Below are 267,817 nucleotides of genomic sequence, written 5' to 3' on the forward strand. Positions count from 1 at the left end.
TGCACATGTGCGAGACCAGGCTAGCGACGGGCACTGCGTCGCTCCGGGTCTCACAACAAAGGGGGCGAGCTGTCGATGTTGAGTGACAGCTCGCCCCCTTTGGTGGGCGGGCCAGGGGGGGGGGGGCTGCCCAAATGGAGGCGTTTGTGGGCGGCCCCACTGACATCACGAGTGTTAGAGCCGAAATCTCTCTGGGGCTTGCGGCCATGAGACCCTACCACAAGGGTCTCGTCGCAAGCCCGATGGTCGCTATGGTCTTGACCATCGCAAGCATCAACCTGGCCGCTCGCTATAGCTGTGGGTGGTCACCCACAGCTATGCGAGCGGCCAGGAGGCCGCACAAAAAAAAAAATACGCCCTGATTCAGAGCGAGCGCTCTGAATCAGGCCCACAGATCTGAACTGTTTGGAGATCCGTGCAGTTCTGTCAGGCGTTCCTGGGTGGTGACAGGAGAGTTGCTCGTGTCGGCAGGTGTGTCAGAGGTGTGTCAGTGACTGTATCAGAAGATGCAGCTCAACTGACACCGGCGGCCAAATACCATCAGACATTCTGAGCCACCATAGGGTTACTCAGCGTCCGGCTCTGAATCAGGGCCTCTGTCTTGGCGTGCGCTCACTTTGTGTATGCAGATGCCCACCAGCCAGTCTTAAGACGCCCACTTGTGCACGTCATCTCCTGGAAGTGCATGAAAAATTTGTACATTGAGCACCATCAGATGTGCTTACAGAGCTTGAGGTAGACTATACCCTGCCGCAAGCACTGCGATCACTTCAGTGACGTCTACTATGACGCTGCCTCTTAATTATGCACGCCTCCGAAACAGCGTTGAAACACTCAGGCACGCCTGCGTTCATACCTTCACTCCCCTGTTTCTAGTGGTCTGGCCCTGTTACAACCACAAATGGCCTCTCCTGTCACTCATTCCACTGGGCTGCCTATGCTGGGCGAGCGAGCGAGCTCTTCTCAGTCTTTCGCAGTGGTTCGCGCACGCGCATTGCGATGCATTTGCATGCGCAGATTGCAAAAATCAGCCAGCTACGAGCGATCGCTTCCTCTGACAGGACAAATCACACAGAGCTCTATCACTCCGACCATCTCCTCACTATAAGATCACACACAGGGCCTGATTCAGAGCCGGACGCTATTTGTGCTCGCTCGTTCAGAAAAAGGGGCCGGCTATTTAAATTGAGCGCTCGCTCTTTGCGATCTGTTGACGCCTCTATGTCTGAGCGAGTGAACGAAACATGTGCTCGCTATTTTGTAAAGACGCCCCCTGGCCGCTCGCATCCTACGTCATCTCCGCTATTTATTTGATTAATCGAGTACATTGAAAGGCGTCTCAACTGCTCGCAGTGCTTGTGGTAGGATTTTCCTACCGCAATCATGCGAACAGTTCAGGCTAAGAGACAACCAAGTGACGTGGTCGATGACGCTGCTTTGTTAATTATGCACACCCTTAAAACGCCCGTTTTGACCGTTTGGCACGCCTGCGTTCGGATCTCCACTCCCCATTTTCAAGCACCTTCCCCTGTTACCACCCACAAACGCCTCATCGTATCACTCAAATTAGCAGGCACTCGCTATTTTGCGAGCGCTCGATTTTCGATCGCACTGACTGGTTGGCGCATGTGCATTACGTCCCATATGCATGCGCAGATGTGCGAACATGGCTCGGAGCGAACGAGCGGCCGCTTACGAGCGGCTCTGAATCAGGCCCACAGAGCGCTGTATCACTCCGCCCCGCTTCCTCTGACAGAGCAAATCACACAGCTGTATCACTCCGCCCCGCTTCCTCTGACAGGGCAAATCACACACAGCTGTATCACTCCGCCCATCTCCACACTATAAGATCACACACAGAGCTGTATCACTCCATACATATTTTCGGGTAGCCCCCCCACACCCCTGGAAGTGTAGGCAAATCTCGCTAGTGAAGCGGGCAGAATGGGGAGACTTAATGTGGAATTCACTGGTCTGGGAAGAGGCGCGATTTGCGTAGTTTAGCCCCTCAATAGAAAGGGGCGGGGCCTAAGTACATCACCAGTCCGCCCCCGCCCCCCTGAACCGGCCTTCAGGAGGGATGCTCCCGGAAAACATTCACGGGCCGTTTTCAATTTGAGGCGTTAAGTCCGGATCCGCAGTAATTTACCGCCGATGACGTCATTATCGCCTGTTTTGGTTTTACTCTGTATTCAATTTCAAAGACTTTCCGCCTAGGCGGAAAGTCAATGCAATGTAATAGGCGGTAAAGTTTCGCCTATGAATGGCAGGTGGTAAAAAGTGCAGAATTGGGGTTTTGGGGTGCAACTTTTCGGGAACCCTCATGCAGCCTTCAGACAGTCCCCCAAAGGTAATCTGTGTCAGAAAAAAAAAAAAAAAACTTAAGGACACCCCAAAAATTTACTTTGAAAAAGGGGGCGGAAAAAAAAAGTTGGGGTACAAACTTAAAAACTAGCGAACTTGACTCTGGGGGGTTCCCCAAGTATGCCCCAAGTGTTTTTTTGATTGCAGGTGTTTGTGGCAGGTGGATTTTTCACGATTTTTTTAAGTCACTTTAACAAGTTTAAAATATGCTGAACCCCATTTTCAAGTACCCCAAATTTGATGGCCATAGTTGTTTTGCCCTAAAAAAACATTTATGCACCTGCCACGGCTATTAGAAACCCCGACTTCCTTCAGGAGTTAAAAATGGTGGTACCCTTTGTCCTCCCCTATGCCTACACATCTTTAGGGGGGTCCCTAGAATATTTCCCAAAAATTCCTGTTTTGTTTAATCTGTAAAAAAACAGGGTAGAAATTTACAAAAAAAATTACATAAGGTCCCCCCCAAAAGCCAAACCAGCCCCAGGCTTGCCAGCCAGTGGTGGTTTCTAAAAATATGGGGAACAAAATGTGTAGGGTTCCACCGTATTTTAGAAACCAACCCAAGGCTGCAGGGACCAGTTCTGGTTTTAAATATAAGGGTAAAAAAAAACGTGGGGATCCCTCTATATTTAAGACCAGCACCAGACCCAACCGACCGGGGTGTAATGCCACAGCCCAGAGACCCAATCACCGGGGCTCCAGGTCCAAAGCATTAGCACCCCAAAGAAGGGTCCCCCCCCTCCCGAGCACCACAGGCTTACGCTGAAGCCCGGGGCTCTTCCTCATACCCGTGGTTTGGTGGGTATGGAGGTAATGGGGGGGGCCAAATAATGTGAAACTATTGTGTTTGACAGTGGAACTACAAGTACCAGCATGCCTGCCATTTTGCACTTGTGGAACAACAAGTGCCAGCAGACATGCGACACCTGTAACTTCACTGTAAAATAAATAGTTAAATAAAGACAAAACACACACCGTGACAGTATAACTTTATTACACACACCTAGCCATTCACACATACTTACCTATACCAGATGTGTCTGTCCCCTTGTCCAGTAGAATATCCTTAATGAATGGCACTGCAAATAAAAATTCATACTCACCTATATCCTGGCGCTGGTCTCCGCAGTAATCCAGGAACTTGGCAAAACAAAAAAACGATTTTACACGATCCACGCAACAGCTATCAGTATGTGTGTTGCCACACATACTCATAGCTCCCGAATGCCAGCTGACGGGACATGCACGGAGCTGGCACGTCCCGTGAGCCAATCAGCGGACGTGCTGACTGTAGAGCGGCTGCTGATTGCCTCCGGCTACTGACAGTACCCACGTGGGCCATGTGGGAACTGCAGCTTTGCAATTACAATCCTTGCAGAATCAGGAGCCACAGAACGCTGTATCACTCCATCCCTCTTTTTATGACAGGGCAAATCACACAGAGCTGTATCACTCCTCCTCTCTACTCATTTTCAGGGGCCCATTTATCAAAGTGTATTTGAGGTAAAATCCCCGAAAACACCAGTTTACCTCAAATACTAAGTACCCCCCGGATGTATTATTTATTTATTTATTTATTAACAGTTTCTTATATAGCGCAGCAAATTCCGTTGCGCTTTACAATTTGAATCAAGATTAACATTATACTGGGTTGTAAAAGACATACATACATGACATACATAAGGGTAAGAGGGCCCTGCTCACAAGCTTACAGTCTATAGGGAAATAGGTGTTGATACACAAGGAGAGGTGCTATTGCAAATTGGTCCAGCCCGATTGCAGATGTTCTTGGTGGGCTGTATAATCCAATCACACTGGAAAGTTGGCCTAGGGTTAGGAGGATGTTACATTGAAGAAAGAGAAGATGTGATAGGTGTTTACTATAAGAAGAGAGTTAGATAGGGAGCTATAAAAGGTTAGGTGGGCGGTCCTGGAATCTGATAAGCTTGTCTAAAGAGGTGAGTTTACAGAGAACGCTTGAATGTTTGGAAACTAGTGGAAAGTCTTATTGTGCATGGGAGGGCATTCCACAGGGTGGGTCCAACCGTGCATGGGAACAAGTAATGCGCGGGGATGAGAGACGCAGATCTTGTGCAGAACGGAGATGTCGGGTTGGAAGATATTTTGAGATAAGTGAAGAGATGTATGTTGGTGTATTAAGGAGGGTCCGCAGCAGGTACCTGCTGTGATCCCTCCATTGCCGCATCCATACTGCCAAATTTACCAATATCTGTAATGCGATACATTCCAGATATTGTCCCCCACAGCTAACGCCATCTGAAGATGAAGTTAGCCACTGTAGCCTATGAGCTACACCGCGCACTATTAACCGGCGAAGGGATTTACCGGAACCCTCCCCGGCTATGGCGGATGTGCATGTGCAGTCGGCGGGACTGCGCATGCACAGCACCCCTGCAATGGTCGGCACCTCTCCGCAGACATCGTAGGGACGGGGATCCTTTTGGAGCCCGTGTCCCTGCATGTCGCGGATGATACATCCGGCCGATAAGATCGCTTTTGCAATGCGATCAGGGGCGTTACTGGCATGTGATCAGGGGAGTTACTGGCAATGCGATCAGGGGAGTTACTGGCATGTGATCAGGGGAGTTACTGGCATGTGATCAGGGGAGTTACTGGCATGTGATCAGGGGAGTTACTGGCATGTGATCAGGGGCGTTACTGGCATGTGATCAGGGGCGTTACTGGAATGTGATCAGGGGAGTTACTGGCATGTGATCAGGGGAGTTACTGGCATGTGATCAGGGGCGTTACTGGCATGTGATCAGGGGAGTTACTGGCATGTGATCAGGGGCGTTACTGGCATGTGATCAGGGGAGTTACTGGCATGTGATCAGGGGCGTTACTGGCATGTGATCAGGGGCGTTACTGGCATGTGATCAGGGGAGTTACTGCCATGTGATCAGGGGCGTTACTGCCATGTGATCAGGGGCGTTACTGGCATGTGATCAGGGGAGTTACTGGCATGTGATCAGGGGCGTTACTGGCATGTGATCAGGGGCGTTACTGGCATGTGATCAGGGGCGTTACTGGCATGTGATCAGGGGCGTTACTGGCATGTGATCAGGGGCGTTACTGGCATGTGATCAGGGGAGTTACTGGCATGTGATCAGGGGAGTTACTGGCATGTGATCAGGGGAGTTACTGGCATGTGATCAGGGGCGTTACTGGCATGTGATCAGGGGCGTTACTGGCATGTGATCAGGGGAGTTACTGGCATGTGATCAGGGGAGTTACTGGCATGTGATCAGGGGAGTTACTGGCATGTGATCAGGGGCGTTACTGGCATGTGATCAGGGGCGTTACTGGAATGTGATCAGGGGAGTTACTGGCATGTGATCAGGGGCGTTACTGGCATGTGATCAGGGGAGTTACTGGCATGTGATCAGGGGCGTTACTGGCATGTGATCAGGGGAGTTACTGGCATGTGATCAGGGGCGTTACTGGCATGTGATCAGGGGCGTTACTGGCATGTGATCAGGGGAGTTACTGGCATGTGATCAGGGGCGTTACTGGCATGTGATCAGGGGAGTTACTGGCATGTGATCAGGGGCGTTACTGGCATGTGATCAGGGGAGTTACTGGCATGTGATCAGGGGCGTTACTGGCATGTGATCAGGGGCGTTACTGGCATGTGATCAGGGGAGTTACTGGCATGTGATCAGGGGCGTTACTGGCATGTGATCAGGGGCGTTACTGGCATGTGATCAGGGGCGTTACTGGCATGTGATCAGGGGAGTTACTGGCATGTGATCAGGGGAGTTACTGGCATGTGATCAGGGGCGTTACTGGCATGCGATCAGGGGCGTTACTGGCATGCGATCAGGGGAGTTACTGGCATGCGATCAGGGGCGTTACTGGCATGCGATCAGGGGCGTTACTGGCATGCGATCAGGGGCGTTACTGGCATGCGATCAGGGGCGTTACTGGCATGTGATCAGGGGTGTTACTGGCATGCCCTGATCACATTGCAAAAGGAATCATTGATAAATGGGCCCCATACAGATTACATACAGAGCACTGGAACCCTCATATGAGATGACTGACGTTATAGCTGGGTGGGCATTTCGTGTGCTCGCCCAGTTGAGCTGTCAGTCACCAGCAGCATCCGTAGTATGTGTCGGCTGCCCGCCTGTACACACAGCACGATTCACCAATATATCTGCAGATATCAAGCTGCACAGCTGACGCGATATCTCTGTGAACATAAATCAGACATATTGCCTGTTCACACTGGCCGACGCACACACGATATATCGCCAATATATCGGCTAGTGTGTATCCATACCTCCCAACTTTTATACTTCCTGCAGAGGGACACTTCGTGCGCCGAAGGCGTGCGCGTCCGAAAAGGGGGTGAGGCTTCATGGGAAGTGGCCGAGCCTCTTGAAAACGGGGCGGAGCCTCGCGTCAACCCCATTTACGTCACTAGAGCGCTGTGGGTCTACTTCAGAGGTGGACACTAAGTAGTAGCAGCTGTAACTTCTGTGACAGCCATTGCTGCGATATTATGCTAATGCTGCAGCTATTGAGATGCCCACCGGCTGCGGCTTTAATCCGCCGTGGTGTGCACAAAGGCGCACCATTCAGCAGATATCAGACGCAACATCGGACTTCTGAGTAACCCTATGGTGGCTCAGAATGTCTGATGGTATTTGGCCACCGGTGTCAGTTGAGCTGCATCTTCTGATACAGACACTGACACTGGCACACCTCCGACACACCTGCCGACATGAGCAACTCTCCTGTCACCACCCAGGAACGCCTGACAGAACTGCACGGATCTCCAAACAGTTCAGATCTGTGGGCCTGATTCAGAGCGTTCGCTCTGAATCAGGGCTTTTTTTTTTTTTTGAGCGGCCTCCTGGCCGCTCGCATAGCTGTGGGTGACCAGCCAGGTTGATGGTCACGATGGTCAAGACCATCGTGACCATCGGGCTTGCGATGAGACCCTTGTGGTAGGGTCTCGTGGCCGCAAGCCCCAGAGAGATTTCGGCTCTAACAGAGCCGGAAGCTCTCCCACTGACACCACTGGTGATGTCAGTGGGGCCGCCCACAAACGGCAGGCGTTCACTTGGGAATGCCTCCGTTTGTGAAGACCCCCCTGGGCACGCCTACCAAACGGGGCGAGCTGTCACTCACCATCGACAGCTCGCCCCCTTTGGTGCGAGACCCGGAGCGACGAAGCACCCGTCGCTAGCCGGGTCTCGCGCATGCGTACGACGGAGCCGGCTCCGTCGTGAGCATGCCCAGTGGGCAAACAGCGACCGGGTCTGAATCAGGCCCTGTGTCCAATGACACACCATGGACTTTTTTATTTCTCGATCAAAGATTATCTGTAGAGTCATCCCCTGTTCATGCCTTGCTTTCTGGATTAATGCTCATCGGTTTCTATGGGTCAGTGGCGTAACTAGGGCAGGGCGAGCAGGGTGCGTGCCGTGGGACCTGTGGCGCGGGGGGGCACCGCCGGCCACGGTACTGGCCCGCCCTAGTTAGCCAGTGTAGCGCCGACCGCAGTGAGTGCAGTCAGCGCTACACATTTACACAGGACCGGCGCTAGGCTTCCAGCGCCAGTCCTGTGCTGCACAGCTGAGCCCCTTCCCTCCCCCTGAGCGCTTGCCCAATAGCGCCAGGAGACGGGCTCAGGCTGTGCATAACACACACATCACCGCAAGCGCTGGCAGCGATGCGTGTGTTAAACAGCAGCCAATGAGAGTCAGATAGACTTCCGTCCGGCTCCTGCAGTGGGTAATGGGACTGACGACATGACGTCATGATATCTGTCCCATAATGCTGAGCGCGCCAGCCCGGGAGGACTGGCGGGCGGCGGCGGCGGGAGCGGTGTCGCGGTCCGGAGCAGCAGCGTGGATTCAGGTAAGTATATTTGTATATATATATTTTTTAAACCTGTCTGTACTACTGGGGCACAACGGGGGAGGGGGGTGGCTACTACTGGGGAGACCTCTACTGGGGGCACCATTACTGGGAGGACCTCTACTGGGAGGGGGGCTACTATTGGGGGCACTTAATCGGGAGGGGGAACCTCTGTGGGAACTACTGCTGGGGGCATTATAAAAGGGGCCTACTACTTGGGGCACTGCACTGGGGGAACCACTACTGGGGGCAATAATAGGAAGGACCACTGCAGGGGGCACTGGATAGGGGGGATCTCTACTGGGTGCCTGCATAAGGGGACCACTACTGGGAAAATTGCATGGGGGGTACTACTGCTGGGGGCACTATATAAAGGTCACTGCATGGGGGGGGCTACTACTGGGGGCACTATATAAAGGGCACTGCATAAGGGGATACCATTACTGGGCGCACTGCATTGTGGGGACTGCTAGTGGGGGCACTGCATAAGGGGGAACACTACATGGGGCACTGCATTTTGGGGGACCACTATTGGTGGCACTGAATAAGGGGAACTAATTGGGGGCTGTATAAGGGGACCACTACTGGGGATACTGTATAAGGGGCACCACTATGGGCCTGCATAAGAGGGACCACAACTGCATACTGGGGGTACTGTATAAGGTGCACTACTGGGGTTAAAGTGCATATGGATAGGAATGTTCAGCGTGAAAATAAAGGGGTGTGTCATGTTGACACGCCCCATTTTTAAGTGACCATGCCCATGTCGCACACATACCAGGGGGGAGGGGGAGCTCCCTTTTCAAATTTGCCCTGGGCTCCAAATACTCTAGTTACCCAAGTTTCCCCAATGCTATGGGGGGCTGCTAAAATGCTGAATAAGCATTCCGGGGCTCGGCCCTGGTAGCTAACGTCCCCTTCAGATGGTATTAGCTATTATAGCCTATGGCAGAGGTTCCCAAACTCCCCCATTACAGTACACGTTTTAGGGATAACCAAGCTTGAGTCCAGATGGTTAAATCAAATTGATTGAGGTACTAATTAAGTCACCTGTGCTCAAGCATGGATATCCCTAAAATGTGAACTGTAATGGCGGACTTTGGGCTACATTATGCCAAGGTTATTGGGCGTGGGACCCATAGGATCTCTTTCCGGCAACGGGCACTCGCACATGTGCAAACCGCGCATGCACTCGTGTCTTATTACCGCTATCAATCTTCCGCTTATGAGCTAAGATGGTGCCAGTGTATACTTAACAAGTACCTATAGTTAGTACATCAGTAAAATAATGTAAATGTCATTCCATTACAAGAAAAGCTTTATTACAGGAATACAACATATTCTGAATACTACTGTTCTTGTACACATATCTGGTGATGGGGAGATCAGTACAGGGAGTACCCCCTAATGCTGGATACATAGGGCTGGGGGAAGAGGGGGAAGATAAACCAAGTCCTTTCATTGGCTAAACAACCATTTCCTCCAGTAAAAGGGCTTTTCGTCCCCGTTATAATTCAGCCTGTGTTTTATACCTGATAACCATGGGTGCTTTGTACATTTCCCAGCCAGCTCCTGTGTACATTCCAGCAGGTCAAGAGTTAATCTCCTCCAATACCTCCTGCAATCAGCTCACCTGCAGACTCTTTCAGCCTGGACTGTCTATGATTCTGGTTAGTTCCTGTTTCCTTGGACTCAGGACTCCTGGATCCCTCATTTACCTTCGGCTGAAGTTACTGTTATGGACTCGTGAGTGTTGTATATTCCTGTATCTCTTCAGTAATATTGTTCCCTTTCTTGCATAGGACTCTAGAATTCTTGTGGTTTTTGGTTTTGACATATAAATTAACCCCTTCCATTGGGGAGTGAACATGGCCCCCTCCTCTCTTAATATGCCCCCGTGCAGTAGGCAGTGATGTGCGGTGAGGTGAGGCAGAGCCTCTCCTGTCATACTTGGGTATACTTCAGAGTATTCACTATAAAAATTATAAGACAAATTTAAAGGAAATAATATAAATATCTTTTCTGTATTATTCTAATCATTTTTATAGTTACTACTGTGGAGGAGTAATAAGTGTATGGGAGGTGTCTACCTTTTCCGCACATCCCTGATCAAACCTCACCAAATTCCCAGCACTATATACTTCTTTATATAATGCCCACATGTACCCTTCATATATATATCTGTAACTCTGACTCTGATACTAGCCAGTGCCTCCTCAGCCATTTACCTCACCGCACGTCACTGCCAGTGCCTCCTCAGCCATTTACCTCGCCGCACTTCCCTGCCAGTGCCTCCTCAGCCATTTACCTCGCCGCACGTCCCTGCCAGTGCCTCCGCAGCCATTTACCTCGCCGCACGTCCCTGCCAGTGCCTCCCCAGCCATTTACCTCGCCGCACGTCACTGCCAGTGCCTCCCCAGCCATTTACCTCGCCGCACGTCACGGCCAGTGCCTCCCCAGCCATTTACCTCGCCGCACGTCACTGCCAGTGCCTCCCCAGCCATTTACCTCGCCGCACGTCACTGCCAGTGCCTCCCCAGCCATTTACCTCGCCGCACGTCACTGCCAGTGCCTCCCCAGCCATTTACCTCGCCGCACGTCACTGCCAGTGCCTCTCCAGCCATTTACCTCGCCGCACGTCACTGCCTGTGCCTCCTCAGCCATTTACCTCACCGCACAGCACTGCCTGTGCCTCCTCAGCCATTTACCTCGCCGCACAGCACTGCCTGTGCCTCCTCAGCCATTTACCTCGCCGCACGTCACTGTCAGTGGGTAATGCCATCTCCAGATGGGGTTACCCTATGGGCTTCTATTTGGAGAGTGCTGTGAGAGGGATCTAATGTGATCCCCCCCCCCCAGGACCCCCCGCAGCACATGTGCATAATGACAACAAAGGGACTTCTGGGTCATCGGAAGTCCCTCATTCGCAAAGGACAGCTCTTACCGAGAGAGTAACGCCAGCATGCATGTGAGGGGCGTATCGTTACCTGAATGCTGGGTGTCCTGCATCCTGCCCTGGGACTGACTGCTGGGTGTCCTGCATCCTGCCCTGGGACTGAGTGCTGGGTGTCCTGCATCCTGCCCTGGGACTGAGTGCTGGGTGTCCTGCATCCTGCCCTGGGAGACTGACTGCTGGGTGTCCTGCATCCTGCCCTGGGAGACTGACTGCTGGGTGGCCTGCATCCTGCCCTGGGAGACTGACTGCTGGGTGTCCTGCATCCGGCCCTGGGAGACTGACTGCTGGGTGTCCTGCATCCGGCCCTGGGAGACTGACTGCTGGGTGTCCTGCATCCGGCCCTGGGAGACTGACTGCTGGGTGTCCTGCATCCGGCCCTGGGAGACTGACTGCTGGGTGTCCTGCATCCGGCCCTGGGAGACTGACTGCTGGGTGTCCTGCATCCGGCCCTGGGAGACTGACTGCTGGGTGTCCTGCATCCGGCCCTGGGAGACTGACTGCTGGGTGTCCTGCATCCGGCCCTGGGAGACTGACTGCTGGGTGTCCTGCATCCGGCCCTGGGAGACTGACTGCTGGGTGTCCTGCATCCGGCCCTGGGAGACTGACTGCTGGGTGTCCTGCATCCGGCCCTGGGACTGACTGCTGTTGCTGCCATGCTGTGTGCTGGGCTAGGCAGAGAGGCGGCTACAGTCAGTCCTCTCTCTCCCTGCATTTTGTGCAGGGGGTAGCGATTGCGCCCCCATCCCCGGACATCGGCTGGGACAGCGTGACAGTCCCTGAATAGCGGGACAGTCGGCAGGCATGTTGTTACATTTTTATTTGTAAGGTCTGGGTCTGGCCACACCTCCCCTGTTTAGCCACTCCCCCTCCCTGTACCTGGCACGGCAGAGCGGTCAGCAGCCCGGCCTGTACTAGCCCTAATGCAGTTCTCATTGAGTGTTAGACACTGGCCGGTGTGTACGGGGTCACCTATCGCCAGATGTGCAGTGTATTAATGTGCTATATACACCATCATGTGCTTTATTATTATACTGTATTCCCAGGACTATGGTGCATTGCTGGTAGTGCACGCATGACGATGTACCAGATTGCTATCAGTATTTATTATATAAATAAATGGCTACACTGTAACCCAGCACTGGGAGCGGAGGAGCACCCTGAGACATTGTACTATCTTACACAGACAGGAGCCTGGCAGCTATAGCAATGTTGACCTACTCCACCTGCACATGCTAATACTGGGGCCATTGTACGAGTTTGAAGAGGCGACTTAGTACTTGACGCATTAATCCAAGTAACATTCTGGTACGCATTTATAACTACTTCACCATATTATTTGTTTGGGACACAAAATTACTACACTATGTATGCGTATTTTTGGCTCGACATGAGCTAATTTTATTTAAGGTTCCTGGTCACCCTGAAGTTGTGAAACCATTTCACCGTATGAGGTTCCAGTGAAACAACCACAGATAAGCTATAAAGATTTATTTTCTGGTACGCACATTTATATTCGAGCACGTGCTAAAAATATTTATTGAAATACTACACTATTAGGCGCATGTTCTTTCCATACCCCATTCCCATTTATTATATATATTTATAATGTGGCCCAGACAGTGCGCTGACGTATCCATGTCTGCAGACTATGGGCCTAATTCAGATACCTACGCTAATCACACAGCCGCTATGTCTTTGTACGCAGCGGCTGTGTGATAATATGCTAATGACGCAGACGCCTCCTGCCGGCTTCTGTGATCGAATGCTGCATCCGAAGGCGCAATCATCGCCAGTCATCAGATCACTTGCATTAACATCAACCTCCGGTTACTCAGGATGAGCGGGAAATTCATGCTGCCTGGGCAAGTGATGCTGCATCAGAAGATGCAGACAGTGACCTCAGCACATGCAGAAAACAACACGCTATAGACGTGTCCTCATCCTCATACATCTTTGCTGCAGTCGCACTAAAATACCCCTCTTAGCGAGACAGCTTCCGTGAGAATGCTACTGCCGGCCATCTTTGTATACCAATGTGATGTAACTACGATGTACCAGCAAACAGCGCTGAGCGCTGTATATCTGTGTGCACCTGAGTCTGTATATAGGAGACTGCACAGAGTAATGTGATATGCGACACCTGTATATCTGTGTGCTCCTGAGTCTGTATATGGGAGACTGTGCTGAGTAATATGTGACACCTGTATATCTGTGTGCTCCAGAGTCTGTATATGGGAGACTGCGCTGAGTAATGTGATATGTGACACCTGTATATCTGTGTGCTCCTGAGTCTGTACATAGGAGACTGTGCTGAGTAATGTGACACCTGTATATCTGTGTGCTCCTGAGTCTGTATATAGGAGACTGCGCTGAGTAATGTGATATGTGACACCTGTATATATGTGTGCTCCTGAGTCTGTATATAGGAGACTGCACTGAGTAATGTGACACCTGTATATCTGTGTGCTCCTGAGTCTGTATATAGGAGACTGCACTGAGTAATGTGACACCTGTATATCTGTGTGCTCCTGAGTCTGTATATAGGAGACTGCGCTGAGTAATGTGATATGTGACACCTGTATATCTGTGTGCTCCTGAGTCTGTATATAGGAGACTGCGCTGAGTAATGTGATATGTGACACCAGTATATCTGTGTGCTCATGAGTCTGTATATAGGAGACTGCGCTGAGTAATGTGATATGTGACACCTGTATATCTGTGTGCTCCTGAGTCTGTATATGGGAGACTGTGCTGAGTAATGTGATATGTGACACCTGTATATCTGTGTGCTCCTGAGTCTGTATATGGGAGACTGTGCTGAGTAATATGTGACACCTGTATATCTGTGTGCTCCAGAGTCTGTATATGGGAGACTGCGCTGAGTAATGTGATATGTGACACCTGTATATCTGTGTGCTCCTGAGTCTGTATATGGGGAGACTGTGCTGAGTAATGTGACATCTGTATATCTGTGTGCTCCTGAGTCTGTATATAGGAGACTACGCTGAGTAATGTGATATTTGACACTTGTATATCTGTGTGCTCTTGAGTCTGTATATAGGAGACTGCGATGAGTAATGTGATGTGTGACACCTGTATATCTGTTTGCTCCTGAGTCTGTATATGGGAGACTGTGCTGAGTAATATGATATGTGACACCTGTATATATCTGTGCTCCTGAGTCTGTATATGGGGAGACTGTGCTGAGTAATGTGATATGTGACACCTGTATATATCTGTGCTCCTGAGTCTCTATATGGGAGACTGCGCTGTGTAATATGATATGTGACACCTGTATATCTGTGTACTCCTGAGTCTGTATATAGGAGACTGCGCTGAGTAATGTGATATGTGACACCTGTATATCTGTGTGCTCCTGAGTCTGTATATAGGAGACTGCGCTGAGTAATGTGATATGTGACACCTGTATATATCTGTGCTCCTGAGTCTCTATATGGGAGACTGCGCTGTGTAATATGATATGTGACACCTGTATATCTGTGTGCACCTGAGTCTGTATATAGGAGACTGTGCTGAGTAATATGTGACACCTGTATATCTGTGTGCTCCAGAGTCTGTATATGGGAGACTGCGCTGAGTAATGTGATATGTGACACCTGTATATCTGTGTGCTCCTGAGTCTGTATATAGGAGACTGCACTGAGTAATGTGACACCTGTATATCTGTGTGCTCCTGAGTCTGTATATAGGAGACTGCGCTGAGTAATGTGATATGTGACACCTGTATATCTGTGTGCTCCTGAGTCTGTATATAGGAGACTGCACTGAGTAATGTGACACCTGTATATCTGTGTGCTCCTGAGTCTGTATATAGGAGACTGCGCTGAGTAATGTGATATGTGACACCTGTATATCTGTGTGCTCCTGAGTCTGTATATAGGAGACTGCGCTGAGTAATGTGATATGTGACACCTGTATATCTGTGTGCTCCTGAGTCTGTATATAGGAGACTGCACTGAGTAATGTGACACCTGTATATCTGTGTGCTCCTGAGTCTGTATATAGGAGACTGCGCTGAGTAATGTGATATGTGACACCTGTATATCTGTGTGCTCCTGAGTCTGTATATAGGAGACTGCACTGAGTAATGTGACACCTGTATATCTGTGTGCTCCTGAGTCTGTATATAGGAGACTGCGCTGAGTAATGTGATATGTGACACCTGTATATCTGTGTGCTCCTGAGTCTGTATATAGGAGACTGCACTGAGTAATGTGACACCTGTATATCTGTGTGCTGCTGAGTCTGTATATAGGAGACTGCACAGAGTAATGTGATATGCGACACCTGTATATATGTGTGCTCCTGAGTCTGTATATGGGAGACTGTGCTGAGTAATATGTGACACCTGTATATCTGTGTGCTCCAGAGTCTGTATATGGGAGACTGCGCTGAGTAATGTGATATGTGACACCTGTATATCTGTGTGCTCCTGAGTCTGTACATAGGAGACTGTGCTGAGTAATGTGACACCTGTATATCTGTGTGCTCCTGAGTCTGTATATAGGAGACTGCGCTGAGTAATGTGATATGTGACACCTGTATATATGTGTGCTCCTGAGTCTGTATATAGGAGACTGCACTGAGTAATGTGACACCTGTATATCTGTGTGCTCCTGAGTCTGTATATAGGAGACTGCACTGAGTAATGTGACACCTGTATATCTGTGTGCTCCTGAGTCTGTATATAGGAGACTGCGCTGAGTAATGTGATATGTGACACCTGTATATCTGTGTGCTCCTGAGTCTGTATATAGGAGACTGCGCTGAGTAATGTGATATGTGACACCAGTATATCTGTGTGCTCATGAGTCTGTATATAGGAGACTGCGCTGAGTAATGTGATATGTGACACCTGTATATCTGTGTGCTCCTGAGTCTGTATATGGGAGACTGTGCTGAGTAATGTGATATGTGACACCTGTATATCTGTGTGCTCCTGAGTCTGTATATAGGAGACTGCGCTGAGTAATGTGATATGTGACACCTGTATATCTGTGTGCTCCTGAGTCTGTATATGGGAGACTGTGCTGAGTAATATGTGACACCTGTATATCTGTGTGCTCCAGAGTCTGTATATGGGAGACTGCGCTGAGTAATGTGATATGTGACACCTGTATATCTGTGTGCTCCTGAGTCTGTATATGGGGAGACTGTGCTGAGTAATGTGACATCTGTATATCTGTGTGCTCCTGAGTCTGTATATAGGAGACTACGCTGAGTAATGTGATATTTGACACTTGTATATCTGTGTGCTCTTGAGTCTGTATATAGGAGACTGCGATGAGTAATGTGATGTGTGACACCTGTATATCTGTTTGCTCCTGAGTCTGTATATGGGAGACTGTGCTGAGTAATATGATATGTGACACCTGTATATATCTGTGCTCCTGAGTCTGTATATGGGGAGACTGTGCTGAGTAATGTGATATGTGACACCTGTATATATCTGTGCTCCTGAGTCTCTATATGGGAGACTGCGCTGTGTAATATGATATGTGACACCTGTATATCTGTGTGCTCCTGAGTCTGTATATAGGAGACTGCGCTGAGTAATGTGATATGTGACACCTGTATATCTGTGTGCTCCTGAGTCTGTATATAGGAGACTGCGCTGAGTAATGTGATATGTGACACCTGTATATATCTGTGCTCCTGAGTCTCTATATGGGAGACTGCGCTGTGTAATATGATATGTGACACCTGTATATCTGTGTGCACCTGAGTCTGTATATAGGAGACTGTGCTGAGTAATATGTGACACCTGTATATCTGTGTGCTCCAGAGTCTGTATATGGGAGACTGCGCTGAGTAATGTGATATGTGACACCTGTATATCTGTGTGCTCCTGAGTCTGTATATAGGAGACTGCACTGAGTAATGTGACACCTGTATATCTGTGTGCTCCTGAGTCTGTATATAGGAGACTGCGCTGAGTAATGTGATATGTGACACCTGTATATCTGTGTGCTCCTGAGTCTGTATATAGGAGACTGCACTGAGTAATGTGACACCTGTATATCTGTGTGCTCCTGAGTCTGTATATAGGAGACTGCGCTGAGTAATGTGATATGTGACACCTGTATATCTGTGTGCTCCTGAGTCTGTATATAGGAGACTGCGCTGAGTAATGTGATATGTGACACCTGTATATCTGTGTGCTCCTGAGTCTGTATATAGGAGACTGCGCTGAGTAATGTGATATGTGACACCTGTATATCTGTGTGCTCCTGAGTCTGTATATGGGAGACTGTGCTGAGTAATATGTGACACCTGTATATCTGTGTGCTCCAGAGTCTGTATATGGGAGACTGCGCTGAGTAATGTGATATGTGACACCTGTATATCTGTGTGCTCCTGAGTCTGTATATTGGGAGACTGTGCTGAGTAATGTGACATCTGTATATCTGTGTGCTCCTGAGTCTGTATATAGGAGACTACGCTGAGTAATGTGATATTTGACACCTGTATATCTGTGTGCTCTTGAGTCTGTATATAGGAGACTGCGATGAGTAATGTGATGTGTGACACCTGTATATCTGTTTGCTCCTGAGTCTGTATATGGGAGACTGTGCTGAGTAATATGATATGTGACACCTGTATATATCTGTGCTCCTGAGTCTCTATATGGGAGACTGCGCTGTGTAATATGATATGTGACACCTGTATATCTGTGTGCTCCTGAGTCTGTATATAGGAGACTGCGCTGAGTAATGTGATATGTGACACCTGTATATCTGTGTGCTCCTGAGTCTGTATATAGGAGACTGCGCTGAGTAATGTGATATGTGACACCTGTATATCTGTGTGCTCCTGAGTCTGTATATGGGGAGACTGTGCTGAGTAATGTGATATGTGACACCTGTATATATCTGTGCTCCTGAGTCTCTATATGGGAGACTGCGCTGTGTAATATGATATGTGACACCTGTATATCTGTGTGCACCTGAGTCTGTATATAGGAGACTGCACAGAGTAATGTGATATGCGACACCTGTATATCTGTGTGCTCCTGAGTCTGTATATGGGAGACTGTGCTGAGTAATATGTGACACCTGTATATCTGTGTGCTCCAGAGTCTGTATATGGGAGACTGCGCTGAGTAATGTGATATGTGACACCTGTATATCTGTGTGCTCCTGAGTCTGTATATAGGAGACTGCACTGAGTAATGTGACACCTGTATATCTGTGTGCTCCTGAGTCTGTATATAGGAGACTGCGCTGAGTAATGTGATATGTGACACCTGTATATCTGTGTGCTCCTGAGTCTGTATATAGGAGACTGCACTGAGTAATGTGACGCCTGTATATCTGTGTGCTCCTGAGTCTGTATATAGGAGACTGCGCTGAGTAATGTGATATGTGACACCTGTATATCTGTGTGCTCCTGAGTCTGTATATAGGAGACTGCGCTGAGTAATGTGATATGTGACACCTGTATATCTGTGTGCTCCTGAGTCTGTATATAGGAGACTGCGCTGAGTAATGTGATATGTGACACCTGTATATCTGTGTGCTCCTGAGTCTGTATATGGGAGACTGTGCTGAGTAATATGTGACACCTGTATATCTGTGTGCTCCAGAGTCTGTATATGGGAGACTGCGCTGAGTAATGTGATATGTGACACCTGTATATCTGTGTGCTCCTGAGTCTGTATATGGGGAGACTGTGCTGAGTAATGTGACATCTGTATATCTGTGTGCTCCTGAGTCTGTATATAGGAGACTACGCTGAGTAATGTGATATTTGACACCTGTATATCTGTGTGCTCTTGAGTCTGTATATAGGAGACTGCGATGAGTAATGTGATGTGTGACACCTGTATATCTGTTTGCTCCTGAGTCTGTATATGGGAGACTGTGCTGAGTAATATGATATGTGACACCTGTATATATCTGTGCTCCTGAGTCTGTATATGGAGAGACTGTGCTGAGTAATGTGATATGTGACACCTGTATATATCTGTGCTCCTGAGTCTCTATATGGGAGACTGCGCTGTGTAATATGATATGTGACACCTGTATATCTGTGTGCTCCTGAGTCTGTATATAGGAGACTGCGCTGAGTAATGTGATATGTGACACCTGTATATCTGTGTGCTCCTGAGTCTGTATATAGGAGACTGCGCTGAGTAATGTGATATGTGACACCTGTATATCTGTGTGCTCCTGAGTCTGTATATGGGAGACTGCGCTGAGTAATGTGACACCTGTATATCTGTGTGCTCCTGAGTCTGTATATAGGAGACTACGCTGAGTAATGTGATATGTGACACCTGTATATCTGTGTGCTCCTGAGTCTGTATATGGGAGGCTGCGCTGTGTAATGTGATATGTGACACCTGTATATCTGTGTGCTCCTGAGTCTGTATATGGGAGACTGAGCTGAGTAATGCGATATGTGACACCTGTATATCTGTGTGCTCCTGAGTCTGTATATGGGAGACTGCGCTGAGTAATGCGATATATGACAAATGTATATCTGTGTGCTCCTGAGTCTGTATATGGGAGACTGCGCTGAGTAATGTAATATGTGACATCTGTATATCTGTGTGCTCCTGAGTCTGTATATAGGAGACTGCGCTGAGTAATGTGATATGTGACACCAGTATATCTGTGTGCTCCTGAGTCTGTATATAGGAGACTACGCTGAGTAATGTGATATGTGACACCTGTATATCTGTGTGCTCCTGAGTCTGTATATGGGAGACTGCTCTGAGTAATGTGATATGTGACACCTGTATATCTGTGTGCTCTTGAGTCTGTATATGGGAGACTGTGCTGAGTAATGTGATATGTGACACCTGTATATCTGTGTGCTCCTGAGTCTGTATATGGGAGACTGTGCAGAGTAATGTGATATGTGACACCTGTATATCTGTGTGCTCCTGAGTCTGTATACAGGAGACTGCGCTGAGTAATGTGATATGTGACACCTGTATATCTGTATGCTCCTGAGTCTGTATATAGGAGACTGCGCTGAGTAATGTGATATGTGACACCAGTATATCTGTGTACTCCGGAGTCTGTATATGGGAGACTGTGCTGAGTAATGTGACATCTGTATATCTGTGTGCTCCTGAGTCTGTATATAGGAGACTACGCTGAGTAATGTGATATGTGACACCTGTATATCTGTGTGCTCCTGAGTCTGTATATGGGAGACTGCGCTGAGTAATGTGACACCTGTATATCTGTGTGCTCCTGAGTATGTATATGGGAGACTGCGCTGAGTAATGTGATATGTGACACCTGTATACCTGTGTGCTACTGAGTTTGTATACAGGAGACTGCGCTGAGTAATGTGATATGTGACACCTGTATATCTGTGTGCTCCTGAGTCTGTATATGGGAGAGACTGTGCTGAGTAATGTGATAGGTGACACCTGATTATCTGTGTGCTCCTGAGTCTGTATATGGGAGACTGCGCTGAGTAATGTGATATGTGACACCTGTATATCTGTGTGCTCCTTAGTCTGTATATAGGAGACTGTGCTGAGTAATGTGATATGTGACACCTGTATATCTGTGTGCTACTGAGTTTGTATACAGGAGACTGCGCTGAGTAATGTGATATGTGACACCTGTATATCTGTGTGCTCCTTAGTCTGTATATAGGAGACTGTGCTGAGTAATGTGATATGTGACACCTGTATATCTGTGTGCTACTGAGTCTGTACATGGAGACTGCGCTGACTAATGTGATATGTGACACCTGTATATCTGTGTGCTCCTGAGTCTGTATATGGGAGAGACTGTGCTGAGTAATGTGATAGGTGACACCTGATTATCTGTGTGCTCCTGAGTCTGTATATGTTAGACTGCGCTGAGTAATGTGATATGTGACACCTGTATATCTGTGTGCTCCTTAGTCTGTATATAGGAGACTGTGCTGAGTAATGTGATATGTGACACCTGTATATCTGTGTGCTCCTGAGTCTGTATATGGGAGACTGCTCTGAGTAATGTGATATGTGATACCTGTATATCTGTGTGCTCCTGAGTCTGTATATAGGAGACTGCGCTGAGTAATGTGATATGTGACACCTGTATATCTGTGTGCTCCTGAGTCTGTATATGGGAGACTGCGCTGAGTAATGTGATATGTGACACCTGTATATCTGTGTGCTCCTGAGTCTGTATATAGGAGACTGCGCTGAGTAATGTGATATGTGACACCTGTATATCTGTGTGCTCCTGAGTCTGTATATGGGAGACTGCGCTGAGTAATGTGACATCTGTATATCTGTGTGCTCCTGAGTCTGTATATAGGAGACTACGCTGAGTAATGTGATATGTGACACCTGTATATCTGTGTGCTCCTGAGTCTGTATATGGGAGACTGCGCTGAGTAATGTGATATGTGACACCTGTATATCTGTGTGCTCCTGGGTCTGTATATGGGAGACTGCGCTGAGTAATGTGACATCTGTATATCTGTGTGCTCCTGAGTCTGTATATAGGAGACTACGCTGAGTAATGTGATATTTGACACCTGTATATCTGTGTGCTCCTGAGTCTGTATATAGGAGACTGCGCTGAGTAATGTGATGTGTGACACCTGTATATCTGTTTGCTCCTGAGTCTGTATATGGGAGACTGTGCTGAGTAATGTGATATGTGACACCTGTATATCTGTGTGCTCCTGAGTCTGTATATGGGAGACTGCGCTGAGTAATGTGATATGTGACACCTGTATATCTGTGTGCTCCTGAGTCTGTATATGGGAGACTGCGCTGAGTAATGTGATATGTGACACCTGTATATCTGTGTTCTCCTGAGTCTGTATATAGGAGACTGCGCTGAGTAATGTGATATGTGACACCTGTATATCTGTGTGCTCCTGAGTCTGTATATGGAGACTGCGCTGAGTAATGTGATAGGTGACACCTGTATATCTGTGTGCTGCTGAGTCTGTATATGGGAGACTGCGCTGAGTAATGTGATAGGTGACACCTGTATATCTGTGTCCTCCTTAGTCTGTATATGGGAGACTGTGCTGAGTAATGTGATAGGTGACAGCTGTATATATGTGTGCTCCTGAGTCTGTATATAGGAGACTGCGCTGAGTAATGTGACACCTGTATATCTGTGTGCTGCTGAGTCTGTATATGGAGACTGCGCTGAGTAATGTGATATGTGACACCTGTATATCTGTGTGCTCCTGAGTCTGTATATGGGAGACTGCGCTGAGTAATGTGATAGGTGACACCTGTATATCTGTGTGCTCCTTAGTCTGTATATGGGAGACTGTGCTGAGTAATGTGATAGGTGACAGCTGTATATATGTGTGCTCCTGAGTCTGTATATAGGAGACTGCGCTGAGTAATGTGATAGGTGACACCTGTATATCTGTGTGCTCCTGAGTCTGTATATAGGAGACTGCGCTGAGTAATGTGATAGGTGACACCTGTATATCTGTGGGCTCCTGAGTCTGTATATGGGAGACTGCGCTTAGTAATGTGATATGTGACACCTGTATATCTGTGTGCTCCTGAGTCTGTATATGGGAGACTGCGCTGAGTTATGTGATATGTGACACCTGTATATCTGTTTGCTCCTGAGTCTGTATATGGAGACTGCGTTGAGTAATGTGATATGTGACACCTGTATATCTGTGTGCTCCTGAGTCTGTATATGGGAGACTGCGCTGAGTAATGTGATATGTGACACCTGTATATCTGTGTGCTCCTGAGTCTGTATATAGGAGACTGCGCTGAGTAATGTGATATGTGACACCTGTATATCTGTGTGCTCCAGAGTCTGTATATGGGAGACTGTGCTGAGTAATGTGATATGTGACACCTGTATATCTGTGTGCTCCTGAGTCTGTATATGGGAGACTGCGCTGAGTAATGTGACACCTGTATATCTGTGTGCTCCTGAGTCTGTATATGGGAGACTGTGCTGAGTAATGTGATATGTGACACCTGTATATCTGTGTGCTCCTCAGTCTGTATATAGGAGACTGTGCTGAGTAATGTGATAGGTGACACCTGTATATCTGTGTGCTCCTGAGTCTGTATATGGGAGACTGCGCTGAGTATGTGATAGGTGACACCTGTATATCTGTGTACTCCTGAGTCTGTATATAGGAGTCTGCGCTGAGTAATGTTATATGTGACACCTGTATATCTGTGTGCTCCTGAGTCTGTATATGGGAGACTGCGCTGAGTAATGTGATATGTGACACCTGTATATCTGTGTGCTCTGGAGTCTGTATATATTAGACTGTGCTGAGTAATGTGACACCTGTATATCTGTGTGCTCCTGAGTCTGTATATAGGAGACTGCGCTGAGTAATGTGATATGTGAACCCTGTATATCTGTGTGCTCCTGAGTCTGTATATAGGAGACTGCGCTGAGTAATGTGATAGGTGACGCCTGTATATCTGTGTGCTCCTGAGTCTGTATATGGGAGACTGCGCTGAGTAATGTGATATGTGACACCTGTATATCTGTCTGCTCCTGGGTCTGTATATAGGAGACTGCGCTGAGTAATGTGATATGTGACACCTGTATATCTGTCTGCTCCTGAGTCTGTATATAGGAGACTGCGCTGTGTAATGCGATATGTGACACCTGTATATCTGTGTGCTCCTGAGTCTGTATATAGGAGACTGCGCTGAGTAATGTGATAGGTGACGCCTGTATATCTGTGTGCTCCTGAGTCTGTATATGGGAGACTGCGCTGAGTAATGTGATATGTGACACCTGTATATCTGTCTGCTCCTGAGTCTGTATATAGGAGACTGCGCTGAGTAATGTGATATGTGACACCTGTATATCTGTCTGCTCCTGAGTCTGTATATAGGAGACTGCGCTGCGTAATGCGATATGTGACACCTGTATATCTGTGTGCTCCTGAGTCTGTATATAGGAGACTGCGCTGAGTAATGTGATAGGTGACACCTGTATATCTGTGTGCTCCTGAGTCTGTATATAGGAGACTGTGCTGAGTAATGTGATATGTGACACCTGTATATCTGTGTGCTCCTGAGTCTGTATATGGAGACTGCGTTGAGTAATGTGATATGTGACACCTGTATATCTGTGTGCTCCTGAGTCTGTATATGGGAGACTGCGCTGAGTAATGTGATATGTGACACCTGTATATCTGTGTGCTCCTGAGTCTGTATATAGGAGACTGCGCTGAGTAATGTGATATGTGACACCTGTATATCTGTGTGCTCCAGAGTCTGTATATGGGAGACTGTGCTGAGTAATGTGATATGTGACACCTGTATATCTGTGTGCTCCTGAGTCTGTATATGGGAGACTGCGCTGAGTAATGTGACACCTGTATATCTGTGTGCTCCTGAGTCTGTATATGGGAGACTGTGCTGAGTAATGTGATATGTGACACCTGTATATCTGTGTGCTCCTGAGTCTGTATATAGGAGACTGCGCTGAGTAATGTGGTAGGTGACGCCTGTATATCTGTGTGCTCCTGAGTCTGTATATGGGAGACTGCGCTGAGTAATGTGATATGTGACACCTGTATATCTGTCTGCTCCTGGGTCTGTATATAGGAGACTGCGCTGAGTAATGTGATATGTGACACCTGTATATCTGTCTGCTCCTGAGTCTGTATATAGGAGACTGCGCTGTGTAATGCGATATGTGACACCTGTATATCTGTGTGCTCCTGAGTCTGTATATAGGAGACTGCGCTGAGTAATGTGATAGGTGACGCCTGTATATCTGTGTGCTCCTGAGTCTGTATATGGGAGACTGCGCTGAGTAATGTGATATGTGACACCTGTATATCTGTCTGCTCCTGAGTCTGTATATAGGAGACTGCGCTGAGTAATGTGATATGTGACACCTGTATATCTGTCTGCTCCTGAGTCTGTATATAGGAGACTGCGCTGCGTAATGCGATATGTGACACCTGTATATCTGTGTGCTCCTGAGTCTGTATATAGGAGACTGCGCTGAGTAATGTGATAGGTGACACCTGTATATCTGTGTGCTCCTGAGTCTGTATATAGGAGACTGTGCTGAGTAATGTGATATGTGACACCTGTATATCTGTGTGCTCCTGAGTCTGTATATAGGAGACTGCGCTGAGTAATGTGATATGTGACACCTGTATATCTGTGTGCTCCTGAGTCTGTATATGGAGACTGCGCTGAGTAATGTGATAGGTGACACCTGTATATCTGTGTGCTGCTGAGTCTGTATATGGGAGACTGCGCTGAGTAATGTGATAGGTGACACCTGTATATCTGTGTCCTCCTTAGTCTGTATATGGGAGACTGTGCTGAGTAATGTGATAGGTGACAGCTGTATATATGTGTGCTCCTGAGTCTGTATATAGGAGACTGCGCTGAGTAATGTGACACCTGTATATCTGTGTGCTGCTGAGTCTGTATATGGAGACTGCGCTGAGTAATGTGATATGTGACACCTGTATATCTGTGTGCTCCTGAGTCTGTATATGGGAGACTGCGCTGAGTAATGTGATAGGTGACACCTGTATATCTGTGTGCTCCTTAGTCTGTATATGGGAGACTGTGCTGAGTAATGTGATAGGTGACAGCTGTATATATGTGTGCTCCTGAGTCTGTATATAGGAGACTGCGCTGAGTAATGTGATAGGTGACACCTGTATATCTGTGTGCTCCTGAGTCTGTATATAGGAGACTGCGCTGAGTAATGTGATAGGTGACACCTGTATATCTGTGGGCTCCTGAGTCTGTATATGGGAGACTGCGCTTAGTAATGTGATATGTGACACCTGTATATCTGTGTGCTCCTGAGTCTGTATATGGGAGACTGCGCTGAGTTATGTGATATGTGACACCTGTATATCTGTTTGCTCCTGAGTCTGTATATGGAGACTGCGTTGAGTAATGTGATATGTGACACCTGTATATCTGTGTGCTCCTGAGTCTGTATATGGGAGACTGCGCTGAGTAATGTGATATGTGACACCTGTATATCTGTGTGCTCCTGAGTCTGTATATAGGAGACTGCGCTGAGTAATGTGATATGTGACACCTGTATATCTGTGTGCTCCAGAGTCTGTATATGGGAGACTGTGCTGAGTAATGTGATATGTGACACCTGTATATCTGTGTGCTCCTGAGTCTGTATATGGGAGACTGCGCTGAGTAATGTGACACCTGTATATCTGTGTGCTCCTGAGTCTGTATATGGGAGACTGTGCTGAGTAATGTGATATGTGACACCTGTATATCTGTGTGCTCCTCAGTCTGTATATAGGAGACTGTGCTGAGTAATGTGATAGGTGACACCTGTATATCTGTGTGCTCCTGAGTCTGTATATGGGAGACTGCGCTGAGTATGTGATAGGTGACACCTGTATATCTGTGTACTCCTGAGTCTGTATATAGGAGTCTGCGCTGAGTAATGTTATATGTGACACCTGTATATCTGTGTGCTCCTGAGTCTGTATATGGGAGACTGCGCTGAGTAATGTGATATGTGACACCTGTATATCTGTGTGCTCTGGAGTCTGTATATATTAGACTGTGCTGAGTAATGTGACACCTGTATATCTGTGTGCTCCTGAGTCTGTATATAGGAGACTGCGCTGAGTAATGTGATATGTGAACCCTGTATATCTGTGTGCTCCTGAGTCTGTATATAGGAGACTGCGCTGAGTAATGTGATAGGTGACGCCTGTATATCTGTGTGCTCCTGAGTCTGTATATGGGAGACTGCGCTGAGTAATGTGATATGTGACACCTGTATATCTGTCTGCTCCTGGGTCTGTATATAGGAGACTGCGCTGAGTAATGTGATATGTGACACCTGTATATCTGTCTGCTCCTGAGTCTGTATATAGGAGACTGCGCTGTGTAATGCGATATGTGACACCTGTATATCTGTGTGCTCCTGAGTCTGTATATAGGAGACTGCGCTGAGTAATGTGATAGGTGACGCCTGTATATCTGTGTGCTCCTGAGTCTGTATATGGGAGACTGCGCTGAGTAATGTGATATGTGACACCTGTATATCTGTCTGCTCCTGAGTCTGTATATAGGAGACTGCGCTGAGTAATGTGATATGTGACACCTGTATATCTGTCTGCTCCTGAGTCTGTATATATTAGACTGCGCTGCGTAATGCGATATGTGACACCTGTATATCTGTGTGCTCCTGAGTCTGTATATAGGAGACTGCGCTGAGTAATGTGATAGGTGACACCTGTATATCTGTGTGCTCCTGAGTCTGTATATAGGAGACTGTGCTGAGTAATGTGATATGTGACACCTGTATATCTGTGTGCTCCTGAGTCTGTATATGGAGACTGCGTTGAGTAATGTGATATGTGACACCTGTATATCTGTGTGCTCCTGAGTCTGTATATGGGAGACTGCGCTGAGTAATGTGATATGTGACACCTGTATATCTGTGTGCTCCTGAGTCTGTATATAGGAGACTGCGCTGAGTAATGTGATATGTGACACCTGTATATCTGTGTGCTCCAGAGTCTGTATATGGGAGACTGTGCTGAGTAATGTGATATGTGACACCTGTATATCTGTGTGCTCCTGAGTCTGTATATGGGAGACTGCGCTGAGTAATGTGACACCTGTATATCTGTGTGCTCCTGAGTCTGTATATGGGAGACTGTGCTGAGTAATGTGATATGTGACACCTGTATATCTGTGTGCTCCTGAGTCTGTATATAGGAGACTGCGCTGAGTAATGTGGTAGGTGACGCCTGTATATCTGTGTGCTCCTGAGTCTGTATATGGGAGACTGCGCTGAGTAATGTGATATGTGACACCTGTATATCTGTCTGCTCCTGGGTCTGTATATAGGAGACTGCGCTGAGTAATGTGATATGTGACACCTGTATATCTGTCTGCTCCTGAGTCTGTATATAGGAGACTGCGCTGTGTAATGCGATATGTGACACCTGTATATCTGTGTGCTCCTGAGTCTGTATATAGGAGACTGCGCTGAGTAATGTGATAGGTGACGCCTGTATATCTGTGTGCTCCTGAGTCTGTATATGGGAGACTGCGCTGAGTAATGTGATATGTGACACCTGTATATCTGTCTGCTCCTGAGTCTGTATATAGGAGACTGCGCTGAGTAATGTGATATGTGACACCTGTATATCTGTCTGCTCCTGAGTCTGTATATAGGAGACTGCGCTGCGTAATGCGATATGTGACACCTGTATATCTGTGTGCTCCTGAGTCTGTATATAGGAGACTGCGCTGAGTAATGTGATAGGTGACACCTGTATATCTGTGTGCTCCTGAGTCTGTATATAGGAGACTGTGCTGAGTAATGTGATATGTGACACCTGTATATCTGTGTGCTTCTGTGTCTGTATATGGGAGACTGCGCTGAGTAATGTGATATGTGACACCTGTATATCTGTGTGCTCCTGAGTCTGTATATGGGAGACTGCGCTGAGTAATGCGATATGTGACACCTGTATATCTGTGTGCTCCTGAGTCTGTATATGGGAGACTGCGCTGAGTAATGCGATAGGTGACACCTGTATATCTGTGTGCTCCTGAGTCTGTATATGGGAGACTGTGCTGAGTAATGTGACACCTGTATATCTGTGTGCTCCTGAGTCTGTATATAGGAGACTGCGCTGAGTAATGTGATAGGTGACACCTGTATATCTGTGTGCTCCTGAGTCTGTATATAGGAGACTGTGCTGAGTAATGTGATATGTGACACCTGTATATCTGTGTGCTCCTGTGTCTGTATATGGGAGACTGCGCTGAGTAATGTGATATGTGACACCTGTATATCTGTGTGCTCCTGAGTCTGTATATGGGAGACTGCGCTGAGTAATGCGATATGTGACACCTGTATATCTGTGTGCTCCTGAGTCTGTATATGGGAGACTGCGCTGAGTAATGCGATAGGTGACACCTGTATATCTGTGTGCTCCTGAGTCTGTATATGGGAGACTGTGCTGAGTAATGTGACACCTGTATATCTGTGTGCTGCTGAGTCTGTATATGGCAGACTGCGCTGAGTAATGTGATATGTGACACCTGTATATCTGTGTGCTCCTGAGTCTGTATATGGGAGACTGCGCTGAGTAATGTGATATGTGACACCTGTATATCTGTGTGCTCCTGAGTCTGTATATGGGAGACTGCGCTGAGTAATGTGATATGTGACACCTGTATATCTGTGTGCTCCTGAGTCTGTATATAGGAGACTGCGCTGAGTAATGTGACACCTGTATATCTGTGTGCTCCTGAGCCTGTATATGGGTGACTGCGCTGAGTAATGTGATAGGTGACACCTGTATATCTGTGTGCTCCTGAGTCTGTATATAGGAGACTGCACTGAGTAATGTGACACCTGTATATCTGTGTGCTCCTGAGCCTGTATATGGGTGACTGCGCTGAGTAATGTGATAGGTGACACCTGTATATCTGTGTGCTCCTGAGCCTGTATATGGGAGACTGCGCTGAGTAATGTGATATGTGACACCTGTATATCTGTGTGCTCCTGAGCCTGTATATGGGTGACTGCGCTGAGTAATGTGATAGGTGACACCTGTATATCTGTGTGCTCCTGAGCCTGTATATGGGAGACTGCGCTGAGTAATGTGATATGTGACACCTGTATATCTGTGTGCTCCTGAGTCTGTATATAGGAGACTGCGCTGAGTAATGTGATGTGTGACACCTGTATATGTGTGTGCTCCTGATTCTGTATATGGGAGACTGTGCTGAGTAATGTGACACCTGTATATCTGTGTGCTGCTGAGTCTGTATATGGAGACTGCTCTGAGTAATGTGATAGGTGACACCTGTATATCTGTGTGCTGCTGAGTCTGTATATAGGAGACTGCGCTGAGTAATGTGATATGTGACACCTGTATATCTGTGTGCTGCTGAGCCTGTATATGGAGACTGCGCTGAGTATTGTGATAGGTGACACCTGTATATCTGTGTGCTCCTGAGTCTGTATATGGGAGACTGTAATGAGTAATGTGATATGTGACACCTGTATATCTGTGTGCTCCTGAGTCTGTATATGGGAGACTGTGCTGAGTAATGTGACACCTGTATATCTGTGTGCTCCTGAGTCTGTATATAGGAGACTGCGCTGAGTAATGTGATATGTGAACCCTGTATATCTGTGTGCTCCTGAGTCTGTATATAGGAGACTGCGCTGAGTAATGTGATATGTGACACCTGTATATCTGTCTGCTCCTGAGTCTGTATATAGGAGACTGCGCTGAGTAATGTGATATGTGACACCTGTATATCTGTCTGCTCCTGAGTCTGTATATGGGAGACTGCGCTGCGTAATGCGATATGTGACACCTGTATATCTGTGTGCTCCTGAGTCTGTATATGGGAGACTGCGCTGAGTAATGCGATAGGTGACACCTGTATATCTGTGTGCTCCTGAGTCTGTATATGGGAGACTGCGCTGAGTAATGCGATAGGTGACACCTGTATATCTGTGTGCTCCTGAGTCTGTATATGGGAGACTGCGCTGAATAATGCGATAGGTGACACCTGTATATCTGTGTGCTCCTGAGTCTGTATATGGGAGACTGCGCTCAGTAATTCGATAGGTGACACCTGTATATCTGTGTGCTCCTGAGTCTGTATATGGGAGACTGCGCTGAGTAATGCGATATGTGACACCTGTATATCTGTGTGCTCCTGAGTCTGTATATGGGAGACTGCGCTGAGTAATGTGATATGTGACACCTGTATATCTGTGTGCTCCAGAGTCTGTATATGGGAGACTGCGCTGAGTAATGTGATATGTGACACCTGTATATCTTTGTGCTCCTGAGTCTGTATATGGGAGACTGCGCTGAGTAATGTGATATGTGACACCTGTATATCTGTGTGCTCCTGAGTCTGTATATGGGAGACTGTGCTGAGTAATATGTGACACCTGTATATCTGTGTGCTCCAGAGTCTGTATATGGGAGACTGCGCTGAGTAATGTGATATGTGACACCTGTATATATCTGTGCTCCTGAGTCTGTATATGGGGAGACTGTGCTGAGTAATGTGACATCTGTATATCTGTGTGCTCCTGAGTCTGTAAATGGGAGAGACTGTGCTGAGTAATGTGATAGGTGACACCTGTATATCTGTGTGCTCCTGAGTCTGTATACAGGAGACTGTGCAGAGTAATGTGATATGTGACACCTGTATATCTGTATGCTCCTGAGTCTGTATATAGGAGACTGCGCTGAGTAATGTGATATGTGACACCAGTATATCTGTGTGCTCCTGAGTCTGTATATGGGAGACTGTGCTGAGTAATGTGACATCTGTATATCTGTGTGCTCCTGAGTCTGTATATAGGAGACTACGCTGAGTAATGTGATATGTGACACCTGTATATCTGTGTGCTCCTGAGTCTGTATATAGGAGACTGCACTGAGTAATGTGACACCTGTATATCTGTGTGCTCCTGAGCCTGTATATGGGTGACTGCGCTGAGTAATGTGATAGGTGACACCTGTATATCTGTGTGCTCCTGAGCCTGTATATGGGAGACTGCGCTGAGTAATGTGATATGTGACACCTGTATATCTGTGTGCTCCTGAGCCTGTATATGGGTGACTGCGCTGAGTAATGTGATAGGTGACACCTGTATATCTGTGTGCTCCTGAGCCTGTATATGGGAGACTGCGCTGAGTAATGTGATATGTGACACCTGTATATCTGTGTGCTCCTGAGTCTGTATATAGGAGACTGCGCTGAGTAATGTGATGTGTGACACCTGTATATGTGTGTGCTCCTGATTCTGTATATGGGAGACTGTGCTGAGTAATGTGACACCTGTATATCTGTGTGCTGCTGAGTCTGTATATAGGAGACTGCGCTGAGTAATGTGATATGTGACACCTGTATATCTGTGTGCTGCTGAGCCTGTATATGGAGACTGCGCTGAGTATTGTGATAGGTGACACCTGTATATCTGTGTGCTCCTGAGTCTGTATATGGGAGACTGTAATGAGTAATGTGATATGTGACACCTGTATATCTGTGTGCTCCTGAGTCTGTATATGGGAGACTGTGCTGAGTAATGTGACACCTGTATATCTGTGTGCTCCTGAGTCTGTATATAGGAGACTGCGCTGAGTAATGTGATATGTGACACCTGTATATCTGTCTGCTCCTGAGTCTGTATATAGGAGACTGCGCTGAGTAATGTGATATGTGACACCTGTATATCTGTCTGCTCCTGAGTCTGTATATGGGAGACTGCGCTGCGTAATGCGATATGTGACACCTGTATATCTGTGTGCTCCTGAGTCTGTATATGGGAGACTGCGCTGAGTAATGCGATAGGTGACACCTGTATATCTGTGTGCTCCTGAGTCTGTATATGGGAGACTGCGCTGAGTAATGCGATAGGTGACACCTGTATATCTGTGTGCTCCTGAGTCTGTATATGGGAGACTGCGCTGAGTAATGCGATAGGTGACACCTGTATATCTGTGTGCTCCTGAGTCTGTATATGGGAGACTGCGCTCAGTAATTCGATAGGTGACACCTGTATATCTGTGTGCTCCTGAGTCTGTATATGGGAGACTGCGCTGAGTAATGCGATATGTGACACCTGTATATCTGTGTGCTCCTGAGTCTGTATATGGGAGACTGCGCTGAGTAATGTGATATGTGACACCTGTATATCTGTGTGCTCCAGAGTCTGTATATGGGAGACTGCGCTGAGTAATGTGATATGTGACACCTGTATATCTTTGTGCTCCTGAGTCTGTATATGGGAGACTGCGCTGAGTAATGTGATATGTGACACCTGTATATCTGTGTGCTCCTGAGTCTGTATATGGGAGACTGTGCTGAGTAATATGTGACACCTGTATATCTGTGTGCTCCAGAGTCTGTATATGGGAGACTGCGCTGAGTAATGTGATATGTGACACCTGTATATATCTGTGCTCCTGAGTCTGTATATGGGGAGACTGTGCTGAGTAATGTGACATCTGTATATCTGTGTGCTCCTGAGTCTGTAAATGGGAGAGACTGTGCTGAGTAATGTGATAGGTGACACCTGTATATCTGTGTGCTCCTGAGTCTGTATACAGGAGACTGTGCAGAGTAATGTGATATGTGACACCTGTATATCTGTATGCTCCTGAGTCTGTATATAGGAGACTGCGCTGAGTAATGTGATATGTGACACCAGTATATCTGTGTGCTCCTGAGTCTGTATATGGGAGACTGTGCTGAGTAATGTGACATCTGTATATCTGTGTGCTCCTGAGTCTGTATATAGGAGACTACGCTGAGTAATGTGATATGTGACACCTGTATATCTGTGTGCTCCTGAGTCTGTATATGGGAGACTGCGCTGAGTAATGTGACACCTGTATATCTGTGTGCTCCTGAGTATGTATATGGGAGACTGCGCTGAGTAATGTGATATGTGACACCTGTATACCTGTGTGCTACTGAGTTTGTATACAGGAGACTGCGCTGAGTAATGTGATATGTGACACCTGTATATCTGTGTGCTCCTGAGTCTGTATATGGGAGAGACTGTGCTGAGTAATGTGATATGTGACACCTGTATATCTGTGTGCTCCTGAGTCTGTATATGGGAGACTGCTCTGAGTAATGTGATATGTGACACCTGTATATCTGTGTGCTCCTGAGTCTGTATATAGGTGACTGCGCTGAGTAATGTGATATGTGACACCTGTATATCTTTGTGCTCCTGAGTCTGTATATGGGAGACTGCGCTGAGTAATGTGATATGTGACACCTGTATATCTGTGTGCTCCTGAGTCTGTATATAGGAGACTGCGCTGAGTAATGTGATATGTGACACCTGTATATCTGTGTGCTCCTCAGTCTGTATATGGGAGACTGCGCTGAGTAATGTGACATCTGTATATCTGTGTGCTCCTGAGTCTGTATATAGGAGACTACGCTGAGTAATGTGATATGTGACACCTGTATATCTGTGTGCTCCTGAGTCTGTATATGGGAGACTGCGCTGAGTAATGTGATATGTGACACTTGTATATCTGTGTGCTCCTGGGTCTGTATATGGGAGACTGCGCTGAGTAATGTGACATCTGTATATCTGTGTGCTCCTGAGTCTGTATATAGGAGACTACGCTGAGTAATGTGATATTTGACACCTGTATATCTGTGTGCTCCTGAGTCTGTATATAGGAGACTGCGCTGAGTAATGTGATGTGTGACACCTGTATATCTGTTTGCTCCTGAGTCTGTATATGGGAGACTGTGCTGAGTAATGTGATATGTGACACCTGTATATCTGTGTGCTCCTGAGTCTGTATATGGGAGACTGTGCTGAGTAATGTGATATGTGACACCTGTATATCTGTGTGCTCCAGAGTCTGTATATGGGAGACTGTGCTGAGTAATGTGATATGTGACACCTGTATATCTGTGTGCTCCTGAGTCTGTATATGGGAGACTGCGCTGAGTAATGTGATATGTGACACCTGTATATCTGTGTGCTCTGGAGTCTGTATATATTAGACTGTGCTGAGTAATGTGACACCTGTATATCTGTGTGCTCCTGAGTCTGTATATAGGAGACTGCGCTGAGTAATGTGATATGTGAACCCTGTATATCTGTGTGCTCCTGAGTCTGTATATAGGAGACTGCGCTGAGTAATGTGATAGGTGACGCCTGTATATCTGTGTGCTCCTGAGTCTGTATGTGGGAGACTGCGCTGAGTAATGTGATATGTGACACCTGTATATCTGTCTGCTCCTGAGTCTGTATATAGGAGACTGCGCTGAGTAATGTGATATGTGACACCTGTATATCTGTCTGCTCCTGAGTCTGTATATAGGAGACTGCGCTGCGTAATGCGATATGTGACACCTGTATATCTGTGTGCTCCTGAGTCTGTATATAGGAGACTGCGCTGAGTAATGTGATAGGTGACGCCTGTATATCTGTGTGCTCCTGAGTCTGTATATTGGAGACTGCGCTGAGTAATGTGATATGTGACACCTGTATATCTGTCTGCTCCTGAGTCTGTATATAGGAGACTGCGCTGAGTAATGTGATATGTGACACCTGTATATCTGTCTGCTCCTGAGTCTGTATATAGGAGACTGCGCTGCGTAATGCGATATGTGACACCTGTATATCTGTGTGCTCCTGAGTCTGTATATGGGAGACTGCGCTGAGTAATGCGATATGTGACACCTGTATATCTGTGTGCTCCTGAGTCTGTATATGGGAGACTGCGCTGAGTAATGCGATATGTGACACCTGTATATCTGTGTGCTCCTGAGTCTGTATATGGGAGACTGCGCTGAGTAATGCGATAGGTGACACCTGTATATCTGTGTGCTCCTGAGTCTGTATATGGGAGACTGTGCTGAGTAATGTGACACCTGTATATCTGTGTGCTGCTGAGTCTGTATATGGCAGACTGCGCTGAGTAATGTGATATGTGACACCTGTATATCTGTGTGCTCCTGAGTCTGTATATGGGAGACTGCGCTGAGTAATGTGATATGTGACACCTGTATATCTGTGTGCTCCTGAGTCTGTATATAGTAGAATGCGCTGAGTAATGTGACACCTGTATATCTGTGTGCTCCTGAGCCTGTATATGGGTGACTGCGCTGAGTAATGTGATAGGTGACACCTGTATATCTGTGTGCTCCTGAGCCTGTATATGGGAGACTGCGCTGAGTAATGTGATATGTGACACCTGTATATCTGTGTGCTCCTGAGTCTGTATATAGGAGACTGCGCTGAGTAATGTGATGTGTGACACCTGTATATGTGTGTGCTGCTGAGTCTGTATATGGAGACTGCTCTGAGTAATGTGATAGGTGACACCTGTATATCTGTGTGCTGCTGAGTCTGTATATGGGAGACTGCGCTGAGACATGTGATAGGTGACACCTGTATATCTGTGTGCTCCTGAGTCTGTATATGGGAGACTGTAATGAGTAATGTGATATGTGACACCTGTATATCTGTGTGCTCCTGAGTCTGTATATGGGAGACTGTGCTGAGTAATGTGACACCTGTATATCTGTGTGCTCCTGAGTCTGTATATAGGAGACTGCGCTGAGTAATGTGATAGGTGAACCCTGTATATCTGTGTGCTCCTGAGTCTGTATATGGGAGACTGCGCTGAGTAATGTGATAGGTGACGCCTGTATATCTGTGTGCTCCTGAGTCTGTATATGGGAGACTGCGCTGAGTAATGTGATATGTGACACCTGTATATCTGTCTGCTCCTGAGTCTGTATATAGGAGACTGCGCTGAGTAATGTGATAGGTGACACCTGTATATCTGTCTGCTCCTGAGTCTGTATATGGGAGACTGCGCTGCGTAATGCGATAGGTGACACCTGTATATCTGTGTGCTCCTGAGTCTGTATATGGGAGACTGCGCTGAGTAATGCGATAGGTGACACCTGTATATCTGTGTGCTCCTGAGTCTGTATATGGGAGACTGCGCTGAGTAATGCGATAGGTGACACCTGTATATCTGTGTGCTCCTGAGTCTGTATATGGGAGACTGCGCTGAGTAATGCGATAGGTGACACCTGTATATCTGTGTGCTCCTGAGTCTGTATATGGGAGACTGCGCTGAGTAATGCGATAGGTGACACCTGTATATCTGTGTGCTCCTGAGTCTGTATATGGGAGACTGCGCTGAGTAATGCGATAGGTGACACCTGTATATCTGTGTGCTCCTGAGTCTGTATATGGGAGACTGCGCTGAGTAATGCGATAGGTGACACCTGTATATCTGTGTGCTCCTGAGTCTGTATATGGGAGACTGCGCTGAGTAATGCGATAGGTGACACCTGTATATCTGTGTGCTCCTGAGTCTGTATATGGGAGACTGCGCTGAGTAATGCGATAGGTGACACCTGTATATCTGTGTGCTCCTGAGTCTGTATATGGGAGACTGCGCTGAGTAATGCGATAGGTGACACCTGTATATCTGTGTGCTCCTGAGTCTGTATATGGGAGACTGCGCTGAGTAATGCGATAGGTGACACCTGTATATCTGTGTGCTCCTGAGTCTGTATATGGGAGACTGCGCTGAGTAATGCGATAGGTGACACCTGTATATCTGTGTGCTCCTGAGTCTGTATATGGGAGACTGCGCTGAGTAATGCGATAGGTGACACCTGTATATCTGTGTGCTCCTGAGTCTGTATATGGGAGACTGCGCTGAGTAATGCGATAGGTGACACCTGTATATCTGTGTGCTCCTGAGTCTGTATATGGGAGACTGCGCTGAGTAATGCGATAGGTGACACCTGTATATCTGTGTGCTCCTGAGTCTGTATATGGGAGACTGCGCTGAGTAATGCGATAGGTGACACCTGTATATCTGTGTGCTCCTGAGTCTGTATATGGGAGACTGCGCTGAGTAATGCGATAGGTGACACCTGTATATCTGTGTGCTCCTGAGTCTGTATATGGGAGACTGCGCTGAGTAATGCGATAGGTGACACCTGTATATCTGTGTGCTCCTGAGTCTGTATATGGGAGACTGCGCTGAGTAATGCGATAGGTGACACCTGTATATCTGTGTGCTCCTGAGTCTGTATATGGGAGACTGCGCTGAGTAATGCGATAGGTGACACCTGTATATCTGTGTGCTCCTGAGTCTGTATATGGGAGACTGCGCTGAGTAATGCGATAGGTGACACCTGTATATCTGTGTGCTCCTGAGTCTGTATATGGGAGACTGCGCTGAGTAATGCGATAGGTGACACCTGTATATCTGTGTGCTCCTGAGTCTGTATATGGGAGACTGCGCTGAGTAATGCGATAGGTGACACCTGTATATCTGTGTGCTCCTGAGTCTGTATATGGGAGACTGCGCTGAGTAATGCGATAGGTGACACCTGTATATCTGTGTGCTCCTGAGTCTGTATATGGGAGACTGCGCTGAGTAATGCGATAGGTGACACCTGTATATCTGTGTGCTCCTGAGTCTGTATATGGGAGACTGCGCTGAGTAATGCGATAGGTGACACCTGTATATCTGTGTGCTCCTGAGTCTGTATATGGGAGACTGCGCTGAGTAATGCGATAGGTGACACCTGTATATCTGTGTGCTCCTGAGTCTGTATATGGGAGACTGCGCTGAGTAATGCGATAGGTGACACCTGTATATCTGTGTGCTCCTGAGTCTGTATATGGGAGACTGCGCTGAGTAATGCGATAGGTGACACCTGTATATCTGTGTGCTCCTGAGTCTGTATATGGGAGACTGCGCTGAGTAATGCGATAGGTGACACCTGTATATCTGTGTGCTCCTGAGTCTGTATATGGGAGACTGCGCTGAGTAATGCGATAGGTGACACCTGTATATCTGTGTGCTCCTGAGTCTGTATATGGGAGACTGCGCTGAGTAATGCGATAGGTGACACCTGTATATCTGTGTGCTCCTGAGTCTGTATATGGGAGACTGCGCTGAGTAATGCGATAGGTGACACCTGTATATCTGTGTGCTCCTGAGTCTGTATATGGGAGACTGCGCTGAGTAATGCGATAGGTGACACCTGTATATCTGTGTGCTCCTGAGTCTGTATATGGGAGACTGCGCTGAGTAATGCGATAGGTGACACCTGTATATCTGTGTGCTCCTGAGTCTGTATATGGGAGACTGCGCTGAGTAATGCGATAGGTGACACCTGTATATCTGTGTGCTCCTGAGTCTGTATATGGGAGACTGCGCTGAGTAATGCGATAGGTGACACCTGTATATCTGTGTGCTCCTGAGTCTGTATATGGGAGACTGCGCTGAGTAATGCGATAGGTGACACCTGTATATCTGTGTGCTCCTGAGTCTGTATATGGGAGACTGCGCTGAGTAATGCGATAGGTGACACCTGTATATCTGTGTGCTCCTGAGTCTGTATATGGGAGACTGCGCTGAGTAATGCGATAGGTGACACCTGTATATCTGTGTGCTCCTGAGTCTGTATATGGGAGACTGCGCTGAGTAATGCGATAGGTGACACCTGTATATCTGTGTGCTCCTGAGTCTGTATATGGGAGACTGCGCTGAGTAATGCGATAGGTGACACCTGTATATCTGTGTGCTCCTGAGTCTGTATATGGGAGACTGCGCTGAGTAATGCGATAGGTGACACCTGTATATCTGTGTGCTCCTGAGTCTGTATATGGGAGACTGCGATAGGTGACACCTGTATATCTGTGTGCTCCTGAGTCTGTATATGGGAGACTGCGCTGAGTAATGCGATAGGTGACACCTGTATATCTGTGTGCTCCTGAGTCTGTATATGGGAGACTGCGCTGAGTAATGCGATAGGTGACACCTGTATATCTGTGTGCTCCTGAGTCTGTATATGGGAGACTGCGCTGAGTAATGCAATAGGTGACACCTGTATATCTGTGTGCTCCTGAGTCTGTATATGGGAGACTGCGCTGAGTAATGCGATAGGTGACACCTGTATATCTGTGTGCTCCTGAGTCTGTATATGGGAGACTGCGCTGAGTAATGTGATAGGTGACGCCTGTATATCTGTGTGCTCCTGAGTCTGTATATGGGAGACTGCGCTGAGTAATGTGATATGTGACACCTGTATATCTGTCTGCTCCTGAGTCTGTATATAGGAGACTGCGCTGAGTAATGTGATATGTGACACCTGTATATCTGTCTGCTCCTGAGTCTGTATATGGGAGACTGCGCTGCGTAATGTGATATGTGACACCTGTATATCTTTGTGCTCCTGAGTCTGTATATGGGAGACTGCGCTGAGTAATGTGATATGTGACACCTGTATATCTGTGTGCTCCTGAGTCTGTATATGGGAGACTGTGCTGAGTAATATGTGACACCTGTATATCTGTGTGCTCCAGAGTCTGTATATGGGAGACTGCGCTGAGTAATGTGATATGTGACACCTGTATATATCTGTGCTCCTGAGTCTGTATATGGGGAGACTGTGCTGAGTAATGTGACATCTGTATATCTGTGTGCTCCTGAGTCTGTAAATGGGAGAGACTGTGCTGAGTAATGTGATAGGTGACACCTGTATATCTGTGTGCTCCTGAGTCTGTATACAGGAGACTGTGCAGAGTAATGTGATATGTGACACCTGTATATCTGTATGCTCCTGAGTCTGTATATAGGAGACTGCGCTGAGTAATGTGATATGTGACACCAGTATATCTGTGTGCTCCTGAGTCTGTATATGGGAGACTGTGCTGAGTAATGTGACATCTGTATATCTGTGTGCTCCTGAGTCTGTATATAGGAGACTACGCTGAGTAATGTGATATGTGACACCTGTATATCTGTGTGCTCCTGAGTCTGTATATGGGAGACTGCGCTGAGTAATGTGACACCTGTATATCTGTGTGCTCCTGAGTATGTATATGGGAGACTGCGCTGAGTAATGTGATATGTGACACCTGTATACCTGTGTGCTACTGAGTTTGTATACAGGAGACTGCGCTGAGTAATGTGATATGTGACACCTGTATATCTGTGTGCTCCTGAGTCTGTATATGGGAGAGACTGTGCTGAGTAATGTGATATGTGACACCTGTATATCTGTGTGCTCCTGAGTCTGTATATGGGAGACTGCTCTGAGTAATGTGATATGTGACACCTGTATATCTGTGTGCTCCTGAGTCTGTATATAGGTGACTGCGCTGAGTAATGTGATATGTGACACCTGTATATCTGTGTGCTCCTGAGTCTGTATATGGGAGACTGCGCTGAGTAATGTGATATGTGACACCTGTATATCTGTGTGCTCCTGAGTCTGTATATAGGAGACTGCGCTGAGTAATGTGATATGTGACACCTGTATATCTGTGTGCTCCTGAGTCTGTATATGGGAGACTGCGCTGAGTAATGTGACATCTGTATATCTGTGTGCTCCTGAGTCTGTATATAGGAGACTACGCTGAGTAATGTGATATGTGACACCTGTATATCTGTGTGCTCCTGAGTCTGTATATGGGAGACTGCGCTGAGTAATGTGATATGTGACACTTGTATATCTGTGTGCTCCTGGGTCTGTATATGGGAGACTGCGCTGAGTAATGTGACATCTGTATATCTGTGTGCTCCTGAGTCTGTATATAGGAGACTACGCTGAGTAATGTGATATTTGACACCTGTATATCTGTGTGCTCCTGAGTCTGTATATAGGAGACTGCGCTGAGTAATGTGATGTGTGACACCTGTATATCTGTTTGCTCCTGAGTCTGTATATGGGAGACTGTGCTGAGTAATGTGATATGTGACACCTGTATATCTGTGTGCTCCTGAGTCTGTATATGGGAGACTGTGCTGAGTAATGTGATATGTGACACCTGTATATCTGTGTGCTCCAGAGTCTGTATATGGGAGACTGTGCTGAGTAATGTGATATGTGACACCTGTATATCTGTGTGCTCCTGAGTCTGTATATGGGAGACTGCGCTGAGTAATGTGATATGTGACACCTGTATATCTGTGTGCTCTGGAGTCTGTATATATTAGACTGTGCTGAGTAATGTGACACCTGTATATCTGTGTGCTCCTGAGTCTGTATATAGGAGACTGCGCTGAGTAATGTGATATGTGAACCCTGTATATCTGTGTGCTCCTGAGTCTGTATATAGGAGACTGCGCTGAGTAATGTGATAGGTGACGCCTGTATATCTGTGTGCTCCTGAGTCTGTATGTGGGAGACTGCGCTGAGTAATGCGATATGTGACACCTGTATATCTGTCTGCTCCTGAGTCTGTATATAGGAGACTGCGCTGAGTAATGTGATATGTGACACCTGTATATCTGTCTGCTCCTGAGTCTGTATATAGGAGACTGCGCTGCGTAATGCGATATGTGACACCTGTATATCTGTGTGCTCCTGAGTCTGTATATAGGAGACTGCGCTGAGTAATGTGATAGGTGACGCCTGTATATCTGTGTGCTCCTGAGTCTGTATATTGGAGACTGCGCTGAGTAATGTGATATGTGACACCTGTATATCTGTCTGCTCCTGAGTCTGTATATAGGAGACTGCGCTGAGTAATGTGATATGTGACACCTGTATATCTGTCTGCTCCTGAGTCTGTATATAGGAGACTGCGCTGCGTAATGCGATATGTGACACCTGTATATCTGTGTGCTCCTGAGTCTGTATATGGGAGACTGCGCTGAGTAATGCGATATGTGACACCTGTATATCTGTGTGCTCCTGAGTCTGTATATGGGAGACTGCGCTGAGTAATGCGATATGTGACACCTGTATATCTGTGTGCTCCTGAGTCTGTATATGTGAGACTGCGCTGAGTAATGCGATAGGTGACACCTGTATATCTGTGTGCTCCTGAGTCTGTATATGGGAGACTGTGCTGAGTAATGTGACACCTGTATATCTGTGTGCTGCTGAGTCTGTATATGGCAGACTGCGCTGAGTAATGTGATATGTGACACCTGTATATCTGTGTGCTCCTGAGTCTGTATATGGGAGACTGCGCTGAGTAATGTGATATGTGACACCTGTATATCTGTGTGCTCCTGAGTCTGTATATAGTAGACTGCGCTGAGTAATGTGACACCTGTATATCTGTGTGCTCCTGAGCCTGTATATGGGTGACTGCGCTGAGTAATGTGATAGGTGACACCTGTATATCTGTGTGCTCCTGAGCCTGTATATGGGAGACTGCGCTGAGTAATGTGATATGTGACACCTGTATATCTGTGTGCTCCTGAGTCTGTATATAGGAGACTGCGCTGAGTAATGTGATGTGTGACACCTGTATATGTGTGTGCTGCTGAGTCTGTATATGGAGACTGCTCTGAGTAATGTGATAGGTGACACCTGTATATCTGTGTGCTGCTGAGTCTGTATATGGGAGACTGCGCTGAGACATGTGATAGGTGACACCTGTATATCTGTGTGCTGCTGAGCCTGTATATGGAGACTGCGCTGAGTATTGTGATAGGTGACACCTGTATATCTGTGTGCTCCTGAGTCTGTATATGGGAGACTGTAATGAGTAATGTGATATGTGACACCTGTATATCTGTGTGCTCCTGAGTCTGTATATGGGAGACTGTGCTGAGTAATGTGACACCTGTATATCTGTGTGCTCCTGAGTCTGTATATAGGAGACTGCGCTGAGTAATGTGATAGGTGAACCCTGTATATCTGTGTGCTCCTGAGTCTGTATATGGGAGACTGCGCTGAGTAATGTGATAGGTGACGCCTGTATATCTGTGTGCTCCTGAGTCTGTATATGGGAGACTGCGCTGAGTAATGTGATATGTGACACCTGTATATCTGTCTGCTCCTGAGTCTGTATATAGGAGACTGCGCTGAGTAATGTGATAGGTGACACCTGTATATCTGTCTGCTCCTGAGTCTGTATATGGGAGACTGCGCTGCGTAATGCGATAGGTGACACCTGTATATCTGTGTGCTCCTGAGTCTGTATATGGGAGACTGCGCTGCGTAATGCGATAGGTGACACCTGTATATCTGTGTGCTCCTGAGTCTGTATATGGGAGACTGCGCTGAGTAATGCGATAGGTGACACCTGTATATCTGTGTGCTCCTGAGTCTGTATATGGGAGACTGCGCTGAGTAATGCGATAGGTGACACCTGTATATCTGTGTGCTCCTGAGTCTGTATATGGGAGACTGCGCTGAGTAATGCGATAGGTGACACCTGTATATCTGTGTGCTCCTGAGTCTGTATATGGGAGACTGCGCTGAGTAATGCGATAGGTGACACCTGTATATCTGTGTGCTCCTGAGTCTGTATATGGGAGACTGCGCTGAGTAATGCGATAGGTGACACCTGTATATCTGTGTGCTCCTGAGTCTGTATATGGGAGACTGCGCTGAGTAATGCGATAGGTGACACCTGTATATCTGTGTGCTCCTGAGTCTGTATATGGGAGACTGCGCTGAGTAATGCGATAGGTGACACCTGTATATCTGTGTGCTCCTGAGTCTGTATATGGGAGACTGCGCTGAGTAATGCGATAGGTGACACCTGTATATCTGTGTGCTCCTGAGTCTGTATATGGGAGACTGCGCTGAGTAATGCGATAGGTGACACCTGTATATCTGTGTGCTCCTGAGTCTGTATATGGGAGACTGCGCTGAGTAATGCGATAGGTGACACCTGTATATCTGTGTGCTCCTGAGTCTGTATATGGGAGACTGCGCTGAGTAATGCGATAGGTGACACCTGTATATCTGTGTGCTCCTGAGTCTGTATATGGGAGACTGCGCTGAGTAATGCGATAGGTGACACCTGTATATCTGTGTGCTCCTGAGTCTGTATATGGGAGACTGCGCTGAGTAATGCGATAGGTGACACCTGTATATCTGTGTGCTCCTGAGTCTGTATATGGGAGACTGCGCTGAGTAATGCGATAGGTGACACCTGTATATCTGTGTGCTCCTGAGTCTGTATATGGGAGACTGCGCTGAGTAATGCGATAGGTGACACCTGTATATCTGTGTGCTCCTGAGTCTGTATATGGGAGACTACGCTGAGTAATGCGATAGGTGACACCTGTATATCTGTGTGCTCCTGAGTCTGTATATGGGAGACTGCGCTGAGTAATGCGATAGGTGACACCTGTATATCTGTGTGCTCCTGAGTCTGTATATGGGAGACTGCGCTGAGTAATGCGATAGGTGACACCTGTATATCTGTGTGCTCCTGAGTCTGTATATGGGAGACTGCGCTGAGTAATGCGATAGGTGACACCTGTATATCTGTGTGCTCCTGAGTCTGTATATGGGAGACTGCGCTGAGTAATGCGATAGGTGACACCTGTATATCTGTGTGCTCCTGAGTCTGTATATGGGAGACTGCGCTGAGTAATGCGATAGGTGACACCTGTATATCTGTGTGCTCCTGAGTCTGTATATGGGAGACTGCGCTGAGTAATGCGATAGGTGACACCTGTATATCTGTGTGCTCCTGAGTCTGTATATGGGAGACTGCGCTGAGTAATGCGATAGGTGACACCTGTATATCTGTGTGCTCCTGAGTCTGTATATGGGAGACTGCGCTGAGTAATGCGATAGGTGACACCTGTATATCTGTGTGCTCCTGAGTCTGTATATGGGAGACTGCGCTGAGTAATGCGATAGGTGACACCTGTATATCTGTGTGCTCCTGAGTCTGTATATGGGAGACTGCGCTGAGTAATGCGATAGGTGACACCTGTATATCTGTGTGCTCCTGAGTCTGTATACGGGAGACTGCGCTGAGTAATGCGATAGGTGACACCTGTATATCTGTGTGCTCCTGAGTCTGTATACGGGAGACTGCGCTGAGTAATGCGATAGGTGACACCTGTATATCTGTGTGCTCCTGAGTCTGTATACGGGAGACTGCGCTGAGTAATGCGATAGGTGACACCTGTATATCTGTGTGCTCCTGAGTCTGTATACGGGAGACTGCGCTGAGTAATGCGATAGGTGACACCTGTATATCTGTGTGCTCCTGAGTCTGTATACGGGAGACTGCGCTGAGTAATGCGATAGGTGACACCTGTATATCTGTGTGCTCCTGAGTCTGTATACGGGAGACTGCGCTGAGTAATGCGATAGGTGACACCTGTATATCTGTGTGCTCCTGAGTCTGTATACGGGAGACTGCGCTGAGTAATGCGATAGGTGACACCTGTATATCTGTGTGCTCCTGAGTCTGTATACGGGAGACTGCGCTGAGTAATGCGATAGGTGACACCTGTATATCTGTGTGCTCCTGAGTCTGTATATGGGAGACTGCGCTGAGTAATGCGATAGGTGACACCTGTATATCTGTGTGCTCCTGAGTCTGTATATGGGAGACTGCGCTGAGTAATGCGATAGGTGACACCTGTATATCTGTGTGCTCCTGAGTCTGTATATGGGAGACTGCGCTGAGTAATGCGATAGGTGACACCTGTATATCTGTGTGCTCCTGAGTCTGTATATGGGAGACTGCGATAGGTGACACCTGTATATCTGTGTGCTCCTGAGTCTGTATATGGGAGACTGCGATAGGTGACACCTGTATATCTGTGTGCTCCTGAGTCTGTATATGGGAGACTGCGCTGAGTAATGCGATAGGTGACACCTGTATATCTGTGTGCTCCTGAGTCTGTATATGGGAGACTGCGCTGAGTAATGCGATAGGTGACACCTGTATATCTGTGTGCTCCTGAGTCTGTATATGGGAGACTGCGCTGAGTAATGCGATAGGTGACACCTGTATATCTGTGTGCTCCTGAGTCTGTATATGGGAGACTGCGCTGAGTAATGCGATAGGTGACACCTGTATATCTGTGTGCTCCTGAGTCTGTATATGGGAGACTGCGCTGAGTATTGCGATAGGTGACACCTGTATATCTGTGTGCTCCTGAGTCTGTATGTGGGAGACTGCGCTGAGTAATGCGATAGGTGACACCTGTATATCTGTGTGCTCCTGAGTCTGTATGTGGGAGACTGCGCTGAGTAATGCGATAGGTGACACCTGTATATCTGTGTGCTCCTGAGTCTGTATGTGGGAGACTGCGCTGAGTAATGCGATAGGTGACACCTGTATATCTGTGTGCTCCTGAGTCTGTATGTGGGAGACTGCGCTGAGTAATGCGATAGGTGACACCTGTATATCTGTGTGCTCCTGAGTCTGTATGTGGGAGACTGCGCTGAGTAATGCGATAGGTGACACCTGTATATCTGTGTGCTCCTGAGTCTGTATGTGGGAGACTGCGCTGAGTAATGCGATAGGTGACACCTGTATATCTGTGTGCTCCTGAGTCTGTATGTGGGAGACTGCGCTGAGTAATGCGATAGGTGACACCTGTATATCTGTGTGCTCCTGAGTCTGTATGTGGGAGACTGCGCTGAGTAATGCGATAGGTGACACCTGTATATCTGTGTGCTCCTGAGTCTGTATGTGGGAGACTGCGCTGAGTAATGCGATAGGTGACACCTGTATATCTGTGTGCTCCTGAGTCTGTATGTGGGAGACTGCGCTGAGTAATGCGATAGGTGACACCTGTATATCTGTGTGCTCCTGAGTCTGTATGTGGGAGACTGGGCTGAGTAATGCGATAGGTGACACCTGTATATCTGTGTGCTCCTGAGTCTGTATGTGGGAGACTGGGCTGAGTAATGCGATAGGTGACACCTGTATATCTGTGTGCTCCTGAGTCTGTATGTGGGAGACTGGGCTGAGTAATGCGATAGGTGACACCTGTATATCTGTGTGCTCCTGAGTCTGTATGTGGGAGACTGGGCTGAGTAATGCGATAGGTGACACCTGTATATCTGTGTGCTCCTGAGTCTGTATGTGGGAGACTGGGCTGAGTAATGCGATATGTGACACCTGTATATCTGTGTGCTCCTGAGTCTGTATGTGGGAGACTGCGCTGAGTAATGCGATATGTGACACCTGTATATCTGTGTGCTCCTGAGTCTGTATGTGGGAGACTGCGCTGAGTAATGCGATATGTGACACCTGTATATCTGTGTGCTCCTGAGTCTGTATGTGGGAGACTGCGCTGAGTAATGCGATATGTGACACCTGTATATCTGTGTGCTCCTGAGTCTGTATGTGGGAGACTGCGCTGAGTAATGTGACACCTGTATATCTGTGTGCTCCTGAGTCTGTATATAGGAGACTGCGCTGAGTATGTGATATGTGACACCTGTATATCCATTATAAGCTATTTTCCCAGTGATTTCTGTGATACGGTCAGACAGGTATGTATCATCTGTGGGTGCATTGTTGGCCCCTCCCCCCCACCGCACCCAATATAGATACGTCCTTTAGATGAGTTTTTTGTCACTGACTTTTGATATATTGATACAGAACTTAACTGGGAGCAGACAGAGGGCCTGATTCAGACCTGGATGCTAAGCTGCGGACGCACGCTATGGGCGATTATCGCACGTTTGCACATGCGTATGCATCACAATATGCATGCGCGAACCAGTCACTGCGTCCGGGAATCTTGCGCTCGGATTTTTAATGACAGCGCCGTTTGTGGGTGGTAACAGGGGAAGGTGCTTGTAAATGGGGGAGTGGTGCGAACGCAGGCGTGTCTGGCCATCAAAACGGCATATTATGGGGGTGCATAATTACCATGGAGGTGTCATTGTAGACGTCACTTGGTTGTTTTTCAGCCTGCAGTGCTTGCAGCGTGGTAGGGTCTACCTGAAGCGTGTGTTAAGAAAGAAAAGTGGGCATCTTTAGACCGGCGTGCGTTCGCTCTGCCGTCGCTCTCTAAGACATAGAGGGCGTCCTTACACTAGACAGTGCGATAATGGAATTTGCATTCCCGGCCCCTTTTAGCTGCGAGAGAGCGCAGCTTAGCGTCCGGGTCTGAATTGACCCCAGGGAGTTCATCCTGACAGAAGTTCCCCCAGGCCGCTTAGTCCGAGCTGTGCTGCGTGTTTGCTGGTGTTTGGATGTTGCGAGTCCCAAATCACTCTTGAAAAATTTGGTTTTATAATACTCCCTCGTTTCATCAGAATATTTTTCTCTTCCTCTCAGAGATCGTAGCCCTGAACCTCTTATTTATACTGTGTGACACATTGTTCATTTCTGCAGAATCCTCCATTATTTACAGCCCGGGCTGAGTCTCCCACACGTTCGCCCCTTCAGCGCCATTAAACTCTCAGTGCAGCGATGTTCCCATAGGAATGTGGCCTCTTTCCAAATATTCTCATGAACATTTCATTAATCTTCCTGCCTGGAGACAATCTCAAAACAGTTTTGTGTGGACATTTAACTCTTTGTGTCCCTTCAAAGGATTAACTTAAACCTGCAAAGTTATGTGAGGCCTAATGTAAAGTTTTGCCCATTTTGCCTTCCAAATAAATCCTGTGATACGTCCTGTTATGTTGAGTCTCCTAAGTGCATATTTCAAATCTAGGGGCCTATTCATCAACACTAAAATATCGTTTTTAAGGACATTTTCCTTAAATAACGTTATTTTGGTATTCATGTAGCCACTTAGCACAGGAGATATCACAGATATCTCCTTGCTAAGTTCCCCTGCATTAATTTCCACACTCCCCATACTCCCCATACCTGTATATTAGTATATTAGTACATTTGTATGGGGATGTGGAAATGATGGTATTCATCAAATTCCGAAAATTATAAATTTTCGGAATTTGATGCAGTTACTATTCACCACTGTGAGGTGGCGAATAGCTGAATCGACTTACCTGTATCAGCGTGTGCAGGTCCCCCGACGAGTCCCTCCGGCGCTCTGCTCCGTCCTCAGGCTCCGGAGGCTGGTCGGACATGTGTGCTCCCCAGCAGAGCACAAGAAAGTTTGAAAAAGAAAAAATAAATTTTTTTTTTCTAATCTGTCATGTGGTCTGCTGGGAAACCACATGACAGACCAGCAGGACGGAGCCGGAAACTGCTGCGCGGACAGGTAAGTCGGGGGGGGGGGGGAGGTGAGCGGTGGGGGGGGGATCGGGGGGGTACACAAACTTAACGCATCTATAGGCAGTGCTGCGCATGCGCTGGTTTTACAGATGTAACAGCGCATGCGCAGCACTGTTTCCAGACGCGATAAGGTAGTGTAGGCAGGAAAAGTATCTATTTCCCGAAAAGCTGTCATCGCAAAAATGACAGGTACCGGAATAGATACTTATGGAGAGGAGGAATGATGAATTCCACCTATAATTAGGTAGAACTCCATGCGAGTTCTACAGCTAATTATCTCCATTGAATTTTTACGTTTAATGAATAGGCCCCCTAGTCTCTTAAACTGTGGTTTTTACACTGAATGTAGCGTAAAATATCATTCTAGAATTACGGGATGACTAAAGATGAAACTATATTTAAATTATGTTAGTATTACATTCTACCTCCCAGCCGTTCGGATTCCCCAACTTTTGTACCGTTTTGGGGACAGTTTGGAGTTCTGTAGTCCTATAACAGCCAGAGCGGTGGAAACGGTCACTGAAGCATGATGTGTCCGTTGTGTAGCCGATCGGTGCTCACTTTGCCCAGATATGATCGGCAATCACACAATGGCCATCATGAATACCACATAAAACGTGAGGTTCAGTGCAACCGTCTCTCTTTTGGTGACAGTCTGCACCTCAATTTCAGGTGCATTTAGATTTCCATCAAAGTGCGCGGGTTTACAGCGTAAGGTGGGGGGGCATTAGGAGAGGAGCAATGGATGGAGTTGGGATGCTTTTTGCACCTTCCACTTTTTCCATCGGAAAAATTAGATTAAAATGCGCAAAGAGCCACGTATAACAAACACTGTCCTGATGACCGGGATGTAGTCAGAATTTCGAGATCAGGGTTAGGCTATGGGCGGGAGGGTTAGGCTGGCTGGGATTAGGCACTAGAGGGAGGGTAAGGTATGGTGGAGGACTATAAGAGCTCTGGAGGATCACATGTCTGATCCGGAAGTGACAGTCACATGACCACCTGGACCTGGAAGCCGTGCAGGAGCCACTGCAGCCACCAGAAGCAGGTAAGTGACCATGGGGCCACCAGGGAAGATATGTTGACATCATAGCAGTCTACATATTATACCACACCCCTGATGCCCCCTCTCTCATGATTACATTTAAGTAAAAAAATGAGGCTAAGAAAAGCGGTCACTGGTGTTATTACTAACTATGGGGCCCCATTGCTTCCTCTCACAACAAAATGCTTCCAGTGTTGGCTTCTCAGGAGCCACGTCTGTAGTTCATATACTCACTGGGGCTGATTCTGAGTGGCAGGCAAAGTGGCGTTAGTCGCCGGTAGCCGTAGAAGCCAGATTTACTGCCTGATGCTCATGTGAGACTCTCATCAGCTAATGTGGGGGTTCTTGTTCATGCAGACGGAATCCTGTGCCGCTCATTGATATTACGCTGGCCACCGCAACCGTCATCCTCTTCACTGGCGCCATGTTGGGTGTGAGGGATCCATCAGAGCAGGCTGCCCTTCCCTGAGTACACCACTCGGTATATAACTGTCAACAATTCACATGGCTATAGGTCAGATATCGACATTGTGAATATGTCGACTTTCTGAGGATATCGACATTGTGCTTGTCGACAGTTTGCACCATGTAACCATTCTAATGTCAACATTATGGTGTCAGCATTATGGGGGAATTCAATTGATATTTTGGGTGCCCTGTGTCAGATGGAGCAATTCAATTGTTGCTCCATTCGAGCACACATACCCCGGGTTCCTATTATTCCTGCTCACCCCCTCCTGACACATTTTCCGTGTCTATTAGGGCGCAATAAATTAATGGGCGCCCAGAACTGGAACAATAACTGAATGCCACCCCTGCTAAAGTGACGGGTGATCGAGCGTGACGGGACGTGCAAAAACAATGGAAACATCCCCAAGTTGCCATGGTTATTGTCGTCTTTCAGAATGGAGACCCCAAGCATGATGCATTCAATGGGCTTGAAATCAAGTTTGTGTCTTCTCTCCTTGGTATGTGAGCGTAAGCTCTACTTCCAAACGCTCGTACAGTAGAAGGCTGATATTTGGCTTCTAACGTGTCCATTCTTCCATTGGTGTCATCTCCTTGATGCCCCTGTAAGGAAACAGCTGTTCTTACTGCTTCAGCCCAAAATTTCTTGTCATGATTTGGATCATTCGGCAGATCGTGTTCTCTCAACTACTCCTGTTGGCTGTGTCACTGACTCCTTTTTGTTCTGGTGTATAAGCGATAGTCAGCTGATGCTGGATGCAATTTTCTCTGTTACTACTTAGTAAGCTCTCTGTTCTCATATTCTCCACCATTATCAGATCTTGGAGCTTCTTGTACATCTTGATTTTGTGACTTCACTTTTCAACAAATAAACAATCCTTGTAGCATTGTCAATGAGTGTCATAAAGTAATGCCTGCCACTTATGTATGGATTCATCCTCCATTGTTCCGTAAAAGTCAGTATTCACTAACTCCAATGGCACGATCTGTGGATGCGATCTTAGGAATGGTGCAACATACTGGTCTTTCAGGACTGCCCTTTGTACAGAAGCTTCAGAGTGGTATGGTGACAGGTTTTGTCATTGTCATAGCCTAGATGACCCAACCGCCTGTGCCACAATTCCATTAATTGGGTGGATTCCTCAGCGACCATTGCATGGCACTCCACAATGGCTAAGGTATATAGTTGTCGGTACTCGGTAGCTGTGGAAATATCAGTCCCAAACTGGACTCTGTGTCGTCTCCTCTCAAGAACACTTACGGCAATTAGGTTGGTTCCTATGTCAAACACAAATAATAAGTCTTCCATGTCAGTGAGAACTTCCTAGCCTCTCACTCTTAAGCATAATGTAATTGTCACAACTTTATTAGCATACAAGACTTTGTCTCCTGTACCTCAGAATTTGGTTGACTCACACGGCTTTAATGACTTGAAAAAGTTTTTATTATAGCTGAAATGCCTTGTGGCTCCTGATGTACCAGCAGTTCCTATGGTTACTGCTACATTCAAAGCTGACTAACTTCCACTTTCCCACTTAAGTGATGAGGTGTCACTTGATACATTCAATCTGAAGCCTTTGGGCCTGATTCAGAGCCGGACGCTATTTGCGGACGGTCGTTCAGGAAAAGGGGGTGGCTATTCAAATGAACCGTTCGCTCTTTGCGGTCTGTTCACGCCTCCATGTCTGAACGAGCGAACAAAACTTGCGGTTGTTTTTTGGATAACTACGCCCTCTGGCCGCTCGCATCCTACGTCATGTCCGCTATTTATTAGATTAATCGAGTACATCGACCAGCGTATGAACTGCTCGCTATTCTTGTGGTTGGTTTTTCCTACCGCAATCTTGCGAGCAGTTCTGACTATAAAATAACCCAGTGACGTGGTCAGTGACGCTGCTGTATTAATTATGCACACCCATAAAACGCCCGTTTTGACCTTTAAGCACGCCTGCGTTCTGATCTCCACTCCCCGTTTTCAAGCACCTTCCCCTGTTACCACCCACATACGCCTCCTCCTGTCACTCAAAATGTCAGGCATTCGCTATTTAGCGAACAAACGATTTTCGGCCACACTGACTGGTTCGCGCATGCGTATTACGATCCGTACGCATGCGCAGTTGGGCAAACATCGCTCGGAACGATCGAGCGGCCGCTTTCGAGCGGCTCTGAATCAGGCCCTTTGTCCCAACTTGTGACACTTGAAACATCTGATCTTAAACTTTTTGTGCTTTGAACTTTTAGACAATAGAACAGAATTCTCAGTGTATCTATAGGGTATGCGCTCTTGAAGCTGCAATAATTTAGCACATTCAGGACCTCATTCAGAGTCGGTCGAAGCGGCCGCACGGTCGTACACCACCGATGTTTGCTATACTGCGCATGCGTAAAGTTCGCAATGCGCGTGCGCAAACTAGCCGCTACGATCAGAAATTTCTCTCTCCTTGAACACAGCCAGGTCGGTAGTTTGAGTGACAGATGGAGGCGTTTGTGGGTGGTAACAGGGGAAGGTGCTTGAAAATGGGGGAGTGGAGATCCGAACGCAGGCGTGCCTCATTATGCGAACGGCGTTTAATGGGAGTGCATAATTAACAAAGTAGCGTCATGGCACATGTGACCTGGGAGGTTTCTACACTGACATGATCGTAGAGCTTAAGAGAGGGTATGGTCAACCTTAAGCTCTACGACCAGTTCCGATGGTTCCCGATGGTCTCGATTAATCCTTATATGCCCGGAGATGACGTGTAATGCGTACGAGAAGGGGGCGTATTTTTTTGTCTTCCGACCGCTTCCTCCCCTTGGTCGGTCAGCTACCGATCCGAACTTAGGGACGCAACTTGCGAGGGAATCATTTGCATATCCGGACCCTTTTCCCGTACGACCGTGCGGCCGCTTCAACTGACTCTGAATGAGGTCCTCAGTCTCTGTTCAGCTTCATAGTACTCAACTCTAATGCTACTACCAAAAAGTTGTACTTCTGCATAATGTTTTGCAGCATCGCCATAGCAACCTCGTCATCACCCCAAATGAAATCAACTTGCTGTTCTGTATTGCGGCTCTGCATGCAGTGAGTATCCTGAGTTTAATCCTCACCATGGAATGCCAGGGAGTAAAGATATGCGGAGATGCCACTCATGCACAGTAGCGCATGTCAGAGGCTAGTCTCATCTAACTGACAGGTCCTAGTGACCGTTGAGTCAGAGTACAGGAAGGAGGTAGTGCACGAGCACACTCCTTCCAAAAAAATTTATGTAACCGGTCATCACCAAAAAAGTGAAAACTTTTAGGCTAATTTAATGCTGAAATTATCAGATTTGTTGAATCTAGTCCCAGCATAGCAGTATATGAATGCAGGGCTAACACATCACCCTTTATGAGTGTTAAATATTCTTTAGACTGTAATATTTTTTATGCCGAATGATGGATGAGACTTAATGTAATTTACTGTATATTATATATTATTAATCTATATAATAAGCGAGATAGTGTGTGTGACTGTCTCTGTCCTTTATGCATGAACAGAGTTTTGTACCTACAGTAGCTCCACCAAATTTGGCATGGTGGTGTAGTTTGACCAGAATTAAGTTTTTGACTAAATTTGAACTTTGACAGGGCCATACACTGTCACACAATCCCATAAAATGAGACACTCTTAAATTACACTCGAGCAGCTCAGCACTCGATACATCCAGACTGTGGCAGACAGCATAATCAATCCACAATCTTTGATCCTAGCAAAGCTTAGCATATGGAGATTACGAACAGCAGGGGAGATTGATCACAGCCACACAGTACCACTGCGGACGGGCTCCCTTCTGTCCGGGAATGGGAATCCAGTCCCTGCATCTCCCCACCCTGATGGCAGCCCTGCTAGACATGGTCTTCAATGTTGGTCTGCACAGTGATTTCATTGGGTGATTTAGCTGAGGACGCAGTAATAGGATCACACAGATTCCCAGTTATCGGGAATCTGTGCATGCACCTGACCCATACTGTGTATCCTGGTGCCATCTCTTCCCCAGGTAAAAGAAGCACACGCACCCGGCCGTCCACATGATGTAACAGTAAACGTGATTCGTCAGACCAGGCCACCGCCTTACATTGCCGCACGGTCTAGTTCTGATGGTCATGTGCCCATTGTAGGCACTTTCGGTGGTGGACAGGGGACAGCATGGGTGCTCTGACCCATCTGCGCTCACCAGTTGCCATTCCTTGAACCACCTCTGGAAGGTAGGAATTGGTATGAAATACCACCGGCCGCATGGCCGGCGGTTCGATTCCCGTCAGCGGCAGCCCGACAGGAACAGAGTTCGAAACAGCGGAAGCCCGACAGCGCTGGAAATCCCGATCGTGGATAGGTAAGTATAGACTAACCTAACCCCCCTAACCCTAACCCTCCTTAGGGGTGCCTAACCCTAACTTCCCCCCCCAAGTGCCTAACCCTAACCACCCCCTTCCCCGCTGCCTAAACCTAAGTCCCCCGGGGGGGTGCCTAACCCTAAGTCCCACCCGGGGGTGCCTAACCATAACCCTCCCTCCCCCTAGCCTAACCCTAACCCTCCCGGGGGGGTGCCTAACCCTAAGTCCCCCCCGGGAGCCCTAAACCTAACCCTCCCCCCCTGCGGCTGTCCGATCGTGATGGCGGGCGCCGGTCTCCCGTCGGGCATTTCACCCTTGCCGGGATAAGACAGTCGGGGAGCCGGCTGCCGGTACATAGGCAGTCGGCTACCCGATTGCCTCCCGGAAAGTACGCTAATCACTGTGTGTGTGTGTGTGTGTGTGTGTGTGTGTGTGTGTGTGTGTGTAAAATATATATATATATAATATATATATATATTATATATATATATATATTTTGGTTTATTACCTTGTTTTATACCCTCCCACAGGACTGCTTACATTCAGTACAACAGACGTGACATGTACGTGCTTATGGCAGTTATCTGGGCTGAATTAGCTGATGGTGATTGTTTCGGCCTCGGTACCTGTTACAGGAATAACAGTGAGAAGTGCTGGGGCACAATTCCTGCAGCCAACGCCAGTCACAGGGGCACAGAGGGGTATGTACTAAGCTCCTTTCTTACTTAAATCATGTGGAAATGGCAGCTTCCCGGCTGACGTAATCCCGACGGCCGGCTTCCCAAGTGCTTTATCCTGGTGAGGGTTAAATGACAGGTATCTAAATCTTGACGCTTGTCATTTTACCGATGCCGGGAGACTGGCGCCCGGCATCCCGTTCAAACTGATGCCGAGCATGGACAGGAGGGGGGGGAGGGATAGGTTTAGGGCTCCCAGCGGCTACATAGGGTTAGGCACCCCCCCGGGAGGTTAGGGTTAGGCTAGGGGGAGGGAGAGTTAGGGGGGGGAGGTTAGGTTAGTAAATACTTACTTTGGGACGATCAGGATTTTCACCCATGTCGAGCAGCCTCGTCCGGCGGTAATTCATACCGATTCCTTACTTAATGCAGGAGAAGATACATATCTGCAGCCAGAGGCACATTAGCACTTTATACACAGTCCCTGTTATTCTCAGTGACGGCTGCTGTCTGACCCTATGTACAAAGCTCTGGAAAGTGTAGTTTAGCTTCAGATAGCGTTAGCTGCTTTGTGCCTATGGAGAGGGATGCTGCGACCCCCATCCTCTCACGCAGCCACCGTCCTCCACCGTAGGTTTTTGGACAATGACGCTGTGTGCGAGGTGTCAGAAAAGATGGTGAAGTGATTGTGCGGGGACAGCGCGTTCTTACTGGCGATCTCCCTGCAATGTAACTTTATTGCATATCTGGGTTATTTAGGTCAAATGCGGAGAAATGCGCCTGGATACAGACTGATAATAATGGCAGCACTGCTACGAGTAGTGATACAGAGACCCCAAGCCAGAGGGGTATCTATAATGGGTGCAGGGTGTTCGGTGCACAGGGGCCCCTGGGTGTGGGGTGGGCCCACACCGCACACCCTGAACACATATTTTCTATACTTACCTCTCCGAAGACTTGCGTCAGCTGTAGCAGCGCTACACAAAACCCCTGGAATCTAGCCGTGGCGGCCATTTATCCGGCATTTTGCACATGTGCAGTAGAGAAATCGCTGGGGAAATGGCTGCCGTGCCATTTTCCCGGTGTCCTGCGCAGTAGACTCTGGGCACAGACTAGTGCCCAGAGTCTACTGCTGTGTCAGTGCGCTTTCAGTGAGAGAGGAGGGGGCCCCAGATGGGGAATTAACAAGGGCCCCATCTCTCTTAATACGCCCCTGGCCCAAACTGCTTTGTGGCTTCTCCATAGAGGACAGTTTGTATTTCTCACTGTCTGGTCTATATTCAGCAAGCGCCATACTGCGCTGTACACAGGGATTTCTATGGTGCCCATGGTAAGGGGGACGCCCTGGCTGCCTTCACTACTGATATAAAACACAGCTCAGACGATCTTTCCAACAGGGCTCATTGAGCTAATGAGTAATGCGTTGATGGGACACGAGCGTTTATAGTGACCACTGGGCGGATCAGGAATGTCTCATGGTCTCATCCATCCTGCATTAGCGCTAGAGATCAGCGGTTCGGTTTTACTCTATGTTCGGATCTCAAAAACGGCATTTCATTGGCTATCCGGCTTGCGCGTGTTTTGGGTAGCCAATAGGATAAATCTAAACTAATCCGAACTTGCGCTAATTTGGCTAAAAGAAACAAATAAAATCAAATCCGCACATCTCTAATTAGCGCCAATACTTGTGGGTACCGCTGGCACTGAAGGTCATTTACTGTACAAGTATCTGAAATGTCAGTTGAAAAAGAGTTCTAAAAAGTGGAGGACGCGGAAATATGGTCCCAAGTGTACTGCGACCGGAAACCGCTAATTTCTGAGGATTTTTACAGAATTTGTGTTTCTAAAACTGAAGCAAGTGTAAAGCGGCTATAATTGGGGAGGTACAGTACTACCTCTCTCCAGGCTGTAGCGGGTTAGGATTAGGGTCCAGTTGGTGTATGGGGACTATAACCTATTAACTTTAGGCTGCAGGACTGCGCTCTGGTCCCACAACCTATGACAGAGTAGCCCAGCAATGCGCAGTGTAACGGAATGATGTCAAATACTGTATATTTATTATACCCGCAGAAAACGTTTACCAGATGTGCAGGTTCTTCTTGTAAAGGTAAATGAATCAAACTTATGCCCCTATATACCAAATATTTCTATAATATAACATAATGCTCCTCTAAGCTTGTTGTATACGAGGTGGGGGAGCTACCACTGACCGTTATAAGTACCAAAAGACTCCAACTACAGAGACAGAGAGATTGTCAGGTATGGTGCACATAATCTATCAATATATATATTTATATATATATATGTGTGTGTGTGTGTGTGTGTGTGTGTGTATATATATATATATATATATATATATATAATTTATGATTTATGAATACCCTTAAATTGCTAGAGAGAAATAATCGCTGTCCAGACAATAATTTTGGTTCCAACGCACAAAGGTTCTTATTGCAATAAAAGAAAGTTACACACTTTCATCTAGCACAATTAGCATAAGGACAATTAAATACAGATTATACAATACAGCTCAATGCATACGCGTGCGCACTGGTCCCAGCATACAGTCATCAGTCCAGAAGCCTGTGGTCATCCAAGAAGAATGGCTGTATACTAGAACCAGCATGCAAGCTATATACCCTCCCAGAACAAAGGAACTAGTTAACGGGTTTCCATTGGGTCTGGCTCCTGGACATTCTGGTACGATACAGGTCATTGGACAGTTCATATAGCATGACTAGGGGTATGTCCCAGTTCCTCAGATGTTGCTTAGGGTGGTCTTCTCGCCGAAGAACTGGTTTAAACTAATAAAAAACACTTCATACAGTTTCACATTCTAACTACTATTTCATATAGTTCATATCTTGCGAACGCATGATGCGATTTCCTTGCGGGTCGAACCGGAAATCTGCAAATATACAGTGGTTTAGAATGGTACCAAACATGATGTCTACTAGCCTATATACCTTAAATATCATATACCTTATATTTCACAACATAAGTATTTGCTAATAAAACCTCTAATATTTAGCTTTTAATGTGGAGGAACCTTTTTATAAGTTTTGGTATGTGTAAGTGTGAGAATATTGCGTAAAGTCGCTAATATGCATGGTGCGTTTGTGTAGAGTGCTTTGATAAACAGCGCATCTGTGCGCTGTATGTCTTATATATTTTGTTTAATGTGCGTATGGGGTATGGTTGGACTTTTAACAATATGCGGCAGAAATGCAGACGAACGATGCTAATAATCACATATTAGCATTGCACACAATGGTTTCATGCTGACGACGCAAGATGGCCCGATATTAATTTAAGATCTGGTCTCAGCCAATCATCCGGCTTCGAATATATATATATATGTACAGTCAGGTGCCTAAATATTGGGACAGTGACAGAATTTTCATATTTTGGCCTCTATTCACCACCACAATGGCTTTGAAATGAAACAAACAAGATGTGCTTTACCTGCAGACTTTCAGATTTCATTTGAGGGTAATTACATCCAAATCAGGTGAACGGTGTAGGAATTACAACAGTTTCTATATGTGCCTCCCACTTTTTAAGGGGCCAAAAGTAATGGGACTATAAACTCAAAAGCTATTTCATGGACAGGTGTGGGCTATTCCCTCGTTATCTCATTATCAATTAAGCAGGTAAAATGTCTGGAGTTGATTCTAGGTGTGACATTTGCATTTGGAATCAGTTGCTGTCGACTCTCAATATGAGATCCAAAGAGCTGTCACTATCAGTGAAGCCATCATTAGGCTGAAAAATCAAAACAAACCCATCAGAGAGATAGCAAAAACATTAGGTGTATCCAAATCAACTGTTTGGAACATTCTTAAAAAAAGAAAGAGCACATCGGAGAGCTCAGCAACACCAAAAGACCCGGAAGACCACGGAAAACAACTGTGATGGATGACAGAAGAATTATTTCCCTGGTGAAGAAAAACCCCTTCACAACAGTTGGCCAAATCAAGAACACTCTCCAGGAGGTAGGTGTATATGTATCAAAGTCAACAATCAAGAGAAGTCTTCACAAGAGTGAATATAGGAAGGTGTGTGTGTGTAACTAGTGAGACTGAATATAGGAAGGTGTGTGTGTGTAGCTAGTGAGACTGAATATAGGAAGGTGTGTGTGTATGTGTGTAGCTAGTGAGACTGAATATAGGAAGGTGTGTGTGTGTAGCTAGTGAGACTGAATATAGGAAGGTGTGTGTGTGTAGCTAGTGAGACTGAATATAGGAAGGTGTGTGTGTGTGTAGCTAGTGAGACTGAATATAGGAAGGTGTGTGTGTGTGTAGCTAGTGAGACTGAATATAGGAAGGTGTGTGTGTGTGTGTGTGTAGCTAGTGAGACTGAATATAGGAAGGTGTGTGTGTAGCTAGTGAGACTGAATATAGGAAGGTGTGTGTGTGTGTGCGTGTGTGTAGCTAGTGAGACTGAATATAGGAAGGTGTGTGTGTGTGTGTAGCTAGTGAGACTGAATATAGGAAGGTGTGTGTGTGTGTGTAGCTAGTGAGACTGAATATAAGAGTGTGTATGTGTGTAGCTAGTGAGACTGAATATAGGAAGGTGTGTGTGTGTAGCTAGTGAGACTGAATATAGGAAGGTGTGTGTGTAGCTAGTGAGACTGAATATAGGAAGGTGTGTGTGTATGTGTGTAGCTAGTGAGACTGAATATAGGAAGGTGTGTGTGTGTGTAGCTAGTGAGACTGAATATAGGAAGGTGTGTGTGTGTGTAGCTAGTGAGACTGAATATAGGAAGGTGTGTGTGTGTGTAGCTAGTGAGACTGAATATAGGAAGGTGTGTGTGTGTAGCTAGTGAGACTGAATATAGGAAGGTGTGTGTGTGTGTGTGTGTGTGTGTGTGTGTGTAGCTAGTGAGACTAAATATAGGAAGAGGGGTGTGTGTAGCTAGTGAGACTGAATATAGGAAGGTGTGTGTGTGTAGCTAGTGAGACTGAATATAGGAAGGTGTGTGTGTGTGTAGCTAGTGAGACTGAATATAGGAAGGTGTGTGTGTGTGTGTAGCTAGTGAGACTGAATATAGGAAGGTGTGTGTGTGTGTGTGCGTGTGTGTAGCTAGTGAGACTGAATATCGGAAGGTGTGTGGGTGTAGCTAGTGAGACTGAATATAGGAAGGTGTGTGTGTGTGTGTGTGTGTGTGTGTGTGTGTGTGTGTGTGTGTGTGTGTGTGTGTGTAGCTAGTGAGACTGAATATAGGAAGGTGTGTGTGTGTAGCTAGTGAGACTGAATATAGGAAGGTGTGTGTGTAGCTAGTGAGACTGAATATAGGAAGGTGTGTGTGTAGCTAGTGAGACTGAATATAGGAAGAGGTGTGTGTGTATGTAGCTAGTGAGACTGAATATAGGAAGAGAGATGTGTATTAGTTACATATAGTTCCCTTGAACATACAGTACCAGTCAAAAGTTTGGACACCTTCTCATTCAATGGTTTTTGTTTATTTAAATTATTTTCAACATAGTAGATTAACACTGAAGACATCACAACTATGAAAGATCACATATGGAATGTTGGAAACAAAAAAGTGTTAAACAAATCAGAATATGTTTTATATTTTAGATACCTGAAAGTAGCCCCCTTTTGCTTGGATGACAGCTTTGCACACTCTTGGCATTCTCTCAGTCAGCACCATGAGGTGGTCTCCTGGATGGTTTTCCAGCAGTCTTGAAGGAGTTCCCAGAGGTGCTGAGCACTTGTTGGCTGCTTTTCATTCACTCTGCCGTCCAACTCATCCCAAACCAGCTCAGTTGGGTTTATGTCGGGTGATTGTGGAGGCCAGGTCATCTGATGCAGCACTCCATCACTTTCCGTCTTGGTCACGTAGCCCTTACATAGCCTGGAGGTGTGTTTGGGGCCATTGTCTTGTTGAAAAACAAATGATGGTCCCAGTAAGCGCAAACCAGATGGGATCTCATGGCGCTGCAGAATGCTGTGCTAGCCATGCTGGTTAAGTGTGCCTTGAATTTTGAATAAATCACCAGGAAAGCACCCCCACACCATCACACCTGCTCCTCCATGCTTCACAGTGGGAACCACACATGCAGAAACCATCCGCTCACCTTCTCTGCGTCTCACAAAGACACGACGGTTGGAACAAAGAATCTCATATTTGTACTCATCAGACCAAAGTACAGATTTCCACTGGTCTATTGTCCATTCCTTGTGTTTCTTGGCCCAAACAATTCTCTTCTTCTTGTTGTTCATCCTCAGTAGTGGCTTCTTCGCAGCAATACCACCATGAAGGCCTGATTCACGCAGTCTCCTCTGAACAGTTGATGTTGAGATTTGTCCACTACTTGAACTCTGTGAAGACTTTGTGGTCTCTAATCTGAGGTGCTGTTAAGTAGCGGTTTCTGAGGCTGGTAACTCTAATGAACTTCTCCTCTGCAGCAGAGGTAACTCTTGGTCTTCCTTTCCTGGGGCGGTCCTCATGAGAGCCAGTTTCATCATAGCGTTTCATGGTTTTTGCAACTGCACTTGAGGATATATTCAAAGGTCTTGAAATTTTCTGTATCGATTGAACTTCATGTCCTACAGTAAAGATGGACTGTCATTTCTCTTTACTGAGTTGAGTGGTAGGTGCCATAATATAGATACATCAGTAGCGAAATAGTGGTGTCCACTGTGTACTAACCTCACCTCTACACAACACAACTGATGGTCTCAAACACAGTAAGAAGGCAAATAATTCCACAGATTGACTCTTCACAAAGCACACCTGTTACTTCAAACCCATTCCAGGAGATACCTCATGGTGCTGACTGAGAATGCCAAGAGTGTGCAAAGCTGTCATCCAAGCAAAAGGGGGCTACTTTGAGGAATCTAAAATATAAAACATATTTTGATTTGTTTAACACTTTTTGTTTCCAACATAATTCCATATGTGATCTTTCATAGTTTTCCAGTATTAATCTACTATGTTGAAAATAATTTCAATAACCAAAAACCATTGAATGAGAAGGTGTCCAAACTTTTGACTGGTAATGTATCACTGCTCTGCGGGTACGGTAACGTATCACAGCTCTGCGGGTACGGTAACGTATCACAGCTCTGCGGGTACGGTAACGTATCACACAGCTCTGCGGGTACGGTAACGTATCACACAGCTCTGCGGGTACGGTAACGTATCACACAGCTCTGCCCTACCATCCTCCTCCAATGACCTATGACTAAGGGAACCTACCCTGTCACCTAGGCCTTCTCTCACCACCTTTACCTCCCTTCCCCTAGCCTAACCCTAACCTCCCAGGGGGGGGGTGCCTAACCCTAAGTCCCCCCCGGGAGCCCTAAACCTAACCCCGCGTGGCTGTCCGTGCTCGGCGCCCAGCATCACTTCGATCGGGATGCCGGACGCCGGTCTCCCGGCGTTGGTAAAATGACAGGTGTCTAGATTTAGACGCCTGTCATTTAACCCTCTCTGGGATAAAGCAGTCGGGAAGCCGGCTGTCGGGATTAAGTCCGCCGGCTTCCCAACTGCATACTGCCCTCAAAGCTGATTGGCCCTCGGGAAGCTGTGCCCTCCAGCAGAGATGTCCATTGATAGGTGCAAACTATTGATGGTTCTGTTCTATGAATGTTAAACACTGATGGCTCCATTGCCACCATCGTTGGTTAATCCAATGATGCCCATCCCTAGTGAGTTATGTGGTGGAAGCAGCATAATGTATGTTACAGCGCAGAGTAGTGATGTGCGGCTCGTGTCACATGGTGCGGGAAGATTGCGCTGTGCAAATCATCTGTATATTATCCCTATTTATAAAGTGACACAAAGTTTCTTCAGTAGCAGCATAGGGAGCAAAGTTCATACTGTATAGAAACCTTGGTCTGACCTGAAGTGGTTTTTTATTTTGAAGACCCTGCTTCATTTTTTTTGGCACAAGTAGCGAAATAGTTATTATTGTATATTCTCACTACTGCCAATAACCCAGCTACGTTCAGTATGATCTCTATTATTATAAATATACTGAGGCAAATGTCCCCGAGACCTGAAACATTTAGAACTTTACTGGGGCCTAAAGAATAAATCCAAAGGACTGGACAGCAGAAGAGTGACGGTATCATGTTATGAGCTAATTGGTAAGTAACGAGTCAGTCTGACATTTGGACGACTTTTCTATTTGTGCAGCTATTTATCGCTGTGTTTATGGCTACATGTAGCAGTAACATCTGTGGTGCTCGCTTAGCATTAGATGGAATTGTTCTCTTTGTCTATGTTAGGCAGCATTGATACATTGCTTATGTATATAATCTTTGTATAGTTGACTGTAGTCTGCAAAATTGTATTTTGACATTTCAACAAACGCACAACATTGAGTCCTGGTCGTTAGAGGAGGAGATGACTTATCCGTCTTTCACACAGAAAAAATACAAAGACCCAGCCTTTACCCGGTATACGATGTATGGCTTTTACTGCCAGTCCTGGTATACGATGCATGGCTTTTACTGCCAGTCCTGGTATACGATGCATGGCTTTTACTGCCTGTCCTGGTATACGATGCATGGCTTTTACTGCCAGTCCTGGTATACGATGCATGGCTTTTACTGCCAGTCCTGGTATACGATGCATGGCTTTTACTGCCAGTCCTGGTATACGATGCATGGCTTTTACTGCCAGTCCCGGCATACGGTGCATGGCTTTTACTGCCAGTCCCGGCATATAATGCAAGGCTTTTACTGCCAGTCCCGGCATACGATGCATGGCTTTTACTGCCAGTCCCGGCACACGGTGCATGGCTTTTACTGCCAGTCCCGGCATAAGCTGCATGGCTTTTATTGCCAATCCTGGTATACGATGCTTTTACTGCCGGTCCCGGCATACGATGCATGGCTTTTACTGCCAGTCCTGGCATACGATGCATGGCTTTTACTGCCAGTCCCGGCATACGATGCATGGCTTTTACTGCCAGTCCCCGCTTACGATGCATGGCTTTTACTGCCAGTCCCGGCATACGATGTATGGCTTTTACTGCCAGTCCCCGCATACGATGCATGGCTTTTACTGCCAGTCCCGGTATACGATGCATGGCTTTTACTGCCAGTCCCAGTATACGCGATGCATGGCTTTTACTGCCAGTCCCAGCCTGTACTAAACTTCACACAGAAAGCAAATTGCCGTGTCAAGCATTCGGGACGGTAATTTGCGGATCAACCCGGGTCACAATTCCTGGGACTTCAACCCTGGATTTTACCAGTCCCGGAAATTGCAACCCGTGCTTTCACACAGAAAAAGGTCCCAGGTTGATCCACAAATTACCGTCTGCCGTCTGCAAATGCTTGACCTGGCAATTTGTTTTTCTGTGTGAAAGGGGTATTATGAAAACCCTTTTTTTTTTTTTTTATACTACTAGAATATTTAAATCTGTTGTTTTCCCTTCTATTAGTATATTAAGCCAGAGACATGTTGTTTACGCTACCTTAAAGGGATAATATAGAATCATTATCTTATTGCTCGGGCACAGTCTCTGGTGGGACAGTCCCGATAGGTATAGTTTCTAATATAATTGGGTATAGTCACCCTAATCCAGTGGTTCCCAAACTGGGTGCCATAGGGCACTTGTAGGGGTATCACGTGTTGGTGGTCCAGGACCATAATGAAATGGTCAATGTGATAGACAAAACCAGTATAAAATAGGTGGACAAACAGAATTACAACCCTGTCCAACATCACATAATTGACCCGCAGGATGAGGTATAAGCACAATTTACGTTTTTTGCAGAATTTCTCAATTAAGAAACTTTCGGCCTAGAGGTGCTGTGAAAAAAACAACAACAATGCTGAAACTCGAGGGCACCGTGATTCAAAAAAGCTTGGGACCCACTGGCATAATGAAATGCAAGTGCAGACCTTTGGCTACAGAACACATGGCGGTGTATGAGGCAGTTGACTACTGTCCTGGTTGCCACTCACCAGCGTGCAACGTGATCATTTGTATTACCAAGCACCGGCCAAAGCCTCATTTCATATCTTCTCCTGGAAGGACAGTTGTAGTATGCACAGGAGTCTTTGGTAGGAGATGTCTTAGCAGAGCATTAAGACTTTAGGGGTGGGCAGGACACTGGAGACAGGGCTTCCCCCTACAGCAAGTCACAGACTGACCTCTCCCCTGAGCGTGGCTGTCAGCTGGAGACCTTCTCACCTCATAAGTGTCCGACAACCTAGTGACAATTAGTCCCCTGCCCCACTCCCCTTCCCCCTTTATAATTCGGCTCTGTGTCATTGGGGCTGATTCAGAAATGTGCGCTAATATGGCCGCGGCTGCGAATTAGCAGCGCAAAACTATGCAAATGTTGCCACCACTGGGATTTGTACCGAGACGCCAACTGGTCCAAGCGACTGCATACAGAGTCGCAGATCAGTCAGACTACTGAGTCACCCCATGGTCGTGCAGAATAGCCGCGGAAACTGAGGCAGTGGAGCCATTTTGATTGCATACGGTATCGCAGAGACACGCCCCGAAATGCCTGCGCTTGAGTCATCAGCTTCCTGTTGAGGGCCATAAACTGCCCCTGCCTGTCAATCACTTTACGATTAATTCCTCACTGCGAGCAGCATCAGTGATGACATTTGGCGCATGCGCAGATCACCGATAATCGCTCAAACAGCGTGACTAGGGGCGCTGAGTCCATCTCTAAATCAGACGCAGTGTAAGTCATACTTACCTACCTTTTATAATCTCTTCCCGGGAGAAGCCCGGGTAAGCGAAGCAGCAGGGGGTCGATGGGGGCGGGGCCTAACGATTTTGCGTCATTAAGCCCCGCCCCTAGTGGCAAAACCGCCGCGATTGGGTAAAATTTACATAGGGGGCGGGGCCAAATGCTGTGATTCATGCAGAATCACCTCTTAAGCCCCGCCCCCTTCACAGAGACCCGCTTCCGCCGCGGGTATTCTCCTCATTCTGCCCACTTCACTAGGAAGTGGGCAGAATGCGGGAGAAATGCCTACCCTTCCGGGGGTGCGGGGGGTTACCCGAAAAATCGGGAGCCTCCCACGAAAACTGGGAGGGTAGGCATGTATGGTGTAAGTATATGTATCAGAAATGCCTGGCTGGCTGTGTAATATCTGCAATACCTTTTATTTATGGGGGTTAATGTAACAGTCTGCGACTTGCAGCCATTGGTGAGTTTCTTGCGAGTCTGTCCCATGCTTTAAAGGGGCATTTATTTAAAAGCCATCACTAACCTGGTTTTCCCTTTTAAATGATTGCCCCTTAAAAACATCAGTCAGACTCGCTGTAATCTCACCGATGCCTCCAAGTCTCAGGTTGTTACATTCAAACCCCATATTGTTTTTTATTAGAAACCAGCTGTTACCGCAGCTTCACTCACAGTGAGGTCACTTCTGCCAACATGCAGCTTCACCCACTGTGAGGTCACTGCTGCCAACATTGTTTTCTATTTCAGATGTCCTAGTTGTATAGCTTTGCATAGGGGCCCTGACACGGGAATGGCCCACGTGACCAGCAGCGCTATACAGACTGGTGGCAGCAGCACCCTCACCCACCACTCACACCAATGTCACTGTGTGCCCTGTGCAGCTCCCCCACCCCTCACCTGCCACACACATGGCGCCACACCTATCTCGTAATGTCACTGTGTGCCCTGTGCACAGACTGCTATGTAACCTATCCTATTCATGTGACCGCAGGCCCAAAACCCCTCTCCCCCCACCCCTTACCAGCCACACACATGGTGCCACACCTATCTCACCAATGTCACTGTGTGCCCTGTGCACAGACTGCTATGTAGCCTATCCTATTCATGTGACCGCAGGCCCAAAGCATCTCTCCCCCCCACCCCTTACCAGCCACACTCATGGTGCCACACCTATCTCACCAATGTCACTGTGTGCCCTGTGCACAGACTGCTATGTAGCCTATCCTATTCATGTGACCGCGGGCCCAAAGCCCCTCTCCCCCCACCCCTTACCGGCCACACACATGGTGCCACACCTATCTCCACCAATGTCACTGTGTGCCCTGTGCACAGACTGCTATGTAGCCTATCCTATTCATGTGACCGCGGGCCCAAAGCCCCTCTCCCCCCACCCCTTACCAGCCACACACATGGTGCCACACCTATCTCACCAATGCAACTGTGTGCCCTGTGCACAGACTGCTATGTAGCCTATCCTATTCATGTGACCGCGGGCCCAAAGCCCCTCTCCCCCCACCCCTTACCAGCCACACACATGGTGCCACACCTATCTCACCAATGCAACTGTGTGCACAGACTATGTAGCCTATCCTCGGCTCCGGCAGAAATCTATATAAAGATGCGCCAGCCTTTAAATAAAGTAAAGATACACTATGACTTAGCACACGGTCTCTCTGTCACTGATGATGCTTCTTGTCCTCCGTCTCTTGCAAGGTCTTCTTGTTGTCAGTGCTGTGGATGCCTCAGGGGTAGGAGGGATGGTGTCTGCAGCCAGCCATCCACAGTACTCATCACCTTCCTCAAATTCAGCCCCTCATCACCATCCTCAGACCAGAAGCCCCCCATCACCTTTCTCTGCCCCCCAGCCCCATCCTCTGTCCCCAGCTCCTATCACCTTCTGCCCCCAGCCCCCTTCATCTTCCTCTATCCACAGGCACCATCACCTTCCTCTGCTTCCAACCCTTGTCACCTTCTGCCCCCATCACCTTCTTCTGCCCCAGCCTCCTTCATCTTCCTCTGCCCCCTTCACCTTCCTCCATCCACAGGCATCATCACCTTTGTTTGCTTCCAGCTCGTCACCTTCTGCCACCAGGCCGCATCCCCTTCCTCTGCCCATAGCCCCCTTCATCTTCCTCTGCCCCCTTCACCTTCCTCCATCACCAGGCACCATCACCTTCCTGTCACCTTCTCCCCCAGCACCCCATCACCTTCTTCTGCCCCAGCCTCCTTCATCTTCCTCTGCCCCCTTCACCTTCCTCCATCCACAGGCATCATCACCTTTGTTTGCTTCCAGCTCGTCACCTTCTGCCACCAGGCCGCATCCCCTTCCTCTGCCCATAGCCCCCTTCATCTTCCTCTGCCCCCTTCACCTTCACCTTCCTCCATCACCAGGCACCATCACCTTCCTGTCACCTTCTCCCCCAGCACCCCATCACCTTCCTCTGCCCCAGCCTCCTTCATCTTCCTCTGCCCCTTCACCATCCTCTGCTTCTAGCCTGTCACCTTCTGCCCCCAGCCTCCTTCATCTTCCTCTGCGTCCAGCCTCCTTCACCCTCCTCCATCACTAGGCATGATCACCTTCTGCCCCCAGCCCCTGTCACCTTCCTCTGCCCCCTGTACCTTCTTCTGTCCCCAGCCCTAACAGCAGCCTCAACTACTTACCACCTGATGGCCGGCCGGGGATCCATCCACTTCCGCCCGGGCAGGGAAGACGTGCAGCGACATGACTAATGACGTCACGCCACCACTTTGCAGCTAGATGTAAAGGTCATGTCCGGCCCAGTCGCAGCTGAGCCACCTGGAAGTGCCCAGTGCTGCCCGGGCCAGTCTACAAGGGAGCTGGGGCTGGGCGGCGGTGGCTATGGTTCCCATTTGGACCTAGGGGCCCGGTTCGGATGTCCCCTTAGTCCCCCCCCCCCCCCCTGTCGCCGGGCCTGCCTCTCCTATTCATGTGACCGCGGGTCCAAAGCACCTTTCTCCCTTTCTTTCTCTCTCTCTCCTTTTCTCTCTCTTTCTCTCTCTCTCTCTCTCCTCCCCCTCTCTATCCTTTTCTCTCTCTCTCTCCACCCCCTCTATCCTTTTCTCTTTATCCTTCTCTCTCTCTCTGCCCCCTCTCCCTATCCTTTTCTCTCTCTGCCCCCTCTCTCTCCCTATCCTTTTCTCTCTCTCTGCCCCCTCTCTCCCTATCCTTTTCTCTCTCTCTCTGCCCCCTCTCTCCCTATCCTTTTCTCTCTCTCTCTGCGCCCTCTCTCCCTATCCTTTTCTCTCTCTCCGCCCCCTCTCTCCTTTTCTCTCTCTCCTTTTCTCTCTCCGCCCCCTCTCTCTCCCTATCCTTTTATCTCTCTATGCTTTTTTCTCTCTCTCGCCCCCTCTTTTCTCTCCCGCCCCCCTCTTTCTCTCTCTCTGCCCCCTTTCTTTCGCCCTGTCCTTTTCTCTCTCTCTCCGCCCCCTCTTTCTCCTTTTCTCTCTCTGCCCCCTCTCTCTATCCTTTTCTCTCTCTCTCCGCCCCCTATCTCTCCCTGTCCTTTTCTCTCTATCTGCCCCCTCTCCTTTTCTCTCTCTGTCCCCTCTCTCTATCCTTTTCTCTCTCTCACGTCCCCTCTCTCCTTTTTTCTGCCCCCTCTCTCTCCCTATCCTTTTCTCTCTCTCCGCCCCCTCTCTCTCTCCTTTTCTCTCTCTCTCCTTTTCTTTCTCTCTCTTTCTCTCCTTTCTCTTTCTTTCTCTCCCCTTTTCTCTCTCTTTCTCTCTCTCTCTCTCTCTCTCCTTTTCTCTCTCTGCCCCCTCTCTCTCCCTATCCTTTTCTCTCTCTCTCCGCCCCCCTCTCTCTCCCTATCCTTTTCTCTCTCTCCGCCCCCTCTCTCCCTATCCTTTTCTCTCTCTCGCCCCCTCTTCTCTCCCGCCCCCCTCTTTCTCTCTCTCTGCCCCCTTTCTTTCTCCCTATCCTTTTCTCTCTCTCCGCCCCCTCTTTCTCCTTTTCTCTCTCTGCCCCCTCTTTCTCTCTCCGCCCCCTATCTCTCTCTATCCTTTTCTCTCTCTCTGCCCCCTCTCTATCCTTTTCTCTCTCTTGTCCCCTCTCCTTTTTTCTGCCCCCTCTATCCTTTTCTCTCTCTCTCCTTTTCTCTCTCTCCTTTTCTCTCTCTCTCCTTTTCTCTCTCTTGTCCCCTCTCCTTTTTTCTGCCCCCTCTCTATCCTTTTCTCTCTCTCTCCTTTTCTCTCTCTCTCCTTTTCTCTCTCTCTCCTTTTCTCTCTCTCTCCTTTTCTCTCTCTCTCCTTTTCTCTCTCTCTCCTTTTCTCTCTCCCTATCCTTTTCTCTCTCTCTCCCTATCCTTTTCTCTCTCTCTCCCTATCCTTTTCTCTCTCTCCGCCCCTCTCTCCCTATCCTTTTCTCTCTCTCCGCCCCCTCTCTCTATCCTTTTCTCTCTTGTCCCCTCTCCTTTTTTCTGCCCCCTCTATCCTTTTCTCTCTCTCTCCTTTTCTCTCTCTTGTCCCCTCTCCTTTTTTCTGCCCCCTCGCTATCCTTTTCTCTCTCTCCGCCCTCTATCTCTCCTTTTCTCTCCTTTTCTCTCTCTCTCCTTTTCTCTCTCTCTCCTTTTCTCTCTCTCTCCTTTTCTCTCTCTCTCCTTTTCTCTCTCTCTCCTTTTCTCTCTCCCTATCCTTTTCTCTCTCTCTCCCTATCCTTTTCTCTCTCTCTCCGCCCCTCTCTCTCCCTATCCTTTTCTCTCTCTCCGCCCCCTCTCTATCCTTTTCTCTCTCTCCGCCTCCTCTATCTCCGCCCCCTCTCTCCCACCCCTCTCTCTCTCCGCCGCTCTCTCTGCCCCCTCTCCCTATCCTTTTCTCTCTCTCCGCCCCTCTCTCTCCCTATCCTTTTCTCTCTCTCTCCGCCCCCTCTCTCTATCCTTTTCTCTCTCTCCGCCCCTCTCTCTATCCTTTTCTCTCTCTCCACCCCTCTCTCTCTCCGCCCCTCTCTCTCTCTGCCCCTCTCTCTCTCTGCCCCTCTCTCTCTCTGCCCCTCTCTCTCTCTGCCCCTCTCTCTCTCTGCCCCTCTCTCTCTCTGCCCCTCTCTCTCTCTGCCCCTCTCTCTCTCTGCCCCTCTCTCTCTCCGCCCCTCTCTCTCTCCGCCCCTCTCTCTCTCTGCCCCTCTCTCTCTCTGCCCCTCTCTCTCTCCGCCCCTCTCTCTCTCCGCCCCTCTCTCTCTCCGCCCCTCTCTCTCTCCGCCCTTCTCTCTCTCTGCCCCTCTCTCTCTCCGCCCCTCTCTCTCTCCGCCCCTCTCTCTCTCCTTTTCTCTCTGCCCCCTCTCTATCCTTTTCTCTCTCTCCGCCCCCTCTCTCCTTTTCTCTCTCTCCGCCCCCTCTCTCCTTTTCTCTCTCTCCGCCCCCTCTCTCCTTTTCTCTCTCTGCTCCCTCTCTCTATCCTTTTCTCTCTCTCTCCGCCCCCTCTCCTTTTCTCTCTCTGCTCCCTCTCTCTATCCTTTTCTCTCTCTCTCCGCCCCCTCTCCTTTTCTCTCTCTGCTCCCTCTCTCTATCCTTTTCTCTCTCTCTGCCCCCTCTCTATCCTTATCTCTCTCTGCCCCCTCTATCCTTTTCTCTCTCTCTGCCCCCTCTCTATCCTTTTCTCTCTCTGCCCCCTCTCCTTTTCTCTCTCTCCGCCCCCTATCTCTCCATCCCCTCTATCCTTTTCTCTCTCTGCCCCCTCTCTCTCTCCTTTTCTCTCTCTCTCTGCCCCCTCTCTCTCGCCCCCTCTCCGCCCCCTCTCTCCTTTTCTCTCTCTGCCCCCTCTCTCTCTTTTTCTCTCTCTCTCTCGCCCCCTCTCTCCTTTTCTCTCTGCCCCCTCTCTATCCTTTTCTCTCTCTCTCGCCCCCTCTATCCTTTTCTCTCTCTCTCGCCCCCTCTATCCTTTTCTCTCTCTTTCTCGCCCCCTCTCGCCTTTTCTCTCTCTGCCCTCTCTCTATCCTTTTCTCTCTCTCTCCGCATCCCCTCTCCTTTTCTCTCTCTCCAACCCCCTCTCTCCTTTTCTCTCTCTCTCCCCCCCCTCTCCTTTTCTCTCTCTGCTCCCTCTCTCTATCCTTTTCTCTCTCTCTCCGCCCCCTCTCTATCCTTATCTCTCTCTGCCCCCTCTATCCTTTTCTCTCTCTCTGCCCCCTCTCTATCCTTTTCTCTCTCTGCCCCCTCTCCTTTTCTCTCTCTCCGCCCCCTATCTCTCCATCCCCTCTATCCTTTTCTCTCTCTGCCCCCTCTCTCTCTCCTTTTCTCTCTCTCTCTGCCCCCTCTCTCTCGCCCCCTCTCTCCGCCCCCTCTCTCCTTTTCTCTCTCTGCCCCCTCTCTCTTTTTCTCTCTCTCTCGCCCCCTCTCTCCTTTTCTCTCTGCCCCCTCTCTATCCTTTTCTCTCTCTCGCCCCCTCTATCCTTTTCTCTCTCTCTCTCGCCCCCTCTATCCTTTTCTCTCTCTTTCTCGCCCCCTCTCGCCTTTTCTCTCTCTGCCCTCTCTCTATCCTTTTCTCTCTCTCTCCGCATCCCCTCTATCTTTTTCTCTCTCTCTCTCCGCCCCCCCTCTATCTGTTTCTCTCTCTCTCTCTGACTTAATTAGTACCTCAGTCAATTTGATTTTACCACCTGTGCTCAACCATGGATATCTGTAACACCTGAACTGTGGGGGTGCCTTGAGGACCGTGTTTGGGAACCTCTGCTCTAATGTAAAGGTATATACTGTATATGTCATTAGACCAGAGGTTCCTGAACACTGTCCTCAAGGCTCCCCAACAGGTCAGGTGTTACAGATATCCATGGCTGAGCACAGGTGGTTAAATCAAATTGACTAAGGTACTAATGAAGTCACCTGTGCTCAGCCCTGGCTCTGCTGGTGCACGCGTACACGCACAAATTGTTCTGCTGCCGACACACACATTTTCTTTTTGGTGGAATGATGTCAGCAGCCTTTGGAAAGTAAGGTGGGATGTTGGAAACCATTGCTATCCCAGCATGGAATGGGAAAACCCTCCATTGGATTAGAAACATCTATGATGGCTAACCTTTGGTTTCCAATGTCCATTGCCTGCAAGTCACAGACTATTACACTCACCCCTAATGTAATTCACAAAGCGCAGAACCTTCATGTTTACAGAAATGCATTTAAGTATCCGTCATTACTTTCCGCTTATAAATGACTTTTTCTTATGGCCACACAGGTGTATTACATCATTCTAATGTTCTTGTCAGATTCATTCCTTCCTCATTTACATCCTGCCCACAACGTGCTGAGCGCATGGGAAAATTCATCTGTACTATGAGCCCTTATGTAGGACTGAAGCAGAGAAGCGTCGGTGAGGCGCGGTTGTTCTGCATCCTTATGTACAGCATGTGTGTATGTATAGTATGTACAGTATGTATAGTATGTATGTACAGAATGTATGTACAGTGTGTGTATGTACAGAATGTATGTATATATGTAGAGGAAATCAGGGAAGTTACTGTCCAGCCAGGATCCAGCCCCTGCACAGTAGCCGTATGATCCCTCGTTACTCAGAGAGGGAACCATAAGACTACGCTCCCAGCAGTGTGAAATGATCATTTCTGTGCCAGTCAGCCTGGTCCCGGCCATTATTCCTGCACTCGTACAGCTTCCCTTCTGCAGTAACCTGCACACACTCACCAAGTAAGGAATTAAGACTGTGGATTTTGGCGCAGGCTCAGGGTCGTTCCACTGGAATTGGCTTCATATCAGGTTTTGTAAACTCAACATGAAGAAATGGAATCTGTGCCCATTTTCTTCTCTCCGGCTGTGAATATGCCAACGGTTTATTGTCCTCATCTAGACGGTATCTGTGTCTTACTGTGATTGTCATAAACTATCCGCTGACAATGAGAGTCATGAGGGTGATGAAGGCTGTAGGAGGAGAGGGTGATCAAACATGTGATGTGGTACTGGTAGGGGCATAGTACATGTGATGTGGTACTGGTAGGGGCATAGGAGCTCATTCAGACACCCTGTATTGTGTGGTGGCCGTCACTGAGATGCACCCTGTATTGTATGTCTGCACAAGTTATTGTAAGAAAGGCCAACAGCCCGAGACACATGATTGTTTGGGGCACCAAAATGACTGATTTTTGAATTTTTAACTCTAACTATTCTCCCTATACTACTCACACTGGTACACCCTCATACCTACCCTATTCAGACTGGTACACCCTCACCCCTACCCTACTCGCACTGGTACACCCTCACCACCTACCGTACTCCCACCTACACTACTCACACTGGTACACCCTCACACCTACCCTACTCCCACCTACACTACTCACACTGGTACACCCTCACCCCTACCCTACTCCCACTGGTACACCCTCACCCCCTACCGTACTCCCACCTACCCTACTCCCACTGGTACACCCTCACACCTCCCCTACTCCCCCACCAACCGTACTCCTACGTACACCACTCACACTGCTACACCCTCACACCTACCATACTCCCACCAACACTACTCACACTGGTACACCCTCACACCTCCCCTACTCCCAACTATACTACTCACACTGGTACACCCTCACACCTCCCCTACTCCTACCTATACTACTCACACTGGTACACCCTCACACCTCCCCTACTCCTACCTATACTACTCACACTGGTACACCCTCACACCTCCCCTACTCCCACACCAACCGTACTCCTACGTACACCACTCACACTGGTACACCCTCACCCCTACCGTACTCCCACTGGTACACCCTCACCCCTACCGTACTCCCACTGGTACACCCTCACACCTACCCTACTCCCACTGGTACACCCTCACACCTACCCTACTCCCACTGGTACACCCTCACACCTACCCTACTCCCACACCAACCGTACTCCTACGTACACCACTCACACTGGTACACCCTCACACCTACCGTACTCCCACCTACACTACTCACACTGGTACACCCTCACCCCTACCCTACTCCCACTGGTACACCCTCACACCTACCCTACTCCTACCTAAACTACTCACACCTCCCCTACTCCCACACCAACCGTACTCCTACGTACACCACTCACACTGGTACACCCTCACCCCTACCGTACTCCCATTGGTACACCCTCACACCTACCCTACTCCCACTGGTACATCCTCACACCTCCCCTACTCACACTGGTACACCCTCACACCTCCCCTACTCCCACACCAACCGTACTCCTACGTACACCACTCACACTGGTACACCCTCACACCTACCCTACTCCCACTGGTACATCCTCACACCTCCCCTACTCCCACCTATACTACTCCCACTGGTACACCCTCACACCTACCCTACTCCCACTGGTACATCCTCACACCTCCCCTACTCCCACCTATACTACTCACACTGGTACACCCTCACCCCTACCCTACTCCCACTGGTACACCCTCACCCCCTACCGTACTCCCACCTACCCTACTCCCACTGGTACACCCTCACACCTCCCCTACTCCCCCACCAACCGTACTCCTACGTACACCACTCACACTGCTACACCCTCACACCTACCATACTCCCACCAACACTACTCACACTGGTACACCCTCACACCTCCCCTACTCCCAACTATACTACTCACACTGGTACACCCTCACACCTCCCCTACTCCTACCTATACTACTCACACTGGTACACCCTCACACCTCCCCTACTCCTACCTATACTACTCACACTGGTACACCCTCACACCTCCCCTACTCCCACACCAACCGTACTCCTACGTACACCACTCACACTGGTACACCCTCACCCCTACCGTACTCCCACTGGTACACCCTCACACCTACCCTACTCCCACTGGTACACCCTCACCCCCTACCGTACTCCCACCTACCCTACTCCCACTGGTACACCCTCACACCTCCCCTACTCCCCCACCAACCGTACTCCTACGTACACCACTCACACTGCTACACCCTCACACCTACCATACTCCCACCAACACTACTCACACTGGTACACCCTCACACCTCCCCTACTCCTACCTATACTACTCACACTGGTACACCCTCACACCTCCCCTACTCCCACACCAACCGTACTCCTACGTACACCACTCACACTGGTACACCCTCACTCCTACCGTACTCCCACTGGTACACCCTCACACCTACCCTACTCCCACTGGTACACCCTCACACCTACCCTACTCCCACACCAACCGTACTCCTACGTACACCACTCACACTGGTACACCCTCACCCCTACCGTACTCCCATTGGTACACCCTCACACCTACCCTACTCCCACTGGTACATCCTCACACCTCCCCTACTCACACTGGTACACCCTCACACCTACCCTACTCCTACCTATACTACTCACACTGGTACACCCTCACACCTCCCCTACTCCCACACCAACCGTACTCCTACGTACACCACTCACACTGGTACACCCTCACCCCTACCGTACTCCCACTGGTACACCCTCACACCTACCCTACTCCCACTGGTACACCCTCACACCTACCCTACTCCCACTGGTACACCCTCACACCTACCCTACTCCCACACCAACTGTACTCCTACGTACACCACTCACACTGGTACACCCTCACACCTACCGTACTCCCATTGGTACACCCTCACACCTACCCTACTCCCACTGGTACATCCTCACACCTCCCCTACTCACACTGGTACACCCTCACACCTACCCTACTCCCACTGGTACACCCTCACACCTACCCTACTCCCACACCAACCGTACTCCTACGTACACCACTCACACTGGTACACCCTCACACCTACCCTACTCCCACTGGTACATCCTCACACCTCCCCTACTCCCACCTATACTACTCCCACTGGTACACCCTCACACCTCCCCTACTCCCACCTATCCTGGGGGCGGAGAGTCTGCAGTGTGTGCTGTCTGAGCTGTGAGGAGGTTGTGTGGAGGAGAGCTCTAGCTGCTGCAGGTGTGTCCCGTGTCTGCAGGGAGACTCCCTGCTGGCTTCCCCAGGGGGATGGATCCTCCTGGGGGAGAGTGCTCCCGACGTTCAGCCCGTGGCTCGGGCTCTAAAGCAAAAGCCAAAGCAAAGACTCCTGGTGTCCGGATAACTAGTGCGGCAGGCCAGTCCGGATCATCAGGAAGCAGCATGAGTGACAGTGGAGGTAATATCATCAGCCCGGCTTCTGTGCAGTTGGAACCACAGCTTGTTCCCCCTATGTCTGAGGGTGCTCCCCTATGTGAAGGGTCGAGCAGTGCTGGAAGCTACCTACCCTGTCGGTGTGGCCCCAGTGAAGAAACTGGAGCCACAGTCGGATTCCCACAAACTCTCCCTGGGTGCTCCCCTGTGTGATGTAACACAGGGTGGAGTGACAGCAGCTACTGTCTGCCCAGGGGGTAGTGAAGTATGTGGGGGGGTGAAGCCCCTTGATGCCTTGGAGAATGTTCCTGGATCCCCTGGTGATACTGGGGATGAAGAGGAAGATGAGGAGGAGGAATCATTTGATAGCTTCTCTATTGAGGAATTACAAAGAGAGGCAAAGCGTATACAGACCAGAATTAATGATAAGAAGAAAAAAAGAAATACCTGCTATAAATGGGAGAAACCAGTGTTAAAAGAAGTGATTGAGACCCTTTCTGTAACTCTGGGAAGGGTTAAAAATAAATTGCAAGAAAAGCGCTTGGAAAAAAAGGAAAAGCAGATGCAAGCAGCAGTGAAAGGGTTACCAGTTCATGCAAAGGTCCAATCAGGGCCGACACCCATGGAGACAGGTGTTATCAGTGTACCTGGTGATTGCAGCAGCAGCACCCCACAGCCTGTCTGTGTAACTGAAAGTGAAACAAACCTACCAGCTGATGTCCAGGCAGAGTGTATGCAGCCGGAGGCAGCAGCCGTAACGGAGTCTAATACAGCTGAAGATGCAGTAAATATGGAGGATAAAGTTATGTCAGAGGTGTCTGGTGCTGTGATTGCTGATTCCCAGGAGAAGTTCGTTGCAGGGGACACAGTGGAGATGTCTTGCGAGGTGGAGGATGTTGCGGAAAAGGGCGCTTTTGGTGAGCCGGCTGTCCTGCAGGTGAGTAACAGTGTGCTGGGGGTAAGGCAGGTAAGAAGTGGCCGGTGACGGCTGAGCCTGACAGTGCCCGGCATGAACTGTTTTCACCTGTAGTGATGGCAGATGGCGGAGCCAGGAACACAGAGGGCGCGGTGTTCCAGGCTCAAATGGAGGTTATGTCGGAATTAAGGCTTGAGGAAGCTTTACAGAAAAGTGGCACTGAGGGGGGATCTCCAGGTGAATCTGCAGTGGCAGGTGAATTACCTGTTGCTGGGGAGGCTCTGGGGATTGTTCCCGGAGACGTGCAGGGCGAGAAGGTTATAGGTACAAGGAGGTTGCCGCATGGTACTGGTTTAGGAGGGCGCATAAAGGAAAGACAATTTGCACAAGGAATGCCTGCATCAGAAAAGACTGGGCTGCCGGAGGAGCAGATTAAAGTAATAGAAACTGTTTATGGAGATAAGATGCTTGTACCAGCCAGGGCTGCAGAGGCTGCCAAAATAATTTGTGATGATGTAAGAAGGAGAGAGGGTGGGGGGAGTGTGGTAACAAACGTATCGGACAAACAGACTGTTCCTGGAAGTATATCGTATGCTAAAATGGTGACAAGACCTAATGTCTCTAATATGAATGTGAATAATGCTGGTCCACAAATGCCGGGTGCAGCAGGCCAGGTTGGAAAAAGGAGAAATTTAATCCAGTTCCGATGGGCAGGAGAGGGGGAAGTTCCTACAAAGGAGACTTTCTTAAAAATGATTTTTGGTCTGGGGTTTAAACCCTCAGATTTATATGCTTGCATACACCCGGTCAAATCTGCAGAATTTGATTTGAGTTTTTATCCTACCAGGGACTACAAGTGTTCTGGACAAAATGGCAGGCATGTAAAATGTCAAAACCATATGATATGTACAGAGTAAATTTGGTTACAAAGCATGATAAAGTGAAGGTGCATATTCTAGTGAGGAATGAGTCCATTCCTGTCCAAGATATTGCGTACTGGTTGTCCAGATATTGTGATATACAGTCTGACCTAAGCAAATCTGGATATACAATGGGGGTATGGGGGGGAGCTTGGGAGGCCCTGGTAAAGCTGCGTCATTCTGACAGAGGATTCATCCATGTACCGTCCGCTGCATACATTGGCAGGGATCGAGTACAATGCTTCTACCAGGGTCAACCAAGAACCTGCTTTAAGTGCGGGGATTTCAGGCATCTGAGCAGCGAATGTAATGTGATAAAATGTTCATTGTGTAATAAGATTGGTCATGTATCCAGAGAATGTGGGGTGGTCAAATGTAATTTATGCGGGGAAGAAGGCCACCCGTATAGCAGGTGTCCTCGGGCCAGCCATAATAGTGGGCAGGAGGTTAGGCCAGAACCAAGAAGGGAGGAGGAGGTGGTGAGACAAAAAGAACCACTAGGTGTAGATGAACATGTAAAGCAGGTGCAAGGGAAACAGGTAGAGGAGGCACCTTTTCAGGAGGTAAGGAGAGGAAATAAGAAAAAGAGGAAAGGTGAAGATGTGCAAGTTGTGCTAAGCAACAAATTTGATGTATTTTCCTCTGATGAGGAGGAAGTAATGAGGAGTGGGGGTGAATTGATTTTGGTAACAGGGAAGGATAAGAAGCAAGCAAGGAAAGTGACAAAGAAAGTTAATAAAATTGAAGGGGGGGAGGAAAGGAATAAAAGGAGGAGAAAGAGATCAGATCAGGAGGAAGGTGATGGGGAGGGATTAGAGTGTGACCCTGCTGGAACTCAGCTGGAAGAGGAAAATATGTGCAGTTTAGGGAGTGTGGTGGAGGAAGTGACGGTGATAGAGGAGACCCAGGGTATGGAGGAGGATAGGGTGGCTCAAGGTGTGTCCCAAGGCTCCTGTGTAGGGCCGTGTCAGGTACAGGTACCTGGTACTGAGCATCAGGTTATCAAGTTTGTACCCAAACCTCCTGATCCTGGGCCTTCTCGTACGGGGGAGAAGGTCCCTGTAGATTGTCAGGGAGTAAGGGAGGAACGGGTAGTGACAGTTGTCGCTATGGAAGAGAAGGCTGGCCCGAGTAGGGTTAGCTTGTAGTTTTGTGGTGGATTTGGTGCTGGGAATTGTGCAAGGTAAAAGTAAGCAAGGTCTTGCATTTAATAATCTATACATCATGGATCCCCAACCTATACGATGTGCCACGATTAATGTGGCTTCCGTAGTTTCTGAACGTGCTCGTGTAATGGCCTTTGATTTTTTCAACACGGTTGAGGTTGATTTTTTGTTTTTGCAGGAGACTAGGATTAGTAAGTTGGATCTCCTCCACAAAGCGAAGCGTGAGTGGAGGAGGGGTCCTTCTTACTGGTCTCTTGCGGCCGAGCCGTACGGTGGGGTGGCAGTGCTTTTTACTGACATGGTAACTGTGTACAAGGTTATAGAGTTGCAAGCAGGTAGATGTATGATTTTGGATATCAACATGAAGGGACAGGACCTTAGGTTAATCAATATTTATGGTCCTCAGTCACAGTGGGATAGGAAATGTCTCTTCATGGAGATAAAACCTTTTCTTTTTACGGCCCAGCAAGTTATCTTTGGTGGTGATTTTAATACCATAATTAGGCCAAAAGATAGGGGAGGCTCAAAGAAAACTCTGGGCTATGACTCCAATTTTTTAGTTAGCATGATTAGACAGGCGGGTCTGGTAGATGTGCATATTCGGCATTTCCCAGACCTCACAGGTTTCACCTTTTTTAGTGGTAGTCATAGATCTAGAATAGATAGGTTTTTTGTTAAGGAATCTTCAAAGACCTCATCTTTAGAGGTGAGGTTAGTGGAGTTTTCCGATCACGCTTTTCTCTCAGTGACTTTGAATGCCTCAGAAACCCCTCAGAAAGGGCGGGGCCTGTGGCGATTGAACTCAGAGCTTCTGGAAGAAGAGAGCGTTAGACAATCCTTTAGGCTCTTCTTTAAATCTCAGGAGACACTTTTGGAGGCGGGTTGGAGTAGATCTGAGTGGTGGGAGGTGATTAAAAAGAGAATCCGGAAGTTTTTCCGTGGGTCTATTGCCAAAAAAAACTTGTTAAGACGTAACATCTACCATAGCCTGAGAAAGAAATTGGATCTCTTGATCTCTGAGGAGGGAGATAGTGGGGAAATCTCCCGGGTGAAGGCTCGGATGAAGGAGTTTCAGTACAACCGACTGGCATCCTTAGTTCTGGAGAGGGATTATGGAACATACCACTCGCCAGATCCCTACCAGAGCTGTAGGAGGTCAGTTGATGCCAAAGAGATCAGGGGACTGAAGGATGGACAGGGTGTTCTTCATATTGATAAGAAGGGCATTCTGGAAGTGATTGAGTCCTATTATTCAGATCTTTTATCTGAGCATTCACTCATCAGGGAGAGGATGGAGGAATTTCTGAGGAGGACACCAGGTTTGGGTTCTCAGGTTGTTTCTTCTGAATCTTTGGAGAGTGATATAATGGCAGAGGAAGTTAAGATAGCGATAGAGGGGTTAAACTCCAAAAAATCTCCAGGACCGGATGGTTTAACATCTGAATTCTATAAGACCTTTTCAGACCTCTTAATTCCTCGCCTTGTGGAAGTATTTAATGAGAGCCTGGATGAGTGAGTCCTCCCTCCTTCCATGAGGTTATCTGCCCTTATACTAATGTCTAAAGGAAAGGATCCGTCCCGTATTGAGAACTGGCGCCCCATAGCCCTTCTTAATACAGACAGGAAGATATTGGCAAAGGTACTGTTCAATAGGTTATCGGAATTTTCTGAGCTGTTGCTTTCCCCCTCTCAGCACTGTACGGTGAAGGGCCGTAGCACCTTTAGTGCTGTCCTAGGTGTCCGGGAGGTCATTGAGCGGTGCAGGGCTGAGAAGTGTGGAAAGTATTTACTGGCATTGGATCAATCTAAGGCTTTTGATCGGGTAAACCATAAGTACCTTTGGGCCCTACTGAAAAGGTATGGTCTTCCAGAGCGGGTGGTGAATTGGCTGCAGGCTATTTATCGTCAGGCCGAGAGCTTCCCACTTGTAAATGGTTGGGTGGGTCCCACTTTTGGGGTAGGCTCTGGTGTTCGTCAGGGATGCTCCCTGAGCCCCCTCCTATATGTTTTTGCGATTGACCCCTTCGTCAGAAGGGTAGAGAGCGGAACTGTGGGTGGGGTGCAGCTGAGCCCAGAGTTTCCGCTAAAGGTGGTGGCCTACGCAGATGATGTCACGGTGGTTCTCTCCTCACGGATAGAGGCCCGTGATGTGGAACATCTTATCTGTGAATACTCTGAAGCCTCGTACTCCAGGGTAAACCATGAAAAGTGTGAAGTTTTCTGGATGGGGGAGGAGGGTGATGAATTTTGCCTTCCGGACAGCTTCCCTCGGGCCAGTCAGCAGATTAGAATTCTAGGCATAACATTTGACCATGGTGACTATGCCTCCCTAAATTGGGATAAGAAGCTGGAAGATGCTACCAAGAAGGTAGAGAGCTGGAAGAGATGGAAGTTATCTCTGAGGGAAAGGGTTGACTTGTGTAAGACTTACTTGATTCCGATTTTTTTATATGTCAGTTATGTGTGTTTTTTGCCTCAATCTATGTGGTCCAGATTGAATTCCTTGTTTTTCCTTCTTTTGTGGGGAAACGGGGTCAATATTGTCAGGAGAAACATCACCTACAGACCGAGGAAAGACGGGGGTTTAAATATGGTAAACCCCGTTGTTTTTTTTGTAACAGCCTTTTTAAAATTTAATCTTGGGAGTTTGATTTTAGATGCTCCCCCTCGGTGGGTAGAGGGATTTAGATTCTGGATGTTCCCCTTCCTCAGGTTGTGGCTAGAGGGTGGCCAGGTGAAAAGCTTTCGGATTCGGTGTGGTTACCTCCCGATCTACGTCATCCAGAGTTTGAAAGTGATGAGGTGTTTTGGCATGGTGGTGAGTGAAGTCAAAAACTTCTCTAGAAGGGAGTTGGAGAGAAGAATTTTGAAGACTCACTTCCATGACCAGCTGTCCCTGAGGGACTGTCCGAGTGATGTCGCTTCGGCCGGGTTAGCTCTGTTAAATTCACAGAGGATACCGCAGAAGTTTAGAGACATTGCTTGGCTCTCTTTTCACGGAAGACTTTATGTTGGGGAGAATCTCAGGTGGAAGAGTGTCAATGATCGTGGTTGCCCACGGGAGGAGTGTCTAGGGGTGGTGGAGACGATGGACCACTTTCTGCTTGAGTGTCCCTTTAATGTAAAGGTTTATGAGGAGGTGTCAAAAGCCATTGGTATTCCGTGCCTTTCGGGGCTTAGTTACCCTGAGTGGGTTTATGGGGTAGTCAGAAGATACGGTGGATTTAATTTAGTCACGATTTATTTAGTTAGTTTAGCAGTTAGATTTCACACGTGGAGCGCACGGTGTCAGGTGTCCATAAGGAAAAAGGTCCTCCCCTATAGGAATGTGGTGGGTTTGATTCTTCAAGAGGTGAGAAGGATGATGGATCTGGATAGGGAGGGGTTGGATGCTGTCGGCTGGTCTCGTCGGTGGGGCCAGTTGAAACCCCCTTGAGTGGGTGGCAAACAGCCTCTTTGAATTCCAGCTTTGGGTTTTCTTTTCTCTTTTTTCACTCCCTTGTAGATGGTTTTTTGAAGTATTTTGTTTTATTTATGGAAAGGTTTGCATACATCTGCCTGTAGGTGTTGGTGGTGGGTAATATAGTTTAGGGTTTGATGTATGATTTAGATAGTTTCCTTTTACTTGAAGTGGTTTCAAAATCCTTGCTTAGTTTTCCCTTGCAGGTGGTGGATTGTATATAGGTAGTAGGGTAGATAAGTGTTTGTATTAGTATAGGAAAAGTATAATATGAAGTAATATTATGTATTTTTTTTGCCTTTTTTTATTAAGTTTTTGATTTTATGTAATTATTTATTTACATTTTATGTATTTATTATTATTATACTTGTTGCAAGTTTTAATAAAACGAAGCATGACCTACCCTACTCCCACTGGTACACCCTCACACCTACCCTACTCCTACCTAAACTACTCCCACTGGTACACCCTCACACCTCCCCTACTCCCACACCAACCGTACTCCTACGTACACCACTCACACTGGTACACCCTCACACCTACCCTACTCCCACTGGTACATCCTCACACCTCCCCTACTCCCTCCTATACTACTCCCACTGGTACACCCTCACACCTCCCCTACTCCCACACCAACCGTACTCCTACGTACACCACTCACACTGGTACACCCTCACACCTACCCTACTCCCACTGGTACACCCTCACCCCTACCCTACTCCTACCTAAACTACTCCCACTGGTACACCCTCACACCTCCCCTACTCCCACACCAACCGTACTCCTACGTACACCACTCACACTGGTACACCCTCACACCTACCCTACTCCCACTGGTACACCCTCACCCCTACCCTACTCCCACTGGTACACCCTCACCCCCTACTGTACTCCCACCTACCCTACTCCCACTGGTACACCCTCACACCTCCCCTACTCCCACACCAACCGTACTCCTACGTACACCACTCCCACTGGTACACCCTCACACCTACCCTACTCCCACCTACACTACTCACACTGGTACACCCTCACCCCTACCCTCCTCCCACTGGTACATCCTCACACCTACCCTACTCCTACCTAAACTACTCACACTGGTACAGCCTCACACCTACCCTACTCCCACTGGTACACCCTCACACCTACCCTACTCCCACTGGTACAACCTCACCCCTACCCTCCTCCCACTGGTACACCCTCACACCTACCCTACTCCTACCTAAACTACTCACACTGGTACACCCTCACACCTACCCTACTCCCACTGGTACACCCTCACCCCCTACCGTACTCCCACTGGTACACCCTCACACCTACCCTACTCCCACTGGTACATCCTCACACCTACCCTACTCCTACCTAAACTACTCACACTGGTACAGCCTCACACCTACCCTACTCCCACTGGTACACCCTCACACCTACCCTACTCCCACTGGTACATCCTCACCCCCTACCGTACTCCCACCTACCCTACTCCCACTGGTACACCCTCACACCTACCCTACTCCCACTGGTACAACCTCACCCCTACCCTCCTCCCACTGGTACACCCTCACACCTACCCTACTCCTACCTAAACTACTCACACTGGTACACCCTCACACCTACCCTACTCCCACTGGTACACCCTCACCCCCTACCGTACTCCCACTGGTACACCCTCACACCTACCCTACTCCCACTGGTACAGCCTCACACCTACCCTACTCCCACTGGTACACCCTCACACCTACCCTACTCCCACTGGTACACCCTCACCCCCTACCGTACTCCCACCTACCCTACTCCCACTGGTACACCCTCACACCTACCCTACTCCCACTGGTACACCCTCACACCTACCCTACTCCCACTGGTACACCCTCACCCCCTACCGTACTCCCACCTACCCTACTCCCACTGGTACACCCTCACACCTACCCTACTCCCACTGGTACACCCTCACACCTACCCTACTCCCACTGGTACACCCTCACACCTACCCTACTCCCACTGGTACACCCTCACACCTACCCTACTCCCACTGGTACACCCTCACACCTACCCTACTCCCACTGGTACACCCTCACACCTACCCTACTCCCACTGGTACACCCTCACACCTACCCTACTCCTACCTAAACTACTCCCACTGGTACACCCTCACCCCTACCGTACTCCCACTGGTACACCCTCACACCTACCCTACTCCCACTGGTACACCCTCACACCTCCCCTACTCCTCACCTACTGTATACTACTCACACTGGTACATCCTACCCTATGTATATCATATTGTGTTTATTTCACCATTATTAGAAATACGGGAATTATTCTCTTTTTCTGATAACACAGCACTGATGTCCATGCACATGTTTTGTTAGTTTTAATCTGATTACTAATAATTTCTTACATTTTACAGTAAAACAGTCATTGGTATGTTGCACACAAGAGGCCCCTCCCCATGGCGTCCTTTTCTTTCCACTGTTCTCTGTCATTGCTATTTCTGACCCTGCAGGAGCACCGGCACGAATAGTGACCCAGTTACCGGCACGAATAGTGACCCAGTTACCGGCACGAATAGTGACCCAGTTACCGGCACGAATAGTGACCCAGTTACCGGCACGAATAGTGACCCAGTTACCGGCACGAATAGTGACCCAGTTACCGGCACGAATAGTGACCAGTTACCGCCACTTTTATGATTACAGTTATTATTGGTGTGGATCCAATTATTATTGTCAAAATATTCTCTCATACCCCACCAGTACGGTGACACTTTCCTGGCCCTCGCGTTACTCATGATGTCCGGCAAAATCGTGCTGCCGGGGAGAGTAAAACTGCGTACAAGGAAGTGTCGACATTAACATGTCAACAAATGGTTTTGTTTTTCTAAAGTTAGGAGTTAGGCTAAAATAAGCAAAAATAATTTCAACATTCTGTTGTCGGCATGTTAAAGGTCACCATTTGACCCAAGTTGACTTAATGGTTGTCGATTTAAACTCATGTCGACATTGTGAATGCCGACTCTCCATAACACACCCATGCCAAGGGCCCTTTAATATAATTTAATCTACACCTCTTAATTGTGTTGATAGTTTCTGTATTGTTATGTTCTTACAATTTCATTATAAGTTAATATCCAAATCCGCTTGATAATCAAACACTACTAATGTCATCAATGAATAAAGCTTTTTATTTTGAGTGAAAAAAACATATTTTGTGATACATCAAGGTAGAAATATAATTTTTATACTTTCTTCATAATACGAACAGCAACATAAAAATAGGAATGCAAGAAGCAGATCCCAGCACAATACAAAAATACTTCAGTACATTATGGCAGTGTCTCAACACTGCAGGGTCGGCCATTTTCTTAGTGGCCATTTTGTCACTTCCTGTCTAGATTGGTCCTGAAGGTAAGTACAGGAAGTTGAGCTATACCTACACAAACCAGAACCTTTGCTTCAGAACGTTATTCCTTTCAAGTCATGGTGCAGTAAAGATCAGGAATAAAGAGCAGGACACGACTTCTAACTAACTACAAGTGGAATTTTCAGGACTCTGATTCTAATGAAATTTCTTTTAATTGTCACTTATTTGTTTTTTTCATCTTCATTTGTATCAGATCCAATACTGAAGCATATTAGTCTTTTGTCAGCACACTTTGTATAGCGCTTATTATACAAGACCTTGTTACCGATTCTTAGTCAGTCTAATGGCTGCAATATAAGGAAATGGCCGCCTGCGTCTGGGCCAGTGACGTGCGGTGAGGTCAGTGGCTGGGGACAGGGCCGGCTCTAGGGGTGTTCGACCAATGCAGTCGGACAGGGGCGCCACCCAAAGAGGGCGGCACCCCTTCCCAGCATCCCGATTTCAGCGGAACAGTACTGTCCAGCAGTTCCACCCGTGTGCCGCAGTGGCCCAAAGGTGGTCAAATCGGAAGGCTGGGGACCTCCACTGCCATAGCTGTGCGGCGGCGCCGGACCCCCAGAGAGTGAATGGACGGGAGAGGGAGGGCTGGGGGAAGCCCAGCCAGTGACGGAGTGTTGGGCTTTACCCCCAGCCTGACGTTATTTGATGGTGTGCCATGCGGGCATGCCTCCAAATAATGTCACACAGGGGGCATGGCCTATGGTAATTAGGCCACGCACCCAAATTCGATCACGCGCGAAGTTAGGGCGCTCTCTGAAGAGCTGGCACAGGGTGCTCAGATCCCTGGAGCCGGCCCTGTCTGGGGAGGCACATGTGTATATAAACAGTTTTTATATCAAAACTCTGGAGCATGATGGGGGTTGGGAGCCTGACGGGGGGCATGACGGGGGTTGGGAGCCTGACGGGGGGCATGACGGGGGTTGGGAGCCTGACGGGGGGCATGACGGGGGTTGGGAGCCTGACGGGGGGCATGACGGGGGGCATGACGGGGGTTGGGAGCCTGACGGGGGGCATGACGGGGGTTGGGAGCCTGACGGGGGGCATGACGGGGGTTGGGAGCCTGACGGGGAGCATGATGGGGGTTGGGAGCCTGACGGGGGGCATGACGGGGGTTGGGAGCCTGACGGGGAGCATGATGGGGGTTGGGAGCCTGACGGGGAGCCTGATGGGGGTTGGGAGCCTGACGGGGAGCCTGATGGGGGTTGGGAGCCTGACGGGAGGCTTGTCTGGGCAGTGGCTGCACTATCATTTGGGCAGCAGAATTATGTAAATTAGTTGCAGATTAGAACCCATTCTACAAACAATAAAAGCAGATATTAATCTGGGTAGAAGAATAGCTTCTTGTCCTGGCAACAATATTAAGGATACTAAGGAAAAACCTGCAGCGCTTAGTCAGTCGTACAGTTATTTCCAAATCAGCACCTGTGATAGTGAGAATACATTATATATATATATATATATATATATATATACATACACACTACAACTGCGTCTTCCTTTATAAACATGACTTGCGGCAATTCAGGATGTAATCGCTGCGATGTATTGCTCCGAGGAAAGGAGACCACAGAAGGGAATGTACATGTTTTTAGAGACCATTTATAAAAAGAATACAAATGCGTATTTTTAAGCTCAACATTGTTCTCGCGCTTATTTGTGCAGGACATTAAGTTTTAAAATATTCTCCATTTTTATTTCCGAAGAAGATATTTCTGTGAGCTTATTTACACGCTGCAGGGAGCCCTGAGCAGATAGCGCACCGGCCCTGAATGCATGACAGGGGGTAAGTATAGAGCTTCCTCAATGCCATGATGTCAGTATCCAACAACCACCAAATAGATGGCAGCTATAAACAGTCTAGTGTAAGTTCGAATGAAAGCTAATCTCTGATTGGCTGTTATAGATTATTGTTATATAGCCACTGTTATTAAAAGGGTCCTCCGCTCTAATATATTGTATACCGCAGTTCCTCCTTCCCTCGGATATTACTGTGGCGGCCTCTGCTGAAGTGACACAAAGACGAGTGGAAGCGGTTATTATATATATTATATATATATTTAATATAATATAAAATATGCCAGGACCCTGCTCAATATAATTGTCAGTGTCCAAACTGAGGGAGCCGACAAAAGTACGATGTGGATGTCGGGCAATTCCATATATATATAATAAAACTGAGAACCTCTTTAAACAAACTGATAAGAAAAGTTACTTATATAGCGCGAGCGTATTCCGTTTTGCTTTACAACTGGGAACAAAACAGCAGTAAAATGTGACTGGGTAATACCAGACAGACAGACAGGTCGGAGGGCCCTGCTCACAGGCTTCCACGCTGCAGGGACAATATAAAGCAATTGGATTGGCTACACTGTGGCCCCTCTATAACCACAACAATGCAGAAGAGCGCGTCACCCTGCGTCCCGGCCGACTTACTACTCTTTATATAGGAAATAAGTAGTAAGTATGAGACAATAAATAAGCTTTTATAACATTATTTCAGTATCAAGTGTCAAACTGAAGCGATGCCTGTATCCGGCGGGAGGCGAGCCGAGGTTACGTGGCAATTATCACAATAGGTAAAATATTGTATTATTATTATTATTGGAATGGTATTTTCCTACATTGCCCGCGTGTAATATGTGTAAATATAGCACCATTTCCTACGGGAAGACGACTAACAAAGAATCCACTCCTGGCCCTTGCAGGGGTTAGTAACTATATTATAGAGCCTGATTACACCCTACATGGCATAATGGCGTGTACGTAATGTATCCATGGCAGATTAACGACACGCAGAGCGGGTCTCTTACATACATTTCCCCATCTTAATGCTCACAGCAGCTAATTATATGCCCCTGCTATTTATTCATTAGCAGAATTTAGCAAAAGCCATAAAATTATGTGTTATATAAGTAGAGTCCAACCAAAGCTTCACTTTCCCGGGAAAGAACATCCCGTAATTCTGCTGGGTATAAATTACACGCATTTAAATATTTTGCGTAAAATACTGTTTGATAAATTGTTTTAACCCAGGAAGCGATCCCAGGTGTATAAAATGGTAATCTGCGGTCTTGTAATACACAAACGTTTTAGGAATACGTCATTACCTTATTACTAGGTCTGTAACAGGTTCTATATTACAGACTGATTCATTTCATTCACCAACTTCAAATAGCAGCGGAGGGTTACGTGAGCGGGAGGACCGATCACAAGCCGCAATATGCCATTTGCACATCAGTAATAAGTGGTCGCGCAGCTTTGTGGATGGTTACTAGAGGGGAATCTTTATTCATGGCCGGCGAGTTGCGGCAGGTGCCGAGATTTCGGTGATTTGGTTGCGATACTTACAGTAAAGCAATATAACGGTTACACCAGGGTTGGTTTTGCTTATAACAAATTGCTGAAATCGCGGCACTTGGTGCAACTTGTAGACCATTACATTAACGTCCATAAACCGAGCCTACGCTGGTGATCTGTACAGGGGGTGGAGCAGTATTGTGTATACAGCGGTTGTCTGTCTCACATTGCTATTGTACACGTTAGCTTTGAAGTGAGGCAGCATTAGGGGAGTCACAAATACGGGGTGACCCATAGCACAAACCAGTGGTACCGTGTGAGTATAGTGATGAAATAGATACATGTCACTGAGGTTAGAGGTGGTGACATCATGGCAGCGAATGGAATAGCAGGACACAAAGACGCGGGACAGGAACGTCACCAAGTCCTCACTGTACATGAAGCCGACTCATTTCTGGAGCCTAATGTCTGTGACCGGATTAGCGGCAGATATAATCGCCACCATCCCATTTATAGGAAAGGTCCCGTTTATACAGACGATTCTGTCGCCAATCCCGACCTGCTGCCCTGTTAGGTCCTTTTACAACAAGAGCTTCTTGCACAGGAGAAAATAATTAAAAATATAAAATGTTCCCTTTTTTTTCTTAGTGTTAAATACAATTTTGGAACAGAAACCAAGTCCCGGTCGTTCTGTGATCTGCGATGGCTCCCGGTAGCATGGCTCCTTACTCCACACTCCGGTATTTGGTGAACAGGTTGTAGAGGACTCTCAGAGTGGACTTCAGGTCGCAGTTGACTATGTCTAAGGGTAACACAAATGGCAGAGCGTTACTGATAGGGCGATAACTACAACAATGGTGACATAACTCTACGTGGTCGTGACCAACCTTCTGGCCTAGGCTTCGGTTTCTCCAGGCCGCCATCTTGCATGAGTTCAAATGAAAAGGACACATTGAGGACCTGGTAAGTAGTAAAGACCAGTATTAAGTTTGCTGTAACATAACTGATCCGATAACGAGCTGCGCACTTACATACAAGCACTTATTGTATATGCGCTAAGTCCTGTAGAGCTTCAACCCCCCCCCCCCCCCCCTTCTCCCCCACTGGTTCCCATCGGGCATCATCCTCCAATACTGGCCCGTTATTAGGCTCCTGCTCCCAGAACCACTGGACGTAGCAATAACATTGGGCATGATAGTCGCATGGTACGCCGATAGTCACATTGTACGCCGATAGTCACGCAGGTTTCTTCTGCACATGTTGCCCGCTTTTGTTCATAGAGAGCGGAAAACACGAGGGCTGCGTAGTCCCATGGGCTATAGTGCCGACACATACTGCAGTGCTGTACAATCACCCTAGGCAAGTGTGTGTGCGTGTGTCACACGCTGTGGGAACACACAGCCATATAGCGCTGACATATAGCGCAGTACTGTACAATCAGAAATCCTCTGTTCCCATCATTTCTCCACCAGGAATAATGTACTTGTGGGGGTTTCGGGTGACATCTATGTACACTCGGGAGAACATACAAGCTCCAGGTAAATACCGTCCTGGTGGGACTCTAATAACCCAATTCCCCAAAGTTGTGAGGCCGCTATGTGCACCATACAGAGGCCCAACAGTCTGATTCAACTGCTCGAAAGCCCCTGACGAAAACTGCCTGCGACCAGTGGAACAGACTGTCGGGCCTCTGCATTTGTCTGTATTATGTAACCTTTATCTTGCATTGAACCAGCTTCTTTTGTGGTGGAGTGTAAGACCTGGAATCTTCTCTGGAAGGAGGGGGTGAGTGTGCATTATATATATATATATACACACACACACACACTAAATGGGGCAGCACAGACGGTGTAATGGTTAGCATTGCGCAGCACAGAGGGTGTAAGGGTTAGCATTGGGCAGCACAGAGGGTGTAAGGGTTAGCATTGCGCAGCACAGAGGGTGTAAGGGTTAGCATTGCGCAGCACAGAGGGTGTAAGGGTTAGCATTGGGCAGCACAGAGGGTGTAATGGTTAGCATTGGGCAGCACAGACGGTGTAATGGTTAGCATTGGGCAGCACAGAGGGTGTAAGGGTTAGCATTGCGCAGCACAGAGGGTGTAAGGGTTAGCATTGGGCAGCACAGACGGTGTAACGGTTAGCATTGGGCAGCACAGACGGTGTAACGGTTAGCATTGGGCAGCACAGAGGGTGTAATGGTTAGCATTGGGCAGCACAGACGGTGTAATGGTTAGCATTGGGCAGCACAGACGGTGTAATGGTTAGCATTGGGCAGCACAGACGGTGTAATGGTTAGCATTGGGCAGCACAGACGGTGTAACGGTTAGCATTGCGCAGCACAGAGGGTGTAATGGTTAGCATTGGGCAGCACAGACGGTGTAATGGTTAGCATTGGGCAGCACAGAGGGTGTAAGGGTTAGCATTGGGCAGCACAGAGGGTGTAATGGTTAGCATTGGGCAGCACAGACGGTGTAATGGTTAGCATTGGGCAGCACAGAGGGTGTAATGGTTAGCATTGGGCAGCACAGAGGGTGTAATGGTTAGCATTGGGCAGCACAGACGGTGTAATGGTTAGCATTGGGCAGCACAGAGGGTGTAAGGGTTAGCATTGCGCAGCACAGAGGGTGTAAGGGTTAGCATTGCGCAGCACAGAGGGTGTAAGGGTTAGCATTGGGCAGCACAGACGGTGTAATGGTTAGCATTGGGCAGCACAGGCGGTTTAATGGTTAGCATTGGGCAGCACAGAGGGTGTAGTGGTTAGCATTACTGCTCACAGCACTGAGGTCGTTGGTTCGATACCCACCACGGCCCTAACTGTGTGGAGTTTGTATATTCTCCCTGTGCTTGCGTGGGTTTCCTCCAGGTACTCCGGTTTCCTCCCACACTCCAAAAATATACTGGTAGGTTAATTGGCCCCCCAAAATTATCCCTAGTGTGTATATGTGTGAGTGTATGTGATAGGGAATATAGAGTGTAAGCTCCACTGGGGCAGGGACTGATGTGAATGGCTGAATACTCTCTGTACAGCGCTGCGGAATATGTGTGCGCTATATAAATAACTGGTAATAAGTAACTATATATATATATATATATATATATATATATAAAATCAAAAATATATACATAAAAATAAATTATTATGTAGTTTGATCAGACATAAATGCAGACAGTGTAATTGTGGTAAATGACGCCGGTACCTCTCCCCCAGATTAGCTGCAGTAACGCCCTGAACAGAATAATTACCTTTTGCTCAAAGCTGTCTGGAGTCAGGAAGAAATTATAGAGGGGGACAAAGTACCCTTCTAGGAGACCCATCAGTAACACCAGGTACACGCCATCTGCAAACTGCGCAAGAGAGAACAGGGGTTAGGCGTCAGTGACTAGAACCGAGACCAGGACCCGAGACACATCCCTCAACTCTCTGCTCCTAAACTGAGCCCCAGGGAGAAAATTACTAAGAATCCTGTTTGGTGTCCATTTGAAATCGCTGGTTATCAACAGAACGTTTTACAATTCAAATCTCAAATTTACTAAGAATCCTGTTTGATTGTCAATTTTTTTCCCAGTGGAGATTGTGCGTGTGCGATATGAATGATATTGATCTTTTTCCGCTTGAATTCACAAATCCAGCAATTCTCCAGAAACTGATTTAATTCACAATTGAATTGGCTTCAGGCATACTGTTGAATTTGCGAGTTCAGGCAAAAAAAAAAAGACTGATACGATTGTAATCCCAACACAACTTCACAAATATTCCTATTGCTCCTGGGTCCTATCAGTCAGATAGTGGAATTCAAAGTTTGCTGCTTCAGTGTTATTAAACCTTTTTGTCAGATGTTACTATGGTATACTGAGGTAACATTACAGCATTACATAAGTGTCAGATGTTACTATGGTATACTGAGGTAACATTACAGCATTACATAAGTGTCAGATGTTACTATGGTATACTGAGGTAACATTACATAAGTGTCAGGTGTTACTATGGTATACTGAGGTCACATTACATAAGTGTCAGATGTTACTATGGTATACTGAGGTCACATTACAGGCATTTCATAAGTGTCAGATGTTACTATGATATACTGAGGTCACATTACAGCATGACATAAGTGTCAGATGTTACTATGGTATACTGAGGTCACATTACATAAGTGTCAGATGTTACTATGGTATACTGAGGTCACATTACAGGCATTTCATAAGTGTCAGATGTTACTATGATATACTGAGGTCACATTACAGCATGACATAAGTGTCAGATGTTACTATGGTATACTGAGGTAACATTACATAAGTGTCAGATGTTACTATGGTATACTGAGGTCACATTACAGGTATTACATAAGTGTCAGATGTTACTATGGTATACTGAGGTCACATTACAGCATTTCATAAGTGTCAGATGTTACTATGGTATACTGAGGTCACATTACAGGCATTACATAAGTGTCAGATGTTACTATGGTATACTGAGGTAACATTACATAAGTGTCAGATGTTACTATGGTATACTGAGGTCACATTACAGCATTACATAAGTGTCAGATGTTACTATGGTATACTGAGGTAACATTACAGCATGACATAAGTGTCAGATGTTACTATGGTATACTGAGGTAACATTACAGCATTACATAAGTGTCAGATGTTACTATGGTATACTGAGGTAACATTACAGCATTACATAAGTGTCAGATGTTACTATGGTATACTGAGGTCACATTACATAAGTGTCAGGTGTTACTATGGTATACTGAGGTCACATTACATAAGTGTCAGATGTTACTATGGTATACTGAGGTCACATTACAGGCATTTCATAAGTGTCAGATGTTACTATGATATACTGAGGTCACATTACAGCATTACATAAGTGTCAGATGTTACTATGGTATACTGAGGTAACATTACAGCATTACATAAGTGTCAGATGTTACTATGATATACTGAGGTCACATTACAGCATTACATAAGTGTCAGATGTTACTATGGTATACTGAGGAAACATTACATAAGTGTCAGATGTTACTATGGTATACTGAGGTCACATTACAGGCATTACATAAGTGTCAGATGTTACTATGGTATACTGAGGTAACATTACATAAGTGTCAGATGTTACTATGGTATACTGAGGTAACATTACATAAGTGTCAGATGTTACTATGGTATACTGAGGTAACATTACAGCATTACATAAGTGTCAGATGTTACTATGGTATACTGAGGTAACATTACAGCATTACATAAGTGTCAGATGTTACTATGATATACTGAGGTCACATTACAGCATTACATAAGTGTCAGATGTTACTATGGTATACTGAGGAAACATTACATAAGTGTCAGATGTTACTATGGTATACTGAGGTCACATTACAGGCATTACATAAGTGTCAGATGTTACTATGGTATACTGAGGTCACATTACAGCATTACATAAGTGTCAGATGTTACTATGGTATACTGAGGTAACATTACATAAGTGTCAGATGTTACTATGGTATACTGAGGTAACATTACATAAGTGTCAGATGTTACTATGGTATACTGAGGTAACATTACATAAGTGTCAGATGTTACTATGATATACTGAGGTCACATTACAGCATTTCATAAGTGTCAGATGTTACTATGGTATACTGAGGTCACATTACAGCATTTCATAAGTGTCAGATGTTACTATGGTATACTGAGGTCACATTACAGCATTTCATAAGTGTCAGATGTTACTATGGTATACTGAGGTAACATTACATAAGTGTCAGATGTTACTATGGTATACTGAGGTAACATTACAGCATTACATAAGTGTCAGATGTTACTATGGTATACTGAGGTAACATTACAGCATTACATAAGTGTTAGATATTACTATGGTATACTGAGGTAACATTACATAAGTGTCAGATGTTACTATGATATACTGAGGTCACATTACAGCATTTCATAAGTGTCAGATGTTACTATGGTATACTGAGGTCACATTACAGCATTTCATAAGTGTCAGATGTTACTATGGTATACTGAGGTAACATTACATAAGTGTCAGATGTTACTATGGTATACTGAGGTAACATTACAGCATTACATAAGTGTCAGATGTTACTATGGTATACTGAGGTAACATTACAGCATTACATAAGTGTTAGATATTACTATGGTATACTGAGGTAACATTACATAAGTGTCAGATGTTACTATGATATACTGAGGTCACATTACAGCATTTCATAAGTGTCAGATGTTACTATGGTATACTGAGGTCACATTACAGGCATTACATAAGTGTCAGATGTTACTATGGTATACTGAGGTCACATTACAGCATTACATAAGTGTCAGATGTTACTATGGTATACTGAGGTAATACTACAACATTACATAAGTGTCAGAGGCTTTTATTGACAATGACATGAAGTTTATGCAGAGAGTGAATATTTGCAGTGTTGACGCTTCTTCTTCAAGACCTCTGCAATTCGCCCTGGCAGCTGTCACTCACCTTGTGGGCCACAAACTGACTGATGGCCGCCCATTCTTACCAAATCAGTGCTTGGAGTTTGTCAGAATTTGTGGGTTTTTGTTTGTACACCCGCCTCTTGAGGATTGACCACAAGTTCTCAATGGGATTAAGGTCTGGGGAGTTTCCTGGCCATGGACCCAAAATGTTGCTCCCCGAGCCACTTAGTGATCACTTTTACCTAATGGCAAGGTGCTCCATCATGCTGGAAAAGGCATTGTTCATCCCCAAACTGTTCCTGGATGGTTGGGAGAAGTTGCTCTTGGAGGAGGTTTTGGTACCATTCTTTATTCATGGCTGTGTTCTTAGGCAAAATTGTGAGTGAGCCCACGCCCTTGGCTGAGAAGCAGCCCCACACATGATTGGTCTCAGGATGCGTTACTGTTGACATGACACAGGATTGATGGTAGCGTTCACCTTTCCTTCTCCGTACAAGCGTTTTTCCAGATGCCCCAAATAATCTGAAAGGGGATTCATCAGAGAAAATAACTTTACCCCAGTCCTCAGCGTCCAATCTCTGTACCTTTTGCAGAATATCAGTCTGTCCCTGATGTTTTTCATGGAGATTAGTGGCTTCTTTGCTGCCCTTCTTGACACAGGCCATCCTCCAAAAGTCTTCACCTCACTGTGTGTGAAGATGCTCTCACACCTGCCTGCGGCCATTCCTGAGCAAGCTCTGCACTGGTGGTGCCCCAATCCCACAGCTGCATCAAATTTAGGAGACGGTCCTGGCGCTTGCTGGATGTTCTTGGGCTCCCTGAAGCCTTCGTCACAACTATTGAACCTCTCTCCTTGAAGTTCTTGATGATCTGATAAATGGTTAATTTAGGTGGAATATTACTAGCAGCAATATCTTTGCCTGTGAAGCCATTTTTGTGCAAAGCAATGATGACTGCACGTTTCCTTGCAGGTAACCATTGTTAACAGAGGAAGAACAATGATTTCAAGCTTCACTGAGATGATGTTGCTGGTCCTTTTATGTCAGGGCTGAAACGCAGTGGAAATGTTGATTTTGGGATTAAGGGCCTGATTCAGAGCCGCTCGCTCTGAATCAGGGCGGAGTTTTTTTTCCTGCCCGCTCGCTAAGCTGTGGGTGCCCACCCACAACTTGTGCGAGCGGGCTGGAGATGGTCGCGATTATCGCGACCATCGGCATTGCGAGGAGACCCTGTGGTAGGGTCTCAGCACTCGCAATGTCGAGTGGACTTCCTGCTCTAATAGAGCAGGAAGTCCACTACTGACATCACGAGTGATGTCAGTAGGGCCGCCCACAAAAGGCAGGCGTTCCTTCGGGAACGCCTCCGTTTGTGCAGCCACCCCCCCTACCCACCTACAAAACAGGGCGAGCTGTCGAATATCGACAGCCGCCATGTTTTGATGCGAGCCCCGGAGTGAGTGAAGTTCTCACTCGCTACGGGGCTCGCGCATGCATGTGCGCACTGGGCCACCATCGACCCGCTTTCGAGCGCTATGCGCTTGCTGGTGGGTCTGAATCAGGCCCTAAGTTCATTGTCATGGCAAAGAGGGTATTTGCAATTAATTGCAATTCATCTGATCACTCTTCATGACATTCTGGAGTATATGCAATTTGCCATCATAAACACTGAAGCAGCAGACTCCGTGGAAACCAATACTTGTGTCATTCCCAAAACTTTTGGCCATGGCTATAGAATGAATTCCTGGCCATGCTATTCCCTGTCTGACGTCTAGGTGGGCTGTCATAGCTAGACTCCGGGACCTGGCTTTATCATGTTAGGTGCACACTCTCCTTCAGATTATATGTTCATATAGCTCATTGTTTTGCATATACATTGCAGCCATGTCTTTATATCATCAGTCAGGGCTGTTTACTTTGCATACCTTGGATAGGACACAGAGCTGCTTTATGGGTCTACAGAGAGCACTGCAGGTCTGTGTTTTGACTGATGAATAAAAACCATGGCTTAAAGTACAGAATAAACCAGAAGGATGCCGCAATATAGTTAGTAAAAGCTGTACGAGGGCACAGACAAGACCGATAATTTACCTGCAGGTGGAAAACTCCTTCACTACAGAAATCAATGTGAATGTAGAGTAATAGAATTTCCTACCTGAGTTTCCAGCTCCGTCACTTCCAGGTTGAGCTTATTCAGATGTTTGTTAACGAACGTAATCAAAGTCTGAAAGTGAGAACAAGAGGACAGTAAGTTTCCTGGCAACCAAACATTAGGGGATCTTGGAAAATGTCCTTTAAATAATTTGCGCAGTGGGCTGGTAACACGTCTACATAAGACTAAGTAATAAACGCAGACTCCAGACCTGCGAGAGACAACTGCCATAGACGTCAGTTAGTAATTAGCGCCAGCTCCCAGGAAATGCTGCGCAGCTGGCAGTTCTGTCTGTCCAGCAGTATGGCCGCACTGCAGAAGCCACGCCCCTGGCGTTCCAGTAGTGGCAATTGAGATAACATGGAGAAACCGCATCAGGTAACTTTATTTCAGCAAGATTCCCCGTTCTTATGGCCCCAGATATTTACACAGTGTATTTCTCTTGTTTTATACGCAGATAGGTGCTAATCCGAGGCCTCGCACAATACAGGCGACTGGTCTCTGCTATAATCTTCCATAGATGAAAATTAACTTTTATTTATTCATTAATAAACACATCTTTGGGGATGGCGTAATTGTAAAACCAGATAAAAAAAAAGAAATATAAAGGAATGAAAAGTAAAATAGGGGTACGCACTGCCCAATTAGTACAGATCAGTGCGACAACAGAGTATTGGGGGGTTCAGGTAATCACTACTCCCCGGATATATCTATGCTGTATCTCCAGCATATGTCCAGAATGGTCGACACTGACAGAATGTCGACAAATGGTCAGTGAAGTCAATGGAAAAACACATTGCTGACATTTCCATCCCATGATACATACTGTATGATTGGGTCTCATGTACAGCCCCATATGTTATATAGGTCTAAGCTGATACGTATATTAGTGAATCCCATTATCCAATTGCAATAATAGTTATCAGCGTTTTTGTCAGTGTAGTTTGGTGACATTATTGTATCAGGACAGATAACAATGTTCTCTCAGTATGGTTATAATTCCAGTAGTACTGCCGACAGCGTGATATGAGACAACCGACGAAAGTACCTACACACCTCCCAGAACAGAGGGACAAATGCGTGTATTCACTTTCTGAGCGTTGCGCGAGTTATACTAGGCAAGATGGCGCAATAACAAAAAAATTTTTTAAAACCATCGTGCCTGCGCATATACGATAGAGAAATACATTTACGTGGCAACGGGATGTGATATAAGTCAGCGCTGACAATGTGCCGCCGATCCTGTGCATTATGTTACCGCAGCAGAATTGTGGATTTTACAAATCACCAGTATAATGGGGTAAAAGGCTCCACCCCAAATTCTATACATGACCTCAATGTACGGGATTGCGTCTGTCCTGATACGTCGCTGTCTGTCATCTAGAGAGACGCAATTCAATATCCGCTATGTAACAGGATTACTAACTCCTGTACAATTTCTAGTTTTTTACTATAATTTAATTAATCTATCAGTGTATTCTATCATGTCCTGGTAACAGTGTTACTATAATTATTACTCTATCAGTGTATTCTATCATGTCCTGGTAACAGTGTTACTATAATTATTACTCTATCAGTGTATTCTATCATGTCCTGTTAACAGTGTTACTATAATTATTACTCTATCAGTGTATTCTATTATGTCCTGTTAACAGTGTTACTATAATTATTACTCTATCAGTGTATTCTATTATGTCCTAGTAACAGTGTTACTATAATTATTACTCTATCAGTGTATTCTATTATGTCCTAGTAACAGTGTTACTATAATTATTACTCTATCAGTGTATTCTATTATGTCCTGTTAACAGTGTTACTATAATTTAATTAATCTATCAGTGTATTCTATCATGTCCTGGTAACAGTGTTACTATAATTATTACTCTATCAGTGTATTCTATCATGTCCTGGTAACAGTGTTACTATAATTATTACTCTATCAGTGTATTCTATCATGTCCTGTTAACAGTGTTACTATAATTATTACTCTATCAGTGTATTCTATTATGTCCTGGTAACAGTGTTACTATAATTATTACTCTATCAGTGTATTCTATTATGTCCTAGTAACAGTGTTACTATAATTATTACTCTATCAGTGTATTCTATTATGTCCTAGTAACAGTGTTACTATAATTATTACTCTATCAGTGTATTCTATTATGTCCTGTTAACAGTGTTACTATAATTATTACTCTATCAGTGTATTCTATTATGTCCTAGTAACAGTGTTACTATAATTATTACTCTATCAGTGTATTCTATTATGTCCTGGTAACAGTGTTACTATAATTATTACTCTATCAGTGTATTCTATTATGTCCTGGTAACAGTGTTACTATAATTATTACTCTATCAGTGTATTCTATTATGTCCTGGTAACAGTGTTACTATAATTATTACTCTATCAGTGTATTCTATTATGTCCTGGTAACAGTGTTACTATAATTATTACTCTATCAGTGTATTCTATTATGTCCTGGTAACAGTGTTACTATAATTATTACTCTATCAGTGTATTCTATTATGTCCTGGTAACAGTGTTACTATAATTATTACTCTATCAGTGTATTCTATTATGTCCTGGTAACAGTGTTACTATAATTATTACTCTATCAGTGTATTCTATTATGTCCTGGTAACAGTGTTACTATAATTATTACTCTATCAGTGTATTCTATTATGTCCTAGTAACAGTGTTACTATAATTATTACTCTATCAGTGTATTCTATTATGTCCTAGTAACAGTGTTACTATAATTATTACTCTATCAGTGTATTCTATTATGTCCTGGTAACAGTGTTACTATAATTTTATTACTCTATTTGAGTATTCTATTACGTCCTGGTTAATGTTACTGTATTTATTGCTCTATCGGTGTATTCTATTACGTCCTGGTAACAGTGTTACTATAACTATTACTCTATCGGTGTATTCTATTATGTCTTAGTAATAGCGATTGACAACGCGTTCCTGGCTATTGATCGGATGCATGTGGATGTGCTGGGTACACTGGAGTTATATATGATCTGATTGAATCTTACACATAAAGAGACAGAATAAATCGTTATATCTAACCTTTTTCACCACATTAAGCTTATCGGGAGCGTGGTCAAAGAGCGTATCGAATGCATCTCTCTCTTAAAAAGAAAAACATCAAATCACTTATGTAGCAAAAAAAATCAATAGCAGAGATCTCGTAACCTAACATTTAAGTCACACGTTACAAGACGAAACACGGACGATGCCACATGTGTGTTCTGCCTTTTTTTCTTGTTGTTTAACCAAACGCAGCCTTAGGGCAAATTAAACGGTCACCGTTCCGTTACAGAGACGCTTTAGGTGGCTCTTTGCCTCGTGTGAGATGATCTGATGCACTGAACGGAGACTCTCCGATACGTCACTGAATGTTCTCAGCTACTGTTCTTTGTTATCAGATTTGGGGGTTAGAGAAGAGGGCGAATAGGAGCCAAATTGAGAAGACCGGGCTCTTCATTATTCGGGCTGTACAGGAGTAACGAGGCCTAATTGCTGCCCAGCAGCCGGGAAATTTTTGCTAGTTAATAAAACTCTGCGAATGGTCTTTTGGTCCATTTTGCCCAAAGACCAGGGGGGCTTTATAACCTGATCACACCCTAATATACTGCCCATTATAGAAGTAACATATTCCTATAAACACACTATCGCCATTGTTACTCACCGTGTCTTCCTGATAGAGCCCTTTGGAAACAAAACAAAGTGTACAAGTTAATTATTAACGCTACAGATTACAGAACCATTATAGATGAAGCCGGCACTCGCGCCCGACTTTAGTTTATGGTGTATTCATTGTTATTACAGTTTTGCTGCCATTTTATCATTTAAAGGGACGGTGTATAATTTACCTCTGAGAAATGAACTTTGTGTTTGTGCCAGAAAACTATTTGAAATATGTCAAATAAATCAGCTTGATCCGGGATGTTCCTATGCAGACAAGGAATTGGTGCTCGCATCACCCCCTTCAGCCATTGCCAGGGAGACATCTGCTCAGTAAGGTTACAGGTATTGGCTCTAGCCAAAGGTTTTCCAAACTCGGTCTTCATGGCACCCTAACAGTCAATGTTTTCAGGATTTCCATGCTTAAGCACATCGTCATATTCTTAAATCTAGACTGTTAGGACAGACTGCGGCCACCTCTCAGGTCACACAGGACAGACTGCGGCCACCTCTCAGGTCACACAGGACAGACTGCGGCCACCTCTCAGGTCACACAGGACAGACTGCGGCCACCTCTCAGGTCACACAGGACAGACTGCGGCCACCTCTCAGGTCACACAGGACAGACTGCGGCCACCTCTCAGGTCACACAGGACAGACTGCGGCCACCTCTCAGGTCACACAGGACAGACTGCGGCCACCTCTCAGGTCACCGATCTACCTACTTATTAATAAGTGGCTCACAGGGACCTTGGAGTAAGAAGCCTAAAGCTATAAACCTGTGCTGTAACGTTTCCTATTTATACCTGTGCATCGATCAGGCGTCAGTGACTCTTATGGGGGATGAGGGCTTTTGGCTCCCACCCGATGACTTAGCCCCTGGGTGATGCTTTGGTGGATTCTGCGCACGGTGTCTGGTTTAATGCAATCTGTGCAGAGATCTCATGTTATACGTACATATTACATCTCTATTTAATGTCCCCTCTTTACATTAATGCCTCACTCTCAGCATAATAAATATCTGAACAAGGGTTAAATTTCATGTTCCCAGCCCCGTCCTAGTCCGCGTCGTAAGAAGGCGCTGACGGGACTCATTAATATCAGCGCAATGGATCGTGTTTCTTACAAACATCTGTATTCCATTAAACACCAGTTGGCATAAATGCTGATCACGTACTCTGTGTCACCGGTGATTTCCTCCTGGATCTGGCGTGACTGTAGCATTCCATCCAGCTTCTAGACGGGAAGACACAAAGATGACCATTTACCGTATATATGTTTCACACGGCAAAAATGTAGACCCCCCCCCCCTCCCCTCCCGCGTGACAAACGCTATTTTCCCCGGTACAGGGTAACAATTCCGGGTAAGGCTGAGGAGTACATTTTTGTCATTTGTTTGGTTGCCCTGAAACACATAAAATAACCAAACATCACCCGGCACATGGTCCTTGCACCCGTCCGTGTGTCTGCACAGAATCAGTTTTACATTAGGGGGAAATTAAATTTGGCAAACTAATTGCACAGTGTTCTGCAGACCGTTACCCACGTGACACCTATTATGTGCCAAGTGGGCTTATGAATATCTCAAGTGTGTTTCAGAAATGGGGATAATGTGATTGTGGGACTGGTAACAAATGTAACAATCAGTAATTGTAGCCATCAGGTGTAGTTACACATTCTGTAGATGGGCGGGGGATGGCGATTATACCTGCTCTTATATACAGTGCTCGTTACATGCCTCAGCCAGGATGAGTATTATACACGTGTGCGTCTGTATAACAGAGGTAGAGAAGGGAGACACCGCAGAGAGGGCACAGATGGTGTCCAATGAGGGGCGCAGGCTCTCAGGGGTTGTTTTGGGCATCTGCCCTGACTATGTAGCACAGGGGTCTTCAATCTTCGCCCTCTAGCTGCTGTGGAACTACACATCCCAGCATGCACTGCCATAGTTTTAGCATGCTGTTATATCAAAAAGGTGGCAGTGCATGCTGGGATGTGTAGTTCCACAGCAGCTGGAGGGCCACGGTTGAAGACCCCTGATGTAGCACATGAAGTCTCTCCGGGAACAGAAACCTCACACCCGACCGACATTAATGTATCTCTGGAGAAGCTTCAAACGTCCAAATGACAAAAGTCCCAGAACCAATATTTAGAAGGGAATCCCAGGAAATATTTATTGCACATAAACCAAAGTATACAATCCTTACACTAGGACCCATATCAAATATATCGGATACGAAACTCACAAACCGGTTATCAGACCATAAAAAAAGACACTGGCTGTATTATTACAAGTTAGACTGAAGCGTCACCTACCTGTACAACCACCACCTGTATTGAAACATGATCCGGAAGCCGAATAGGAGCCCGGAAATACTGCGATAAGGCGACCAGAAGATGGAGGATAGCGACCACGGATTTAGCATGAACAGCTGGAACATGAAAGGAGAGAAGTCAGATGCTTGGACATTTCAGACTCCAAGATACAACTGGCTACTGGTAATGAGCAAATCAACCAATGTATTCATTAGTATATGTTACTATACAGAACGATGGCAGCAGCCAAAACCCACGGACGCCCAGCTCCTTAGCTCCGAACGATGGCAGCGGCCAAAAACCAACGACGCCCAGCTCCTTAGCTCCGAACGATGGCAGCGGCCAAAACCCACCAACGCCCAGCTCCTTAGCTCCGAACGATGGCAGCGGCCAAAAACCAACGACGCCCAGCTCTTTAGCTCCGAACGATGGCAGTGGCCAAAAACCATCGACGCCCAGCTCTTTAGCTCCGAACGATGGCAGCGGCCAAAAACCATCGACGCCCAGCTCTTTAGCTCTGACCGATGGCAGCGGCCAAATACCACCAATGGCCAGCTCCTTAGCTCCGAACGATGGCAGCGGCCAAAAACCATCGACGCCCAGCTCTTTAGCTCCGAACGATGGCAGCGGCCAAAACCCACCGGCGCCCAGCTCTTTAGCTCCGAACGATGGCAGCGGCCAAAAACCATCGACGCCCAGCTCTTTAGCTCCGAACGATGGCAGCGGCCAAATACCACCAATGGCCAGCTCCTTAGCTCCGAACGATGGCAGCGGCCAAAAACCATCGACGCCCAGCTCTTTAGCTCCGAACGATGGCAGCGGCCAAAACCCACCGGCGCCCAGCTCTTTAGCTCCGAACGATGGCAGCGGCCAAAAACCATCGACGCCCAGCTCTTTAGCTCCGAACGATGGCAGCGGCCAAATACCACCAATGGCCAGCTCCTTAGCTCCGAACGATGGCAGCGGCCAAAACCCACGGACGCCCAGCTCTTTAGCTCCAAACGATGGCAGCGGCCAAAAACCATCGACGCCCAGCTCTTTAGCTCCAAACGATGGCAGCGGCCAAAAACCATCGACGCCCAGCTCTTTAGCTCCAAACGATGGCAGCGGCCAAAACCCACCGGCGCCCAGCTCTTTAGCTCCGAACGATGGCAGTGGCCAAAACCCACCAACGCCCAGCTCTTTAGCTCCAAACGATGGCAGCGGCCAAAACCCACCGGCGCCCAGCTCTTTAGCTCCGGGGGGTTTTCTGAGCTCAAAGACCAACAGGAATTGTTGTGAATCTTTTCCTATGTCCAAAACCTGTTCTGTTCCGTGAGGGCAGTCACACAATTCCATGTTCCATTGCTAGCTGCCATTACCAGTGACTGCGCACGGTACGGCAGAGAGTCCCTCGCCGTATATCACTCAGGAAAAACGAGAGGGGCTCAATCCTTGGTCTCCCTTTTAATGCTGCTTTAATCTAATGGTAAATGTGTTACACTGAAGCATCGCTTAGGTTATCACCATTTGCTTTCTGCTGGATTACAGAGAATCAAAGCTGGAACCGTATTTTGCAGGAAAAGCCGATATTAAAAAAATCCATATAAGACTACGATCACTTAGTGACATTTGCATTAGACATATGATAAAAGGTCTCTATTTCTTTCTGACCATTTCTGTTTGTTACTTTCAGAGATAATTGATACTGTGCCGGATTGGCAATCGGTAACACCATACAAAGCAAAGTATCAGTTTATAGGGTAACTGGCCTAATGACTAGAATTATACTGGGCACTACGACAACTCCCGATGCTGGAAATCTCCTGTTCAGCCGTCAGGAAAACCCTGGAGCTGCCCCAGTGAATGGATGGAGGCGGCTCAGCTCTGTACTTCCGGTCTAACTTATTCCCTGCTCAGCGATAAAGCAGAGACTAATGTCTAGTGCAGTGGTGTCAAACTCTGGCCCTTCAGCTTTCGTGGGACTACATATCCCAGCATGCCCGGCCACAGTTTTAGCATGCCCTAATAGCAAAAATGTGGCACTGCATGCTGGGATGTGTAGTTCCACTGCAGCTGGAGAGACCTTGTAAGTCTGTACCGACCTTGTTAGTGATTGCGACCTGGCGGGGTGCCGGCATCGGCAAGTCCATACACGCTTGCCAATGATAAGAGCGATGGTGCGAGAGCATGGCGCTCGCTAACGATGTCGCCCTTTGGATTTGCATGCAGTTCCAACTGGTGATGTCGCTGACAACGCGCGGGAGCCCCATATTGTCAGCGACATAGCGGGTACACACTGGACAATGTGCCCTATATTGTCTAATGCGTACCTGAATAACAGCCGGTTTCTGCGTCACGTGACCTCCTCTGCTCAAAGGAGGAGAGACTGCACCACATGGCCCTTCCTCTGTGGGCTCTGTGTCATGTGGGGAGGTCTGAGGGGTATGTGAGGGGTATGTGTGCATGTGGGGGCATTTTGTGGCAGGTGGGGGGTGAGAGCATGTGCAGCTATTTTATAGCAAATTGGTCTGTGTGTAATTTGAGTGAGGGGCATGTGGGGATATTTTAGGATGAGCGATGTGGCTGTGTCCAGGTTGTTTAGAGGCTGTTTTTTCAATCTTGAAAATAAAGGCAATTTGTGGCCCTATATGAGGGAGGTCCCTACGCGCGGCCCTGTATGAGGAGGGAGGTCCCTACGCGCGGCCCTGTATGAGGAGGGAGGGAGGTCCCTACGCGCGGCCCTGTATGGGGAGGGAGGGAGGTCCCTACGCGCGGCCCTGTATGGGGAGGGAGGGAGGTCCCTACGCGCGGCCCTGTATGGGGAGGGAGGGAGGTCCCTACGCGCGGCCCTGTATGGGGAGGGAGGGAGGTCCCTACGCGCGGCCCTGTATGGGGAGGGAGGGAGGTCCCTACGCGCGGCCCTGTATGGGGAGGGAGGGAGGTCCCTACGCGCGGCCCTGTATGGGGGGGGAGGGAGGGAGGTCCCTACGCGCGGCCCTGTATGAGGAGGGAGGGAGGTCCCTACGCGCGGCCCTGTATGAGGAGGGAGGGAGGTCCCTACGCGCGGCCCTGTATGAGGAGGGAGGGAGGTCCCTACGCGCGGCCCTGTATGAGGAGGGAGGGAGGTCCCTACGCGCGGCCCTGTATGAGGAGGGAGGGAGGTCCCTACGCGCGGCCCTGTATGAGGAGGGAGGGAGGTCCCTACGCGCGGCCCTGTATGAGGAGGGAGGGAGGTCCCTACGCGCGGCCCTGTATGAGGAGGGAGGGCCCTACGTGCGGCCCTGTATGAGGAGGGAGGGCCCTACGCGCGGCCCTGTATGAGGAGGGAGGGAGGGCCCTACGCGCGGCCCTGTATGAGGAGGGAGGGCCCTACGCGCGGCCCTGTATGAGGAGGGAGGGAGGGCCCTACGCGCGGCCCTGTATGAGGAGGGAGGGAGGTCCCTACGCGCAGCCCTGTATGAGGAGGGAGGGAGGGCCCTACGTGCGGCCCTGTATGAGGAGGGAGGGCCCTACGCGCGGCCCTGTATGAGGAGGGAGGGCCCTACGCGCGGCCCTGTATGAGGAGGGAGGGCCCTACGCGCGGCCCTGTATGAGGAGGGAGGGAGGGCCCTACGCGCGGCCCTGTATGAGGAGGGAGGGCCCTACGCGCGGCCCTGTATGAGGAGGGAGGGAGGGAGGGCCCTACGCGCGGCCCTGTATGAGGGAGGGAGGTCCCTACGCGCAGCCCTGTATGAGGAGGGAGGGAGGGCCCTACGTGCGGCCCTGTATGAGGAGGGAGGGCCCTACGCGCGGCCCTGTATGAGGAGGGAGGGCCCTACGCGCGGCCCTGTATGAGGAGGGAGGGCCCTACGCGCGGCCCTGTATGAGGAGGGAGGGCCCTACGCGCGGCCCTGTATGAGGAGGGAGGGCCCTACGCGCGGCCCTGTATGAGGAGGGAGGGAGGGCCGTACGTGTGATCCCTATATGAGGAGGGAGGGAGGGCCGTACGTGTGGCCCTATATGAGGAGGGAGGGCCGTACGTGTGGCCCTATATGAGGAGGGAGGGAGGGCCGTACGTGTGGCCCTATATGAGGAGGGAGGGAGGGCCGTACGTGTGGCCCTATATGAGGGCCGTACGTGTGGCCCTATAAGAGGAGGGAGGGAGGGCCGTACGTGTGATCCCTATATGAGGGAGGGCCGTACGTGTGGCCCTATAAGAGGAGGGAGAGCCGTAGGTGTGCCCCTAAATGAGAAGGGAGGGCCGTACGTGTGGCCCTATATGAGGGAGGGCTGTATGTGTGATCCCTATATGAGGGAGGGAGGGCCGCACGGGTGGCCCTATATGAGGAGGGAGGGCCGTACACGGGGCTCTATATGAGGAGGGAGGGCCGCATGTGTGGCCCTTGAAGTACATCGGGTTGCCCATCACCGGTTTATCAGATAGGTAGTGAATAACTTGATTGTCCCCATGGTGACAGATAGTGACAGGGATGGGCAGTTACTCACCGCCAAACGGACCAATTGGCAGCTAGAGTGTGTTTCTGAGGCTTTAGCAGGAGATTCCAGTGAATTGCAGAAGCCGGATAATTCAGTAGAATGTTTTTGTTAGCGCAGATGTTATAGTAGGAGGAACTCACAGTCCACGCTCCACTTCATGTTTCTAGGCGGCAGCTTCAGGGTCTCGTTGATCTTTTCCAGCACTGTTTGTAGTTTTTGTTTCTGAGCGATTTCTGACTGCGTGACTTCCGCGACATTCAGCTTCTCACCTTCCAGCTTCTCTGCATTCAGCGACAAAACCATCAGATTCCGCCAGCGCACTCACGATACTAAACACAGATATGCGCGAAAATGCTGCACCCTCATAATCTGATAGACGAGGGCGACTCGCTGCTCCAGTGCTCTACCCTGTGCAGCTCAATGACACACACACACACACACACACAATGACACACACAATGACACACACACAAAGACACACGCAATGACACACACACACACGACACACACACACGACACACACAATGACACACCCACACACACAATGACACACACACACAATGACACACACAATGACACACACACAATGACACACACACACACAATGACACACACAATGACACACACACACACAATGACACACACAATGACACACACACACAATGACACACCCACACAATGACACACCCACACACACAATGACACACACACACACACAATGACACACACACAATGACACACACACACAATGACACCCACACACACACAATGACACACACAATGACACACACACCCACACAATGACACACACACACAATGACACACATGATGTGATCCCCGCAGGACAATGACAGACAGGGGGTGAGAACTGGCTGTAAATGAAAACGATAACATAAGACAGAGGGGCCTGATTCAGACCCGTTCGCTATCTGCGTACGCTCGCTAGATGCATATGCAAATTTTTCAAAGTGACACCACGGGAAGCGATCGCTCGCCAAGGCATAAGCACGCCCACCATGTCTTAGCGAGCGGCCACTTTGTGTGTGCGTACGTCCAATCGCACAGGCAGAGCCGCCCACTAGCAACACGTCATCTCCAGGAAGTGTATTAAAACATTGGTACATCGAGCACCGTCGGATGCAAACTCAGGGCCTGATTCAGAGCCAGACGCTATTTGCGCTCGCTCGTTCAGAAAAAGGGGCCGGCTAATTAAATTGAGCGCTCGCTCTTTGCGGTCTGTTGACGCCTCAATGTCTGAGCGAGCAAACGAAACATGCGCTCGCTATTTTGTAAAGACGCCCCCCTGGCCGCTCGCATCCTACGCCATCTCCGCTATTTATTTGATTAATCGAGTACATCGAAAGGCGTCTGAACTGCTCGCAGTGCTTGTGGTTGGATTTTCCTACCGCAATTATGTGAACAGTTCAGGCTAAGAGACAACCAAGTGACGTGGTCGATGATGCTGCTTTGTTAATTATGCACACCCTTAAAACGCCCGTTTGACCTTTAAGCACGCCTGCGATCGGATCTCCACTCCCCGTTTTCAAGCATCTTCCCTCGTTACAACCCACATACGCCTCATCCTGTCACTCAAATTAGCAGGCACTCGCTATTTTGCGAGCGCTTGATTTTCGACCACAATGACTGGTTGGCGCATGCGCATTACGACCCATACGCATATGTGTGAACATCGCTCGGAGCGAACTAGCGGCCGCTTACGAGCGGCTGTGAATCAGGCCCTCAGTGCTTGAGGTTGCCTTACCCTACCGCAAGCATTGTGAGGAAATTAGTGTAAAAAAAAGGCAAGTGACGTGTACTATGACGCTACCTGTTAATTATGCACGCCTCTAAAGCGGCGTTGAAACACTCTGGCACGCCTGCGTTCACATCTCCAACCCCCCGTTATTAGTGTCCTGCCCCTGTTACCACCCACAAACGGCCTCTCCTGTCAATCATTACCCTGGGCTGGCTTTGCTGGGTGAGCGTGGTGTATAGCTCACGCACGCGCAGAACGAAGCGTGCGCGTACGCAGAACATCGGGCCACTTGCGAACGCACAGCGTGACTGAGCGGCTCTGAATCAGGCCCAGAGATTGAGGCTCGAACAGGGGTTGGCAAAAGCATCCCTCCAGCTGTTGTTGAACTACAAATCCCAGCATGCATTGCAACATTTTTAGCATGGCCAAATAGCAAAACTGTGGCAGGGCATGCTGGGATGTGTAGTTGTACAATATCTGGGGGGCCGCAAACTGCCCAGCCTGAGGCTGGAGGCTGCCAGCAATACTGAACACTGGAGTACCGGAGCGTAGAGCAGAATATACAGAGTCCCGAGGAGAGAGGCCGAGAGCAGAGATGTATCATCCACCCCCATTCCACTGACAGAGTTACTGCATTGGAAATCAATGAGCTTCATGTTAACCGCAGACGAGGTCACTAAGATATGAGACATGAGCCTAATTCTCCAGAGACCCCTCTATAGTCACACAAAGGTCATGTTATATTAACACAGTGACACAATACATACAGGGAGGGCTAAAATAATGTATAGTGTGTCTGACACACAGTGTATAATGTGCTTGTACTGACCCTGACACACAGTGTATAATGTGCCTGTACTGACCCTGACACACAGTGTATAATGTGCCTGTACTGACACACAGTGTATAATGCGCCTGTACTGACACACAGTGTATAATGTGCCTGTACTGACCATGACACACAGTGTATAATGTGCCTGTACTGACACACAGTGTATAATGTGCCTGTACTGACACACAGTGTATAATGTGCCTGTACTGACACACAGTGTATAATGTGCCTGTACTGACCATGACACACAGTGTATAATGTGCCTGTACTGACACACAGTGTATAATGTGCCTGTACTGACACACAGTGTATAATGTGCCTGTACTGACACACAGTGTATAATGTGCCTGTACTGACACACAGTGTATAATGTGCCTGTACTGACACACAGTGTATAATGTGCCTGTACTGACCATGACACACAGTGTATAATGTGCCTGTACTGACACACAGTGTATAATGTGCCTGTACTGACACACAGTGTATAATGTGCCTGTACTGACACACAGTGTATAATGTGCCTGTACTGACCATGACACACAGTGTATAATGTGCCTGTACTGACACACAGTGTATAATGTGCCTGTACTGACACACAGTGTATAATGTGCCTGTACTGACACACAGTGTATAATGTGCCTGTACTGACACACAGTGTATAATGTGCCTGTACTGACCATGACACACAGTGTATAATGTGCCTGTACTGACACACAGTGTATAATGTGCCTGTAAAGACCCTGACACACAGTGTATAATGTGCCTGTACTGACCCTGACACACAGTGTATAATGTGCCTGTACTGACACAGTGTATAATGCGCCTGTACTGACACACAGTGTATAATGCGCCTGTACTGACACACAGTGTATAATGTGCCTGTACTGACCATGACACACAGTGTATAATGTGCCTGTACTGACACACAGTGTATAATGTGCCTGTACTGACACACAGTGTATAATGTGCCTGTACTGACACACAGTGTATAATGTGCCTGTACTGACCATGACACACAGTGTATAATGTGCCTGTACTGACACACAGTGTATAATGCGCCTGTACTGACACACAGTGTATAATGTGCCTGTACTGACCCTGACACACAGTGTATAATGTGCCTGTACTGACCCTGACACACAGTGTATAATGTGCCTGTACTGACACAGTGTATAATGCGCCTGTACTGACACACAGTGTATAATGCGCCTGTACTGAAACACAGTGTATAATGCGCCTGTACTGACACACAGTGTATAATGTGCCTGTACTGACCCTGACACACAGTGTATAATGTGCCTGTACTGACCCTAATGTGCCTGTACTGACCCTGACACACAGTGTATAATGTGCCTGTACTGACCCTGACACAGTGTATAATGCGCCTGTACTGACACACAGTGTATAATGTGCCTGTACTGACACACAGTGTATAATGTGCCTGTACTGACACACAGTGTATAATGTGCCTGTACTGACACACAGTGTATAATGTGCCTGTACTGACCATGACACACAGTGTATAATGTGCCTGTACTGACACACAGTGTATAATGTGCCTGTAAAGACCCTGACACACAGTGTATAATGTGCCTGTACTGACCCTGACACACAGTGTATAATGTGCCTGTACTGACACAGTGTATAATGCGCCTGTACTGACACACAGTGTATAATGCGCCTGTACTGACACACAGTGTATAATGCGCCTGTACTGACACACAGTGTATAATGTGCCTGTACTGACACACAGTGTATAATGTGCCTGTACTGACCCTGACACACAGTGTATAATGTGCCTGTACTGACCCTGACACACAGTGTATAATGTGCCTGTACTGACCCTGACACACAGTGTATAATGTGCCTGTACTGACCCTGACACACAGTGTATAATGTGCCTGTACTGACCCTGACACACACTGTATAATGTGCCTGTACTGACCCTGACACACACTGTATAATGTGCCTGTACTGACCCTGACACATAGTGTATAATGTGCCTGTACTGACACACAGTGTATAATGTGCCTGTACTGACCCTGACACACAGTGTATAATGTGCCTGTACTGACCCTGACACACAGTGTATAATGTGCCTGTACTGACCCTGAGACACAGTGTATAATGTGCCTGTACTGACCCTGACACACAGTGTATAATGTGCCTGTACTGACCCTGACACACAGTGTATAATGTGCCTGTACTGACCCTGACACACAGTGTATAATGTGCCTGTACTGACCCTGACACAGTGTATAATGCGCCTGTACTGACACAAAGTGTATAATGTGCCTGTACTGACCCTGATACACAGTGTATAATGTGCCTGTACTAACCCTGATACACAGTGTATAATGTGCCTGTACTGACCCTGACACACAGTGTATAATGTGCCTGTACTGACACACAGTGTATAATGTGCCTGTACTGACCCTGACACACAGTGTATAATGTGCCTGTACTGACACACAGTGTATAATGTGCCTGTACTGACCCTGACACACAGTGTATAATGTGCCTGTACTGAGACACAGTGTATAATGTGCCTGTACTGACCCTGACACACAGTGTATAATGTGCCTGTACTGACCCTGACACACAGCGTATAATGTGCCTGTACTGACACACAGTGTATAATGTGCCTGTACTGACCCTGACACACAGCGTATAATGTGCCTGTACTGACCCTGACACACAGTGTATAATGTGCCTGTACTGACCCTGACACACAGTGTATAATGTGCCTGTACTGACCCTGACACACAGTGTATAATGTGCCTGTACTGACCCTGACACATAGTGTATAATGTGCCTGTACTGACACACAATGTATAATGTGCCTGTACTGACACACAGTGTATAATGTGCCTGTACTGACCCTGACACACAGTGTATAATGTGCCTGTACTGACCCTGACACACACTGTATAATGTGCCTGTACTGACCCTGACACATAGTGTATAATGTGCCTGTACTGACACACAGTGTATAATGTGCCTGTACTGACACACAGTGTATAATGTACCTGTACTGACCCTGACACACAGTGTATAATGTGCCTGTACTGACCCTGACACACAGTGTATAATGTGCCTGTACTGACCCTGACACACAGTGTATAATGTGCCTGTACTGACCCTGACACACAGTGTATAATGTGCCTGTACTGACACACAGTGTATAATGTACCTGTACTGACCCTGACACACAGTGTATAATGTGCCTGTACTGACCCTGACACACAGTGTATAATGTGCCTGTACTGACCCTGACACACAGTGTATAATGTGCCTGTACTGACCCTGACACAGTGTATAATGCGCCTGTACTAACCCTGATACACAGTGTATAATGTGCCTGTACTGACCCTGACACACAGTGTATAATGTGCCTGTACTGACCCTGACACAGTGTATAATGTGCCTGTACTGACACACAGTGTATAATGTGCCTGTACTGACCCTGATACACAGTGTATAATGTGCCTGTACTGACCCTGACACACACTGTATAATGTGCCTGTACTGACACACAGTGTATAATGTGCCTGTACTGACCCTGACACAGTGTATAATGTGCCTGTACTGACCCTGACACACAGTGTATAATGTGCCTGTACTGACACACAGTGTATAATGTGCCTGTACTGACCCTGACACACAGTGTATAATGTGCCTGTACTGACCCTGACACACAGTGTATAATGTGCCTGTACTGACCCTGACACACAGTGTATAATGTGCCTGTACTGACCCTGACACACAGTGTATAATGTGCCTGTACTGACACACAGTGTATAATGTGCCTGTACTGACACACAGTGTATAATGTGCCTGTACTGACACACAGTGTATAATGCGCCTGTACTGACACACAGTGTATAATGTGCCTGTACTGACACACAGTGTATAATGTGCCTGTACTGACACACAGTGTATAATGTGCCTGTACTGACCCTGACACACAGTGTATAATGTGCCTGTACTGACCCTGACACACAGTGTATAATGTGCCTGTACTGACACACAGTGTATAATGTGCCTGTACTGACCCTGACACACAGCGTATAATGTGCCTGTACTGACCCTGACACACAGTGTATAATGTGCCTGTACTGACCCTGACACACAGTGTATAATGTGCCTGTACTGACCCTGACACACAGTGTATAATGTGCCTGTACTGACCCTGACACACAGTGTATAATGTGCCTGTACTGACCCTGACACACAGTGTATAATGTGCCTGTACTGACCCTGACACACAGTGTATAATGTGCCTGTACTGACCCTGACACACAGTGTATAATGTGCCTGTACTGACCCTGACACACAGTGTATAATGTGCCTGTACTGACACACAGTGTATAATGTGCCTGTACTGACACACAGTGTATAATGTGCCTGTACTGACCCTGACACACAGTGTATAATGTGCCTGTACTGACACACAGTGTATAATGTGCCTGTACTGACCCTGACACACAGCGTATAATGTGCCTGTACTGACCCTGACACACAGTGTATAATGTGCCTGTACTGACACACAGTGTATAATATGCCTGTACTGACCCTGACACACAGTGTATAATGTGCCTGTACTGACACACAGTGTATAATGCGCCTGTACTGACACACAGTGTATAATGCGCCTGTACTGACACACAGTGTATAATGTGCCTGTACTGACACACACTGTATAATATGCCTGTACTGACCCTGACACACAGTGTATAATGTGCCTGTACTGACACACAGTGTATAATGCGCCTGTACTGACACACAGTGTATAATGCGCCTGTACTGACCCTGACACACAGTGTATAATGTGCCTGTACTGACCCTGACACAGTGTATAATGCGCCTGTACTGACACACAGTGTATAATGTGCCTGTACTGACCCTGATACACAGTGTATAATGTGCCTGTACTAACCCTGATACACAGTGTATAATGTGCCTGTACTGACCCTGACACACAGTGTATAATGTGCCTGTACTGACACACAGTGTATAATGTGCCTGTACTGACCCTGACACACAGTGTATAATGTGCCTGTACTGACCCTGACACACAGTGTATAATGTGCCTGTACTGACACACAGTGTATAATGTGCCTGTACTGACCCTGACACACAGTGTATAATGTGCCTGTACTGACCCTGACACACAGCGTATAATGTGCCTGTACTGACACACAGTGTATAATGTGCCTGTACTGACCCTGACACACAGTGTATAATGTGCCTGTACTGACCCTGATACACAGTGTATAATGTGCCTGTACTGACCCTGACACACAGTGTATAATGTGCCTGTACTGACACACAGTGTATAATGTGCCTGTACTGACACACAGTGTATAATGTGCCTGTACTGACCCTGACACACAGTGTATAATGTGCCTGTACTGACCCTGACACACAGCGTATAATGTGCCTGTACTGACCCTGACACAGTGTATAATGTGCCTGTACTAACCCTGATACACAGTGTATAATGTGCCTGTACTGACACACAGTGTATAATGTGCCTGTACTGACCCTGACACACAGTGTATAATGTGCCTGTACTGACACACAGTGTATAATGTGCCTGTACTGACCCTGACACACAGTGTATAATGTGCCTGTACTGACACACAGTGTATAATGTGCCTGTACTGACCCTGACACACAGTGTATAATGTGCCTGTACTGACACAGTGTATAATGTGCCTGTACTGACCCTGACACACAGCGTATAATGTGCCTGTACTGACCCTGACACACAGCGTATAATGTGCCTGTACTGACCCTGACACACAGTGTATAATGTGCCTGTACTGACCCTGACACACAGTGTATAATGTGCCTGTACTGACCCTGACACACAGTGTATAATGTGCCTGTACTGACCCTGACACACAGTGTATAATGTGCCTGTACTGACCCTGATACACAGTGTATAATGTGCCTGTACTGACACACAGTGTATAATGTGCCTGTACTGACCCTGACACACAGTGTATAATGTGCCTGTACTGACCCTGACACACAGTGTATAATGTGCCTGTACTGACCCTGACACACAGTGTATAATGTGCCTGTACTGACCCTGACACACAGTGTATAATGTGCCTGTACTGACCCTGACACACACTGTATAATGTGCCTGTACTGACCCTGACACAGTGTATAATGCGCCTGTACTGACACACAGTGTATAATGTGCCTGTACTGACACTGACACACAGTGTATAATGTGCCTGTACTGACCCTGACACAGTGTATAATGTGCCTGTACTGACCCTGACACAGTGTATAATGTGCCTGTACTGACCCTGACACACAGTGTATAATGTGCCTGTACTGACCCTGACACAGTGTATAATGCGCCTGTACTGACACACAGTGTATAATGTGCCTGTACTGACCCTGACACACAGTGTATAATGTGCCTGTACTGACACACAGTGTATAATGCGCCTGTACTGACACACAGTGTATAATGTGCCTGTACTGACACACAGTGTATAATGTGCCTGTACTGACACACAGTGTATAATGTGCCTGTACTGACACACAATGTATAATGTGCCTGTACTGACACACAGTGTATAATGTGCCTGTACTGACCCTGACACACAGTGTATAATGTGCCTGTACTGACCCTGACACACAGTGTATAATGTGCCTGTACTGACCCTGACACACAGTGTATAATGTGCCTGTACTGACTCTGACACACAGTGTATAATGTGCCTGTACTGACACACAGTGTATAATGTGCCTGTACTGACACACAGTGTATAATGTGCCTGTACTGACACACAGTGTATAATGTGCCTGTACTGACACACAGTGTATAATGTGCCTGTACTGACACACAGTGTATAATGTGCCTGTACTGACACACAGTGTATAATGCGCCTGTACTGACACACAGTGTATAATGTGCCTGTACTGACACACAGTGTATAATGTGCCTGTACTGACACACAGTGTATAATGTGCCTGTACTGACCCTGACACACAGTGTATAATATGCCTGTACTGACCCTGACACACAGTGTATAATGTGCCTGTACTGACACACAGTGTATAATGCGCCTGTACTGACACACAGTGTATAATGTGCCTGTACTGACCCTGACACACAGTGTATAATGTGCCTGTACTGACATTGACAAAGTGTATAATGCGCCTGTACTGACACACAGTGTATAATGTGCCTGTACTGACCCTGACACACAGTGTATAATGTGCCTGTACTGACCCTGACACACAGTGTATAATGTGCCTGTACTGACACACAGTGTATAATGTGCCTGTACTGACACACAGTGTATAATGTGCCTGTACTGACACACAGTGTATAATGTGCCTGTACTGACCCTGACACACAGTGTATAATGTGCCTGTACTGACCCTGACACACAGTGTATAATGTGCCTGTACTGACCCTGACACACAGTGTATAATGTGCCTGTACTGACCCTGACACACAGTGTATAATGTGCCTGTACTGACACACAATGTATAATGTGCCTGTACTGACACACAGTGTATAATGTGCCTGTACTGACCCTGACACACAGTGTATAATGTGCCTGTACTGACCCTGACACACAGTGTATAATGTGCCTGTACTGACCCTGACACACAGTGTATAATGTGCCTGTACTGACCCTGACACACAGTGTATAATGTGCCTGTACTGACCCTGACACACACTGTATAATGTGCCTGTACTGACCCTGACACAGTGTATAATGCGCCTGTACTGACACACAGCGTATAATGTGCCTGTACTGACCCTGACACACAGTGTATAATGCGCCTGTACTGACCCTGACACACAGTGTATAATGTGCCTGTACTGACCCTGACACACAGTGTATAATGTGCCTGTACTGACACACAATGTATAATGTGCCTGTACTGACACACAGTGTATAATGTGCCTGTACTGACACACAGTGTATAATGTGCCTGTACTGACCCTGACACACAGTGTATAATGTGCCTGTACTGACCCTGATACACAGTGTATAATGTGCCTGTACTGACCCTGACACAGTGTATAATGCGCCTGTACTGACACACAGCGTATAATGTGCCTGTACTGACCCTGACACACAGTGTATAATGCGCCTGTACTGACCCTGACACACAGTGTATAATGTGCCTGTACTGACCCTGATACACAGTGTATAATGTGCCTGTACTAACCCTGATACACAGTGTATAATGTGCCTGTACTGACCCTGACACACAGTGTATAATGTGCCTGTACTGACCCTGACACACAGTGTATAATGTGCCTGTACTGACCCTGACACACAGTGTATAATGTGCCTGTACTGACCCTGACACACACTGTATAATGTGCCTGTACTGACCCTGATACACAGTGTATAATGTGCCTGTACTGACCCTGAGACACAGTGTATAATGTGCCTGTACTGACCCTGACACACAGTGTATAATGTGCCTGTACTGACACACAATGTATAATGTGCCTGTACTGACACACAGTGTATAATGTGCCTGTACTGACACACAGTGTATAATGTGCCTGTACTGACCCTGACACACAGTGTATAATGTGCCTGTACTGACACACAGTGTATAATGTGCCTGTACTGACACACAGTGTGTAATGTGCCTGTACTGACCCTGACACACAGCGTATAATGTGCCTGTACTGACCCTGACACACAGTGTATAATGTGCCTGTACTGACACACAGTGTATAATATGCCTGTACTGACCCTGACACACAGTGTATAATGTGCCTGTACTGACACACAGTGTATAATGCGCCTGTACTGACACACACTGTATAATGCGCCTGTACTGACACACAGTGTATAATGTGCCTGTACTGACACACAGTGTATAATGTGCCTGTACTGACCCTGACACACAGTGTATAATGTGCCTTTACTGACCCTGACACACAGTGTATAATGTGCCTGTACTGAGCCTGACACATAGTGTATAATGTGCCTGTACTGACACACAATGTATAATGTGCCTGTACTGACACACAGTGTATAATGTGCCTGTACTGACCCTGACACACAGTGTATAATGTGCCTGTACTGACCCTGACACACAGTGTATAATGTGCCTGTACTGACCCTGACACACACTGTATAATGTGCCTGTACTGACCCTGACACATAGTGTATAATGTGCCTGTACTGACACACAGTGTATAATGCGCCTGTACTGACACACAGTGTATAATGTGCCTGTACTGACCCTGACACACAGTGTATAATGTGCCTGTACTGACCCTGACACACAGTGTATAATGTGCCTGTACTGACCCTGACACACAGTGTATAATGTGCCTGTACTGACCCTGACACACAGTGTATAATGTGCCTGTACTGACCCTGACACAGTGTATAATGCGTCTGTACTGACACACAGTGTATAATGTGCCTGTACTGACCCTGATACACAGTGTATAATGTGCCTGTACTAACCCTGATACACAGTGTATAATGTGCCTGTACTGACCCTGACACACAGTGTATAATGTGCCTGTACTGACCCTGACACAGTGTATAATGCGTCTGTACTGACACACAGTGTATAATGTGCCTGTACTGACCCTGATACACAGTGTATAATGTGCCTGTACTAACCCTGATACACAGTGTATAATGTGCCTGTACTGACCCTGACACACAGTGTATAATGTGCCTGTACTGACACACAGTGTATAATGTGCCTGTACTGACCCTGACACACAGTGTATAATGTGCCTGTACTGACACACAGTGTATAATGTGCCTGTACTGACCCTGACACACAGTGTATAATGTGCCTGTACTGACACACAGTGTATAATGTGCCTGTACTGACCCTGACACACAGTGTATAATGTGCCTTTACTGACCCTGACACACAGCGTATAATGTGCCTGTACTGACACACAGTGTATAATGTGCCTGTACTGACCCTGACACACAGCGTATAATGTGCCTGTACTGACACACAGTGTATAATGTGCCTGTACTGACCCTGACACACAGTGTATAATGTGCCTGTACTGACCCTGAGACACAGTGTATAATGTGCCTGTACTGACCCTGACACACAGTGTATAATGTGCCTGTACTGACCCTGACACACAGTGTATAATGTGCCTGTACTGACCCTGACACACAGTGTATAATGTGCCTGTACTGACCCTGACACAGTGTATAATGTGCCTGTACTGACCCTGATACACAGTGTATAATGTGCCTGTACTAACCCTGATACACAGTGTATAATGTGCCTGTACTGACCCTGACACACAGTGTATAATGTGCCTGTACTGACACACAGTGTATAATGTGCCTGTACTGACCCTGACACACAGTGTATAATGTGCCTGTACTGACACACAGTGTATAATGTGCCTGTACTGACCCTGACACACAGTGTATAATGTGCCTGTACTGACACACAGTGTATAATGTGCCTGTACTGACCCTGACACACAGTGTATAATGTGCCTTTACTGACCCTGACACACAGCGTATAATGTGCCTGTACTGACACACAGTGTATAATGTGCCTGTACTGACCCTGACACACAGCGTATAATGTGCCTGTACTGACCCTGACACACAGCGTATAATGTGCCTGTACTGACCCTGACACACAGTGTATAATGTGCCTGTACTGACCCTGACACACAGTGTATAATGTGCCTGTACTGACCCTGACACATAGTGTATAATGTGCCTGTACTGACACACAATGTATAATGTGCCTGTACTGACACACAGTGTATAATGTGCCTGTACTGACCCTGACACACTGTGTATAATGTGCCTGTACTGACCCTGACACACACTGTATAATGTGCCTGTACTGACCCTGACACATAGTGTATAATGTGCCTGTACTGACACACAGTGTATAATGTGCCTGTACTGACACACAGTGTATAATGTACCTGTACTGACCCTGACACACAGTGTATAATGTGCCTGTACTGACCCTGACACACAGTGTATAATGTGCCTGTACTGACCCTGACACACAGTGTATAATGTGCCTGTACTGACACACAGTGTATAATGTACCTGTACTGACCCTGACACACAGTGTATAATGTGCCTGTACTGACCCTGACACACAGTGTATAATGTGCCTGTACTGACCCTGACACACAGTGTATAATGTGCCTGTACTGACCCTGACACAGTGTATAATGCGCCTGTACTAACCCTGATACACAGTGTATAATGTGCCTGTACTGACCCTGACACACAGTGTATAATGTGCCTGTACTGACCCTGACACACAGTGTATAATGTGCCTGTACTGACACACAGTGTATAATGTGCCTGTACTGACACACAGTGTATAATGTGCCTGTACTGACCCTGACACACAGTGTATAATGTGCCTGTACTGACACACAGTGTATAATGCGCCTGTACTGACACACAGCGTATAATGTGCCTGTACTGACCCTGACACACAGTGTATAATGTGCCTGTACTGACCCTGACACACAGTGTATAATGTGCCTGTACTGACCGACACACAGCGTATAATGTGCCTGTACTTACCCTGACACACAGCGTATAATGTGCCTGTACTGACACACAGTGTATAATGTGCCTGTACTGACCCTGACACACAGCGTATAATGTGCCTGTACTGACCCTGACACACAGTGTATAATGTGCCTGTACTGACCCTGACACACAGTGTATAATGTGCCTGTACTGACACACAGTGTATAATGTGCCTGTACTGACACACAGTGTATAATGTGCCTGTACTGACCCTGACACACAGTGTATAATGTGCCTGTACTGACCCTGACACACAGTGTATAATGCGCCTGTACTGACCCTGACACAAAGTGTATAATGTGCCTGTACTGACACACAGTGTATAATGTGCCTGTACTGACCCTGACACACAGTGTATAATGTGCCTGTACTGACCCTGACACACAGTGTATAATGTGCCTGTACTGACAGACAGTGTATAATGTGCCTGAACTGACCCTGGCACACAGTGTATAATGTGCCTGTACTGACCCTGACACACAGTGTATAATGTGCCTCTACTGACCCTGACACACAGTGTATAATGTGCCTGTACTGACCCTGACACACAGTGTATAATGTGCCTGTACTGACCCTGACACACAGTGTATAATGTGCCTGTACTGACACACAGTGTATAATGCGCCTGTACTGACCCTGACACACAATGTATAATGCGCCTGTACTGACACACAGTGTATAATGTGCCTGTACTGACCCTAACACACAGTGTATAATGTGCCTGTACTGACCCTGACACACAGTGTATAATGTGCCTGTACTGACACACAGTGTATAATGTGCCTGTACTGACCCTGACACACAGTGTATAATGTGCCTGTACTGACCCTGACACACAGTGTATAATGCGCCTGTACTGACACACAGTGTATAATGTGCCTGTACTGACCCTGACACACAGTGTATAATGTGCCTGTACTGACCCTGACACACAGTGTATAATGTGCCTGTACTGACCCTGACACAGTGTATAATGTGCCTGTACTGACACACAGTGTATAATGTGCCTGTACTGACACTGACACACAGTGTATAATGTGCCTGTACTGACCCTGACACACAGTGTATAATGTGACTGTACTGACCCTGACACACAGTGTATAATGTGACTGTACTGACCCTGACACACAGTGTATAATGTGCCTGTACTGACCCTGACACACAGTGTATAATGTGCCTGTACTGACCCTGACTAACAGTGTATAATGTGCCTGTACTGACCCTGACACACAGTGTATAATGTGCCTGTACTGACACACAGTGTATAATATGCCTGTACTGACACACAGTGTATAATGTGCCTGTACTGACCCTGACACACAATGTATAATGTGCCTGTACTGACCCTGACACACAGTGTATAATGTGCCTGTACTGACCCTGACACACAGTGTATAATGTGCCTGTACTGACCCTGACACACAGTGTATAATGCGCCTGTACTGACACACAGTTTATAATGCGCCTGTACTGACACACAGTGTATAATGTGCCTGTACTGACACACAGTGTATAATGTGCCTGTACTGACCCTGACACACAGTGTATAATGTACCTGTACTGACCCTGACACACAGTGTATAATGTGCCTGTACTGACACACAGTGTATAATGTGCCTGTACTGACCCTGACACACAGTGTATAATGTGCCTGTACTGACCCTGACACAGTGTATAATGTGCCTGTACTAACCCTGATACACAGTGTATAATGTGCCTGTACTGACACACAGTGTATAATGTGCCTGTACTGACCCTGACACACAGTGTATAATGTGCCTGTACTGACCCTGACACACAGTGTATAATGTGCCTGTACTGACCCTGACACACAGTGTATAATGTGCCTGTACTGACCCTGACACACAGTGTATAATGTGCCTGTACTGACCCTGACACACAGTGTATAATGTGCCTGTACTGACCCTGACACACAGTGTATAATGCGCCTGTACTGACACACAGTGTATAATGCGCCTGTACTGACACACAGTGTATAATGCGCCTGTACTGACCCACAGTGTATAATGTGCCTGTACTGACCCTGACACACAGTGTATAATGTGCCTGTACTGACCCTGACACACAGTGTATAATGTGCCTGTACTGACCCTGACACACAGTGTATAATGTGCCTGTACTGACCCTGACACACAGTGTATAATGTGCCTGTACTGACCCTGACACACAGTGTATAATGTGCCTGTACTGACCCTGACACACAGTGTATAATGTGCCTGTACTGACCCTGACACACAGTGTATAATGTGCCTGTACTGACCCTGACACACAGTGTATAATGTGCCTGTACTGACCCTGACACACAGTGTATAATGTGCCTGTACTGACCCTGACACACAGTGTATAATGCGCCTGTACTGACACACAGTGTATAATGCGCCTGTACTGACCCTGACACACAGTGTATAATGTGCCTGTACTGACCCTGACACACAGTGTATAATGTGCCTGTACTGACCCTGACACACAGTGTATAATGTGCCTGTACTGACCCAGACACACAGTGTTTAATGTGCCTGTACTGACCCTGACACACAGCGTATAATGTGCCTCTACTGACCCTGACACACAGTGTATAATGCGCCTGTACTGACACACAGTGTATAATGTGCCTGTACTGACCCTGACACACAGTGTATAATGTGCCTGTACTGACCCTGACACACAGTGTATAATGTGCCTGTACTGACCCTGACACACAGTGTATAATGTGCCTGTACTGACCCTGACACACAGTGTATAATGTGCCTGTACTGACCCTGACACACAGTGTATAATGTGCCTGTACTGACGCTGACACACAGTGTATAATGTGCCTGTACTGACCCTGACACACAGTGTATAATGTGCCTGTACTGACACACAGTGTATAATGTGCCTGTACTGACCCTGACACACAGTGTATAATGTGCCTGTACTGACCCTGACACACAGTGTATAATGTGCCTGTACTGACCCTGACACACAGTGTATAATGTGCCTGTACTGACCCTGACACACAGTGTATAATGTGCCTGTACTGACACACAGTGTATAATGTGCCTGTACTGACCCTGACACACAGTGTATAATGCGCCTGTACTGACACACAGTGTATAATGTGACTGTACTGACCCTGACACACAGTGTATAATGTGCCTGTACAGACCCTGACACACAGTGTATAATGTGCCTGTACTGACCCTGACACACAGTGTATAATGTGCCTGTACTGACCCTGACACACAGTGTATAATGTGCCTGTACTGACCCTGACACACAGTGTATAATGTGCCTGTACTGACCCTGACACACAGTGTATAATGCGCCTGTACTGACACACAGTGTATAATGTGCCTGTACTGACCCTGACACACAGTGTATAATGTGCCTGTACTGACCCTGACACACAGTGTATAATGCGCCTGTACTGACACACAGTGTATAATGTGCCTGTACAGACCCTGACACACAGTGTATAATGTGCCTGTACTGACCCTGACACACAGTGTATAATGTGCCTGTACTGACCCTGACACACAGTGTATAATGTGCCTGTACTGACCCTGATACACAGTGTATAATGTGCCTGTACTGACCCTGACACACAGTGTATAATGTGCCTGTACTGACCCTGACACACAGTGTATAATGTGCCTGTACTGACCCTGACACACAGTGTATAATGTGCCTGTACTGACCCTGACACACAGTGTATAATGTGCCTGTACTGACACTGACACACAGTGTATAATGTGCCTGTACTGACCCTGACACAGTGTATAATGCGTCTGTACTGACACACAGTGTATAATGTGCCTGTACTGACCCTGACACACAGTGTATAATGTGCCTGTACTGACACACAGTGTATAATGTGCCTGTACTGACCCTGACACACAGTGTATAATGTGCCTGTACTGACACACAGTGTATAATGTGCCTGTACTGACACACAATGTATAATGTGCCTGTACTGACCCTGACACACAGTGTATAATGTGCCTGTACTGACCCTGACACAGTGTATAATGTGCCTGTACTGACACACAGTGTATAATGTGCCTGTACTGACACACAGTGTATAATGTGCCTGTACTGACCGACACACAGTGTATAATGTGCCTGTACTGACCCTGACACACAGTGTATAATGTGCCTGTACTGACCCTGACACAGTGTATAATGTGCCTGTACTGACCCTGACACACAGCGTATAATGCGCCTGTACTGACCCTGACACACAGTGTTTAATGTGCCTGTACTGACCCTGACACACAGCGTATAATGTGCCTGTACTGACCCTGACACACAGTGTATAATGTGCCTGTACTGACACACAGTGTATAATGTGCCTGTACTGACCCTGACACACAGTGTATAATGTGCCTGTACTGACCCTGAGACACAGTGTATAATGTGCCTGTACTGACACACAGTTTATAATGTGCCTGTACTGACCCTGACACACAGTGTATAATGTGCCTGTACTGACCCTGACACACAGTGTATAATGTGCCTGTACTGACACACAGTGTATAATGTGCCTGTACTGACCCTGACACACAGTGTATAATGTGCCTGTACTGACCCTGACACACAGTGTATAATGTGCCTGTACTGACCCTGACACAGTGTATAATGTGCCTGTACTGACACACAGTGTATAATGTGCCTGTACTGACACACAGTGTATAATGTGCCTGTACTGACCCTGACACACAGTGTATAATGTGCCTGTACTGACCCTGACACACAGTGTATAATGTGCCTGTACTGACCCTGACACACAGTGTATAATGTGCCTGTACTGACCCTGACACACAGTGTATAATGTGCCTGTACTGACCCTGACACACAGTGTATAATGTGCCTGTACTGACACACAGTGTATAATGTGCCTGTACTGACCCTGACACACAGTGTATAATGTGCCTGTACTGACACTGACACACAGTGTATAATGTGCCTGTACTGACCCTGACACACAGTGTATAATGTGCCTGTACTGACACACAGTGTATAATGTGCCTGTACTGACACACAGTGTATAATGTGCCTGTACTGACCCTGACACACAGTGTATAATGTGCCTGTACTGACACACAGTGTATAATGTGCCTGTACTGACCCTGACACACAGTGTATAATGTGCCTGTACTGACACACAGTGTATAATGTGCCTGTACTGACCCTGACACACAGTGTATAATGTGCCTGTACTGACCCTGACACACAGTGTATAATGTGCCTGTACTGACACACAGTGTATAATGTGCCTGTACTGACCCTGACACACAGTGTATAATGTGCCTGTACTGACCCTGACACACAGTGTATAATGTGCCTGTACTGACCCTGACACAGTGTATAATGTGCCTGTACTGACACACAGTGTATAATGTGCCTGTACTGACCGACACACAGTGTATAATGTGCCTGTACTGACCCTGACACACAGTGTATAATGTGCCTGTACTGACACACAGTGTATAATGTGCCTGTACTGACACACAGTGTATAATGTGCCTGTACTGACCCTGACACACAGCTTATAATGTGCCTGTACTGACCCTGACACACAGCGTATAATGCGCCTGTACTGACCCTGACACACAGTGTTTAATGTGCCTGTACTGACCCTGACACACAGCGTATAATGTGCCTGTACTGACCCTGACACACAGTGTATAATGCGCCTGTACTGACACACAGTGTATAATGTGCCTGTACTGACCCTGACACACAGTGTATAATGTGCCTGTACTGACCCTGACACACAGTGTATAATGTGCCTGTACTGACCCTGACACACAGTGTATAATGTGCCTGTACTGACCCTGATACACAGTGTATAATGTGCCTGTACTGACCCTGACACACAGTGTATAATGTGCCTGTACTGACCCTGACACACAGTGTATAATGTGCCTGTACTGACCCTGACACACAGTGTATAATGTGCCTGTACTGACCCTGACACACAGTGTATAATGTGCCTGTACTGACACACAGTGTATAATGTGCCTGTACTGACCCTGACACACAGTGTATAATGTGCCTGTACTGACACACAGTGTATAATGTGCCTGTACTGACACACAGTGTATAATGTGCCTGTACTGACCCTGACACACAGTGTATAATGTGCCTGTACTGACACACAGTGTATAATGTGCCTGTACTGACCCTGACACACAGTGTATAATGTGCCTGTACTGACACACAGTGTATAATGTGCCTGTACTGACCCTGACACACAGTGTATAATGTGCCTGTACTGACCCTGACACACAGTGTATAATGTGCCTGTACTGACCCTGACACAGTGTATAATGTGCCTGTACTGACACACAGTGTATAATGTGCCTGTACTGACACACAGTGTATAATGTGCCTGTACTGACCGACACACAGTGTATAATGTGCCTGTACTGACCGACACACAGTGTATAATGTGCCTGTACTGACCCTGACACACAGTGTATAATGTGCCTGTACTGACCCTGACACAGTGTATAATGTGCCTGTTCTGACCCTGACACAGTGTATAATGTGCCTGTACTGACACACAGTGTATAATGTGCCTGTACTGACCCTGACACAGTGTATAATGTGCCTGTACTGACCCTGACACACAGTGTATAATGTGCCTGTACTGACCCTGACACACAGTGTATAATGTGCCTGTACTGACCCTGACACACAGTGTATAATGTGCCTGTACTGACCCTGACACACAGTGTATAATGTGCCTGTACTGACCCTGACACACACTGTATAATGTGCCTGTACTGACAATGACACACAGTGTATAATGTGCCTGTACTGACACACAGTGTATAATGTGCCTGTACTGACACACAGTGTATAATGTGCCTGTACTGACCCTGACACACAGTGTATAATGTGCCTGTACTGACACTGACACACAGTGTATAATGTGCCTGTACTGACCCTGACACACAGTGTATAATGTGCCTGTACTGACACACAGTGTATAATGTGCCTGTACTGACACACAGTGTATAATGTGCCTGTACTGACCCTGACACACAGTGTATAATGTGCCTGTACTGACACACAGTGTATAATGTGCCTGTACTGACCCTGACACACAGTGTATAATGTGCCTGTACTGACCCTGACACACAGTGTATAATGTGCCTGTACTGACACACAGTGTATAATGTGCCTGTACTGACCCTGACACACAGTGTATAATGTGCCTGTACTGACCCTGACACACAGTGTATAATGTGCCTGTACTGACCCTGACACAGTGTATAATGTGCCTGTACTGACACACAGTGTATAATGCGCCTGTACTGACCCTGACACACAGTGTATAATGCGCCTGTACTGACACACAGTGTATAATGTGACTGTACTGACCCTGACACACAGTGTATAATGTGCCTGTACAGACCCTGACACACAGTGTATAATGTGCCTGTACTGACCCTGACACACAGTGTATAATGTGCCTGTACTGACCCTGACACACAGTGTATAATGTGCCTGTACTGACCCTGACACACAGTGTATAATGTGCCTGTACTGACCCTGACACACAGTGTATAATGCGCCTGTACTGACACACAGTGTATAATGTGCCTGTACTGACCCTGACACACAGTGTATAATGTGCCTGTACTGACCCTGACACACAGTGTATAATGCGCCTGTACTGACACACAGTGTATAATGTGCCTGTACAGACCCTGACACACAGTGTATAATGTGCCTGTACTGACCCTGACACACAGTGTATAATGTGCCTGTACTGACCCTGACACACAGTGTATAATGTGCCTGTACTGACCCTGATACACAGTGTATAATGTGCCTGTACTGACCCTGACACACAGTGTATAATGTGCCTGTACTGACCCTGACACACAGTGTATAATGTGCCTGTACTGACCCTGACACACAGTGTATAATGTGCCTGTACTGACCCTGACACACAGTGTATAATGTGCCTGTACTGACACTGACACACAGTGTATAATGTGCCTGTACTGACCCTGACACACAGTGTATAATGTGCCTGTACTGACACACAGTGTATAATGTGCCTGTACTGACACACAATGTATAATGTGCCTGTACTGACCCTGACACACAGTGTATAATGTGCCTGTACTGACCCTGACACAGTGTATAATGTGCCTGTACTGACACACAGTGTATAATGTGCCTGTACTGACACACAGTGTATAATGTGCCTGTACTGACCGACACACAGTGTATAATGTGCCTGTACTGACCCTGACACACAGTGTATAATGTGCCTGTACTGACCCTGACACAGTGTATAATGTGCCTGTACTGACCCTGACACACAGCGTATAATGCGCCTGTACTGACCCTGACACACAGTGTTTAATGTGCCTGTACTGACCCTGACACACAGCGTATAATGTGCCTGTACTGACCCTGACACACAGTGTATAATGTGCCTGTACTGACACACAGTGTATAATGTGCCTGTACTGACCCTGACACACAGTGTATAATGTGCCTGTACTGACCCTGAGACACAGTGTATAATGTGCCTGTACTGACACACAGTGTATAATGTGCCTGTACTGACCCTGACACACAGTGTATAATGTGCCTGTACTGACCCTGACACACAGTGTATAATGTGCCTGTACTGACACACAGTGTATAATGTGCCTGTACTGACCCTGACACACAGTGTATAATGTGCCTGTATTGACCCTGACACACAGTGTATAATGTGCCTGTACTGACCCTGACACAGTGTATAATGTGCCTGTACTGACACACAGTGTATAATGTGCCTGTACTGACACACAGTGTATAATGTGCCTGTACTGACCCTGACACACAGTGTATAATGTGCCTGTACTGACCCTGACACACAGTGTATAATGTGCCTGTACTGACCCTGACACACAGTGTATAATGTGCCTGTACTGACCCTGACACACAGTGTATAATGTGCCTGTACTGACACACAGTGTATAATGTGCCTGTACTGACCCTGACACACAGTGTATAATGTGCCTGTACTGACCCTGACACACAGTGTATAATGTGCCTGTACTGACACACAGTGTATAATGTGCCTGTACTGACCCTGACACACAGTGTATAATGTGCCTGTACTGACCCTGACACACAGTGTATAATGTGCCTGTACTGACCCTGACACAGTGTATAATGTGCCTGTACTGACACACAGTGTATAATGTGCCTGTACTGACCCTGACACACAGTGTATAATGCGCCTGTACTGACACACAGTGTATAATGTGACTGTACTGACCCTGACACACAGTGTATAATGTGCCTGTACAGACCCTGACACACAGTGTATAATGTGCCTGTACTGACCCTGACACACAGTGTATAATGTGCCTGTACTGACCCTGACACACAGTGTATAATGTGCCTGTACTGACCCTGACACACAGTGTATAATGTGCCTGTACTGACCCTGACACACAGTGTATAATGCGCCTGTACTGACACACAGTGTATAATGTGCCTGTACTGACCCTGACACACAGTGTATAATGTGCCTGTACTGACCCTGACACACAGTGTATAATGCGCCTGTACTGACACACAGTGTATAATGTGCCTGTACAGACCCTGACACACAGTGTATAATGTGCCTGTACTGACCCTGACACACAGTGTATAATGTGCCTGTACTGACCCTGACACACAGTGTATAATGTGCCTGTACTGACCCTGATACACAGTGTATAATGTGCCTGTACTGACCCTGACACACAGTGTATAATGTGCCTGTACTGACCCTGACACACAGTGTATAATGTGCCTGTACTGACCCTGACACACAGTGTATAATGTGCCTGTACTGACCCTGACACACAGTGTATAATGTGCCTGTACTGACATTGACACACAGTGTATAATGTGCCTGTACTGACCCTGACACACAGTGTATAATGTGCCTGTACTGACACACAGTGTATAATGTGCCTGTACTGACACACAATGTATAATGTGCCTGTACTGACCCTGACACACAGTGTATAATGTGCCTGTACTGACCCTGACACAGTGTATAATGTGCCTGTACTGACACACAGTGTATAATGTGCCTGTACTGACACACAGTGTATAATGTGCCTGTACTGACCGACACACAGTGTATAATGTGCCTGTACTGACCCTGACACACAGTGTATAATGTGCCTGTACTGACCCTGACACAGTGTATAATGTGCCTGTACTGACCCTGACACACAGCGTATAATGCGCCTGTACTGACCCTGACACACAGTGTTTAATGTGCCTGTACTGACCCTGACACACAGCGTATAATGTGCCTGTACTGACCCTGACACACAGTGTATAATGTGCCTGTACTGACACACAGTGTATAATGTGCCTGTACTGACCCTGACACACAGTGTATAATGTGCCTGTACTGACCCTGAGACACAGTGTATAATGTGCCTGTACTGACACACAGTGTATAATGTGCCTGTACTGACCCTGACACACAGTGTATAATGTGCCTGTACTGACCCTGACACACAGTGTATAATGTGCCTGTACTGACACACAGTGTATAATGTGCCTGTACTGACCCTGACACACAGTGTATAATGTGCCTGTATTGACCCTGACACACAGTGTATAATGTGCCTGTACTGACCCTGACACAGTGTATAATGTGCCTGTACTGACACACAGTGTATAATGTGCCTGTACTGACACACAGTGTATAATGTGCCTGTACTGACCCTGACACACAGTGTATAATGTGCCTGTACTGACCCTGACACACAGTGTATAATGTGCCTGTACTGACCCTGACACACAGTGTATAATGTGCCTGTACTGACCCTGACACACAGTGTATAATGTGCCTGTACTGACCCTGACACACAGTGTATAATGTGCCTGTACTGACACACAGTGTATAATGTGCCTGTACTGACCCTGACACACAGTGTATAATGTGCCTGTACTGACACTGACACACAGTGTATAATGTGCCTGTACTGACCCTGACACACAGTGTATAATGTGCCTGTACTGACACACAGTGTATAATGTGCCTGTACTGACACACAGTGTATAATGTGCCTGTACTGACCCTGACACACAGTGTATAATGTGCCTGTACTGACACACAGTGTATAATGTGCCTGTACTGACCCTGACACACAGTGTATAATGTGCCTGTACTGACACACAGTGTATAATGTGCCTGTACTGACCCTGACACACAGTGTATAATGTGCCTGTACTGACCCTGACACACAGTGTATAATGTGCCTGTACTGACCCTGACACAGTGTATAATGTGCCTGTACTGACACACAGTGTATAATGTGCCTGTACTGACCGACACACAGTGTATAATGTGCCTGTACTGACCCTGACACACAGTGTATAATGTGCCTGTACTGACACACAGTGTATAATGTGCCTGTACTGACCCTGACACACAGCTTATAATGTGCCTGTACTGACCCTGACACACAGCGTATAATGCGCCTGTACTGACCCTGACACACAGTGTTTAATGTGCCTGTACTGACCCTGACACACAGCGTATAATGTGCCTGTACTGACCCTGACACACAGTGTATAATGCGCCTATACTGACACACAGTGTATAATGTGCCTGTACTGACCCTGACACACAGTGTATAATGTGCCTGTACTGACCCTGACACACAGTGTATAATGTGCCTGTACTGACCCTGACACACAGTGTATAATGTGCCTGTACTGACCCTGATACACAGTGTATAATGTGCCTGTACTGACCCTGACACACAGTGTATAATGTGCCTGTACTGACCCTGACACACAGTGTATAATGTGCCTGTACTGACCCTGACACACAGTGTATAATGTGCCTGTACTGACCCTGACACACAGTGTATAATGTGCCTGTACTGACACACAGTGTATAATGTGCCTGTACTGACCCTGACACACAGTGTATAATGTGCCTGTACTGACACACAGTGTATAATGTGCCTGTACTGACACACAGTGTATAATGTGCCTGTACTGACCCTGACACACAGTGTATAATGTGCCTGTACTGACACACAGTGTATAATGTGCCTGTACTGACACACAGTGTATAATGTGCCTGTACTGACCCTGACACACAGTGTATAATGTGCCTGTACTGACACACAGTGTATAATGTGCCTGTACTGACCCTGACACACAGTGTATAATGTGCCTGTACTGACCCTGACACACAGTGTATAATGTGCCTGTACTGACCATGACACAGTGTATAATGTGCCAGTACTGACACACAGTGTATAATGTGCCTGTACTGACACACAGTGTATAATGTGCCTGTACTGACCGACACACAGTGTATAATGTGCCTGTACTGACCGACACACAGTGTATAATGTGCCTGTACTGACCCTGACACACAGTGTATAATGTGCCTGTACTGACCCTGACACAGTGTATAATGTGCCTGTTCTGACCCTGACACAGTGTATAATGTGCCTGTACTGACACACAGTGTATAATGTGCCTGTACTGACCCTGACACAGTACATTATACACTGTACTGACACACAGTGTATAATGTGCCTGTACTGACCCTGACACACAGTGTATAATGTGCCTGTACTGACCCTGACACACAGTGTATAATGTGCCTGTACTGACCCTGACACACAGTGTATAATGTGCCTGTACTGACCCTGACACACAGTGTATAATGTGCCTGTACTGACCCTGACACACAGTGTATAATGTGCCTGTACTGACACACAGTGTATAATGTGCCTGTACTGACCCTGACACACAGTGTATAATGTGCCTGTACTGACACTGACACACAGTGTATAATGTGCCTGTACTGACCCTGACACACAGTGTATAATGTGCCTGTACTGACACACAGTGTATAATGTGCCTGTACTGACACACAGTGTATAATGTGCCTGTACTGACACACAGTGTATAATGTGCCTGTACTGACCCTGACACACAGTGTATAATGTGCCTGTACTGACACACAGTGTATAATGTGCCTGTACTGACCCTGACACACAGTGTATAATGTGCCTGTACTGACACACAGTGTATAATGTGCCTGTACTGACCCTGACACACAGTGTATAATGTGCCTGTACTGACCCTGACACACAGTGTATAATGTGCCTGTACTGACCCTGACACAGTGTATAATGTGCCTGTACTGACACACAGTGTATAATGTGCCTGTACTGACCGACACACAGTGTATAATGTGCCTGTACTGACCCTGACACACAGTGTATAATGTGCCTGTACTGACACACAGTGTATAATGTGCCTGTACTGACCCTGACACACAGCTTATAATGTGCCTGTACTGACCCTGACACACAGCGTATAATGCGCCTGTACTGACCCTGACACACAGTGTTTAATGTGCCTGTACTGACCCTGACACACAGCGTATAATGTGCCTGTACTGACCCTGACACACAGTGTATAATGTGCCTGTACTGACCCTGACACACAGTGTATAATGTGCCTGTACTGACCCTGACACACAGTGTATAATGTGCCTGTACTGACCCTGACACACAGTGTATAATGTGCCTGTACTGACCCTGACACACAGTGTATAATGTGCCTGTACTGACCCTGACACACAGTGTATAATGTGCCTGTACTGACCCTGACACACAGTGTATAATGTGCCTGTACTGACACACAGTGTATAATGTGCCTGTACTGACCCTGACACACAGTGTATAATGTGCCTGTACTGACACACAGTGTATAATGTGCCTGTACTGACACACAGTGTATAATGTGCCTGTACTGACCCTGACACACAGTGTATAATGTGCCTGTACTGACACACAGTGTATAATGTGCCTGTACTGACCCTGACACACAGTGTATAATGTGCCTGTACTGACCCTGACACACAGTGTATAATGTGCCTGTACTGACCCTGACACAGTGTATAATGTGCCTGTACTGACACACAGTGTATAATGTGCCTGTACTGACACACAGTGTATAATGTGCCTGTACTGACCGACACACAGTGTATAATGTGCCTGTACTGACCCTGACACACAGTGTATAATGTGCCTGTACTGACACTGACACACAGTGTATAATGTGCCTGTATTGACCCTGACACACAGTGTATAATGTGCCTGTACTGACTCTGACACACAGTGTATAATGTGCCTGTACTGACACACAGTGTATAATGTGCCTGTACTGACACACAGTGTATAATGTGCCTGTACTGACCCTGACACACAGTGTATAATGTGCCTGTACTGACCCTGAGACACAGTGTATAATGTGCCTGTACTGACACACAGTGTATAATGTGCCTGTACTGACCCTGACACACAGTGTATAATGTGCCTGTACTGACCCTGACACACAGTGTATAATGTGCCTGTACTGACCCTGACACACAGTGTATAATGTGCCTGTACTGACCCTGACACACAGTGTATAATGTGCCTGTACTGACCCTGACACAGTGTATAATGTGCCTGTTCTGACCCTGACACAGTGTATAATGTGCCTGTACTGACACACAGTGTATAATGTGCCTGTACTGACCCTGACACAGTGTATAATGTGCCTGTACTGACACACAGTGTATAATGTGCCTGTACTGACACACAGTGTATAATGTGCCTGTACTGACCGACACACAGTGTATAATGTGCCTGTACTGACCCTGACACACAGTGTATAATGTGCCTGTACTGACCCTGACACAGTGTATAATGTGCCTGTACTGACCCTGACACAGTGTATAATGTACCTGTACTGACACACAGTGTATAATGCGCCTGTACTGACCCTGACACACAGCGTATAATGCGCCTGTACTGACCCTGACACACAGCGTATAATGCGCCTGTACTGACCCTGACACACAGCGTATAATGTGCCTGTACTGACCCTGACACACAGCGTATAATGTGCCTGTACTGACCCTGACACACAGCGTATAATGTGCCTGTACTGACCCTGACACACAGCGTATAATGTGCCTGTACTGACCCTGACACACAGCGTATAATGTGCCTGTACTGACCCTGACACACAGTGTATAATGTGCCTGTACTGACACACAGTGTATAATGTGCCTGTACTGACCCTGACACACAGTGTATAATGTGCCTGTACTGACACACAGTGTATAATGTGCCTGTACTGACCCTGAAACACAGTGTATAATGTGCCTGTACTGACACACAGTGTATAATGTGCCTGTACTGACACACAGTGTATAATGCGCCTGTACTGACCCTGACACACACTGTATAATGTGCCTGTACTGTCCCTGACACACAGTGTATAATGTGCCTGTACTGACCCTGACACACAGTGTATAATGTGCCTGTACTGACACACAGTGTATAATGCGCCTGTACTGACCCTGACACACAGTGTATAATGCGCCTGTACTGACCCTGACACACAGTGTATAATGCGCCTGTACTGACCCTGACACACAGTGTATAATGCGCCTGTACTGACCCTGACACACAGTGTATAATGCGCCTGTACTGTCCCTGACACACAGTGTATAATGCGCCTGTACTGACCCTGACACACAGTGTATAATGCTCCTGTACTGACCCTGACACACAGTGTATAATGCGCCTGTACTGACCCTGACACACAGTGTATAATGCGCCTGTACTGACCCTGACACACAGTGTATTATGCGCCTGTACTGACCCTGACACACAGTGTATAATGCGCCTGTACTGACCCTGACACACAGTGTATAATGCGCCTGTACTGACCCTGACACACAGTGTATAATGTGCCTGTACTGACACACAGTGTATAATGTGCCTGTACTGACACACAGTGTATAATGTGCCTGTACTGACACACAGTGTATAATGTGCCTGTACTGACACACAGTGTATAATGTGCCTGTACTGACACACAGTGTATAATGTGCCTGTACTGACACACAGTGTATAATGTGCCTGTACTGACACACAGTGTATAATGTGCCTGTACTGACACACAGTGTATAATGTGCCTGTACTGACACACAGTGTATAATGTGCCTGTACTGACCCTGACACACAGCGTATAATGTGCCTGTACTGACCCTGACACACAGTGTATAATGCGCCTGTACTGACACACAGTGTATAATGTGCCTGTACTGACCCTGACACACAGTGTATAATGTGCCTGTACTGACCCTGACACACAGTGTATAATGTGCCTGTACTGACCCTGACACACAGTGTATAATGTGCCTGTACTGACCCTGATACACAGTGTATAATGTGCCTGTACTGACCCTGACACACAGTGTATAATGTGCCTGTACTGACACACAGTGTATAATGTGCCTGTACTGACGCTGACACACAGTGTATAATGTGCCTGTACTGACCCTGACACACAGTGTATAATGTGCCTGTACTGACCCTGACACACAGTGTATAATGTGCCTGTACTGACCCTGACACACACTGTATAATGTGCCTGTACTGACACACAGTGTATAATGTGCCTGTACTGACCCTGACACACAGTGTATAATGTGCCTGTACTGACCCTGACACACAGTGTATAATGTGCCTGTACTGACCCTGACACACAGTGTATAATGTGCCTGTACTGATACACAGTGTATAATGTGCCTGTACTGACCCTGACACACAGTGTATAATGTGCCTGTACTGACACACAGTGTATAATGTGCCTGTACTGACCCTGACACACAGTGTATAATGTGCCTGTACTGACACACAGTGTATAATGTGCCTGTACTGACCCTGACACACAGTGTATAATGTGCCTGTACTGACCCTGACACACAGTGTATAATGTGCCTGTACTGACCCTGACACACAGTGTATAATGTGCCTGTACTGACCCTGACACACAGTGTATAATGTGCCTGTACTGATACACAGTGTATAATGTGCCTGTACTGACCCTGACACACAGTGTATAATGTGCCTGTACTGACACACAGTGTATAATGTGCCTGTACTGACCCTGACACACAGTGTATAATGTGCCTGTACTGACCCTGACACACAGCGTATAATGTGCCTGTACTGACCCTGACACACAGTGTATAATGTGCCTGTACTGACACACAGTGTATAATGTGCCTGTACTGACCCTGACACACAGTGTATAATGTGCCTGTACTGACACACAGTGTATAATGTGCCTGTACTGACACACAGTGTATAATGTGCCTGTACTGACCCTGACACACAGTGTATAATGTGCCTGTACTGACACACAGTGTATAATGTGCCTGTACTGACCCTGAAACACAGTGTATAATGTGCCTGTACTGACACACAGTGTATAATGTGCCTGTACTGACACACAGTGTATAATGTGCCTGTACTGACCCTGACACACAGCGTATAATGTGCCTGTACTGACCCTGACACACAGTGTATAATGCGCCTGTACTGACACACAGTGTATAATGCGCCTGTACTGACCCTGACACACAGTGTATAATGCGCCTGTACTGACCCTGACACACAGTGTATAATGCGCCTGTACTGACCCTGACACAGAGTGTATAATGTGCCTGTACTGTCCCTGACACACAGTGTATAATGTGCCTGTACTGACCCTGACACACAGTGTATAATGTGCCTGTACTGACACACAGTGTATAATGCGCCTGTACTGACCCTGACACACAGTGTATAATGCGCCTGTACTGACCCTGACACACAGTGTATAATGCGCCTGTACTGACCCTGACACACAGTGTATAATGTGCCTGTACTGACCCTGACACACAGTGTATAATGCGCCTGTACTGTCCCTGACACACAGTGTATAATGCGCCTGTACTGACCCTGACACACAGTGTATAATGCGCCTGTACTGACCCTGACACACAGTGTATAATGCGCCTGTACTGACCCTGACACACAGTGTATAATGCGCCTGTACTGACCCTGACACAGTGTATTATGCGCCTGTACTGACCCTGACACACAGTGTATAATGCGCCTGTACTGACCCTGACACACAGTGTATAATGCGCCTGTACTGACCCTGACACACAGTGTATAATGTGCCTGTACTGACACACAGTGTATAATGTGCCTGTACTGACACACAGTGTATAATGTGCCTGTACTGACACACAGTGTATAATGTGCCTGTACTGACACACAGTGTATAATGTGCCTGTACTGACACACAGTGTATAATGTGCCTGTACTGACACACAGTGTATAATGTGCCTGTACTGACACACAGTGTATAATGTGCCTGTACTGACACACAGTGTATAATGTGCCTGTACTGACACACAGTGTATAATGTGCCTGTACTGACCCTGACACACAGCGTATAATGTGCCTGTACTGACCCTGACACACAGTGTATAATGCGCCTGTACTGACACACAGTGTATAATGTGCCTGTACTGACCCTGACACACAGTGTATAATGTGCCTGTACTGACCCTGACACACAGTGTATAATGTGCCTGTACTGACCCTGACACACAGTGTATAATGTGCCTGTACTGACCCTGATACACAGTGTATAATGTGCCTGTACTGACCCTGACACACAGTGTATAATGTGCCTGTACTGACACACAGTGTATAATGTGCCTGTACTGACGCTGACACACAGTGTATAATGTGCCTGTACTGACCCTGACACACAGTGTATAATGTGCCTGTACTGACCCTGACACACAGTGTATAATGTGCCTGTACTGACCCTGACACACACTGTATAATGTGCCTGTACTGACACACAGTGTATAATGTGCCTGTACTGACCCTGACACACAGTGTATAATGTGCCTGTACTGACCCTGACACACAGTGTATAATGTGCCTGTACTGACCCTGACACACAGTGTATAATGTGCCTGTACTGATACACAGTGTATAATGTGCCTGTACTGACCCTGACACACAGTGTATAATGTGCCTGTACTGACACACAGTGTATAATGTGCCTGTACTGACCCTGACACACAGTGTATAATGTGCCTGTACTGATACACAGTGTATAATGTGCCTGTACTGACACACAGTGTATAATGTGCCTGTACTGACCCTGACACACAGTGTATAATGTGCCTGTACTGACCCTGACACACAGTGTATAATGTGCCTGTACTGACCCTGACACACAGTGTATAATGTGCCTGTACTGACCCTGACACACAGTGTATAATGTGCCTGTACTGACCCTGACACACAGTGTATAATGTGCCTGTACTGACCCTGACACACAGTGTATAATGTGCCTGTACTGACCCTGACACACAGTGTATAATGTGCCTGTACTGACCCTGACACACAGTGTATAATGTGCCTGTACTGATACACAGTGTATAATGTGCCTGTACTGACCCTGACACACAGTGTATAATGTGCCTGTACTGACACACAGTGTATAATGTGCCTGTACTGACCCTGACACACAGTGTATAATGTGCCTGTACTGATACACAGTGTATAATGTGCCTGTACTGACACACAGTGTATAATGTGCCTGTACTGACCCTGACACACAGTGTATAATGTGCCTGTACTGACCCTGACACACAGTGTATAATGTGCCTGTACTGACCCTGACACACAGTGTATAATGTGCCTGTACTGACCCTGACACACAGTGTATAATGTGCCTGTACTGATACACAGTGTATAATGTGCCTGTACTGACCCTGACACACAGTGTATAATGTGCCTGTACTGACACACAGTGTATAATGTGCCTGTACTGACCCTGACACACAGTGTATAATGTGCCTGTACTGACCCTGACACACAGCGTATAATGTGCCTGTACTGACCCTGACACACAGTGTATAATGTGCCTGTACTGACACACAGTGTATAATGTGCCTGTACTGACCCTGACACACAGTGTATAATGTGCCTGTACTGATACACAGTGTATAATGTGCCTGTACTGATACACAGTGTATAATGTGCCTGTACTGACCCTGACACACAGTGTATAATGTGCCTGTACTGATACACAGTGTATAATGTGCCTGTACTGACCCTGACACACAGTGTATAATGTACCTGTACTGACACACAGTGTATAATGTGCCTGTACTGACACACAGTGTATAATGTGCCTGTACTGATGTGCGTCTTACCAAAAAGTTTCTGCAGAACCTGCCCGTCGTACAGATCCTCCGCAAGGTCCTTCACTATAATCCTCTCTCCCACTAAGACGTCATTAATCCAGTCAATCAGGACCTGGGCAGAGACACAAAGCTATACGCATTAGCGGCACCATATAAAGGACACATTTCATCTACAAAGCAAATAAACACTTCACAACATAATGCAGCAATTGTCATTTGTATACAGCTCTCAGTTTGTATAGATGGCAAATAAATTGTATTATTCGCAGATATGTGAATAGCGTGTGCAATAACTATCTCCTGTACAGGTTATAGATCTGCAAAAAAAAATAAAAAAATATGGTAGTTGGTCAGATCAGCTTAATGGCGTAACACAGGCGCTTTTTTCTGTGTTCAGAGTAAATCTCGCCCTTTACAAGCGCCTGTGTTATCTCATTAAGCTGATCTGAGCAACTACCATTTTGTTGGCAAGTTTGGAGGCATGAAGGCAGTCAGCATTAGGAGGAGGTGCTGGTCCTTGTAGTGCCATGTGGAGGTTTTTGGGGTACCTCCAAGGTAAGTTAGCTCTCAGCTTACATATGTACTGTTATCATGCAGTACATCAATTGTAATTATATGACCCAGAGTGGGTGCTACCATTATGTAGCAATAATTATTTTGGGGTGAGCGTTTGGGAGTGGGGCCCCCGGGGGGGGTTCTGACTGGGCCTTTCTCATGGCATCACCACTTAATTCACATAGAATACCTTTATCACTTCTCTATTTGTTTGTATATTATTTGTGTCATTTTAATTCTTTATCATTTCATTAACACTTATTGATTTATCCTTACATATCTTTTCTACATACTTCACTATCACCTTTTTCCCTTTTCGTGTGATGCCCTTGGCTGGAATTTTTTTGGGGGTACTTTGCTTCTCGGACGTGAGCCCCTTAATGTTAGGGACGCCAGTATAGAGGAGCCTTGACGATTGGCCTGGCGCTTATTCATATATTTGCAAATGTGTGTAACTAATACCTCTAAATCTCTATTATCATGTAGGATTTAAGTATTGTTTTTGCTGCAGTGTGCTGGGGGGCAAATCTCTCTTTTTCTGTGTTTAGGTTATAGATCTGTTATCCTGTGTATATGGGAAGAGAGATTCATATCTGCTCTGTAATAATTCCCCTGTATTGTACAGGAATTGTTACATGTGCTGCATAGTACTGAGCCATTAACAAAGCTACAGTATATCACTGTATGATCTGTACAATTCCCTGTACTGTGTCCTGCATCTGTACTACGCTGACATGTAGGAGTCTTATTACTAAGTAGTACTGTATATAGCAGACATGTCCCCATTGCAGGACGTATATAGTGGGTTGTGTTACACTACGGTACAGCTGAGCCGTGCCCCATTAGGGCTGGCTATGAGATCCCGGCTGTAGGGATGCTGTCTGTCACAATACTGTACCAACAGCGGCATCCGGACAGTCACAATCCCGACACTAACAGGTAAATGCCCTAACGCTAAGCCTTACCCCTCCCCCCAGTGACTAAACCTAACCTCCCCCTCCCCACACCCTAAACCTCCCACCTTAGTGCCTAACCCTCCCCTAACACCAGATACCTCCTGGAGCCGCTATTTAGCTGACTACCTCCCCCCCCAGTAATAGCTGTGCCTATAGGCAGGGGTACAGCGAGTCCATCTATTCATGTTAGAATGGCGGAAATTGCAGCCCGTAGGTGATACCACACTTAGGAGAGAATGTAATAGCTGTGAGACGCAGGCGTCGGTGAGAACTCGGCGATTCTTTGTTGGTTTAGCTGTAAAATGATTGGCGCTTCAAGAAAAAATAATTTAAAAAACATCAGGCAGACCCAGAATCTCGCTGACGGCTGCGTCTCTCAGGCGATTATATTTCCCCCCACAGGCGCCCAAACATGGCCTATTCATTGTGCAGGAAATAAATGTCTCTCATTGGACTTGGGTAAGAAAACTACAGACCAGGATAAGCCCAGTGGTGAAGGTGGTCAGCGGAATCCTAGGGTCAGCCGCCATCTCATAGAGAGCCGCTGTGACTGGTGGCGCAGGGGGAGGAGCTCACAATACATTTATGACATTGTCAGGAGGCCCCGGTTATATTCTATTAGTATAATACAGAATAAGTAACATCGGATGAATTACCTTCATGAGCTCCTGTAATCTGGGGTCACTCCTGGAAAAGGGGTCAATCATGGTCCTCACTTCATTCTCCTCTTGAAAACAAAAAAAAAATATTTTTTAAAAGACTCTGAATAGCACTGCGCTGACGGGACTATAGCTTACCGAGCACGGTGTCCTCTGGGTACGCACTGCGCTGACGGGACTATAGCTTACCGAGCATGGTGTCCTCTGGGTACACACTGCGCTGATGGGACAATAGCTTACCGAGCACGGTGTCCTCTGGGTACGCACTGCGCTGACGGGACTATAGCTTACCGAGCATGGTGTCCTCCGGGTACGCACTGCGCTGACGGGACTATAGCTTACCGAGCACGGTGTCCTCTGGGTACGCACTGCGCTGACGGGACTATAGCTTACCGAGCACGGTGTCCTCCGGGTACGCAATGCGCTGACGGGACTATAGCTTACCGAGCACGGTGTCCTCCGGGTACGCACTGCGCTGACGGGACTATAGCTTACTGAGCGTGGTGTCCTCTGGGTACGCAATGCGCTGACGGGACTATAGCTTACCGAGCGTGGTGTCGTCTGGGTACGCAATGCGCTGACGGGACTATAGCTTACCGAGCACGGTGTTCTCTGGGTACGCACTGCGCTGACGGGACTATAGCTTACCGAGCACGGTGTCCTCTGGGTACGCACTGCGCTGACGGGACTATAGCTTACCGAGCACGGTGTCCTCCGGGTACGCACTGCGCTGACGGGACTATAGCTTACCGAGCACGGTGTCCTCTGGGTACGCACTGCGCTGACGGGACTATAGCTTACCGAGCACGGTGTCCTCTGGGTACGCACTGCGTTGACGGGACTATAGCTTACCGAGCATGGTGTCCTCCGGGTACGCACTGCGCTGACGGGACTATAGCTTACCGAGCGTGGTGTCCACTGGGTACACACTGCGCTGATGGGACAATAGCTTACCGAGCACGGTGTCCTCCGGGTACGCACTGCGCTGACGGGACTATAGCTTACCGAGCACGGTGTCCTCCGGGTACGCACTGCGCTGACGGGACTATAGCTTACCGAGCACGGTGTCCTCTGGGTACGCACTGCGCTGACGGGACTATAGCTTACCGAGCACGGTGTCCTCTGGGTACGCAATGCGCTTACGGGACTATAGCTTACCGAGCACGGTGTCCTCCGGGTACGCACTGCGCTGACGGGACTATAGCTTACCGAGCGTGGTGTCCTCTGGGTACGCACTGCGCTGACGGGACTATAGCTTACCGAGCGTGGTGTCCTCTGGGTACACAATGCGCTGACGGGACTATAGCTTACCGAGCGTGGTGTCGTCTGGGTACGCAATGCGCTGACGGGACTATAGCTTACCGAGCGTGGTGTCCTCTGGGTACGCACTGCGCTGACGGGACTATAGCTTACCGAGCGTGGTGTCCTCTGGGTACGCACTGCGCTGACGGGACTATAGCTTACCGAGCGTGGTGTCCTCTGGGTACGCACTGCGCTGACGGGACTATAGCTTACCGAGCGTGGTGTCCTCTGGGTACGCACTGCGCTGACGGGACTATAGCTTACCGAGCGTGGTGTCCTCTGGGTACGCACTGCGCTGACGGGACTATAGCTTACCGAGCACGGTGTCCTCTGGGTACGCACTGCGCTGACGGGACTATAGCTTACCGAGCACGGTGTCCTCTGGGTACGCACTGCGCTGACGGGACTATAGCTTACCGAGCACGGTGTCCTCTGGGTACACACTGCGCTGACGGGACTATAGCTTACCGAGCACGGTGTCCTCTGGGTACGCACTGCGCTGACGGGACTATAGCTTACCGAGCACGGTGTCCTCTGGGTACGCACTGCGCTGACGGGACTATAGCTTACCGAGCACGGTGTCCTCTGGGTACACACTGCGCTGACGGGACTATAGCTTACCGAGCACGGTGTCCTCTGGGTACGCACTGCGCTGACGGGACTATAGCTTACCGAGCACGGTGTCCTCTGGGTACGCACTGCGCTGACGGGACTATAGCTTACCGAGCGTGGTGTCCTCTGGGTACGCACTGCGCTGACAGGACTATAGCTTACCGAGCGTGGTGTCCTCTGAGTACACACTGCGCTGACGGGACTATAGCTTACCGAGCATGGTGTCCTCTGGGTACGCAATGCGCTGATGGGACTATAGCTTACCGAGCGTGGTGTCCTCTGGGTACGCACTGCGCTGACGGGACTATAGCTTACCGAGCGTGGTGTCCTCTGGGTACGCAATGCGCTGACGGGACTATAGCTTACCGAGAGTGGTGTCCTCTGGGTACACACTGCGCTGACGGGACTATAGCTTACCGAGCGTGGTGTCCTCTGGGTACGCAATGCGCTGATGGGACTATAGCTTACCGAGCGTGGTGTCCTCTGGGTACGCAATGTGCTGATGGGACTATAGCTTACCGAGCGTGGTGTCCTCTGGGTACGCAATGCGCTGATGGGACTATAGCTTACCGAGCATGGTGTCCTCTGGGTCCAATTCAAAAGGAATCGGATTAAGTGGTAGATTGATCGCATTGATTCCTTCCTCTTGGAGATCTGACACTACAAAACAGAAGCATTAATAATGGTTAATACTTGTACAGCATGGATGGTATAGTACACTGTGACATGTGAGCCAGCACACAGAGGAGGCTCAGCCATTGTGCTGCCATTGTTGTGCTAGAGACCAGACTACTATTCATGAGAGGCTCCAGTTTACACGCATATATTTATTATTAACTGTGTTTATCCCAAAGAGCCTAACTGACGGCATCGGGTAAGAGTTATACCGGGGTCACTGACGGCATCGGGTAAGAGTTATACCGGGGTCACTGACGGCATCGGGTAAGAGTTATACCGGGGTCACTGACGGCATCGGGTAAGAGTTATACCGGGGTCACTGACGGCATCGGGTAAGAGTTATACCGGGGTCACTGACGGCATCGGGTAAGAGTTATACCGGGGTCACTGACGGCATCGGGTAAGAGTTATACAGGGGGCACTGAAGGCATCGGGAAAGAGTTATACAGGGGACACTGAAGGCATCGGGTAAGAGTTATACCGGGGACACTGACTGCATCGGGTAAGAGTTATACCGGGGACACTGAAGGCATCGGGTAAGAGTTATACAGGGGACACTGAAGGCATCGGGTAAGAGTTATACAGGGGACACTGAAGGCATTGGGTAAGAGTTATACCGGGGTCACTGACAGCATCGGGTAAGAGTTATACAGGGGACACTGAAGGCATCGGGTAAGAGTTATACCGGGGACACTGAAGGCATCGGGTAAGAGTTATACCGGGGACACTGAAGACATCGGGAAGAGTTATACCGGGGACACTGAAGGCATCTAGTAAGAGTTATACCGGGGACACTGAAGGCATCGAGTAAGAGTTATACCGGGGACACTGAAGGCATCGAGTAAGAGTTATACCGGGGACACTGAAGGCATCGGGTAAGAGTTATACCGGGGACACTGACGGCATCGGGAAAGAGTTATACCGGGGTCACTGACGGCATCGGGTAAGAGTTATACCGGGGTCACTGACGGCATCGGGTAAGAGTTATACCGGGGTCACTGACGGCATCGGGTAAGAGTTATACCGGGGTCACTGACGGCATCGGGTAAGAGTTATACCGGGGTCACTGACGGCATCGGGTAAGAGTTATACCGGGGTCACTGACGGCATCGGGTAAGAGTTATACCGGGGTCACTGACGGCATCGGGTAAGAGTTATACCGGGGTCACTGACGGCATCGGGTAAGAGTTATACCGGGGTCACTGACGGCATCGGGTAAGAGTTATACCGGGGTCACTGACGGCATCGGGTAAGAGTTATACCGGGGTCACTGACGGCATCGGGTAAGAGTTATACCGGGGACACTGAAGGCATCGAGTAAGAGTTATACCGGGGTCACTGACAGCATCGGTTAAGAGTTATACAGGGGACACTGAAGGCATCGGGTAAGAGTTATACAGGGGACACTGAAGGCATCGGGTAAGAGTTATACCGGGGACACTGACTGCATCGGGTAAGAGTTATACAGGGGACACTGAAGGCATCGGGTAAGAGTTATACAGGGGACACTGAAGGCATTGGGTAAGAGTTATACCGGGGACACTGAAGGCATCGAGTAAGAGTTATACCGGGGTCACTGACAGCATCGGGTAAGAGTTATACAGGGGACACTGAAGGCATCGGGTAAGAGTTATACAGGGGACACTGAAGGCATCGGGTAAGAGTTATACCGGGGACACTGAAGGCATCGAGTAAGAGTTATACCGAGGACACTGAAGGCATCGGGTAAGAGTTATACCGGGGTCACTGACAGCATCGGGTAAGAGTTATACAGGGGACACTGAAGGCATCGGGTAAGAGTTATACCGGGGACACTGAAGGCATCGAGTAAGAGTTATACCGAGGACACTGAAGGCATCGGGTAAGAGTTATACCGGGGTCACTGACAGCATCGGGTAAGAGTTATACAGGGAACACTGAAGGCATCGGGTAAGAGTTATACCGGGGACACTGAAGGCATCGGGTAAGAGTTATACAGGGGACACTGAAGGCATCGGGTAAGAGTTATACCGGGGACACTGAAGGCATCGAGTAAGTTATACTGAGGACACTGAAGGCATCGGGTAAGAGTTATACCGGGGTCACTGACAGCATCGGGTAAGAGTTATACAGGGGACACTGAAGGCATCGGGTAAGAGTTATACCGGGGTCACTGATGGCATCGGGTAAGAGTTATACCGGGGTCACTGACAGCATCGGGTAAGAGTTATACCGGGGACACTGAAGGCATCGGGTAAGAGTTATACCGGGGTCACTGACAGCATCGGGTAAGAGTTATACAGGGGACACTGAAGGCATCGGGTAAGAGTTATACCGGGGTCACTGACGGCATCGGGTAAGAGTTATACCGAGGACACTGACGGCATCGGGTAAGAGTTAAATAGGGGTCACTGACTGCATCGGGTAAGAGTTAAATAGGGGTGTGTCCACCAGCTCTCCTTCTGTGGGAGAAATGTTCTCATTTTACCTGGTGGCTCCTTTTGGAAACTGGCAACACAGGGGGCAATCATGAGGTAAGAGAAAAGGTCTCAGGCCAACAACAGCTTCCCGATTGCCGCTAGAGGTGGGGCTTATAGAAGCAAGCTTTCTACAAACTACTCCCAGGAAGAAACCACACATCAGCCGCCCAATGTCACCCCGGGACAGGATTTATCAACGCGTCTGATAATGATACCAGGCCGGGGTCACAGCATGGACAGGTCCCTCCATAATACACAGACGTTATATTTACTCCGCATTCTCCATCCTGCGTCTGCTCCCACACAGAACAGGAGACATTCTTATTTAATTGAAAGTATTTTCAGGAAATTATTCTGTACATAACATCTTTCCCGTCCCATTATCTGCGGATTCCCTGCCAAGTAAATATGGAAACTGCTGTACAAATCTCTGTCTGCTTTCCCAGCACTGAGCGACACTACAATACGCCCCCAGTATGTGGGACGGGGGCTCGCCATAACAAATAAACAGAACTCAGCGTGGAGCACAAGCTGATGTAATAATAGTTACACACACAGAACGTCCACTGATACCGGACTAAGGACCAGATCCTTCTCACCACGCTGACCTACAGCTCAGAACCAGGGGCCGTCTTAGGCCGAGTATGACAGAATTAGGGGGAATTACCAAACCGCAGAAGCACATTAGCTGGAATGGCTCTGTGATACGGCTGATGCTCTGTCAGATTGGACGGGAACGGTTAGTGAATCGCTACGCAGAGTCTCCTTAGAATATGCTCTTTTTTTCTATTTAATCCAGTGAAGGTGGAATGTCCTCCTAGGTAACCTGAGCGAGAGCTGGGGCCTGGTGGGGACAGGTGAGCCAGCCATCACTGCTGTGCTTTCTGGTGGCTGGCCCCACCTCCGGGACCAGCCACCTGTGGAATGTACCACGGGCCAGCTATCCGTGGCTTGCCACATCTCCTGTATCCCTTTCCAGGCAGCTCTGATAGATGGCTGCTGATGGGTCAGAGGGGCTCGGTGCCTGTGCAATGAATGATGATATGTATGGAGGAAGGGCGTCCATGTTTCTGCTAGCACTGGGCCAGCTGTCTGGGGACTTCTATGTACATGGGTATACAGTGAAGTGTAAGGAGACATCATTTCGGGATGAGAACTGTTAGTGAGGTGAAATGGTGGAAGGATTGCCGGAACGTCATGGGACAGGCATTTTGGCATGAACAGAGCTGGGGAACCAGGATCTTGCTTATGTATCACACTTTCTAAAGTGCAGAGACGCACAGTGCTGCCTGGGTAACGCTATGACAGCCAGCATCTGACAACCTACACAGGAGAGGCGGCCATTTTGTGAGCTGAACCAATACTAGTGAGAACACAGCCTATCACTGCCATAACCAATTACATGAGAGCAAACAGCAGCCATTCTGTGGGGCTAATCAATATTCACATCAGCAGGAGCAGTGACATCACCGCGGCACAATGACAGGTTGTGTCAGTACACAATATGGCTGCCTGCAGTAGGTGACCCGCACTTCCTCCCTACACTCATTCTCAGCTCACAGGTAGAAAATAAAGCACATTACAGTCAGCAGATACATCCGCTATTCCCCCTAAGCATCAGGTGCGTCACTGTGACCCTATACCTGTAGAGCAGAGCTTCAGGTGCAGGAAAGTACATAGGATCATTTTATGTTATGATGTGTGTTTATTTTTGTGGTAAAGTGTTATTACATCACCCAGTGATGTCATGCAGTAACACATGCTTCATAGTAACGTCACGCCCGCTGCATACTAACGTCACGCACGCTGCATAGTAACGTCACGCACGCTGCATACTAACGTCAGGCAGGCTGCATACTAACGTCAGGCAGGCTGCATACTAACGTCAGGCAGGCTGCATACTAACGTCAGGCAGGCTGCATACTAACGTCAGGCAGGCTGCATACTAACGTCAGGCAGGCTGCATACTAACGTCACGCCCGCTGCATACTAACGTCACGCCCGCTGCATACTAACGTCACGCCCGCTGCATACTAACGTCACGCCCGCTGCATACTAACGTCACGCCCGCTGCATACTAACGTCACGCCCGCTGCATACTAACGTCACGCCCGCTGCATACTAACGTCACGCCCGCTGCATACTAACGTCACGCCCGCTGCATACTAACGTCACGCCCGCTGCATACTAACGTCAGGCAGACTGCATACTAACGTCACGCCCGCTGCATACTAACGTCACGCCCGCTGCATACTAACGTCACGCCCGCTGCATACTAACGTCACGCCCGCTGCATACTAACGTCACGCCCGCTGCATACTAACGTCACGCCCGCTGCATACTAACGTCACGCCCGCTGCATACTAACGTCACGCCCGCTGTATACTAACGTCAGGCACGCTGCATAGTAACGTCACGCACGCTGCCAAGCAGTCTCCTATGCCAAAGGGGGGGATCGATCACGCCCCCATTAGCTGTGTGCCGGGCTGAGGGGCACACAACGCCCCCTCTCCAGCACCGCAAAAGTTTTTTTTTCCAAAGGGAGCGTGGCCGCGCCTCCCACAATTAGGCCATGCCCCCTACCCGCCCCCAGTCTGGCCCGACCCGTTGCAGCATGCAGAAGATGGTCGTTCAGTGTGTATGAACGACCATCATCTACAGATATATCGCTATAGTGTGTACCCACTTTTAGTGTTGTTTTCACTGCATAACTTCCCTTATAATGCAAAAATTTCACCTCTGTTTATTGTGTTGAATTCAGCATTACATTTCCTTTCTTTTGATATATGAATCATTGCACTGCGTGAAGTGTATCAGTTTTTATAAGCATTCGAAGTCGAAAAACATTAAAATTTCAAAAAGTGTCCGCAATTTTGGCCACTATGTGTGTATATACGTGTACATGGGTGAGTGTGTGTGTGTGTATACACATATATATATATATATATGTGTACGAGTGTATATATACAGTATATATGTATGTATACAGTATATGTGTACGTATGTATGTGTGTGTATATATATGTATGTGTGTATATGTATATATACAGTCAGGTGCATAAATATTGGGACATTGACAGAATTTTCATATTTTGGCCTCTATTCACCACCACAATGGCTTTGAAATGAAACAAACAAGATGTGCTTTACCTGCAGACTTTCAGATTTAATTTGAGGGTAATTACATCCAAATCAGGTGAACGGTGTAGGAATTACAACGCTTTCTATATGTGCCTCCCACTTTTTAAGGGGCCAAAAGTAATGGGACTATCAACTCAAAAGCTATTTCATGGACAGGTGTGGGCTATTCCCTCGTTATTTCATTATCAATTAAGCAGGTAAAAGGTCTGAAGTTGATTCTAGGTGTGACATTTGCATTTGGAATCAGTTGCTGTTGACTCTCAATATGAGATCCAAAGAGCTGTCACTATCAGTGAAGCCATCATTAGGCTGAAAAATCAAAACAAACCCATCAGAGAGATAGCAAAAACATTAGGTGTGGCCAAATCAACTGTTTGAAACATTCTTAAAAAGAAAGAACGCATCGGAGAGCTCAGCAACACCAAAAGACCCGGAAGACCACGGAAAACAACTGTGGTGGATGACAGAAGAATTATTGCCCTGGTGAAGAAAAACTCCTTCACAACAGTTGGCCAAATCAAGAACACTCTCCAGGAGGTAGGTGTATATGTGTCAAACGTCAACAATCAAGAGAAGACTTCACAAGAGTGAATATAGAGGGTTCACCACAAGATGTAAACCATTGGTGAACCACAAAAACAGGAAGACCAGATTAGAGTTTGCCAAACAACATCTAGAAAAGCCATTACAGTTCTGGAACAACATCCTATGGACAGATGAGACAAAGATCAACTTGTACCAGAGTGATGGGAAGAGAAGAGTATGGAGAAGGAAGGAAATGCTCATGATCCAAAACATACCACCTCATCAGTGAAGCATGGTGGTGGTAGTGTCATGGTGTGGGCATGTATGGCTGCCAATGGAACTGGTTCCCTTGTATTTATTGATGATGTGACTGCTGACAAAAGCAGCAGAATGAATTCTGAAGTGTTTCGGGCAATATTATATGCTCATATTCAGTCAAATGCTTCAGAACTCATTGGACGGCGCTTCACAGTGCAGATGGACAATGACCCGAAGCATACTGCAGAAGCAACCACATAGGTTTTTAAGGCTAAAAAGTGGAATGTTATGCAATGGCCAAGTCAATCCCCTGACCTGAATCCGATTGAGCATGCATTTCACTTGATGAAGACAAAACTGAAGGGAAAATGCCCCAAGAACAAGCAGGAACTGAAGACATTTGCAGTAGAGGCCTGGCAGAGCATCACCAGGGATGAAACCCAGCGTCTGGTGATGTATATGCGTTCCAGACTTCAGGCTGTAATTGCCTGCAAAGGATTTGCAACAAAGTATTAAAAAGTGAAAGTTAGATTTAGGATTGTTTAGTTTGTCCCATTACTTTTGGCCCCTTAAAAAGTGGGAGGCACATATAGAAACCGTTGTAATTCCTACACCGTTCACCTGATTTGGATGTAATTACCGTCAAATGAAATCTGAAAGTCTGCAGGTAAAGCACATCTTGTTTGTTTCATTTCAAAGCCATTGTGGTGGTGAATAGAGGCCAAAATATGAAAATTCTGTCAATGTCCCAATATTTATGCACCTGACTGTATGTATGCATGTGTGTGTATATATATATATATATATATATATATATATTTATTAGGGATGTGCAGGCTCGGATAGGTTCGAGTTTGCACGTGGAGTTCGGATTTTTCCCTCCAAAAAAACGGAACTCAGAACGAGGCAAAACGTCATCTTACATGGACGAACATCATCATTCCTGGACAAAAGACCAGGAATGATGATGTTCGTCCATGTAAGATGACGTTTTGCCTCGTTCTGAGTTCCGTTTTTTTGGAGGGAAAAATCCGAACTCCACGTGCAAACTCGAACCTATCCGAGCCTGCACATCCCTAATATTTATATATATGTACATGGGTGTGTATGAATATATGTGTGCGTGTGTGTGTATATATGTGTACATGGGTGTGTGGGTGTGTGCAAATATATATATACATAACCTGGACTTTCATCACTGAACTCCCTGTCTGGTGGCTGCATACACCTGGTGCCTCCCTTCCTACTATTTGTGCTGGCTCTGTGCTTTACATATAATCCTAATGCATACTTATCTGTGTTAATGTCAGTATACCTCTATGATAATGTACTTTTACCTTAGCTCTTTTTATAAGTCTTATATCATCTAGCTCCAACCACTGTATATTTTATTATTTAATTTCTGCCCCCACCAAATCTCCACTTTTATTCTACTCAATAATACAACTTTTACTGACACATTTCTCCCACATTGTACCTTACTTACATCTCTGGAAATCTACGCTCTCTCTTACATTCTTTCCACATTCCTACTTTCAACTTTTTCTTCCCCTAGTTACATCATCCTTACCATGACCATGTTCTCTTCAGCTCCCACCTTCACTCAGTGTCTACATAATCTTTTGTTCTGCCCCTTGCTTCCACCTTTATCCTTTCCCCCTTGTCTCCTCCACTTCCTCTTCCCCTTATCTCCTCTGTTTACCTTCCTCCCCATCTTCTCCCATTACTCCACTTTCATTCTTTTATACTCCACCGGGGTCCTTCTACCTCACTTCTAATCCCTCCTCCCACCCCCCTCTCCATGTCACTTCACCCCACATCATTAATTTCCCTTCCTGCCCCCCTTCTGCTGGCTCCCCTTCTAGCACTGGAGACCACACCATAGCTACACTCTATTCATCTCGGTCCCCCAAACTAATCTCACCTCCACGCTACAGCAACCCTGATAATCTCATTCAAATCTCTACAACAAACTCTGTCCCTCTATCCTGTGCCCTCTGGAATGCCAGGTCAGTCTGTAATAAACTGGTCCCAACCCATGACCTTTTCATCTCCAACTCCCTGAATCTCCTAGCCATTACTGAAACCTGGATTTTACCCTCTGACACCACTTCTCCTGCAGATCTCTCCTCTGGGGGCCTCAACTTTTCCCACACCCCACGACCTGGGGGTCGCCATGGTGGTGGTGTTGGGGTCCTTCTATCCCCTGGTTACTCATACCAACCCATTCCCTCTGAACCATCCCAAAAATTCTCTACATTTGAAGTCCATGCTATACGCCTCTTCCACCCAGTACACCACCGAGTAGCTGTCATTTACCGTCCTCCTGGCCCTCCCACCAAGTTCCTTGGCAACTTTGCTTCCTGGCTCCCTCACTTTCTCTCCTCACACCTTCCGTCCATTATCCTAGGTGACTTCAATATTCCAATTGATATCACCACAGATTCCTCTGCCTCCAAAATCCTCACCCTCACATCTTCACTTGGTCTCTCCCAATGGACCTCCTCACCCTCCCATGTGATTGGCCATTTGATTGATCTGGTCTTCACTCACCGATGTGATATTTCTGATCACTCCAATTCCCCTTTCCCACTTTCTGACCATCACCTTCTCTCTTTTAACCTGTCCCTCTCTCCTTCCCCTCCTCTACCTCCAAAAGCCACCATCACTAAGCGTCACATTGACGCTATCAATATCAACACAGTTTCCTTTTCTTCCCTGCTTGACTCGCTTCTCTCCCCTATCCTCTCTCTCTCCTGCCCTGATCAAGCCACTTCCCTATACAACGACTCCCTTACTTCTGCTCTGGATTCTGTTGCTCCGGCGATCACTACTCACACTCGCAGATCTACTCCCCAACCCCGGCATTCAAAATGCACCAGATACCTGCAAAATGATCACGAACCGCCGAGCGATAGTGGAGAAGATCACGCTCTAAGGCAGATTTTCTCCATTTCAAATTTATGCTCTCATCATATAGTGCTGCGCTCTCCTTCTCTAAACAGTCATACTTCAAGAACCTCATCTCCCCTCAGTCCTCTAATCCCCAGCATCTCTTCACCACTTTCAACTCCCTCCTTCCCCCACCCCCTCCTCGTCTCCCCTCCTTGCTCTCTGCCCTTGACTTTGCTACCTACTTTACATCTAAAATTGATTCCATACGTCAGGACATCATATCTAACCAGTCCCCCAGCTCTCCACCTCCTGCTTTCCGAGATCACCCCTCCCCATCAACTTTACCAACTCTAACATCCTTCTCCCCTGTATCTGGAGAGGAATTCCCCCCTTCCACCTCCCCTCTTGATCCTATCCCCTCCCGCCTCCTCCGCTTCCTCTCTCTTTCTGCCTGCTCCCATCTTGCCCACCTCATTAACCTCTCCCTCTCATCAGGCACTGTTCCTTCTGCATTCAAGCATGCCGTTGTCTTCCCCATTCTTAAAAAACGTACCCTTGATCCTAACCTTCTTTCTAACTACCGACCCATCTCTCTCCTCCCTTTTGCCTCTAAACTCCTTGAGCGGATTGTCTACAAACGCCTTACCACTTTTCTTTCCTCCCACTCCCTCCTTGACCCTTTTCAGTCCGGCTTCCGTTCTCTCCACTCCACTGCCCTCACGAAAGTCAGCAACAACCTCCTTGCTGCCAAATCCAAAGGCCACTACTCTCTTCTCATTCTCCTTGATCTCTCTCTGCTGCTTTTGACACTGTAGACCACCCTCTCCTGCTGAATATCCTTCACTCCCTTGGTCTACCCGACACTGCCCTCTCCTGGCTGTCATCCTACCTCTCTGACGGATCTTTCTCAGTTTCCTCTCATGACTCCTCTCCCCCCCCCCCACAGCCTCTTACAGTAGGTGTTCCCCAAGGTTCTGTTCTTGGACCACTCCTATTCTCCCTCTACACTTCCTCTCTAGGTGAACTCATCAGCTTTTTTGACCACCATTATCATCTCTATGCTGATGATACTCAAATCTACCTTTCCTCCCCTGATCTCTCCCCCTCTCTTCTGACTCGTATCTCCAACTATCTCTCTGCTATCTCTTCCTGGATTTCCCAGCGATTTCTTAAACTTAATATGTCTAAGACAGAGCTGATCGTCTTCCCACCCTCCCACATAACCTCTCTTCCCACTATTTCTTTATCAATTGATGGAATAACTATCTCATCTAGTCCCAAGGTGCGTTGTCTTGGAGTTATCCTGGACTAATCTCTCTCCTTCAAACCACATATCCAGAACCTTTCATAGTCCTGTCTTTTCCATCTCAAAATATTTCTAAGATCAGACCCCATCTCACCCAGGATGCTAATAAAACCCTCATACACTCACTAGTCATCTCCAGATTGGACTACTGTAACCTCCTCCTATCTGGCCTACCCAAATCCCATCTCTCTCCTCTCCAGTCTATCCTTAATGCTGCTGCACGGCTTATCTTCCTCTCCAAACGCTCTACATCTGCCTCCCCTCTCCTACAAGCCCTCCACCTTCCTACTGTACAACATTGTCTCCTTACACTCCCATCCTTACTCCCTACTGTACGACATTGGCTCCTTACACTCCCATCCTTATTCCCTACTGTACGACCTTGGCCCCATACAGTCCCATCCTTGCTCCCTACTGAACAACATTGGCTCCATACACTCCCAGCCTTACCCCCTACTGTATGACATTGGCTCCATTACAGTCCCCTCCCTACTGCACAACATTGGCTCCATACAGCCCCAGCTTTAGTCCCTACTGTACAACATTGGCTCTTTACACTCCCATCCTTACTCCCTACTGTACGACATTGGCTCCTTACACTCCCATCCTTACTCCCTACTGTACGACATTGGCCCCATGCAGTCCCATCCTTGCTCCCTACTGAACAACATAGGCTTCATACTCTCCCAGCCTTACCCCCTACTGTACGACATTGGCTCCATTACAGTCCCCTCCTTACCGCCTACTGTACGACATTGGCTCCATTACAGTCCCCTCCTTACCGCCTACTGTACGACATTGGCTCCATTACAGTCCCCTCCTTACCGCCTACTGTACGACATTGGCTCCATTACAGTCCCCTCCTTACCGCCTACTGTACGACATTGGCTCCATTACAGTCCCCTCCCTACTGAACAACATTGGCTCCATACAGCCCCAGCTTTAGTCCCTACTGTACAACATTGGCTTCATACAGTCCCATTCTTACTCCCTACTGCCAAAAGAGACAGACTAAGAAAAAAGCAGCGACACTAAGCACACAAGTCTCTCTGTAATTTTCGTCAAATAACCCCAGATATGCTGAACATCTGTACTAAATGTTTTACTAAGTCTGAGCACGGAGATAACATGCATGCATTGGGCTAAGTAACCCTAAATGTCCTGAAGCATCGTATATCTGCGCTACCACCCAGGCCGATGGGGCTGGAGGGATGCGCACTACGTGTATAGTACTGATCACGCAATGTCACCTTTCTTCTTGTGTGTTTGGCGGATCAGATGGAGAAACGCTGTCTGTCTACATCACATGATCATTGGCAGAACCGGAATCTTTTCCCACATACCGCAACGTCCGTTACACTTATCTCTGTGCGCGGTTACTACGAATAATTACAATAACAGAGGTAAAGGAGATTGTCGCCTACAGCCACAACTTTACAGCATCTGGTGGGAGATTGTTGGGCAACATCTAGACCTTGCGTTAAATGAATGTTTATTCTCCATCTTCCCTTCCCGAATAACTCGGTACAGGTGTATCACAGTGCATTATGGGAATCTATTTCCCATTGCCTGCCATTTATTGCCTCTGTACTGATATAATAGCCCCTGCCCTCCGCACACAGCCACAAAACCAACGTCCTCCTACCTTTAGAACACAGAGCACCACAACCCATTGTATATAGCCCCAGCCACTGGCATCTTTACCCACGGACAGCAATCTGCTGGGAGATTGTACAGATCTTCAGTGAGAGGCCACCGGGAGAACGCTGCAGTCACACACGCCGAGCCCCAGCTCCTGTGCCAGTATAGTGCATCACACACCGAGCCCCAGCTCCTGTGCCAGTATAGTGCATCACACACCGAGCCCCAGCTCCTGTGCCGGTATAGTGCATCACACACCGAGCCCCAGCTCCTGTGCCAGTATAGTGCATCACACACCGAGCCCCAGCTCCTGTGCCGGCATAGTGCATCACACACCGAGCACTGACAGGCTGCTGCCTCTATAATCTAATATGGAACCACAGGAGACCTACGGACAATCAGCACAGCAACGTACCAGGGCCCAGGGTTAATATGTACTGATCACGTCACAGGTTATATTCCTACTGCTGCAGCGGTCAGTCCGAGGACGAGCGAGGAAAGCCATCCAGCATACAGATCAATAATTTCTGATAAATGTGCGCGGTGATTATACAGTCATATTCCACAGGGACGATATCACACCTGATTATACAGTCATATTCCGCAGACACGATATCACAGATGATTATAAAGTAATATTCCGCAGGCACAATATCACACCTGATTATACAGTCGTATTCCGCAGGCACGATATCACACCTGATTATACAGTCATATTCCGCAGGCACGATATCACACCTGATTATACAGTCATATTCCGCAGGCACGATATCACCCCTGATTATACAGTCATATTCCGCAGGCACGATATCACACCTGATTATAAAGTCATATTCCGCAGGCACAATATCACACCTGATTATACAGTAATATTCCGCAGGCACAATATCAAACCTGATTATACAGTCATATTCCGCAGGCACGATATCACCCCTGATTATACAGTCATATTCCGCAGGCACGATATCACCCCTGATTATACAGTCATATTCTGCAGGCACGATATCAAACCTGATTATACAGTCATATTCCGCAGGCACGATATCACACCTGATCATACAGTCATATTCCGCAGGCACGATATCACCCCTGATTATACAGTCATATTCCGCAGGCACGATATCACACCTGATTATACAGTCATATTCCACAGGCACAAAATCACACCTGATTATACAGTCATGATATCACACCTGATTATACAGTCATGATATCACACCTGATTATACAGTCATGATATCACACCTGATTATACAGTCATGATATCACACCTGATTATACAGTCATGATATCACACCTGATTATACAGTCATGATATCACACCTGATTATACAGTCGTAGTCCGCAGGCACGATATCACCCCTGATTATACAGTCATATTCCGCAGGCACGATATCACACCTGATCATACAGTCATATTCCGCAGGCACGATATCACCCCTGATTATACAGTCATATTCCGCAGGCACGATATCACACCTGATTATACAGTCATATTCCACAGGCACAAAATCACACCTGATTATACAGTCATGATATCACACCTGATTATACAGTCATGATATCACACCTGATTATACAGTCATGATATCACACCTGATTATACAGTCATGATATCACACCTGATTATACAGTCATGATATCACACCTGATTATACAGTCGTAGTCCGCAGGCACGATATCACCCCTGATTATACAGTCATATTCCGCAGGCACGATATCACACCTGATTATACAGTTATATTCCGCAGGCACGATATCACCCCTGATTATACAGTCATATTCCGCAGGCACGATATCACCCCTGATTATACAGTCATATTCCGCGGGCGCGATATCACCCCTGATTATACAGTCATATTCCGCAGGCACGATATCACCCCTGATTATACAGTCATATTCCGCGGGCGCGATATCACCCCTGATTATACAGTCATATTCCGCAGGCACGATATCACCCCTGATTATACAGTCATATTCCGCGGGCGCGATATCACCCCTGATTATACAGTCATATTCCGCGGGCGCAATATCACACCTGATTATACTGCCCTACAGGGAAAATTGCACCTTCTACGGTCGCTGTATGACTGAGCCGCGTACATCATCTCTAGACGGCATATACAGTGCAGTCCCTGGCAATAGGGACCCAGCGAAGCCTTTGCAGAGTCTGTGGTGACAGTAAATGAAATATGTCGGCAGCAATTAGTAACATTATTAAATGGAACCCTTAGTAAAGTAATACCTGAAGCCTCCATTACTCAGACATGAAGCCATACCTACAACTATCCTTATTTCGGAGGGAGAGTGCTGGTTTGATTTGAGACCATTGTCCCATTTCTGTCCACCACAACATGGACACCCCACCACTGTGACATCACCCTGTACAGATTCCTGCCTCTGATATTTAGGGAGGTATATTTTAAGCACTTCCCACATCTGATACAGGTCACAAAGCTGAGAGTGAGTTACTGGGACATCACTAAATCTATGTATGATCCACCAACTGAACTTCTGCAAAGCCGTCAGTCAGTCACTGCTAGTTCAGGTAGGGAAACATCTCACTCCTATCATGGGGACCTGCTGCAGAGGACTGAATACCTGCATGGTGTATATTTAGTTACATATAAACACTCAGGTTACATTAATGTCTATTAGTTGATATGATATATAATAATACCATATGGCTGTTTAGATGAAGTCTACACATGAGGAGAAACCATCTGAGAACGACACCTACAGAATGCAGGACAACGTACCAACAGTGATATAACAACTCAACCATAATATAATCCTGACAGATGCATTTATCAGGGGAACTAAATATTATGTCCAGCGTCAGCTCCAGGAACAAACAGACCTAATAAAAAGACAACAAGGTACAATACATGCTTAAAAGGTTTTGGTCTACAAAGGAGAAAATGCAATTACTGCCTGTAATCTCCATCAGTGTCATCTGTTATTATATTAGGTCTCCTATGAAACGAGCCAGACGCCCGGCTCCCGGGATACCAGCTGGTTTGAAGTACAGGAGCAGCTATTGGAGAGGTTTATTCTACACATCATGAGAAATGTTCTGTACACAAGTCCCTCACCCCCCATCATATGAAGTCTGGGTCACAGGCCGAGAAAACCACAACAAAATGGCCACGTTACTGAAGTAGAAACCTCACAATCAGATGACGGCATTAATACCCCCCAAAATGTAGTAGTTTGTAGCAATCCTGACACGTTTTGCTTCCATTCTGTGAAGCTTTATCAAAGAGTGTAGTAAGGTAGGGCACGGTCTCTCCCCTTATACCAGCCCTCCTTATTCCTGATTTCATTAATCACTTATTAGTCTCCACATGATTCTACAGGTGTCTTAATCACACATCCCTTACATGCTTAAACCGAAATAAACAATTCTTAAGCTGCATACACACACAACGATTTTGTTACCAACGATTTTCTGAACGATTTTCTGTCAGATTATCTGTCAGATTTTTTAAAGTGTAATGAACGATTTTTATGAACTACAAACGATTTTTGCATATTCCCTTAATGAAAATCGTTGAGTTGACAAGTCTGACTGAACTACAAACGTGAACGCGCATGAATGATAATCGTTCATCATTTGACTCAGAAAGTGAACGATTTTTTCAAACGATTATCGTTAAACTATATCGTTTAACGATAATCGGTCAAAAAATCGTTGTGTGTGTATGCAGCTTTACACATATATAAAATGATACCATATTGTATGCTATATGTGTGTATAGCCTAAAAAATACTCATTATCTTAATAATAATACCAATAATAATAAAAAAGGAAAAATAGCCGGTCTGGATCAGCCCCCCCCCTCCCCCCTCCCCCCCGGCGAGGGATTAAATGGACTTTAGGCAGATCTCCACCTTACGGTCCGTAGCATCCTTCAAGGAGGACATGGACAATGTGGCACTTCGGATCAGGCGTATCACATGAGAATCCACCTGAGGAGGGGATTCCCACTTAGAAAAATAATTGTCCGCAAACGGGTAAGCCACCGCTATGCGTCTTTGAGGCTGATACAGTTTACCAGGGTGTTTCCACGCCTCCTCTAAATGGTCTACTAACTGACCCGAAAGAGGAAACACTGTGGCGTCACCCTTAATATCCTTCAAAAAGGCATATTTGGACTTGGACACCGGAGGATCATCATCCTCAATAACTAAAGCTGTGCGGACTGCCCGAATAAGGCCAGGAATATAAACCTTAGACTTAGCGTCCGACTCTTTAGTACGGAGAGGTTCTTGGTCAGAAAGATCCAGAATCTCCCCATCATCGGTCGTCACGTCATCATCATCCTCATAAGGAGCGGACAGAGACGCCACCGGCCGCTTGTGAGGCCGCAACACAGACTCCCCTTGTAACACGTCCGACAAATGCTGTACAGAACTGTCAGAGTTCAGCCGGGGATCGGCCGTCCTTTACCATCCCGCCGGCTTCCTCTGACTTCCCGGGCAATCGGGCGGCTGGCGCGGCGACGTGGGAGGAGCTGAGCATTCACCCTGTAGCTGTGGTGTCAGGCGACCCGGTGAGCGGGGATCGCAGTTTCCATCATGGGCGCCGCCATGACACTTTCCCTATGTCAGTACTTCCTTCCCTGAGTGGCCCGGCTGGTCAGCTGACGCTGTGGGCCTATCAGCAGGCTTCCAGGGGTATATATCCGGCTCCTGTGCTCCAGGTATTTGCCTGAACAATCATTGTCGCCGCTAGTGTAACTAGAGGAGTCTCGTTCCAGGTTCCCGTGCTTCCAGTGTTTTTCGTCCAGAGCTTCTAAGCTATCTCATCACAGTGCCTCTACTATCAACAGCCTGTGTGAAAGCTAACCTCCATCTCTCCACAGTGCCTTTACTATCAGCAGCCTGTGTGAAAGCTAACCTCCATCTCTCCACAGTGCCTTTACTAATCAACAGCCTGTGTGCAAGTTAACCCTTCATCTCATCACAGTGCTTTTACCATCACAGCCTGTGTGCAAGTTAACCCTTCATCTCACCACAGTGCTTTTACCATCACAGCCTGTGTGCAGGTTAACCCTTCGTCTCATCGCAGAGCTTTTACCATCACAGCCTGTTTGCAAGTTAACCCTTCATCTCATCACAGTGCTTTCACCATCACAGCCTGTGTGCAGGTTAACCCTTCGTCTCATTGCACCCTAGTGCATGATCTCCGGCCGGCAATCTGGTATATACTTCGTGGGATATCCAGCTGTTACCTCAGCCTACCAATAAATCTCCAAACCTCTCTAGCCAGCACCTCAAGTGCCTTTCTCCAGCCAGGAGTTCTATCCCACTCCCCACGTGCCTATTCCAGGCATTACCCTTGGGCCATGGGTGTTTTTGATTCTCTTTTCCCTGCAGGCCTTGGTCACCAAGTCAAAGGACCGCGACCTGCTTACAGGGAGCAGCACAAGCCCATATCCCGCTTGGAGGGGTCACTGGCGAACACCTCCTTGTGAGTTAGACTCCGCACCATTGACTAGGTCTAGCCAACGACCAAGACTTGTGGATGCGGAGATCATACGTCCAGGCCCCTCACCTTCGCCTTCTCCCGCAGCCTCAGACCTCGGCTTTCAAAAACCCGCCTCCCAGCGTGACAAGAACTTGTCAGTGAATTAACCCACGAAGGCTCCTGAGAGACCTGGGGAGGGAAATAGGGAGACTGTGGGGTACCATCAGTTGTCTCGGGAACCCCTGCATGGGTGACAACACCGCTAACTGCTGGGACAATCCCATCTGAGAGAACGCAGGTTGCGGAGCTAACTGGCCCACTAGTGTTGTAAGAGCTTTAGCGAAACAAGCCCAGGGCGGTTCCTGTACCGGCGCCGTGACAGTAATTGGTCGCGCCAATAAAAAACACTGCCGACATAGCCCCTCCGCGTTACCCTCCCCCTCCGCTATTGGTACCTTGCACGTAGTACACAGAAGCTGGAGAGGAAATTCACTCTCACACATGATGGTAAGTATGTGACCCCTCTCACTAATACTCGTTAGTATAGTGGGAGAACCACCCTGCAATCACCGCACCGCAAGGGCTTTAGCAGAAGAGCAGGGACAGTGAAATGGCTGACAGTAGAAAGTGAAAGTACAGGCAGCAGACGCTAGCAGCAGTCACATACAATGCAAAGAAATTAATCCCTGCACTATCAGCGCTGATCCTCAACTACGCAGACACAGGGCCTGGTAGGACACAGCGCTGCATACACAGACCTGTTTCAATGGAGGAGAGGTATGCAGGGGAACCCAGACCGCAATGCCACCGATCAGCAGCTTCCACAATATTTCTGCAAAGATGGCCACCGAGGAGCAGAGAGGAGGCTGGCCTGGGGGAGGAGCGCTGCCACAGGGCCAATCGGCAGGTGCAGAGAGGGCTGTGTGCAGCGGGGGAGGCGCCGGCTGTGTAGAGGGAAGGCGCGCTCCCCTGACATGCAATTAACGCCTGGGACGCCACAGCGCTACCACTCAGCTGCGGTCCGCTGTCCCAGGGGGGTAGTGAAAGCGCAGGTTGGTTACCTGGCTCGACGCTGTAGCCAGTCCCCAGGGAGCCCCCTGTCTGGGGACTCTGGACCATGTGGTCAGCGGGGACCAACCGCGGGACCCCGCTGCTTACCTGCTGCCCCCTTGAATCCGGCCATGGTCCAAAACATCTGGGGTCACCGCTAGCTGTGACCTCAGATGCTTACCAGCATCCCCGGATCAGTACCGGCGTTCTGGTACCGGCGGGGGTGTAGGGAAGACAGCATGGACGTCAGTAGTGACTGTCCATGCTGTACTTCCAGATGGGCAGCCACAGCTGCCTTGAAGAAAACTTCAGGGGCTATCCTTAGCCCCCCTCTAAACAGGTGCTCCGACTCCGAGCCGGGCACCAACGAAACTGGGATGCCTTGGCTCGGGGGCGGGGTATAGGAGGGGGACCCTAGTGCATCCTGGGAGGCTGAAAACTTAACTCTATGGTGCCCGATGCCTGACGTCATCACCTATACCCCAAGGTATCCTGTGGATACCCTATGGACCCTGATGCAGAAAAAGTATTAAAACAGATGTAAACAAACATATTGATTTTTTGTCTTTAGGATAACACAACTGACACATTTTCTGTTCATAGCCGACTCAATTCACTAGCGACTGATCAATAACTTCTCAATGGTGGCTTGAAGGAGGAGAGCGCTAACAGTTCACCTGTGACGGTGTTAGTAATGAGTACGCCTAGAGCCAGCTAGCAGATCTGGAAAACATGAACGACTAGGGGCCCTGAGGGCCAAGTGTATGAAACCCTCACCTAGAGAAATGTACAAAGAGTGCAGAGAAAGAATGGAGGACTTGGAGCTGTTCAGCAATGGCAGGGAACCGGAGGACCTGAGGGCTGAGAGACCAAGATCAGGAGAGGACCTAGAACACCTTAGAACGCCAGTGTCTACATAGGCAGAACAGGAGGACTTTGTGCTGTGCAGCAATGGCAGGAAACCGGAGGACCATAGAGCATAGAGTCCCCTGTACTGCTATACATTATTATGTGCACGTCATATGGTGAATGAGGCAGAGACGGTGTCCAGCATAGAGTCCCCTGTACTGCTATACATTATTATGTGCACGTCATATGGTGAATGAGGAAGAGACGGTGTCCAGCATAGAGTCCCCTTTACTGCTATACATTATTATGTGCACGTCAGATGGGGAATGAGGAAGAGACTGTGTCCAGCATAGAGTCCCCTGTACTGCTATACATTATTATGGGCACGACGTATGGTGAATGAGGAACAGAAGGTGTCCAGCATAGAGTCCCCTGTACTGCTATACATTATTATGTGCACGTCATATGGTGAATGAGGAAGAGACGGTGTCCAGCATAGAGTCCCCTGTACTGCTATACATTATTATGGGCACGACGTATGGTGAATGAGGAACAGAAGGTGTCCAGCATAGAGTCCCCTGTACTGCTATACATTATTATGTGCACATCATATGGGGAATGAGGAAGAGACGGTGTCCAGCATAGAGTCCCCTGTACTGCTATACATTATTATGTGCACATCATATGGTGAATGAGGAAGACACGGTGTCCAGCATAGAGTCCCCTGTACTGCTATACATTATTATGTGCACATCATATGGTGAATGAGGAAGAGACGGTGTCCAGCATAGAGTCCCCTGTACTGCTATACATTATTATGCGCACGTCATATGGTGAATGAGGAAGAGACGGTGTCCAGCATAGAGTCCCCTGTACTGCTATACATTATTATGTGCACATCATATGGTGAATGAGGAAGAGACGGTGTCCAGCATAGAGTCCCCTGTACTGCTATACATTATTATGTGCACGTCATATGGTGAATGAGGAAGAGACGGTGTCCAGCATAGAGTCCCCTGTACTGCTATACATTATTATGTGCACATCATATGGTGAATGAGGAAGAGACGGTGTCCAGCATAGAGTCCCCTGTACTGCTATACATTATTATGTGCACATCATATGGTGAATGAGGAAGACACGGTGTCCAGCATAGAGTCCCCTGTACTGCTATACATTATTATGCGCACGTCATATAGTGAATGAGGAAGAGATGGTGTCCAGCATAGCGTCCCCTGTACCACTATACATTATTGTGTGCACGTCATATAGTGAATGAAGAAGAGACTGTGTCCAGCATAGAGGACCTTATTCAGAGTCGGTCGCGAGCGCTGAGAGCTCGCAACAGATTCGATGTTGGTCCACAGGGCATGCGCACGACAGAGACTCCTCCGTCGTGCGCATGCGTGAGCCCCCGCTAACGACGGATCACCCGTCGTTAGCGGGCTCGAAGCAGACGGAAGAGACGGTGTCCAGCATAGAGTCCCCTGTACTGCTATACATTATTATGTGCACGTCATATGGTGAATGAGGAACAGAAGGTGTCCAGCATAGAGTCCCCTGTACTGCTATACATTATTATGTGAATAATGAGGAAAAGACGTATTCTGCACAAGGGTCCAGCATATGAGTTATATAAATGTCACATTAATGGACCTGTATCCATAGTGGATGCGGATGTATGTGAGCAGGATAATTCTCTATTTCATTTTTTAAGCTTCTACTTTTGTGGTTTTGCGACGAGACTGCCAAGATCCACAGAACAAGCCTCAGGTTTTACAGTAAAGTTCGGCTTTAAAAAAAAATATTATGTGATATAACCAAATATATTCCACCCGACACAACGTGGACCTTATAACTTCCTTAATTATCCCAAACTCAGTGAAACTCACATGAATGACGGTACACAATGCGTCTGCCAAGGAGCCAGCTGGAAAAGTACTTGTACTAAAATCCGAGACCATCCAAGTACAGGAATAAAGCTTTTCCATCTGACTGAACCCTCCTCACTCAGCACATTTACACCACAAGGCCTTGTCCCTCGCACACCATCCCGAATATTCCTGCTTCCCCCCTCACCATCTGTCATTAATCTGAGGGGTAACAGAAAGTCCCCGTGGTGCTCTGTTGGGTATTTTCAGAATAGTAAAATATGTTAATTTAAAATGGAATTTGAACTCTGAGATTGGTCAAACTGACAGATCACCCAGAAAATCAGCCGACACAGGAAACGTCGGCACTAAGAGGTTTGTGTGTTGAAAAGTGGAAAAAACGTCCAATCTTTGCCCCACTGTTGGGTTCACGCAGAATAACTGATCCCTGCCGTCTTTTGTGCATTAGAACAGCCTATTGTGTTACGCAGCCTGCAGTCCGCACTTTAGCGCATCAAAGCCTCATACGGAGGAGATGCGATAAGGGATGAACTATAAGTATATTCTGCACTTCAGGAGCCAGATCAGCATAACGTGTGCTCCCCTCATACCGGCCTGCCAGCCAATCATCGTCCTAATAGTGCCAGCACCGACGCCGGGCTAAGCTTGGCCCTGATGTAATGGCGGGATGGGGCGGTGTCGCTGGCGGTTACCCATAAACGGGTCACTTCTCCTGTATGTCTGATCTCCCTCATCTTTGATCGTAAGCTCTAGTGAGCAGCCGAGTGTTAATCACTGAATGTTCAATCCCCTGACTGAACGCAGATACAAGATATGGGAGAACTAGATATATTAAAGTTATTATTATTAATAATTATACTGATGATGAAAAGAAATGTCAGACAAAAAGGAAGTGCTGGAATGCTCTTGTCCTAAACCTGTTCCTGTCCCAGTCGCCACCTAATTTATTCATTGGTGGTAAAATAATGCAATATTTCGGCAGATTTAAAGGGCTTATACCATACTGATCTACTCTCCGGTAAGGTCTGGGAGAGTGGCAAACGTTGGGAATTTGTACAGATGCCCGGGAGAGCAACTCGGTGCCCTGTCCCCGCATTACAATGTCTGACCTCCTTCCAGTGATCCGATGACATCATACCCCCGCTCATCATGATGTCACACAGCATAGCCATGCCCCAAGAGAACTAATACACCCAATAAGATGGACAGGGGAGTCTGGATGGTCAGGACCTAATGGATGATGTAGGGCGCGGGAGGAGGGTCGGTACCATAGGGGGCAGCATCTCATTATCTACGGCTCACAGCCTGTCTATATTACATGGTATTTTTACTACTGAATTCCCCTTTTTATAGCTTTCCTGCCAGAACCCAGGTAACAATGGCAGGCAGGTGTACTACAACGCTACTTCCATAATCTCATGTACCAACACGTACGTAGAATTGCCGATGATCCAATCAAGGAGAGCGCCCTGACGGATGCCGCTGCCTAGGCATCCGGATGTATGAGGATTAGCCACACTTGGTCCAATTTAACAGATGTCCGTCCCCTGGGTGGTTGTGCCACCTGGCCTGGCGGGTCCCTGTGTTTGCCCAGCTCTATACAGGTGAGTACTGGGAATAGATGTACCTATGTGTTACACTGTTACAGCCTATATACACACACACGAAGGTTTTTCCTGAATACAGACCAATATGTAAATGTTTTTTCCCTTTTAGACGATAACAGCAAAGTTCAGTCTGCGGACAGAAGCCCCAGAGGACGCAGATTTCGTTTTATTTTTAGACTACTTTGTCTCGTGTCCACTACCAGCCTCTTTATTGCTGATGAAATCAAAATCACGAGTCTGGCTTCAGCGGTTGAGGAAATGTAATTATATATATTTGCTGCATAAGCTGTATACTCAGTGCTGGCGTGGGCCAGATACTCTGAGGAGAGAATAACATCTGGGAGACAGGACCACGAGCAGCTTCCGACGCCATCGTCGTTATATTCCGGCTACTAGACGCAGACCGGCTGCACAAGTGCATCCACGAAGCGAAGAGACGGCTGTATGGTTCTGCGAATAGCTCCATGAGAAAAGACGCAAAATACATGCATCATGTCTCTTTACATGTGTGGTAACATGTATGTGCTACAATAGCCACAGACATCAGTGGGATGGAGCCCCTAGTGGTTATAATTATATTGCATCATTGTGCAACACGGATCAGTCAGTAACGCGCAGTAACGTATTATTATCATTACCAGTTATTTATATAGCGCACACATATTCCGCAGCGCTGTACATAGAATATTCGGCCATTCACATCAGTCCCTGCCCCAGGGGAGCTTACACTCTATGGCCCTCATTCAGAGGCGGTCGCAAGAAGCAATCGCTCTCTGTGAATGAGGGCGGACGCGTCTTTTTTTTAGTGCAGCCTCCTGGTCGCTAGCTAAGCACCACCCACAGCTTAGCGACCGACCAGGGTGATGGTCGCGATGGTCAACACCATCGCGACCATTGGGGCTTGCGATGAGACCCTAAGGTTGGGTCTCTGCAACCGCAAACCCCAGGGAGCTTCCAGCACTGATCGAGCAGGAAACTCCCCACTGACATCACTGCTGATGTCAGTGCGGCCGCCCACAAAACGGCAATCGTTCCGTCAGGAACGCCTCCGTTTGTGTAGCCACACCCCCGCCCCGCCTATAAAATGGGCCGAGCTGTCGATCAACATCGACAGCCGGCCCTTTTGTAGTGAGCTACGGAGCGAGAGAGTTTCTCTCTCGCTCCGGGGCTTGCGCACGTGCAGTGCGGCCGCTGCGCATGCGCAGGACCAAAACATCGACCCGCTGGCGAGCGCGCAGCGCTGGCGACCGGGTCTGAATGAGGTCCTATATTCTCTACCACATGCTCACATACACACACATAACACTAGGGGTAATTTTTGTTAGGAGCCAATTAACCTATCAGTATATTTTTGTGGGAGGAAACCGGAGCACCCGGAGGAAACCCACGCAAGCACAGGGAGAATATACAAACTCCACACAGGTAGGGCCGTAGTGGGTATTAGCTGTATCTTCCTTTTACACATACTGTTGGATGGTCACGGTAAGCCGTATCTATGATATAATGGATTTTCTATATTTGCATAGACATAAGGAGGAATGCATTAGGGGTCACTGATCGTTATGGGGTATTTATTGTATATATACAATTATAAGATCCCCTCTTACCCAGAAACCCATTATCCGGAACGTCCTCATGTACACAATCCTCACTTGTTCCTTCCTGTGGTTACTATGAGGAGCTCTGCTAAACCAGACATTCTAACATGCGCTAAAAATTCCGGCGAAGCCCCAGTTCTGGAGAACCTGACGCCCTAAGTATTCCAGATAACAGGCTCCACAGATCCACAGCCGTACATGGACCGGTCACATAAGTATATAGTTCACATAAAGTACCATGATCCATCATTTTGTGTGTTTCAGGCATGGACTAATCAGTGACTATGCCCCAATGACATCATACCCGCCCCTAATTATGTCATAAGTTTCCCATGCCAGTGAGTCACTTCCCTGAGGTTGTGCTGTAACAGAACATTATGGGGATGAGAAGTAAAACAATGGATCTGTACTGACCAGCGAGCTCTGAGAGCAGCCCCATGGGGTAGCACCACCATAGACACTACGTAATGTTGCATCATTTATGCTTATTTTAGACATCAGGTAAATACAAAGGGGAAACTACAAACTGTGTAATAGTCCTAATTCATTATCTCTGCAGGAACATTATCAGCTGAGGAACATCAGAGAGTTGGTGGAAAGTGACAATAATCAGAACCGTCCGTCAGGATTTCTGGCTATTCGGCCCTTGTAGCAGGTGACAGGGAATTACCACTTATATGTTATATTATCCTATATACAGCTTATTGACACCCAGTGAATAACGTTACTTTGTCCAGATGATAAATTGCTGCACAATATGCAAAATAAATGACTGATAATAAGAATAGTCGGCACAATATAGAAATAAAAACCCTCTGACGGAATAATTACCATCGCACAACATGAAAGTAGATCGCCACAAAGCATGATCGTATAAAACTCGCCGCCCAGTATAACATGCGACCTGTCCGTCTATTATATTCTGTTCTTCTTTTTAATAGATCTTAATATTGCGAAATTTCTATAAACAAACCAAAGTAGTGCCACTTGTGGCCGTCCTACGGGTAAAAGTCCAACGAATCGCAGCCAAGCTCACCATTTTGTCACCAATATTACCGTATAGCCAAGCAGAAGGGTCAGGGGTCACAACATGCTGAGGGCACTGGCGTAAGCCACATACGCAGGGGGTATGTATTGCCTCCGATGCTATGCTGCCACATCCGCGCACTCCTAAATACACCACCAGAATTCCCGTGCCCCGGTGACCCTGCTCAGAAAACTCGTGATACAATTACCCCAGCAGGGGGGCTCTTCTGTCTATACACAGACTTTACCATTAACATATGTGCGGTATAATTGCCATTAATACAAGCGGAAACGTCTGTCTATTACACAGGTTCTCAAACTCGGTCCTCAGGACCCCAAACAGTGCATGTTTTCCAGATCTCCTCACAGAATCACAAGGGAAATAATTAGCTCCACCTGTGGATCTTTTAAAATGTGTCAGTGAGTAATGAGTACACCTGTGCACCTGCTGGGTGACCTGGGAAACGTGACCTGTGTGGGGTCCTGAGGACCGAGTTTGAGAACTACTGGTCTATTCTAACCATACTAGTGATGAAGTCACACACTAGTGTAAGGGTGGACGCTAATTCTGGTTGTATTAAAGTGTTTACTGTGACACTAATAGGGATCTTGGAAGCAGCTTTCCCCGTGTGCAGAACATGGATGGTGCAGATTATCCTAAATGTACAACGCAAAGATTATACACCCTTATACTGATAGGACAGGCCGCCATTCCTTATCATCAACTCGAGAGGGGATGTCACCCTTACATTGATCAAACCAGAAAAGCGGGGATGAGAGCCTATATAGTTATATATATATATATATATATATATATATATATATATATATATAGAGGAGCCGGCCTGTGGCAGTATTCTCCGAATAATCCGTCATTCCAGCGGGTGAGATAACAGCTGTGGCGTGTCAGATTTGGCACCATGGCACAGTTTCAGCCATGGGAACGTTTCTGTAGGACCAGCGGAATCAGTACCGCCAGCCACATGGGGTGAAGATCCCGACAGCTAAATAGGTAAGTATAACTAACCCTATTCTCCCCCCTATCCCTAACTCCCCCTTAGGGGTGCCTAAACCTAACCTCCCCCACTAGTGCCTAACACTAACCCCCCCTCTAAGTGCCTAAACCTAACCCCCGTCCCCACAGCCTAACCCTAAGTCTTCTGGGGGGGCCTAACCCTAACCTCCCCCCGGGGGTACCTAACCCTAACCCCCCCCTTCCCCTAGCCTAAAACTAACCCTCCCGGGGGCGTGCCTCACCCTAAGTCCCTTCGGGAGCCTTAAAACCTATGCCCCCCCCCCCCCGGGATTTCGACGCCTGTCATTAGTACCCTGCCGGGATTTGAGAGTCGGGAGGCCGGCGGTCGGCATTTCGACCATCAGCTTCCTGACTGCATCCCGAACCAGCCGGTCCCGTTCCAGCTGTGTCCATGTTATCAGGTGCAATAACACGCCTCAGGGTCCCTATACGAGCACGAGGGCCAGATAACAAACACGAAATTAATAGAAAAGAAAATATTAGGCTTAATCAGAGTCCGAGTGTTTGATACCAGCTGTAAATAAAACTTTTCAACTAAAATGAATCGAACCAGAATTCTCTAATAAGGAGACATCTCTTCAGCACTTGTTGTACGTATCACTAAAGGTAATGGTGGCACTCCCATTGGAGGCGGTACCCCTAGACCACGCTACAATGGGGGAGGGGGGGGGCAAGGCAACTAATTATTGTACAGGAGCATTAAAAGGAAATCATTTCATTCATTCAAGTATAATAAATAGGTTAATCTTCCCCATAGTAAGCCATTACTACGGGCATCATGCTATCCTTTTGTATGGTGTTATCCCTTTAATAAACACGTGAGCAGAGAAATAACATTGCATGTTCCTATGATGTATGTACATAGTATTACACAGTGCTTGCAGATCGGTATTATTTTGCCTTTAACAAAATAGCTGTAATTGAAAAAAAAAAGTAAATTGCATAAAATAGCTGAAATTCTCCTTTAAACGTAGTTATTCTACTTCTGACATCTATTTATTTTTATCTGTAAGATCATTGCATGTGGAAGAGGCCGGTTTGATGCCCAGCCAGCAGCCGTCCTACTGACTTACATCTGCACTTACTTCTCCGCACTCACTTCCATAAATGGTAAAGGAGGATCTGTGTTTGCAGTGGGATAATCTAAACAATATGGAGCTGTGTTACTGTACGGCACCATCTGGAATACAGTGCGCGCTCCCATCCCAGGCTATTAACCCATTACAGCCGATGAAGCAACGTCTGCCCGTCACCTGGAGATTTCCCATAGCCTGCGGTCTGGGAGCAGAATTATTTCACTCGCTGACGAGGACACAAATAATGGTCCTGGTTACTGGGCCCCCCATTGATTTTGCCCAGCTCGCATTAGAGAGGTTAATGCAGGAGGTGGCGCTGTTCCCCGTATGGTCCTGCGCAGCCAAACCATGAAATAGAAGCTGGAACAGGAGCGCTAATGAGCAGCACAGATGGTGGATTCTGGGAGCGCAGGGTCATTACAACCGAATTATAGCTATTACACCAGGGCTGGGCAGCATGTGGCTTTCCAGTAGTTGTTGAACTACGTTTCCCAGAATGCCTACTAGGAATGTCTGATGGAAAACCAAATTCTGCACAAGACTGCACGAGACCGCACGAGACCGCACGAGACTGCACGAGACTGCTCTGCAAACACAGAAACACAAAGACAGAGCAAACTATTTATTTCTATGTTTTTGAAATCCTCAATTGATCCCCACATCACACAGAAAAGGAAATTACCGGCTAAAGCACTTTTACCTGGTAATTTGCTGATCAACACGGGTCATTTTTCTGTAGGAAAAAGGCCAACCCGGGTCATTACTCCCAGGATTTTGACCCTGGTTTTTACCAGACCCGGCAATTTCCACCCGGGTTGACCGTTTCACACAGATAAATGACCCGTGTTGATCAGCAAATTACCAGATAAAAGTGCTTTACCGGGCAATTTCCTTTTCTGTGTGATGGGGGGGGGGTCAGCCTAGAACCGGCAGAAAGACACGGCACTCAAACGCCGGGTAAAATCCGGGATTTGAAAGAAATCCTGTGTGAAAGGGGTATTACACTTTCCACTGCATTCTAACCTATTTACTTGTGAGCTTTAGATTTCAGCTGACAGGTATGCTCTTTGAAACAGAAATCAGGGGTGTTATATATTTTGTCAACGTTCATAATGTTGTTATTCATTACGTCAACATGAGAATGTCACCAATGTTGACATGTTCATAATGTCGTCACTTCTGAAATGTCGTCAATGTGTTTTTAGTCTGATTCTATCCCTAAGTATAACAAAGTCGCCATTTTTTATTTCGACATTTTGCAGGTGTCAACATTAGTGATATTGACATTTAACCAGGGGCTTGACGCGGAGATGGAGGCTAATGCCTCTATCCTCTCTTTAGGAGGAGTATTTAGCGGATGTTCAGAGTAAAAGGGTGGTACGTACGGTACTCCTTCAGAGTGAGTGAGCAGGGGGGGGGTTGGTGGGAAGGGGGGTGTCAGGTAGGGAGAGGGTTTATTTTGGACGGCAGCCTAGGTCCCCGCAGTGTGCACCGGAGCAGAAAGTCACTTCAGGCTTTGCGTCATCGGCAGATGGCGCAAACCCGAAGCGGCTCCAGTCCCGGCGTCCTTCTGCACGCTCGACTGACCCGATTGGCGAGGAGACAGTCTGGGTTGAACTCTGTTTTGCGATCATTGTGTCTGGAATCCTCCTACGCGTCTCGGTCCTTCGGCCTTCCTTAGAGAGAAGTGGCGGGCGCCATCTTAAAGATGGGCAGTTTTAGTGTGTGGGGATGAGGTCATTGGTGGGTGTGTTCATCTTTACTAGCAACATGTCCTCTCTCCTTGTATATGGGAGTGTTTGTGCCGTTTTGTTGTCATGGTGATGGGGCTTAGGGGAGGGAGACAGGTGCTAACATACAGATAAATAGGGGTTGTGCTGTATATAGAGTTATTGATTACTTTTAAAATGGGGGGGGGCTGTTACTTGCATGTATGTTCAGTTGATTTGAATAAAGACCTGCGTTTCTTGATAAGAAATGTTAAATAAGAAATGATGGATGAGGAGATATTAAGGGGTCAGTAAAAATAAAAATATATAACAATATATAAATAAATAAAATAAAAATAAATGTAAAAATATATAACAATATATAAATAAATAAAATAAAAATATATAACAATATATAAATAAATAAAATAAAAATATATAACAATATATAAATAAATAAAATAAAAATATATAACAATATATAAATAAATAAAATAAAAATATATAACAATATATAAATAAATAAAATAAAAATAGATATAAAAATATATAACAATATATAAATAAATAAAATAAAAATATATAACAATATATAAATAAATAAGAATAAATATAAAAATATATAACAATATATAAATAAATATACATATAAAAATAAAAGGAAATAAAGATAAATAAATAAATACATAAATAAGATTTGATTTGCTCCCTTATGGTGTTGTCGTTCCATTTGGGATTTTGTTCCTGTCATGGTTTGAGTATGGGTGGCATGACGTTCTATCTGGTGATTACAGACTTGACTTCATTGTCTAGATTGAGGCCATTTGGTGCAAGAGTTTTTAGACTATACATCCACCTTATGGAGCATACACACGGTCAGATTTGTCAGACTTGTCAGATTTGTCAGATGAACGATTGAACGATTTGAACGATTTTACCAAAGTTTTGAACGATTTGAACGATTGAACGATTTTTGACTGCATTAAAATGAATGGAATCGTCCAAGTCTGACTGCAAATACATCAGATGTCAGATATCGTTATCTGACAAACGGGAACGCGCATCGTAGATCGTCCATCGTTCAGGCATGTCAGATATGTCAGATTTTCCTTCAGATATGAACGACTGAACGATTTTTAAATCGTTATCGTTCATATCTGGAGGAAAAATCTGACCGTGTGTATCCACCATTGGTTCCTCCTTGTTTATTTATTTATGTTTTAGTATAATCCCCCCCTCTCCAGTTTTTCTTGACTAGCTGGATACTTATGAAGGAGATGTCGCTGTAATGCCCGTAATATACTATCTACCGAAACTACATAAAAACAGCACAAACCCACCTGGCTGTCCAATCATATCCGGAATAGACTCATTAACCTCTAATCTCTCGCAATATATCGACACACTCTTGCAGCCATATGTAAAAGCTCAAAAATCTTACATTAAGGACACCACAGAGATACTCCAGACATTAAATAATATCAACTGGTCAGACAATTATTGGTTATGCACAAGCGACGTAACTTCATTATATACAGTCATAGATCACCAGCAAGGGGTAGAAGCTGCTAAACATTACCTACAACAAGATAGCAATATAGAAGACTCACAAACTAAGGGCCTGATTCAGACCCGGTCGCAAGCGCTGAGCGCTCGCAACCTGGTCGATGGTGGCCCAGAGCGCATGACGGAGCCGGCTCCGTCGTGCGCATGCACGAGACCCGGAAAGCGACAGGCAATCCGTCACTCCGGGTCTCGTACCAAAGGGGACGTGCTGTCTATGTTGAGTTACAGCACGCCCCCTTTGGTGGGCGGGCCAGGGGGGTGGTCTGTTCCCATGAGAACGCCTACCATCTGGGGGCGGCCCCACTGACATCACAAGTGATGTCAGTGGGAGTGCTTTTGGCTCTGTTAGAGCCGAAAGCTCTCTGGGGCGTGCGGCTACCAGACCCTACCACAAGGGTCTCGTCGCAAGCCTGATGGTCGCGATGGTCTTGACTCCCTCTGACATCACTTGTGATGTCAGTGGGGCCGGCCCCAGACGGTAGGCGTTCCCATGGGAACGACTCCGTCTGGCCAGCCACGCCCTCGGCAGGCCCAGCGAAGGGGGCGTACTGTCACTCACCATCGACAGCACGCCCCCTTTGTAGCGAGACCCATAGTGACGGCTTGCCCGTCGCTATCCGGGTCTCGCGCATGCGCACGACGGAGCCGGGTCCGTCGTACGCATGCGCACTGGCCCAACCTCGACCCGCTTGCACTCAGCGCTCGCGAGCGGGTATGAATCAGGCCCTAAGTTCATTACCGATTGTATACAATTCATCTTAAGCCACAACTATTTTTGGTTTGAAGGCATACATTACAGACAGACCACACGAACAGCTATGGGGACCAAGTTTTCCCCGAGCTACGCAAACTATCTGGTCAGAACACGAGTTTGGGGCAAACTTGGTCTTCTGACGTTATTTTATAGACAACGTCCTGTTTGTCTGGCAGGGAGACGAATTTCAGTTTACACAATTTCTCTAATACATAAACAACAACTCCAACAATTTAATATTTACTACAATTTCATGAAGACAACAGTGAATTTTCTGGACCCAACCATTTTCATAAAAGACAACCATATCAATACAAAAACATTCCAAAAACAAGTCGATGTAAATAGCTAAATTTTATCAAACAGCGGACATCACCCAAATTGGCTAAACTGTATTCCCACAGGTCAATTTAAGAGAATAAGAAGGAGCTGCAACAGACTAGAAGATTATCAAAAACAAGGAGAACATGAAACAGCAGTTCCTGGGGAAAGGTTATGAGGAAAAGAGGCTACAAAATGCATTAAAAACAGTAGAAGATCTAGACAGAGATTCCTTATTAGAATACAAAGACAAAGGAGAAACGCGAATCAAACCTGGTCCACTATTCATAAAAGAGTACAGTAAGGACGATAGACATGTTGACAAAATTCTGAGGAAACATTGGCACATATTGCTGGAAGATGAGGTCCTAAATGACCTACTTCCGGTAAGACCTAAGATAGTATACAAAAGAGCCCCTAATCTGAAACAAAAACTAGTCCACAGCCATCCAAAAAGGAACAAAGAGCATCCAGACGACTCTGAAGGGTGGAAAACTCACATCAGGCTTCTTCTATTGCGGTTCATGCAAATCATGTAAACTAAATGCGACAACAACAAAAAAACTGAACCCCTTCACCTCGATGCAGACAAAGCAAGAACACAAAATTAGAGATCACCTTTCCTGCAACAGCGAAGGAGCAGTATATCTCATCACATGCCCGTGCAACCAACAATATATAGGGAGAACGACCAGAAAATGGAAAGTGCGGTTCGCAGAACATATCAATAACATACGCAAAGGGTATAGCTTGTCTAACCACTTTAGGGATACACACAACAGAGACCCCAGCGGCATCTCCTTCATAGGTATCCAGCTAGTGAAGAAAAACTGGAGAGGGGGGGACTATACAAAAAAATAAACAAGGAGGAACTAAGGTGGATGTATAGTCTGAAAACTCTTGCACCAAATGGCCTCAATCTAGACAATGAAGTCAAGTCTGTAATCACCAGATAGAACTTCATGCCACCATACTCAAACCATGACAGGAACAAAATCCCAAATGGAACGACAACACCATAAGGGAGCAAATCAAATCTTATTTATGTATTTATTTATTTATCTTCATTTTCCTTTTATACTTATTTTTTTTTTATTTATTTATATATTGTTATATATTTTTTTATTTATTTTTATTTTATTTATTTATATAATTTTATATTTATTTTTATTTTATTTATTTATATATTGTTATATATTTTTACTGACCCCTTAATATTTCCTCATCCATCATTACTTATTTAACATTTCTTATCAAGAAACGCAGGTCCTTATTCAAATCAACAGAACATACATGCAAGTAACAGCCGCCCGTTTTAGAAGTAATCAATAACTCTATATAGCACCTGTCTCCCTCCCCTAAGCCCCATCGCCATGACAACAAAACGACACAAACACGCCCATATACAAGGAGAGAGAGAGGACATGTTGCTGGTAAAGATGAACACACCCACCAATGACCTCATCTCCACACACTATAAAACTGCCCGTCTTTAAGATGGCGCCCGCCACTTCTCTAAGGAAGGCCGGAGGGCCGAGACGCGTAGGAGGATTCCAGACACAATGATCGCAAAACAGAGATCAACCCAGACGGGTATCCACTACAAGATCTGAAAACGACTGCACGATTATGACATTGTAATCGTTCAGTCGTTTGTCAGTCGTGTGATGAGCCTGCACTGAACGAGCAGCGGGCACGCGCATCGCTGGTAACTTTAGACACTTTTGCAAACGATTGAACGATCGTTATCGTTCATCTTAATCGTCTAGTGCAGGGTTTGACAAATTTTTCTAAAATCTAGGAGCCAGGATGAAAGTGTAAGAGCCAGACCACCGCCCCCGCAAAAAACTTACAGGAGTGAGTGAAGAGCACGGCTCTGTGTGTTATACACACACTATACTAGTCCACAAAATGGTCACAGTTGAATGGATATAGTAATATGGGGGCCCCCTCACTGCTCTGCACAGCTCCCCTGCTCCACCCCCCACCCTCCAGTAATAACGGAACGCATTTCACATAAAATAATGGTGCCAGAAAGTACAACAAAACCCCCCTCCCCTCGTGGTCACACCACTATCCCACTGACGCCGCTCCGCAGTCCCTGGCCACGCACAGACCCTACTACCGGAGATAGGAGACAGTAGACATTTGGGTCATACAGGAGGATCAGCGTAGACTGGGACAGACAGCTGGGATGGAGAGGAGTCATCAGTGCAGGCCGGGACGGACACAGGCACAGCAGTCACCGCAGGCGACACTCAGCACACGCACTCCTGTGCATGATATGAACACCGCAATACTATAGGCACAAATCTCTGCCGACGCTGATGAGGATCTGCTTCCTCCCTCACTGCAAAATCTGCTAGCCATGGCGACCTGGCCCCCGGGATTTGTCGAGCCCTGGTCTAGTGGATACCCCCCTTAAGTCTCCTCACCAATCGGGTGAGTCAAGCCCGTAGAAGGACGCCGAGACTAGAGCCGCATTGGGCTCGCGGGATCCGCTGATCACGTGAAGCCGGAAGTGACTCTTGGTCCGGCGCACACTGCGGGGACCAAGCCAGTGGTAGCGCGGCTCGCGCTCACCGGTAATTAACACAATGACGCAGTTTTCATGAAAATAGGTTCAATAGTTATTGCCCCAACTTAGAACAATCAGACACAACGCTCTTATTATATAGTACAGATTTACACAACGTGTATAATGTAACAGGCAGTAGGGTGTGTTAGGGGCAGTAATGTCCTAAGTCCTGGCACGTGTATAATGTAACAGGCAGTAAGGTGTGTTAGGGGCAGTAATGTCCTAAGTCCTGGCACGTGTATAATGTAACAGGCAGTAAGGTGTGTTAGGGGCAGTAATGTCCTAAGTCCTGGCACGTGTATAATGTAACAGGCAGTAAGGTGAGTTAGGGGCAGTAATGTCCTAAGTCCTGGCACGTGTATAATGTAACAGGCAGTAAGGTGTGTTAGGGGCAGTAATGTCCTAAGTCCTGGCACGTGTATAATGTAACAGGCAGTAAGGTGTGTTAGGGGCAGTAATGTCCTAAGTCCTGGCACGTGTATAATGTAACAGGCAGTAAGGTGTGTTATGGGCAGTAATGTCCTAAGTCCTGGCACGTGTATAATGTAACAGGCAGTAAGGTATGTTATGGGCAGTAATGTCCTAAGTCCTGGCACGTGTATAATATAACAGGCAGTAGGGTGTGTTAGGGGCAGTAATGTCCTAAGTCCTGGCACGTGTATAATGTAACAGGCAGTAAGGTGAGTTAGGGGCAGTAATGTCCTAAGTCCTGGCACGTGTATAATGTAACAGGCAGTAAGGTGTGTTAGGGGCAGTAATGTCCTAAGTCCTGGCACGTGTATAATGTAACAGGCAGTAAGGTGTGTTAGGGGCAGTAATGTCCTAAGTCCTGGCACGTGTATAATGTAACAGGCAGTAAGGTATGTTATGGGCAGTAATGTCCTAAGTCCTGGCACGTGTATAATATAACAGGCAGTAGGGTGTGTTAGGGGCAGTAATGTCCTAAGTCCTGGCACGTGTATAATGTAACAGGCAGTAGGGTGTGTTAGGGGCAGTAATGTCCTAAGTCCTGGCACGTGTATAATGTAACAGGCAGTAAGGTATGTTATGGGCAGTAATGTCCTAAGTCCTGGCACGTGTATAATGTAACAGGCAGTAAGGTGTGTTAGGGGCAGTAATGTCCTAAGTCCTGGCACGTGTATAATGTAACAGGCAGTAAGGTGTGTTAGGGGCAGTAATGTCCTAAGTCCTGGCACGTGTATAATGTAACAGGCAGTAAGGTGTGTTAGGGGCAGTAATGTCCTAAGTCCTGGCACGTGTATAATGTAACAGGCAGTAAGGTGTGTTAGGGGCAGTAATGTCCTAAGTCCTGGCACGTGTATAATGTAACAGGCAGTAAGGTGTGTTAGGGGCAGTAATGTCCTAAGTCCTGGCACGTGTATAATGTAACAGGCAGTAAGGTGTGTTAGGGGCAGTAATGTCCTAAGTCCTGGCACGTGTATAATGTAACAGGCAGTAAGGTGTGTTAGGGGCAGTAATGTCCTAAGTCCTGGCACGTGTATAATGTAACAGGCAGTAAGGTGTGTTAGGGGCAGTAATGTCCTAAGTCCTGGCACGTGTATAATGTAACAGGCAGTAAGGTGTGTTAGGGGCAGTAATGTCCTAAGTCCTGGCACGTGTATAATGTAACAGGCAGTAAGGTGTGTTATGGGCAGTAATGTCCTAAGTCCTGGCACGTGTATAATGTAACAGGCAGTAAGGTGTGTTAGGGGCAGTAATGTCCTAAGTCCTGGCACGTGTATAATGTAACAGGCAGTAAGGTGTGTTAGGGGCAGTAATGTCCTAAGTCCTGGCACGTGTATAATGTAACAGGCAGTAAGGTGTGTTAGGGGCAGTAATGTCCTAAGTCCTGGCACGTGTATAATGTAACAGGCAGTAAGGTATGTTATGGGCAGTAATGTCCTAAGTCCTGGCACGTGTATAATGTAACAGGCAGTAAGGTATGTTATGGGCAGTAATGTCCTAAGTCCTGGCACGTGTATAATATAACAGGCAGTAAGGTGTGTTAGGGGCAGTAATGTCCTAAGTCCTGGCACGTGTATAATATAACAGGCAGTAGGGTGTGTTAGGGGCAGTAATGTCCTAAGTCCTGGCACGTGTATAATGTAACAGGCAGTAGGGTGTGTTAGGGGCAGTAATGTCCTAAGTCCTGGCACGTGTATAATGTAACAGGCAGTAAGGTATGTTATGGGCAGTAATGTCCTAAGTCCTGGCACGTGTATAATGTAACAGGCAGTAAGGTGTGTTAGGGGCAGTAATGTCCTAAGTCCTGGCACGTGTATAATGTAACAGGCAGTAAGGTGTGTTAGGGGCAGTAATGTCCTAAGTCCTGGCACGTGTATAATGTAACAGGCAGTAAGGTGTGTTAGGGGCAGTAATGTCCTAAGTCCTGGCACGTGTATAATGTAACAGGCAGTAAGGTGTGTTAGGGGCAGTAATGTCCTAAGTCCTGGCACGTGTATAATGTAACAGGCAGTAAGGTGTGTTAGGGGCAGTAATGTCCTAAGTCCTGGCACGTGTATAATGTAACAGGCAGTAAGGTGTGTTAGGGGCAGTAATGTCCTAAGTCCTGGCACGTGTATAATGTAACAGGCAGTAAGGTGTGTTAGGGGCAGTAATGTCCTAAGTCCTGGCACGTGTATAATGTAACAGGCAGTAAGGTGAGTTAGGGGCAGTAATGTCCTAAGTCCTGGCACGTGTATAATGTAACAGGCAGTAAGGTGTGTTAGGGGCAGTAATGTCCTAAGTCCTGGCACGTGTATAATGTAACAGGCAGTAGGGTGTGTTAGGGGCAGTAATGTCCTAAGTCCTGGCACGTGTATAATGTAACAGGCAGTAAGGTGTGTTATGGGCAGTAATGTCCTAAGTCCTGGCACGTGTATAATGTAACAGGCAGTAAGGTGTGTTATGGGCAGTAATGTCCTAAGTCCTGGCACGTGTATAATGTAACAGGCAGTAAGGTGTGTTAGGGGCAGTAATGTCCTAAGTCCTGGCACGTGTATAATGTAACAGGCAGTAAGGTGTGTTAGGGGCAGTAATGTCCTAAGTCCTGGCACGTGTATAATGTAACAGGCAGTAAGGTGTGTTAGGGGCAGTAATGTCCTAAGTCCTGGCACGTGTATAATGTAACAGTCAGTAAGGTATGTTATGGGCAGTAATGTCCTAAGTCCTGGCACGTGTATAATGTAACAGGCAGTAAGGTGTGTTAGGGGCAGTAATGTCCTAAGTCCTGGCACGTGTATAATGTAACAGGCAGTAAGGTGTGTTATGGGCAGTAATGTCCTAAGTCCTGGCACGTGTATAATATAACAGGCAGTAGGGTGTGTTAGGGGCAGTAATGTCCTAAGTCCTGACACGTGTATAATGTAACAGGCAGTAAGGTGAGTTAGGGGCAGTAATGTCCTAAGTCCTGGCACGTGTATAATATAACAGGCAGTAAGGTGTGTTAGGGGCAGTAATGTCCTAAGTCCTGGCACGTGTATAATGTAACAGGCAGTAAGGTGTGTTAGGGGCAGTAATGTCCTAAGTCCTGGCACGTGTATAATGTAACAGTCAGTAAGGTATGTTATGGGCAGTAATGTCCTAAGTCCTGGCACGTGTATAATGTAACAGGCAGTAAGGTGTGTTAGGGGCAGTAATGTCCTAAGTCCTGGCACGTGTATAATATAACAGGCAGTAAGGTGTGTTAGGGGCAGTAATGTCCTAAGTCCTGGCACGTGTATAATGTAACAGGCAGTAAGGTGTGTTAGGGGCAGTAATGTCCTAAGTCCTGGCACGTGTATAATGTAACAGGCAGTAGGGTGTGTTAGGGGCAGTAATGTCCTAAGTCCTGGCACGTGTATAATGTAACAGGCAGTAAGGTGTGTTAGGGGCAGTAATGTCCTAAGTCCTGGCACGTGTATAATGTAACAGGCAGTAAGGTGTGTTAGGGGCAGTAATGTCCTAAGTCCTGGCACGTGTATAATGTAACAGGCAGTAAGGTGAGTTAGGGGCAGTAATGTCCTAAGTCCTGGCACGTGTATAATGTAACAGGCAGTAAGGTGTGTTAGGGGCAGTAATGTCCTAAGTCCTGGCACGTGTATAATGTAACAGGCAGTAAGGTGTGTTAGGGGCAGTAATGTCCTAAGTCCTGGCACGTGTATAATGTAACAGGCAGTAAGGTATGTTATGGGCAGTAATGTCCTAAGTCCTGGCACGTGTATAATGTAACAGGCAGTAAGGTATGTTATGGGCAGTAATGTCCTAAGTCCTGGCACGTGTATAATATAACAGGCAGTAGGGTGTGTTAGGGGCAGTAATGTCCTAAGTCCTGGCACGTGTATAATGTAACAGGCAGTAAGGTGAGTTAGGGGCAGTAATGTCCTAAGTCCTGGCACGTGTATAATGTAACAGGCAGTAAGGTGTGTTAGGGGCAGTAATGTCCTAAGTCCTGGCACGTGTATAATGTAACAGGCAGTAAGGTGTGTTAGGGGCAGTAATGTCCTAAGTCCTGGCACGTGTATAATGTAACAGGCAGTAAGGTGTGTTAGGGGCAGTAATGTCCTAAGTCCTGGCACGTGTATAATGTAACAGGCAGTAAGGTATGTTATGGGCAGTAATGTCCTAAGTCCTGGCACGTGTATAATGTAACAGGCAGTAAGGTATGTTATGGGCAGTAATGTCCTAAGTCCTGGCACGTGTATAATATAACAGGCAGTAAGGTGTGTTAGGGGCAGTAATGTCCTAAGTCCTGGCACGTGTATAATGTAACAGGCAGTAGGGTGTGTTAGGGGCAGTAATGTCCTAAGTCCTGGCACGTGTATAATGTAACAGGCAGTAAGGTATGTTATGGGCAGTAATGTCCTAAGTCCTGGCACGTGTATAATGTAACAGGCAGTAAGGTATGTTATGGGCAGTAATGTCCTAAGTCCTGGCACGTGTATAATGTAACAGGCAGTAAGGTATGTTATGGGCAGTAATGTCCTAAGTCCTGGCACGTGTATAATATAACAGGCAGTAGGGTGTGTTAGGGGCAGTAATGTCCTAAGTCCTGGCACGTGTATAATGTAACAGGCAGTAGGGTGTGTTAGGGGCAGTAATGTCCTAAGTCCTGGCACGTGTATAATGTAACAGGCAGTAAGGTATGTTATGGGCAGTAATGTCCTAAGTCCTGGCACGTGTATAATGTAACAGGCAGTAGGGTGTGTTAGGGGCAGTAATGTCCTAAGTCCTGGCACGTGTATAATATAACAGGCAGTAAGGTGTGTTAGGGGCAGTAATGTCCTAAGTCCTGGCACGTGTATAATGTAACAGGCAGTAAGGTGTGTTAGGGGCAGTAATGTCCTAAGTCCTGGCACGTGTATAATGTAACAGGCAGTAAGGTGTGTTAGGGGCAGTAATGTCCTAAGTCCTGGCACGTGTATAATGTAACAGGCAGTAAGGTGTGTTAGGGGCAGTAATGTCCTAAGTCCTGGCACGTGTATAATGTAACAGGCAGTAGGGTGTGTTAGGGGCAGTAATGTCCTAAGTCCTGGCACGTGTATAATATAACAGGCAGTAAGGTGTGTTAGGGGCAGTAATGTCCTAAGTCCTGGCACGTGTATAATGTAACAGGCAGTAAGGTGTGTTAGGGGCAGTAATGTCCTAAGTCCTGGCACGTGTATAATATAACAGGCAGTAAGGTGAGTTAGGGGCAGTAATGTCCTAAGTCCTGGCACGTGTATAATGTAACAGGCAGTAAGGTATGTTATGGGCAGTAATGTCCTAAGTCCTGGCACGTGTATAATGTAACAGGCAGTAAGGTGTGTTAGGGGCAGTAATGTCCTAAGTCCTGGCACGTGTATAATATAACAGGCAGTAAGGTGTGTTATGGGCAGTAATGTCCTAAGTCCTGGCACGTGTATAATGTAACAGGCAGTAAGGTGTGTTATGGGCAGTAATGTCCTAAGTCCTGGCACGTGTATAATGTAACAGGCAGTAAGGTGTGTTAGGGGCAGTAATGTCCTAAGTCCTGGCACGTGTATAATGTAACAGGCAGTAAGGTGTGTTAGGGGCAGTAATGTCCTAAGTCCTGGCACGTGTATAATGTAACAGGCAGTAAGGTGTGTTAGGGGCAGTAATGTCCTAAGTCCTGGCACGTGTATAATGTAACAGGCAGTAAGGTGTGTTAGGGGCAGTAATGTCCTAAGTCCTGGCACGTGTATAATGTAACAGGCAGTAAGGTGTGTTAGGGGCAGTAATGTCCTAAGTCCTGGCACGTGTATAATGTAACAGGCAGTAAGGTGTGTTAGGGGCAGTAATGTCCTAAGTCCTGGCACGTGTAGAAAGTTTTGCACATGACCAGGAAGTGAATCATCGTCAGCGATTTCTTTTCATGAAGTTTTACGACTTTATACATCTTGAATAACTCTCAGACCATATGGAAACCCCATTGCCGGCAGCGTCACCTCTCCAGGTCACAGAGAGGGCAGCGACTGGCAAAATGAAGTTATACTAAGGACACGTTCGTGCTAATAATAATAATAATAAAAATACTTGTTAGAAAAATAAAATAAATACAAATGTAAATATAATATAATATAATATACAGTAGCTGCCATTCTGAACAGAAATCTGCTTTATTCAAATAATTGCTATGAATATCCTCATCCTGGATCCCCAGCAATTCAGGAGGGCAGCAACTAAATCCCAAAGGCCTAACAGGAAACAGCAGCGCAGAGGGGTTACAGCAGCACAGAGGGGCTACACTAGCGGAATGTATGAGAGACCCCCATATCGCAAGCACTTTACTGGAATCCGTGGGATCTCTTACACATACTAAGGTGAGGGGTGAGCAGTTGGCAGGGGAACTGGGTAGAAGGGCAGAGGGGTAAGTGGGGATTAGGAGGGGGCAGGTGTACGAGTGCACGTTTGAAACTTACGAGACTGATAAAATAATGGGGCCAGTCCCAGGAGATTAGCGTGATGGGAGGTTACCGAGGTGAAGGTGTATGAGCGGTGGGTGCTGGGCCAGGTATATAAGATGGATGACTGCGTCCACACGCACTGTAATCTGTGGTCAATGGTGTCCGGGCCAGGCTGTGGCAGTGTCACATATGCTGCAATCATCAGCCACCGCTCCAGACAGAGCAGGACAGACCGAGGGACGTGACTATACCGAGGGACGTGACTATACCGAGGGACGTGACTATACCGAGGGACGTGACTATACCGAGGGACGTGACTATACCGAGGGACGTGACTATACCGAGGGACGTGACTATACTGAGGAAACTGACTATATTGAGGGAAGTTACTATACTGAGGGAAGTGACTATACCGAGGGACGTGACTATACCGAGGGACGTGACTATACTGAGGGACGTGACTATACTGAGGGACGTGACTATACTGAGGGACGTGACTATACTGAGGGACGTGACTATACTGAGGAACGTGACTATACTGAGGAACGTGACTATACTGAGGGAACTGACTATACTGAGGGAACTGACTATACTGAGGGAACTGACTATACTGAGGGAAGTTACTATAGGTAAGTGACTATACTGAGGGAAGTTACTATAGGTAAGTGACTATACTGAGGGGAGTTACTATAGGTAAGTTACTATACTGAGGGGAGTTACTATAGGTAAGTTACTATACTCAGGGAAGTTACTATAGGTAAGTTACTATACTCAGGGGAGTTACTATAGGTAAGTTACTATACTCAGGGGAGTTACTATAGGTAAGTTACTATACTCACGGAAGTTACTATACTGAGGTAAGTTACTATAATGAGGTAAGTAACTATACTGAGGGAAGTGACTATATGGAGGGAAGTGACTATATGGAGGGAAGTGACTATATGGAGGGAAGTGACTATACTGAGGGACGTGACTATACTGAGGGACGTGACTATACTGAGGGAAGTTACTATAGGTAAGTGACTATACTGAGGGAAGTTACTATAGGTAAGTTACTATACTGAGGGGAGTTACTATAGGTAAGTTACTATACTCAGGGAAGTTACTATAGGTAAGTTACTATACTCAGGGGAGTTACTATAGGTAAGTTACTATACTCAGGGAAGTTACTATAGGTAAGTTACTATACTCAGGGAAGTTACTATACTGAGGTAAGTTACTATAATGAGGTAAGTAACTATACTGAGGGAAGTGACTATATGGAGGGAAGTGACTATAGGGAAGTGACTATACTGAGGGAAGTTACTATACTGAGCGACCTTACTATACTGAGGGACATTACTATACAGAGGGACGTTGCTATACTGAGAAACGTTACTATACAAGTTACTATATGTATGTGACTATACTGAGGGAAGTGACTATAGGGAAATTACTATACTGATGGAAGTTACTATAGGGAGGTTACTATACTGAGGGAAGTAACTATACTGAGCGACCTTACTATACTGAGGGACGTTGCTATACTGAGAAACGTTACTATACAGAGGGAAGTTACTATACTAAGGTAAGTTAGTATAGGGAAGTTACTATACTGAGGTAAGTTACTATACTAAGGTAAGTTAGTATAGGGAAGTTACTATACTGAGGTAAGTTACTATAGGTTAGTTACTATACTGAGGGAAGTTACTATAGGTTAGTTACTATACTGAGGGAAGTTACTATAGGTAAGTTACTATACTGAGGGAAGTTACTATACAGAGGGAAGTAACTATAGGGAAGTGACTATACTGAGGTAAGTGACTATACTGATGGAAGTTACTATAGGTAAGTTACTATACTGAGGTAAGTTACTATAGGGAAGTGACTATACTGAGGGAAGTGACTATACTGAGGGAAGTGACTATAGGGAACTTACTATACTTATGGAAGTTACTATAGGTAAGTTACTATACTGAGGGAAGTTACTATACTAAGGGAAGTTGCTATACTGAGGTAAGTTAGTATAGGGAAGTTACTATACTGAGGTAAGTTAGTATAGGGAAGTTACTATACTGAGGTAAGTTAGTATAGGGAAGTTACTATACTGAGGGAAGTTACTATAGGTAAGTTACTATACTGAGGGAAGTTACTATAGGTAAGTTACTATACTGAGGGAAGTTACTATACTGAGGGAAGTTACTATACTGAGGGAAGTTACTATACTGAGGGAAGTTACTATAGGTAAGTTACTATACTGAGGGAAGTTACTATACTGAGGGAAGTTACTATTCTATTGAAACAACTTTTTTCCCCCTAACAGAACTCTGGGAGTCTCAGAACTGGGTCGTAAATGGGCTGAAAGCTACTAATCATAGTGATAACATTTTGGGGTCAAACAAGTGTATTATACAATGATCTGTCATGTATGTACTGTATGAAAGACTGTTGTGCTGTGTGACATATAAACAGCATCAACAGTACACACATATACAGCATCACACACACACATAAATATATATATATATATATATATATATATATATAATATGAGATATGGTAAGAACTTACCCTTGTTATCTCTATTTCTACGAAGTCCATAGGGTTCCACAGGATACCTTGGGGTATAGGTGTGACGTCAGTCGCAGGGCACCAAAGAGTTAAGCTTTCAGCCTCCCAGGATGCACTAGGTCCCCCTCCTATACCCCGCCCCCGGGCCAAGGCACCTCAGTTAGTTACCAAGCCATAGGCCGGAGGAGGAGAAGGAAGAGAGAGAACAAAGATCTGGACACATACAAGAATCACATTCTCACCAGAGGGAGACGGAAAACCAGTGACCAGAGCAAAGCCCATCTGCAGCACAGGTGCGACAGGGCGGGAGTCCTGTGGAACCCTATGGACTTCGTAGAAATAGAGATAACAAGGGTAAGTTCTTACCATATCTCATATTTTCTACTTCAGGGTCCATAGGGTATCCACAGGATACCTTGGGGATGTCCCAAAGCAGTATCCTTTAAGGGTGGGGACGCTCCTGTGCAGAAAGGAGAATCCGCCGCCCGAAGGAAGCATCCTGAGAGGCGAAGGTGTCAAACCTGTAATACCTCACGAAGGTATGGACAGAAGACCACGTAGCAGCCTTGCAGATCTGAACTGCCGAGGCACCACGTCGAGCTGCCCACGAAGGACCCACAGACCTAGTGGAATGAGCCTTCAGAGAAGGAGGGACCGGTAGGCCTTCATGAAGATAAGCTTCAGAAATAGCCATACGGATCCAGGCTGCCAAAGTTTGCTTTGAAGCAGGCCAACCCTTTTTACAGAAGCCATAGAGGACAACAAAGCGTCAGACTTCCTAAACGAAGAAGTGCGGTCAACATAAGTCCTTAAGGCCCGCACAACATCCAAAGAGGCCTCACCCACGGAAAGACCCGGTGAGTTAAAGGCCGGAACAACTATTTCCTCGTTAACATGAAACTGGGAAACAACTTTGGGAAGAAACTCGGGCCGAGTGCGGAGCACTGCCCTGTTCCCATGAAAAACCAAGAAAGGGGGTCTACAAGAAAGAGCCCCTAACTCAGAAACACGTCTGGCCGAAGCAACGGCCAGAAGGAAAACAGTCTTAGCTGTTAGCCATTTAATATCCACTGAGCCCAGTGGTTCAAACGGCGGTCCTTGGAGAGCCCTCAGGACCACAGCCAAATCCCAAGGTGCCACAGGTGGAACAAAGGGCGGCTGAATACGGAGAACACCTTGCATAAAGGTGCGCACATCCGGGATTGTAGCAATCCTACGGTGAAACCAGACAGATAGGGCCGAAACCTGTACCTTCAAAGAAGCAAGGCGAAGCCCATGATCTAGTCCCGCTTGCAGGAAGGCGAGAATCCGAGACAGACGAAACTCCCGCGGTGCATAACCTCTCGGTCGACACCACTGGAAGAACGTATGCCACACGCGATGGTATATCCTCGCGGAAGACGGTTTCCGAGCTCGTAACATGGTACGCACCACAGAGCTGGAAAACCCCCGGGACCTCAGCATGGCTGTCTCAACAGCCACGCCGCCAAAGACAGCTGAATCAGGTCCGGGTGAAGACAAGGACCCTGAGACAGAAGGTCCGGTCGTAGCGGCAACCGCAGAGGACTGTCCACGGACAGACCCTGAAGGTCTGAGAACCAGTGCCGTCTGGGCCACGCGGGAGCTATCAACAGGAGCGTCCCTCCTTCCTGTTTGAATTTCCGGATTACCCGTGGAAGAAGGGAGACCGGAGGGAACAGGTATGCGAACCTGAACGTCCACCGGACGGACAGAGCATCCACCAGAGACGCCTCTTCGTCTCTTGTGCGAGACCCGTACACCGGCAACTTGTTGTTGTGCCGGGACGCCATGAGGTCGATTTCTGGAAGACCCCACCTGTCCACCAGTAGTTGAAAAACGTCCGGGTGCAGGGACCATTCCCCTGGATGAACGTCCTGGCGACTGAGAAAGTCCGCCTCCCAATTTAGCACTCCCGGGATGAAGACCGCTGATATGGCCGGAAGATTGCGCTCCGCCCAAACCAGGATCCGAGAGACCTCTACGAGAGCCGCCCGACTGCGAGTTCCTCCTTGCCTGTTTATGTAGGCCACGGTGGTAGCATTGTCCGACTGGACCTGCACCGGGTGACCCTGGAGAAACCGCTGTGCCTGCAGGAGAGCATTGAAGACCACACGGAGTTCCAAGATATTTATTGGAAGCTCCGCTTCTGTTGGCGTCCACCTGCCCTGGAACAAGTGTGGACCCGAAACTGCTCCCCAGCCCCGAAGACTGGCGTCCGTTGTCAACAGGACCCAATTTGGAACCCAGAACGGACGTCCCTTGTTGAGGTGGGTCGTCTTTAACCACCACGCAAGGGACAGGCGAACCTCCGGGGTGAGCACAATCGTCTGGAACTTCAGAGACTGAGGCAGCCCGTTCCACTTGGACAGGATCAGGTGCTGCAGAGGTCTGGAGTGAAACTGGGCGTATTCCACCATGTCGAACACCGACACCATGGAGCCCAGTAACCTCATCGCCGAGTGTAAGGACACCCGGCGGCTGTGCAGACAACTGCGCACCCTTGACTGTAAAGCAGAGATCTTGTCCTCCGTCACGAAGATCCTTTGCTGTCCCGAGTCCAATAAGGCTCCAAGATGCAGAATCCTCTGAGACGGGATTAGAGTGGACTTCTGCCAGTTGATTAGCCAGCCGTGCCGTTGCAGCAGTGCAATGGTCAGGTCCAAGTGGTGTAACAGGAGCTCTGGAGATCCTGCCACCAATAACAGGTCGTCCAAGTACGGCAACATGCGGACTCCTTGCAGCCGCAGAGAAGCCGCCATGACCGCCATCACCTTGGTGAAAACACGTGGTGCTGTCGCCAGGCCAAAAGGTAACGCCCGAAACTGGAAGTGGTCGCTGCGGATTGCAAACCGAAGGAACTCTTGATGGCGCAAAAGAATAGGGACATGCAGGTAAGCGTCCTGTATGTCCAATGACACCATGTAGTCCCCAGGTTCCAGCGCCAGAATGATGGACCGTAGGGTCTCCATCCGAAACTTCGGGACCCGCAAAGACTTGTTGAGTGCTTTGAGGTTGAGAATCGGACGATATGACCCATTGGGTTTCTGTACCAAAAATAGATTTGAATAGAAACCCTGGCCCCTCTGGGAGAATAGAACAGGCACTATAACTCCAGCCTGGAGCATAGTGTGCAATACCTTCCGCAGCTCCGTAGCCTTGTTCCGGTCTGATGGTAGACCCGTGGTGAAGAATCGAGCCGGGGGTCTGTGCCGGAAGGAGAGGGCGTACCCGTGGGAGACCACCTCCAGAACCCAAGTGTCTGTCGTAGTGAACGACCAACACCGGGAGAACTGCAGCAGGCGGCCTCCCACCCTGGGATCCCCCAAGGGGAGACCCGGACCGTCAGGCCGCAGGCTTGTCATCTGGCTTGGGGGCCGGACGTCTGGTACTCCATGCCTGTTTCTGGGGCTTGACCGATTTCTTAGGGCCAGCCTGTCGAGGAAACGACTGTGGTTTGGGCCTGCCCTGGGCCCTAGATGACCGAAAGGACAATGGTCCAGAACCAGAAGGAGCAGCGGCCGACGGCAGACAAAGCAGATTTGGCTGCCGCCAACGTGGCCACATTCTTATCCAGATCCGGACCGAAGAGAACTTCTCCGGTAAACGGCAACGCTTCCAGACCTTTCTTGGAATCTGCGTCCGCCTTCCAGGATCGCAGCCACAAGGTGCGACGAGCAGCTACCGCTGCTGAAGAAATTCTAGACACCAGAGTACTAATGTCTAGAGCCGCCTCGTTGATGTAGGTGGCCGAATCACGGAGATTGCCAATCAACTCCGCCTGTTCGGCCGGACAGTCGGATTCAAAAGAAGCCTCTAATGAATCCGCCCAGCGCTCCATCGCTCTGGCAACCCAGCAAATGGCCATAGCCGGCCGTGCTGCCCCCCCTGCAAGGGAATAAGCGGACTTCAGGCAGATTTCTACCTTGCGGTCCGTAGCATCCTTAAGGGAGGACATGGATGGCATCGGCAATGTGGCACTACGGACAAGACGGGTCACGTGAGAATCCACCTGTGGAGGGGATTCCCACTTAGCAAAATAATTATCCGCGAACGGATAAGCCACCGCCAGGCGTCTCTGCGGCTGGTATCTTTTGCCAGGTTGTTTCCACGCCTCCTCTAAATGGTCCACCAACTGACCTGAAAGAGGAAAGACTGTGGCATCGCCCTTCACATCTTTGAAAAAGGCATACTTAGATTTAGCCGCTGGGGGAACTTCGTCCTCAATCACCAAGGCTGTGCGGACCGCCCGAATAAGTCCAGGAATATATACTTTGGACTTAGCATCAGCGTCCTTAGTATGGAGAGGTTCCTGATCGTAAGGATCCAGAATCTCCCCATCATCAGACGTCCCTTCGTCATCCTCATAAGGAGCGGACAGAGACGCCACCGGCCTTTTATGAGGCCGCATCACAGACTCCCCTTGCAACACATCCGACAAGTGCTGTACAGAACTCGTCAGGGAGTTAACCCACGCTGGCTCCTGAGAACCCGGGAGCGGGGAAATAGGGAGACTGTGGGGTACCACCAATTGTCGTGGGAACCCCTGCATGGGTGACGACACCACAGACTGCTGGGACAAACCCATCGGAGTAAACGCGGGCTGCGGAGCTAACTGGCCCACTAAAGCCGTTAACGCCTGAGCGAAACAAGCCCAGGGCGGCTCCTGTACCGGTGCTGTAACCGTAATAGGCCGCGCCATGGACAAACACTGCCGGCAAAGGCCCTCCGCGCTACCCTCCCCCTCCGCTAACGGTACTTTGCACGTGGTACACTGTAGCCGGAGGGGAAAATCACTTTCAGACATGATGGCACCACGTATGTGACCTCTCTCACCAATTAAGTATTAAATAGGCGAGAGACCACCCTGCAGCACCGCACCGCAAGGGCTTTAGCAGAAAGAACAGGGACAGTAATAAAGCTGACAGTTTAGAGAAGAAAAGTTACAGGCAGCGCTAGCACAGTCACATACAATGCAAAGAAAATCAATTCCTGCACTAACAGCGCTGATCACTCAACTACACAGACACAGGGCCTGGTAGGACACAGCGCTGCATACACAGACCTGACCACAGCGGAGGAGAGGTATGCGGGGGGACCCAGACCACGATGCTTCCGTCCAGCGCTTCCAGCAGCGTTCACCATGCGTTGCAGAGAAGATGGCCGCCGAGGAGCAGAGAGAAGCTGGCCTGGGGGAGGAGCGCTGCCACAGGACCAGTCAGCACAGTGCAGAGAGGGCTGTGTGCAGCGGGGGAGGCGCCGGCTGTGAGACAGGGAAGGCGCGCTCCCCTGGCATGCATTTAACCCCTGGGACGCCGCAGCGCTACCGCTCTGCTGCGGTCCGCTGTCCCAGGGGGTAGTGGAAGCGCAGGTTGGTCGCCTGGCTCCACGCTGCAGCCAGTCCCCAGGGAGCCCCCTGCCTGGGAACTTAGGACCATGTGATCAGCGGGGACCCACCGCGGGACCCCGCTGCTTACCTCTGTCCCCCTTGAATCCGGCCATGGTCCGGAGCATCTGGGGTCACCGCTAGCTGTGACCCCAGACGCCCACCAGCATCCCCGGATCAGTACCGGCGTTCTGGTACCGGCGGGGTGTAGGGAAGACAGCATGGACGTCAGGACTGACTGTCCATGCTGTTCATCCAGATGTGCAGCCACAGCTGCATGAAGAAAAAGCTTCAGGGGCTCTTCTAGCCCCCACTCCAACAGGTGCACCCGACTCCGGCCGGGCACTAAACTAAACTGAGGTGCCTTGGCCCGGGGGCGGGGTATAGGAGGGGGACCTAGTGCATCCTGGGAGGCTGAAAGCTTAACTCTTTGGTGCCCTGCGACTGACGTCACACCTATACCCCAAGGTATCCTGTGGATACCCTATGGACCCTGAAGTAGAAATATATATATATACACACACACACACATATACAGCATCACACACACACACACACATATAAATATATATATACACACACACACATATACAGCATCACACACACACAAATATATATATATATATATACACACACACATATACAGCATCACACACACACACATATATATATATACACACACACACACATATACAGCATCACACACACACATTCACACACACACACACATATACAGCATCAACAGCACACACACTTTCATACACATACAGCACCAATCACACATACACCATCAACCACACACATTCATACACACACATACATACACAGCACGCGCGCACATACATATACAGCGCACACGCACACACACATATACACATATACACATACAGCATCAACAGAGCACACACACACACACACATATATATATATATATATATATATATATACACATACACACCATAAACAGCACACATACATACATACGGAAAGTATTCACTGCGCTTCACTTTTTCCACATTATGTTATGTTACAGCCTTATTCCAAAATGGAATAAATTCATTTTTGTCCTCAAAATTCTACACACAATACCCCATAATGAAAACGTGTAAAAAGTTTTCTTGAGATTCTTGCAAATTTAATTTAAAAAACAAAACTAAGAGATCACATGTACATAAGTATTCACAGCCTTTGCCATGAAGCTCAAAATTGAGCTCAGGTGCATCCTGTTTCCACTGATCATCCTTGAGATGTTCCTACAGCTTAATTGGAGTCCACCTGTGGTAAATTAAGTTGATTGGACATGATTTTGAAAGACATACACCTGCCTATATAAGGTCCCACACCTGACAGTGCATGTCAGAGCACAAACCAACCATGAAGTCCTAGGAATTATCTGTAGACCTCCGAGACAGGATTGTCTCAAGGCACAAATCTGGGGAAGGGTACTGTCACAAACTCTTGGACGGATTATGGATGCGACCCGTATTTAGGGAATTGGCTAGACCTATACCTGAGGTGCGGAGTCTATTCACCAGGTACCATCACAAGAAGGTATGGACTTGGCTGCGTCCGACACACAGGTCGCGGCCCTCAGGTTAGGTTCCCCTATACAGGTGCTGGTGTTCACTGGATGAAGTGCAGAAGAACAAACGTAGTCAACAGGCCGGGTCAATACCAACAGGCGAGACGGTACCAGGGAGCAGACCAGGATCACAGGAAGTAGCCGAGGTCAGAACCAGATATCAGATGCAGTACCAGGGGGTCAGACTTAAATCAGAGTCATAATGCCAAGGTCAGAATCAGGATAACAGGAAATGCACTGGAACGCTGGAGTATGGTAATGGAGCCTATACTCTGGTACTGGAGTGTTCCCAGAGTCCCCCTTATATAGGCAGAGATATCCTAGTCACTTCCTGTGACATCACTAAAGGGGCGTGTATGGCCCTTTAAATGTTTAACAGGTCGGCGCACGCGCCTGTAGGCGTGCCCACCTCCTCTAGGTGTGGGCACCGAACACCCCTGATGGAATTTCTGAAGAAGTTGGGGTGTGTGAATATCTGAGGCCTTGATCCAACAGCGCTCTTCCGGACCATAAACTTTCCAGTCTACAAAGAATTGGACTGTACCTCGAGATATTCTAGAATCCAAAATCTGTTTTACCTGATACTCCTCCTGATGATCTACTGGAAAAGCTGAAGGAAGATCATCGTGCTTTGAATATCGATTCAAAACTAATGGTTTCAAGAGGGAGACATGAAAAACATTTGGTATTTAAAGCGTGTCAGGAAGCTTTAGGCGATATGCCACTGGGTTTATCACTTGCAGAATCTGAAATGGCCCAATAAATCTAGGAGCAAATTTCATTGTAGGTACCTTCAGTCGCAAATGTTTGGTTGACAGCCAGATTCTGTAGCCCGCACATCGTAAAGGCATCCCCTTCCTTCTCCTGTCTGCAAACACCTTATTCCTAGAAGACGCTCTGCTCAAGTTCTTTTTTTACTTCCTTCCAAGTACTGAGGAAACGTCTAACCGTATCATGAACTGCTGGAAGTGAAACTGGTAATTCTGGTATCACGGGATGAAATCCATACTGTATAAAAAATGGAGTGTAACCTGCTGCCTCATGAAGCAAATTATTATGAGCGAACTCGGCTCATGGCAATAAGGAGACCCAGTCATCCTGATTGGCCGATACATACATTCAAATTAACTTTGATCTTGTTTCACCCGCTCTGTCTGACCATTACTCTGAGGATGGTAGGCTGATGAAAAGCTCATATTGACTCCAAAACATCTGCACAATGCTCTCCAGAATTTAGAAGTAAACTGCACCCCACAATCTGACACAATGCCTTTAGGAAATCCGCGCAACCTGAAAATTTCCCTTACGAATACCTCTGCAATCTTTGGGGCCGAAGGTAGACCTTTTAATGGGACGAAATCGGCGGTTTTGGAAAACCTGTCCACCACTACCCAGATAGTGTTGAAACCCTGGCATAACGGTAAATCGGTGACAAAGTCCATAGAAATAGGAGTCCAGGGATGGTTGGGTACCGATAAAGGATGCAGATCTCCCGAAGGTGGGTGGGGTGGGACTTTATGTTGAGCACAAATAGTGAAAGCTGCCACAAAATCCTTGACATCTTGACGGACAAGTAAACCACCAATAATTCCTAAGGATTAATTCTGGAGTTTTCTTCACCCCCGAATGGCCAGGAAAGCGCGAACCATGTGCCCAATGTAACAGCATTGCACGGAGTTTAGGTGCCACAAATGACTTCCCTGGTGGTATCCAGACTTTTGTGGTTACCGCTAAGAAGCAAGTTGGGTTCAGAATTTGCTTTTTCTCCCAAACTTCGTCCTCTTCAGCGGAACTGAATGCCCAGGACAAGGCATCAATATTTTTGCTGCCTGGATGATAGGTGATTACCAAATTGAATCGATCAAAGAACAGAGACCATCTGAGACCATCCCAACGGCATAGTTTTTCTCTGGGGTTGAAAACTTGCGGGAAAAGAAGCCACAAGAATACCACTTCCCATCCTCATCCTTCTGTGAAAGTACTGCGCTTACTCCGACTGTAGAAGCATCCACCTCCAGGAAAAAAGGCTAATCACAATCAGGCTGTCTCAGAATAGGTGCGGAGATAAAACACTGCTTCAATTGGTTGAATGCTTCCTCTGCTTCAAGCGGGTATCTTGACCCTTCTTGGTGAGAGCGGTAATTGGAGCAACAGACGAGTAACTCCTGATGAACTGCGGGTAAAAGTTACAGAAGCCAAGAAACCCCTGTATTGCTTTTAATCCCACCGGTTGGGGCCAGTTAACAATGGCGGAAAGATTCTCAGGATCCACTTGAAGTCTAGAACCCGATATAATGTAACCCAGGAATGGCGGCTCCTTTTGCTCAAAGGAGCATTTTTCCAGTTTGCAAAAGAGTCGATTAGTCCGTAGTCGTGATAGTACTTCGAATACATGTTCATGATGACTCACTAAGGGTCTCATTCAGACGCGCTCACAAGCGGGTCAATGTTGAGGGGGGGTGGCTGGCCATATGGAGGCGTTCCCAAAGAAATTTCTGCCGTTTGGGGCGGCCCCACTGACATCACTCGTAATGTCAGTGGTGAGCTCCCGGTCTATTAGAGCTGAAAGCTCACTGGGGCCTGCGGCAGACGAGACCCTACCACAAGTGTCTCGTCGCAAGCCCCCAATGGTCGCGATGGTCTTGACCATCGCGACCGTCAACCTGGCCGCTCGCTAAGGCTGTGGGTGGTCACCCACAGCTTAGCTAGCCACCAGGAGGCCGACTCATTACACAGAAGCGGCGGCCCTCATTCAGAGCGAGCGCTCACATTTTGCGATGGTTTTAAGTCCTTGGAAACGATTAGGACAGGGCTTGACAAATTCCAGGGGCCAGGTCACCATGGCTACTAGATTTTGCTGCCTGGCTACCAGATTTTGCATTGAGTGAGAAAGCAGATCCTCACCATCCCCCACGGAGATTCGTGACTATAGTATTGCGGTGTTCATATCATGCACAGGAGTGCATGTGCTGAGTGTCGTCTGCGGTGACTGCTGTGCCTGTGTCCGTCCCGGCCTGCACTGACTCCTCCTGTCCTGCTCTGACCCATGCTGTCTGTCTCAGTCTACGCTGATCCTCCTGTATGTCCCGGCTGTCTACTGTCGCCTATCTCTGGCTGCATAGAGCTTCCCGGTAATAGGGTCTATGCGTGGCCAGGGATTGCGGAGCAGCTTCAAAGGGATAGTGGTGTGACCACGAGGGGAGGGTTTTTTTTTGTACTTTCTGGCACCATTGTTTTAAATTAAATATGGTGCGTTATTACTGGAGGGTGGGGGGTGGAGCAGGGGAGCTGTGCAGAGCAGTGAGGGGGCCTCCATGTTACTGTATCCATTCAACTGCGATAATTTTGTGGACTAGTATAGTGTGTATAACAGTTGCATAACACACAGAGCTGTGCTCCTCAATCACTCCTGTAATTTTTTTGGGGGGACAGTGATCTGGCTCCTACACTTTCATCCTGGCTCCTAGATTTTAGAAAAATTTGACAAGCCCTGGATTAGGATATCATCCAGATACACTAGGATATACTTGTATAACAGGTCTCGAAAAATGTTGTTCATGTACTTTTGGAAAACTGCAGGAGCATTGCTTAACCAACTATTCGTAATGTCCATCACGCGTGTTGAAGGCCGTCTTCCACTCATCCCCTTCTTGAATTCTGATAAAGTTATAGGCCCCACGGAGGTCTAACTTGGAAAAAATCCTTGTTCCTTTTATGCGATCTAAAAGTTCAGAGATTAGTGGTAGCGGGTACCGATCCTTAACAGTGATGGCATTCAGGCCCCGATAGTTAATATATGGTCTCAATACAGCATCTTTCTTTTTAACAAAAAACAACCCCGCTCCCGCAGGTGATTTTGATTTTCTGATGAATCCGTGCTCCAGGTTCTCATGGATGTACTCGGACACCGTCTGTGTTTTAGGAAGCAAAAGGGGAAACACTCTTCCTTGAGGAGGCATCTTCCCTGGAAGTAAATCTATAACACAGTCCCACTCCCTATGGGCCGGAATTGTTTCAGCGGCTTTCTTACTGAATACATCCTCAAAGGACCGGTATGGAGCAGGAAGTGAACTCTCTGGGGAGATGGTTGAACTCTGAATGACACGCGGTGGTGGTTTGATGGATGGTAAGCATGACTGATGGCACTGTAATCCTCATGACAAAATTTGAGGTTCATTCCAATCCAAAATAGGAGCATGCCTGCGTAGCCACGGAGGACCCAGAACAATTAGATTTATTGCTGTCAGGAGTATGTAAAATTAAATCAATTCCTTATGAAGGGCTCCAACTTGCATAATGACTTCTGAAGTCCTGGAGCGAATGGTAGCCATAGGAGGCTTGTTTCAGTCTACTCCGGGGGTGCAGAGTGGTGCCTCCAATGGTATACTTTGAATGCCTAACTCCGGGACTTTCTTTGCTGAGAAGAAATTGCCATCGGCACCAGAGTCTAAAAAGGCCTTAACGACAGGTGGTTTGTCTGACACTAACATCACGTCACTAGTAAACTGGGAAGATCCCTTTTGGGGTGTGCTGAAATGCACCTAATCTGACCACCCCTCGATCAATTAGGCCTTCTCGTTTCCTGGACATTTATAGTATCCTGAGAGAAGATGTCCTGGTTCACCGCAATACAAACACAGCTTATTCCGGAACCTTCTTTCTCTCTCTCTGCAGCAGGTAAACTGACTTCCCATCTGCATAGGTTCTTCTGGAACCTCAGCCGGGGCTGTGAAACGAGGAGCAAGTTTGAAGCTGAAGCGTCTGGACTGTTCTCTTTCTCTGTGGCGGAGATCTACTCGGATACACAGAGAAATCAGATCATCCAATGTGGTTGGTAATTCCCTGGATGACAATACTTCTTTGATTTGCTCTGACAGACCTTGCATGAATGCTGCTATCAAGTTCTCGTGTTCCACCCTCATTTTGAGGCAAGGGTTCGGAATTGCACGGCATATTGCCCTGCGGTCTGGTTGCCTTGTTTCAATTGTAGAATGGCCGAACTTGCAGAGGACACTCGTCCGGGCTCATCAAAGACTTTCCGAAGAGCCGCTATGAACTCAGTACTGTTATTTACCAGAGGGTCATTTCTCTGCCATAATGGAGATGCCCATGCCAACGTCTGTCCAGACAGCAGCGAAACAACATAAGCCACCTTCGTTCTCTAGGGGAAAAAGTTTGCGGCCTGGACTTCAAACTGAATGGAACATTGATTCAATAATCCTCTGGTCTCCTGTGCACACAAGCACATGGAAGGTAGTATAAACTGGTGGTCTACCTAAAGTCACCAAATGGATCTGTAAATGTAAGGGATAAGTCACTGAATGAGGGATGAGAGTGAAGTGGGTAAAGTTAATGTAACACAGTCAATATAGTCTGGTGATACGCGAGGTGTGTGGGTCGTGTCTGGTGGGGCGGCGTCCCGTATCCCCCAGGTGTACTGGACTCACCCTCAGCGTCTTTTATGTCCACCTCCTGGTGGACTCCGGATGCCGGAACAAAGCCTTGGATCCCGATGTCCTGTGTCCCTGAATGATGCAGAGCACCGTCCGTGACGTCGCCCCAACAGACACGACCCACACAGCTCACGTATCACCAGACTATATTGACTGTGTTACATTAACTTTACCCACTTCACTCTCATCCCTCATTCAGTGACTTATCCCTTACATTTACAGACCCATTTGGTCACTTTAGGTAGACCACCAGTTTATATAGTACCTTACATTTGCTTGTGTGCACAGGAGACCGGAGCATTGTGACTCCATTTCTAAGGAACATAATAAAGTGCGCAATACTTTTACAAACTTCTATCCACGTCCATTATTGCTACTTAAGCTCATTTATATTGGTAACTCATTTAATGTCTATATAACATACACTCAGCTAGAGTGCAAGTCTTTTCCTCACTAATTCACACTCATATGAGGGTGGGTGCGCCGATGGTTTTGTACACGTATTCACTTTTGGGTTCTTCCATGTGAACACATATATTATCTACAATAGCACCACGTGAGTTATAGGACCACTCACGCCACCCGGCTGCCCCTTTTCTCTAATTCCCTCTTCCCCATACCTCATTTTTCATCCAATACTGCTATAGAGCGCTTGTCCCTTTATCAATATCAAAAATCCTCGACAACCTTTGGGATCCCCATGATACTTGGTGGGGTTTGGAATTGGTAATGGTGCTGAAGTACTTGCAGCTTGTACGAACACCACAGGAGGTGGAGCTGGTTGTACCGGAGGTGGCTGAGCAGGTGTCTCCCGTTGCAAAAGCGTCTGAAGACACTGCATAATTTGAGACTGGTCGTCTTCCTGCTTCTCGACTCTAGCGAGGAGGTTTTCCAATAGATCTCAAGGTGAAATATTACCAGCGGCATCCATGTTTCTTTTTGGGCCAGAGTAATCTGTCACAAACTCTCTGAAGGATTATGGATGCAACCAGTATTTAAGGAAATGGCTAGACCTATACCTGAGTCGTGGAGTCTAATGTGCCGACGGTATTCACCAGGGACCCTCGCAACACACAGGTCGCGGCCCTCAGGTTAGATTCCCCTACACAGGTGCTGGTGATCACTGAATGAAGTGCAGAAGAATAAACGTAGTCAATAGGCCGGGTCAATACCAACAGGCGAGATGGTACCAGGGAGCAAACGTAAATGGGTCACAGGGAGTAGCCAAAGTCAGAACCAGATATCAGATGCAGTACAGAGGGGTCAGACGTTATCGGAGTCACAAGCAAGCCAAGGTCAAGGATAACAGGAAATGCACTGGAACGCTGGAGGATGGTAATGGAGCCTATACTCTGGCACTGGAGTGTTCCCAGAATCTCCCTTATATAGGCAGAGCTATCCTAGTCACTTCCTGTGACATCACTAAAGGGGCGTGTATGGCCCTCTAAATGTTTAACAGGTTGGTGCGCGCGCCCGTAGGGAGCCGCACCCGCCTGCATCAGGGGGAGAGATGAGCGACAAGGACCAGCGGCAGGTGCATGGAACACCCCGCCCACTGTCCCCTCACAGACCAGCGCCGCTGGACCCGGTAAGTGTGTGCCGGCGTCCAGTGCCCTGTGACAGATACAGAAAAATATCCCAATGATCATCCATAAATGGAAGAAGTTCGGAACCACCAGGACTCTTCCTAGAGTTGGCCGGCCGTCTAAACTGAGTGATCGGGGAAGAAGGGCCCTAGTCAGGGAGGTGACCAAGAACCCAATGGTCACTCTGTCAGAGCTATAGCATTCTTCTGTGGAGAGAGGAGAACCTTCCAGAAGGACAACCATCTCTGCAGCAATCCACCAATCAGGCCTGTATGGTAGAGTGGCCAGACGGAAGCCATTCCTTAGTAAAAAGCACATGGCAGCCCGCCTGGAGTTTGCCAAAATGCACCTGAAGAACTCTCAGACCATGAGAAACAAAATTCGTTGGTCTGATGAGACAAAGGTTGAACTCATTGGCGTCAATGCCAGGCGTCATGTTTGGAGGAAACCAGGCACCGATCATCACCAGACCAATACCATCCCTACAGTGCAGCATGGTGGTGGCAGCATCATGCTGTGGGGATGTTTTTCAGCGGCAGGAACTGGGAGACTAGTCAGGATAGAGGAAAAGATGAATGCAGCAATGTACAGAGACATCCTGGATGAAAACCTGCTCCAGAGCGCTCTTGACCTCAGACTGGGGCGACGGTTCATCTTTCAGCAGGACACCGACCCTAAGCACACAGCCAAGATATCAAAGGAGTGGCCTGGGAGTCCATCTGCACATGTGCAGAGTGACGCGGCGGCCACGGGCATGACGGGAGGGATCCGATAGGATCCCTCATACCAGTGGGATGTGGTAGAAGCCCATAGGCATCTATAGAGTAATGCCAGCAAAAGCTGGCGTTACCCTCCACTTCGCAGCCTTGCGGCCAGGAGAATGATGCATACGGAAATTGCGGTAAACAGGGATTTTACCGCTTTTTTCGTTTACTGCATTCCGGCCAATGTCCTTGAGTGGCCCAGCCAGAGCCCAGACTTGAATCCATTGAACATCTCTGGAGAGATGTGAAAATGGCTGTGCACCGACGCTTCCCGTCCAACCTGATGGAGCTTGAGAGGTGCTGCAAAGAGGAATGGGCGAAACTGCCCGAAGACAGGTGTGTCAAGCTTGTGGCATCATATTCAAAAAGACCTGAGGCTGTAATTGCTGCCAAAGGTGCATCACCAAAGTATTGAGCAAAGGTTATGAATATTTACAGTCAGGTGCATAAATATTGGGACATTGACAGAATTTTCATATTTTGTGCTTTAACTGCAGACTTTCAGATTTAATTTGAGGGTAATTACATCCAAATCAGGTGAGCGGTGTAGGAATTACAACTGTTTCTATATGTGCCTCCCACTTTTTAAAAGGGCCAAAAGTAATGGGACTATCAACTCAAAAGCTATTTCATGGACAGGTGTGGGCTATTCCCTCGTTATTTCATTATCAATTAAGCAGGTAAAAGGTCTGGAGTTGATTCTAGGTGTGACATTTGCATTTGGAATCAGTTGCTGTCGACTCTCAATACGAGATCCAAAGAGCTGTCACTATCAGTGAAGCAAGCCATCATTAGGCTGAAAAATTAAAACAAACCCATCAGAGAGATAGCAAAAACATTAGGTGTGGCCAAATCAACTGTTTGGAACATCCTTAAAAAGAAAGAACGCACCGGAGAGCTCAGCAACACCAAAAGACCCGGAAGACCACGGAAAACAACTGTGGTGGATGACAAAAGAATTATTTCCCTTGTGAAGAAAAACCCCTTCACAACAGTTGGCCAAATCAAGAACACTCTCCAGGAGGTAGGTGTATATGTGTCAAAGTCAACAATCAAGAGAAGACTTCACAAGAGTGAATATAGAGGGTTCGCCACAAGATGTAAACCATTGGTGAGCCACAAAAACAGGAAGACCAGATTAGAGTTTGCCAAACAACATCTAAAAATATGAGATATGGTAAGAACTTACCCTTGTTATCTCTATTTCTACGAAGTCCATAGGGTTCCACAGGATACCTTGGGGTATAGGTGTGACGTCAGTCGCAGGGCACCAAAGAGTTAAGCTTTCAGCCTCCCAGGATGCACTAGGTCCCCCTCCTATACCCCGCCCCCGGGCCAAGGCACCTCAGTTAGTTACCAAGCCATAGGCCGGAGGAGGAGAAGGAAGAGAGAGAACAAAGATCTGGACACATACAAGAATCACATTCTCACCAGAGGGAGACGGAAAACCGGTGACCAGAGCAAAGCCCATCTGCAGCACAGGTGCGACAGGGCGGGAGTCCTGTGGAACCCTATGGACTTCGTAGAAATAGAGATAACAAGGGTAAGTTCTTACCATATCTCATATTTTCTACTTCAGGGTCCATAGGGTATCCACAGGATACCTTGGGGATGTCCCAAAGCAGTATCCTTTAAGGGTGGGGACGCTCCTGTGCAGAAAGGAGAATCCGCCGCCCGAAGGAAGCATCCTGAGAGGCGAAGGTGTCAAACCTGTAATACCTCACGAAGGTATGGACAGAAGACCACGTAGCAGCCTTGCAGATCTGAACTGCCGAGGCACCACGTCGAGCTGCCCACGAAGGACCCACAGACCTAGTGGAATGAGCCTTCAGAGAAAGAGGGACCGGTAGGCCTTCATGAAGATAAGCTTCAGAAATAGCCATACGGATCCAGGCTGCCAAAGTTTGCTTTGAAGCAGGCCAACCCTTTTTACGGAAGCCAAAGAGGACAAACAAAGCGTCCGACTTCCTAAACGAAGAAGTGCGGTCAACATAAGTCCTTAAGGCCCGCACAACATCCAAAGAGGCCTCACCCACGGAAAGACCCGGTGAGTTAAAGGCCGGAACAACTATTTCCTCGTTAATATGAAACTGGGAAATAACTTTGGGAAGAAACTCGGGCCGAGTGCGGAGCACTGCCCTGTTCCCATAAAAAACCAAGAAAGGGGGTCTACAAGAAAGAGCCCCTAACTCAGAAACACGTCTGGCCGAAGCAATGGCCAGAAGGAAAACAGTCTTAGCTGTTAGCCATTTAAGATCCACTGAGCCCAGTGGTTCAAACGGCGGTCCTTGGAGAGCCCTCAGGACCACAGCCAAATCCCAAGGCGCCACAGGTGGAACAAAGGGCGGCTGAATGCGGAGAACACCCTGCATAAAGGTGCGCACATCCGGGATTGTAGCAATCCTACGGTGAAACCAGACAGATAGGGCCGAAACCTGTACCTTCAAAGAAGCAAGGCGAAGCCCATGATCTAGTCCCGCTTGCAGGAAGGCGAGAATCCGAGACAGACGAAACTCCCGCGGTGCATAACCTCTCGGTCGACACCACTGGAAGAACGTATGCCACACGCGATGGTATATCCTCGCGGAAGACGGTTTCCGAGCTCGTAACATGGTACGCACCACAGAGCTGGAAAACCCCCGGGACCTCAGCATGGCCGTCTCAACAGCCACGCCGTCAAAGACAGCCGAGTCAGGTCCGGGTGAAGGCAAGGACCCTGAGACAGAAGGTCCGGTCGTAGCGGCAACCGCAGAGGAATGTCCACGGACAGACCCTGAAGGTCTGAGAACCAGTGCCGTCTGGGCCACGCGGGAGCTATCAACAGGAGCGTCCCTCCTTCCTGTTTGAATTTCCGGATTACCCGTGGAAGAAGGGAGACCGGAGGGAACAGGTATGCGAACCGGAACGTCCACCGGACGGACAGAGCATCCACCAGAGACGCCCCTTCGTCTCTTGTGCGAGACCCGTACACCGGCAACTTGTTGTTGTGCCGGGACGCCATGAGGTCGATTTCTGGAAGACCCCACCTGTCCACCAGTAGTTGAAAAACGTCCGGGTGCAGGGACCATTCCCCCGGATGAACGTCCTGGCGACTTAGAAAGTCCGCCTCCCAATTGAGCACTCCCGGGATGAAGACCGCTGATATGGCCGGAAGATTGCGCTCCGCCCAAACCAGGATCCGAGAGACCTCTACGAGAGCCGCCCGACTGCGAGTTCCTCCTTGCCTGTTTATGTAGGCCACGGTGGTAGCGTTGTCCGACTGGACCTGCACCGGGCGACCCTGGAGAAACCGCTGTGCCTGCTGGAGAGCATTGAAGACCGCACGGAGTTCCAAGATATTTATTGGAAGCTCCGCTTCTGTCGGCGTCCACCTGCCCTGGAACAAGTGTGGACCCGAAACTGCTCCCCAGCCCCGAAGACTGGCGTCCGTTGTCAACAGGACCCAATTTGGAACCCAGAACGGACGTCCCTTGTTGAGGTGGGTCGTCTGTAACCACCACGTAAGGGACAGGCGAACCTCCTGGGTGAGCACAATCGTCTGGGACTTCAGAGACTGAGTCAGGCCGTTCCACTTGGACAGCATCAGGTGCTGCAGAGGTCTGGAGTGAAACTGGGCGTATTCCACCATGTCGAACACCGACACCATGGAGCCCAGTAACCTCATCGCCGAGTGTAAGGACACCCGGCGGCTGTGCAGACAACTGCGCACCCTTGACTGTAAAGCAGAGATCTTGTCCTCCATCACGAAGATCCTTTGCTGTCCCGAGTCCAATAAGGCTCCAAGATGCAGAATCCTCCGAGACGGGATTAGAGTGGACTTCTGCCAGTTGATTAGCCAGCCGTGCCGTTGCAGCAGTGCAATGGTCAGGTCCAAGTGGCGTAACAGGAGCTCTGGAGATCCTGCCACCAATAACAGGTCGTCCAAATACGGCAACATGCGGACTCCCTGCAGCCGCAGAGAAGCCGCCATGACCGCCATCACCTTGGTGAAAACACGTGGTGCTGTTGCCAGGCCAAAAGGTAACGCCCGAAACTGGAAGTGGTCGCTGCTGATTGCAAACCTGAGGAACTGTTGATGGCGCCAAAGAATAGGGACATGCAGGTAAGCGTCCTGTATGTCCAATGACACCAAGTAGTCCCCAGGTTCCAGCGCCAGAATGATGGACCGTAGGGTCTCCATCCGAAACTTCGGGACCCGCAAAGACTTGTTGAGTGCTTTGAGGTTGAGAATCGGACGATATGACCCATTGGGTTTCTGTACCAAAAATAGATTTGAATAGAAACCCTGGCCCCTCTGGGAGAATGGAACCGCCACTATAACTCCAGCCTGGAGCATAGTGTGCAATACCTTCCGCAGCTCCGTAGCCTTGTTCCGGTCTGATGGGAGACCCGTGGTGAAGAAGCGAGCCGGGGGTCTGTGCCGGAAGGAGAGGGCGTATCCGTGGGAAACCACCTCCAGAACCCAAGTGTCTGTCGTAGTGGTCGACCAACACTGGGCGAACTGTAGCAGGCGGCCTCCCACCCTGGGATCCCCCAAAGGGAGGCCCGGACCGTCAGGCCGCAGGCTTGCCATCTGGCTTGGGGGCCGGACGTCTGGTACTCCATGCCTGCTTCCGGGGCTTGACCGATTTCTTAGGGCCAGCCTGTCGAGGAAACGACTGTGGTTTGGGCCTGCCCTGGGCCCTAGATGACCGAAAGGACGATGGTCCCGAACCAGAAGGAGCAGCGGCCGACGGGAGACAGGCAGATTTGGCTGCCGCCAGCGTGGCCACAATCTTATCCAGATCCGGACCGAAGAGAACTTCTCCGGTAAACGGCAACGCTTCCAGACCTTTCTTGGAATCTGCGTCCGCCTTCCAGGATCGCAGCCACAAGGTGCGACGAGCAGCTACCGCTGCTGAAGAAATTCTAGACACCAGAGTACTAATGTCTAGAGCCGCCTCGTTGATGTAGGTGGCCGAATCACGGAGATTGCCAATCAACTCCGCCTGATCGGCCGGACAGTCGGATTCAAAAGAAGCCTCTAATGAATCCGCCCAGCGCTCCATCGCTCTGGCAACCCAGCAAATGGCCATAGCCGGCCGTGCTGCCCCCCCTGCAAGGGAATAAGCGGACTTCAGGCAGATTTCTACCTTGCGGTCCGTAGCATCCTTAAGGGAGGACATGGATGGCATCGGCAATGTGGCACTACGGACAAGACGGGTCACGTGAGAATCCACCTGTGGAGGGGATTCCCACTTCGCAAAATAATTATCCGCGAACGGATAAGCCACCGCCAGGCGTCTCTGCGGCTGGTATCTTTTGCCAGGTTGTTTCCACGCCTCCTCTAAATGGTCCACCAACTGACCCGAAAGAGGAAAGACTGTGGCATCGCCCTTCACATCTTTGAAAAAGGCATACTTAGATTTAGCCGCTGGGGGAACTTCGTCCTCAATCACCAAGGCTGTGCGGACCGCCCGAATAAGTCCAGGAATATATACTTTGGACTTAGCATCAGCGTCCTTAGTATGGAGAGGTTCCTGATCGTAAGGATCTAGAATCTCCCCATCATCAGACGTCCCTTCGTCATCCTCATAAGGAGCGGACAGAGACGCCACCGGCCTTTTATGAGACCGCATCACAGACTCCCCTTGCAACACATCCGACAAGTGCTGTACAGAACTCGTCAGGGAGTTAACCCACGCTGGCTCCTGAGAACCCGGGAGCGGGGAAATAGGGAGACTGTGGGGTACCACCAATTGTCGTGGGAACCCCTGCATGGGTGATGACACCACAGACTGCTGGGACAAACCCATCGGAGTAAACGCGGGCTGCGGAGCTAACTGGCCCACTAAAGCTGTTAACGCCTGAGCGAAACAAGCCCAGGGCGGCTCCTGTACCGGTGCTGTAACCGTAATAGGCCGCGCCATGGACAAACACTGCCGGCAAAGGCCCTCCGCGCTACCCTCCCCCTCCGCTAACGGTACTTTGCACGTGGTACACTGTAGCCGGAGGGGAAAATCACTTTCAGACATGATGGCACCACGTATGTGACCTCTCTCACCAATTAAGTATTAAATAGGCGAGAGACCACCCTGCAGCACCGCACCGCAAGGGCTTTAGCAGAAAGAACAGGGACAGTAATAAAGCTGACAGTTTAGAGAAGAAAAGATTACAGGCAGCAGCGCTAGCACAGTCACATACAATGCAGAAAAATAACAATTCCTGCACTAACAGCGCTGATCACTCAACTACACAGACACAGGGCCTGGTAGGACACAGCGCTGCATACACAGACCTGACCACAGCGGAGGAGAGGTATGCGGGGGGACCCAGACCACGATGCTTCCGTCCAGCGCTTCCAGCAGCGTTCACCATGCGTTCTGGAGAAGATGGCCGCCGAGGAGCAGAGAGGAGGCTGGCCTGGGGGAGGAGCGCTGCCACAGGACCAGTCGGCAGCATGCAGAGAGGGCTGTGTGCAGCGGGGGAGGCGCCGGCTGTGAGACAGGGAAGGCGCGCTCCCCTGGCATGCATTTAACCCCTGGGACGCCGCAGCGCTACCGCTCTGCTGCGGTCCGCTGTCCCAGGGGGTAGTGGAAGCGCAGGTTGGTCGCCTGGCTCCACGCTGCAGCCAGTCCCCAGGGAGCCCCCTGCCTGGGGACTTAGGACCATGTGATCAGCGGGGACCCACCGCGGGACCCCGCTGCTTACCTCTGTCCCCCTTGAATCCGGCCATGGTCCGGAACATCTGGGGTCACCGCTAGCTGTGACCCCAGACGCCCACCAGCATCCCCGGATCAGTACCGGCGTTCTGGTACCGGCGGGGTGTAGGGAAGACAGCATGGACGTCAGGACTGACTGTCCATGCTGTTCATCCAGATGTGCAGCCACAGCTGCATGAAGAATAAGCTTCAGGGGCTCTAGCCCCCACTCCAACAGGTGCACCCGACTCCGGCCGGGCACCAAACTAAACTGAGGTGCCTTGGCCCGGGGGCGGGGTATAGGAGGGGGACCTAGTGCATCCTGGGAGGCTGAAAGCTTAACTCTTTGGTGCCCTGCGACTGACGTCACACCTATACCCCAAGGTATCCTGTGGATACCCTATGGACCCTGAAGTAGAAAAAGCCATTACAGTTCTGGAACAACATCCTATGGACAGATGAGACAAAGATCAAGTTGTACCAGTGATGGGAAGAGAAGAGTATGGAGAAGGAAAGGAACTGCTCATGATCCAAAACATACCACCTCAGCAGTGAAGCATTGTGGTGGTAGGGTCATGGCGTGGGCATGTATGGCTGCCAATGGAACTGGTTCCCTTGTCTTTATTGATGATGTGACTGCTGACAAAAGCAGCAGAGGGAATTCTGAAATGTTTCGGGCAATATTATAAGCTCATATTCAGTCAAATGCTTCAGAACTCATTGGACAGCGCTTCACAGTGCAGATGGACAATGACCCGAAGCATACTGCAAAAGCAACCAAAGAGTTTTTTAAGGCTAAAAAGTGAAATGTTATGCAATGGCCAAGTCAATGCCCTGACCTGAATCCGATTGAGCATGCATTTCACTTGATGAAGACAAAACGGAAGGGAAAATGCCCCAAGAACAAGAAGGAACTGAAGACATTTGCAGTAGGGGCCTGGCAGAGCATCACCAGGGATGAAACCCAGCGTCTGGTGAGGTCTATGCGTTCCAGACTTCAGGCTGTAATTGCCTGCAAAGGATTTGCAACAAAGTATTAAAAAGTGAAAGTTATATTTAGGATTGTTTAGTTTGTCCCATTACTTTTGGCCCCTTAAAAAGTGGGAGGCGCATATAGAAACCGTTGTAATTCCTACACCGTTCTCCTGATTTGGATGTAATTACCCTCAAATTAAATCTGAAAGTCTGCAGGTGAAGCACATCTTGTTTATTTCATTTCAAAGCCATTGTGGTGGTGAATAGAGGCCAAAATATGAAAATTCTGTCACTGTCCCAATATTTATGCACCTGACTGTATATACTGTATGTGATTTCTTTTTCTTTTTTTTTAATTAAATTTGCAAAAATCACAAAAAGAAAAACTTTTTACACGTTGTCATTATGGGGTATAGAATTTTGAGGACAAAAATTTATTTATTCCATTTTGGAATAAGGCTGTAACATAACAAAATGTGGAAAAAGTGACGCGTTGTGTATACTTTCCGGTTGCACTGTGTATATATATATATATATATATATATATATATATATCCAAAGAGACTGCACTCACTGTTAAATCCAGGCAAATAGTTGGCGTGCTCCATTAGAGACACTGAAGTCCTGTGTATAGTAAACAAGGAATAGGCACTCACCATTCAGTAGACTTAAAATGTTTTACTCACAAGATATCAATAACCAAGTCGACGTTTCGGACCAAAAAGGTCCTTTGTCAAGACAATGCAACCATAACAAGGCTACAACAAGGTGCAATTCGGTGGTAGCCTTGTTATGGTTGGCAGTGCCGTAGCTAGACGGCAGTGCGCCCAGTGCAGCACTGCCGCCCCTCTCACTCCCTCTCCGCCCCCCCCCCCTGAGCGCTAACCCTACCTTCCAGCAGCAGGAGGGCGGGCGGGATCTTCCGCCAATTTTTCAATGTCCGGCGCGCACCAGCCGGAGGTCTCTATCTGCAGACCTCCGGCACAGAAAATTGTGTGGCCGGTGCCGCTGCAGGATGGCGCCCGGTGCACATGACCCCTCAGCCCCCCCCTAGTTGCGGCCATGTGGTTGCATTGTCTTGACAAAGGACCTTTTTGGTCCGAAACGTCGACTTGGTTATTGATATCTTGTGAGTAAAACATTTTAAGTCTACTGAATGGTGAGTGCCTATTCCTTGTTTACTATATATATATACACATACAGCACACACACATTCATACATACACATATATACACATACAGCACACACACATTCATACATACACATATATACACATACAGCACACACACATTCATACATACACATATATACACATACATTCATACATATACATATATACACATACAGCACACATACATTCATACATACACATACAGCACACATACATTCATACATACACATATACACATACAGCACACACACATTCATACATATACATATATACACATACAGCACACACACATTCATACATACACATATACACATACAGCACACACACATTCATACATATACATATATACACATACAGCACACACACATTCATACATATACATATATACACATACAGCACACACACATTCATACATACACATATATACACATACAGCACACATACATTCATACATACACATATATACACATACAGCACACATACATTCATACATATACATATATACACATACAGCACACACACATTCATACATACACATATATACACATACAGCACACACACATTCATACATACACATATATACACATACAGCACACATACATTCATACATACACATATATACACATACAGCACACACACATTCATACATACACATATATACACATACAGCACACTTACATTCATACATATACATATATACACATACAGCACACACACATTCATACATATACATATATACACATACAGCACACACACATTCATACATATACATATATACACATACATTCATACATACACATATACACATACAGCACACACACATTCATACATATACACATATACACATACAGCACACACACATTCATACATACACATACAGCACACACACATTCATACATACACATACATATATACACATACATTCATACATACACATATATACACATACAGCACACATACATTCATACATACACATATATACACATACAGCACACACACATTCATACATACACATATATACACATACAGCACACACACATTCATACATACACACATAAAGCACACACACATTCATACATACACATATATACACATACAGCACACATACATTCATACATACACATACAGCACACACACATTCATACATACACATATATACACACACACATTCATACACATATACATATATACACATACAGCACACACACATTCATACATACACATATATACACATACAGCACACACACATTCATACATACACATATATACACATACAGCACACATACACTCATACATATACATATATACACATACAGCACACACACATTCATACATATACATATATACACATACATTCATACATACACATATATACACATACAGCACACATACATTCATACATACACATATATACACATACAGCACACACACATTCATACATACACATATACATATATACACATACAGCACACATACATTCATACATACACATATATACACATACAGCACACACACATTCATACATACACATATATACACATACAGCACACACACATTCATACATACACATATATACACATACAGCACACACACATTCATACATACACATATATACACATACAGCACACACACATTCATACATATACATACATACATACATACAGCACACACACATTCATACATATACATACATACACATACATACACATAAAGCACACACACATTCATACATACACATATATACACATACAGCACACATACATTCATACATATACATATATACACATACAGCACACATACATTCATACATACACATACAGCACACACACATTCATACATATACATATATACACATACAGCACACACACATTCATACATACACATATATACACATACAGCACACACACATTCATACATACACATACAGCACACATACATTCATACATACACATATATACACATACAGCACACACACATTCATACATACACATACAGCACACATACATTCATACATACACATATATACATAAGGCACACACACATTCATACATACACATATATACACATACAGCACACATACATTCATACATACACATACATACACATACAGCACACATACATTCATACATATACATATATACACATACAGCACACATACATTCATACATACACATATACACATACAGCACACATACATTCATACATATACATATATACACATACAGCACACACACATTCATACATATACATATATACACATACAGCACACACACATTCATACATACACATATATACACATACATTCATACATACACATATACACATACAGCACACACACATTCATACATATACATATATACACATACAGCACACACACATTCATACATACACATACAGCACACATACATTCATACATACACATATATACACATACATTCATACATACATATATACACATACAGCACACACACATTCATACATATACATATATACACATACAGCACACACACATTCATACATACACATACAGCACACATACATTCATACATACACATATATACACATACAGCACACACACATTCATACATACACATACAGCACACATACATTCATACATACACATATATACATACAGCACACATACATTCATACATACACATATATACACATACAGCACACATACATTCATACATACACATACAGCACACAGACATTCATACATATACATATATACACATACAGCACACAGACATTCATACATATACATATATACACATACAGCACACACACATTCATACATACACATATATACACATACAGCACACACACATTCATACATATACATATATACACATATATACACATACAGCACACACACATTCATACATACACATACATACACATATATACACATACATACACATACATACAGCACACACACATTCATACATACACATATATACACATACAGCACACATACACATATATACACATACAGCACACACACATTCATATATACACATACATACACATATACACATACAGCACACACACAAAAAAAATAACACAAAAGTGTAGCTAAAGCAGTGACATTAGATGTAGGATGGTGCCTGGAGCGTAGGCCCGGAGTTTACAAACTGATGCCGACTGAAGACAGCGACAGCACAGAAAATAATAACAAAAAAACCCCAACAACAAAGAACGGAGTTCACCGTATCCGCCGCCTGTCAAGGTAGCGAATAAAGAGCTGGTCTAAACGTGTCTATGGACCGGCGTCCATGACCCATTCCTGTGAATCGCTGCTAATTGATCCCTTTCAGACGTGTTCTTCCCTCTGCAAATCTGCGCAGCAAACAATACGGCTTTTAAAATGTTTATTCTATTACCCGGATGACATGAAGCCCCTTCTGTAGGAGGAGCCGCGTATACACACAAAGGACGGTGGGCTCTGCACAATGGAAGCTCTCTGCTAACGTTATGTTCTAGCGATAGCCCCCCTCAACGTGCAATGCTGGGGGGGGGTATCAGACACATCTCTATGGTGTTTTACACACTAAGGCGGAATATTCTGTCCTCCCTCGGGAATAATACTAACGCTATGTACATTCAGTGCGGCCTGAACAAAGGCACAAATTGCATTTTACACAAGGTGCGTTTACATATCAGACGTGTCATAATAAAACGCTATAGCTCCGCCATTCAACGCAGCCACCTCGCCACTGTGTGATGAGAGATAAAACCAAAGAGACCATGGGGTAAATTTACTAAGAAGTGATGTTGCCCATAGCAACCAATCAGATACTTCTCATTTAACTAGCACCTTCTAGAAGATAATACCTGGAAACTGATTGGTTACTATGGGCAACATCACTTCTTAATAGAACTCTGATTTTAGTAAATTTACCCCAATATACACATTACATTGCATAGAGGAAAACGACAGAGCAATAATGTACATATTCTTATCTTCCCCAAGTCGTAGCGGCACGGGTGGCGACTCTGTGTAAGGAGCGCTACTGACAACAGCCGATGATGGTAACAGTCGCAATGGAAAAGTACAGAGACGTCTGGCGCACCTGCTGCATCTCCCACAGTTCACATAATCTAGAAGTCAGGGGGTTTCTAGAGAGAGGGTCACCGACAAATCCTGAGGGGGGAGCGAAGGAAAACGGAGCAAGAAACTCTGCACCGGGAACAGACCATGGGCTGAATGTAATAGAGCGCGAGCCGGAACCGCTGCGGGAATACATGCCGAGTACACGGCTACATGTTACAGGCTACACCAGCTTGGTCATGGCGACATGTTACAGGCTACACCAGCTTGGTCACGGCGACATGTTACAGGCTACACCAGCTTGGTCACGGCTACATGTTACAGGCTACACCAGCTTGGTCACGGCTACATGTTACAGGCTACACCAGCTTGGTCACGGCGACATGTTACAGGCTACACCAGCTTGGTCACGGCTACATGTTACAGGCTACACCAGCTTGGTCACGGCTGCATGTTACAGGCTACACCAGCTTGGTCACGGCTACATGTTACAGGCTACACCAGCTTGGTCACGGCGACATGTTACAGGCTACACCAGCTTGGTCACGGCTACATGTTACAGGCTACACCAGCTTGGTCACGGCTACATGTTACAGGCTACACCAGCTTGGTCACGGCTACATGTTACAGGCTACACCAGCTTGGTCACGGCTAGATGTTACAGGCTACACCAGCTTGGTCACGGCTACATGTTACAGGCTACACCAGCTTGGTCACGGCTACATGTTACATGCTACACCAGCTTGGTTACTCGCACGTATTCCCGCAGCGGCCCCGGCACGCACTCTATTACATTTAGCCCCTTGTTGCAATGTAAGGGGGGCAAATACATCCATTTTCTGCATGCAGGGTAAATACTGGCGGCTTTTACATGTAGTTCACAAATGCTGGGCAGCTTTATATTTACACTGCAATTTAGATTAGAGTTTGGCTACACCGCTCCCAAATCTTACGGAGGGTACACACCTAAAACATATCTGCAGAGAATGGTTGCTGACACGCACTGAACAACCATCATCTGCCATCTGGCCGCGTTGCTTCCCCCTCCCCGCGGCAGTAAGTGTACAGCGGTGATCTGACCGCCCGTACACACGACACGATGAGACGATATCTGCCGACCCATCTGTCACCGGTTGTGCTGCACAGCCAACGCAATATGTCCACAGACATATCGCTGGTAGACGCTGGCCAACGGGCACACGATATGTCGGCCAGTGTGTACCCGGCATAAATATCTCTACACGTTATATCTGCCCCCTGCAGTGCAGCATGGTGTTATCAATGCGTTCTCTTCTAATATGTCATTACAGCACTCGCACGACGAGGGGGACGCCGCGCCTAAAGGATGCTGCGGTCCTTGATAACGCCAGGCAATTAGAGCGACAAGGAAAATGAATCTGATAAATCTCTTCTTCCCTTAAACGCGCACACAGAGACGCATCACCCATTCGCCAAGCGTCCGGATCTCTGTAAGACCTGGTCACGCACGCAGAAGGGCATATATCTGACATGTCTGGATTTTAGTGCTCATCGCCGACCCCATCTACCATCCATTCGTGATCCACTTCTGCTGGCGCCACATCAGATGTAGATGGGATCAGCGGTGCTCTGTGCGCCCAAAACCCCGAGCGTGATAGGAACAGGTTTAGAACCAAAAATAGAGACCAATGCACCATCAAAATCAGAATGGAACCAAAAATCCACCTGTAAGTAAATTACCTATTAGTTGGTTCTTTATTAATCGATTTTAAATTAGACCCAAAGTCGACTTTTAGTAAATTTCCCCCCTGGTCTCAGAATTTTTCCTGTATTCAGAAATATTTGTCGGACTGTTGTTACCTGGATAATCTTACATCTGACAGTATCCACAATGGCCCAGTCTGATATGACACCAATTACTGAGGTTAAAGACGCCCAGCTGTCACCGTGCCATGGCGACAGTTTCCCCACTATCAAACCAGACCGCGTCTAATCCTTACGCCGTAGTTATGCCGAAGCCTCTCCTGTGCCCAATTCTCAGTCTCGCACTCACGGATCAGGATGTGCAACATTAAAGTGTCTATTGGAAATATATATACAGTATATTAGAGACATATTGTATCACCTTAGATTGCATGATGTACTATCGCCTGTGGCAGCCCCCCCCCCCCCCCGAGTGTGAAATACATGAGTAATACCCTATTAGGAGCGTACACAGAAACACGACAAGTAACACATAGACATCCCTGGCAAACATAAGCGTGGGGCTCGCACGCGCCAGCATGGAGGTACGACGTGCGCCAGAAGCACAGATGGAGCCTTCTACCGACACAGCAATTAAAGTGCACTCCAACAGCAGAGCACATCGCCGGCACTAAGAATTAGGGGTCCCCGGCAATTGTACAATCTGCCCCAGCTGCCATAAGTTCATACAAATGTTCTAATAATATTAATCATTAAATAATAGTAATAATAATAATAATAATAATAATATTAATCATTAAATAATAGTAAAGCGAATGATAGAAATTAGGCCCCAACAGCAAAAGTGTCTTTTCATAATGTAGCATTTGCAATAATAGCGCCAGGTCATCACGGCCCCCCGAGTCCTAATCTCCAATGACTCTGAGGGTCTCTGGGATGTTTTGGGACGTAGGACGTGGTTTATTTTGAAACTATAAGAACATTCCTCAATCTGTCTCTTTCCACAACTATTGCGCCTCATATACTTGTAATGAGACATTATTCCCGATTTCAGATACACTTTGTTGTAGACGCGCACTGACCAAAGCTTCAACACACAGAATTCCCCACGTAACGGAGACGCTGCCGATAACGCGGCCTCGCTCTCCTGTCATTAAACTGTATTTATAGGAGACAAACAGAAACGTGTGATGGAATGAGCAGGGTTACTGTAAGGCTGGGCCCTAATGTGCATAGTGCGCTTATTCAGGTGTCTCCGCTTCCCCACAAACCAGGGGCAACGAGCGGAATCAGAGAGCGCATCTCGCAGTGCGCTAGATGGACCATGACACCGCACTATACGAGGTCAGTACTGCGGTGTAACACCCACATACGTATATGTACACAGCCACATTAACAGCTACTATGGTGCCGGTATATTACGTGGTGCTTTACTATTGGGAACAAATCAGTAATAGAACAGGACTGGTTACTATCATACAGACAGGGAGGGACCAGACCCCTGTAATGGGTGAAGTCACCCTCTGCCCTACCGCTGGATCCCTGCCGGCAGCCGGCATTCCTACACAGTGATGTGATGCAGAGTACACGGCCCCTAGGCCCACCCAGAGGAGACGGAGAAACCCGAACATAGGCCACTATGGGACATCAGCACCAGTGCAGGGGGCTCCCAGAGAGAGACAGCTATACAGGAGCATGCAGCAGACATGGCACCGTACCATCATGTACAGCAGATGAATCCACGTACTGGGTACAGAGAGGGAGGCAGCCAGCACAGGTCAGGACAGACCCCACTGTGCAATGTCCCCCGGGGGGGGGATCTGTGTCTCTGCAGACAGGGAGAGGAGCACATTCCTGTACACTGTCTGTGTTATTATGTCCTGCAGGTGTTGTGACCTGCGTTACCTGCGTCACCTGTGTGACCTGCGTTACCTGTGTGACCTGCGTTACCTGCGTCACCTGTGTGACCTGCGTTACCTGCGTGACCTGTGTGACCTGCGTTACCTGCGTGACCTGTGTGACCTGCGTTACCTGCGTGACCTGCGTGACCTGCGTTACCTGCGTGACCTGCGTTACCTGCGTCACCTGCGTCACCTGCGTCACCTGCGTCACCTGCGTCACCTGCGTCACCTGCGTGACCTGTGTGACCTGCGTGACCTGCGTGACCTGCGTTACCTGTGTGACCTGCGTCACCTGCGTTACCTGCGGGCATTGTGCTGGGGGACAGGAAGTGATGGGAGCACCAGGGGACATAAATTCTGCTGCACATAGATCCCACTGTAATACCCTAGCAGCATATAACCCCCCTCCCCATAATACCCTAGCAGCATATAACCCCCCTCCCCATAATACCCTAGCAACATATAACCCCCCCCTTAATACCCTAGCAGCATGTAATCCCCCCCCCCGTAATACCCTAGCAGCATATAACCCCCCTTCCTGTAATACCCTAGCAGCATATAACCCCCCTCCCCCATAATACCCTAGCAACATATAACCCCCCCCTTAATACCCTAGCAGCATGTAATCCCCCCTCCCGTAATACCCTAGCAGCATATAACCCCTCCCCCGTAATACCCTAGCAGCATATAACCCCCCAGTAATACCCTAGCAGCATATAACCCCCCCCCCCCCCAGTAATACCCTAGGAGCGTATACCTCCCATGTAATGTTCCAGCAGCATATAAGCCCCCTCCTCCAGGGATGGGGGTATATATTCATATATCACGCACACAGTAGGGGTGGTGGTATATATACAGTAGGGGTGGATATATACATACAGTAGGGATGGGGGTATATATATATACAGTAGGGATGGAGGGGTATATATGCAGTAGGGATGGAGGGGTAGATATACAGTAGGGATGTGGGGGGTATATATGCAGTAGGGATGTGGGGGTATATATATAAAGTAGGGATGTGGGGGTATATATACAGTAGGGGTGGATGTATATATACAGTAGGGATGTGGGGGTAGATATACAGTAGGGATGGGGGTATATATACAGTAGGGATGTGGGGGTATATATACAGTAGGGATGTAGGGGTATATATACAGTAGGGGTGGATGTATATATACAGTAGGGATGTGGAGGTAGATATACAGTAGGGATGTGGGGGTAGATATATAGTAGGGATGGGGTATATATACAGTAGGGATGTGGGGTTATATATACAGTAGGGATGTGGGGGTATATATACAGTAGGGATGTGAGGGTATATATACAGTAGGGATGGAGGGGTAAATATACAGTAGGGATGTGGGGGTATATATACAGTAGAGGTGGGGGTAAATGTACAGTAGGGATTTGGGGGTATATATACAGTAGGGCTGGAGAGGTATATATACAGTAGGGATGGGGGTATATATACAGTAGGGATGGGGGGTATATATACAGTAGAGATGTGGGGGTATATATACAGTAGAGGTAGGAGTATATATACAGTAGGGATGTGGGGGTATATATTCAGTAGAGGTAGGAGTATATATACAGTAGGGATGTGGGGATATATATACAGTAGGGACTGGGGTATATATACAGTAGAGGTATGGGGGTATATATACAGTAGGGATGTGGGGGTATATATACAGTAGGGATGGGGTATATAGTAGGGATGTGGGGGTATATATACAGTAGAGGTGGAGGTATATATACAGTAGGGATGTGGGGGTATATATACAGTAGGGATGTGGGTATATACAGTAGGGGTGGGGGTATATATATATATATATAGTAGGGATGGGGTATACAGTAGGGATGTGGGGGTATATATACAGTAGGGACGGGGGTATATATATAGTAGAGGTGTGGGGGTATATATACAGTAGGGATGGGGGTATGGGGGTATATATACAGTAGGGATGTGGGGGTATATATACAGTAGGGATGTGGGGGTATATATATAGTAGGGATGGGGTATACAGTAGGGATGTGGGGGTATATATACAGTAGGGACGGGGGTATATATATAGTAGAGGTGTGGGGGTATATATACAGTAGGGATGAGGGTATATACACAGTAGGGGTGGGGGTATATATACAGTAGGGGTGGGGGTATATATATATATAGTAGGGATGGGGTATACAGTAGGGATGTGGGGGTATATATACAGTAGGGACGGGGGTATATATATAGTAGAGGTGTGGGGGTATATATACAGTAGGGATGGGGGTATATATACAGTAGGGATGTGGGGGTATATACACAGTAGGGATGGGGGTATATATACAGTAGGGATGTGGGGGTATATACACAGTAGGGATGGGGGTATATATACAGTAGGGATGTGGGGGTATATACACAGTAGGGATGGGGGTATATATACAGTAGGGATGTGGGGGTATATACACAGTAGGGACGGGGGTATATATATAGTAGAGGTGTGGGGGTATATATACAGTAGGGATGGGGGTATATATACAGTAGGGATGGGTGGGAGCCGCCTGTTACCTTCTTTAGCCTTCTTCCTCCGGGCCAGGGTCCCCCCGAGCTTCCCGAGGAAGGAGTCATCTTTCTTCCTGGAGGGGGGAGATTTGGGGGTCGGGGATTTGGGGGTGGAGGGGGACTTCTGGGGGGACGTGGCCATGGCTGCGGGGTGAGTGCGGGGAGGGGGGCTGAGCTCTGCCGCCAGCGGAAGCGGAATTATCCCAGCAGCTCCCTCCCTCCTCCCAGTGCTCCCAGTATAGGAGCCGGCTGCCCTGACTGGTGCCGGTGGTGCCGGTGCCGCTCCCGCACACACAGCACTGATACCCCAATACAGGGAGGGACCCCCGATACCCCCAATACAGGGAGGGACCCCCGATACCCCCAATACAGGGAGGGACCCCCGGAACACACAGCACCGATACCCCCCAATACAGGGAGGGACCCCCGGCACACACAGAACTGATACCCCAATACAGGGAGGGACCCCCGGCACACACAGCTCTGATACCCCCAATACAGGGAGGGACCCCCGGCACACACAGCTCTGATACCCCCAATACAGGGAGGGACCCCCGGAACACACAGCACTGATTCCCCAATACAGGGAGGGACCCCCGGCACACACAGCACTGATACCCCAATACAGGGAGGGACCCCCGGCACACACAGCACTCATACCCCCAATACAGGGAGGGACCCCCGGAACACACAGCACTGATACCCCCAATACAGGGAGGGACCCCCGGCACACACAGCACTCATACCCCCAATACAGGGAGGGACCCCCGGCACACACAGCACTGATACCCCCAATACAGGGAGGGACCCCCGGCACACACAGCACTGATACCCCCCAATACAGGGAGGGACCCCCGGCACACACAGCACTGATACCCCAATATAGGGAGGGACCCCCGGCACACACAGCACTCATACCCCCAATACAGGGAGGGACCCCCGGCACACACAGCACTGATACCCCCAATACAGGGAGGGACCCCCGGCACACACAGCACTGATACCCCCAATACAGGGAGGGACCCCCGATACCCCCAATACAGGGAGGGACCCCCGGCACACACAGAACTGATACCCCAATACAGGGAGGGACCCCCGGCACACACAGCTCTGATACCCCCAATACAGGGAGGGACCCCCGGAACACACAGCACTGATACCCCCCAATACAGGGAGGGACCCCCGGCACACACAGCACTGATACCCCAATACAGGGAGGGACCCCCGGCACACACAGCACTCATACCCCAATACAGGGAGAGACCCCCGGCACACACAGCACTGATACCCCCAATACAGGGAGGGACCCCCGGAACACACAGCACTGATACTCCCCAATACAGGGAGGGACCCCCGGAACACACAGCACTGATACTCCCCAATACAGGGAGGGACCCCCGGCACACACAGCACTGATACCCCAATACAGGGAGGGACCCCCGGCACACACAGCACTCATACCCCAATACAGGGAGGGACCCCCGGCACACACAGCACTGATACCCCCAATACAGGGAGGGACCCCCGATACCCCCAATACAGGGAGGGACCCCCGGCACACACAGCACTCATACCCCAATACAGGGAGGGACCCCCGGCACACACAGCACTGATACCCCCAATACAGGGAGGGACCCCCGATACCCCCAATACAGGGAGGGACCCCCGGCACACACAGCACTGATACCCCAATACAGGGAGGGACCCCCGGCACACACAGCTCTGATACCCCCAATACAGGGAGGGACCCCCGGAACACACAGCACTGATACCCCCCAATACAGGGAGGGACCCCCGGCACACACAGCACTGATACCCCAATACAGGGAGGGACCCCCGGCACACACAGCACTGATACCCCCAATACAGGGAGGGACCCCCGGAACACACAGCACTGATACCCCCCAATACAGGGAGGGACCCCCGGCACACACAGCACTGATACCCCAATACAGGGAGGGACCCCCGGCACACACAGCACTGATACCCCCCAATACAGGGAGGGACCCCCGGCACACACAGCACTGATACCCCAATACAGGGAGGGACCCCCGGCACACACAGCACTGATACCCCCCAATACAGGGAGGGACCCCCGGCACACACAGCACTGATACCCCAATACAGGGAGGGACCCCCGGCACACACAGCACTCATACCCCAATACAGGGAGGGACCCCCGGCACACACAGCACTCATACCCCAATACAGGGAGGGACCCCCGGCACACACAGCACTCATACCCCAATACAGGGAGGGACCCCCGGCACACACAGCACTCATACCCCAATACAGGGAGGGACCCCCGGCACACACAGCACTGATACCCCCAATACAGGGAGGGACCCCCGGAACACACAGCACTGATACCCCCCAATACAGGGAGGGACCCCCGGCACACACAGAACTGATACCCCAATACAGGGAGGGACCCCCGGCACACACAGCACTCATACCCCAATACAGGGAGGGACCCCCAGCACACACAGCACTCATACCCCAATACAGGGAGGGACCCCCGGCACACACAGCACTCATACCCCAATACAGGGAGGGACCCTCGGCACACACAGCACTGATACCCCAATACAGGGAGGGACCCCCGGCACACACAGCACTGATACCCCCCAATACGGGGAGGGACCCCCAGCACACACAGCTCTGATACCCCCAATACAGGGAGGGACCCCCGGCACAGACAGCACTGATACCCCAATACAGGGAGGGACCCCCGGCACACAGCTCTGATACCCCCAATACAGGGAGGGACCCCCGGCACACACAGCACTGATACCCCCCAATACGGGGAGGGACCCCCGGCACACACAGCTCTGATACCCCCAATACAGGAAGGGACCCCGGCACACACAGCACTGATACCCCAATACAGGGAGGGACCCCCAGCACACACAGCACTCATACCCCAATACAGGGAGGGGATAAAGGGGATAAGTATCCCCGTATTCAATTAGGATCTGGCGAAAATGGGACCCGGCGGAAAGGTAAGTAGCGAAAAGTCCTGTCACTTTTTTGGGAAATCATGCTGTCACCCCCCAAAACATGTCCTGACATAGGGGATCACTAAGGGTACCCCTGATTTGGCCTGCTGAAGGTAGCCGGGGTTTTTAAATAGCCGCGGCAGGTGCATAAATGCGACTTTGGAAGAAGTGGTAAAGAATAGCATGAATATGGGGGGAAGCATATTTTTAAGTCCCTAAAGTAATTTTATAAAATTCTTCAAAAATCCACCTGCCGCTACCACCCGCATTCTACAAAACACCTGCCGCATACATGGGGACCCCGCTGGAGTCGATTTCTCTAGTTTAGAACTTTGTCCCCCAACTTTTTTTTTTTCGCCCCAAAAATGAAAGTACTTTTCTACTTCAGGGTCCATAGGGTATCCACAGGATACCTTGGGGTATAGGTGTGACATCAGTCGCAGGGCACCAAAGAGTTAAGCTTTCAGCCTCCCAGGATGCACTAGGTCCCCCTCCTATACCCCGCCCCCGAGCCAAGGCACCTCAGTTTAGTTTGGTGCCCGGCCGGAGTCGGGTGCACCTGTTGGAGTGGGGGCTGAAGCCCCTGAAGCTTTTTCTTCATGCAGCTGTGGCTGCATATCTGGATGGACAGTCAGTCCTGACGTCCATGCTGTCTTCCCTACACCCCGCCGGTACCAGAACGCCGGTACTGATCCGGGGATGCTGGTGGGCATCTGGGGTCACAGCGGTGACCCCAGATGTTCCGGACCATGGCCGGATTCAAGGGGGACAGAGGTAAGCAGCGGGGTCCCGCGGTGGGTCCCTGCTGATCACATGGTCCTAAGTCCCCAGGCAAGGGGCTCCCTGGGGACTGGCTGCAGCGTGCATGCCAGGGGAGCGCGCCTTCCCTGTCTCACAGCCGGCGCCTCCCCCGCTGCACACAGCCCTCTCTGCACTGTGCTGACTGGCCCTGTGTCAGCGCTCCTCCCCCAGGCCAGCCTTCTCTCTGCTCCTCGGCGGCCATCTTTTCAGAAGCATGGTGAACGCTGCTGGAAGCCTGCATTGGAAGCATCGTGGTCTGGGTCCCCCCGCATACCTCTCCTCCGCTGTGGTCAGGTCTGTGTATGCAGCGCTGTGTCCTACCTGGCCCTGTGTCTGTGTAGTTGAGTGATCAGCGCTGTTAGTGCAGGAATTGATTTTCTTTGCATTGTATGTGACTGTGCTAGCGCTGCTGCCTGTAACTTTTCTTCTCTAAACTGTCAGCTTTATTACTGTCCCTGTTCTTTCTGCTAAGCCCTTGCGGTGCGGTGCTGCAGGGTGGTCTCTCGCCTATTTAATATATAATTGGTGAGAGGGGTCACATACCTGGTGCCATCATGTCTGAAAGTGATTTTCCCCTCCGGCTACAGTGTACCACGTGTAAAGTACCGTTAGCGGAGGGGGAGGGTAGCGCGGAGGGCCTTTGCCGGCAGTGTTTGTCCATGGCGCGGCCTCTTACGGTTACAGCACTGGTACAGGAGCCGCCCTGGGCTTGTTTCGCTCAGGCGCTAACAGCTTTAGTGGGCCAGTTAGCTCCGCAGCCCGCGTTTACTCCGATGGGTTTGGCCCAGCAGTCTGTGGCGTCGTCACCCATGCAGGGTTTCCCACGACAATTGGTGGTACCCCACAGTCTCCCTATTTCCCCGCTCCCGGTTTCTCAGTAGCCAGCGTGGGTTAACTCCCTGACGAGTTCTGTACAGCACTTGTCGGATGTGTTGCAAGGGGAGTCTGTGATGCGGCCTCATAAACGGCCGGTGGCGTCTCTGTCCGCTCCTTATGAGGATGACGAAGGGACGTCTGATGATGGGGAGATTCTGGATCCTTACGATCAGGAACCTCTCCATACTAAGGACGCTGATGCTAAGTCCAAAGTATATATTCCTGGACTTATTCGGGCGGTCCGCACAGCCTTGGTGATTGAGGACGAAGTTCCCCCAGCGGCTAAGTCTAAGTATGCCTTTTTCAAAGATGTGAAGGGCGATGCCACAGTCTTTCCTCTTTCGGGTCAGTTGGTGGACCATTTAGAGGAGGCGTGGAAACAGCCTGGCAAAAGATACCAGCCGCAGCGACGCTTGGCGGTGGCTTATCCGTTCGCGGATAATTATTTTGCTAAGTGGGAATCCCCTCCACAGGTGGATTCTCACGTGACCCGTCTTGTCCGTAGTGCCACATTGCCGATGCCATCCATGTCCTCCCTTAAGGATGCTACGGACCGCAAGGTGGAAATCTGCCTGAAGTCCGCTTATTCCCTTGCGGGGGGGGCAGCACGGCCAACTATGGCCATTTGCTGGGTTGCCAGAGCGATGGAGCGCTGGGCGGACTCATTAGAGGCTTCTTTTGATTCCGACTTTCCGGCCGAACTGGCGGAGTTGATTGGCAATCTCCGTGATTCGGCCACCTACATCAACGAGGTGGCTCTAGACATTAGTACTCTGGTGTCTAGAATTTCTTCAGCAGCGGTAGCTGCTCGTCGCACCTTGTGGCTGTGCTCCTGGAAGGCGGACGCAGATTCCAAGAAGGGTCTGGAAGCGTTGCCGTTTACCGGAGAAGTTCTCTTCGGTCCGGATCTGGATAAGATTGTGGCCACGCTGGCGGCAGCCAAATCGGCTTGTCTCCCGTCGGCCGCTGCTCCTTCTGGTTCTGGACCATCGTCCTTTCGGTCATCTAGGGCCCAGGGCAGGCCCAAACCACAGTCGTTTCCTCGTCAGGCTGGCCCTAGGAAATCGGTCAAGCCCCGGAAGCAGGCATGGAGTACCAGACGTCCGGCCCCCAAGCCAGATGACAAGCCTGCAGCCTGACGGTCCGGGCCTCCCTTTGGGGGATCCCAGGGTGGGAGGCCGCCTGCTGCAGTTCGGCCAGTGTTGGTCGGTCACTACGACAGACACTTGGGTTCTGGAGGTGGTCTCCCACGGGTACGCCCTCTCCTTCCGGCACAGACCCCCGGCTCGATTCTTCACCACGGGTCTACCATCAGACCGGAACAAGGCTACGGAGCTGCGGAAGGTATTGCACACTATGCTCCAGGCTGGAGTTATAGTGCCTGTTCCATTCTCCCAGAGGGGCCAGGGTTTCTATTCAAATCTTTTTTTGGTACAGAAACCCAATGGGTCGTATCGTTCGATTCTCAACCTCAAAGCACTCAACAAGTCTTTGCGGGTACCGAAGTTTCGGATGGAGACCCTACGGTCCATCATTCTGGCGCTGGAACCTGGGGACTACATGGTGTCATTGGACATACAGGACGCTTACCTGCATGTCCCTATTCTTTTGCGCCATCAACAGTTCCTCAGGTTTGCAATCCGCAGCGACCACTTCCAATTTCGGGCGTTACCTTTTGGCCTGGCGACAGCACCACGTGTTTTCACCAAGGTGATGGCGGTCATGGCGGCTTCTCTGCGGCTGCAGGGAGTCCGCATGTTGCCGTACTTGGACGACCTGTTATTGGTGGCGGGATCTCCAGAGCTCCTGTTACGCCACTTGGACCTGACCATTGCCCTGCTGCAACGGCACGGCTGGCTAATCAACTGGCAGAAGTCCACTCTAATCCCGTCTCGGAGGATTCTGCATCTTGGAGCCTTATTGGACTCGGGACAGCAAAAGATCTTCGTGACGGAGGAAAAGATCTCTGCTTTACAGTCAAGGGTGCGCAGTTGTCTGCACAGCCGCCGGGTATCTCTACACTCGGCAATGAGGTTACTGGGCTCCATGGTGTCGGTGTTCGACATGGTGGAATATGCCCAGTTTCACTCCAGACCTCTGCAGCACCTGATCCTGTCCAAGTGGAACGGGCTGCCTCAGTCTCTGAAGTCCCAGACGATTGTGTTCACCCCGGAGGTTCGCCTGTCCCTTGCTTGGTGGTTACAAACGACCCACCTCAGCGAGGGACGTCCGTTCTAGGTTCCAAATTGGGTCCTGTTGACAACGGACGCCAGTCTTCGGGGCTGGGGAGCAGTTTCAGGTCCACATCTGTTCCAGGGCAGGTGGACGCCGACAGAAGCGGAGCTTCCAATCAATATCTTGGAACTCCGTGCGGTCTTCAATGCTCTCCAGCAGGCACATCGGTTTCTCCAGGGTCACCCGGTACAGGTCCAGTCGGACAACGCTACCACCGTGGCCTACATAAACAGGCAAGGAGGAACCCGAAGCCGGGCGGCTCTCGTAGAGGTGTCTCGGATCCTGGTTTGGGCGGAGCGCAATCTTCCGGCCATATCAGCGGTCTTCATCCCGGGAGTGCTCAATTGGGAGGCGGACTTTCTAAGTCGCCAGGACGTTCATCCGGGGGAATGGTCCCTGCACCCGGACGTTTTTCAACTACTGGTGGACAGATGGGGTCTTCCAGAGATCGACCTCATGGCGTCCCGGCATAACAACAAGTTGCCGGTGTACTGGTCTCGCACAAGAGACGAAGGGGCGTCTCTGGTGGATGCTCTGTCCGTCCGGTGGACGTTCGGGTTCGCATACCTGTTCCCTCCGGTCTCCCTTCCAGACGGCACTGGTTCTCAGACCTTCAGGGTCTGTCCGTGGACAGTCCTCTGCGGTTGCCGCTACGACCGGACCTCCTGTCTCAGGGTCCTTTCGTCACCCGGTCCTGACTCGGCTGTCTTTGACAGCGTGGCTGTTGAGACGGCCATGCTGAGGTCCCGGGGGTTTTCCAGCTCTGTGGTGCGTACCATGTTGCGAGCTCGGAAACCGTCTTCTGCGAGGATATACCATCGCGTGTGGCATACGTTCTTCCAGTGGTGTCGACCGAGAGGTTATGCACCGCGGGAGTTTCGTCTGTCTCGGATTCTCGCCTTCCTGCAAGCGGGACTAGATCATGGGCTTCGCCTTGCTTCTTTGAAGGTACAGGTTTCGGCCCTGTCTGTCTGGTTTCACCATAGGATTGCTACAATCCCGGATGTGCGCACCTTTATGCAAGGTGTTGTCCGCATTCAGCCGCCCTTTGTTCCACCTGTGGCGCCTTGGGATTTGGCTGTGGTCCTGAAGGCTCTCCAAGGACCGCCGTTTGAACCACTGGGATCAGTGGATCTTAAATGGCTAACAGCTAAGACTGTTTTCCTTCTGGCTATTGCTTCGGCCAGACGTGTTTCTGAGTTAGGGGCTCTTTCTTGTAGACCCCCTTTCTTGGTTTTTCATGGGAACAGGGCAGTACTCCGCACTCGGCCCGAGTTTCTTCCCAAAGTTGTTTCCCAGTTTCATGTTAACGAGGAAATCGTTGTTCCGGCCTTTAACTCACTTTCCGTGGGTGAGGCCTCTTTGGATGTTGTGCGGGCCTTAAGGACTTATGTTGACTGCACTTCTTCGTTTAGGAAGTCGGACGCTTTGTTTGTCCTCTATGGCTTCCGTAAAAAGGGTTGGCCTGCTTCAAAGCAAACTTTGGCAGCCTGGATCCGTATGGCTATTTCTGAAGCTTATCTTCATGAAGGCCTACCGGTTCCTCCTTCTCTGAAGGCTCATTCCACTAGGTCTGTGGGTCCTTCGTGGGCAGTTCGACGTGGTGCCTCTGCAGTCCAGATCTGCAAGGCTGCTACGTGGTCCTCTGTCCATACCTTCGTGAGGTATTACAGGTTTGACACCTTCGCCTCTCAGGATGCTTCCTTCGGGCGGCGGATTCTCCTTTCTGCACAGGAGCGTCCCCACCCTTTAAGGATACTGCTTTGGGACATCCCCAAGGTATCCTGTGGATACCCTATGGACCCTGAAGTAGAAAATATGAGATATGGTAAGAACTTACCCTTGTTATCTCTATTTCTACGAAGTCCATAGGGTTCCACAGGACTCCCGCCCTGTCGCACCTGTGTATTATTGGTTACCCGCACTACCACCTACCTGTACATTGCACCATTACTTACACCAACATATACTAAGACTACGTATTAATGGGTACCCGCACCACCATCTACCTGTACATTGCACCATTACATACACCAACATATACTAAGACTAAGTATTAATGGGTACCCGCACCACCATCTACCTGTACATTGCACCATTACATACACCAACATATACTAAGACTACGTATTAATGGGTGTCAAAAAAAGTAAAAAAAAAAAAATCGGGACACCCCAAAAAATTAACTTTAATTTTGGGGGTTAAAAAAATAAATAAGTAGGGATCACACTTCTAAAATAGCCCAATTAAATTCAGAGGGTTCCCAAATATGCGGCAGGTGTTTTCTACATTGCGGGTGGTAGCGACAGGTGCATTTTTGCTGATTTTTTAAAAATCACTTTTGGGGCTTAAAAAAATGTGTACCCCCTTTTCATTTACCCCAAATTTCATAGATTTTTTTTTTAGGGAAAAATAACTATTGCTAAGTGCTATTCTTCATAGCCGCAAATATGCACCTGCCGCGGCTATTACAAACCCCGACTTCCTTCAGCAGGCAAAAATGGGGGTACCCATAGTGATCCCCCATGTCTGGACATCTTTAGGGGGGTCCCAGGCACGTTTTTTCGTAGATCCAAATTTGCCGGGTCCTGTTTTCGCTCCTTTTAAATTGAATACAGGGATAAAGCGGGGACGAGCCCGATACTTTATCCCCAGAAAAGCTCCGGTGTGGAGCGAAAAGTCCAGCACAGACTTTTCTGGTCAGAAGCAGCCATGTCAGATGTGTATCCCCGTCTCCTTGTCAGAAGCAGCCATGTCAGATGTGTATCCCGTCTCCTGGTCAGAAGCAGCCATGTCAGATGTGTATCCCGGCTCCTGGTCAGAAGCAGCCATGTCAGATGTGTATCCCGTCTCCTTGTGAGAAGCAGCCATGTCAGATGTGTATTCCGTCTCCTGGTCAGAAGCAGCCATGTCAGATGTGTATCCCGTCTCCTGGTCAGAAGCAGTCATGTCAGATGTGTATCCCGTCTCCTGGTCAGAAGCAGCCATGTCAGATGTGTATTCCGTCTCCTGGTCAGAAGCAGCCATGTCAGATGTGTATCCCGTCTCCTGGTCAGAAGCAGCCATGTCAGATGTGTATCCCGTCTCCTTGTCAGAAGCAGCCATGTCAGATGTGTATCCCGTCTCCTTGTCAGAAGCAGCCATGTCAGATGTGTATCCCGTCTCCTTGTCAGAAGCAGCCATGTCAGATGTGTATCCCGTCTCCTTGTCAGAAGCAGCCATGTCAGATGTGGATCCCAATCTTCTAAAATGCACGCTGGTGTATGCAGGCTGTGACTGCACCCTGGTGTGCGCGGGCTGTGACTGCACCCTGGTGTGCGCGGGCTGTGACTGCACCCTGGTGTGCGCGGGCTGTGACTGCACCCTGGTGTGCGCGGGCTGTGACTGCACCCTGGTGTGCGCGGGCTGTGACTGCACCCTGGTGTGCGCGGGCTGTGACTGCACCCTGGTGTGCGCGGGCTGTGACTGCACCCTGGTGTGCGCGGGCTGTGACTGCACCCTGGTGTGCGCGGGATGTGACTGCACGCTGGTGTATGGAGGCTGTGACTGCACGCTGGTGTATGGAGGCTGTGACTGCACGCTGGTGTGCGCGGGCTGTGACTGCACGCTGGTGTGCGCGGGCTGTGACTGCACGCTGGTGTGCGCGGGCTGTGACTGCACGCTGGTGTGCGCGGGATGTGACTGCACGCTGGCGTGCGCGGGATGTGACTGCACGCTGGCGTGCGCGGGATGTGACTGCACGCTGGCGTGCGCGGGATGTGACTGCACGCTGATGTATGAAGGTCCAATGTCATTGGAGTAATCAGGTGACCATTATCTCTGTGTGTGTGGTCTGCGCACATTAGTGGAACCCCACAACTCCACCGACCACGTGGGTGATTATTGAATCCAGACCCGTCTGAGTGTCCAGATCGCCTCACCATGTGGTCACAGGAAGCCTGATCTATATCTGGAAAAAGTACAATACATAGAATATATATCATTCATCTTATTACTAATACTTCCCAGAGATAACGCCCCTGTCACCCAGAGCGCTGCCAAATCTGGGGCCTCTCGGGCTATTTGATGTGATAAAAGTATTATTACACAGTGACTGCTGTACAACTTAAGGGTTATATCAGAGCTGACTCTTGAGAATTTGGTGCCCTGGGATTACAGTGACTGCTGAGTGCCCCGTATCCATGGAGCATTTGTGCCCTATTTGCCTATCTAGCCTGAAGTCCGGCTGCTGAGACTGTATCGCGTGTGACCTTGGGCCTGATTTATTACAGAACGCAATATTGCGTACACATGCAGTTCAGATGCGATAGTACGCTAATCCATTGCGATCGCAGTGCAAATTAGCATTATATAAGGGCGCCCACTTTACATTGCGAACATCCGTAACACGTAGCAGAATAGCAAAACCACCGGTAACATGGAGTACCATCGCAGCCTCATGCACACTTACACAGGCTCTGACCTTACTCAGGAATTACTAACAACCACACGCCTGCGTTTCCCCGACAATCCCCTCGTCACCACCCACAAACGGTGGTACCTGTCAATCACTCTGATGGGTCTGCGTAGTCACCGCGATTGCAGTCCTCATCACAGTGGCCGGTTCGCACAAGCGCAGTGTGAAACAATCGGCAGATTGTCTGCATATTCGCAGTTTCGTACGATAGTGTATGAGACCCAAACATACATGAACTAGCAGCTTGTCCGTGGAAAACTATTTGACGATGTTGGAAACTATCCAATGTATCCTGTCTCCTAGGTCAACATGTGAAGGACATACGTGTTCTTTTCCACATTCCTTACTAAAACATAACTGTCAATAACTAAGTAAAAATGTCCCCCATGGCGACTGTTCTGCAGCCGTTGATACAAAACACACAGTATCTGCATAGTGTAATAAAATACAATGTGGCGTCTTTTCCTTTAAAACACTGCAGGCTCTGTGCCATGGCATAACTTTCCTGTGCATTACCTGAAATAAATTAATTTACTAAGCTCGATAAAAGTAGGTTGCTATAAAAATGAGAGACAATCTCCTTGACCTCCTGTTTGCAGCGCTCACTCGCTCTCCTGGGCGCGGTGTAAAGTTAACATGACAACGTAGTGAGATGTAAGATAGAAAATGGGATTGTTTGCAAAGCATTTGCGGCTGGTCACGTGTAGACATTTTTCAGAGTTGATTTATACATTCTGATGTCAGGGATCAGTAAACAACGGCGCTCGATACCCTAATATCAGTCGTCTCTTCAAGAAAACACATTTAAATGGCCACATACAACAATAGAATGGTTTAATGTCTGTACAGAACACAACTGTTATTGAAGGCAATAAATTATACATAACATAGCTTAGAGATGATAGAGACCAAGGAGCCACAGAATAGCTTTAAAGGGCCCCATTTGGCTCATGGTCTGGGTAACAAGGGGTTACATGTCGGCATGTGGTACTTCTGACATGACTGTGGAGACTTCATATATCACAACAATTAGTAATGGGATATTGGGACACAATAATAAGCCACAGTGAGTATCTGACCCATACCCCACCCTGATGAACACCCGCATTTTGGTAAAATTTTAAACCTTTTAACATTCTCAAATTGACCGGTATTCAAAACGATAATGTCCTGTAATAATTAGTTCTTACTTTCTGAATAACATTTTAAAATGTCAACTACGATGCATCAGCCTCCAAAATGGCTTCTTCCTTTGTCTGTAAGATTTGATACTAATGGCTACTATGCCCGAAACAAATACAATTTCAGTGGAAGTAGGTGATACAGGAAAAACTTACTGTTGCTCGGTGGAATGGTCAAAGCAGGTGATCTACGTTACTGCTCAGGGTTGTCAAAGCTCCTCCCCATGACTTTCTCATTCACGTGGCCTGTTGAGGTAGACCACCATTATGGTGGCAGGTCCCAGGTGTGAAGGTCTGGGTTTGTTGTGGACCCGGGGTGGTGACAGGAGCAAACACAGAAGCAGATTAAATAAAAAGGTGGAGTTTTTAATAAGTGATTTAGCAGACATGGGAATGGCAAAAGAAAAAGTCCAGGTTTAGCACTAAAGTGCACTTGCTAACTGTGGTGAAGCAAATGGGAGAATGTCCAGATAGTGACAGGCAGGAAATGTCCAGTATGCAGGTTTGGTGAGCTGTAACGAAGTGCAGGCAGAGGTAATGAAGTCCAGCTGGGAGTTAGAGTGTGAGGCAAGGTGCAGGGAAACAGCAGGTTCAGGTACTCAGGCAGGGCAAAGGTAAATGGAGGGTGCAGGGTGAGTCCAGCAGGTTTGGAGCAGGCAAGGTAACAGGCTAGTAGCACTTCCTGGCAGACAGGTAAGGCACAGGTACTCTCTCTCAGCGCAGCTGAGAAACACATTGCACTGGCAATGAATGAAGGCTCTGGACCTTCCTAAATACCAGGTTTCGTGCTGTGACTGGCTGGAAAGAGCACATAGCTTGAATCACATGACCTGAGGCAAGATGGCGGCACCCATGCCAAACGGAACTGAAACACCACCAGGCCTCAGTGACAATGTGTCCGCACAGAACCACACGCAGCCAATGCCCCTCGCCAAACCAGCACCGCTGCCAGAGACCCCCTCGCCACAATGACCTCACAGGTAATACCCGGTGACCACCATGCCAAGAAACCCTGGCCGTGACACCAGGATTGTGTTCTGCTGAAATCTCAGCACCCTGTGTCAGGTCATTGGGTTTTTGTTGACCCAGATGAGGTACTCTAGGGTTGGCTTTGGTTTCAGGAGATAGTATGAAGCTCGGTGGCTGTATGAAGCTCCTACTAATGCAGATTGTAGTGATGAGAGGCAGGATACAGACAAGCCTGAACTGCAGGGAATTGGAACAGGAATACTAGATACACGAGGAGATATAGACAGGATCAGGCACTGACACACCAGTACACAGGTACTTTTCAAGTAGTTAAGCCCCGCCCCCTCAAGGTTAATTGCCACAAATGGGGCCAAATGATGCGATTCGTATAGAATTGCGTTATTAAGCTCCGCCCCCTACTCGAGGACCGCCGATCTCCAGGAAAATGATTTCCATTCTGCTCACTTCACTAGGGAGAGGGCAGGATGTGAGAGAACTACATACTCTTCCGGGGGTGTAGATGAGCTGCAAATCAATAAGACTCATAGACTCTGGAGAGTAGAAGAAAACACCTTTTACTTAGTGTCACATCAGGAACAGAACTTATGCATAAGGATGTTTTTATGCATATCCCAAACATGTTCACATTTCTCTTCTGCCTCTACCACCTCTGATGGGGGCTATAGAATATATGAATAGGATTCTATGGGGTCAGGAGGTGTATGATAATATACATGCCAGGTATAAATGTATATGAGAGTCTATGCCTGATTCAGCGCTGCCAAGCCCCGGGGTCCTGCAGTATCAAGTCCCAGGGATACTTCTCCTAACGTTAGTCCATAGGTACAAACATATATATATATAATCACAATTTGTACTTAAGGCATCAGACACAAAGCAGAACACTGACGTGCGTTTCGCTTTGGCTTTTACAAGAATAGTCTTGGCAGCGATATACCAGGCACAGACGCTCATATACATTTATGCCTGATATGTACATTCTGTTCCAGGGCTCCAGGTACGCCGAGTGACCATGGCTCCAGGTACGCCAAGTGACCATGGCTCCAGGTACGCCGAGTGACCATGGCTCCAGGTACGCCGAGTGACAACGGCTGGTGGGTCACAGACAGACTCACCGAGTTACAGCCAACTCTACAGCAGCATATGCTGGTGAGCCTCCGAGGTTACCGGCGGGTGGCTTTCTGTACAGGTGGCCCCTGGGATAGGAGATCAGATACTGGTCCCTCATAGGCTGTACAGGTCAGATGATTGTATAGCAGCCTTTGGTGGTTAGTCAGTCAGGTAATAGTGACTAAGATGGCGCTGTCTATGCCATGCCAGTGTGGGAGAAGACTCTGGAGGCACACCAACCACACAGCTGGTTGGCAACCTTGGAACTTAAAGATGTCTTCAGAGGCCCACAGGTGCATCCATGGCTGTGAGGTGGTGGCACTGCTGAGTCAGGTAACAGTGCATGGAACCACGATGCGTGACACCTGACTTATTTCCACGGCTTTGTGTGTATAATTGCTTGGAATGGAGCCCCAGCAGTGCCCAGGACTCAGGAGACTTATCTGGCCCCAGTATTATGGGGGGTGGGAGTGGCAGAGTTTGTCTGTGGGAGTGTGGCCATGCCTCATTGTCAATATCAGACCCTGCGTAGATACTGCACAATAGAAGGGGCTTGGTTACTTAGTACCCCACCCACCCCCCTCTCCGTAGCTCTGACAGTACTTTCTGTATCATCTTCAATTCTCTTGGAGGATTTTTTGCTGATCTCCAGACTCCAGGTCCCTGGGCTGGTTTGGCCAGAAGGTAGGCACACAAGCAGCTCCCGGAAACGACACAACCTTCAGAAGTCTTGTGCAGATATCTGCAGCTAGATTTATTTGGCAAGAAAGTCATAATAGCACCACAAAATATAACCCGTTCAGCTCTTACTGTCACATTCATGCCAGAAAAGATGCCCCTGCACCCCGCGGGACTTAATCCTGTGACCTGTTGCACTGGGGACCTGTGTTTTGCTTGTTGAGCCATAGCGGCTGTTAGTACGGTTTCCATTGGCCGACCTCCTGGCTGCAGCCAATCCTGTGACCTGTTGCACTGGGGACCTGTGTTTTGCTTGTTGAGCCATAGCTGCTGTTAGTACGGTTTCCATTGGCCGACCTCCTGGCTGCAGCCAATCCTGTGACCTGTTGCACTGGGGACCTGTGTTTTCCTTGTTGAGCCATAGCGGCTGTTATTACGGTTTCCATTGGCCGACCTCCTGGCTGCAGCCAATCCTGTGCAGGTTGTGGGTATAAAAGACAGGAAGTTGGTATCACCCATGGCCTGGTTACTGTGGCCAATACCGTAATCTAGCTGTTCCTGCTCTGCTACTATTGGATTTCCTGGACTTTGACCGCGGTTAGTGTATGACAATGATTGGTCCCTGCTACCTCTGGCTATGGTTCTCATTACAGCTTAGCTTAACCCTTCTGGATCCCGGTTAGATCACCTGGCTGTGCACTAGGACTTTGCCTATCTGCTTTACCACCAGCATTTGGGATCCTAGCCCTGAAATACACGGCTGTAAAACACCTACAAACTCATTCATACATGGTGCCAGAAGGGGGCATGAAGGGCACACTGGGCAATGTGTCACACCCTGCGGCAGTGCGCTGCTATCGGGAAGTGTACATTGCTTGGAGGGGGCAAGATCAGCCAATGTTGTGCAAAATTAGTGTCTAACACCTGGGCGCAGGGAGTGACAACGTATACATTATAGCACCAATGTCTCCACCAATATACTCTCCCCCATACCAGCTGTGCCACAGTATACTGGCACCAGATTGTACCCTAACAGTACATTCTCACACATCGCCCAGTGCCCCCATACTTGTCATTGTTCTCCAAAGCAGGATCCCATTAGCAATTCCTCACATATGATGACTAGCAATGTATTGCATATATTATTTTTCCACCAATAACATGTAAATTGCCTTTTTAGCATTTTTGGGGCTTTTTTATGTATTGTGCAAACGTATTCAAGTGTTAACAAAAGAGAAATCGCAAATATCTCCTGTGTTACTTCTCTATCATTATCTCATGTCTGCAATGGGAACCGCTATGTTCTGTAATTTATCAAGCTAAGAAATATGTGTTGTTTGGAGGTTGAGCTCCATAGTAGGTACTGTACGTGTGCCCTGGATATTGTCAGCTCATTCCCTTTGTCCCTGTATCTCCATGTGTCCGGCCTCACCCAACAGGGCACAGACTCAAGAATCCAGAGCTTTCTCTATATGTATCATATATTACATCTCATATTATTGCTCCACCAGTAATAATGCTTAAGAATAAAGTCTTGCACACTAAATTATATTTTCAGCCTCAATAATCTGACACAAAAAGCTCAAAAATTAAAAAGTGACCCTTATAATTAATTGAAAATCTCTACACCAGAGATTTTCAAAGTATTTAAAACAATGGGACATTGAACAAGATGCTAAAATTGGCACAGCACTCACAACCTTTTATTAAAGAGACCCCAGTTCACATTATGTCACATTGTATTACCTCCAGTACACATTATACTACATTGTAATACTTCCAGTACACAATATACTTAATTGTAATACCTTCGGCACACATTATACTACATTATAATACTTCCAGTACACATTATGTCACACTGTAGTGCCCCAGTACACATTGTCACATTGTAGTGCCCCCAGTACACGTTATAGTGCCCCAGTACATACTATGCCACATTGTAGTGCCACAGTGTCACATTGTAGTACCTTCATTGTCACATTGTAGTGCCCCAGTACACATTATGCCACATTGTAGTGCCCCCAGTACAAATTAAAGTGCCCCAGTACACACTATGTCACATTGTAGTACCCACAATGCACATTATCCCACATTGTATTGCCCCAATACACATTATGACACATTGTAGTACCCCAGTACACATTATGTCACATTGTAGTGCCCCCAGTACACGTTATAGTGCCCCAGTACATATTATGCCACATTGTAGTGCCCCAGTACACATTGTCACAGAGTAGTGCCTTCGGTACACATTATATCACATTGTTGTGCCCCAGTACACATTATGCCACATTGTAGTTTCTCCAGTACACATTATGCAACATTGTAGTACCCAGAGTGCACACATCACATTGTAGTGCCCCAGTACACATTATGCCACATTGTAGTGCCTCCAGTACACATTGTTACAATGTAGTACCCATAGTGCACACATCACATTGTAGTACCCCCAGTACACATTATGTTACATTGTAGTGCCCCCAGTACAAATTATAGTGCCCCAGTACCTATTATGCCACATTGTAGTGCCCCAGTACACATTGTCACATTGTAGTGCCCCCAGTACACATTATGTCACATTGTAGTGCCCCCAGTACACATTATGTCACATCATAGTGCCTCAGTACACATTATGCCACATTGTAGTGCCCCAGTACACATTATGGGGTTGATGTATCAAGCAGTGAATAGAGTGGAGAATTGGACCAGTGAAGAAATTGCTCATAGCATCCAATCAGCTTTGAGTTAGCATTTATCAAGTACATTCTATAAAATGATAGGTAGAAGCTGATTGGTTGCTATGGGCAACTTCTCCACTGGCCCAATTCTCAACTCTCTTCACTGCTTGATACATCAAACCCTATATCACATGTTAGTGCTCCCAGTGCACATGAGGCCACATTGTAGAGCCCCCTTGTCACATTACCGGGGCCAGCAGTGTCACCATAAGGCCATCTGTGTCCTTCTGGCTGCCTTTCACATCCCTGAGGCCTGTGGTCACTCATCTGTAAACATGGGATTCCTGCTGTTTTGCATCATGGGCACCTCCATCTTGGAATGTATCATATTATCCACCCTGACAAACCAGTGTCCAATAACTCCAGTCACATGATCCAGCCAGCCTATCAGTTCTAAGGGAGCAGTCTGTAACCCTGCAACTGCCAGTATTCAGTACATGTTCCAATTACCTGCTTCACAACAATTAGCAACTGTACCAGTTATCTGCCTTAGTATTTGCTTCTCAGCATTAAGCATCTTTTCCAATTATCTGCTCCAGTATTTGCTTCGCAGCATTAAGCATCTTTTCCAGTTATCTGCTCCAGTATTTGCTTCGCAGCATTAAGCATCTTTTCCAGTTATCTGCTCCAGTATTTGCTTCGCAGCATTAAGCATCTTTTCCAGTTATCTGCTCCAGTATTTGCTTCGCAGCATTAAGCATCTTTTCCAGTTATTTGCTCCAGTATTTGCTTTGCAGCATTAAGCATCTTTTCCAGTTATCTGCTCCAGTATTTGCTTCGCAGCATTAAGCATCTTTTCCAGTTATCTGCTCCAGTATTTGCTTCGCAGCATTAAGCATCTTTTCCAGTTATCTGCTCCAGTATTTGCTTCACAGTATTAAGCATCTTTTCCAGTTATCTGCTCCAGTATTTGCTTCTCAGCATTAAGCATCTTTTCCAGTTATCTGCTCCAGTATTTGCTTCTCAGCATTAAGCATCTTTTCCAGTTATCTGCTCCAGTATTTGCTTCGCAGCATTAAGCATCTTTTCCAGTTATCTGCTCCAGTATTTGCTTCGCAGCATTAAGCATCTTTTCCAATTATCTGCCCCAGTATTTGCTTCGCAGCATTAAGCATCTTTTCCAGTTATCTGCTCCAGTATTTGCTTCGCAGCATTAAGCATCTTTTCCAGTTATCTGCTCCAGTATTTGCTTCTCAGCATTAAGCATCTTTTCCAGTTATCTGCTCCAGTATTTGCTTCTCAGCATTAAGCATCTTTTCCAGTTATCTGCTCCAGTATTTGCTTCGCAGCATTAAGCATCTTTTCCAGTTATCTGCTCCAGTATTTGCTTCGCAGCATTAAGCATCTTTTCCAATTATCTGCTCCAGTATTTGCTTCGCAGCATTAAGCATCTTTTCCAGTTATCTGCTCCAGTATTTGCTTCACAGCATTAAGCATCTTTTCCAGTTATCTGCTCCAGTATTTGCTTCGCAGCATTAAGCATCTTTTCCAGTTATCTGCTCCAGTATTTGCTTCGCAGCATTAAGCATCTTTTCCAGTTATTTGCTCCAGTATTTGCTTTGCAGCATTAAGCATCTTTTCCAGTTATCTGCTCCAGTATTTGCTTCTCAGCATTAAGCATCTTTTCCAGTTATCTGCTCCAGTATTTGCTTCTCAGCATTAAGCATCTTTTCCAGTTATCTGCTCCAGTATTTGCTTCTCAGCATTAAGCATCTTTTCCAGTTATCTGCTCCAGTATTTGCTTCGCAGCATTAAGCATCTTTTCCAGTTATCTGCTCCAGTATTTGCTTCGCAGCATTAAGCATCTTTTCCAATTATCTGCCCCAGTATTTGCTTCGCAGCATTAAGCATCTTTTCCAGTTATCTGCTCCAGTATTTGCTTCGCAGCATTAAGCATCTTTTCCAGTTATCTGCTCCAGTATTTGCTTCTCAGCATTCAGCATCTTTTCCAGTTATCTGCTCCAGTATTTGCTTCTCAGCATTAAGCATCTTTTCCAGTTATCTGCTCCAGTATTTGCTTTGCAGCATTAAGCATCTTTTCCAGTTATCTGCTCCAGTATTTGCTTCTCAGCATTAAGCATCTTTTCCAGTTATCTGCTCCAGTATTTGCTTCGCAGCATTAAGCATCTTTTCCAATTATCTGCCCCAGTATTTGCTTCGCAGCATTAAGCATCTTTTCCAGTTATCTGCCGCAGTATTTGCTTCGCAGCATTAAGCATCTTTTCCAGTTATCTGCTCCAGTATTTGCTTCTCAGCATTAAGCATCTTTTCCAGTTATCTGCTCCAGTATTTGCTTCTCAGCATTAAGCATCTTTTCCAGTTATCTGCTCCAGTATTTGCTTCGCAGCATTAAGCATCTTTTCCAGTTATCTGCTCCAGTATTTGCTTCGCAGCATTAAGCATCTTTTCCAGTTATCTGCTCCAGTATTTGCTTCGCAGCATTAAGCATCTTTTCCAGTTATCTGCTCCAGTATTTGCTTCTCAGCATTAAGCATCTTTTCCAGTTATCTGCTCCAGTATTTGCTTCTCAGCATTAAGCATCTTTTCCAGTTATCTGCTCCAGTATTTGCTTCGCAGCATTAAGCATCTTTTCCAGTTATTTGCTCCAGTATTTGCTTTGCAGCATTAAGCATCTTTTCCAGTTATCTGCTCCAGTATTTGCTTCTCAGCATTAAGCATCTTTTCCAGTTATCTGCTCCAGTATTTGCTTCTCAGCATTAAGCATCTTTTCCAGTTATCTGCTCCAGTATTTGCTTCGCAGCATTAAGCATATTTTCCAATTATCTGCTCCAGTATTTGCTTCGCAGCATTAAGCATATTTTCCAATTATCTGCTCCAGTATTTGCTTCGCAGCATTAAGCATCTTTTCCAGTTATCTGCTCCAGTATTTGCTTCGCAGCATTAAGCATCTTTTCCAGTTATCTGCTCCAGTATTTGCTTCGCAGCATTAAGCATCTTTTCCAGTTATCTGCTCCAGTATTTGCTTCGCAGCATTAAGCATCTTTTCCAATTATCTGCCCCAGTATTTGCTTCGCAGCATTAAGCATCTTTTCCAGTTATCTGCTCCAGTATTTGCTTCGCAGCATTAAGCATCTTTTCCAGTTATCTGCTCCAGTATTTGCTTCTCAGCATTAAGCATCTTTTCCAGTTATCTGCTCCAGTATTTGCTTCTCAACATTAAGCATCTTTTCCAGTTATCTGCTCCAGTATTTGCTTCGCAGCATTAAGCATCTTTTCCAGTTATCTGCTCCAGTATTTGCTTCGCAGCATTAAGCATCTTTTCCAATTATCTGCTCCAGTATTTGCTTCGCAGCATTAAGCATCTTTTCCAGTTATCTGCTCCAGTATTTGCTTCACAGCATTAAGCATCTTTTCCAGTTATCTGCTCCAGTATTTGCTTCGCAGCATTAAGCATCTTTTCCAGTTATCTGCTCCAGTATTTGCTTCGCAGCATTAAGCATCTTTTCCAGTTATTTGCTCCAGTATTTGCTTTGCAGCATTAAGCATCTTTTCCAGTTATCTGCTCCAGTATTTGCTTCTCAGCATTAAGCATCTTTTCCAGTTATCTGCTCCAGTATTTGCTTCTCAGCATTAAGCATCTTTTCCAGTTATCTGCTCCAGTATTTGCTTCTCAGCATTAAGCATCTTTTCCAGTTATCTGCTCCAGTATTTGCTTCGCAGCATTAAGCATCTTTTCCAGTTATCTGCTCCAGTATTTGCTTCGCAGCATTAAGCATCTTTTCCAATTATCTGCCCCAGTATTTGCTTCGCAGCATTAAGCATCTTTTCCAGTTATCTGCTCCAGTATTTGCTTCGCAGCATTAAGCATCTTTTCCAGTTATCTGCTCCAGTATTTGCTTCTCAGCATTAAGCATCTTTTCCAGTTATCTGCTCCAGTATTTGCTTCTCAGCATTAAGCATCTTTTCCAGTTATCTGCTCCAGTATTTGCTTCGCAGCATTAAGCATCTTTTCCAGTTATCTGCTCCAGTATTTGCTTCGCAGCATTAAGCATCTTTTCCAATTATCTGCTCCAGTATTTGCTTTGCAGCATTAAGCATCTTTTCCAGTTATCTGCTCCAGTATTTGCTTCGCAGCATTAAGCATCTTTTCCAGTTATCTGCTCCAGTATTTGCTTCGCAGCATTAAGCATCTTTTCCAATTATCTGCTCCAGTATTTGCTTCGCAGCATTAAGCATCTTTTCCAGTTATCTGCTCCAGTATTTGCTTTGCAGCATTAAGCATCTTTTCCAGTTATCTGCTCCAGTATTTGCTTTGCAGCATTAAGCATATTTTCCAATTATCTGCTCCAGTATTTGCTTCGCAGCATTAAGCATCTTTTCCAGTTATCTGCCTTAGTATTTGCTTCTCAGCATTAAGCATCTTTTCCAATTATCTGCTCCAGTATTTGCTTCGCAGCATTAAGCATCTTTTCCAGTTATCTGCTCCAGTATTTGCTTCACAGCATTAAGCATCTTTTCCAGTTATCTGCTCCAGTATTTGCTTCGCAGCATTAAGCATCTTTTCCAGTTATCTGCTCCAGTATTTGCTTCGCAGCATTAAGCATCTTTTCCAGTTATTTGCTCCAGTATTTGCTTTGCAGCATTAAGCATCTTTTCCAGTTATCTGCTCCAGTATTTGCTTCTCAGCATTAAGCATCTTTTCCAGTTATCTGCTCCAGTATTTGCTTCGCAGCATTAAGCATCTTTTCCAATTATCTGCCCCAGTATTTGCTTCGCAGCATTAAGCATCTTTTCCAGTTATCTGCTGCAGTATTTGCTTCGCAGCATTAAGCATCTTTTCCAGTTATCTGCTCCAGTATTTGCTTCTCAGCATTAAGCATCTTTTCCAGTTATCTGCTCCAGTATTTGCTTCTCAGCATTAAGCATCTTTTCCAGTTATCTGCTCCAGTATTTGCTTCGCAGCATTAAGCATATTTTCCAATTATCTGCTCCAGTATTTGCTTCGCAGCATTAAGCATCTTTTCCAATTATCTGCTCCAGTATTTGCTTCGCAGCATTAAGCATCTTTTCCAGTTATCTGCTCCAGTATTTGCTTCGCAGCATTAAGCATCTTTTCCAGTTATCTGCTCCAGTATTTGCTTCGCAGCATTAAGCATCTTTTCCAATTATCTGCTCCAGTATTTGCTTCGCAGCATTAAGCATCTTTTCCAGTTATCTGCTCCAGTATTTGCTTTGCAGCATTAAGCATCTTTTCCAGTTATCTGCTCGAGTATTTGCTTCGCAGCATTAAGCATATTTTCCAATTATCTGCTCCAGTATTTGCTTCGCAGCATTAAGCATCTTTTCCAGTTATTTGCTCCAGTATTTGCTTCGCAGCATTAAGCATCTTTTCCAATTATCTGCTCCAGTATTTGCTTCGCAGCATTAAGCATCTTTTCCAGTTATTTGCTCCAGTATTTGCTTCGCAGCATTAAGCATCTTTTCCAATTATCTGCTCCAGTATTTGCTTTGCAGCATTAAGCATCTTTTCCAGTTATCTGCTCCAGTATTTGCTTTGCAGCATTAAGCATCTTTTCCAGTTATCTGCTCCAGTATTTGCTGCACAGCATTGTTTCAGCCTGTACCAGTTATCTGCTTCAGTTTGTTTCTGTTTCCTGCAAATGTATTGCTTCCCAGCATTCAGTCCTGATACACTACTGCAGCCTGTATCAGTTGTGCTCCCGTCACCTAATCTAAAGTTCCTGCAGCACATTCTATTGTGCTATAGCACCTAGATTATAGCACCCAGATTATAGCACCTAGATTATAGCACCCAGATTTAGTATCTCCAGCAGCCTGCTTCAATTGTGCTCCCGGGACCTAGTTCTAAAATTCCTGCAGCCTGCTTCCATTGTGCTATTGCACGCAGTTCCGGTATCTCCAACGGCCTGCTCCAGTTGTGCTTCCGGTACCCGGCTCCCGTGTATTATTGCAGTATGTTCGAGCCTGCACCTAGTCTCAGTATCTGTTCCTTTAGCATCTGTTTTTTACTGCTACTAGTAAATGGAGGAATAGCATTACTAAGCCACCCAGCTTCATTCACATTCCAGCCCATACAGCTAGCCAAAGGGGCCCCAACTAAATTCAACAACCCCTAGTGCAGCGGCTCCCAAACTTCCTTGAATCACGGTGCAATAGAGTATCAGCATTTTCTATTAACGGCACCTCTAGGCCAAAAGTTTCTTATTGAGAGATTGAGAAAAAATAAATTAAATTAAGTTGTGTTTACCTGTCATCCATAGGTTCAGATATATTGGTGGTGTCCATACATTTTATGATTGTCAGACACTATCAATGGTTTTGCCTATCACACTCACCATAAATAATCTGATTTGGTCCTGGACCACCAACCTGTGGCACTCCCTTACACATTCTGACACATTGTAGTGCCCCAGTACACATTGTCATATTTTAATGCCCCAAGTACAAATTCTGCCACTCTGTAGTGCCCCCAGGACACTCTGGGGTAGATGTATGAAGCTCTGGGAAGTGATAAACCACCAACCACTCAGCTCCCAACTGTCATGTTACAGGCTGTGTTAGAAAAATGAGTTGGGAGCTGATTGGTTGGTCGTTTAGCACTTCCCAGAGCTTCATACACAACACGCCACCATTCTGCACATCATGCCGCCATTCTCCACTATATTCCGCCATACTGCACAACATGCCGCCATTCTGCACTATATGCCGCCATTCTGCACAACACGCCGCCATCCTGCACAACACGCCGCCATTCTGCACAACACGCCGCCATTCTGCACAACACGCCGCCATTCTGCACAACACGCCGCCATCCTGCTCAACACGCCGCCATCCTGCTCAACACGCCGCCATTCTGCACAACACGCCGCCATTCTGCACAACACGCCGTCATTCTGCACAACACGCCGCCATACTGCACAACACGCCGCAATTCTGCACAACACGCCGTCATTCTGCACAACACGCCGCCATTCTGCATAACACGCCGCCATCCTGCTCAACACGCCGCCATCCTGCTCAACACGCCACCATTCTGCACAACACGCCGCCATTCTGCACAACACGCCGTCATTCTGCACAACACGCCGCAATTCTGCACAACACGCCGCCATTCTGCACAAGCCGCCATTCTGCACAATGTCGCCATCCTGCACAACATGCCGCCATTCTGCACATCATGCTGCCATTCTGCACAATGTCGCCATCTTGCACAACATGCCGCCATTCTCCACTATATGCCGCCATTCTGCACAACATGCTGCCATTCTATACAATATGCCGCCATTCTGCACAACAGGCCGCCATTCTGCACAACACGCCGCCATCCTGCACAACATGCTGCCATCCTGCACATCATGTCGCCATTCTACACAATGTCGCCATCTTGCACAACATGCCGCCATTCTGCACAACACGCCGCCATCCTGCACAACACGCCGCCATCCTGCTCAACACGCCATCATTCTGCAGAACACGCCGCCATTCTGCACAAGCCGCCATTCTGCACAATGTCGCCATCCTGCACAACACGCCGCCATCCTGCACAACACGCCGCCATCCTGCCGCCATTCTACACAATGTCGCCATCTTGCACAACACGCCGCCATTCTCCACTATATGCCGCCATTCTGCACAACATGCCGCCATTCTGCACTATATGCCGCCATTCTGCACAACACGCAGCCATCCTGCACAACACGACGCCATCCTGCACAACACGCCGCCATCCTGCTCAACACGCCATCATTCTGCACAACACGCCGCCATTCTGCACTATATGCCGCCATTCTGCACAACACGCAGCCATCCTGCACAACACGCCGCCATCCTGCTCAACACGCCATCATTCTGCACAACACACCATCATTCTGCACAACACGCCGCCATTCTGCACAACACGCCGCCATTCTGCACAAGCCGCCATTCTGCACAATGTCGCCATCCTGCACAACACGCCGTCATTCTGCACAACACGCCGCCATCCTGCACAACACGCCCCCATTCTGCACAACACACCACCATTCTGCACAACACGCCGTCATTCTGCATAACACGCCGCCATTCTGCACAACACGCCGCCATTCTGCACAACACGCCGCCATTCTCTCTGTCAGAGCCAAAAGCACTCTTGGGCTTGCGGAAACGAGACTCTACCACAAAGTTCTCGTCGCAAACCCGATGGTCGCGATGGTCTTGACCATCGCGACCATCTTCCTGGCCGCTCGCTATAGCTGTGGGTGGTCACCCACAGCAATGCGATCGACCAGGAGGCCGCTCTAAAAAAAGAGGACGGCCCTGATTCAGAGCGAGCGCTCTGTCAGAGCGTTCGGCTCTGAATCAGGGCCTCAGTCAGCAAAAGCAAGAGAAGACACAGTGATTCAGGTAGGAGAATCAATGGACACATAAGCTTAGTGTAATGAGAGCAGAGTTACAGTCAGTAGGGGGTGAGACAGGCTCCCAGCACTCAGACCCATCTCCATGTGTGCCCCCCCAGCCATTCACCTCAACGCACATCACTGGACCCTACATCAGTCGTCCTCCTGCGGAGTAAAAGAATATATATCATGGAGTGTAGCTTTCCCTTTCATCTTAGCTCTTGAGGATGAGCTGAGATAATAGGAGATACCTGTGATTGTAGGATTTGTCACACTTACGGTGGGTTCTTGTACAACAGCTCTTATCGTCCACTACAGAGCTACCGAGATCTGTTCCTGGATGGTGAGACCTTTGTGTCAGGGGAGACATTGCATTGTGTAGGGAGAGCTGCATCTATCTTACCACACAGATACCCTGAGACAATGGGGAAAGGCAGCGAGGTGAAGGAAGAAGAGCATTGTGGAAGAGAGAGGACCATGAATGAAAAGGCAAAAAGATAATGTGGCTGCTGTGAGGTACAGTATGGTGTTTAGACCGGGTATATGAGGGTCAGCCATGTGTACAGAGCAATGGTACCAGGGCTGAGCCTGATTGCTCCATATTACTATATACTCGTGTTCAGGTCACAGAGTTTAGGGACAGTGAGTGGGGGCAGATGGGGGATAATGAAGAGCAGAAAGGTGCCTTTAGCAGTCAGTATATAAAATGTCACATAGAGTCCTTGAGTCAAACCCCTGATAGAAATGCTCACTAGGAGACACTGCGTCCAAGTCGACGCTGTGAGCGCCGTCGGCAATGAAATTTGGCGCATACACAGTGATACTTATACACATGCGCAATATAATAAAATTGCTCAAGTGCGCAAAGAGCAGCATTTGCCTCCATCTCCGAGTGGCGAGAGCATAGACAAGTATCATATTGCATATAACGTACAGCGCGCAAATAGCTGCAAGTACATCACAACAAACGTGTGCGGGCAAATGGCCCATAAATCTGCTCTTCCTTCTAATGGCAGCATCCAAAGCTCAGAGAACTACATCATCGTTACTGACAGGGATTAAACAGTAACCAAAATGTCCTGGTGATGTTTCTGCAGTGGGTAATGACCGTGTGGGGTCTGCAGGACTGATGCTCATGTCCAGCGTTTAGGGTAGATGTATCGTGTATAGGATGATGCACTGCAGAAAACATAATGACAATTACATCCACATCTTTCCATCAGCTCCATCTTTATTATAAATGTTATAACAGTCACATCTACATATAAACTCCTCGGTCTCACCTGAAGGCTTCGGCTCCCATGTCTTGTACAGTAATAAATAAAACGCTCAGCTTGTCACAATATACATAAAGAAATACAGTTACGCTGTGTGCTCATGCTGCATGGAGTATCTTGTCCACTAGTTACTATCTGTCACACAGAGACAACAGTATGTTTCTGAATTTTTAAGAGATGATTTCAGGCAGAAGTCCTTTATCACATAAACCTGGTTAAGGGTTATAAGTACTGTACTTATAAATCTATGTAATATTTATAAATGTACAATTTATGAGGTAAAATATATATATATATACAGTATATGTATGTAGTCACAATGCATGAGGTAAAATGTAAATGTGTCATGTAGTTATAATGGTATTGTAATTCATAATATATGTATTTAATGTATTAACATATCGATTTATGTGGTACTTTTTTTTCTCTGTGGTGAGGATGTGCTACAGTGTGTTGGATGCACAGGAGAAGATGGGGCGGAGTGATGCCCTCCTGTGTCTCGGGCAGCCGATGAGCGGCTATACGTTTCCGGCCGCAGGGGTGCAGAACCGGAGAGGGAGCTAATCCGGAGCAATGGATACTGAATGGGGCAGCGGTAATTACTCTGCCCTACTGGCGCTGGAGGGGACAGCGACCAGGAGGTGGTCCCGGCGAGGGATACTTCTGACAGGAGGAGAGCATCATCGGCAGAGCGGCTGGTGTGACCAGTGTCGCGGCGGCAGATGCAGCTGAGGGCGGAGTCTGTCTGACAGGAGAGGAGGGAGATGGCGCTATTAGTCAGTAAGTGCACCTTTCAGCCACACCCATTCCCATTAGGAGCCCCAGCAGAGGTGCGCTGGCATAGGGGGTAATCCATATGGGGGCAGCATTCCCGGGCACAACCAATCGTCATATTATGGATTAATGAGAACCATATGTTATACCATATATAATTAGCGCAAGAAACGCCTATAACCAGAGTTAGCGTAACCACTCACTAAGGAGACGGTTGTAGCCATGAAAGTAATCAGGGACATATATTGCCCGGAGTAACCGGCTGAGTACAGTAAGGAGAGACACAATGCAGTACAGCCGGGGGCAAAGGGGTTATGGGAATTGTCCTGGGCAGAGACCACACGTTATGAGATGGGGGAAATACTATGAGCTTAGTGTTACTAGTATCAGCTATTAAACAGGAGACTTTCAGTTGTCTAATGCTGAAAAGGTTCAAATTAGAGAGTTGAAATATTGGAGACAGGCTAAGTCTATACCAGGATCGTAAAGGCGCACATCCACGAGGCGATATTAATGAGCACTATAATGTCGGAAACGACCAACGATGCGCGCTCCAGCTGCTCGTTTCCGACATCAATCATCGCCTAAACATGCCGGTCAATTTGCCGATAACGACAGATCCGCCATGTTCAGGGACGAGGGAGGGTGCAACATATCGTTCAGTGTGAGCACCTACAGGGGATGAGGAATGACTGTACGATTACAATGTTGTAACCGTCATTCCACTATCTGCTAGTGGATGTGCCCCATAAGAATGGATACATAGTGCATCATTTCAGTGTTCTGCAAGCTAGGGGATTATTGTACCAGCATTCTGCTACATAGTAACTCCAGCATTGGGCTCTGCTACATAGTAACTCCAGCATTCTGCTACATAGTAACTCCAGCATTCTGCTACATAGTAACTCCAACATTCTGCTACATAGTAACTCCAGCATTCTGCTACATAGTAACTCCAGCATTCTGCTACATAGTAACTCCAGCATTCTGCTACATAGTAACTTCAGCATTCTGCTACATAGTAACTCCAGCATTGGGCTCTGCTGCATAGTAACTCCAGCATTCTGCTGCATAGTAACTCCAGCATTCTGCTACATAGTAACTCCAGCATTCTGCTACATAGTAACTCCAGCATTGGGCTCTGCTACATAGTAACTCCATCATTCTACTACATAGTAACTCCAGCATTCTGCTACATAGTAACTCCAGCATTCTGCTGCATAGTAACTCCAGCATTCTGCTGCATAGTAACTCCAGCATTCTGCTACATAGTAACTCCAACATTCTGCTACATAGTAACTCCAGCATTGGGCTCTGCTACATAGTAACTCCAGCATTCTGCTACATAGTAACTCCAGCATTGGGCTCTGCTACATAGTAACTCCAGCATTCTGCTTCATAGTAACTCCAGCATTGGGCTCTGCTACATAGTAACTCCAGCATTCTGCTACATAGTAACTCCAGCATTGGGCTCTGCTACATAGTAACTCCAGCATTGGGCTCTGCTACATAGTAACTCAAGCATTCTGCTACATAGTAACTCCAGCATTGGGCTCTGCTACATAGTAACTCCAGCATTCTGCTACATAGTAACTCCAGCATTCTGCTACATAGTAACTCCAGCATTCTGCTACATAGTAACTCCAGCATTGGGCTCTGCTACATAGTAACTCCAGCATTCTGCTACATAGTAACTCCAGCATTGGGCTCTGCTAGATAGTAACTCCAGCATTGGGCTCTGCTACATAGTAACTCCAGCATTGGGCTCTGCTACATAGTAACTCCAGCATTGGGCTCTGCTACATAGTAACTCCAGCATTGGGCTCTGCTAGATAGTAACTCCAGCATTGGGCTCTGCTACATAGTAACTCCAGCATTGGGCTATGCTACATAGTAACTTCAGCATTCTGCTACATAGTAACTCCACCATTCTGCTACATAGTAACTCCAGCATTGGGCTCTGCTACATAGTAACTCCAGCATTCTGCTACATAGTAACTCCAACATTCTGCTGCATAGTAACTCCAGCATTGGGCTCTGCTACATAGTAACTCCAGCATTCTGCTACATAGTAACTCCAGCATTGGGCTCTGCTACATAGTAACTCCAGCATTGCGCTCTGCTACATAGTAACTCCAGCATTCTGCTACATAGTAACTCCAGCATTGGGCTCTGCTACATAGTAACTCCAGCATTCTGCTACATAGTAACTTCAGCATTCTGCTACATAGTAACTCCAGCATTGGGCTCTGCTACATAGTAACTCCAGCATTCTGCTACATAGTAACTCCAGCATTCTGCTACATAGTAACTCCAGCATTGGGCTCTGCTACATAGTAACTCCAGCATTGGGCTCTGCTACATAGTAACTCCAGCATTCTGCTACATAGTAACTCCAGCATTGGGCTCTGCTACATAGTAACTCCAGCATTCTGCTACATAGTAACTCCAGCATTCTGCTACATAGTAACTCCAGCATTGGGCTCTGCTACATAGTAACTCCAGCATTCTGCTACATAGTAACTCCAGCATTGGGCTCTGCTACATAGTAACTCCAGCATTGGGCTCTGCTACATAGTAACTCCAGCATTCTGCTACATAGTAATTCCAGCATTCTGCTACATAGTAACTCCAGCATTCTGCTACATAGTAACTCCAGCATTGGGCTCTGCTACATAGTAACTCCATCATTCTGCTACATAGTAACTCCATCATTCTGCTACATAGTAACTCCAGCATTCTGCTACATAGTAACTCCAGCATTCTGCTACATAGTAACTCCAGCATTGGGCTCTGCTACATAGTAACTCCAGCATTGGGCTCTGCTACATAGTAACTCCAGCATTGGGCTCTGCTACATAGTAACTCCAGCATTCTGCTACATAGTAACTCCAGCATTCTGCTACATAGTAACTCCAGCATTGGGCTCTGCTACATAGTAACTCCAGCATTCTGCTACATAGTAACTCCAGCATTGCTCTCTGCTACATAGTAACTCCAGCATTGGGCTCTGCTACATAGTAACTCCAGCATTGGGGCTCTGCTACATAGTAACTCCAGCATTGGGCTCTGCTACATAGTAACTCCAGCATTGGGCTGTGCTACATAGTAACTCCAGCATTGGGCTCTGCTACATAGTAACTCCAGCATTGGGCTGTGCTACATAGTAACTCCAGCATTGGGCTCTGCTACATAGTAACTCCAGCATTGGGCTCTGCTACATAGTAACTCCAGCATTGGGCTGTGCTAGGTACGGTAACTCACCTGAGCAGTATCTTATTGGACAGTTAAGGACAGACACTGATAGTTTCGGGACTATTGTCATTACTTGGTGCATGATTCAGTGTCTTTATACTCTACCCCAGAGGACTTACGGACTGAATAGAGTAGATCTGAAAATATATTGGATTTAATATAGAGTAACACTATTGTAATAGGGAGAACTGGCGCAGAGACTTTGTCATTACCAGAGACTGTTGCTCTGCTCATAGGACCACTGCTCTCCTTTTATAGAGACGAGGAGAGTTGGGTATATGACTATCTATTGTCAATATAAGAAATATGATATAGTAATGTATTAGTATCTGTTATGTATGTTTCACTATAACAGGACACTGGGAGTTTTCTCATTGTCATATTTATCTTTTAGTGTATGGAAAAAAAACCTAATACTCGGGTATATGGTGATGTAGGTCATTATTAGTAGTTATAGTGTGTATATGATGTAAGGATGCCCATCATCTATATTAAACTGCAAATCTACTTACCTGTATTATTCAATTTATTTATTACTTATTCTTCCATTTACATAATAGGGCTTTCCCAAATAGGCCCTGACTGACTACCTAGTAACTACATAGTAACTCCAGCATTCTGCTACATAGTAACTCCAGCATTGGGCTCTGCTACATAGTAACTCCAGCATTCTGCTACATAGTAACTCCAGCATTCTGCTACATAGTAACTCCAGCATTGGGCTCTGCTACATAGTAACTCCAGCATTCTGCTACATAGTAACTCCAGCATTGGGCTCTGCTAGATAGTAACTCCAGCATTGGGCTCTGCTACATAGTAACTCCAGCATTGGGCTCTGCTACATAGTAACTCCAGCATTGGGCTCTGCTACATAGTAACTCCAGCATTGGGCTCTGCTAGATAGTAACTCCAGCATTGGGCTCTGCTACATAGTAACTCCAGCATTGGGCTATGCTACATAGTAACTTCAGCATTCTGCTACATAGTAACTCCACCATTCTGCTACATAGTAACTCCAGCATTGGGCTCTGCTACATAGTAACTCCAGCATTCTGCTACATAGTAACTCCAACATTCTGCTGCATAGTAACTCCAGCATTGGGCTCTGCTACATAGTAACTCCAGCATTCTGCTACATAGTAACTCCAGCATTGGGCTCTGCTACATAGTAACTCCAGCATTGCGCTCTGCTACATAGTAACTCCAGCATTCTGCTACATAGTAACTCCAGCATTGGGCTCTGCTACATAGTAACTCCAGCATTCTGCTACATAGTAACTTCAGCATTCTGCTACATAGTAACTCCAGCATTGGGCTCTGCTACATAGTAACTCCAGCATTCTGCTACATAGTAACTCCAGCATTCTGCTACATAGTAACTCCAGCATTGGGCTCTGCTACATAGTAACTCCAGCATTGGGCTCTGCTACATAGTAACTCCAGCATTCTGCTACATAGTAACTCCAGCATTGGGCTCTGCTACATAGTAACTCCAGCATTCTGCTACATAGTAACTCCAGCATTCTGCTACATAGTAACTCCAGCATTGGGCTCTGCTACATAGTAACTCCAGCATTCTGCTACATAGTAACTCCAGCATTGGGCTCTGCTACATAGTAACTCCAGCATTGGGCTCTGCTACATAGTAACTCCAGCATTCTGCTACATAGTAATTCCAGCATTCTGCTACATAGTAACTCCAGCATTCTGCTACATAGTAACTCCAGCATTGGGCTCTGCTACATAGTAACTCCATCATTCTGCTACATAGTAACTCCATCATTCTGCTACATAGTAACTCCAGCATTCTGCTACATAGTAACTCCAGCATTCTGCTACATAGTAACTCCAGCATTGGGCTCTGCTACATAGTAACTCCAGCATTGGGCTCTGCTACATAGTAACTCCAGCATTGGGCTCTGCTACATAGTAACTCCAGCATTCTGCTACATAGTAACTCCAGCATTCTGCTACATAGTAACTCCAGCATTGGGCTCTGCTACATAGTAACTCCAGCATTCTGCTACATAGTAACTCCAGCATTGCTCTCTGCTACATAGTAACTCCAGCATTGGGCTCTGCTACATAGTAACTCCAGCATTGGGGCTCTGCTACATAGTAACTCCAGCATTGGGCTCTGCTACATAGTAACTCCAGCATTGGGCTGTGCTACATAGTAACTCCAGCATTGGGCTCTGCTACATAGTAACTCCAGCATTGGGCTGTGCTACATAGTAACTCCAGCATTGGGCTCTGCTACATAGTAACTCCAGCATTGGGCTCTGCTACATAGTAACTCCAGCATTGGGCTGTGCTAGGTACGGTAACTCACCTGAGCAGTATCTTATTGGACAGTTAAGGACAGACACTGATAGTTTCGGGACTATTGTCATTACTTGGTGCATGATTCAGTGTCTTTATACTCTACCCCAGAGGACTTACGGACTGAATAGAGTAGATCTGAAAATATATTGGATTTAATATAGAGTAACACTATTGTAATAGGGAGAACTGGCGCAGAGACTTTGTCATTACCAGAGACTGTTGCTCTGCTCATAGGACCACTGCTCTCCTTTTATAGAGACGAGGAGAGTTGGGTATATGACTATCTATTGTCAATATAAGAAATATGATATAGTAATGTATTAGTATCTGTTATGTATGTTTCACTATAACAGGACACTGGGAGTTTTCTCATTGTCATATTTATCTTTTAGTGTATGGAAAAAAAACCTAATACTCGGGTATATGGTGATGTAGGTCATTATTAGTAGTTATAGTGTGTATATGATGTAAGGATGCCCATCATCTATATTAAACTGCAAATCTACTTACCTGTATTATTCAATTTATTTATTACTTATTCTTCCATTTACATAATAGGGCTTTCCCAAATAGGCCCTGACTGACTACCGACACTTGGGTGGAGGCACTGATGTAAAGGGGGTACGGCACTTAGCGGGAGGTAAAGCGTGGGTACATTAGACTAGAGGAGAGTAGGTAACCCGGTGCCCCTGTGAGAGAGGAAAGGGGGCTTATTACACTCAGGGATGACACCAGGAAGGAGGATACATCGGGCTGTGAGCTGAATTTTTCTCTTTAATGTTGGAAATCTCTTAACACAAAACCAAACTGTCTATTGATTTATGCAAATTTAGAATAAAGAAATATTTGCCCTCGTTCACCTGGCGGTTTTGCATGATATGGTGCAAGACGCTTTGCGTGACTCAGACGCTCCGTCGCGGGAAGTGATTCATAATTTTGCCTTTTGGCAAAGTCGCTCACAGTGCACCAGCGTTACCAGATTAGCGCTTTCTCCACACAGCCATTGGTGTATAGTCACAGATGAATGCGTGGCAGGAGGCATGACGCTGGTAACTCGTATCGGGCCTCTGTCTTTTTCCCTGTTACCCAGATTAGTGACTGAAGTACATGAAATACCAGCGCAGTAGTCAGGTTATGCGTGAATTGTACGTTTGACGCATTAGTAACGGGAATAAGTAGCATATTATGAGAAAAAGTATGGTCAGGAACCACGCCGCGGATAAGGTGCAAAGTCCGTGGCACGCCAAAGGAGACTATTTGAGGTAGAGATAGGCGGTTCACTTCTTTTCACCAAATTAGCGCAAGTTTGGATATATATCTTATTGGCTATCCAAAAAATGTGATAGCCGGATAGCCGATAAGACGCAGTTTTTGAGATCTGAACAAAACCGGGTAAAACTGAAGGGTACATCTGTAATTGAGGATGGGAGCACGTGGGCACATCTGTACAGCATGGGGGTTAGATTGTGAGGACATCTGACAATAACACGATGGTTACTAAATCGCTGTCACATGTGCAGTAACTGAAATAAACAGGATTTTTTCTGCAAACAATTAATAGCAGACAACGGATCAGACATTGATAATTAAGGAAACACTTTTGGTAAAATTATGAGGTAAAACATCTGCACTCAGGCTACCGCTGGCTGTACAGTGCGCCTAGCGCCACCTCAGAGTACAGGCAACCATTTTGTGGGCTATACCAGCTTTCATGGCAACGCAGCCCATCAATTCACTAGGAACTACTGACATCATTGAGACATGAGACACTCTGTGCCTCATGCTTCACTAAAATCATTAGCATCTAGTGATTTTATAGGCTGAATATGGGACCAGCCCACAAAATGGTTGATATCACCATGTGACGCAACAGGTGCACTTTAACTGGATCTAACCCCACACTATTAACATACACAAAATATGCTCAAGTGTCCTTACAGACTGGTGTAACCACAACCGGGAATGGATACTGGTTTTGCCTACCCTCCAACATAACCCGTTCCATTAGGTACAAAACACTCTGCTCCTGGACTTCCCACCTAATGTATGATTGCAGCCACCTGTGCTGAGCTAGGTAATAGGTGAGACAGGTGTATAGGCACAGGTGGCTGCAATCACACATTAAGAGGGAAGTACAGGAGCAGAGCATTCTGTCCCTAACGGAACGGGTCATGTTGGAGGGTCTGGCTTGTATTTGTCATGGGGCAACTAGAAATGTCCTCATTCAGTCTATTTTCATAACTCTGGGTAAGTTGCAAAACAACAAACAAATCATTATGATATTGGTCTAAAGACGGCAAAACGAGTATTGTGTATCGTGTACTCACAAAGAGCTGTCCTCTAATTAATAATGAATATTGTGTATCGTGTACTCACAAAGAGCTGTCCTCTAATTAATAATGAGTATTGTGTATCGTGTACTCACAAAGAGCTGTCCTCTAATTAATGAGTATTGTGTATCGTGTACTCACAAAGAGCTGTCCTCTAATTAATAATGAATATTGTGTATCGTGTACTCACAAAGAGCTGTCCTCTAATTAATAATGAATATTGTGTATCGTGTACTCACAAAGAGCTGTCCTCTAATTAATAATGAATATTGTGTATCGTGTACTCACAAAGAGCTGTCCTCTAATTAATAATGAGTATTGTGTATCGTGTACTCACAAAGAGCTGTCCTCTAATTAATGAGTATTCTGTATCGTGTACTCACAAAGAGCTGTCCTCTAATTAATAATGAATATTGTGTATCGTGTACTCACAAAGAGCTGTCCTCTAATTAATAATGAATATTGTATATCGTGTACTCACAAAGAGCTGTCCTCTAATTAATAATGAATATTGTATATCGTGTACTCACAAAGAGCTGTCCTCTAATTAATAATGAATATTGGCCCTCATTCAGAGCCGTATGCTCTGAGCAGAGCGCACGCTCTGAATGAGGGCCGGCCTCCATGAAAATGGAGCGTCCTCCTGGACACTCGTATAGCTGTGGGTCACCACCCACAGGCTATACGAGCGTGCTGTTTGATGGCCGCGATGGTCTTGACCATCGCGACCATCGAAACTGTGAGCCGGAGCCTGCGGTTGAGGTTTTCAACCGCAAGCTCCGGAGTGATTTTGGCTCTATCAGAGACAAAATTACTCCCACTGACATCACTAGTGATGTCAGTGGGCCGGCTTCTGACGGGAGGCGTTCCCGTGGGAACGCCCCCGTCAGGGAGGCACGCCCCTGGCACGCCTGCCAAAGGGGGCGTGCTGTGAATCAACATCGACAGCACGCCCCCTTTGATCAGACATAACGAGCGAAGGACTTTCCTTCGCTCGTCGCGTCTGGCGCATGCGCACGACGGAGCTCCCTCCGTCGTGCGCATGCTCAGTCCAGAACATCGACCCACTTGCGAGCGGACAGCCGCTCGCGAGTGGGTCTGAATCAGGCCCATTGTGTATCGTGTACTCACAAAGAGCTGTCCTCTAATTAATAATGAATATTGTGTATCGTGTACTCACAAAGAGCTGTCCTCTAATGATTAATGAATATTGTGTATCGTGTACTCACAAAGAGCTGTCCTCTAAAGAATATTGTGTATCGTGTACTCACAAAGAGCTGTCCTCTAATGATTAATGAATATTGTGTATCGTGTACTCACAAAGAGCTGTCCTCTAATTAATAATGAATATTGTGTATCGTGTACTCACAAAGAGCTGTCCTCTAATTAATAATGAGTATTGTGTATCGTGTACTCACAAAGAGCTGTCCTCTAATTAATAATGAGTATTGTGTATCGTGTACTCACAAAGAGCTGTCCTCTAAAGAATATTGTGTATCGTGTACTCACAAAGAGCTGTCCTCTAATGATTAATGAATATTGTGTATCGTGTACTCACAAAGAGCTGTCCTCTAATTAATAATGAATATTGTGTATCGTGTACTCACAAAGAGCTGTCCTCTAATTAATAATGAGTATTGTGTATCGTGTACTCACAAAGAGCTGTCCTCTAATGATTAATGAGTATTGTGTATCGTGTACTCACAAAGAGCTGTCCTCTAATGATTAATGAGTATTGTGTATCATGTACTCACAAAGAGCTGTCCTCTAATGATTAATGAGTATTGTGTATCGTGTACTCACAAAGAGCTGTCCTCTAATGATTAATGAGTATTGTGTATCGTGTACTCACAAAGAGCTGTCCTCTAATTAATAATGAATATTGTGTATCGTGTACTCACAAAGAGCTGTCCTCTAATTAATAATGAATATTGTGTATCGTGTACTCACAAAGAGCTGTCCTCTAATTAATAATGAATATTGTATATCGTGTACTCACAAAGAGCTGTCCTCTAATTTATAATGAATATTGTATATCGTGTACTCACAAAGAGCTGTCCTCTAATTAATAATGAATATTGTGTATCGTGTACTCACAAAGAGCTGTCCTCTAATTAATAATGAATATTGTGCATCGTGTACTCACTAAGAGCTGTCCTCTAATAATTAATGAATATTGACACCTCTTCGCTGGCTCCACTATGGGTGTTATTGCTAAACGCATTCTAGCGTAAGTGCAATCTGTGTGATATCCATGTTCCCCAGGTGCCCAACGTGTAAAAGTTGCGTCCTGACTGTATTGGTGAAATAATGGGACTGGTTAGAGCATCGGGGAATGACACCTCTGGGAGCACTGCACAAAGCCAGGGGACACACATTACACAATGACAGACTTCTATGTGGGTGTTGCAGTATAATATGTTCCCATTGTTAGCAAATATTATGTCATATAATTAAAACTTTCTAATTAATGTTACAGATAGCAGAGGCAGCAATTGGTCGTCAGGAACCAGCGCTTCATTGCATGGATCAGCAGCCAACGCTGCATTCGCATTAAATGCACTTTAAATTATATTTGTCATATTAATTAAGAGATTTAAAACAATTTAATCTTTATATGGTTAACTCGAAAGGAGTTTTAGGGGTAAATTTACTAAGATTCAAGTTTGGTGGAGATGGCAATCTCAGGTGAGTTTAGGCTGTTTTTCATCTGACAAATTTAGACAAACTCGGGTGAGATTGGGAGAGATTTCTTTATTCTCACTCGTAAAACTCAGGTGAGATCGCAAACTCCAAACATCTCACCATCGGGCAAACTCGGATGTACTTTTCATGTAAGAAATACAACTGGCAAATTTACCAAGAATCGAGATTACAAACTCGCAGAGAAATTGAAGATTCAAACACTCCACCTCCTGAGCTGCGAGTTTGCCAGAAACATACACAGATCAGTGTGATTTGTGTATGTTTCTGCATGTGTACTTAATGTAAAGTGTTTATATTTTAAAAAAACTGACGTGGGCTCCCCCTCTAAAAGACATAACCAGCCCCGGACTGATCAGCCAGTCTTGGTTCCTAAAATTATGGGGAACAACATGAGTAGGGTTCCACCGTAATTTAGGAACCAGCACCTGGCTGCATGGCTAGTCCTGGTTTTACATATAGGTGGGTAAAAAATAGCGTAGGGGTCCCCCTATATTTTAAATCAGCACCGGACCCAAACCAACCGGGGTGTAATGCCACAGCCAGGAGACCCTGTTACCGGATCTCCATAGCCAAAGCATTCGCACCCCATGCCGGTCAGCCCAAGCCAGGGATCTCAGGGGAGGTGGGGACCCCCACAAGAAGGGGTCCCCCTTCTCCCGAAACCCCTGGCTTGGTCTGAAGCCCGGGGCTCTTGGCAACAGGTACAGTAAGTATGTGTGAGTGAGGTAGGTGTGTAATAAAGTTTTACTTTAGACAGTGTGTGTACTGTCTTTTTTTACAGTGGCGGTACAGGTGCTGGCCACCTGCTGGCACTTGTAGTTCCACAAGAGCAAAAGGGTAGGTATGCTGGCACCTGTAGTTCCACTGTAAAATACAATAGTTTATAACTATATAACACATTACCCCCGTACCCACAGCCCAGGGGTGCGGGGCAAAGTCCCGGGCTTCAGTTTCGGGAGAGAGGTGACCCCTTCTTGTGGGGGTCCCCACCTCCCCTGAGATTCCTGGCTTGGGGTGTGAATGCTTTGGCCATGGGGACCAGGCAATAGGGTCTCCTGGCTGTGGCATTACACTCCGGTCAGTTTGGGCCCAGTGCTAGTTTAAAATATAGGGGGACTCCTACACAATTCCCCCCCCCTATATTTAAAACCAGCACCGGCCCTGCAGCCAGGTGCTGGTTCCTAAATTTCGGTGGAACCTTACTTGTTTTGTTCCCTGTAATTTTTGGAACCAGGACTTGCTGAGCAGTCTGGGGCTGGTTATGCTTTTGGGGGGTACCCTACGTAAATTTTTTAAGATTTGACCCTTTTATAGCAGGTATAACACACAGCAGCCTTCATATATCTCACAGATATATCTCACAGATACGTGCAGGCTGCTTGCTCGGGAGAGTTTTGCAGAGAGAAGACACTGCAATCTCGGGTGAGACATCTCCTGCAAAACTCGCAACTAGG

The 267,817-nt window shown here is 47.4% G+C and overlaps 1 protein-coding gene across 2 annotated transcripts; it reads right to left on the reverse strand.

Annotated features, from left to right (window-relative positions):
• Nucleotides 1-87,579: 87,579 nt before the first annotated feature.
• On the reverse strand, nucleotides 87,580-227,447 carry PARVA (parvin alpha). Of its 2 annotated transcripts, XM_088478835.1 has the most exons (13): nucleotides 227,279-227,447; nucleotides 149,172-149,261; nucleotides 146,685-146,755; nucleotides 144,527-144,629; nucleotides 110,354-110,494; nucleotides 105,756-105,871; nucleotides 104,617-104,675; nucleotides 103,444-103,463; nucleotides 102,822-102,883; nucleotides 99,746-99,814; nucleotides 94,376-94,477; nucleotides 92,021-92,093; nucleotides 87,580-91,935 (listed from the first exon to the last, which is right to left on the reverse strand). In XM_088478835.1, the coding sequence occupies exons 1-13, from the start codon at nucleotides 227,412-227,414 to the stop codon at nucleotides 91,859-91,861; spliced, it is 1,119 nt and encodes a 372-aa protein (XP_088334961.1). In that variant the 5' UTR covers nucleotides 227,415-227,447; the 3' UTR covers nucleotides 87,580-91,858. The 2 variants fall into 2 exon arrangements, with proteins under 2 accessions (XP_088334961.1, XP_088334962.1); XM_088478836.1 differs by lacking the exons at nucleotides 149,172-149,261; nucleotides 227,279-227,447 and adding an exon at nucleotides 146,877-146,890.
• Between the last annotated feature and the right edge of the window lie 40,370 nt (nucleotides 227,448-267,817).

This window comes from Taudactylus pleione, unplaced genomic scaffold (assembly GCF_031769625.1).
Source record: "Taudactylus pleione unplaced genomic scaffold, aTauple2 ptg000221l, whole genome shotgun sequence".
Lineage (NCBI taxonomy): Eukaryota > Metazoa > Chordata > Amphibia > Anura > Myobatrachidae > Taudactylus > Taudactylus pleione.

Excerpts from the sequence above, each read along its gene's own strand:
- PARVA (XM_088478835.1), bottom strand. The coding sequence starts at position 227,414 with ATGGCCACGTCCCCCCAGAAGTCCCCCTCCACCCCCAAATCCCCGACC. Across the intron at positions 94,478-99,745 it reads TGACGGAGCTGGAAACTCAG|TTTGCAGATGGCGTGTACCT; the intron begins GTAGGAAATTCT and ends TCTCTTGCGCAG. Across the intron at positions 92,094-94,375 it reads CAGACAGCTTTGAGCAAAAG|GTCCTCAATGTGTCCTTTTC; the intron begins GTAATTATTCTG and ends ACTACTTACCAG.